The 245,193-nt window shown below is 41.2% G+C and overlaps 1 protein-coding gene across 4 annotated transcripts; it reads right to left on the minus strand.

The window, feature by feature from the left end:
- Positions 1–21,536: 21,536 nt before the first annotated feature.
- On the minus strand, positions 21,537–217,203 carry uhrf1bp1 (uhrf1 binding protein 1). Of its 4 annotated transcripts, none has more exons than XM_031896854.1 (21): positions 216,996–217,203; positions 190,491–190,529; positions 190,306–190,397; positions 161,854–161,917; positions 161,442–161,631; positions 161,227–161,364; positions 160,968–161,132; positions 160,658–160,835; positions 156,989–157,057; positions 102,019–102,156; positions 101,801–101,877; positions 101,566–101,692; positions 100,714–100,892; positions 84,045–85,069; positions 83,725–83,852; positions 83,529–83,635; positions 83,259–83,376; positions 72,450–72,706; positions 67,733–67,841; positions 22,484–22,551; positions 21,537–22,064 (listed from the first exon to the last, which is right to left on the minus strand). In XM_031896854.1, exons 3-21 carry the CDS (start codon positions 190,340–190,342, stop codon positions 21,954–21,956), a joined length of 3,285 nt encoding a protein of 1,094 aa, XP_031752714.1. In that variant the 5' UTR covers positions 190,343–190,397; positions 190,491–190,529; positions 216,996–217,203; the 3' UTR covers positions 21,537–21,953. The 4 variants fall into 4 exon arrangements, with proteins under 4 accessions (XP_031752714.1, XP_031752713.1, XP_031752712.1 ...); XM_031896853.1 differs by lacking the exon at positions 161,854–161,917 and adding an exon at positions 191,818–191,980; XM_031896852.1 differs by lacking the exons at positions 161,854–161,917; positions 216,996–217,203 and adding exons at positions 191,818–191,980; positions 194,868–195,060.
- Positions 217,204–245,193: the final 27,990 nt, after the last annotated feature.

The following is a 245,193-nucleotide window of genomic DNA, read 5'->3' on the forward strand; positions in this document are numbered from 1 at the left end:
AGTACCGCAGGGGTCAGTCCTTGGTCCTTTGCTTTTTAACTTGTTTATTAATGACCTGGAGGTGGGCATAGAGAGTAATGTTTCTATTTTTGCTGATGACACTAAATTGTGCAAAACTATAAGTTCCATGCAGGATGCTGCCGCTTTGCAGAGCGATTTGACAAAATTGGAAAACTGGGCAGCAAACTGGAAAAGGAGGTTCAATGTTGATAAGTGCAAAGTTATGCACTTTGGTAGAAATAATATAAACGCAAACTATCTACTGAATGGTAGAGTGTTGGGGGTATCCTTAATGGAGAAGGATCTAGGGGTTTTTGTAGATCACAAGTTGTCTAATTCCAGGCAGTGTCATTCTGTGGCTACTAAAGCAAATAAAGTGCTGTCTTGTATAAAAAAGGGCATTGACTCAAGGGATGAAAACATATTTTTGCCTCTTTATAGGTCCCTGGTAAGGCCTCACCTTGAGTATGCGGTGCAGTTTTGGGCTCCAGTCCTTAAGAAGGATATTAATGAGCTGGAGAGAGTGCAGAGACGTGCAACTAAACTGGTAAAGGGGATGGAAGATTTAAGCTATGAGGTTAGACTGTCGAGGTTGGGGTTGTTTTCTCTGGAAAAGAGGCGCTTGCGAGGGGACATGATTACTCTGTACAAGTACATTAGAGGGGATTATAGGCAGATGGGGGATGTTCTTTTTTCCCATAAAAACAATCAACGCACCAGAGGCCACCCCTATAGATTAGAGGAACAGAGCTTCCATTTGAAGCAGTGTAGGTGGTTTTTCACGGTGAGGGCAGTGAGGCTGTGGAATGCCCTTCCTAGTGATGTGGTAATGGCAGACTCTGTTAATGCCTTTAAGAGGGGCCTGGATGAGTTTTTGAACAAGCAGAATATCCAAAGCTATTGTGATACTAATATCTACAGTTAGTATTACTGGTTGTATATATAGTTTATGTATGTGAGTGTATAGATTGGTAAGTATAGGTTGTGTGCTGGGTTTACTCGGATGGGTTGAACTTGATGGACAATGGTCTTTTTTCAACCCTATGTAACTATGTAAACAATACTGACCATCTCCCAGAAAACTGGTTTATCAAGAATATGGTAAGCTTGGAAATCCCATGGGACAGTGACAGCTATGTGTGACATTCAGTATAACAGGTCATTGGAAATGAATGGAGACCTATGGCAAGGGAAATATCCCTTGGTCTACAGCGACTACTACTGGGCAGTGTTTCATTCTAGTTACAGGATGTTTACATGCAAACATTGAGGGGCTAGGGCCTGGTTGTCATGAAGGGCAAGTGGATATAAGTTGAAGCCCTTCCACTTGGTGTAGCAGCAGAAGAAGAAAGAAAGGAACAAGGAACAGGTGATCACACCTTATACATGCACACACAGACAGTAGCGCAGTATAGTTAGAATATATTTATTAGAAGCCTTGTATGCTGGATGATTCTCTTACTATAGGATTCAATGTAACTGTGATAATATTGTTTGATTGTACTGACTGTAGTAATTAAAGTTCTATGTTTATAAGATATCAGAGTCATGGATATGTTATCACAGGTTGATAGAATATATGTGTTATTAAACAAAGCCTGACAGGTTAAAGTCGCTAACCCAGTACTTAGGGGGGCTTATATACATATATACAGTGTTCAGAGTCAAGGAAAGCCTGACAAGTTATGGTCAATAACCCGGTATTTAGGGGGGCTTTTTACAGAACCTGTTCAGCCTCACTTAAAGGAGAATGCAAGTCAAAATTTAAAAAGCATACTGCCCAATAGTCCTCCTATTGTTTAGTAAAAACGCCACACTTTTGGCTCACCTAATCAAATATTTACTCACACTTACTTCACATTTTCTAGAACAGGCAGCCATCTCTAAAAAGGTATTCTCCCTTCCTTTCCCTCCTTGCTTCATACTGCACATGTGTTTCATTCCCTCCCCCCCTCCCCGTGCCAGATCCGCTTCTGATTGGCTGGTGGGCATGTGTAGCTCAGAACAGGAGACAGGATCAAGTTACACACATGCTCAGAGAACTGGAAGGCTGCCGCTGGCAGCCTACAGGAAGTAAAAATGGTAAGGGAAATGGTAATTTTCAGAACAGTAGTTTTCTGAAAGTAATGGTTACGTGCGTAAAATCGTGCGCTAATATAGTACGCATCGAAATATATTGCGCGCAGCGGGAAATAATGCAAAAACACTCATTGTGAGTTAAATAACGCAAAGATCATTGGGGCTCATTTACCAACGCATCGCAGCGCTATAATAGTCGCAGAGAAAAAACTTTTGCCCTGCGCATAAGTATATTTAACAGTATAGCGCAAACTCGGCCGCTTAAAGTTTCATGCGCTAGTTTTGACGCAAACTGCTGCGCTATACAAACATGCACATATAATGTCGCAAAACTGCACATATGACGACGCAAAACTTGTCATAAATTGTGTGCATAGATGGTGCAAGCTAATGCTCTTATAAACCCGTACCAACTACTTGCTTCCTAACTTAACAACCTAGTCAGTTGGTGTTTAAATGGAAAAAAGATATGAAAGACTCCATCACATTAGCAAGGGAAACTGCCTTTATAGATAAGAACAAAGTTAAAAAAAAGGGTAAATGTTATTAACACATTGTAAACAAATTAACAATTATATTTTTCTAATAATGCTAATCAACATATCATAAATTAACATTAACATGGTTTTATTAATGACATACCTAAATTAGTTTATTGTAGCGCAAATCTGCGAATATACTAGCGCAAATGTTGAAGAACGCGCAGTCAGAAATACACCACAAATGAACAGGCGTAAAGATTTCAATGCAGCCGTGCCTGTGCAAATCTGCCCCTATATACGCGCAAATAGCACATATATAGGTGCAAAGGGCGCACTCTCGCAAAAATTGGGCACTTAAAACACGCCCCTAGCCACACCCCCAAAAAACATGTAGTTGTTTGCGACATTATTGCCCAGTATTTGCGACATGCGCATAAAAAGAACTGGCGGAAAAATAAATGAACCGACGCAATGTAACGCATATGCAATTGCGTGTGCCCACAAAATGGTGCATAATCATAATTGCGTCGGTTTGTGTGCTGCGATGCATTGATAAATGAGCCCCATTGTGTCTTAATTATGATGCCTGTCCTTTTAGTGAATTGAGTGTTAAGTCGCAAAAAAATAAGAAGCCATAAAATTTTTAACGCATGCTATAAATCAGGGGTGGGCAAACTTTTTGGCTCAGGGGCCACATTGACTTACAGACGGCCCAGGCCGGGCCGGACCAGCGTTACGCCCAGGGCCGCCATTAGAAATCACGGGGCCTCTCAGTTCCCACCCAGCATCCTGCAGCTCCCCACCCCAGCATCCTTCAGCTAACCCCCAGCATCCTCCAGCTCCCCCCTCAGCATCCCACCCAGCATCCTCCAGCTCCACTCCCCAGCATCCTGCAGTTCCCCCCAGCATCCTTCAGCTCCACCCCAGCATCCTTCAGCTCCACCCCAGCATCCTTCAGCTCCACCCCAGCATCCTTCAGCTACCCCCTCAGCATCCTGCAGCTCCCCCCAGCGTTCTTCCCATCATCCTGCTCAACATCCTCCCACCAGCTCCCCCCAGCGACCGACAGCTTCCTTTGGCTCCATCCTCCAACGACCTCCTGCCTCCTCCGGCTGTGTCAGTCCCCCGGCTCCCGCTGCATCTGAAGTTTTATACGGTTGCGCCCCGTGCGTTCTGACGTCACGCGCATGCACGGGGCGCAACCAATCAGGAGTCGGCGGGCCAGATTAAAAAGGCAAACGGGCCGGATGTGGCCCGCGGGCCTTAGTTTGCCCACCCCTGCTATAAATAGTGCTCATTTTATCGTCCTTTAGGGAATCGGCCCCTTTGTGTTGTACCCCTAAAACTGTAGGAGGAGTAGCGTTTAGAAAATGGGGGCGCTAAGAAAAAGAAGCAGAGGAATAAGCTGAAGTCTAAGAATAGTATGTTGGGTTTTTCAAACCAACATAATTAAACCAATGACTCAGAGCATAGAGTACATCAACAGTCTGATGCAAATAAACAGACATAAAAATACATAATTCTTGGCAAAACAATATAAAAAGTTTGAATTCAATAATTCAATTCGATGGCAATATCTCTTTTACAGTGTACATCTGAGACAAATATACAGACAGTACCAAACTTTATAAGTTTATCAAAGGTATTGCTGTAGAACAGTGCTAAATGATACACTCCTCTAATAGCCTGATGTAGCCATACTGATTGCCTTCATACCATATACGGGTACTGTAGGTATGTGACAACCCATTCCTGCTGGAGGCTATGAATGAACTGGCAGCCATTTTAAGAATGGACACAACTTTTGTTACAGAGGGTGGACACCAATCTGTGTACCACGCCCATAGCTACCACCTCAATATCCACCCAAGGGGTAGGGCAAGTAAATAGGTGAGGCACACCTCTTGATACGCAAACAATGGAGGCACAGCAGCTTGAATAACAGAGTTGGGTGTGGTCAGTAGCACAAGGGACAACTTGTTACAGAACAGCACCTTCAACATTAATATAGTATCTACTTTCTACTTTCTAGGCAATTCGTAACCCAGTCTGCATTGCATTCACTTACAATGCCTGTCTATAAATCTGCAACTATAAATTGGTTGGATTTTCTAGCAGCACTCCCAAGCCCATCTGTCTTGTAATCAGTCCAGCTGCTTGTCTAAAAGATTCACCAGTCTTGTGCCCTTTGACCTTCTGAAAGAAAGGACTTCTCCCTCTAGTTCTCCCCCCCCCCCCACACACACACTTTCATACAAGACATGTGGTTAGGACATAGATACCCGAAATAACTTCTGCTGACAGAGACAATCCATTCTGTGAAAAACAGGGGAAGAAAATAAGAGATTTATTACCTTGCAAGGCCACTTTCTGCCCCTTTTCTTCTGCCCCTTTACTTTCTGTCTCTTCACTTCTAGACGGCAGCTCTGCATGACTTGAACCTGCCCTCATTCTCCACTAAACTGTTATGGAAATTTCAGATACCAAAAGTCTTTAGTTATGGTTTATTAGACAGTGTAATGAAAAATTCCTTACCGGCACGGCGGGGACGCCCGCCGCGCCGTCATCAGCGGGGACGCCCGCCGCGCCGTCTTGCTTCAGTGCCGGCAACTTCCTAGTGCGCCCCGCGCGCGCATCGCTGTAATTTATAGGCGCTTCGCGCTGGCGTTATGACGTCAGCGCGCTATGGCGCCAACTTTAAATGTATTTAAAGGGACTTTGTTTACTTTTTCGTTGCCCGTGATAGGATTGATTCCTGGTGCCTTTCCTGAGCTTTGTGCATTAATTCCTGTATCCTGCTAGTGTTTTCCTGTGGTTTTGACCCGGCTTGTTCCCGACTATTCTGCTATCCGCATCCTGACCTCGGCTTGTAGTTTGACCTTGATTACCGCCTGATTCTGCTGTTTGATTACCTGGTTTTGACCCTTGCCTGTCTGACGTTCCTTGATTCCTGCCTGCCGCGACCCAGCCTGCCTGACTATGAACTTGCCTAATCCTTTTGTACCATGATCTTCGGCCTAACTGACTTTTACTACAGTCGTGCCCCTTTGCTTGCCAGAACTCCTCCCCTTGTTCCCTTGGTTAAGTCCAGGTGGCATCTGAGTAGCTGAGGGCTCCTCCCGAAGCCAAAGGCGGTCACAAATACTGGTGAAGCCGAGCCGAGACCAGGGAACTTGGCATCAGTTCTGGTTTAGGGTGCCGACCGTGACATTATCACGGGCCTGAAATGGAGGACCAAGATCACGATAAGTCCGCTGCTGCTTCGTCCGCTCCATCAGTTACAGAAGCACTTCTTACTACCCTATTACAGCGCTTGGAGGACCAGGAGCAAAAGCAAAATTATCTCCTGCAGGGTTTTCACAGTCTAACCCGCCAGCTGGAGACTCCACAAGTTCTGCAGCAGCCTGTGCCTAGTCCTTCCCTTCCTGTGGGCTCTTTTGCTATGTGGGGAAACACATCTAGACCCCAAGAGCCCAAAATTGCCTTTCCAGAAAAATTTTCTGGGGATAGGACTAAGTTTTTTGTCTTCAAAGAGGCGTGTAAATTATATCTTAGCTTTTTCCCACATTCATTTCCTACTGGTGAGGAAAAAGTAAGATTTGTAATGACCCTTCTTTTGGGGGATCCCCAAGTTTGGGCCTTCAGACTGCCCCCCTCTGATCCTGCCCGTTTTTCCCTAGATTTGTTATTTCACTCCATGGCAAATCTTTACGATGACCCGGATCGTACATCATCTGCCGATTCGGCGATTCGTAAATTGCGCCAAGGGAGACGGGATGCGGAGGTGTATTGCACTGTATTCCGCCGGTGGGCAGTAGAAACTGGGTGGAACGATGTGGCCCTGCGCAGTCAGTTCCGTATTGGGTTATCCGATTCTATTAAGGATAGTTTGGTTAACTACCCCTTGTCGTCCAATCTGGATGATCTCATGTCCCTTGCCATCCAGATTGATAGGAGACAAAGGGAAAGAAGGAGTGAAAGGGGTCATACTACTTTCTCTGAGGTTACCTATGTCAAACCTGATTTAGCGTCCAATGTTAAATCTTCTGTTTCCTCTGTGTCCCCACCTCAGGAGGAGCCCATGCAGTTGGGCCTTTTTCATCTTTCTCCTGAGGAAAAGACACGCAGATGGACCCTAGGACTGTGTATTTATTGTGGGGATAAGGGTCATCTTCTTAAACAGTGTACTAAGAGGCCGGGAAACGCCTTAGCCTAAATGAAGAAGGGGAGCTTCATTTGGGTGCAGGCGTATCCTCTCCCCAATTTGCCTCCAAAGTACAGTTACCAGTCAAACTGACCTGGCCTTCGGGCTCTATTAATTTGTCCGCTTTTGTGGACTCTGGGGCAGAGGGTAACTTTTTAGATGCCACGTTTGCAACCAGACATGGCATTCCTGTGGTCCCTCTGGAGGTTCCCATGAGACTTTTAGCGGTGGACAAAAGACCCCTAGGTTCCGGGGTGGTAAATAAGAAAACCATCTTTGTATCATTATGTGTAAATGATTTTCATAATGAAGAGATAACCTTTTTCCTCATCGAAGGTGCCTCTTCTCCTCTCATTTTGGGTTTAACCTGGCTCCAGGCTCACAACCCCCTGATTAATTGGGTTACGGGGGAGGTTTCTCAATGGGGTGATAATTGTAGAGGGGTATGTATTCCTCCTGTTATTCCGACCACCTTGTTAGAGGGTTTACATAGAGTCTATTCAGCTTTTGCTGATGTGTTTTCTAAAAAAGCTGCCGAGACCGCCACACAGACAGTATGACTGTCCCATTGATTTGGTCCCAGGTGCCTCCCTTCCTCGTGGTCGTACATATCCTCTTTCCCTACCTGAGTCTCAGTCTATGAGGGAATATATCCAAGAAAACCTCGAGAGGGGTTTTATTCGACCCTCTAGTTCTCCTGCAGGTGTGCGGTTCTTTTTTGTGGGTAAGAAGGATGGTGGTCTTCGTCCTTGTATCGACTACAGAGGTCTAAATAAGGTCATTGTCAAAAACCGCTACCCTCTTCCTCTAATTTCTGAGTTATTTGACCAGGTCAAGGGCGCCAAAGTCTATACCAAGCTTGATCTTAGAGGTGCATACAATCTCATTCGTATTAGAGAAGGAGATGAGTGGAAAACTGCTTTTAACACCAGGGACGGCCACTTTGAATATTTAGTAATGCCCTTCGGGCTTTGTAACGCCCCCGCAGTTTTTCAGGAATTTTTCAATTACATTTTCCGTGACCTACTGGGGGTATTCGTAGTGGTCTATCTTCACGATATTCTTATTTTTTCTATTAATCTTAATGAACATCGTAATAATGTTTGTGAAGTCTTAAAGAGGCTAAGAGAGAATAACTTGTATGTGAAACTAGAGAAATGTACTTTTGAAGTCTCTTCTGTCCAGTTTTTGGGGTTCATTATTACCAGCAAAGGTCTAGAAATGGATCCAGGCAAGGTGAAAGCTGTCCAGGATTGGGCACAACCTCGCTCATTACGTGCTGTACAAAGGTTTCTTGGTTTTGCTAATTATTATCGTCAATTTATTAAAAACTTTTCTCTTATTGTGGCCCCCATTACTAATCTAACTAAGAAGGGCGCTGATCCCAGCATGTGGTCTCCTGAAGCGTTACAAGCGTTTGAAACCCTTAAAAAGGAGTTCATCTCTGCCCCTATCCTTAAACATCCTGATTCCGCACTCCCTTTCATTGTAGAAGTAGATGCCTCTGAGGTGGGTGCTGGGGCAGTTCATTCTCAAAGACACCCGATAACCAACAAATTGCATCCCTGTGCCTTTTTCTCTAAAAAATTTTTACCCGCAGAGGTAAATTACGATATAGGGAACAGGGAGTTGTTGGCTGTCAAATTGGCCTTTGAGGAATGGCGCCATCTGCTAGAAGGTGATAAGCATCCGGTGACGGTCTATACCGATCATAAAAATTTACTTTATATTGAGTCTGCTAAGCGCTTGAACCCAAGACAAGCCAGGTGGGCTTTATTCTTTTCAAGGTTCAATTTTTCTCTAACTTTTATTCCTGGTTCAAAAAATATCAAGGCAGATGCACTCTCTAGGAGTTTCAATTCTGTTTCCTCTGACCCTAGTGAATGTACTCCCATCATTCCCAGGGAGATTATTGTTGCAACCTTGGAGTCTGATCTCGCTTCCTTATTGTCTCCTTTACAATCTTCTGCCCCTGTTGAAACCCCATCAGGTAAATGGTTTGTTCCTGAAGAACTTAGGGAACAAGTATTAAGAGAGGTTCATGATTCAAAAGTAGCAGGCCATCCAGGTGTTGCAAAAACCATTTCTTTGTTGTCCCGTCATGTTTGGTGGCCATCATGTAAACAGGATGCTAAGACTTTTGTCAATTCTTGTCCAGTCTGCCAAAGGTCTAAGTCATCTCATTTGCGATCCTAGGGTCTGTTGAACCCCTTACCCATCCCAGAGAAACCATGGTCTCATATTTCCATGGATTTTATTGTGGAGTTACCCCCTTCTCAGAGTAAAACTGTGATTTGGGTGGTGGTCGATAGGTTCAGTAAGATGGCTCATTTTATTGCTCTTCCACAGCTCCCTTCTGCTAAAACACTAGCGGACCTGTTCATTACTCATATTTTTAAGTTTCATGGGTTTCCTGAAAATATCGTTTCTGACAGGGGGGTTCAATTTGTTTCAAGATTTTGGCGTGCTTTCTGTTCCTTGGTGGGTACGGATTTATCTTTTTCCTCTGCCTATCATCCCCAAACTAACGGTCAAACTGAAAGGGTGAACCAGTCCCTTGAGCAGTATCTCAGATGTTATGTATCGGATAATCAGTCCACTTGGTCCGAACTACTTCCTTGGGCAGAATTTGCATACAACAATGGTACCCATTCCTCCTCAGGGAGGTCTCCTTTCTTTGTTGTTTATGGTTTACACCCTAAAGCATTCTCTTTTTCTGGCTCTAATTCTTCTGTACCCTCTGCTAATTCTTCTGTTTTAAAATTTTCTGAGATTTGGTCTTCAGTTCATGATTCATTGTCCGCAGCCTCCTTAGTCCAGGAGAGAGCTGCTAACAAGTCCCGTCGGGCAGCACCCCAGTACAAGGTAGGGGATTTAGTGTGGTTGTCAACCAAAAATATTAAGTTGAAGGTTCCCTCTCCCAAATTGGGTCCCAGGTTCATTGGTCCATATCCCATCATTGCAATAGTTAACCCATCTTCTGTCCGTCTTCAATTACCTCCTAATTTCAAAATTGCCAATACTTTTCATGTTTCACTTCTAAAGTCTGCTTCTAATACTCGTCGTTTGGTTGTTCCTCCCCCGGTGTTGGTTGGAGGTCAGCCTGAATATGAGATCCAGGAGTTTCTTGATTCCCGCCTTGTGAGAGGTAAGCTGCAATATCTCACTAGGTGGAAAGGTTTCGGTCCTGAGGAGAACTCTTGGGTTTCAGTTGAGGACATCAAGGCTGATCGCCTCAGGAGGCAATTCCATATTAGGTTTCCTGAGAAGCCTGGGGGTCCAGTGGCCCCCCCTAGAGAGGGGGGTAATGTAATGAAAAATTCCTTACCGGCACGGGGGGGGGGGGGGGGGGAACGCCCGCCGCGCCGTCTTGCTTCAGTGCCGGCAACTTCCTAGTGCGCGCATCGCTGTAATTTATAGGCGCTTCACGCCGGCGTGATGACGTCAGCGCGCTATGGCGCCAAGTTTAAATGTATTTAAAGGGACTTTGTTTACTTTTTCGTTGCCCGTGATAGGATTGATTCCTGGTGCCTTTCCTGAGCCTTGTGCATTAATTCCTGTATCCTGCTAGTGTTTTCCTGTGGTTTTGACCCGGCCTGTTCCCGACTATTCTGCTATCCGTATCCTGACCTCGGCTTGTACTTTGACCTTGATTACTGCCTGATTCTGCTGTTTGATTACCCGGTTTTGACCCTTGCCTGTCTGACGTTCCTTGATTCCTGCCTGCCGCGACCCAGCCTGCCCGACTACGAACTTGCCTAATCCTTTTGTACCGTGATTTTCGGCCTAACTTACTTTAAGTACAGTCGTGCCCCTTTGCTTGCCAGAACTCCTCGCCTTGTTCCCTTGGTTAAGTCCAGGTGGCATCTGAGTAGCTGAGGGCTCCTCCCGAAGCCAAAGGCGGTCACAATACTGGTGAAGCCGAGCCAAGACCAGGGAACTTGGCATCAGTTCTGGTTTAGGTTGCCGACCGTGACAGACAGGTACGTGGGATCTGAGTAAAGGATTGTCAGAACTACATAACAAAGACAGCCTAAGATTTATATAGACTTTGTGACATAGTAGCATATTTCATAAGAAATGTATGAGCATAGGTTCTGTCTTCAAGGCTATAGTTGATGTAACTAAGGCTAGCTTGTGAAAAGATTCGGAGGCCTGTGGGTGAATCTGCACACGCAGAATTTTTTTTATCACTGGTTATAGTGCTTTTCCTCTTATAAAATGGGTTGTTCCAGACATTGTTCAGAAGAACAGTGTACTTGTGCAGAAACTACCATTAAAATGCATAGAAGAATAGCCAAGACGGCAAAGACTCAGCAAATGATCAGCTCCAGGAAGATCAAAGAAGGTGTAAAGTTACCTGCGAGTACTGTTACAATTAGAAGACACCTTTGTGAAGCCAAGCTATTGGCAAGAAGCCCCTGTCCCATTGTTGAAAAAAAGATTTGCTGAAGAGGTTACATTTGCCAAAGAACACATTGACTGGCCTAAAGAGAAATGGTGCAACATTTTGTAGACTGATGAAAGCAAGATTGTCCTTTTTGGGTCTAGGCGCCATAGACACTTTGTCAGGCGACCCCCAAACACTGAATTCAAGCCAGAGTACACTGTGAAGACAATGAAGCATAGTGGTGCAAGCATCAAAAATGCTGTTTATTAGGCAATACCAAGAAATCCGAAGAATAGTATGTTGTATAGTGTAGATATAGTATATTATTACAAATATACTGGAGATTCCAATATTTTCCACAACCAGGTAAAAGGAAACAACCACAGTTCTTTTCCAGAGATCTTCATTACCTCAGTTGTGTATATGAGAGTTTAATGTAATTCTGATGTTTTAATATTTCTTTTTATCTAATTCTACAAATGGCACATTTTTATTGGTGATGCTTTCAAAATGGCTTGGGACATATACTACTGGAATGAACTTTATGCACTATGAATCTCTACCATCACTATGATTACATCAATCATCACTTTATATTTATTTGATTAACATTTATATCTTGAATGATTTTTAGGCACTATGTATTCAGATTGGCTATCTTGATATACACTGTCACTTCAATTAATTATAAAAATTATTTCACTAAATATTAAACTCTTATAAGAGATGGAACAAATAGTATATGGATTTTGGTCATCAAGTTTTAAGTGATGAGGTGTATATATTTATACAGGATTGGTTAATGCGCCAATAGTACTTTCAGAGTTTCTTATGCGTGTGCGTGAAGCCACGAGTACATGTACGCACGCGAAATTACGCTAGGAGGCTGCTTACTCTGCGGGAAACATACCTGCGGAAGTGACGTCAGCGTACATGACGTCACATACCCGGAAGTAAGCCAGGTGCACTCTGTGAGAGAAAAATTGAAGAGGGTATTTATATTATTAGTTTATGCATCAGGATTCCCCTTGAGAAAGGCTTTCTGTGCCGAAACGCTGGGGTAATTCTCATCTTTGGCAATTGTATCCGCTTACCTGTGTGTCCTTTTTCTTTACTTTTTAATACTACCACTGTGCCTGTGATTTTTTTTTAGTGCAAGCCCTTATTTTATCAAAATATACTGGCTTTGGTACCCTATATGGGGGTACAATTTGTGGGCTGTTTTTGCACCCAATTCCTTTATTGTATTTTGTGATTGTAAAGTGAGTGCCCTCAATTTATTTATATTAAAAACTAGGGAAGCACCGAACCCACTTTTTTGGGTTCGGCCAAACCCACCCCGACGGATTCAGCCGAATCCTAATTAGCAAATGGTTATTAGGATTGGGAAGGGTTAAACATTTAACCCATCTGAATGATAATTAGCATATGCTAATTTATGCTAATTAGGACTCAAATTCGGTTCAGCCGAAACAGAAAAAAGGCTGGATTCGGCCCCAAACCCGTAACAAATCAGAGATTCAGTGCATCCCTATTAAAAAGACACCTTAACCCATAAAAACATCAGCAGCAGCATAGGAAGGGCCCCTCACTCTGAATTTTCATTATCATGTATATAGGTTCCACAGATTCCTATATGGAAATTTCTTAACTGAAATCCAGTGTATATGTATTCCAAATGCATAGTTTACTCCACTAGTGATCTTTACAAAAAATACATGCTTCTTTACTTCATAAAGAACAAAGATATGAATACTTATGTATATCCAGTCAAGATACAATCCATATACATATAGTAAGACGACATGCAACACATCTTAGTGTGTCTAATTCACAAAGTTAATCTTATATGTACACCTTGGTCATTATTATGTGACATTATATTGTGACTTTAACACTCAGGGCAGATTTATGAAAATGTGAGTTTAGAGCTTAATGCATGAAAACACCCACATTGTATACATTCCTATGGTATTTTCAGAAGCGTATTTATCAAATGGTGAACTCTAACTTTCACCCATTGATAAATATGCTTCTAAATATCCCATGAATGAACAGAAAATGCATGTTTTTATGTATTAAGCTCTAAATTCACATTTCCATAAATCTACTCCTTAGTACTTTCTTTATGTAACTGTAAATATTTGTATTTATTATATGTATTTGTTATTTTATTGACCCCTGTTTGTTTTATTATGTTGGGTTGAAAAACCCAACATACTGTTCTTCGACTTCAACTTATTCTTCCGCTTTTTCTTCTTTTTCTTAGTCGCCCTCCATTTTCTAAACGCTACTCCTCCTACAGTTTTAGGAGTACAACACCCAAACTCTCCACACTTCTTCGCCCTATAGTGAAGCAGGTTGCTTGTGCTTTTCTAAGCAATCCCGTCCCCCGTCTTTTTGTGGCGCCGCTCCGAACACCCCAATTTTTCCGTTGACTTTGACGGAAGATTTTCAAACTGCTGCCAATAAAATTTCATCCATTGACTTTAATGGGGAAATTGAAACTGCGGCCAATCTTACAGCTTTGAGGCTACACTCCCCAAACTTGAATCACATAATCATGGGGTCAGCCTAAATGAAAATATGATGATTATTGGATGCTCAAAAGTGGGCGGAACTGTGAACATCCAATCAGATTTGACCTATTTGGTAGACTTGGTTGAAATTCAACCTGCTGCCATTCTCACAGTATTAACCCCAGGGTCCCCAAACTTTTCACAGTTGGTCACTAGGGGACTGCAGTTTTAGTTTTGAAAAAGTGGGCGGAGCCACCAACAGCCAATCAGATTTCACCTATTGAATTTTATTGGTTTGATGACAGGGTCCCAAATTTTGTACAGTCCCTAGGTGACTATGCTACAAGTTTAGAAAAGTGGGCGGGGCCAACAACAGGCAATCTGATTTCACTTATAAACTTTATGTGTTTAAATTTAAACTGCTGACATTCATTAAATATTAATACTAAGGTCCCCAAACTTTGCAAAGCTAGTAACTGCGGTTCAGAGGTAGAAAAAGTGGGTGGAGCCACCAACAGCCAATCAGATTTTAACTAATGATTTTCAATGGGGAAATTCAGCCTGCTGCCATTCTCACAGTATTAACACCAGGGTCACTGCATTTTTAGGATTTAAAAAGTGGGAGGAGCCACCGATTGATTTTTCTTTACTTTACATTTAAATTTCTGCCTTTCTCACACTATTTATGTCAGGATTCCCAAACGTTACACAATCAGTGACTGGCTGACTACATATTTAGGGTTAGAACAAGTGGGCAGAGCCAATTGCCACCCATTAAATTTAAATGGTTTAAATTTAAACTGATGCCATTATTTAAGTATTAATTCCAGGGTTGTTAAACTTTCCAGAGTTAGTCACTGGGTATGTGCCATTCATAGTTAGAAAAAAGTGGGCGGAGCCACCAACAGCCAATCACATTTCACCTATTTACTTTCAATGGTGAAGTGTAAAATGCTGTCAGTCTCACAATTTTTATGCCAGGTTGCCCACTGTTTGTCACTGGGTGACCGACTTACTGGGGGACTGCAGTTCAAAAATGAAAAAAGTGGGTTGGGCCACTAACAGCCAATCAGATTTCATCCTTTGAATTTTATTGCTTTAATTTTAAAATGCTGACATTCTCACACTATTTATGCCAGGGTGCCCACTGTTTGTCAAAGGGGGCACACCCACCATCCACAACTTACCTATTGACTTTTATTGGTTTCAATTTAAACTGCTGCCATTGTTTAACTATTAATCCTAGGGTCCCTAAACTTTGCAGCCACCAACCTCCAATCAGATGTCACTTGTTGACTTTCAGTGGGGAATTTAAATTGCTGTCATTCAGACACTATTAAAACCAGGGTCCCAAACTTGGGAAAAAGTTACACTAATGGGCAGATTTATGAAAAATTAAGTTACCACTTTTTCTTGATTTGAAAAAACCAAGAACATATATATAAAAAGGTCCCAAAAGGGACCGAAACATCGGTTGTACATGCAGTTATAATACACAAGAGATTTTTTTGAAACACAAAGACCCTTGGTGCTGGCTGTTTTATTTTGATAATTATATGGTATCCCGTGCAGATTTTGGAGTGTGGTGCTGTCGTGTGGACTGTTTATATTATATATATATATATATATATATATATATAAATACCTCAAATAATCATAATTTATTGAAGAAAAAAAAATGCAAAAAGTCACCAAAAAAGTGTTTGCAAGTAAAAGCCGGCAAGTTTCTATAGAATAAGTAACTTTATTTATTTTCCTATTGCAGCAGGATCTTGACAAACTAGAAATCTGGCAGATGAAATTCAGTGTTGATAAAATTAAGGTTAGGCACCCACCTGGGATGTAAAAATATGCAAGCTACTTATTAAATGACTGTGTTAGAGAAGGAGCTAGGGGTATTTATAGATAATAAACTAGAGAGAGAGTGAGAGTGCAAAGAAAGGCTCACTTATGAAAAAAATACTGGCCAAACTGGGGTATGTTGGAGAAGGGGAGATATGACCACATGGAGCAGTGGACCACATACATAACTCTCTATTGCTTTATTTAGCTGTATGTCCTTACTGATGACACAAGAACATCCATTCAGACTAGAAGAAAGGAGGTTTGAAAGGGTTTCTTTTTTCACAACCTAAAATGTTTGTACTGGCAGATACTGTAGCTAGCTTCAAGAAGGGGTTGGTTGGCTTTTTAAGCAAGTAAAAAAATACAGGGTTATTAAAAAATAGCATGAAGTATGGGGACTGGCCCCTCTGAGGCAGATTGGAAAGGCTTCTGCATCAACTAGCAGATGTGTCTTTTACAAATATACTACTTTAGTTGAACTGGCCATGCTTTATATCAAAAAAACATTTAGGCAGGCTTTCTTGCTTCACTTAATTTTACTGTATGCTGAGGGACATTAATGTTTAATGCTTCAGCAAAATTTAAGCAAAAAACATGTAGAAAATACTACCAGTTAGCTAAATGTATTAGATCAGTTTTGGATGACATACCAAGAGGGGGCTATCTTTCAAAAGGATAAAGCCAGATGGGTACTTACAAATCAAGTCTCTCAAAAGGTGTTTACATCTTTAAGTTCAAGATTGAGATTATCCAAAACATTTATCAACAAGTGTTATGTCTATTAGGTTTTAATTGTATTGCTTCCTGAGCCAATATAGACACCAAAAGAGGTACTTCTCAAACACTTTTCAAATGAAAACTTGCAAATGGGTAATGTGTTTCTAGGGAATGGCTGCTATATTATCCCTTCAAGAGATAACATCTTTTGTTTTGCTTGTAAATTGTTTGGGGACAGTGACAACCATTCTGCTTTTCCAATATATAAAAAATGAAGGGGCGCTCTACCACACATTTTAAGGAGGTTTCTACAAATAGTTGTTTAAATAGATACACTAATCATCTTCCTAAATGGCTTATAGTCAATTTCTAAGAATTAGAAGAAATTGTACTACCCTCGAAGATTTTAATAAAGAAATGGATCTTTTATCCAAGAGATTTAAATGGTTTTGAGACATGGCTTATAAATAGGGCAAGGGAGGATGCCATTAAGAGTGAACAAAAAACTTGATAAGAATCATCGAATCACCAACTTTGTTGGTGATTGTTGTCATGATCAATCTTCCTCTAAGCAGATGGAAAATAACTGTGAAAATAAAAATATGAGTAAGAATAATAAAAATAATAAAAAAAAAACTGGAGTAATAATGATAAAAATCCAATATTTTATACCACTTTTATCTATATATATCTCCCTTATAGAGAGATCAAGGATTGTCTAGAGAAACATTGGAATCTCTTACTTTCCGATCCATATTTACAACTTATATTATAAACTAGACCCAAGATAGCCTTTAAAAGGGCAAACACTTGTAAACACATGTAAATTTTTCTTTGAATAATGAAACACAAGTCCGGAATGTATAGATGTGGAAAAAGAAGATGCATAACTTGCACTTTTGTTACTAATGGCGCAAATTCTTTTTTGTCCAAAACAAGGGGCCATATGTTTCAACTAAAACAAAGATTGACATTTTGCGTAATTTATATCTTAACCTGTAAAAGTGGACTTCAATATTCAAGATCTTAGTGGATTAAATATAATGGCTATAGAACAGATTACTAAATTCTATTCTGAACAGAGGTTAATAGGTTTACTGCAACAGAAATAAAATTCATGGACTTTTAAATTACATACCCTTTCTCCATATGGTCTTAATGAGATATCTGATTTTGTTTCTGTTTAACATTACCCTTAGTAGCATTATATTTCCATACCATATTTAAATGTATTCAGTAATATAGTCCATTGTTTGTAATTAATTGCAGGTTGCTAGGATATAATGCCTTAGCAACCTTGTCCGTGAGTTAATCACATTTTAACAATATGCTTTTTAGTAATGTAATTAATGGATAGTAATACTTATTATATGTGAGCAAAGTCACTTTTTGGATTACTTAATATTATGAATGCTAGGTAACCCAATTTTGGGTTGTTTTGTTGTCACTCAGCCGTGCATTTGCCATGTGTGCTTGTGCACTTCTCCAGGGACTGTCTCCTTTGAGGTGCGTGGGTCTATCTTCTTAAGTGTGCACGTATTTGCATGGGGGCGCGCCTTGCGGTTTGGAGTTAATAGGCATAGTTACATAGGGTTGAAAAAAGACCAGAGTCCATCACGTTCAACCTATCCAAGTAAACCCAGCACACACAACCCACACCTACGAATCTATATACTCACATACATAAACTATATATACAACCACTAATACTAACTGTAGATATTAGTATCACAATAGACTTGGATATTCTGATTGTTCAAGAACTCATCCAGGCCCCTCTTAAAGAGTTGTGCGTGTCGGCAAGCACTTTCGGGTGGGGCCAACATAGTGTTTGGTAATGCACATTCATAGATGTATTTTAAACTGAGAAAATTAATGAGAATATATAAAGTGATCATTTTATCTAAGTAATTGTGCCACTGAGGAAGTCTGTACACAGATGAAACGTGTTGGGCAATTTGGACTTAACTGTTGAGATGCTGACATTGCTATCTATGTAAGTGCAATATATTTTAATTAATAAATTATACCATTGATATTATCCTATGGGAGCATGCCCCTCTCTCTTTTTTCTTTAACCATTCTGCTTTGCCAACAGGCTATATTGATTGGAAAAATGCATCAGCTCGTGGCTGATCACAAAGGGTCAGAGAACCACAGAAATGCCTTACTTTGCTATGTTGTGAGTTCTGCCAAGAGTGGCACTGCTGGTCAAATAGATTCAGAACTTAAAAGACAGTTTGACAGTGAATGTGAGTATTGGACAAGGTTTTAAAAAGGGTGGTGGTTGTAGTTAAATTTTTGGCAGAGCGAGGACTGCCTTGTAGGGGATACAGTAAAATATTTGGACTTCCAGATAGCAGGAACTTTATGGGTGTTCTTGAAGTAATCCTTGAGTTTGACCCCTTCCTTAAGAACCACATAGAAAACTTTGGGAATGCTGGCAAGGGAACTCTCTCATACCTCTCATCAACTACATATTTAGAATTTATTGAACTAAGTGGAGAACGTGTAGTCAGTGATATTATGAATCTGATAAAAATTGCAAAGTACTTTTCTATACTTGTTGATTCAACCCCTGATGTGACACACACAGACCAGCTAACATTCATAGTAAGATATGTATCACCAGATGGATGCAAAAGCCACACTTACAATAGATGAAATGGGAATTGATATTAGATATTGCTGGGGCCAGTGTTATAATAATGCAGCCAATATTTCAGATGCTTATAAAGGTCTGCAGGCACGTTTCAAAGAGTGTAATCCTTTAGTAGAATGGGTACCATGTGCTGCACATACCCTAAATTTAGTTGGGGCAAAATTGTGTGAACTGTTGCTTTGAACTTTGTTCAGACCCTTTTTAATTTTTCTTCAAAGTCTTGTGCCTGTTGGCATATAATTACAGCAGAGTTACAGCTGAATGTCAATAACAGAATAGAAACATTGAAAACCCTTTGTGACACCAGATGGTCAGCACATGCACAAGCAACTAAAGCACTTACCCAGAATTATGCCAACATTTATAAATCACTAAACAACATAGCAGATGACCCTAACCATAATCTAATAACTCATGACGAGGCTAGGGTCACTCTGTAAAAAAAAAATGAAAAAACTGGAAAACTCATTATTGTTATGTGGAACAACATATTGAACCGATTTCAGAAAACAAATACTGCTCTACAGGGAGCTGACTTGGATTTATGACATTACTCGTTACAAATGTGAGTGGGGAGCACTCATTTTCCTGTCTCTATCTTACTATCTACTCATTGTTATTGTTTTGTGTTCCGTTCAGTGCAATTAAAGGAGATGTAAATGTTCAAAAACCCCCACATATATTTAGCGTTACAAAACTATTCTCTACAATTTGCTATACATTAATTTTTAATCGAAGTCTCCTGTTATCGGCTGTTTCCAGCGCTTACCCGTGGCATCTTACTATCACATGTGCCATCTTTCAACTCCTTCCTGAGGAGCAGAAGCCCCCATCCTTATGGCAAGCCGGCGCGCGTCTGCACGGGTGCACCTCCAGGCATGCACAGAAGGGCTCTCTCCACTCCGACAAGTTGACGGTGTAGTGAGAAACCTGAAAAGGAAGTGGGGGCGGGCTTCACACTGCACAAGGAAGGAGAATGAATACAGCTGAATGTAACTCAGGATCCAGGTCAAAAAGAAGAGAGCGACAAAGGTAGGCTATTCTGGGAGGCTGTTTAGAGTAATTTTAACAATAGAAAAAAAAAAGGTTTACTTTTACTTACTTTTTGAACAATGTTGCAAAGGCAAGTCTGCTCCAGCAAGACAGTGCTAGCAATATGCTCGCTTGTGTTACATTGTTTCAAATGCCAGAGCCACCAGGGCAGAGAATAGGAAAGGACTGGCAAACACTACTTATACATTATATTTTGGTATGACTTGTCCTTGACATCATTGTGGGGCAGGCATGGGTCTATAAATGGAGGGAGGGAGCCGGGTTAGGTAAGGTTTGGGTTAGGATTAGGGTTGGGTGCGGGTCGAGATTTTCTTAACCTGCACATCACTAGCGTGCACATAATATCTTCCACTAAGGTACTATGGTTTAATGTTATTTTAAGTGTAACCCTAAGGAGGCACTTGCCAAATATTACATATTCTGTTGACTGAATTAAATATGTTAGTTATTTCACACTTTGTCAGTAGGTATCACTGTATCATTAGTTCATGTATTTAAAAAAAAAAAAACACCTTTCTGTGGATAGTTTTAAAGACTGTAATCCAAAGGGTTAACCTTCTTCTGGCCTTATACTATCATAATAGAGCTACATAAGGCTCAACTGTCATTTAAAGGGATAGAATTGCTTTTTTCAACATTAGTTCAATGAAAAGGGCTTGTGCTAAACAATGTTTACATGCTTCAATTTAAAGGAGACATATCCTATAAAAATTATGAATGTACCAGTGAATTATACTCCTCTAGATATAGAAGTGTGCTCAAAAAGTTGTGTTTCAGACTGATTTATAGAGAAATTCCACCAAAACCCCATTAGCCACGCCCATCCGTTCCACTTCCTGCTGGCAGAATTCTCTGGATGAGCTGGGGAGCCAGTGGCTCTCAGTACACTGCACTGTAGGATAGGAACCAATCAGCAGGTGGATTGACCTGATAGGGAACTGAAGCCTGTCTTTGCTTGTGTGAGTGCAGTGATTGGCTATCCCCCTCCTACTGTGATTCTGGCAGGGACCATTAAGACACGCCCACTCTTCATTTCACACTCGGACAGAGAAGTGATATGATCTATAGGGAGCTCCAATAAAGGGACCAATTTTACAGAGAGGATTAATGTTTAGCACGAAGTGAAACCAGCACCATATATTATTCATAATTGCCTACAAAATTAGTGTTTTTTCCCATTTATCCAATATGTCTCCTTTAAGGGGCAGTATACACAAAGAATACTTGAAAAATGTTTTAAAATACTTTTCGAATATTGTTTTAATCACAAAAAACTTTTCTGAAAAATCTTAAGCTGTATGGGCAAACAGGGAAACTGAAGCTACTCCATGTTTTGTACTTGTGAGGTAGATAATTAGATACCAATATACAAACCCCATCTTTCCCACTTTCTTTTGGTTGCGTTAGCAGGAGTTCCTCGGATATTTATGTCACGAATTGGCATTGGCAGAAGTTCAAAATAGTAGCACATCTCTTCAAATACCAAGCTAGTACAAGTTACCACTAAAAATGTTTCTCCTTTCCATTTAAAGATTTTTATATAGTATAATTGCCCCCTTTTCCGCAAATCACTTTAGGACATGTATACAATGAAAAAAAAAAATTTTACTTATTAATAAAATGTTTTTCCACATGTAACATTTTGTTTTGAACTCAAATAAATAATTAGTTAATTAATTTTCCTTTTAATCACAGTGATGTCCACTAATTACCCTATCATACAGACAATTCAGTTATATAAACCAGCATTTCTTGACAGTTTCTTATTCATGGCACAAATAAAAACAAAGCTAAAACTAACAGGACCTAGTGATTTACTCACAAGCTTTCCATCACAGAGGATCAAACAGTAGTTCTTACTTTAGTTTACCACCAGCATTTAAAACAACCAATTCTTACTGGAAACCATTCTCTGAATGGGAATTAATAACATGGAAGACACTATTGAGCATGGTTAAAAGAAAAAAGGGTAAGATTTTTTTTTTGTCAACATCAACCAGTGTCAAAGCTCAAAGTTAGGATCGTATTTCCAAATCTCCCGAAGAAGCCTCAGTTTCTGTTCATTCTGCTGGTCGAGCTTGATCTGTGCAGCTATTAGTTCTTTTTGCAGTTCCTGTAAACAAAAAAATAATAATTATATATATATATATATATATATCTGCCAAGGTCACAGCTTCCCATATCTAATTCTTTTATTAGGCAAATATAAAATATTTATTATGTGTATAAAAATTTGTGGTCACCTGCAGTACCTTATCTTTGTGGCCTTTAGCAATTTTTCGACTTTTAGCAAAATGTAACTTCCAAACACTGAAACTGTTCGATTTCATATGTTTCATGGGAACCTTGTATCATTTAGCCATACGTTTATTACAACAATATTGTAATAATAAATAAATAAAATCCGCACAAGGAAGAAAAAATATTAGATAGAGAAAGCATTTACTAGTGTGTAGTGGATTTTTATAACAGCAGCAGTTCTGCTTGTGTGTGAGTAGAATATGGCATGCCCAATAAAGCAAGACTTCTTACCTCCTTGCTTTGTGGTAATACTGATACTTCTTCCTTATCCAGAGAAGGGGCAGCATTTGTGTCATCCCCTAAAACAAGTAAATATGAAGCTCTTGGTGGACTCAAATATAAATACTAATGTAGGCAATGCAACATTTAAACAAAGTAACTTTAAACTAAGTGTGCTTTATCAGAGAGGTCTATGTAAATACAGCTATAAGCCCTTACAGAACTGCTCCGAAAAGAAACACCACATTTCTTTCCTTTCATTCTGTATAAATGATCTTCTGTGTCAGACTTCCTGCTTTCAGAAAAATCCTTTAGGGTATGGCACGAATCTGCTCAGTATGCTCCTCTCTCCCACTCCCATCTCAACTATCTTCCCCTCCCAACTGTGCTGTAATCTGAGCTACCAGCAGCTAGTGTTGCAGCACAGAAGTTACTAAGACCAAGCTAAAATGGCAGCTGATATCCTAAACAAACAGAAGGAGCTTCTAGGGCTGTTTACTCAGGTATGGTAAAGCATTCTGCAGAATACATATAGCATTCTAGCTTGCACTATAGTGGCTAATCTATTGGCAATAAAATGCAAAAATGCCTTTCCTTCTTCTTTAACAAATTTACCTAGTAACTTGAGTTGAATATAAAAAAAAATCTGATTATTCTGTGCTTTTTCAATATACTCTACCAACTTTAGAACAAGGCAAATCCAATACCCAGCATCATTTTCTTTGATTCTCACATAAAGGACTGTAAATTACAAAACATAGAAGGAATTGAGGAAAATAGAGAAGAAAGGAGCTATCTACTGCTACATAGTTTCAATAGTACATCTAGTCAAGACATGCAGTGAATGGGCTAGCAAGATAAATACAGTAGATACTGCTTTCAATAGCAATTACATTTACAAAATCTTTAAAAGCCTGTTTATCCAAATATGATAACTATGTATAAATATAAGGGGATCATATAATAATCTCTCTAATGCTTTATTTACCAGTAGGTCCTTCCAACTGACACAAGGGCACCCATTCTGATTAGAAGAAGGAGGTTCCGTCAAAATATTCTGAAAGGATTTTTTACTGTGAGAGCTGTGAAGTGTGGAATTACCTCCCTGAATCAGTCATACTGGATGCTACATTAGATAGCTTCAAGAAGGGGTTGGAGAGCAAGTGAGGAAATACAGGGTAATGGCTATAGCTTTTAGCACAAGTTGATCCAGGGACTGGTCCGATTGCCATCTTGGAGTCAGAAAGGAATTTTTTATAAATACACTTCTAAAAATCCCATAGGAATAAATAGAATTTGGGTGCGTTTTAAATGTATTAAGCTCTAAACTTACATTTTAATAAATCTGCCCCTTAGACTTTTGTGAAATGAAATGCCACCATTATCCAAGTGACAGATTTGCAGATTCTGCTGTATATTTTTAATCTTAAAGTGAGAAAACAGGAAAGAAACCTTAAAGGAAGACTGAATACCCCCCCACATTATTTAGGATAATTAGTGTTGAAAAAGTAAATTGTAAGAATTACAAAGAAAAGGTACACCACTTGTTCTCCAAACATAGTGTATTAATAGATACATGATGTGTAGTAAACTACATAAGGTCACTGTATACTTGACAACATTTATATCACTTTACCTGTCAAGTGTGATATGCAATGCAATGCAAGTTTTACATCCTGGTTTTCCATTACTGATGTAATGTTTCAATCGTATGAATAGCAAAAAAAAAACCAAGAAGCACACTGAGGTTGCAAGCCGTGTAAAAAAAAGTGTTTTATTTGCCCAAGTACATTAACACTTTTTTTTATATATAGAAAAGTGTTAACAAATATACATTTAGTCCACATATGTGCATAATTCAAATCATTGTGTCAGATATTAACATAGTGTATAGCTGGAACACTCATCTCTGAGACATATAGAGGACTAGTTCAGCATATCATACTCAGTACCTCCATGAGACTCATTGTAGTATGCTGGAATAATCTCCCACTCAGTGTTATCCAGTGTTATCCCGTTAGTAATTTAACGATAAATATTAGATTGTTGCAATTGAAACAGAGAAATGTTCTGGATTAACAAATTAAATACAATTTGGTACCGAGGTCTGAAAAAAGAATATACGCCTGCAATGTTTATCTTTAAATTACTAACTGGATAACACTAGATACACTGGGAGATTATTCCAGCATACTACAATGAGTCTCAGGGAGGTACTGAGTATGATATGCTGAACTAGTCCTCTATATAGTCCTCTATACGCCTCAGAGATAAGTGTTCCGGCTATACACTATGTTAATATCTGACACAATGACTTGAATTATGTGTGACTTGAATTTTTTTTGCTGTTGGATATTGACCCCCCATGGTCAGGTTCTTCCAGTATTTGCACCTGATACCTGTTAGGGTATGTTAACAGAGAGTTGAGCTCCCCAATACTGCTATTGCTCAATCATATGAATAGTCAGGGAAGGCAGTGGAGGGGTAAATGGTAAGAGACTGACAGATTTTGATTTCAATAGAAATTACAATAAATGGGGAAAATGGATGGGTATACACACTATTGGGTGGGGCTTGGCATGACCCAACTGTCTTTGTACATATTGGTATTAATGACAATATTAAGGTAGGTGGAGGACTTCCAATGTCATTTTTTGGGAAATTTTACCTGTGCCATGTACAACTAGGAAGACAGGGGAAGTTCAAGAAGTAAAATGCATCCCTAAAATCTTGGTGTATGGAAAAAGCTAAGGGGTTCCTAGAGCACTGAGCTCATTTTTTCTTGGGGTAAAATCTATATAGCTTAAAGGAGAAAGAAAGGTAAAAACTAAGTAAGCTTTATCTAAGGTCTATGTAAATACAGCCATAAGTACTTACACTAATACTGAGTACTCAATCAAAAAAAACACAGGATTTCTTGTTTCTTTTTTTGTAATCATGTTCTTAGGGTATCTGACTTTCTCTCTCAGAAAAAAAACCATTGTAAGCAAGTAAAGAACAAGTAAAGATGTCAAAAAGCAAAACCAATGTGGTTTGATAGAAGTGTTAGTGTTGAAGCTGGTACCTTCAATGGATTCATAGTAACATAGTAAGTGAAGTTGAAAAAAGACATATGTTCATCATGTTCAACCATAATGCCTATATATAACCTGCCTAACTGCTAGTACATCCAGAGGAAGGCAACCCCCCCCCCCCCCCTGAAGCCTCTATAATTTGCCGCAGAGGGGAAAAAATTATTTCCAGACTCCTGAATTCTTGCTCTTGTGTCAGTTGGAAGGACCTACTGGTAAATAAAGCATTAGAGAGGTTATTATATGATCCCCTCATATATTTGTAACCCTTTCTTGGCACATTCACTTATATATGGGCTGTATTTTCAGGTGTGTTCTTCAAAGAATATTGATACTGGGAACTGGGAACAGCGCAGTGCCTCCACCTAGTGGACACTGAGGAACACACCTCTAGGGGATTTCCACTAGGAAATAATCACACACAGCTTTTGCAGAAATGTTAAACTTTATATAACTGTTGGAGTTGGAAGTTAACACTTTATGTATAACTGATTTTCCTGCTCTGAGGAACCCATGTAGTTTATCCACAGCTGGCACAGACAGTCTCTATAGATGCCCAATCCCCACTTGGATCCGGATAAACCACAACCCTTAGGTTAGTTCAGTCCCTTCCCCAAGAGCTCTTTAGTCCCCCCAGGTAGCGCTACCTGCCCAGAGTACCTTCCCTGTATAAAGGTGGCTGCTCCCACGTAGCAGGCAAACGAGCAATACCTGTTCACATCAGGGGGCACACACAAGAGATACCACTGAGGACTGATTCCTTCCTGGCAGCCCAGCAGACTTTTTCCTTTCAAGTCTAACACACAATATGGCTGCTCACACTGTATCTCTTTCAACTCTGGCAAACAACAGCAGGGGCTCCCTTTATAAACTGCTGGGCCCGCCCCTAAATTTTTGGCTCCAAAGCATAGGCACACCTCTCCCAGACGTGCACTGGGGCAGCCAGCCAACCGGATCCCTCCCCAGGCTGTAGCTAGGCTGGATGAGATCACAGACTGAGAAACAGGGGACAGGGTTCTCTGATCCCCTACATTCTCCCCTTGGAAAAACCGGCAACGGCCTCGCTTGCCTTACCTCCTTACACTCAGAAACAGTACAACACTCCACAGGGTTCTCCACAGCAGTCTCCCTTTGACTCAACCCCTCATCTCCTTCAGGGGAGTCACTTTCATATATGGAAGGCTCATAGTAGGACTTCTGTACTGTTGGGCCTTTGTAAGTCTTACAGTTCCGGGCCTGATGACCCATCACATGGCACTTGTAACATTTCCCTGGAAGTCTCTTACGCCGCCGGCGTACTTTACACAATGCAGACTGGACCTGAACCTCATCAGGAACAGGGCAGTTTGGCTGTATGTGGCCTATCCTGCCACACCGGTAGCACGTTGGAGGTTTCCTCGTCTCAGTTGGGGTTTTGGCTCTCTCTGACAGTTGAGCTTTAAACGCTTCCAACTCTTTGCGAAGTCTCTTATTTTCCTCCAGCAGCTTTGCATCAGCAGGGGACTTCTCTGCATGCCCTAGGGTGGAACTCCTCCTCACCCTCACATAGGCATCAGCCTCCTCCCGCCGAACTCTCTCCATCAGAGCAACATAGCCAGGGGTTAGTGTATCCTGGTAGTAAGCTCTAATTGTCAAGGCAACAGGGTCACTATTTAAAGTCCCTCTCCTCATTTGGCGAATCCTCAGGGAATCCATTTCAGAGCTTTGGATTACCCCACGACTCACCAGCAATCTCAGGCCTTGCTCCACCCGCACCAGATAGGCAGACAGGGCTTCCTTCTCTTTCTGGAAGGTAGAGTGGAAGTTGTGGAGCATCTCTGTAGTACTTGCTACAGGGCCAAACGTCACCTCTAGGACTTCTATCAGGTCGCCTGAAGTAGCATCAGGGTGACTAACTAGGTAGGATTTTACCACATCCACAGCAGGGCAGCGAAGGCTCTCAAGGATCTTCCTTCTCATGGTTGCCTCAGGGCCGGTCCAATCTCTCACGGACACCACAGTGGAGTCTCTCCAACTCTCAAATGAGTCCTCATCCGAGGGTACCGGATCTGCACCTGAAAACACTTTAAGTCTTTTAAAATTACCATTCCAGGCCAGCTGAGTCAGTTGGTCAGTCAGTAGTCCCAGCGCACTCACAATATCAGGGGTATCCAGCTGGCCTCCCGAGCTAGGCCGACTCCCCTTGGAGACCACGCTCTCACTGGATGGACATTGCTTTACTTGACTCTGTTCAGCTGGCGAATCAAACAGTCTCTTACTGGGCAGCACACCTCCCGGTGCTGTAACTGCAAACTGGGAAACAAGGGTGTCAACATGGGTAGTTAAATCATCTGCGTCATCAGACAGATCTGGCAGAACAACCTTCCATAGCCCTTCATCTCCCGCATCAATATCAGGGGGAACCCTCTCACGGTCTATCTCTCTGGGGCTGTCTATAAGGACATTCAGCAGAACCCCGGCAGAATCTCGCCGTGACGCAGCCACCCTTGGGCGGAAAAATATGGGCTCCCCATCAAGGATTTCATAAATAGAATCTTCCTTTACTCTTGGCATCATGGGCCCCACAACAGCAACCTTCCGGGGGTTAAGTCCCAAAGCATTGCACCACTGACGAACAGTTTGTGGGGTTTCATGTGCAGCCATGCTTTCGTCCAACATTCCCAGCTTCCCAATAGAATCTCAGCAGTGCCTCCAAAATGTAACCCTTTCTTGGCACATTCACTTATATATGGGCTGTATTTTCAGGAGATGTGTGTTCTTCAAAGAATATTGATACTGGGAACTGGGAACAGCGCAGTGCCTCCACCTAGTGGACACTGAGGAACACACCTCTAGGGGATTTCCACTAGGAAATAATCACACACAGCTTTTGCAGAAATGTTAAACTTTATATAACTGTTGGAGTTGGAAGTTAACACTTTATGTATAACTGATTTTCCTGCTCTGAGGAACCCATGTAGTTTATCCACAGCTGGCACAGACAGTCTCTATAGATGCCCAATCCCCACTTGGATCCGGATAAACCACAACCCTTAGGTTAGTTCAGTCCCTTCCCCAAGAGCTCTTTAGTCCCCCCAGGTAGCGCTACCTGCCCAGAGTACCTTCCCTGTATAAAGATGGCTGCTCCCACGTAGCAGGCAAACGAGCAATACCTGTTCACAGCAGGGGACACACACAAGAGATAACACTGAGGACTGATTCCTTCCTGGCAGCCCAGCAGACTTTTTCCTTTCAAGTCTAACACACAATATGGCTGCTCACACTGTATCTCTTTCAACTCTGGCAAACAACAGCAGGGGCTCCCTTTATAAACTGCTGGGCCCGACCCTAGATTTTTGGCTCCAAAGCTTAGGCACACCTCTCCCAGACTGCACTGGGGCAGCCAGCCAACCGGATCCCTCCCCAGGCTGTAGCTAGGCTGGATGAGATCACAGACTGAGAAACAGGGGACAGGGTTCTCTGATCCCCTACATTTTTATACATAGTAATCATGTCACTAAGCGCCTATTCTCCAGTGTAAACATACCTAACTTGACCAGTCTTTCCATACCCTTTACCAGCTTAGTTCCCCTTCTCTGGACCCTCTCTAATTCGATAATGTTCCGTTTGAGCACTGGAGACCAAAAGTGAACAGCATATTCTAGATGGGGCCTTACTAGCGCTCTGTAAAGGGGAAGAATAACACCCTCCTCCTGTGAATCTATGCCCCTTTTAATACAGCTCCAAACTATTTCCATTTCTGAACCTTTGCAATACCAATATCACAGCTTTTTTACCAATTTACCTGAGTATTATCATTCCTCCCAAATTTGATACCCCTATCTCTAACCTGATCAAGGGCTTAAGCTCAAAACTTGGTCTTCCTTCTAAAAGAAGAAGTACAATAACTTCCTCCTTTCTGAACTGACCTGGGCCCATACACATTTATCAGTGTCATAAATATGCACATCAAGGAACCGAGAAAGAGTAAATGTGTGGCTTTGAACCAAAAAGTCAAACAAAGTGTTTATAAAATAAAATATTTCAACAATTTCCATACTGGTGGAAATGGTAAGATTGCTGACATTAACTACCTCTTCATTATCACAATTAAGAGTTTATCGTATATTTGCCAACCTTTCAACCCATATATAATCACTTCGACTAAAAAAATTAAGTAAACCTGTTCCTGCCAATGTTCAGGCCATCTTTCAGCACTCTAATGCCCTTTGAGAAATGCTCCATAGTAGCAGTAAATAAATTAATAGACTGATCCCTAAACTCCACTTGCTATTACTGACCTCCCAATATGTGTGCAGAAATTCATTCCAAATGGCAAAATTTTCTTGGGGTTCTTAAATACCAGTTAATGTTCTTTACACCTGCTGCAATACCTGTTAAACTTCTATTAAAAACCCTCCCTACTGGAAAAACGTTTGTGGCATTTAAGCCACATGAAACTGCTTCAGTTTGATTTTGTTACATGTCCTGTTCAATGTGCCCTGTGGGAGTCAAAACTTAATTTTTTTCAAATCTACTTCTATGCCCAAAAAGTGGATCACCTTGCAAGAGGATACTTTTTTCTTTTAATAAAGGTATCCCAATTTTGCTGCAAACCAAAATTAAATGGTCTAGATTTAAGGCACATTCTGCCAAATTAGCGGGGCCTACAAACAAAAATCATCTAGATAGTCAAGTATACGTTTTAAACCCAATTCCATTGGTACTACCCATTCTAAATATTTAGAGAAGAGGTCAAAATAATAGCAAGAAAGGGAACAACCAATAGGAAGGCATTTATCAAAATAATACTAGCTTTCATAAAGCCTGAACCCAGACTGTATATAACTTTTGGCTAAGTGGCCCACTTTTACACATTGATTTATTAGACCTACAGCACAGTCAATTGATGTGTAACTTCACCATGCAAACTTGAAAAAATTTGAAAGGCTTCTTAAATGGACCTTTCCTTAATTAAAGCTCTTTATGTATTTTAGCTCTCACTGTATCTGGGTCTAGAACAACTGACTTAAGGTTTTCATAAACTGACTGAGGCCCTATATCTACATTATGGGAGATGCAAAAATCTTCTAATTAGTGACGCTTTCTCCTGGTTTGGATAAAGTTTTAAATAGGGTGTTTGCCCTTTGCCACTTGCTCCTTACCAGTTCCCTTTGCTGTGGAATTAGACACAATTTCAAAAAAGTCAATAAAAAGCAGAGTGATATCCTCTGTGTAAGGGTACCTGGTGGTCTAGTGGGGCGGCGGGGACGCCCGCCGCCTCCTCCGTTGCGGGGACGCCCGCCGACTCTTCCTAGGGGTGCGCGCGCTCGGCGCGCAGCCCTTTAAACTCTGAGCCCATACGCGCATCCGGCGCATGCGCGTTCTCTCCCTGGTTGCGCACGCATGCGCACTTGCGTCCTTCATCCGGCGCTGCGTGTGACGTCACTATGGCGCCAAATTCGAATATTTAAAGCGGTTTCTGCAGCATAATCATTGCCCAACGTAGGTTTTCCTCCTGTGAGTTCCTGGGTGTGTTATTCCTGTTCTGCTGATCTGTTTTGACCTCTGCCTGTCCTTGACCTTCCTGTACTGCTGCCTGAACCGACCTTTGCCTGAATTTTGACTACTCTTCCGGATTCTGTTTGGTACCGTGCTGCCTTATTGTTGTTGACCCCGGCCTGACCTCTGACTACCCTTTTGGACTCTGACTTGGCACTTTACTCTCTGAAACGTTGCTGACCCCGGCCTGATCCCTGACTTTGTCTTCTTGTGCCCATTCTCCCCCTAGAACGGTTCTGGTTCCCTTGCCTGCTCAGAACTCTTTCCCTGGGCTCCTCACTGTAAGACCTGGCGGCATCCGAGTAGCGAAGGGCTCCTCCCGACGTGAAAGGCGGCGGTTATAGGCAGAAGCGTGAGCCGAGACCAGGCCCTTGGGAACTGTTCTGAGTTTTGGGATACCGACCGTGACATTACGTTGGGCCCGATATGGATGCTGAAGGGCCTGCTGGGTCACCCACTTCCTCCAAGGCATTTCGGGCGAGCCTCCTTCAGCGTATTGGGCAACAAGAGATTCAACAAGATCAAATCATCCAATGCCTTCAGAGACTCTCTGCGAGGTTAGATGAGCTCCAGCAACAGCCGTCCGCTGCCACTTCTGCTCTTCCTGAAAGCCGATCCCCGTCTCCCACTCCAGGGATGCAAGTAGTGGAGCCTAAGGTACCGTTCCCCGAAAAGTTTTCCGGGGAGCGAAGTAAATTTTTTGCCTTCCAGGAGGCTTGTAAATTGTATTTTGGGTTCCTCCCTCGCTCTTTTCCCACTGAGGAGCTCAAAGTTAGCTTTGTCATGACTCTTCTTATTGGGGATCCTCAATTATGGGCATTTTCCTTATCCCCTTCTGATCCAGCCCATACATCCCTAGACTCCTTTTTTAAGGCCATGGCAATAATCTATGATGACCCCGATCGTACTGCCTCTGCTGATTCGGCTATTCGTAACCTCAGACAAGGCAAACGACGGGTTGAGGATTATTGTTCTGAGTTCCGCCGCTGGGCGGTTGAAACGGGCTGGAATGATACTGCCCTACGTAGTCAGTTTAGGATTGGGCTATCTGATGCTGTAAAAGATAGTCTGGTAAATTTTCCTGCTCAACCCTCTTTAGACTCCCTGATGCATCTTGTCATTCAGATTGATAGGAGGCATAGGGAGAGACGTCAAGAGAGGGTCCCAGTAGTCACTCCCCACACCATTCCTGCAGAGTATGTGCCCAAACCTGAAACGGTTTTCTCTAGGTCCTCTGAAGAGCCTATGCAGTTAGGTTCAACCCGTTTATCTTCTGAGGAAAAAGCTCGCAGGCGGTCTAATGGGTTGTGTCTTTACTGTGGGGATAAGGGTCACTTCCGTGGAACCTGTCCCAAAAGGCCGGGAAACGACAGAGTCTAAGCAGGTCTGGGGAGTCCTGCTTGGGCAATGTCTTTTCTACTCCCCAACAATGTTCTTCTAAGCTCATGGTTCCGGTCCTTTTGGAATGGGTTACGGGTTCTGTGGAAAGCTTAGCTTTCATTGATACTGGGGCAGAAGGGAACTTTCTGGATGGTGATTTTGCCCGTAGGTGCAGTATACCCACGATTCCTTTATTTCCTTCAGTTAAGGTGCTTGCTATTGACGGAACCTCTCTAGGCTCCGGTTTTATTTCCTCCAAATCGGTAGAGTGTTCTATGTCTTTGAATCCTTGCCATGCAGAATCAATTTCTTTTTTCATCATTAATTGTCCCATTACCCCCGTGATTTTAGGTCTCCCCTGGTTACGTAAGCATAATCCACTAATCGATTGGCCAACTAATAAAATACTCCAATGGGGAGATAAGTGCCAGTATTCTTGTATCCAGCCTTCTCAAATGCTTGCTACTACCTCTATTGAGGGGTTACCAGTTCATTACTCCCTTTTTTCAGACGTCTTTTCAAAAAAGGCAGCCGAAACCCTTCCCCCTCATAGACCTTACGATTGTGCCATAGATTTGGTTCCTGGTTCTACTCCCCCTAGAGGTAGAACCTACCCCTTATCTCTTCCCGAGACTCAGGCTATGGAAGAGTACATTAAAGAAAACTTAGAAAGAGGGTTTATAAGACCCTCCTCCTCTCCTGCTGGAGCAGGCTTCTTCTTCGTGGAGAAGAAAGATGGGGGCCTCAGGCCATGCATCGATTATAGGGGTCTAAACAAAATCACAGTTAAAAATCGTTATCCCCTTCCTTTGATTTCTGAACTCTTTGACAGGGTGAAGGGAGCCACTATCTTCTCTAAGCTCGATCTTAGGGGAGCTTACAACTTAATACGAATTCGGGAGGGGGACGAGTGGAAAACGGCCTTTAATACCCGTGATGGGCACTACGAATATCTAGTAATGCCCTTTGGTTTATGTAACGCTCCCGCAGTTTTCCAGGAATTAGTAAATGACATTTTCCGTGATCTCTTAGGCCGATCTGTGGTAGTTTACTTGGACGATATTCTGATTTATTCCAGCAATTTGTCTGATCATCGTGCCCATGTCCAGGAAGTTTTATTGAGATTGAGACAAAATCATCTGTATGCTAAGATTGAAAAGTGTGTCTTTGAGGTCTCGTCAGTTCATTTTCTGGGGTATATTATTTCCAAAAGGGGTCTGGAAATGGATCCTGCCAAGGTTCAAGCTATTCTAGATTGGGTGCAACCTTCGTCTTTGCGTGCCATTCAAAGATTTTTGGGTTTTGCTAATTACTACAGACAATTTATTAAGAATTATTCCTCCCTCATGGCTCCAATTACTGCCCTTACTAAGAGAGGTGCTGATCCTACTATGTGGCCTCAGGAGGCCTTACTTGCCTTCAAAAAACTAAAGGAAGCTTTCGTTTCTGCTCCGGTTCTGCAGCATCCAGATACTACTCTCCCATTTTTGGTAGAGGTGGATGCTTCTGAGATTGGGGCAGGAGCAGTTCTGTCTCAGCGTCACCCAGTCACCAATAAGGTCCATCCTTGCAGTTATTTTTCCAAAAAATTCTCTCCTACTGAGATGAATTATGATATTGGTAATAGGGAGTTATTAGCCATAAAATTGGCATTTGGAGAGTGGAGACACCTTCTGGAGGGGGCTAAACATATGGTTACAGTCTTTACAGATCATAAGAATCTCCTATATATTGAGTCTGCTAAACGCCTAAATCCTAGACAGGCCAGATGGGCTCTATTCTTTTCTCGTTTTAATTTTATCATAACTTATAGACCAGGTGACAAAAATGTCAAAGCAGATGCCCTGTCCAGGAGTTTTGATTCCAACCCACGGGAAGAGCGGAACCCTGGTTCCATTATCTCTAAATCTGTGATTATTGCAGGCCTGAGTCCGGATTTACATTCTTCCTTGTCCAAAGCCCAGGGTACTCCTCCTCCTAATTTACCCCCAGAAAATTATTTGTTCCTGAAAACCTTCGTGAGGCGGTTTTGTTGGAAACCCATGATTCTAGGGTGGCCGGGCACCCGGGTCGCAACAAAAGCTGTTCTCTCCTATCCCGTATCCTCTGGTGGCCCACTTTGAAACAAGACGTTGGTAATTATGTTGACTCCTGTCCAGTCTGTCAACGCTCCAAACCATCCAGGTCTTTGCCCCAGGGTCTGCTACAGTCACTTCCTATTCCTGAAAAGCCATGGACTCACATCTCCATGGATTTTATTGTAGATTTACCCCCTTCCAATGGGAATACGGTCATATGGGTGGTAGTAGACCGCTTTAGTAAAATGTCGCATTTTATTCCCCTTCCCGCCCTCCCATCTGCCAAGTCACTTGCTGAACGGTTCTTGTCTGAAATTTTCAAGCTCCACGGTGCCCCGCTGAATATTGTCTCTGATAGGGGGGTTCAGTTTGTTTCCAGGTTTTGGCGGGCCTTCTGCTCTTTGATGGGTACAGATTTGTCCTTCTCCTCAGCCTATCATCCACAGACCAACGGGCAGACAGAAAGGACAAATCAGTCTCTGGAACAGTACCTCAGATGTTATGTTTCCAGTAACCAATCCCTTTGGGCAGATTTCCTTCCATGGGCTGAATTTGCATTTAATAACTCCACTCACTCATCCACTGGGGAATCCCCATTTTTTATTGTTTTTGGGTACCATCCCAGGGCGTTCTCTTTTTCTACCGCATCTTCGGATGTGCCTGCGGTTAATTCCTTAGTCGGTCAGTTCTCCAACATTTGGCAAAAGGTTCAAAAATCATTATCCACCGCAATAGCTGCTCAAAAGAAAGCCTTTGATAAGCATCATAAAGCATCGCCTGAATATCAGGTTGGTGATAGAGTGTGGCTTTCCTCAAAAAATGTTCCCTTAAAAGTTCCATCCTCCAAATTTGGTCCCAAATTTATTGGACCTTTTTCAGTGTCTAAAGTTATAAACCCCAACACCGTCCGCTTAGAGCTTCCTCCCGAACTCAAAATTTCTAACTCTTTTCATGTTTCTTTGTTAAAGCCCGCTAGAGTAGTTCGGCAGAGGACTCCTCCTCCTCCTATTGCGGTGGAGGGTCAATCTGAGTATATCGTACAAAGGGTAGTGGACTCTCGCTTCTCAAGGGGTAAACTTCAATATCTGGTGCATTGGAAAGGGTATGGTCCAGAGGAGAGGTCTTGGGTGCCAGCATCTGATGTCCGGGCTGATCGTCTTGTACGACAGTTCCATACCAGGTTTCCTCATAAACCTAGGGGTCCGGTGGCCCCCTCTGGAGGGGGGGGTAATGTAAGGGTACCTGGTGGTCTAGTGGGGCGGCGGGGACGCCCGCCGCCTCCTCCGTTGCGGGGACGCCCGCCGACTCTTCCTAGGGGTGCGCGCGCTCGGCGCGCAGCCCTTTAAACTCTGAGCCCATACGCGTTCTCTCCCTGGTTGCGCACGCATGCGCACTTGCGTCCTTCATCCGGCGCTGCGTGTGACGTCACTATGGCGCCAAATTCGAATATTTATAGCGGTTTCTGCAGCATAATCATTGCCCAACGTAGGTTTTCCTCCTGTGAGTTCCTGGGTGTGTTATTCCTGTTCTGCTGATCTGTTTTGACCTCTGCCTGTCCTTGACCTTCCTGTACTGCTGCCTGAACCGACCTTTGCCTGAATTTTGACTACTCTTCCGGATTCTGTTTGGTACCGTGCTGCCTTATTGTTGTTGACCCCGGCCTGACCTCTGACTACCCTTTTGGACTCTGACTTGGCACTTTACTCTCTGAAACGTTGCTGACCCCGGCCTGATCCCCGACTTTGTCTTCTTGTGCCCATTCTCCCCCTAGAACGGTTCTGGTTCCCTTGCCTGCTCAGAACTCTTTCCCTGGGCTCCTCACTGTAAGACCTGGCGGCATCCGAGTAGCGAAGGGCTCCTCCCGACGTGAAAGGCGGCGGTTATAGGCAGAAGCGTGAGCCGAGACCAGGCCCTTGGGAACTGTTCTGAGTTTTGGGATACCGACCGTGACACTCTGCCAGCTGAACATGTGTGTTTGTAGCAGCAATTATCCTGCCACTTGCAGAATGTGTCATTGAATTCCCAACATGTATTGGGCTTGACATTATTGCTAGCCACAAATCAATGTCTTTAGTTTCCAATTCCAGCTTTCTGTGCACAGCCATTTTGGTCTAAAATGTTTCATCAAATATAAACCATTCTATTAACTTGCAGCAAACTTTTGCAATTCTAGGACAGGAGGAAGGAAGGAATGATCTTCTACATTTCTAAATCTGTGCCAGCATTTCTGTTGCTGTTCAGAGGTCTTCAGGAGTTTCATACTCTATATACTCAGAATTACAAAAGCATGTGGAATATAGATTCTCCCATAAATTAATGCAAATTTTGTTTTATGGGCACAAAGAACAATGGTAAATGGAATGTGTGATAATTTTGCTAAAATCTAATAAAATCACTCAAATAAAAATGTAATTATACAGTAAGATTTACATTCAGGTTTTCTATCTCTGCTTTTTGCATATACCATACTGTTTGGGAGGAATTACATTAGTTTGAAGGAAAACTAGGAATTAAGAAAATCAAAATTTAATATGAGATTTATTTCAAGGAAGTAATAAAATTTCTAAATATAATCAATTAAAAATTCTGTACTATTTCTGAAATAATCAAGATAATCTTTAGTATTCTTGCTGCACTTAATTTTCATGCCGGAGTTGTCTGGCAAAAAAATTCACACACACCAATGATGTACAGAGAGATATAATGAGTGAACAAGCAATAACAGATTGCTGATAGGGATAGTAAAGAGAAACTGGTGTATTTAAAAAAACAGTACTGAATACTTAACTTACCATAGTTTCTTATTTTTTGAAATATATTATATATATATATATTTAACAACTCTTTACCTTAAAAAATGCCTAGCCTGAGAGGGTGAAGGAATAGTACAAGATCATTGATCTGAGCATGAAAGGTGGCCCATACACGTTAAGATCCGCTCATTCGGCAAGGTCACCAAACAAGTGGATCTTCTCCTGATATGCCCACCCAAGGTGGGCGATATTGGGCTAATTCAATTATTTAGCCCTAGGGCCAAAAGATCGAATTACAGCAACAGGCACAGGAGCCACCAGATTGAGGGCCACATCAATCAAAATCAAACCTGCCTGATCGACACCTAGGGGCATATTTATTAAAGTGTGGTTAAAACGGCATTATAACACAGAAAATTACGCCGCCGTTCGCGGTGTTAAATTTGGCGTACTTGCATACTGGCGGCTATTTCTGCGTTGTGTAAAACTGCCGTGTATACGGCGTTGTCTCTTACGGAGATGACCGCAAAAGCGTGAATGTAATTTTGCACATGCACGTTCTTTTACTTCCGTGTTTTATTAATTTATTAAAGTTTCCTCAAGTTGTTTTCATTGGTTGGTTAAAAACGGCGTTATTAATTTAATTTATATAAAACGCGATAATTACGCCCATTGAAATGAATGGGCTGTGACGATTACGGCGTAAAATTTGCTTAAGTCGCCAGCGTACTTGCGTAAATGAAGACGCGGTTGAAGAACGGCGGAATTAATGGCGTAAGTTTAGGTTTACGCCACGTTTAACGCCGAAAAAACAGCGTAAATCATTTTACGCGCTTTAATAAATATGCCCCCTAGACGATTGTTGGCCAAATATCTATCCCTGTCAGGGGACCCATACACTGCCAGATAAACTGCCAAAATGGTCTTAAAGGAGAAGGAAAGGTAAAAACTAAGTAAGCTTTATCAGAAAGGTCTATGTAAATACAGCCATAAGCACTCACAGAAATGCTGCACTGAGTACTCTATCAAAAAAAAAACGCAGGATGTCTTGTCTACATTTTTGTAAACATGTTGTTCGGGTATCTGACTTTCTCTCTCAGAAACATCCTTAATTGCAGAGTCTGCACAGCTCTCTCCTCTCTTCTGCTACCCATAAGAATGCTAAGAATTTCCTCCCCCCACCCTTAGGGATGTGTGATCTCAGCTCTAACGGATAGAGCTGGAGCAGGAAGCTATTTAAAATGGCAGCTGCTGTCCTAAGCAAACAGAGAAAGATTCTAGGGCTCTTTACTCAGGTAAGGCAACACTTTCTGCAGATTAAATATATTGTTCTAGGTGGCACTACTGTGGCAAATCTATTGCCAGTAAAATGCCAAAATGACTTTCCTTCTCCTTTAAGGACTTGAATCACTAGTTTAAATCTGCCCATGAATGGCCACCTTAAAGGAACAGTAACATCAAAAAATTATTATGTTTTAAAGTAATCAAAATATAATGTGCTGTTGCTCTGCAAAAAACTGGTGTTTTTGCTACAGAAAAGCTACTATATAAATAAGCTGCTGTGTAGCCATGGGGGCAGCCATTCAAGCTGGAAAAAAGGAGAAAAGGCACAGGTTACATAGCAGATAACTAGTAGATAAGCCCCATATAATGGGGGTTTATCTGTTATCTGCTAAGTAACCTGTGCCTTTTCTCCTTTGAATGGCTGCCCCCAGGGCTACACAGCAGCTTACTTATATAAACTATAGTAGTCTTTCTGAGGCAAGCACACCAGCTGTACCAGTGCAGGGCAACAGTACATTATATTGTAATTACTTTTAAACACTTTCATTTTTTGGTGTTACTGTTCCTTTAACTTTGTAATACATGATTGTCACCAATACTATTGTGCATAGCTTTCTTACTGGAAACGCACCAGAAGCTTGGATTTGTTTATAACCATCTTTATACCTGTTTTAATAATGTTACTTAGGTTAACACATTTTATTCAGTCACTTTTTTATTCAGACTTAGGGATCCCAAACCTTTAATACCCATGAGCCACATTTAAATTGAAAAAGTGTTGGGGAGCAACATGTAGCTCACAAACCACTGGTTGGGGATCACTGGCCTAGGTGATTATGAACATTCATCCCTTAAGGCAAGGGAATACTTGTTTTTTTCAGGTGATACGGATAATGGACAATCACAGCTATACCAATATTACTTTTTATTAAGTAACCATGCAGAATGAATAGTTGTTCCACCTCTTGGGACTCTCAATCATTTGAAACTTCATTTTTTGCTTTGCATTTATGGGATGGTTAGATTTGGGTATAGGACTGTATAGACAGTATTTTCCCAATGTACATGGTGACTAGATGAATTGCAAGCTCAGTACAAGTATAATTTCTCTACATAAAACACTTCCCTTAACATGTGCCTGCAGTCTTAAAATCATTCTGTTTTAAATAAGGACATGTATGTTATCTGCAACTTGCTATTGGCTGATGTCATATCCCTTATGTTGCAAATGTAAACATGTGCCTGTCATGTGTCTGATTAGCAGTTTTTCTACATGGTAATCTCTTTGATAACCCAGTAACTGACTTTGTAACTTTCCATTTTGTATTAAATTGTAGAAACCTATAAGTTCCATTGCTGCTTTGAAGAGAACTTTGACTTAATTGAAAAAATGGGGTTGTTTTTTCGCTAGAAAAAAGGTGATTGTGAGTGAATTGTGTTGGCTTTAAATTGTTTGAAATCATTACACTAAGACACAGATCTTTCTAGTTTGCTTTAGGGTAATAGACAAATCTCCTAAGGATACTTTCTCCTTTTCTAACATTCAGCTTGCTGCACATACAATACATTACAGATAGAGATCAGGCTTAGTCATGGAAAAATGCCTTCTGGATTTTTCCACAATTAAACCAGATCTCCTAATGTTACGTTTTTTACATGCAGCGATCTAAATGTTAGTGAAGGGGTAAGGTATTTTAAGGAGACCAGCTGTAGCACAGATATCTCACAGGCAACAAATTACCTCTTGAAATTCTGTCTGCTGGAACTACATTCCACACACTATATCTATGTACTTTATGGAGTGGTATCAGAACATCTTTCTTTTTTTACACATATAAAACATAACAGTGCATACAATCACTTTTCAAGGTTTCTTTCAGGTGTAAGACAAACATGGTCTTTTCTTCTGTCAAGACTCAAACCAAAAATTCCATGAAAGTAAACTTTGTAGCATTATCAGAAATGAAAACTTCTAGAATTTCATACCTGGCAACCTTTGATTTGAGGAGGGTAATGGCACGCTTCTGGGTAGCCACTCAGCTACTGTGTGTCTTTGCATGATAAGTTTCTTTAGTCTAGACCTCTCCAGCACTTAAGGATCTTAACAATTGTTCCCTTTTTTTCTGCCAGATTAATATATCATCAATATACCTTTTCACACCTTCAATAACTTTAAACAGTTGCTTCATAGCTGAAGCAGATACTTTTAAAAGCTGCTTCACCGTTTTATAAAAAAAAATTGGAGTAGATACTCAATCATGTTCAGCTTCAAGCACCCCACCTCGAGCCCCACACTGCTCCATATCCCCAATCTGGCAAAAAGTTGGGAAGTCCAGAAGCTCTAGAAAGAAGACACCCTTCCGGGACACACAAATTACTTAAAATCATTAAACACCGGACTTGCAAACTTTTAAAAGTTGTCCCTGAGGACTGCAAAAACAAACTTCTACTGGCCAGAGAGATCTGCTTGGAACATCAACTGTTGGGTTTGTTTTGTCTTTTGAATATAGTCTACTATGCTTAGAATAATGGAGGCTTAACTTTATAAGCAACACAATAAAAGCCACTGATCCCACAATATATGTACTTTACACTGCGACCACTCCAGACAAACCATACCACACAGATATACCAGGACCTGAAGCATATTTCAGTGCATGCATGCTGGCTGACAAGGAACTAAGGGTGGTTAAATGGAGGATGGTTGGTGATATATAGTTACATAGTTACATAGGGTTGAAAAAAGACCAGAGTCTATCAAGTTCAACCCATCCAAGTAAACCCAGCACACACAACCCATACCTACCAATCTATATACTCACATACATAAACTATATATACAACCACTAATACTAACTGTAGATATTAGTATCACAATAGCCTTGGATATTCTGATTGTTCAAGAACTCATCCAGGCCCCTCTTAAAGGCATTAACAGAATCTGCCATTACCACATCTCTAGGAAGGGCATTCCACAACCTCTCTGCCTTCACCGTGAAAAACCACCTACGCTGCTTCAAATGGAAGCTCCGTTCCTCTAATCTAAAGGGGTGACCTCTGGTGCGTTGATTGTTTTTATGGGAAAAAAGAACATCCCCCGTCTGCCTATAATCCCCTCTAATGTACTTGTACAGAGTAATCATATCCCCTCGCAAGCGCCTCTTTTCCAGAGAAAACAACCCCAACCTCGACAGTCTCACCTCATAGTTTAAATCTTCCATCCCCTTAACCAGTTTAGTTGCACGTCTCTGCACTCTCTCCAAGTCATTAATATCCTTCTTAAGGACTGGAGCCCAAAACTGCACTGCATACTCAAGGTGAGGCCTTACCAGGGACCTATAAAGGGGCAAAATTATGTTCTCATCCCTTGAGTCAATGCCTTTTTTTATACAAGACAGCACTTTATTTGCTTTAGTAGCTACAGAATGACACTGCCTGGAATTAGACAACTTGTTATCTACAAAAACCCCTAGATGCTTCTCCATTAAGGATACCCCCAACACACTACCATTCAGTAGATAGTTTGCGTTTATATTATTTCTACCAAAATGCAGAACTTTGCACTTATCAACATTGAACCTCATTTTCCAGTTTGCTGCCCAGTTTTCCAATTTTGTCAAATTGCTCTACAAAGCGGCAGCATCCTGCATGGAACTTATAGTTTTGCACAATTTAGTGTCATCAGCAAAAATAGAAACAGTACTGTCTATGCCCACCTCAAGGTCATTAATAAACAAGTTAAAAAGCAAAGGACCAAGGACTGACCCCTGCGGTACTCCACTAACCACACTGGTCCGATTAGAAAATGTTCCATTTACCACCACTCTTTGTAATCTATCCTTCAGCCAGTTCTCTATCCAATTACAAATATTATGTTCTAGGCCAATATTCCACAATTTGACCATTAACCTTCTGTGAGGTACTGTATCAAATGCTTTAGGAAAGTCCAGGTAGATGACATCAAATGCCATTCCAGCATCAAGGTTCCTGCTTACCTCCTCATAAAAGGCGACTAAATTAGTCTGGCAAGATCTGTTACGCATAAAACCATGCTGCCACAAACCTATAGTATTGTGAACTGCAATGTATTCAAGTACCCTATCCCTTATTACCCCTTCCAAAATCTTTCCTACTACTGATGTCAGACTAACAGGCCTATAGTTTTCAGGCTGAGAACGAGATCCCTTTTTAAATAACGGCACCACATTAGCAATTCGCCAGTCTCTCGGCACCATGCCAGACCTCAACGAATTCTGAAAAATTATGTGAAGAGACTTGGCAATCCCAGCGCTTAGCTCATTTAATACCCTGGGATGAATCCCATCCGGTCCTGCACCTTTGTTTACCTTTACATGTTGAGGACCTAATCAGAAAATTATGCTATACTGGACCTAATGATCTTGAACAACAACACAGAACATATACTGTAACAACTGTGCAAGTACTAGAACCCCTTGGAAATAGTGACCATATTACCTTATAGTGTAATGTTATCCCATTTAATGTTTGTTAAGAAAAGCAAACATACACTAGGGCAACAAATACTATAGATTTCAGGAAAACAAACTTTAGTTCCTTAAAATCAGTAAATAAGTGAACAGATTGGAGAGTTTTCCACTATAATGCAAAACATAAATGTTTGTCATTTCAAATTAAATTACATCATTACTGTTCTAAATGTATTCCCTTATGGAGGACATTTAAGAGCGTTAAGGACCATGCTAGTTGGCTTAACTCAAAAGTAAGGAAATTAATGAAGGGGAAAACTTTAAAACTACAGTCCAGGTGACCAAAACTATTTAAAGAATACAAATACACAACAATTAGGAAGGCAAAGAAATTAAGGGAAGTGAAGGCTGCAGTAAAGGCTAAGACTAACTCCAAAAAGTTTATTTAAGTATGATAATGCTAAAAAAGATGCAGGCTGAGAGACTGGCTCCATTAAATAATGGAGAAGACATATTATGCCTTATCTCCTAGTACTATATTCTTCTTGAAATGCAAATTTCACAGAAAAATTGATGATTTAATCATCCATTTACTCTCTTAGAAATGCAATTATATCAGTTACACAGAAATCCTTTGCTGGTGGTCCCCAAGCTGTTACAGAACAGGAACTGTGTGCACCATTTGCTGGAGATAGTTAATTGGGGACAGGTGGAGATCCACTGTTTCGTATATGCTAACTGTTGTTCTGTAACAGCTAGAGGCCTATCTAGTTACAACTTTTTCTAACTGACATAAGCAGAGAGGCATAGCAAGCGACAAACATGGTCAGCCTAAGAGCAGAGAGACATGGGGAGGGACTTGGAATATTATTGCAGAGATTTACTTGTCACTCACTGGCATCCCCTTTAATATAGACGATTCTATTTTGGACTTTATTGCCCAAGATTTAAAGAACCACCAAACACTGTTACAGACTAGCATGAGGTAGAACTGCCCCAAATAGAAAACTATAAACATAAAATTAACAAATTATGACCTGTGGGGTTAGCTAATGAGAAAACCAAGGCAGGCATAAGGCATGTCAAGAACTTTGCTTGAACAGAAAGTGAGCTCTGCAGCATGCAGCTTACCGTATATACTCGAGTATAAGCCGAGGTACCTAATTTTACCTAAGAAAACTGGAAATACTTATTGACTCGAGTATAAGCCCCTCAATGGTGCAGCATGAAAAGCATCCATATATACAAAATCTTTAATCCCATAACTAAATATGGCATTTCTGTATTCTTTAAATACAGTAAATTGCTGTTCTGGATGTCACTTCAATGAATACAAAATTATTGTGCATTGCATCTAGTTTGAGTGCAATTACCGTATATATTGGTATATATATATATATATATTCAGGTACATTGCTGGTTAATTTGTAATACCAGCCCAAGCCTTGTCTGATATTTTACCAGCTGGACCCTTAAATCTCCAGCAAAACCAAGATCCAGTATGCAGAAGGTTGTCGGCTCTCCTGTGCATCATGGAACAGCATTTCCCAGGCTGTGCATTCACAATGCCATATCTGATTTGGAGCTGGCTTTGCACATGCCCAGTGTCGGTGACATTTGGAAGTACCTGAGGCGGGATGAGGTGTCGTCGGGCAAAAAAACCCCAAGCCATACTTTGGATTTTATAGGCAGGTATTATTATTATTATTATTAACATTTACAGCAAATGGGGCAGTTTGACCCCCACCCCAGTAGGCAGGAATCTGAAGAAGACAATCTATTACAACTTGAACTTGCAATTCTCAAGGAAGCAATCATGATAGTTGTAGTTCAGTAACAGCTACAGCCCTACAGGCACTATAGGGATCAGACTCCCAAGTTTGCTCTGTACCTCAGTAGCATCTCAATGGTAAAGCATTCCTCCGAATCCTCTGGGAGCTCGCACATCAGTCCCGCCCAATTCCCGCTGGGTTCCATGCTCCCTGGCAATTCTCTGCAACTGGGTCTTCAGCATCCGTCGCCATAACGTCAAGCAGGCGGAATGGTGCAGCGTCGCGCTCGATGTCCTGCGCACGGTGCGTCAGCATGGCAGGCAAGGTTGTCCATGGGGGAAGGGGGGGGGGGACGACGGTGTTGCGCTGCGCATAATGCCGTGCGCACGCCGCGTTGACATGCAGCTTAAGGCCGTCCATGGGGGGGCGTGCGCGCACAACGAGCGCATATTTTGAGTGCAATTACCGTATATATCAGAGTATAAGCCGAGGGTTACTTTTTCAGCACATTTTTTGTGCTGAAAAACTCGGCTTATACTCGAGTATATACGGTAATTTTAGCAGAAAGGTCACTGTAGGAGAGGTTTGGTATTATTTAAAGGGACAGAGATGTCACAATTTTTAATGAACAAAATCTGCGTATATATACTGTTAAAATAATAGGTTTGTCATACTTACTAAAATCACCTCATCCAAAATTAAACTTACAAAATGCATTTACTAATTCAGCAGCAAGTTTCTCATCTAGTATCACACTCTATTTGGAATCTTCCTGCATACCTAGGAAGCACATTTTGTAAGGTTCATTAAGGGTGAAGCAAATTGTAAAGAATTTATTTCTTCCAAAATTTTATTATGCTTTTCACAATTCTCCCATAATTCCCAGGTCTCAGTGGTTCAACTACCTTAACAAAATTGTACAGGGCTTTCTTTTGGCAGGTGCACACCCTCGTCTTAATATTAAAATCCTTCAGACACCCAGATTTTTAAAAGATTTCAAACTCTACTTCTGGGCAAGTTTGTTTATGCCCACTGGTCGTTTACACCGGTGGCAGATAATCCAGCTGTTACGCTTGAAGCCACTGCTCTACGCTCTTTAGATGCACTAGCCTAACTTCCTTATTGAGAGCCTCTCCCTACTATAACACTACTACGTTGATGAATACTGTGATTACGATCTTTCAGAAGTCCATTCAATTGGCAAAAAATCCCCACAGACATGGTCCCCTTGAACTCAATTATGGGGAAATCCTTCACTTCACCATTTTTCTGCTGTACCCGAAATTAGTTTATGGGCAGGATATAGTAAAAGATTTATTACTCTTCAGAATGAGTTTAGACTGCCCCCTTGTACTTTCGTTGTTTACAACTTGCCCTTTTTGCTCAATTTCCCACTAGATCAACACAACTAGAAGAGTCTTCCCTAAAAAAATATTTACATAGGCCGAACTTAAGAAAGGCCCTATCGTGGTACTATATCCTATTATGGCAAATGACTTCTGACCAATTAGCTAAGGCCAAAGCAAAATGGCAAGGGACATGGCAGACCTGGACGATGAAATGTGGGATGATGCCCACATTTTTTATCGCATTGTTTTTATTCTTGCCTGAAAAAAATGTTTTATTGCCATTGCGGATAGCGTATTCGCTAACTGCACTGCGCAATACCTTTTGTGTATTATTATGGTGTTTCTACTACATTTTCTGTGATTTTGGTGCATTTTTGGGTATTTTAGTTTTTGTTCGCTTGACTTTGTTTGTAAAACTTATTTGCCCAAGCCAAAATACTCAAACTGTTATTCTGACCGCAGATATTATTAGGCAAAAAAAAAAAATGATTTTAGTGATTTTTTATTTTTATCAATTTTATTGCTTTTTACATTGTTCTTTGTTACTTGTCTTTGCACATGGACATTTTGTCTGCTGTATTTTCAATTTGGCATCCTCTGTATCCCACATAGTTTGGTAAATCTATGCATATTGGGCATCAAACTGTTCAGTAGACCCCTGCCATTCATATTTAGAGTGTTTTATGTTGGTACGTTACTAAATGTGGGGTACATAATGGGGCAACATGCAAGCTTTGTGACGATTTTCAGAAATGTCACAAAAAACGTTCTATTTAGTATAGCTTTGTAGTTTGCAGTAGAAAGGTGTATTTACCCATTTTTGTTTTGTCAGAATGTGTACTTTCGGAAAATATATGGTTTTCTAAGGTCTCCATATTGTTAGGGGGTCTTATGGCACATATTACACATACTGGGTGCAAAAACTGCATGAGCCGGAGCGTCTTATGTGAAAATTCATATGAACTTTTTTTACTTGGGTGCCCCTGTACACCACATAGTTTGGTAAATCTATGCATATAGGGCATCAAACTGTTCAGTAGACCCCTGGTGTTCATATTTTGAGTGTTTTATGTTGATACGGTACAAAATGTGGGGGTACATAACGGGGTAAAATGCAAGCTTTGTGACAATTTTCGGAAATGTCATAAAAACCGTTCTGTTTAGCTTTGTAGTTTGGTAGTTTGCAGTAGAAAGGTGTATTTACCCATTTTTGTTTTGTCAGAATGTGTACTTTCGGAAAATATATAGTTTTCTAGGGTCTCCTTACTGTTAGGGGGTCTTATGGCAGCGTATACACTTTGTATGCACTAACTTACTTTTGGGGTCTCTAAATGCCAGATACATCGGTGATCCTATGCACAATGGACATCAAACTGTTCAGTGGACCCTTGGCTTTCATATTTAGGGTGTGTTTTCTTGGTACCTAATTTGATGTGGGAGATAAGGTGCTTGAAAGTGGAAGATTTTCATCAAAACCGTCAATTTTGGAAAAGCATTGCGACTCTGTAGTTTGGAGTAGAAAGACATGGGTACCAATTTTGGTTTTGGGGGGGGGGGGGTCAAAGTATTTTTTTGTGTTTTTACCCCACAGAAAATGCAGTAAACGTGTTGAATTTTCAGTAGCTAGAGACCACTGGGGCAATTTCTATGCACTAACTTCCTTATGGGGGTCTTTAAATGCCAGATACATTGGTGGTCCTATGCACAATGGGCATCAAACTGTTCAGTGGACCCTTGGCTTTCATACTTAGGATGTATTTTCTTGGTACCTAATGTTATGTGGGAGATATGATGCTTGAAAGTGGAAGATTTGATGTGATTTTCAGGTATTTCATCAAAACTGAAAATTTTGGGAAAGCATTGCGACTCTGTAGTTTGGAGTAGAAAGATATGGGTACCAATTTTGAATACGCCCGAATGTGTACTTTCCAAAAATATATGGTTTTGGGGGGTCAATGTATTTTTTTGTGTTTTTACCCCACAGAAAATGCAGTAAATGTGTTGAATTTTCAGTAGCTAAAGAGATCTCTGGGGCTATTTGTATATACTAACTTTCTTTTGGGGTCTCTAAATTCCAGATACATTGGTGATCCTATGCACAATGGGGATCAAACTGTTCAGCGGACCCTTGGCTTTCATACTTAGGATGTATTTTCTTGGTACCTAATGTTATGTGGGAGATATGATGCTTGAAAGTGGAAGATTTGAGGTGATTTTTTAGAATTTTCATAATTTTTTATAGAAACTTCTAAATTCAGTAAAGCATTGCCGTTTGGTACTTACGAGTTGGAAGACATAGTTACCCATTTCGGATTCATCAGAATGTGTACTTTTCAAAAATATATGATTTCCTGGGGTAAACCTAATGTTCCAGGATTTTTGGCTTTGGAATGTAAAGTATGCTGTATTCTGCTGTAATGCTTTGAAAAAATTTGGTAATTTACTGCTGGGAGTTTTTGATCTATAGAAGTCAGAAATCTCAATAAAACTATACATATCAGGTATTGGCACATTCGGGAGACATGAGGCTTTCCAAATCAGTTGAAATTTGTCCATAAAATAAAATATGTTTCTGGTATAAATCCCTATATCATGAAAAATAGCATTTTTTCTTTTTTTTTTCTTTTTTATTTCAAGCTCTAAATCTTGTTCCAGAAGAACTCAGGCAGATTTGGAAAGCTCAGATTCTCCTGAAAAAAACAATATATCGTTTGCCTAAACTACCTAAACTTAACCCTTCCCCCAATAAAAGCCCCTAAATTGAGAGAGCACAGAATGTTTACAAAACGTCTGGCACTGGGGGGAACCGAAATGTCAAATTCTGCTGGCACTTAAAGGGTTAATTAACCTATGTACTCCGGTTGTTGCCTGAAGAGATTTGTAACTGGTGTTAAACCTTAAAGGAGAAGGAAAGGCTAGTAAAGAGTTAATCTCAAAATGCAGGCATACCTTCAGTTGTCAATAGTGCCCTTAAGTCTCCCCATATTTCAGTAGTTCAGATGATCAGAAGCCAAACAGGAAGAAACGCTGAGCTGGGTAGAGAAGATTCCCATAATGCAATGCATCACAGACACTGCGACCAGGACTGTAGGCGGCGCATGCGCACAAGCAGGAGCGCTCCCCCTAGCGTCTGGTTGCCATGGTGACCACTGCCCTTATAAACCGTGGAAGCAGCGGCAGCCAGGTTCTGGAGGGGGGGGGGGGGGGGACGCAGCCGGCAGGCAGGTTCTGGGGGGGGGGGGAAGGCAAGTAGAGTGGAGCGGGGTGGGGTGGGTTGATGACGAGTTGAGCTGGATGAGTGTGCGTGCGAGCTAGAGACACAGAAGAACACATGTGCAGCAGAGACAGTGAGGGAAAAGAGAGCGGGAATCCTTTGTTAAAGATGGCGGCGCCATTCACTGAAACAAGTATGTAGAATGTAGCAGGTGTATCTCTGTAAATCTTTCATTAGGCAAGCCAGAAATATAGTGTTTTTACATAGCAATAGTAGTACTATTTAATAGTGTGCTTAATAGATTTTGACTTTCCTTGTCCTTTAATATTGTGAGGAGTTTGGGTTGACACATTTGTTGCGAAACTGCCACAGGGATTATATAAGTATCTAATACATAGATGTTAAATTGTGGATAAATTGATACTAGAGTTGCTACTAAGGCAATAATAATAACTAGAAAGGGAAGTTTGAGAACAAACTTCATGTTGGGTTGAAAAACATGAAGTCACTGAATGGGCTCTGCCCACTTTCTCTGACCATGGACCACAGTTATATAGTAAAAAACACTATGCAAAGTTTGGGGGCCCTGGTTTTAATAGTGTCTGAATGGCAGCAACTTAAATTTCCCCACCGAAAGTCAACGAGTGACAACAGTGATTGGCAGTATGTGGCTCCACCCCCTTTTTCTAACCTGGAACTGCAGTTACCCAGTGACTAACTCTGCAAAGTTTAGGGACCCAAGGATTAATAGTTAAAGAACGGCAGCAGTTTAAATTTAAACTAATAAAAATCAATAGGTAAATTGTGATTGGTGGGTGTGCCCACTTTTTCTAACCTTGAGTTGAAGTCACCCAGTGACAAACAGTGGGCACCCTGGAATAAATAGTGTGAGAATGGCTGCATTTTAAATTTAAACCAATAAAATTCAATGTATGAAATCTGATTGGCTGTTAGTGGCCCAACCCACTTTTCCTATTTTTGAACTGCAGTCCCCCAGTGACCAACTTTGCAAATTTTGGGGACTCAGGCATAAAAATTGTGAGACTGACAGCATTTTACACTTCCCCATTGTACCATTACCATAGTAAATAGGTGAAATGTTATTGGCTGTTTATTGGCTCCGCCCACTTTTTTTGAAACTTTTTAAACCGGCAAATACCCAGTGACTAACTCTGGAACCTTTAACAACCCTGGAATTAATATTTAAATAATGGCAACAGTTTAAATATAAACCAATGAAATTTAATGGGTGGAAATGGATTGGCTGTTGGTGGCTCCGCCCACTTGTCTTACCATGAATATGTAGTCAGCCAGTGACTGACTGTGCAAAGTTTGGGAACCCTGACATAAATAGTGTGAGAAAAGCAGAATTTTAAATTTAAACAAAAAAAATTCAATAGGTGAAGTCTGATTGGCTGTTGGTGGCTCCACCCACTTTTTAAAACCTAAAAATGCAGTCCCCTAGTGACCCTGGTGTTAATACTGTGAGAATGGCAGCAGGTTGAATTTCCCCATTGAAAATCAATAGTTAAAATCTGATTGGCTGTTGGTGGCTCCACCCACTTTCTCTAACTCTGAACCGCAATTACCAGGTGACTAGCTCTGCAAAGTTTGGAGACCTTAGTATTAATATTTAAAGAATGGCAGCAGTTTCAATTTAAACATATGAAGTCTATAGGTGAAATCTAATTGGTTGTTGTTGGCCCCACCCACTTTTCTAAACTTGGAACATAGTCACCCAGTGACAAACTGTGCAAAGTTTGGGGACCCTGACATTAAACTTGTGAGAATGGCAGCAGTTAAAATTTCCCCACTGAAAACAATGAAAAAAATGTGATTGGCTTTTGGCGGCCCCATCCACTTTTTCTAACCTTGAGTATGAAGTCATGCAGTGACTGACTGTGCAAAGTTTGCGAACTCTGGCATCAAACCAATAAACCAATGAAATTTAATGGGTGGAAATGGATTGGCTGTTGGTGGCTCCACCCACTTGTCTAACCATGAATATGTAGTCAGTCAGTGACTGACTGTGCAAAGTTTGGGAACCCTGAAATAAATAGTGTGAGAAAAGCAGAATTTTAAACAAAAAAAATTAAATAGGTGAAATCTGATTGGCTGTTGGTGGCCCCGCCCACTTTTTCAAAACTAAAACTGCAGTCCTCTAGTGACCAACTGTGAAAAGTTTGGGGACGCTGGTGTTAATACTGTGAGAATGGCAGCAGGTTGAATATCCCCATGTAAAGTCAATAGGTAAAATCTGATTGGCTGTTGGTAGCTCCACCCACTTACAAAAAACCTTAAATGCGTAGTCACCCAGTGACTGACTATGCAAAGTTTGGGAACCCTGGCAACAAACCAATAAAAATAGGTGAAATCTGATTGGTTGTTGGTGGCTCCACCCACTTTTAAAAACAAACTGCAGTCCCCTAGTGACCAACTGTGAAAAGTTTGGGGACCCTGGTGTTAATTCTGTGAAAATGGCAGCAGATTGAATTTCCCCATTGAAAGTCAATAGGTAAACTCTGATTGGCTGTTGGGGGCTCCGCCCACTTTTTCTTACCTTGAACCACAGTTACCTGCAAAGTTTGGGGACCACGGTGTCATTACTGTGAGAATGGCAGCAGGTTGGATTTCAATAGGTAAAATCTGATTGGCTGTTCACAGCTCCGCCCACTTTTGGGCATCCAACAATCATCATATTTTTATTCAGGCTGACCCCATGACTATGTGATTCAAGTTTGGGGAGTGTAGTCTCAAAGGTGTAAGATTGGCAGCGGTTTCAATTTTTCCATAAAAGTCAATGGGTAAAATTTGATTGGCTCTTGTTGGCCCCTCCCACTTTGCGGTTTTTTAAAAAACAAAACAAAACTTGAATGCATAGTCACCCAGTGACTGACTGTGCAAAGTTTGGGAACTCTGGCATCAAACCAATAAAAATCAATAGGGGAAATTTGATTGGCTGTTGGTGACTCGGCCCACTTTTCAAATCCACAACTGCAGTCCCCTAGTGACCAAGTGTAAAAAGTTTGGGGACCCTGGTGTTATTACTGTGAGACTGGCAGCAGATTGAATTTCCGCCAAATCAATAGGTAAAATCTGATTGGCTGTTCACAGCTACGCCCACTTTTGGGCATCCAGCAATCATCATATTTTCATTCAGGCTGACCCCAAGTGTGATTCAAGTTTGGGGAGTGTAGTCTCAAAGCTGTAAGATTGGCAGCAGTTTCAATTTCCCCCTTAAAGTCAACAGGTGAAATTTGATTGGCTATTGTTGGCCCCTCCCACTTTGGGTCATGCAACAAATGCATGTTGTTTCATTCAGGGTGACCCCATTATTATGTTATTCAAGTTTGGGGGGTGTAGCTTCAAAGCTGTAAGTGCGGCAGCAGTTTGAAAATCATCCCTGTCAAAGTCAATGGAAAAATTGGGGTGTTCGGGGCGGCGCCACAAAAAGACGGGGGGCCGGATCGCTTAGAAAAGCACAAGCAACCTGCTCCGCTATAGGGCGAAGAAGTGTGGGGAGTTTGGGTGTTGTACCCCAAAAACTGTAGGAGGAGTAGCGTTTAGAAAATGGGGGGCACTAAGAAGAAGAAGAAGCGGAAGAAGAAGCGGAAGAATAAGCCAAAGTCGAAGAACAGTATGTTGGGGTTTTCAACCCAACATAATAATAGCAACAGTAGTGTAGCATACTGGTGGCAGTTACAAGATAAATTATTGTGTTGGGTTGAAGGTCTTCGACTTTGGCTTATTCTTCCGCTTCTTCTTCTTCTTCTTCTTCTTAGCGCACCCCATTTTCTAAACGCTACTCCTCCTACAGTTTTAGTGGTACAACACCCAAACTCGCCACACTTCTTTGCCCTATAGTGGAGCAGGTTGCTTGTGCTTTTCTAAGCGATCCGGCCCCCCGTCTTTTTGTGGCGCCGCTCCGAACACCCCAATTTTTCCATTGACTTTGACAGGGATGATTTTCAAACTGCTGCCGCACTTACAGCTTTGAAGCTACACCCCCCAAACTTGAATAACATAATAATGGGATCACCCCGAATGAAACAACAACATTTGTTGGAGGACCCCAAGGTGGGAGGGGCCAAAAACAGCCAATCAAATTTCACCCATTGACTTTAATGGGGAAATTGAAACTGCTACCAATCTTACAGCTTTGAGGCTACACTCCCCAAACTTGAATCACATAGTCATGGGGTCAGTCTGAATGAAAATATCATGATTGTTGGATGCCCAAAAGTGGGCGGAGCTGTGAACAGCCAATCAGATTTGAACTATTGATTTTCAATGGGGAAATTCAACCTGCTGCCATTCTCACAGTATTAACACCAGGGTCACTAGGGGGCTGCATTTTTAGGTTTTAAAAACTGGGTGGAGCCACCAACAGCCAATCAGACTTCATCTATTGATTTTTTTTGGGTTAAATTTAAAATGCTGCTTTTCTCGCACTATTTATGTCAGGGTTCCCAAACTTTGCAAAGTCAGTCACTGGATGACTACATATTCAGGGTTAGAACAAGTGGGAGGAGCCACCAACAGCAAATCCATTTCCACCCATTAGATTTCATCGGTTTATATTTAAACTGATGCCATTATTTAAATATTAATTCCAGGGTTGTTAAAGTTTCCAGAGTTAGTCACTGGGTATTTGCCATTCAAAGTTAGAAAAAAGTGGGTGGAGCCACCAACAGCCAATAACATTTCACCTATTTACTTTCAATGGTAAAATGCTGTCAGTCTCACAATTTTTATGCCTGAGTCCCCAAAATTTGCAAAGTTGGTCACTGGGGGACTGCAGTTCAAAAATAGGAAAAGTGGGTTGGGCCACTAACAGCCAATCAGATTTCATCCATTGAATTTTATTGGTTTAAATTTAAAATGCTGCCATTCTCACACTTTTTATGCCAGGTGCCCACTGTTTGTCCGTGACTTCGACTCAAGGTTAGAAAAAGTGGGCACACCCACCAACCACCAATCACAATTCACCTATTGACTTTTATTGGTTTAAATTTTAACTGCTGCCGTTCTTTAACTATTAATCCTAGGGTCCCTAAACTTTGCAGAGTTAGTCACTGGGTAACTGCAGTTCCAGGTGAGAAAAAGGGGGTGGAGCCACCAACCGCCAATCAGATGTCACTCATTGACTTTCGGTGGGGAAATTTAAGTTGCTGCCATTCAGACACTATTAAAACCAGGGTCCCCAAACTTTGCACAGTGGTTTTTACTATGTAACTGTGGTCCAAGGTCAGAGCCCATTCAGTGACTTCATGTTTTTCAACCCAACATGAAGTTTGTTCTCAAACTTCCCTTTCTAGTTGTGGTATTAACATTAGTCACTTCACTACTTTCCACCTGCTTTTTTCTTTTTGTGTGAAGTGAGGGGGACACACTATGGCTGGGAATAGAACAGGCCCTTTATTGAGAGTCAAATTTGTGATTTTAATTTTATTTTGTGTAAATAAAGCTTAAGTTTTATCTTTCATTTTTGTTTCTGGATAATGATTCACCTGATTTAAGCTGGGATAATGGTGCAGTTGTTTGGAGTCTAATTAAGGATCGCCTGAAATGGTGTTCCTTTTTTCTTTTCTTTGATGGTATATATAGTTATGTATGTGAGTGTATAGATAGGTCAGTATAGGTTTCTGTGTATTCTGCTTTTGCTTGGAAGGGTTGAACATCATGGACTTAATAAGTTACAGCAGTTTAGTGGTGAATTATACCTTAAAAGATTTTAATGTTTCTATTGCTTTAAAACTTAAACCTGTATACAGTGGTGCTTAATTCTGTGCAGAAATATTGAAAATTTAAAAAGGCTTCACAAAGTTTTAAGCACCACTATATGATGAGCAAGGTACCTGTTTTAAGGCCCAGTTTTGTCTTATGATATTTTTCGGCAACTTGACTTCATGTTGTCAACTCAAGATGAAAAGAAAATTGGGAAGTTTGGTACACTCCCCATATTTGTGATATATGATTATTAGTTGGATGACATTTCAATAATATTTGTTTTATTCTATACCAGCCACCACAGTATATTGTGTTTACTAATAAAAGTTAGTTAGTAACAGTGAAGTTAGCAAAGGCAGCAATATGGTGCATGAGCTGATGCAGGGTAGGACTAGCCTCTGCAGGGCCCACCATGGCTGCCTCCCCAGGGGACCCCACCCCCCCTACAGGGATCAGGCAGCAGGGGTGCGCCACAGGAAGCGGGGTTGGGTCAGTAGGGCCCACAAGGGCCTGGGCTTACTGGGCTTTTTCCCAGTGCCCCGCCAGCCCAATCCGGCCTTATCATCAAGTAGCATCCACCAAATAGCATGAGTGATATTGTCTTAGTAATTAAGATTATGCATAGTTTTGCCTCATTACTATGCAAAGGTACATAGTTTATTTATTAAGCACTGTAGCTCTCCAGCCTGGCTTGGTTCTCTTGTGGTATTGTGAAGAAATGCAAGTTCCTGTTCACTACCACCCACATGTGTCCATATGTGCAGTATGCAGTATAATTTCCTTCCATTAGCATCTTAACACCTGTGAACTGCGCCCTATTTCTTTGGTCAGGGAATATAGTATATTTGCAAAATAAGGATCTTCTTTGTTACATGTCCAGGCTTTGATTTTATACCTATGTGTAAATATACAAGGGGGTCATATAATATAACTAGAAAGGGAAGTTTGAGAACAAACTTTATGTTGGGTTGAAAAACATGAAGTCACTGAATGGGCTCTGCCCCCTTTTTCTAACCTTGGTCCACAGTTATATAGTAAAAACCACTGTGCAAAGTTTGGGGACCCTGGTTTTAATAGTGTCTGAATGGCAGCAATATAACTTTCCCCACTGAAAGTCAACGAGTGACATCTGATTGACAGTTGGTGGCACCACCCCATTTTCCTAACCTGTAAAAACCACTGTGCAAAGTTTGGGGACCCTGGTTTTAATAGTGTCTAAATGGCAGCAATTTAGATTTCCCCACTGAAAGTCAACGAGTGACATCTGATTGACAGTTAGTGGCTCCACCCCCTTTTCCTAACCTGGAACTGTAGTTACCCAGTGACTAACTCTGCAGTTTAGGGACCCTAGGATTAATAGTTAAAGAACGGAAGCAGTTTAAATTTAAACCAATAAAGGTCAATAGGTAAATTGTGATTGGTGGTTGGTGGGTGAGTCGAAGTCACCCAGTGACAAACAGTGGGCACCGTGGCATAAATAGTTTGAGAATGACAGCATTTTAAATTTAAACCAATAAAATTCAATGGATGAAATCTGATGTTAGTGGCTCAACCCACTTTTGCTATTTTTGAACTACAGTCCCCCAGTGACCAACTTTGCAAAGTTTGGGAACTCAGGCATAACAATTGTGAGACTGACAGCATTTTACACTTCACCATTGAAAGTAAAAAGGTGAAATGTGATTGGCTGTTGGTGGCTGTGCCCACTTTTTTCTAACTTTAAACAATAACCCTGAATATGTAGTCAGCCAGTGACTGACTGTGCAAAGTTTGGGAACCCTGACATAAATAGTGTTAGAAAAGCAGTATTTAAAATTTAAACCAAAAAAATTTAATAGGTGAAGTCTGATTGGCTGTTGGTGGCTCCACCCACTTTTTAAAACCTAAAAAATGCAGTCTCCTAGTGACCCTGGTGTTAATACTGTGAGAATGGCAGCAGGTTGAATTTCCCCATTGAAACTCAATAGTTAAAATCTGATTGGCTGTTGGTGACTCCACCCACTTTTCTAACCGCAGTTACCTGGTGACTAGCTCTGCAAAGTTTGGGGACCTTAGTATTAATATAAAGAATAGCAGCAGTTAAAATTTAACATATGAAGTCTTTAGGTGAAATCTGATCCCCGTCCACTTTTCTAAACTTGGAACATAGTCACCCAGTGACAAACTGTGCAAAGTTTGGGGACCCTGGACATTAAACATGTAAGAATGGCAGCAGTTAAAATATCCCCACTGAAAACAATGAAAGAATTGTGATTGGCTTTTGGTGGCCCCGCCCATTTTTTCTAACCTTGAGTACGAAGTCACCCAGTGACTGACTGTGCAAAGTTCAATAGGTGAAATCTGATTGGCTGCTGCTGGCTCCGCCTAGTTTTTCAAAATTAAAACTGCAGTCCCCTAGTGACCAACTGTGAAAGGTTTGGGGATGCTAGGGTTAATACTGTGAGAATGGCAGCAGGTTGAATTTCCCCATTAAAAGTCAATAGGTAAAATCTGATGGCTGTTGGTGACTCCGCCCACTTTTCACAGTTTCCTGGTGCCTCATAGATTTCCCTTGAAAAAGTCACTTAGTGTGATGAAACGCATTGGGCGGGGCCGGGGCGGGTGCACGCTAGTCAATGAGGTAGTGTGAATTGGCAGATAGGCGGCTCCTGATAGTCGCAGTAAGCAGTGGGGGAAAGCGTGTCTGACATGGAGGGGATAAGGTAGGGGGAACGAGCCTGGCGATACTGGTATATTTGAGTGGTATATACAGCTCTGAGAGCTGGTAAAAGAAAAAAAGTTGATTCTGTGGCGAATTGGGTATTAATGTATGTGGGGCCTATAAAGACCGTTAATTGATTACTATTGGGGCTGCAGCGGAGATCTGCGGCTATTACTTGGGGATGGTGGTTGGAGCTGGGAGAGTGCTTAACAGGGAACATAAGTGAGCGGTCCACTGAGTGGACGCTGCGCATTTACAACATCTAATACGCAAAACGGCATTTATTTATATATCTGAACTAATGGTCTGTTGTATACCTGCGGCGAACACAATATCTCCCCAGGCCCAAATCTGATATACCTTGATGCCTAATTACGAAACTGCGGTCAGGTATCGATTCCTACCCTGCCCCCCCCCTGTAATATTGATATAGAGAGCACGCACCCCACCAGTAAATTATTAAACGAAACCTCCGGACTGTTTTTGGCTGCACCTACCCCCCCTAAATATATCTCACATCAGTGAAATATTTTTAGTTGATATCAGTGGATTAATTCCCTTTTAAGTTGATGAATTCTGTGAAACTATGTACATAGATTAATCAGTAAAAGCTTACCATAAAGAATTTTGCTGTGTACGAATTTATTTCAGCAACAGTATTGACACAAAGAATTTGGTGATTTACTACTGTAATATATTTATTTTCATACATTATTTTAATGACTTCTATTAAATGCTAAGTTTTAATTGCTCTAATTCAGACTAAGCACTAAATGATCTCTCATTGATTCTTTAATCCTGGTGCCCAACCCTGCAAAGTTTGGGGACCCTGCTGTTATTACTGTGAGAATGGCAGCAGGTTGGATTTCCACCAAGTCAATAGGTAAAATCTCATTGGCTGTTCACAGCTCCGCCCACTTTTGGGCATCCAACAATCATCATATTTTCATTCAGGCTGACCCTAATGACTATGTGATTCAAGTTTAGGAAGTATAGCCTCAAAGCTGTAAGATTGGCAGCATTTCCAATTTCCCCATAAAAGTCAATGGGTAAAATTTGATTGGCTGTTATTGGCCCCTCGCACTTTGCATTTTAAAAAAATCTTGAATGCGTAGTCGCCCAGGGACTGACTGTGCAAAGTTTGGGAACTCTGGCATCAAACCAATAGATGAAATCTGATTGGTTGTTGGTGGCTCGGCCCACTTTTCAAAACTAAAACTGCAGTACCCTGGGGGCGTGGCCAGGATGTGAAGGAGAACAGTCGCACAGGGAAACCGCTCTTGCTATATCTCCATCCTGAAGAACTTAGCCGTGACTTTAGGCTCTAAATCCTACAACCACACAACGCAATAAGCAACCTAGGCATCAGCAATGCCCCCAAAGAACCCTCCTAAAGCCAAACCAGATGGTATACAGAAATTTTTCTCTAAAACAGCGCTCCAAGATGGCGGCGGCGAGACTGAAAACGCGCCACCTGAAATCCAAATTCATCTGCCGCAACAGCTAACCGAACCTGCCGAACCTACACTGCACACCCTTATGTCAGCAATAGTCGACTCCAAAGCCGCTTTATCGACCAAAATTGCCGACACAACAGCTACGGTCACAACAAAGATCGAAGAGCTGCGAGTAGACCTATCACTGTTACGGCAGGACCTGCAAACTTTAAGGGAGCGGACAACCGAGACTGAACGGCGCATAAGCACCATTGAGGATAGCCTTTCCCCAGTGCAAAGGCAAGTACAACAGCTGCAGCGAGAACAGGCTAACCTAATAGCTCACGTAGACGACCTCGAAAATAGGCAACGGAGGTCCAATCTGCGCATAGCAGGCCTCCCAGAGGGCATGGAAGGACAAAACGTGGCTACATTCGTTGAGACCTGGCTAAAAGATACGCTGGGACCAGAAACCTTCTCCCCGTACTTTGCAGTGGAAAGGGCCCACAGAGTACCAGCCCGCAAACCACCACCAGGTAACCCGCCAAGGCCCATGCTCCTCAAGCTCCTTAATTTCAAGGACAGGGATGCGGCTCTGCGAGCAGCTAGAGTGAAAGGAGACATTATGTGCAACAACGCCAAAATATCACTATTTCCGGACTTTTGTACCGCAATCCAAAAGCGACGCAGTACCTTCACTGAAGCTAAACAACGCCTTCGGAATAACAACATTAAATACGCCATGCTATTCCCAGCAAAGCTGCGAGTAATCGACGGAGACAAAACACTGTTCTTTGACCACCCTGAGTCAGCCATACAGTGGCTCGAAAGCAAGCCAAGGGCCCATGGACCGGTGAGACCTCCTCAGAGATCCCGTCCTGAAATACTGCCAGAAATGGAAAGAATATAAAGTAAAGATAAACCTGATAACAGAACAAAGACTGAAACCCACTACCTCTATTCCAGATGGACTCCCACAACTACCTCTAAACCACAACGGGAAAGCCTAAGTATATTACTACAATTGCAAGCCAGACACGGCTAAGTTCTTTATATGCTTTATTAAAACACATATAGCGGAATAGACACACTCTTAAGTTAACTACTGATCACTACCAATATACACCAAACCAGGGACGAAAGCCCACTCAGTTTTAAGACTGGGCAGGGGAGGGTAAGGGTATGGGACTCAGTTGGGGAAGTTAATGTTTATATATGTTTATTGTACCTATGCTATAACAGAATCGTCAGTCTTGTAACTACTGAGCTAAACAGAATACAAATCGGTCAACGAATATTAACATGGCTATACAATGACAAGTATCTCCCTATGCTCCTGGAATGTCAGGGGACTTAACTCTAAATATAAAAGGGCCCAATTATTCACATACGTTAAAAAATGCAGCCCAACAATACTCTTACTACAAGAAACCCATTTGGTGGGATCCAAAATCCTTGCATTAAAAAAACCCTGGGTTGCCCACCATTTCCATTCGCCATTCTCCTCCCATGCGAGAGGGGTAGCGATTCTAGTCAGGAAAAATGTAATGTATGAAACTTTGCATGTATGTCTTGATGTGCAGGGAAGGTATGTGATACTGCAATGCAAAATCAACTCCACTCCAATTACGATTGTTAACCTGTACAATCCCCCTCCAGGCAGCCCAGATGTATTAACGACAACTATCTCCAGAATAGCGAACCTACCCCCCGCTCCACTCTATATAATGGGAGACTTTAATGCCCTACTACACCCCAACCTGGACAAACTAAACTCCGTAAACCACACTCCTACCGCTTTAGCAAACAGGGCGATCAATGTGAACCTTACTGAAATCTGGAGATGGAAATACCCTAACACCATTCAATACTCCTGCCACTCGGCCACCCACAAAACACTCTCCCGAATAGATTTTGCATTTGCCTCCCCAGACGCACTAGCCCTAGTGGAGGATATCACATACCTTCCCAGAGCATTTTCTGACCACTCACCTCTAATGCTACAACTAAAGATAGGCCAAATCCCCTCCTCTAAAATGTGGAGACTTAGCCCCCTTTGGTTGGCAAATGATATGGTAAAGGAGAGAAATGCTGGTGAATATAAAGAATTCTGGGAAAACAACAATGGTACTGCTTCCATCTCTGTATGCTGGGAAACCTCCAAAGCTGTTGCAAGGGGTAATCTAATTAATGCCATAACAGCAGCCCGCAACACAACTAAACAAATATGCAAGGAAGCTGAAAACCAGTTTAATATTGCCGAACAAGCCCATGTAACAAACCCCAATGCAGAAAACCACGCTAACCTTACTAAGGCCCAACAACAATTGGAACTTACATATACCACCCTAACAAACAAGAAGCTGTTATATACAGCCCAACGAATTTTTGACCAAGGGGAGAAAAATGGCAAAACTCTTGCATACCTAGCAGCCACCACAAACTCAGTCACAGTTATCCCTAGAGCGGTATCAGAAGCAGGAAATGTAGTCACCAAACCCCAAGATATAATGCAAGTGTTCTATGAATATTATGCCACACTGTACCAATCTAAAACTACACAGTCAGCCCAAACTATTGCTGACTATCTAGCTAAACTACCAATTCCAAAATTTGATAGACAACAAGCAAACTACTTAAATAACCCCATTACTAAACAGGAAATTATCGATGCTATACAAGCACTCCCGTCAAATAAAACTCCCGGACCGGATGGTCTACCACCAGAATGGTACCGGTCAATAATAGATGACGTAGCCCCCCAACTCCTCACTATGTATGAGGAGGCCTTTAACACCCAACAACTGCCCCCCTCAGTATACTCAGCCCTCATTATATTAATTCTCAAGTCCGGAAAGAATCCCGAACAATGTAGCTCATACCGTCCTATTTCCTTAATGAACACAGATGGGAAAATACTGGCCAAAATCCTAGCAAATAGACTTATTAAAATTATTACTGCAATAATTCACCCGGACCAATCTGGCTTTATGCCCAACAAATCTACCACATGCAACCTCAGGAGGCTATATACAAATTTACAAATTGCCCATGAAAATAGTGGATCCAGAATTATAGTCTCACTTGACTCTGCAAAAGCCTTCGACACCGTCGAATGGCCCTATCTCTGGGAAACACTAAAAGCATTTGGATGCGGCCCCAATTTTATAACATGGATAAAAATTTTGTACAAGGCGCCCCAAGCCCAAATCAGAGTGAATAACCTTATCTCTCCACCCTTTAGTCTACATAGGGGAACACGCCAGGGGTGCCCCCTCTCCCCACTTTTGTTTGCTATGGCAATAGAGCCACTAGCGATAGCCATTCGACACTCTACCAATATCAGCGGGTTCAGACTCCGTAACATTGAAGAGCGTATAGCTTTATATGCGGACGATATCCTACTATTCCTAGCCGACCCACATCACTCATTGCAAGAAATTCTTAAAATTGTGCAAGAATTCGGTTCATACTCTGGGCTGCGGGTAAACTGGGACAAGTCTCAAATAATGCCGGTAGATACAATCCCACCTGTAGATAGACCAACGACTAACCAACTAACTTGGGCAGACGAAATTAAATACCTAGGTATCATAATATCCCCACTATGCTCTTTGTTCCAAGAGCAGAACCTAGAACCACTATACACCAACTTTATCTCTGCAACTGTTACCTGGCAAAAGCTCCCACTAACGCTATGGGGGAGAATAAATTTATTTAAAATGATATTTCTCCCCAAATTCTTGTACTTTCTCCGGAATGCACCAACTACAATCCCCAAAAAGTTCTTCAGCAAAATAAATGGAACCATTTCCTCCTTCCTATGGGCAGGCAAACAACCAAGGTTTTCATGGAAATCACTTACTGCACCTCTGGGGAAAGGTGGCCTCCAATTACCCGATATGTATCTATATCATATAGCGGCCCAATTATCCCATATACACCCCTGGTTTCTCCCAGATGCAGAAGACCCCAATATGGCACTAATAGCCACTATCCTTGGCTCATTAGAAGCAATGACACACTGTCCCTTACGCAGACTATGCGATTCCAACCCACTACCACCGGTACTATTAGCAACTTATCAATCCTGGCAAACTGCTCGGAAGCTAACTAAATCCACCCCATACTTACTAGCTCCCCATACACCATTATGGGGTAACTCCCACTTTATGCACTTCCGAAACTTGGAAGATTTTATATACTGGCCTAAAATGGCTATTAAAACCCTGGGGCAAATTCTGCAAAATGATACTTTAATGTCACTGCCACAACTCTTGGAACAATTGCCAAACCTGAAAATCGAGCAATTCCGATACATGCAACTCAGACATGCATTCAAAGCTCAGTTTGGCTCATATCAAATAAAGTATCAGAACTACCCTATTGATTCGATACTTAGAAACTCTAACCCAAAAAAACTGGTATCAAACCTGTACAATATACTACAAGATACCATCAAATCTCCCTTTGAGAGGGCACTTGTTAAATGGCGCCAATCCGCCCCAACCATTACAGATGAGCAGTGGGAAGAAGCCACAGATTCTGGATACATACCGCATATTCTGGCAATTGAATTCTGTATATTTGGGGTAATGGATGAAGTTATACCACTCAATAAAACCCGTATACTGTGTAGATCGCTGTTATTTTACGCTAAAAAGAACATAATTCTCAATTGGCTGAAACCCACCACCCCCACCATCTCTCAATGGCTGAACCTAGTAAACAAAATGCTACCAATGATTAAGTTAACGTATGAAGCTAGAGGAATCCCCGACAAATTTGATAGAGTTTGGGGCACATGGGTTGATATTTATCCCACAGTCTAAACATTGTTGGCCAGAACCTGCTCCATAAGGTTGATGGAGAAATGCCCCTATTACCACTATATTGTATAAAGGAAAACCGTTAACACATCATGACTGAAACCTGTTTAATGTGCAATCTCTAGGTAACCTGGTACAATTTATACTCTGTATAGACATCCTCTGTATACTGACGATTCAATATGCTGTACAAGAAATGATTGTTAGAAATGTTAAATGTCTTGTTTGTTTTGAAACAAAATAAATAAATACTTTAAAAAAAAAAAATAATAAAAACTGCAGTACCCTAGTGACCAAATGTGAAATATTTGGGGAAAATTTTGGATGCCCACCCACGTTTGGGCATCCAACAATCATCATATTTTCATTCAGGCTGACCCCATGACTATGTGATTCAAGTTTGGGGAGTGTAGCCTCAAAGCTGTAAGATTGGCAGCAGTTTCAATTTCCCCATAAAAGTCAATGGGTGACATTTGATTGGCTGTTGTTGGCCCCTCCCACTTTTGGGGTCATCCAAAAAATGTTGCTGTTTCATTCGGGGTGATCCCATTATGATGTTATTTAAGTTTGGGGGGTGTAGCTTCAAATCTGTAAGAGTGGCAGAAGTTTGAAAATCTTCCCTGTCAAAGTCAATGGGAAAATTTGGGTGTTCGGAGCGGCTTCTTCTAATGCTTTATTTAATAGTAAGTCCTTCCAATTGACACATGGGCATCCACTTCGATTAGAAGAAAGGAGGTTCTGTTTAAATATTCTGAAAGGATTTTTTTTACTGTGAGAGCTGTGAAGTTGTGGAATTCCCACTCCGAATCAGTCGTACTGTCTGATACATTATATAGCTTCATGATGGGGTTGGATAGCTTCTTAGCAAGTAAGGGAATACAGGGTTATGGGCGATAGCTCTACCTAAGTTAGTAGCTCTTATAAGTTCATCCAGAGACTGGTCCGATTACCATCTTGGAGTCAGGAAGGATTTTTTTTCCCCCTCTGCAGGAAATTAGAGAGGCTTCAGATGGGGGGTTTTGCCTTCCCTGGATCAACTAGCAGTTAGGCAGGTTATATATGGGTATTAAGGTTGAACTTGATGAACGTATGTTTTATTCAACCTAACTTACTATGTTACCAATTCCTGTCATTTAACAGATGGATTTTAAAAGGCCATATTGGTGCACAGGGTGGAGGGTCTAGAATTGGAATTCAGTCCATGTCCTTACAATGGCAAAGATGGCGGACAGAAATTTCTTGCCAAATCTTTGAAGTTATACATTTTTCACAAAGCTTTCAGGCAAGTTCTCCTCTTACCACAAGTTTGTCACTATTGAATTTCACTCATGAAAATCCTTCTGGGCCTGTCTTGAACCATTCAGGTATAAATACATGCTGTTTTGTACAGCTTTACTCATAATTTTTCTAAATACTTTGTTAGCACCAGTCAGCCTTTCCACTTCCAGCTACCTGCCTTCCCAGGCTGTGCTGGAGAGTAACAGGTGTTTGGTTCATATACTAATCTTACTACTTGATCATATACAAGAGGTATATGATTCTCACCCAGAATAGTAAGTCACCATTGAATTATACTCATACAAATCATCCTTGGTCTAAACCATTCTGTTTCACTCAGGATGTTAACCAGATAGCTTTCCTTGAGGTATATATTAGAAAGAGTACTACAATACAAAGCTTTAAAGGAGAAGGAAAAGCTAAGTCACTTGGGGGTGCCAAAATGTTAGGCACCCCCAAGTGACTTGAATCGCTTACCCCGTACCCCGGGCTGGTGCCCCTGTACGGAGAGAACAGCACCAGCCCGGGGTACCTGCAGCGGCTTCCTCCTTCGCCGCGCGCATGCGCAGTAGAGTGAAAAGCCAAACTTTAACAGAGAAGTCGGCTTTTTCACTCTACTGCGCATGTGCCTGACTCACAGTCAAGGCTGAACGGAGCAGGAAGGAGGAAGTGCATCGCCCCAGGTGCCCCGGGCTGGTGCGGTTTTCTCCTAATAGGGGCACCAGCCCGGGGTACGAGGTAAGCGATTCAAGTCACTTAGCTTTCCTTCCCCTTTAAATAATAGCTCATGCGTTATGAAAGTTCACAACAATTCTGGTGGACATCTGCTAACACAATACTATTTCTTTTTCTATGTGGCTGATTCCATGGTATACAATTATCATCTTTGTTTTAATATAACTGAAACTGTCTATGTAAAGGAAAAATACAATTCTTACAGTACAATAGCTCAAAATGGTATCTCTGGTAATGAACATAATCCACTATGTCACCTCATTGTCCCAAAAGGTGGCTTGTGCAACATTTATGTTTTTGAAACTATTTGTGAGTCCCTTAGTCTAGCACCAGCAATTCTTGTGATAGGACAGGTAGAAAGCAAATTAAGAGAGAATAAACTTTAACCATTCTAGTGCTAAAATCTTCCAACAAAGCACTCATTTTCCACCAATGTCCTGTTCTATAAACTTTGTTCTTTGATAATAAATAGAATTAGTGCCAATATCTACAAGCAGACTAAGCAATTTGGATTCCAGAAATCCCCTTCTGGTGGGTGGACCAGCTCCTAAGCAATGCAACAAGAAATTATAGAAGAAAGAAATCTTTCTGTGTGAATGCATATTTTAATCCAACCCACCAGAATTTTATATATATTTAATATATATATATTATATATTATTATATTAATATATTATATATATATATAATTTTTCAAACAACATGGAGCATGCAGTAAGAACTAAGCACAAAATCTCAGCTACAACCCTTGGAAAAATGCCATATATTATATTTTCGTCATTCACATAAATTATTTAATGTAAAATGAAAGCATGAGTTCCAGAAGATCTCTGAAAGAGAGACCAGAAGAATTAAAATTTGTTAAAAGTCATTCATGATGTGGAAAGCACTGTAAATAAGGACATGGAAACTCAAATAAGGTCACCCTTTTTATCATGTATAATCATTCATATGGAGACCGTGTATGTTTTTGAACGTAAGGAGAACTAAAAATTCTCCTTAAATTTGGCCATAAATATGGCTAGAAATGCAATATTTTATATACTGAACTTACTGCAACAGCCTAAAGTTTTAGCATCTCTATAGCAGTTATAATCCAGGCCTTCACAGTAGTCACATGAGCTCCCCATCTTGGATTTAGATGTTAGAAGTGTCAATGACACATGCTCAATGTGCTCTGAGCAGCTTTTGAGAAGATAATCTTAAAGGGTCATCACAAATTAGCAAGTGGAAAGTGCGGTTAGCATGCCATATAAACTGATGCTACATTGGTTTCAGGGCTGCTATGTAATGATAACAAATGATCTGAATAAATTACTTATAATCAGCCTTATCATTTATATTCTATGTATGGAGTATGTTGTTCACTGGTTCTTAACTGTGGTAACTGACAGCAGCACAGAGCATGTGCAGTGAATCAGCAGAAAAGAAGATGGGAAGCTACTAAGGGCATCATTTGGAGGCACAAATCTCCACTGCTAGAGGGCTGTGGTTGCCTTAGTCTGATACAAAAGCCCAGAACATAATGTACAACATTTTTAGCCTATTTCTTGCTATTTCTAGTTATGCTTTAGTTCTCCTTTAACTTCTGTTTCTGTCTGAAAGAAGTATTACAGCACTTTTTTCTGACAAAGACCTCGCAAAATGATAATTTCCACATACCTGTTACAAAGAAGATTCCATCCTCTTTCCGATGAAGTTTGATATTTTGCATACTGACTATGACCGGTTGAGGGGGCAGCGAAGAAGAGTACAGACTTGGCCCATTATCCTGTCAAACACAGTAAAATAAACATCATGATAACCAAAATGCTATCTGAGGAAACACTAACACAAGGTTGCCCTGGAGGCCCTTTATAATCCTCATGTAATTATGGTAATCCCCTATACACTATGATCTTCAGTATCATTCAGTAGTAAGTTTTAAGGAGAATTAAAGTTATAATCCCTGTGGGGTGCCAAATTGTTAATCATACCCCCAGTGATTATAATCGCTTATCCAAGGCTGGTGCTCCTATTTGCTAAAAACTGCACCAGCCCCGTGTATTTCTGTAGAAGTTAACACATCTTCTTTGGCTTCTTTTGAGTATGGGCAGGTGCAAGCTAAGTGAAGTGAATTTAGATGCAAAAAGCCAGCTTTTTCACTCTACTATATATGTGCCTACCTGGGCCCGAAGAGAAAAAAAAGAAAAAAGAAATGAGTTCCTATAGGAATACCCCTGGCCCATGCAGTTTTAAGTAAACAACAGCACCAGCCTGGGGTATCAGCAATTAAAACTAATTAAAATTTTCCTTCTCCTTCAAATATATAAAGATATATATATATATATATATATATACACACACGTCTGTAGGAGCAGGCACTCACGTTTAACAACCAAACAAAATGTCCCTGGGTGCAGTGCAAAAAAAATCATAGATATCAAAGGAAAGTATACCGCACTCGCAGGTCTTAAGGTGCAAAAAAAGAGTTTTTTATTGAACAAGCAACTCTTGTTCAATAAAATAAAAAAAAAATATATATATATATATATTTTTTTTTTAAAGTTTATTATTTATTTTCTAATTAGAAGGTAGTTTGAATTTTAATTATCCTGATATTGACTGGAGCAATAATACTGCCAAGTCAGTAAATGGGAACAAGTTTATAAACTTGTTGCATGACAACATTATGTCACAGGTTGTTGAGGAGCCAACCAGGAACCATGCTATATTGGATCTAGTGATCTCTAATGACCCAGAACGTATAGCAAATGTGCAAGTGGTTGAACCCCTGGGTAACAGTGACCATAATAAAACTACTTACAGACTGTAGAAAGTAATCAGGCAAATAAACTCAATGCGTTTCGCGTACCGCGGTACGCGAAACGCGTTGAGTTTATTTGCCTGATTACTTTCTACAGTCTGTAAGTAGTTTTATTTTTAGCAGAAATTTTATATTAAATGATTTTACACTATTTGGCGTTTTTTCCCTCTCTCCGTTTGAACTGGGGATTTGCCTACATCTAACCTGGTCTCCTACTGTTGAGCTTGACTCCGTCGCCCTCTGGTGAGCCTTTTGAGTCACTACACATAGTGGTGGACATAGTAATTTGTTTAACACACAATAAGGTGATTGGTTTAGTTATTTGAACAAAGTTTCAAAACGTTATCACACTATCAGTTGTTTGTTTCACTTTATACATGCGCTGCCTTCACAACTTTTCTGGACACGTTTAAGACCCGATCAAAGGGGTTATATTCGTAAGAGGAGCAGCAGTATCACAGTCATTACAGTACTTCATTGTAACTTTATCTAAAGCGCTGAGGACCGTGGTATGTTTCATACCTTTGTGCAACAGTGACCATAATGTTATTTCATTTGATGTTTTGTGCAGGAAACAAATTTACAATGGGGCAACAAAGACCCTGAATTTTAGAAAAGCAAATTTTAGATCCTTAAGGGCAGTGCTTCAGGGCATAGATTGGGGCATTATGTTTTCTGATAAAAACACAGAGCAGAAATGGTTGTCATTTAAAATGATATTAAATTATTACGGTTCTCAATTTATTCCATTTATAAGAAAAAGTAGAAGTGTTAAGAATCACCCTATGTGGCTTAACTCTAAGGTAAAGAAGTTAATAGGGGAAAAAAAGGAAAGCTTTTAAGAAATATAAGTCAGAGGGGACAGTAGCTGCGTTTAATGAATATAAACACTATAACAAGTGTTGTAAAACAGCAATCCGGAAAGCAAAGATAGAAAATCAGGAGCACAGTGTGGCAGAGGCCAAAACTAACCCCAAAACGTTTTTTAAGTATATGAATAGTAAAAAGATGCAGGTTGAGGGTGTGGCCCCATTGATTTATAGTAACAATATGGTTACAGCGGATACAGAAAAGGCAGATGTACTAAACCAGTTCTTTTCTTCTGAGTATACATTAGAGGATCAGAGTGGCAAGTCCCACCCAATAGCGCCACTGTTGCCTCAGCTCCAAATACGCAGTGCTTGACACAGGATATGGCGCTTAAAGGGTTACACAAGATAAATGTGAACAAGGCCAGATGGAATACACCCTCGGGTACTGAGAGAGCTAGGATCAGATTTACAGTGGCCTCTGTTTCTAATATTCATCAGGTATGGATTGGAAGAAGGCTAATGTCATTCCTATATTTAAAAAGAGAGTAAGATCTCAGCCTGGCAATTATAGGCCTGTAAGTTTGACATCCATGGTGGGCAAGTTATTTAAAAGGCTTGTTAAGGGATCACATACAAATTTATGTACTGGAGAATGGCATTATGAGCAGTAATCAGAATGCCTTTATGAAGTACAGGTCATGTCAGACCAATTTAATTGCTTTTTATGATGAGGTGAGTAAGAAGCTGGACAGTGGGGATGCAGTAGATATAATCTATTTGGATTTTGCCAAAGCATTTGATACCGTTCCCCACAAACAACTGCTTTTTAAACTAAGGTCTATTGGTCTTAGTGAAGTCGTTTGCACATGGATAATAAACTGGCTACAGGATCGGGTAAAGAGGGTGGTTGTTAATGGTATATTCTCTACTTGGAGTAAGGTTCTGAGTGGGGTCCCTCAGGGTTCTGTACAGGGTTCACTTTTCTTTAACTTGTTTATAAATTACTTGGGGGAGGGTATTATAAGTAATGTATCAGTGTTTACAGATGACACAAAACTCTGCAGACCAGTCAGTTCTAACCAGGATGTGCCATCCTTGCAGCAGGATCTTGACCAACTTGCAATCTGGGCGGCTGAGTGGCAGATGATATTTAATGTGGATAAATGTAAGGTCATGCACCTGGGATGTAAAAATATGCAAGCCACATATACAGTTAATGGGACTGCACTAGGCAAATCCATAATGGTGAAGGACCTTGGAGTCCTTGTAGATAATAAACTTGACTGTAGCAAGCACTGCCAGGGCAAACAAGGTTTTGAGCTGTATTAAAAGGGGCATAGATTCATGGGAGGAGGGGGTTATTCTTCCCTTTTACAGAGCGCTGGTAAGGCACCAGAAAATGCTGTTCAGTTTTGGTCTCCAGTGCTCAAACGGGACATGATTGAATTAGAGAGGATCCAGAGAAGGGCAACTAAGCTGGTAAAGGATATGGAATGTCTAAGTTATGAAGAAAGACTGGCCAAGTTCGGTTTGTTTACACTGGGGAAGAGGTGCTAAAGAGGTGACATGATAACTATGTATTAAATATATAAGGGGATCATATAATAACCTCTCTAATGCTTTATTTACCAGTAGGTCCTTCCAACACCCCACTCCGTTTAGAAGAAGGGAGGTTCCGTTTTTTTTTACTATGAGAGCTGTGAAGTTGTGGAATTCCCTTCGAATCTCAAATACTAGTTGTGCAGCTGGTAAGGGCCAGGTTGGATACTATCCTCATCCTGGAGATACTCACAAGCTAGAAAACCAGCAACCAAAAACAGTTTAATAAAATGAATGGATGGAATATAAAAACATTTCACGTTGACTCCCCCACTCTCACTTTCTGGCAATCTTTCCTAGGTCTACTATAGCCAAAAACGAATGCCTAAAAAATTACAGCATCTCAGTACTCGGTTATCATTTTAATTTTACTACGTTATTGTCTGTGTATTCAAATTTCAATTTCATGTTTTGATTCAGAAACAACACAATGTATTAGAAATTATTCTCAGGCTGGGACCTGACCAGCAACTGTACTTTTCCTGTAATATGTTACTGTTATGTTATATATAATACTAATTAATAATTATGAATAAATATTAATTAATTACCATTAAATAATAATATATTTATGTATTTTATGCATATGTTGAAACTGAGTGGACTGTGTGTATACATTCACATATATAAAGTTCTGAGCTGCAACAAAATCTGGAAAGAATTCAAGTAAGAAAAAAATGCAGTGCTGAAGTTCCCACTGGGTATTTATGGATGCATATGGGACTTTTTATATATTGAATGTAACCAACAAAATTCATGATTGGTTAAACTGCATTACCTTTGTTAGTGGCCTAAAAATAGTTTCCTGGGGTAGTAATCATGTTCATAGGTATATAGGTATAGGATCTGTTATCTGGGATGCTTGGGACCTAGGGTCTTACTATAACATGAATCACCAAAACTTAATTCTGCAAACAAAATTAAAAAATAATAAACCCTATTGGATTGGTTTGCCACCAACATGGATTCATGGGGATATTACCCTCAAGTACAGGATACGGTTTTAATATTACAGAAAAAATATGACTTAATAATAATTCGAATTATCTGCTTGAAAATGGGGTCTGTGAGAGATGACCTTAACTTAATTTGGAGTTTCTGGATATTGGGTTTTAGAACAAGAGATCCCATACCTGTACAAAAACATTCATGCAACACTCACCCTGAGTGAAATGCTGCTGTTGGAAATATGAATCGTTAGGGGCATAATTTCACTGAGCTGTTCATCCTCTAGGAATGGCCCAATGTGAGTTAGGGAGGAAACAGGGAGTTCCGAGGTAAAATTCTGAATCCACAGCTGCAAACTTCCATTTTGTTTGGCAAGAGGCGACTGAAAATCAACAGAGGAACCGATATTGAACTGCATGGAAACATGGGGCTTGGATACAGGGGAAGTAGGGCTTTTGACTTCCAAAGGACCTGTGCAAAACAGAATAAAATTAAGTAGAAGGTGATGAGCACAGAAAAAAATAACAATGAAAGATGCAAAAGGAACTATCAAATATTAAAAACAACAAAACACTGTCTTGCCCAAAACACTACAAATTTTACTGAAAGGATTATTAACAAGATTTGTTTTTTACTTACAGATAACAAACCATCAAAAATACAGTTAAAACAGTGATTAGGGCATTTTTAAATGGAGATTCACCTTAAAATTTACTTTTATTAATTGAGAGTTTTCAAAAAAAAAAAAAGTTGGGGCACAATTTAAATACACAGTAAATGATAACAGAAATTTGCAAATCATTTGAACCCTATATTTAATTTAAAATAGTAAAAAAAAAAAATTTAAATATTGAAACTGAGAATTTTTATTTTTTCAAAAAATGGTGGGACAGGCCATGTTTACCACTTTGTGTTACTTCTTTTTAAAACACTCTGTAAATGTTTTTGAAAGTGAAATGTTGTCCCAATTCTTGCCTGATAAAGAATTTCTGCTGCCCAGAGGCCGCCTTCATTCCCCACCCCCCTCAGGATTGTACATGCACATCTATTTTCTGTGCGTCCTGTTTCCAGTGCTCCATATGTGAGCAAAAAGTCTAGGTGTGGCTGGGCAGCACGCCACACCTAAATTTGTGCTGCCCTGGACCCGGGTCTTTGTGGCCTCATCAAAAAACCTGGCCTGCTTTTACTACAGAGCCATGCTGTTGTAATGTGTGCAGAATGTGATTTGGCACTGTATTGCTGAAATAAGCAAGGCCTTTCCTGAAAAAAGATGTTGTCTAGAAGGCAGCATATGTTGCTTCACTTATGCACCCCCATAACATCACAGATGCTGGCTTTTAAACTGTGGTCTGATATCAAGCCGGATGGTCCAGAGGATGTGGCATCCATGATTTCAAAAATAATTTAACATTTTGACATCAGGCAACAGAACAGTTTTCCCCTTTGCCTCAGTCCATCTTAAATAAGCTTATGGCCCCAAGAAGGTGTTGGTATTTCTGGATTTTCTTTTGTTGCGTGGTTTTAACTTGCATTTGTGGATGCAGCAAAAAACTGTTCACTGACAATGGTTTATGAAAGTATTCCTGAGCCCACGCAGGGATTTTAAATACAGAATCCTGTCTGTTTTTAACACAGAGCTGACTGGGGGGGCTGAAGATCACAGCCATCCAAATATTGGCTTTTGGGCTTCCGGAGTCACTGAATCTTTTAACGACCTTTGAACTGAAGATAATAAAATCTCTGTATTCCTTGCAATTCTTTAGTTGAGAAATGTTATTCTTATATAGTTGTTTACAGAGTGGTGTACCCCTTCTCTTCTTTATTTTTATGATACTTAAAACAAGCATATAATATTTAATATTTGATATGCTGTTTTCAATTAAATATAGGGTTTAGTGGTTTACAAGTCATTTCGTTCTCTTTTTATTTACATTTCACACAGTGTCCTATTTTTCTGGAGACAGGATCATTTGGTTGGAAGTGCAATCTCCCATGTTTCAAATATGCTCTCCTCTAAACATCTAACATTATACTGCATGGATTATTGATATTAAATACATATGAGGTGTGTGCAATAACGTCTGGACAAGATGAATGGATAAAGTTTTTAATTTCCTTGGGTATAATTAATTGATTTTATATCTACATCCACTTATTTCATGAACTATGGAGGCTTATAAATCATTGATTATATAGCTTTTTGATTTTTTTATGTATTTTTCATGAATTGCATGCTCCTCTATATCTACTAATCTTGCAGAGTTTTTTTTTTTGTAATACAAAGGTTTTCTCTTTTTAATATAAAGGGCAATAAAAGATTATCTATTTATATTCACTTGATGATTATTTAGTTTTTTTTTTTAATTTAATTTTGAATATACTATAACAAGTTACAAGGATGCACCTTTTAGGGTTTCCCTTGGTGCAGAATTAATATGATATGTAAATCATATACATCAAACAAGAAATAAAAGATAAAAGGAACGGGAGAGGAAGAGAGAGAGAAGAGGGGGAAGATAGAAAGGTAGAAATTTGTGGTATAATTCTTTTGTAGAACAGTGTGTTTTTTGTGGGCCTGTAATCGAGTCCAAAATTGGAGTTTCCTACTGTTATACCAGAGATCTTATCATTTAATCTTAGGGTTTGGGCTAATGGCTCAATGGCAAGGGTAAATAGCAAGGGTGACACCCCTATGTTGAAAACTTTTGAAGAGAAACCTATATGGCTAACTTTAGCTGTATGGAAATTGTAAAGGGCTTAATGACTTGCAAGAAAAAAGTAGGAAAACCATAAGCGACTAAGTTAGTGAAGATTCTCAACCAGGTCATACCATCCAGGTCATACCATCCAGGTCATGGTATATCTGTAGCAAAAATAGAAATAGGAGCGGAGCACTAGGTTGTTTCTTCAATTAAAAATCTTCTTTATTGAAATCTTTAAGATCATAGCCGAGAGCATAACTTAATGGTATATCTGTAGTAACAAGTCAAATCAATTGGACTTGCTTATTGGGGTGATTTTAAAGTCAATTCTCTAATTCTTGGAGTTTATTATTTAATTGGTGTTCTGTTTTTGTTGGCGTTAGCATTTATTTATATCAGTATTCCCCAAATATAGGGTGTGTGTGCCGCCCATAATGTTGGACTCTTTGAGCTCAGGGTAGGTGCAACATGGTCCAGGCCCAGATGGCTTTATTGCTGAATGGTATCGGTCCCACATCCGAGAAATAGTCCCAAAACTGCACGAAACACTACTCTATGCCTTTGACGAATTCTCCCTCCCAAAATCATTCTCAGAAGCAACCATTGTAGTTATCCCCAAACCTGGGAAAGACCCAACTCTGTGTTCTTCATACAGGCCAATTTCTTTACTCAACATAGAGATCAAAATTCTCGCAAAAATCCTAGCAAAACGCCTAGCCAAAGTAATATCCACACTAGTAGAACCAGATCAAACTGGATTCATGCCAGCAAAATCCACAAGCATTCCTCAATCTGCAACTGCCTCATGAAAATAAGGGCTCCAGATTGGTAGTATCTCTGGATACAGCCAAAGCTTTCGATTCTATTGAATGGCCCTATCTTTGGGAGGTAATCGCTAGAATGGGGTTTGGTCCCTCTTTTGCCAAGTGGCTTAAGCTGATGTATAGTGAACCCAAAGCAGCTGTCAAAGTAAACGGAATTCTATCTACCCCATTCCAACTCACTAGAGGCACCCGTCAAGGATGCCCCCTCTCCCCATTACTCTTTGCCCTAGCGATCGAACCCATGGCAATCCAGATTAGACACTCCCAGCAAATTAAAGGACTCATATACAAAACTGTTGAAGAGAAAATCTCTCTATACGCAGATGACACACTGTTATATCTAGCAGACCCCAATGGCTCATTCCAAACAGTACTACACATAATCAAGTCCTTCGGTACATTCTCAGGCCTGCAGATCAATTGGGAAAAATCTATAATCTTTCCCCTTGATGGCCAAATCCCAACAATGACAGACCCAGACTGCATGCTTAAAGTAGCTGATAGCTTCAAATACTTGGGGATAACGATTCATAAAGAACCAGCACAATTCCTTGAACATAACTTACGCCCACTATACAACAAATTCTCAGAGACTCTCAAACACTGGACAAAACTACCACTCACATTAATAGGAAGAATCAATATATGCAAAATGATCTTCCTACCGAAATTCCTATATCAATTCAGTAACACTCCGTGCCATATACCCAAAAGCTTTTTACTAGAAATAGACCGAACCCAATCTGCATTCATCTGGGGTAACAAATCACCAACACTTTCTAGGTACACACTGAACGCCCCGCAAGACCAACTAGGACTAGCATCCCCTAACTACAAGCTCTACTACCTAGCTGCCCAGTGTGCCCATGTCGCACACTGGAAAGTGTTTGACCCCGAAAACCCAGCCTCAATTTTAGAAGCCCTTTACTTCACCTCAATAGAAAGTATGCACAATGCCCTATACAGAACAAGGAAGGACATTAGCCCACTACTCCCAGTTTCAGATGCCACCAAGAAAGCATGGGATTCCATGACCCTATTAACCAACAACACAGGAATAATATCACCTGACACCCCACTATGGGGAAACAGTAACCTACCGCAATTTGCTTCTTTCCCAGAAGCAGGATCCTGGGCTAAACTTGGGGTAAAGCGTATTGACCACTTATATACAAAAGGCGAACTACACACCCTACCTCTCCTGCAGCAAATTATCCACCGGCCTGGCTTGTCAGACCTTAGATACGCACAGATTACACACTTATGTGGCGCACAGTTCCAACAACCACCGAACACACAGCACTTAGACCTAGAACTGCTGACAGCTCAGACAAACAAAACCAAACTACTCTCAAACTCCTACAAAATCCTGATCGCTAAAAGGTATGACCCAAGACCAAGAGTCAAGCTCAAATGGGAAACCTCTGGGGTACACCTAGACCCCGAGGACTGGGACGAGGTCATCAGCAACTTATACCAGCCCCTAATAAGTACAAGGGACAAGCTCATACAATTTAAAATTATACACCAGACCTATCTCACCCCGCAAAAACTGCACGTCATGGGGAAAACCGACTCAGCGAACTGCCCAAGATGCAAAGCATTTATGGCTAACTTTATGCACCTGATATGGGACTGCCCCGTAATACAAAAGTTTTGGCACAAAGTCACAGAATTTATGGGTACAGAACTGAACCTCCCCCAAATATTCAATCCAACTACCTGCATACTGGGCCTCCTAGACTCACTAGTACACAGAAGAAACACTAAATTACTAATGAGACTGCTACTATTTTATGCTAAAAAAAACCATTGCCCTACACTGGATGGGCCCATCACCTCCAACACTCCGCAGATGGATTGCCCTGGTCAACTCACAACTGGACCTATACAAGCTTACCTATCTTGCCAGAGGATGCCTGACAAAGTTTGAAAATATTTGGTCTCCTTGGACTGAATCACCAGCTACATTAATGTAACAACCGATACTCTCCAACCCTCTCTCTCTCCCTCCTTTCTTTCCTTTCCCCTTTCCCATTTCCATTATTGTTGTAAAACTCAATAAAAATCAACCTTTAAAAAAAAAAATATATATATCTGGATGTCATCTGCATATAAGTGATATTTAAGACCAAAAGAAGAAATAAGGTCTCCTAACGAGAGAAGTGTACAGGGAGAACAGCAAAGGACCAAGCACAGAGCCCTGAGGCACACCTACTTATTGCATGGTCTGACCAAGGACAGGATTGTATTTCTATAAAATGAAAAACAAAAAGGAACACCAAGAGCCCCAATAGTGTAATATATTTTTACAAGGAGTAATAATAGAGTAAACAAATTAATACTCACAACAAGCAAGGGTTACCAATAGGCAACCACTGTATAAGCAGGTGGGGAGATTATCCTGACCCCACTCAGGAATAAGAAGTCGCTCTCTGTAGAAGGAAGAAAAATGGGGATGACACCCCTCCACTCGGGGTGGACTCAGTATAATAATAAGACAAAACAGAGGCGCCAAAAAGATAAAATTAGCTAAAAACACTTAAAAACCCAATGGGTAATTCAGAGGAGGTAGTAGTAAACTTACCTCCTCCAGACAGACACCAACAAAAGTGGTAATTTTCAGTAATAATTTATTCACAACAATATTGCTACGCGTTTTGCAGGCATTTCCTGCTTCATCAGGCAATGTAGAATAGGCGCAAAAAAACAGTGTCTTTGTATAAACACACCAGGATTGTATTTCTGTTTGTGAGATTTTAGGGAAAATTTGTTTGTGGATTAGAAACATATCTATTCAAGAATGGGAATTGTGTGTTGGGGAGAAATACCTTCCCATGTGTCTACTACAGAGGATTTTTCCATGAGTTAAGCAAAATAGTGCTTATATTTCTTTGTACACACAGGCAAGTTACTTGACTGTCTATCTATATTTGGACTGGCTACTTCATGCAAGCTAGTACATCATTCCTCCAGGATAGCAAAGAAATGATTATAATATAGTTTTTGATGGTCATTTGGGCCATATATTGTTGCCAAAAGTTTAATCTTTTGTTTATAAATATGGCAACCTCTCTGTGCTTTTTATCAGCACAAGCAGTATAGATGAGGTGATACGCATGGTGAAAATATCTAGGAATTGATGTTTTAGAGAAATGTGTTTCCTGAAGGAAGAGAATGACAGCCCCCATTCTATTATATTGTCAGAAAGCCATAGACCTTTTTGTAGGAGAATTCAGACCCTCCACATTATGCAAAATACATTTTAAGGACATTGAAAATTAGATTAAGAAAGCTTAATAAAAATTAAAAAAAACCAACACACTACCACTTAGTTTATATTATTTCTATTAAAGCGCATAACTTGGCACTTATCAACACTGAACCTCATTTTCCATTTTGCTGCCCAGTTTTCCAATTTTATCAAATCGCTCTGCAGCAAAGTGAAGTGGCAGCAGCCTGCATGGAACTTATAAATTTTGCACAATTTAGCATCATCAGCAAAAATAGAAACAGTACTTTTTATTCCCACCTCCAGATCATTAATAAACAAATTAAAAAGCAAATGACCAAGGACTGACTCCACTAACAACACTGGCCCAATTAGAAAATGTTCCATTTACCACCACTCTTTGTAATCTATCCTTCAGCCAGTTTTCTATCCAAGTACAAATATTATGTTCTAGGCCAATATTCCTCAATTTTATCATTAACTTTCTGTGAGGTACTGTATCAAACGCTTTTGCAAGATCTAAGTAGATGACATCCGCTGCCATTCCAGCATCGAGCTACCTTCTCACCTCATTATAAAAAGGTGACTAAATTAGTCTGGCAAGATCTGTTACACATAAAACCATGCTGGCACAATCTCTTGGCACCATGCCAGATTCAATGAATCCTGAAAAATTAAGTAGAGAGGTTTGGCAATCACAGATAATCACATTTAACACCCTGGGATGAATACCATCAGGTCCTGGACCTTTGTTTACCTTTACATGTTCAAGTCTCTTTTAAATTTCCTCCTGAGCGACCCTTGCATCAGTAGTTATATTACTAGAACTGGGTCTATTAAAAGGGAAGCCTTCATCAGCTGGCTCCACAGTTGTATAGACAAATAAGAGTTGCGAATTTCTACTTTTTCCCTGTTCGCATCAACCAACTGACACTCCCTGTGATAATAAGGGTCCCACCCCTTCTTGCTTCATTTTTTTACTAACATAAATTACTAACATAACTTACATATTTAAAAAATAATTTTGGATTCCTTTTACTCCTAGCTGCAATACCCCTTTTCAACTGTCCCAGCTAACTTGACTGCTTTAAAAGCACATTTTTTCTTATGAACCTCGACACTAAAATTTTTATTCAGCCATAAAAGTTTTGCTTTGTGACGCCTTTCCTTGCTTACAAGGCTACTATGCTGACCTGTATACTTGCTAAGCATGATTTTAAAGATATTCCATCTTCCTTCTGTGTTTAACTCTGTGAAAAGCCTTTCCCAGTTGACACATTGCAGAGATGTACTTATACTTGCAAAGTCTAACTAAGTAACCTAGTTATGTTGGGTTGAAAAACCCCATACTGTTCTTCGACTTCGAGCTTATACTTCCGCTTTTTCTTCTTCTACTTCTTCTTAGCACCCCCCTAAACGCTACTCCTCCTACAGTTTTAGGGGTACAACACCCAAACTCTCCACACTTCTTCGCCCTATATCAGAACAGGTTGCTAGTGCTTTTCTAAGCGATCCTGCCCCCATCTTTTTGTGGCGCCGCTCCGAACACCCAAATTTTCCCATTGACTTTGACAGGGAAGATTTTCAAACTGCTGCCACACTTACAGCTTTGAAGTAGAGCTGGGCGGTATGACAAAAATTTATGGTATTTTTCAAAATTATATTGGTGTCACGGTATTTGACGGTATTTTTTTTTCCCATGCATGATTAGGTGTTAACCCCATTTCCTAATAAATTAGAGAATAATTGCTGCAGTATTGAAAATCAGAGTCAGACAAGCGAAGGATCGGCAACAGAAAGTCGTAAGGTAAATCAGGCAGGCTTAGTTTCCCAGGCAAGGCCGCAGACAACATAGCACAGGAGGAGGCGTTTGATAGCTTTAAATCCCCCCCCACGCATGCGCAGAACCAGCGCCGTCAGCGCGTCACAGACGTTCACGCTTTGACATGTACGTGCGCTTTGACGCACATGCGCAACGTCCCTCTGACAACGGGATGCGCACGCAAGGAGGCGCGCGAGACCAGGCCGCACGGGTGAGTACCCTGACACCCCAGTATTGCGGTATCTGAAAAATAAATATAGTTTAAAAAAAAAAAAACACCAGTATTCGGAATTAAACGATATATCGGCCAGCCCTACTTTGAAGCTACACTCCCCAAACTTGAATAACATAATAATGGGGTCACTCTGAATGAAACAGCGACATTTGTTGGATGACCCCAAAAGTGGGAGGGGCCAACAACAGCCAATCAAATTTCACCCATTGACTTTTATAGGGAAATTGAAACTGCTGCCAGTCTTACAGCTTTGAGACTACACTCCCCAAACTTAAATCATACAGTCATGGGACGGAGCTCTGAACAGCCAATAAGATTTTACCTATTGATTTGGTGGAAATCCAACCTGCTGCCATTCTCACAGTAATAATGCCAGGGTCCCCAAACTTTTCACAGTTGGTTAATAAGGGACTACAGTGGGTGGGGCCACCAACAGCCAATCAGATTTCACCTATTGAATTATATTGGTTTGATCACATTTCTTTCATTGTTTTCAGTGGGGAAATTTTAACTGCTGCCATTCTCACATGTTTAATGTCAGGGTCCCCAAACTTTGCACAGTTTGTCACTGGGTGACTATGTTCCAAGTTTAGAAAAGTGGGCGAGGCCAACAACAGCCAATCAGAATTCACCTATAGACCTTATATGTTTAAATTTAAACTGCTGTCAGGGTTCCCAAACTTTGAATAGTCAATCACTGGCTGACTACATATTCAGGTTTAGAACAAGTGGCTGGAGCCACCAACAGCCAATCCAGTTCCACCCATTAAATTTCATTGGTTTATATTTAAACTGATGTCATTATTTAAGCATTAATTCCAGGGTTGTTAAACTTAGTTGTTAGTCACTGGGTATTTGCATTTAAACTTAGAAAAAAAGTGGACAGAGCCACCAACCAGGGCTGTGGAGTCGGTAGATAAATTCTCCGACTCCGACTCCTCAGTTTCTGTACTTCCGACTCCAACATTACAGCTGAATTACAGCAGTTTTTCAAATGTTTTAAAGCTTCAGTCTTAAACTATTGACTATCCATTCCCTTCACGTATACAAGTAATTCTAGTCCTGCAAATTTTTTTTACTTAGGTATCAGTGAGAGTTAGGCTAGGTTCACAGTGGGCATTGTGTTCCCTGTAACAGAGGAAGACGACGCAGTGGAGCTGCCGCACCTTAACTGTGCGTTACGTCCCATTTAGTGAAGCATACAGTCAATGAAAAGCATGCTTCATGGTCACTCAACGTGTTCGTTTATGCACTGCGTGCATTGGGCTTTATTCTTATAGCAGAGAAGTAATTAATTATGACTGTTTGTGAATTGGGACATGTAAGTGTAAAATGCTGCCAGTCTCACAATTTTTATGCCTCAAACTTTGCAAAGTTGGTCACTGGGGTCTGCACAATTAACCTATTGACTTTTATTGGTTTAAATTTAAACTGCTACCGCTCTTTAACTATTAATCCTAGGGTCCTATGCAGAGTTAGTCATTGGGTAACTGCAGTTCCAGGTTAGAAAAAGGAGGTGGAGCCACCAACCGCCAATCAGATGTCACTCATTGACTTTCAGTAGGGAAATTTAAATTGCTGCCATTCAGACACTATTAAAACCAGGGTCCCCAAACTCTGCACAGTGGTTTTTACTATATAACTGTGGTTCAAGGTTAGAAAAAGTGAGTGGAGCCAACAGATTTCATTCAGTGACTTCATGTTTTTCAACCCAACATGAAGTTTGTTCTCAAACTTCCCTTTCTAGTTAATATGTTGCTTTTCTCCTTTACAGGATTTGTGCTCAAATTTCTAATGACAATTCCACTCTCTTAATGAAGGCTAATACTGCTGGAATAGCAAGGCAAAATATGATATTCATTTAATTGTTTTCCTCCATTACTTTTCTTCTTTTGTTTTGGATATACCCAACAATCCCTGTCACTCAACTCTGGTTCTACTCTTTTTCTTCCCCTTGTCTCTATACCATTTTTTAACTAACTAGTTCATTCCTCTTTTTAAAATTAAGTGGCAGCAGTAAATGCATTTTAGCCTATTCTAAAACAAGAGCCATTGCAGAGTTCCTTAGATTAGTCCTGAGTACAATATACCAAAAGCTGTTTCTACAGTGAAGCTTTGAACAAAGTGGTAAAACAATGTCCACTGCTCCGAATCATGCATTATTATTTTTATTTTACAAAAGCATGCTCTATCAGTTTGAAATCTTACCCTTATTATCCCCTGATTTTGGTCCACAACTGAGTTTCATTGCTTGGAGGGTGACAGAAACATCATCCTCTTGCACACGTGCAATACAGATAACATCAATAAGGGAGAGACTCATTATCTGGCAAAGGCAGTACAATACTTTATTAGTATAGAATATGTAAAGTATACTGTATACAAATATAATTATATGTCTTATCCTAAACATATATAACTTAGCTCAGTTTAATATTGCCACTTTGCCCTGATCATAAAGCCAATATTATCACTGACCTGCTGTGGTTCAGGTCCCTCTGTAATTTGTGATACATTCTCTTGATCTGTTAAGTCTTTTCCAGTACTGGCTACTTTTTCAGTCTGTTGTGAACCATATAAATATTCTAGTGAGGAAAAATAAATACAATTTTCAGCATGGTTATTCACCAATTTATGAGGCTTTAACAGATGTTTGTAAATTTTTTAGATTTACCTGTATCTAGTAAATGCAAGAAAGCATCACTAGCTTCACCATCAAGAGATACAGCATCAAATCCTTCTATTGAGAATCTATCAAGAGATTGTTGAGACTCTGTTCTTAAGAGAGGTGCATCTTTGTCTCTTGGAAACAAGAGAAGTGGGTTAATATATATATTACAAAAAGGATATAGATGGGTATTCTTTTTAATATGAAATGTGCAAAGTTTTTTAAAACACAAAAAGAAGAAAACAAAAACCTTAGAACAGTGAGTGTGGACTGTTTGAAAGGGTTAGGAAAGAATAGGAGTCTGAGTACAGTACAAACACACACACTTTTGTCTAGTGTCTTTCAGAAGGTGTTGCATCTTCTCCTTTCCCAAGTTCAGAGTCTCCCGTGTCCGACCAATTGTACTTAGCAAAGTACCCCGTACAAATTCCTTTCCCTGAAAAATGCCTTGGGTATGCTCTTTCCTCTGAACGGCTTCCCTAAATATTTGCTCTTCTTGTACTGTTTGACTGACTGAGTCCTTTGTGTGAATAACATTTTTTTCTTGGGTTAGCTTCAGTTGCTGAACTGCACTGTCCTCATGCCTTTCTTCACCTGCTTCCATTGCTCCTTGAGTATCTACTCCTCCCTCAACATAAACAGTGCTTAGCCTCATTTTCTCCAATCCAATTCCTATTCCCCCTTCTGTCGGTTCAGAACAAATCAGGCTGCTTTTTTCAGAGTCCACAGACTCAGAAGGGTTTGCCAAGGAAAAAGAAGAGGGAAGTAAAAGAGACACTTTGACCTCTGGTATCAGCAATCCTAAACAGACAGCCACATGAGCAGGTGCTGACTTTGCTAAACCCTGTTCTTTAAATGGAGGTACCATATTTTGCATTTGCTCCAGTAAATCCCGAAGCTGTTCTTGGGCACGGAGCAAAGTAAGGTATTGGTAGTGATTAAGTTTCAGCCTTGCCAGGCCTTCAACACTTAAAAGAACCTGAAGTTTTTGTTCAGGATGCAGCAAACATGCCCAGGCAGTAAAAGGAAGACAATCTGACATGACAATCTGCTGTTTAGACGTTGCCTCTTCAAAATACAATGATAAGCTTGGGCTGTACAAACTCCACAAGGAGTTGGATGGAGGAGTTGATGAAGGGAAAACATGTGCTAGGAATATAGGATGCAGGGGCCCCAGAGGGCAGTGAAAAGATGGTTCTGAAGCAAATAAACGGAAGCACTGCTGAAGATGGTTTAGAGTGGAACCAGGACCTTGACGGGTATTTGTGAGCGTAACTAAAGGAAGATGAGCACATATTGAGTGAGGTCGCTCTTTCACTTGGCACAGAGGGTTTACCACTGGAAAATTCAGCTGTTAAGAAAAAAAACAGTTTAAATATTTGCATAGTAGTTAAGGTTGAAAAAAAACACAAATTAATCAAATACAACCTTTTTGATTTAGAAGACACAAACAAAACTCCAAAAGGGGTAACTAGACCAGTCCCTGGATTAACTTTGCTAAGAATTATTTTTCCTTCAGCACAACGAATGTTTACTCTCCAATCCCTCTTTTTCTTTCCCTTTCTCTTCCTTTTCCTTCTATTCTTTCATTGTTATAAAACTAATAAAAATAACCTTAAAAAAAAAAAAAAAAAAAGAATTATTTTTCCTTGTGGCTCTCTAGAACCATTCAGCATGCAGAGTACTTTCTAGCATGTGCAATGTGGCAACAAATAACTTGTTACTATACTGTGCTTGCAAATTACATGGAGAGCTGGAATGGATCTCTAAAAAAATCCTTAAAGATGATGGCACCTGTGTTCAGAAGAAGTATGTTATTCAATGAAGACAATAACAAGACCAGAAAGGTAAATGATTATTTAATCTTTAAAAAATGTCTAGATAAGGACTTATCAGTGCTTTGTAAAGGAGACAATTACCCTTCTCCACCAGTGAATCTATGTCTCTTTTATATAAGACAATATACTGCTTTAATACAAGACAATGCCTTGTTAGTCTTTTTTGCGGCATTGCTTATTATACATGTATTTGTGTACTACTTCATCAAGCATTTGCATAGAAAATAGATGACCTGCATATTTTTGAATGCCAAATGCATAACTTTTATTTTTAACAACATCTAATTTCATTTGCCATTTACCCACCCAGATTGTAAGTCTGCTGAGATCCCCTTGCAAGCATAAAACATCCTGAATGGATTCAATTGTTTTACACAGTTTTGTGACAATGAAACACTGATATGTTCCTTTCACTGAACCCTCTCTAAATCACTAAAAACAGATTAAATATAGGAATACCAAATACAGAATCTTGCAGCACACCCTTTAGAACCCTAGTCCACTTAGAAGATGTACAACTAACTGTCTGTAGTAATAACTGTAAATCAAATCAACTGGACTTGCTGTATTTTTCTTGACGTTTCAATAGTCATCTGACTGCCTTTCTCGAAGAAAAAAAGAAATTTAGTTGGATAACTAAGATGTGTTGAAGAAAAATACAGCAAGTCCAGTTGATTTGACTTATTACTACAGATATACCATGACCTGGATAAATGAGATCCTTCACAGATGTACCACTAACTTCTACTTTTTGTACAAAATCTTTTTTCTATCAATGTGCAAACAAAATTTCTAGGACCTAAGTTTAGAAAGGAAATGTTTATGCTGGACACAAAGTAACACAAACTTTGGGATATCTTTTGTGACACTTTTAGATCCGTAATTTGGTCTACGAAAATAATTTAAACATTAAATAAACCCAATAGGATTTTTCACAGGCTGCAAAGTACTATTTTATTATTAATAAGAAATAATTTATCAAAATTGGAATTATCTACTTAAAATGGACTATACAGGAAATGACCTTCACTTTTTTTTTTTAGAGAAAACAAACCCACCCCTGACAGTCTGCCCTCATAATTTAAATCCTCCATACCCCCAGACCTTTATTACTTTTACATGTTCAAGTCTCTCAAAACATCTATCAAAACTTATTAGGATTGGGTCTATTAAAAAAGGAAGCCTTTATTAGCTGGTTCCACTGTTGTTCATACAGGGTACTCAGAATGCACATTTGAGCATACCATTTGTTCCTCAGGGTATAAACACAAACAATGATTTTATATAAATTAAAAGGACAGTTTTTGTACTGTGTTTTAGCTAAAAACCAAACATCTTAATCTTTCTATTGAGGAAAGTGATCTTAAGGTATTAAAGTCTTCTATCCTGAAATTTAGTGTTCTTGTTGACCAAGTATACTTTTGTTTATTCAAAACATAAATTTAATGCTACCATACAATACTAATACGAGAATACTGTTATTTCTCAGATGTTTTATCACTTGCACATTTTTTTCAAACAGGCATTTAAGTACAACAAGAAAAAGAAGAGAAAAGAAAAACATATAAGAGGGAAAGAGATAGAGGGAAGAGAAGAGAGGGAAGAGCTTGTGGGAGAAGATGACTAACAGTGTTCCTTCTGTTGCAGTCAGGTTTCCCAAATTTTCTCAAATTTTTCTGTGCACCACCTAGTGATATATACCAGCTTTTGTTTGGGAAGGGTTTCATTGATCCAAAAAGCCAGAAAGGGGGATTGTTTTTCATAATTTCTCATATTGAGATTGCCAGTAACACCCAACAAGCACAGGCTTAGTGACAATATGTTGGGCAATGCAATAGTATGTTCAAGTATGTCAGTATTACACGCCAGAAGGTGTGTATGACTGGACACTACCAAAAAACATGGAAGGAGGAGCCGATATCATTGCGGTATTTAGGACATTAATCAAAGGCCCCCAGATTGCAGATTAATCAAAATGGCATATAGATATATATCTATCTATCTATCAAAGTGCCTTAAATAAATCTAGTCTACGAAAGTATAGCTCTAAAGTTGTATTGGTTATGGAGGGTGGGCGATGGGGAAATTGGGGCCTAAAAGCGTGCCTTAATTGAAGATACTGGAATCTCTAGGGGCAACTGTTCAAGGGTGTTGAATTGCTTACACTTCCTATTTAAGGTAAAGTAGGAAAGCTTCCACAACTGTTTTCATTGGGATGGCTGTAGTGTAGTGGTGGGATATTCCTCTATAAGGGAGTTTAGGCAGTGCTTCTAGGGAACTAATTACTGCTGCCTCCAGGACTGTAGCCTAATTGTACAGCCTGTAAGAGAAGATAACTAACACTGTTCCTACTGTTGCAGCCAGGTTTCCCAAAGGTGTTGAATTCCTTACACTCCCCATTTAAGGTAATGTTAGCAAACGTTTTTTACTCTCGCCAATGCCCACATGCTAATCTTGGGAACCAGTGCAAAGTGAGGCAAAAATGTATCACAACAGATCGGGGTTCATTTTGACCATTCTGGACGCTCACCATGGGCCATTTTAAGAGTTTTCTGGAAAGCTTCCACAACTGTTCTCATTGGGGTGGTTGTAGTGTAGTGGTGGGATATTCCTCTATAAGGGAGTTTAGCCAGTGCTTCCAGGGAATTAATTACTGCTGCCTCCAGGACTGTAGCCTAATTGTCCAGCTTGTATAAAGGTCTCAATTACTGATTGTAACCTTGTGGCTATAATTAGCAAATATTTTCATATCACAGTTCAATAGAGATATAGGGCAGTAAGACTCAAACCAATGGGGAGGCCTAACCTCTTTAGGTATAAGGACTATGTGAGCCTCATAGAAGGAGGGTGATAATGGCACCCAATCTGAAGCCATGTTAAAAAATTTCTTAAATTTGGGGCAATCAGTTCTGCATATAGTTTATACCAATCAGATGGAATTCCATCTGGGCCCAGTGCCTCCCCTGGTGACAGCACAGCGATGGCTGCAGCAACTTCTTCTATAGTGATGTCTTGTTCCAACATCTGGGCTGTCTCATGGGAAAGGCAGGGGACCTCAAAACCATTCAAGAAGCAAGGCTAAACCACGACTTGAAAGTCTAAGCCATGGGATACACTATAGAGATTACTTTAGTATTGTCCAAAACATTCTACAAGTCTATCAGATGTTAAAAGCTGGTCCCCTTTCTTAATTTCTCGAATTATGAAAGGAGGGGTTTTCTCCCCTGACCAGCAGTGCAAGGAGTTTGCCATTTTTTATCCCCTTTATCATACCACCTGGCTGCCCTGTAGAGCTCATTTTGATAAGCTTTCTGGATGTGGAGAAGGTCCACATACCACTGAGCTTCAGCTAGTTTGGCCTACTTTCTGATGGGACCTTTGAAAACAACCTGCTCAGCCTGTGATAAGGTCTGTTCAACTGCACCTAGCTTCCTATATATATTAAAGATATTGGCCCCTCTGAGATAGGCCTTGCTGACGTCTCAGACTACATATGGTTCTGCTGACTCTGTGTTAGTTTCCCAAAATTGCGATACTTGCACATTTTTAATTTCTTCTGGGTTGTTACAGATCCAGCATTAGAATATTAATAATTATGAGAGAATATGTATACTTGAGTTATTGAAATAAATAATTTTCTCTTCTTGAATCAGAGCACCTGCTCATAAAAGAAAAGCAGAATGCAGAAGGAGCAAGCATAAATGATTATATCACAATAGAACTCAATCCGCTCATTTGTAACCATGACTTGCTGCTTAGTATAGATATGAAGGACAGAAATGAAGTGTCACATAGACTAGGATAAGACCAGGAACTGGAACAAAAGCCCAGGGAGGTGCAAATGATGTAGCACATTGTACACCATTGCAAGACAACCAAATATACAAAGAGTTAAGGGGAAGGGAGGAAGAGCAGGGGTGTAATAACTATTTTAAACACAGAAGGGAAAGAAAATCATTTATGTCTGCTGAGGAAGTGAAACAGGTTTCACAAAATGTGAATAAGAGGGACTGTGATTGATAAATGAGCTATATATATATATATAGCTCATTTATCAATCTTGGCGCCACCCTGTGTCTTTAAATGCACTATATGCGCGGCTGCGAGCACAAGTGCGCATGTGCAAACATTTAAAGTCCAATACAGAGCAGTGGGGAGAGGTCCCCATTGCTCTGTATGGGAGCCAAATGTAAAAATTATTTTGCGGCGGGGCGGCATGCCGCCCTAGGCCCGGGCCTTTGTGGCCTCGCCACAAATCCGAGCCTGAGTCCCGTGAGTGCTGGCCTTTACTGCACTTTTATCTGTACTATTTTGCATGAGCACCCGGGCAGTTGCAACTTTGTATGTGGTGTGCCTCCTGTGCTGGAACTCTATATTATATATAGTCCAGATAAAGGCAGCACACCATTCAATAGGAGTTGCGACCTGGGTGCCAGTGCAAAACAGTAAAATACAAATGCAACAAGTGACGGCACTCAAAGGATTTACTCAATAGCAGAAAAAATAGCAGAAAGGGTAATATCTTACAAGATTTTTTTATTGATCCGACGTTTCAGTTCCTTCCTGGAACTTTCAGCAGAGACCGACATACAGTGAACACAAACGCTTAAATGTGCAGGTTGGCTAGGCAAGCACAGTATAGTGAATAGTGCATAAACAAATCAAAAGGAAACGGTAAAAAACTAAAAGAACAAAACAAACAATGGGGAATAAAATCTAGCACGCAAAGCTGTTGGAAAACACACAGAAGTCATAAGAGGAGCATAAGGTTTACGGAGTCCCATAACAGCACAGCGTTAGTGCAACAGTAGCAATGCATGGCAGAAAAAGAAACAAATCAAGCGATACATATGTCAAGAGACACAATGTTACAACTAAAGTTAAATGCAAATTAAATGCAAATTCCCCCTTGTTTGTTTTGTTCTTTTAGTTTTTTACTGTTTCCTTTTGATTTGTTTATGCACTATTGACTATACTGTGGTTGCCTAGCAATGTTTGTTGGCACCAACCTGCACATTTAAGCGTTTGTGTTCACTGTATGTCGGTCTCCCTGATGAAAGTTCTAGGAAGGAACTGAAACGTCGGATCAATAAGAAACCTTGTAAGATATTACCCTTTCTGCTATTTTTTCTGCTATTGTGTAAATCCTGTGAGTGCCGTCACTTGTTGCATTTGTATTTTACTGTTTTGCACTGGCACCCAGGTCGCAACTCCTATTGCATGGTGTGCTGTCTTTATCTGAACTTTGTATCAAGCATGGAACCTATGGTCCCATTCTTTTGGTGTGCACCCACTCTAACATGAATCCTTTTTTGCTTGCCCGTTGCAAGGGATGCATATACCCGTTTTTATGCTTATATATATTAACTCTTCATTCAAGAAGGTTTTTACATGACCAATACAACACCACAAGCAACTGGCAGACTCCCTCATAGCAGTTCATCAATACAACTTCGGTGTACTTCAGCAGTTTGAATCAAGGACTCTCTAACAGGTTATGGAAGCTGGCAACACACAACCCACATTTGAAGTTGACACAAATAGAGATTTCACCTTTACCACCGCGGATGTAGATAGGATACTCTTCACTGAGACTCCTTTGGACTTGGAAGTGAGTAAACCAAAGACTGATATCTACCATGATATTTTACACTTGAAAAAGAGAGAACTCGATCTACAGTTGCACGGGTTTTTTTTTCCAACCAACACCGACAAAGACTTATCCCTAGGGTTTTCGCATTAATAATATAACCACAATTGGCCAGAATAATCCAGACTTTTGCAACAAATGGTGTGCAATATTAAACTATTGTTCATTTGACTTATTGTTATTAGTTATTGAACAGGTGGGGAGGGAGCTGGTTACGGTCAGGGAGGACATCAGGAATCTAGAAGAACAATACCTAGACTCCCTTAAAACTGACAACAGTACAGATTGGGTTAACAAGCTACAGACTAGTATCAACAAATATAGACAGGACCTAACAAGATTCAAACAAACTAAACTACAGAAGGTTGCGGATGACTATAAGAATAAAAGGGTGTACGGGTGGCTTCTGGGACTCAGATCTGACACCTCTGAGAAGGAAACAGGTACCAAAATCCCTCCTCAAAGTAGACAGCTCAGATCAGTCAACAGATTCAGATGTGGGCACAGATACGACTAATGACAGGCCTTTTTTTAGGGGTGACTACACGGACAAAAAAAGACAGAGGAGGAGACGGTACACCAGACGGGGGGGACGCAAACCCAAGGGGGAAACCACCGAGGGGGAAGAAAACAGTGTTCAATCTTAGTCAACACATTTTGACTCCTGGTGAATGGTCCTTACTCTCTAAGGGCCTTACTTTCATACCTAATCAAAAACCAGATACTTTTGACATGTTGGTCGACATTCACAGGTTCCAACATAAGCTTAGACTAAAGGAACACTTTAGAAACACTGCCCAGGGCCCCCGTTCGCAGTTTAAAACACGCAGTACATTTGAGCCCCCGAACACACCGGCCACTATTAAATCCTTTGGCAAGGTACTTAGCCTAGAAGCCAAGTCAGCCTCAGGCATGACTAAGACACATTCGAACCTGTCCCCTACTAAACGACAGGCGATCAGATCACTGAAAGATGACAATAACTTGGTTATCCGTCCAGCAGATAAAGGTAAGGACATTGTATTGCTTGATTACTCCTATTATAAAGAGGAGATTCTGGGACAGTTGGCAGATACCCACACGTATAGACTCCTGCCAGGTGACCCTACCAATAAATTTAAGAGGGAACTTGACACACTATTGTTGGTCGCACTTAATGGAGGGTGGATAAACAAGGACACATATCAGTACATGATTAGTGACTTTCCACGTACACCGATCATTTATACACTGCCCAAAATACATAAGTCACTCTCTGCACCACCAGGAAGGCCTATCATCTCTGGTACATTCTCTACTTGGAATAATTCTCAGTGGGGTCCCTCAGGGTTCTGTACTGGGTCCAATTTTGTTTAACTTGTTCTTAAATTACTTGGGGGAGGGTATTATAAGTAATGTATCAGTGTTTGCAGATGACACAAAACTCTGCAGACCAGTCAATTCTATCCCGGATGTGGCATTCTTGCAGCAGGATCTTGACCAACTGGCAATCTGGGCGGCTAAGTGGCAGATGAGATTTAATGTGGATAAATGTAAAGTCATGCACCTGGGATGTAAAAATATGCAAGCCACTTATACCCTTAAAGGAGAAGGCTAATAAAGAGTTAATCCCAAGCTGCAGGCATACCTTCAGTTGTCTCAATAGTGCCCTTAAGTCTCCCCATACTTCACCCGTTCAGAAGATCAGAAGCCACACAGAGAAAAAAACCGCTGAGCTGAGTAGAGAAGATTCCCATAATGCATCGCTCCTCCAAGACTTAGAGACTTGTTACTGCAGGCGAAGCATGTGCAGAGGGCAGAAGCACCCGGTTGCCATGGCGACGCAGTGTCGCTGAACTCTGTGACAAGCAGGAGGGGAAAGCAGGGGGGGGCAGGTGCTGCGAGCGGCGAGGGTTTGTGGCAGGAGCGGGGGGGTTTGTGGAGCCGCAGAATCTTTGTGACAGGAGCGGGGAGCTGGCTTGTGCTTTTTCAGCCCATACAGACACGCTGGACAAGATGGCGGCGCCGTTCACTGAAACAAGCATGTAAGTTCTAGTATGTGTATCTCTGTAAATCTTTCATTAGGCAAGCCAGGAATATAGCGTTTTTACACAGCAATAGTAGTACTATTTAATAGTGTGCTTAATAGATTTTGCCTTTCCTTCTCCATTAATGGGACTGCACTAGGCAAATCCATAATGGAGAAGGACCTTGGGAGTCCTTGTAGATAATAAACTTGGCTTGTAGCAAGCAATGCCAGGCAGCAGCTGCAAGGGCAAACAAGGTTTTGAGCTGTATTAAAAGGGGTATAGATTCACAGGAGGAGGGGGTTATTCTTCCCCTTTACACAGCGCTGGTAAGGCCCCATCTAGAATATGCTGTTCAGTTCTGGTCTCCAGTGCTCAAATGGGACATGATTGAGTTAGAGAGGGTCCAGAGAAGGGCAACTAAGTTGGTAAGGGCATGGAAAGTCTCAGTTATAAAGAAAGACTGGCCAAGTTGGGTCTACACTGGGTTTACACTGGAGAAGAGGCGCTTAAGAGGTGACATGATAACTATGTATAAATATATAAGGGGATCATATAATAACCTTTCTAATGTTTTATTTACCAGTAGGTCCTTCCAACGGACACGAGGGCACCCACTCCGTTTAGAAGAAGGGAGGTTCCGTTTAAATATTCGGAAAGGATTTTTTACTGTGAGAGCTGTGAAGTTGTGGAATTCCCTCCCTGAATCAGTCGTGCTGGCTGATACATTATATAACTTTAAGAAGGGGCTGGATGGATTCTTAGCAAGTGAGGGAATACAGGGTTATGGGAGATAGCTCTTAGTACAAGTTGATCCAGGGACTGGTCCGATTGCCATCTTGGAGTCAGGAAGGAATTTTTTCCCCTCTGCGGCAAATTAGAGAGGCTTCAGATGGGTTTTTTGCCTTCCTCTGGATCATCTAGAAGTTAGGCAGGTTATATATAGGCATTACGGTTGAACGTGATGGACGTATGTCTTTTTTCAACCCAACTTACTATGTTACCCCTCGATATGGGCATTAGGGCACCCGACAAACACTTACAAATACATCCCCACAAGCACCAACTGAATTCCTGATACAACTACTGGAACTTACTCTCACTAGGAATTTCTTTTGCTTTGAAAATTCCTTTTACCTGCAGTTAGCCGGTACGGCCATGGGTAGTGCCCACGCTCCCTCATATGCTAATCTATTTATGCTGAGCTTTGAGACTGAACACATCTCACCCCTACTAGGAGATTTTGATATACTTCCGCTATAACGATGATTTGTTCATGATCTGGACAAAAGGGGTGGAGGGCTTACTCTCCTTTCACCAACACCTTAATGACCTTGACAGCCCAATTAAACTGACTTTGAATTACCATAACGACAATATAGACTTTTTGGATCATAACATCTTCAGGGACCAATCACGGCTGGGGACTAGACTATTTCGTAAGACGACCGACCGCAACTCTATCCTCTATGCTTCCAGCAATCACCCTCCTGCTACCATTATGGGTATCCCTTATTCCCAATTCTTAAGGACCATTAGGAATAATGCATTCCCAACCTTGCCATTCACCAGCTCAGGGACATGTATACTAGGTTCCAACAACGGGGCTATTCTGATACTTTACTGAAACAACAATTACAAAGGGCCCTTCAATAAACCCAGGATGACCTTCTACAGAGAACCAAAGCAATTGAGAAGGAACCAAAACTGATTTTTACTACTACCTACAATCCAGCATCATCAGTATTGACTAAAAGTATAAACAAACATTGGCCAATGATCTGCCAGGATGAATCTTTATCTCTACATCTCTCCAAAAAAACCCTGATGGGTTACAGAAGGGGTAACAGCCTCCAGGACCTTTTGGTAAGGACAGACTTTAAGAACCATAATAAGGACCCCTCTGACTGGCTTACCACAGAAAGGAAACTGGGATGCTACAGATGTCCAGACTGTGTGACATGTCATTGTCTACTATCGGGTCCAGATTTCCCTCACCCCCATACGGGCAAAAGGATCAAAATTAGACACCGGTTGTCCTTTACTTCGAGCTACGTCATATACATCATTACCTGTCCATGCAGACTATATTATGTTGGTAAGACTGTGAATATGTTGAGAGAATCGGAAATCACTGGTCTGCGATTAGTAAAGCCCTGAAAGAGGGCAAGTCCATTCAACCAGTGGCCAGACATTTTGTGCAAAAACGTCACCTGCTGCCTACTTTCAAATGTATGGCTATCGACCAACAACCACCCTTGATGCTGGGAGGGAACAGAGACTTGGCTCTACTCCGCAGGAAATCCAGATGGATTCATACATTGGACTGCGTGGCCCCCAGGGGCTTGAATGAGACATTGTCACTGGCCTGCTTCTACCTATGTACTTCTGCAGCTGCATTTTTGAATTGAACTTGCTATTTTTGCATTTAACTTTAGTTGTAACATTGTGTCTCTTGACATATGTATCGCTTAATTTGTTTCTTTTTCTGCCATGCATTGCTACTGTTGCACTAACGCTGTTATGGGACTCCTAAACCTTATGCTCCTCTACCAGCCCGATCAGAGACCCCCTGGGTGTGCGGTGCTTTTGAATAAAGTGTAGCAGGCGTACCCTGATGTGTGTCATTTCTTTGACACAGTTGGTACACTTATGGGTGCCCGTTCTGGGCAGGTATCAAGTACCCCGCGTGGGGTGTTCCCTAAAAATTTGCCACTTTTAACCCCACTGGCCGCTGCATTCTCCCCCCTTGGAGCATGTTCTCCTTGCTGGCCGTTTTCACTATTATTGGGGGACCCTGGTCTAAGTATAACTGGTCCAAGATCTCCCCACGGGCGCCTCCTACTCAGGGTTACCACCACGATCCTGAGCGGTGACTAGGAAACATATGTGCACAGCGGCTATATAGAGCGGCTAATATGGGAGATTGTGACAGCCGCGCGCCGCCTTGGGTTGCTAAGCAACATGGCTATACGAGCGTGCAACTTCCTAGCTTGAGAGCAGACTAGTGGGGCTATGATTTGCCTCCATTGTGGCAGGGAATTTGATCAGACACCTTGGATGCAGTGTGCCTGCCGATTCGCTTCAATATATTCCACACCTCTGATTACGCGGTGGCCTTGAGAGATGTGCGTGGGAGGGCTGGTAAGATCATTGAGGTGATTTCTGTATGTTTCCCAACAGCTTTGTGTTCTAGATGTTATTCCCCCTTGTTTGTTTTGTTCTTTTAGTTTTTTACCGTTTCCTTTTGATTTGTTTATGCACTATTCACTATACTGTGCTTGCCTAGCAACGTTTGTTGGCGCCAACCTGCACATTTAAGCGTTTGTGTTCACTGTATGTCGGTCTCCCTGCTGAAAGTTCCAGGAAGGAACTGAAACGTCGGATCAATAAAAAACCTTGTAAGATATTACCCTTTCTTCTATTTTTTCTGCTAATGAGTAAATCCTGTGATTACCATTAAGCCGCAACAAGTTTAAAGGAGAAGGAAAGGTTCAAAATGTAAAAAAGTGCACCTCTATCAAAAGAAACACAGGATTTATTGTCTTTTTTGTGTACATATGTTCTTCTGTGTCAGACTTTCTGCTCTCCGAAATATCCTTCAGGACACGGCACAAGCCTACTCAGTTTGCTCCTCGTTCCTCTCTCCCTCTCCCCCTCCCATTCCTCTCTTGCTCCCCCAAGCAACTGTGCTGTGTAATCTGAGTACCAGCAGCACGGAAGCTACTAAGACCAAGCTAAAATGGCATCTGCTATCTTAAACAAACAGTGGAAGTTTTAAGGGCTGTTTACTCAAGTATGCTAAAGCTTTCTACAGAATAAATATAGTGTTCTAGCTTGCAGTTTTGTGACTTATCTATTGGCAATAAAATGACAATATGCATTTCTTTCTCCTTTAACCCTTTAACTGCCAACGATGTACGACGTAGATTTTAGCGATGACAGCCCCCTGGGCAACGAGCCCGGCAACGAAAGTGTCACAGGGCCAACCCACAAGCAGCAGACGCCTTCGCATCGCGTCTGCTGCTTGGTCCCGCTTCCCTTCCCCCTCCCCCCCAGCACCGGCCCACTGAGTTCCTGTGACATGGAGGACAAGGACTGCAGCACCGAGGACCAGGCAAGCTTCAGGACAGGTAACGGTGAATATTTTGCATTGATACACACTTAAACACACATACATACATACATTTACACACACATACAGCACACAATTTTGCAGGTTTTTTTTTTTTATCATTTTGCGTACTTATATACACCTATATATACTCACTTAAACACTGTCACACAACTTTTACACATGTACACACATACTATTTTTTTTTACCACTTTGTTTTTAGTTTCTTTTCCCTAAAAACTGTTTATTTTGACAGCGTGACTATTGGATCAGATATTCTGACCACTAATTACACTGTCATGTGACTTATTTTGTCGTTTCACTAATTTGCACAATTTATGTGGTTTTATTGCATTTTTATCCCTGTATTAGTATTCCTGATCTGTTTTTAGCATAGCTTTGCCATGTGTAGCTTTGGTGTAGAGAAATAACTTTACCTATTTTGAATTCATCATAATGTGTAATACATAGGGGATGTTACGGCACATTATACGCTGACAGGGGGCTCTGTGTGCAAAAGCTGAGTTAGCAGGCGAAAAATCCATATGCGCTATTTTCATTTTGGGGTCAGTACATACCACAGACTTTGGTATATCTATGCATATTGGGCATCAAACTGTTCAGTAGACCTTAGGTGTTTCTATTTGGGGTGATTTGCTTTTGTATGCAAGAAACTGTGTGAGATAAATGCGGCAAATGGCAACATTTTTAGGCGATTTTCTGAAATGTCATAAAAACCACAAACTTTAGGAAAGCTTTGCAGATTGGTACTTTGGTGTAGAAAGGACTCTTTACCGATGTTGGATTTGTCAGAAAGTGTACTTTCCAAAACTATATGGTTTTCTAGGTTTTTCTGTATAGGTAGGGGGTGTTACGGCACATAATACGCTGACAGGGGGCTCTGTATGCAAAAGCTGAGTTGGCAGGCGAGAAATCCTTATGCGCTATTTTCATTTTGGGGTCAGTACATACCGCAGACTTTGGTATATCTATGCATATTGGGCATCAAACTGTCCAGTAGACCGTAGGTGTTTCTATTTGGGTTGATTTGCCTCTGTATGCAAGAAATTGTGTGACATAAATGCGGCAAATTGCAACATTTTTAGGCGATTTTCTGAAATGTCATAAAAAACGGCAAACAGGAAAGCTTTGCTTACCCATTATAGATTTGGGGGAATGTGTACTTTCCAAAATTGTATGGCTTTCTGGGGTGAGTGTACTTTTTTTGTAGCATTATCACACATAAAGGATGTAAATGTGTTGACTTTGCAGGAGCTGAAATGGGGTGTATGTTCCCATTGGGGCCCCTACATATTTGGGTAAACCTATACATATTGGGCATCAAACTGTTCAGTGGACCCCTGGTGTTCAAATTTACGGTGTTTTACATTGGTACCTAATGCTGTGTGGGAGATAAGATGCTGCAAAGTGGAAGCTTTGAGGGGATTTTTGGAGATGTCATCAAAATTGGCAACTTTAGAAAAGCTTTGCGGCTTGGTACTTTGGAGTAGAAAGACACGGGTACCCATTTTAGATTCGGGAGAATGTGTACTTTCCAAAAATATATGGCTTTCTGGGGTGAGCATACTTTATACTAGCTTTATTCCACATATAATGATGTAAATGTGTTGATTTTGCAGGAGCTCAAATGACAGAAATGATAGATCATATGGGGGTATGTTCACATTGGGGCCCCTACATGCCACATTACTTAGGTAAACCTATGCAGTGCTTTGGAAATTTGGTAGTGTACTGCTGGGAGTTTTTGACCTACACAAGTGAAAAATCTCCACAAAACTATATATATTTGGTATTGGCACGTTCAGGAGACATGGGACTTTCCCAATCAGTTGTATTTTTGTGCATAAAATAATTTTTGTTTCTGGTATGTGTGTTTATATTATGGAAAATATGATTTTTTAAATTTTTTTTAGACATTTAGAAGCCTATATCTTGTTACAGAATTGGAATAACATCATAATTCTACCATATTTTGAAAGATTTGGTTGTCCTGAAAAAAACAATATATTGTTTTCCTGGGTAAACTAAAAGTCCCCAGAGGAAAGGCCCCTAAAGTTAAACAGTGCAAAATGTTCAAAAACTGTCTGGCAATACAAGTTCCGCTTTGACCAAAATGGCTGACAGTGAAAGGGTTAAATAAGTCTTAAATCCCGGTGTTAGCACCCCTTCAAAAATGGAACATCCCAGAGCAATCAAGTTTGTGGTCTATTCTACTGCACCAGCAAAAGTTTGGACTTAACTTCACCCCTTCCCTCAGTAAGAAGCATACAGACAGATTGTTTCTTGGTTTGTCTACAACAGGGGTGGGCAAACTACGGCCCGCGGGCCACATCCGGCCCCTTGGCCTTTTTAATTAAAGAGACCAAGGGGGCGTATCGCTGGCCCGGCCCTGCCCGCCCTGGCCCGGTCCGGCCCGGGGGTAAGTAAATGTGGCCCGTGAGCCAAAAAGTTTGCCCACCCCTGGTCTACAAGCATTCTCAATTGCTTACTGTTATTGTTAGTTAAAAAAGTTAATTAAAAAATAATTTTGGCCACGGTTAGTTCATATGAACCTTCTAATTTCTCTTGATCCTGCATAAGCTAGGAAGCTGCCATTTTATCTGATGGACTGGCTCACCCTTCTAACTGTCTATGCTCAAAGCACTGATTTGCCACATAAAGATATCTGTGTTACTCTTTAGGGCTCTGGCACATGGGGAGATTAGTCGCCCGCGACAAAACTCCCTGTTCGCGGGCGACTAATCTCCCCGGGTTGCCATCCCACCGGCGAAAATGTAAATCGCCGGTGGGATGGTATACGCGGCGGCGCGATCTCAGTGAAAAATCGCGCCGCCGCGTATGCCATCCCACCGGCGATTTACATTTTCGCCGGTGGGATGGCATTTCAGGGAGATTAGTCGCCTGGGACACAGGAGATTTGTAAACTAGTAGATCTTAGCCTGAGTAGGCCACCCATGTGCTGGGCCAAGTAGGGATGACCAAATTCTGGCACAGGGGCCAACAATCAGATCACACAGTGGGACCAGGACCCTGTTAATGCACCAATGTGGTCCTCATCCCATGGGATATATCTATGTATGTATCTAGATTTAACTAGAATTCTGCAGAGAACATTCTGCAAAACACTGGGGAGAAGTTGTGAAAAAAAGTTATTACATTTGCGTCATATGCAACTGTTACTAATTTGTATACTATAAAAAACTTTGTGTGGAATTTCACCAAAATATTAGTACAAGTAAGTTGTGTAATACTTTTGCCTCCTTGCCCCACCCCTTGAAAATTTTCTATGGACGCCGATGTGCAGAACTATCAAGAAGGTCAAGGACCATTAGCAGAAATATAATAAGACAAAAAATGTGACACACCTTCAAGTTAAACCCATCAAGGCGAATATCTCTATGTTCTTTAGCTTTCTCAGGCTCTTCAGCAAACTGATGAATGTGGTGGTACATATCCAACATGAATTGATTTAACCACAGAATGGAGGGTGCAGCCAGACAGAGCAGCAAACCATGTAACTGAATGTACAAAGCAGGAGAGGGCACTGTTGAACAAAAGAGAATATGGAAAACTATTGAAGATTTAAAGTTAAAGGAAATATAAAGTTGCTGGGCTGGCAGTAAACAGGTGGCCACAACCACCTTGTCCCAGGCACCCTACGTGAGTTCAGATTTAGTGCATGCACAGTACAGAAATCTTCAGAAAAGCTATGACTGCACATGCAAAATCATAGCTTTTGTAAAGGATACCTGGGAGTCTGGGACAAGATGGTGGTGACCTGTTGTGCACAAAGGTACCCTGTGCAGATGTACTTTTTAAGGGGCATGCCAGTCGGGGAGATTAGTCGCCCACAACAAATCTCCCTTGTCGCGGGCGACTAATCTCCCCGAAATGCCATCCCACCGGCGAGAATGTAAATCACCAGTGGGATCGCATACTTGGCACCGAAATCGTGAAGTTGCCTTGAGAGGAAACTTCACCGATCTCAGTGCTGCGTATGCGATCCCACCCATCCCATTCTCGCCGGTGGGATGGCATTTCAGGGAGATTAGTCGCCCGCGACAAGGGAGATTTGTCGCGCGGCAACTAATGGCCCTAAGGAAGAGAAGCAGCAGCTTGGGGTAAGAGATAAGTGACCTTACAAATTGGTACCCTGCAGAGAAGCATCAGTCATCCAGTTACTGACAAGGTAATTGATTACATGATTGCATATTTACCTGGAACGTTTTCTCCAGGAGGATGGTAATATTCCATGTACTGCAAGTGGATGGCAGAGAAAGAGTAAGGAATATGCCCACAGGAAAGAAGTGGGGGCTTCTGAGCAGCTTGACCAGATGAAGAGATCTGGAGTCAGGAACAGTTAAAAATTAGTTTTCTTTTTAGTTAATAGTTTTATCAGTGATTATATTTTTGTATACCAAATTCAGTCCCTTATACTTTTATCCTCCTCACCTGATGAATGTCTATGCGGTCTACCCGTATGAGAACACAGAAGAAATATAGTGGAGGTGAAGACGTACTCATTTTGCCTAAAAGGAAAAAACATTGAAAAAAACCAAAAGGAAATAAATAAGGGGAAATAAAAAGAACTCTGGAAGTTGTAGGAAATGAAATGGTCCAGGAACTAAAGTTTGGCATGAAAATTACTTAGAACACATGGCTTTTTATACTTTGTTTTGTAGGAGATGTTCCATTTGCAGTGAGGTTTGGTTCTTCTCGGGACTGTTTCTCCTTAGCAAGATCCTGTGTCCATTGTTCACATGTTCCAATGGCAGGGGAAACATAATGCCAGTGAGAAAAGCTCTGCCCTGTGAAAAAGAATATCACACCTAAAATGATACTATAAACAAAAAAGTTTTTTTTAAAAGAAAAACAAAACATTAATCAATTAAATTAATACATATCTATAAAATAATTGATATGATAATAAAGGACCTTAACAAATCAAAACCAAAAGAATCCTACCAAATTTGAATATATATCAGTAAATATTGCCCTACATATTTTACCTTAAAGGACATGTAAACCCCACACATAAAAATTTAATCAGTGAACAGCCTCTTTGAAATCTTTCAATACCTGCCACACTGGTTGTCCAGAGGTTAATAGAAAAGGTCCCTGGGCCGATTCTAGCTGCCGATATCGGTCCCTTAGACTGATTCGGCAGCTAATCGGGCCATGTATGGGCACTACCGACAGGCGGTAAATCAGCCAGATATCGATCGGGAAGGTTAAAAAATCTAGTTGGATCAGGGACCGCATCGGCTTGTTGATGTGGTCCCCGAACCGACTTTGCCTATACCCGTTGTTATAATTCGATCATTTGGTGATGTCGCCAAGCAAGCGGATCTGAAGGACCTTAAGGCTGCAACATCTCCTTAATCACTTAGGTTTCCGTCTCCTCCTGTAATCCACATGGCCCCTCCCTCAGGAATTTGCTTCAATTTCTGGCTTGTGGGCATACTCAATTGTTCAAAACTCAGATTACTAAACACACCCTCCAGTCTAGCAGCCAGTAAAGAGATGGCATTGCTGGTTCCCATAGAAACTCAGCTATAGCTGTCTGCTTCAGTTTTTTTCTCCTGAGCTCACCTTTACCATTAGAGTGCTCAAACAAAGCAGAACTTTCTGCCTGTGTGAGCCTGTATTCTTGATGAAATGTATGCTGAATAAGGGTCTGTGTGTGTGTATGCTGTTTGCAGATTTAAATGTATCTGATTATGTATCAGGTAAAATGGCCACCAGGTGAAAGCTATTTGCTTTAGGAAAATGTGACGGTGCTGGCAAGTGGAGGGGATATATGCAGTACAAATGATGCCATTTGGGTGGGGGAGACGTGCCCAACTGATATACACTGTAGTCAAGTGTAGGCTTTACATGTCCTTTAAGGCACCATTTGGTGGTCTGTGGATCACTTGACAGGACATTATGCAATATTATGTAAAGTTGTGTTATTTTGGGAACAACTATTTAATTTACTTCTAAAAATCTTGCAGTCACTTTTCATGCTTGCACTGAGATGTGACCAATTACCCTTTATCCAAATAACTGATTTACTTTTACTACACTGCTTTAGCAATAAAACAAACAAATAAGAGCTCTGGCTACAATAATCAATGTTAAAATATAAAATGGATACCTCTTATGCAATAGAAGGTACCACAACATTATTACGAGGAGAAAGATTTAGCTAATTATCCACTTACCCTTGTGCAACATACTATCCCTACCTTGCACAGCCTAATATGCATCATTGCTGGAATTATGCTAATTATTAAGGTAACATTTCTGAATTTGGGCATTTCATTAACAGGTATCTAAACCAAAAATATTTATTGCTCTAAGCTTACAAAGAGAGTATAGCGGGCTAGTATTAAGCTTTTGACTTTAACAGTTGAGTGTAAAAATAAACCTGGGTAAAATAGATAGACTGCGCAAAATAAAAAAAAAATTCAATATAGTCAGCCAAAAATGCCAGATGACTAAAGGGGTGTCTCACATAACAGCCAGAATACTACTTCCTCCTTTACAGTTCTTTAAACTGTTACCAGTCAGTAACCAATCAGTTACTTGAGGTTGGGGGGGGCATATAGGACATAAATGTTCAGCTAGTTTGCTTTTGAATCTGACCTGTTTGCTCACAAACTAACTGAACAGTTATGTCCTATGTGGTCCCCCCTAAATTCTGACTAACTTACGTTAGTGAAATGAAAGTAGTCTTCTGGCTATTATGTTAGACATCTGCTTACACCAGCCTTTATAGATTACATTTTACTATCTAGTTTACTAACTATATTTTTATTTTGCTATCTGTTATACCCAGTTTCATTTTTACACTGAACTGTTCCTTTAATAAAGTCATCAACCCTAGGGTTACCTAATTATTAAGCATTATTACTAATGTGTGGCAAGAATTTGACGTGAACTTCGGGGGATTACAAAAAAAAAACTGTGAGAATGCTATTGGTGGTGTTAAATATGGGGGCGTGACAGCTCTGCCTGGAATGCAGGGTGCAAACAGCAAAGTGAAAACCAAAAAAAAAACCAGGCACAAATTGCATTTTGCACACTGCCTGAGGGGTGGGCGGGGGAGGAAGAGGCATGTAGGTGTCCTCCATTTTATATTTCAATGCCAAATCGCCAAAACATTGGGTAAATTCCAAAATCTGCCTCTGATCTATATTTTACACAGTAACACACCACAGTAAAATAATATATTACAAATAATGATGTTTTAACAATTTCTTCTTAAATATATGTTAAACAAAAAAAAAAACAAGCCCACACATCAGTACAAACCTCAGGATTATAGCACTTTAACTTCCATATGGTCTTTGATACACAGAAAAAATTCCAGAATAAAAACTAGGGATGCACCAAACCCACTATTTTTCAGCCGAACCCTCAAACCCAGCCCGATGGATTCAGCCGAATACTGAACTTTAATTAGCATATGCGCTGCGTGCGTGGAAAAATCCCCCCCCCAGCATTTAACCCTTTCCAAATGCTAATTAGCATTTGGAAAGGGTTAAATGCTAATTAGGAATCGGTTCAGCCGGGAACGTGGATTAGATCGAAACCAAATACTTCACAAAAAAGACTGCATTTCGCCCGAATCGCGAATCAAGGATTCGGTGCATCCCTAATAAAAACTAGGGAAAAGCGAAAGAACTTGGTAAACACATTTTTTTTGACTGCTATACCTTTAGCACTGTTTTGTTGTTTAATTACTCCACCAACTGGTTTAACCCTTTAAGTGCCAGCAGAATTTGACATTTCAGTTCCCCTCAGTGCCAGACGTTTTGTAAACATTCTGTGCTCTCTCTATTTAGGGGCTTTTACTGGGGGCAGGGTTAAGTTTAGGTAGGCAAACTATATATTGTTTTTTTCAGAACCTGAGCTTTCCAAATATGCCTGAGGTTTTGTGTATTTCCACTTCTGGAACAAGATTTAGAGCTTGAAATACAAAAAAAAATTTATACCAGAAACATATTTTATTTTATGGACAAAAATTCAACTGATTTGGAAAGCCTCATGTCTCCCGAACGTGCCAATACCTGATATGTATAGTTTTATTGAGATTTCTGACTTCTATAGATCAAAAACTCCCAGCACTAAATTACTAAATTTTCAAAGCATTACAGCAGAATACGGCATACTTTAGATTCCAAAGCCAAAAATCCTGAAACATTAGGTTTACCCCAGGAAACCATAAATTTTTGAAAACTACACATTCTGACGAATCCGAAATGGGTAACTATGTCTTCCAACTCCTAAGTACCAAACGGCAATGCTAAAAAATTGCCTCAAATCTTCCACTTTCAAGCATCATATCTCCCACATAATATTAGGTACCAAGAAAACACATCCTAAATATGAAAGCCAAGGGTCAGCTGAATAGTTTGATGCCCATTGTGCATAGGATCCAAAAGGAAGTTAGTGCATACAAAGTGTATACACTGCAATATAAGCTACCGGCATGTACATTATGTGCCATAAGACCACCTAACAGTAAGGAGACCCTAGAAAACTATACATTTTCCAAAAGTACACATTCTGACAAATCAAAAATGGGTAAATACATCTTTCTACAGCAAACTACAAAGCTATGCTAAACAGAACGTTGTTTTTTACATTTCTGAAAATTGTCACAAAGCTTGCATTTTACCCCATTATGTACCCCCACATTTTGTACCGTATCAACATAAAACATTCTAAATGTGAAAACCAGGGGTTTACTGAACAGTTTGATGCCCTATATGCTTAGATTTACCAAACTACAGGGGCACCCAAATAAAAATAGTGCATATGAATTTTCACATAAGTCGCTCCGGCTCGTGCAAATTTTGCACCCGTGTGTATTATGTGCCATAAGACCCCCTAACAGTATGGACACCCTAGAAAACCATATATTTTCCGAAAGTACACATTCTCACAAAACAAAAATGGGTAAATACAACTTTCTACTGCAAACTACCAAACTACAAAGCTATGCTAAACAGAACGGTTTTTATGACATTTCTAAAAGTTTCACAAAGCTTGCATTTTACCCCATTATGTACCCCCACATTTTGTACCGTATCAACATAAAACATTCTAAATATGAATGCCAGGGGTCTACTGAACAGTTTGATGCCCTATATACATAGATTTAACAAACTATGTGGTGTACAGGGGCACCCAAGTAAAAATAGTGCATATGAATTTTCACATAAGACGCTCCGGCTCATGCACTTTTTGCACCCGGTATGTGTATTATGTGCCATAAGACCCCTAACAGTAAGGAGACCCTAGAAAACCATATATTTTCCGAAAGTACACATTCTGACAAAACAAAAATGGGTAAATAAAACTTTCTACTGCAAACTACCAAATTACAAAGCTATACTAAACAGAACGGTTTTTGTGACATTTCTGAAAATCGTCACAAAGCTTGCATGTTGCCCCATTATGTACTCCACATTTATCAACGTACCAACATAAAACACTCTAAATATGAACGCCAGTAGTCTACTGAACAGTTTGATGCCCAATATGAATAGATTTACCAAACTATGTGGGGTACAGAGGATGCCAAATTGAAATACAGCAGACAAAGTAACAAAGAACAATGTAAAAAGCAATAAAATTGATAAAAATAATAATGCCTAATAATATCTGCGGTCAGAATAACAGTTTGAGTATTTTGGCTTGGGCAAATAAGTTTTACAGACAAAAGTCAAGCGAACAACAACTATGCATAACTAAAAATGCAATACAATGGCTAAAAATGCAATAAAATACCCAAAAATGCACCAAAATCACAGAAAATGTAGTAGAAACACCAAAATAATACACAAAAGGTATTGCGCAGTGCGGTTAGCGAATACACTATCCGCAATGGCAATAAAACAATTTTTTCAGGCAAGAATAAAAAAGATGCGATTAAAAAAAAAATCACAAAATTACATAAGTGTGTGTGTGTGTACACATGGTAAAATGTGTTTTGTGTGCATGTGTGTGAGTGTGCGCAAGTAAGTGTGAGTTCTGTAAGTGCTGTAGGTGCTATGAATGTGTGAAAACCTCCCAAAAATGCATGTGTGTGTGTAAGTGTGAGTATAAGTGTGTATTAGTGTAATAAGTGTGTGATTGTGTGTGTATTTGCCACTTACTTGGGGTCTAGAAGGTCAGGATCTGCAGAACAGACACGATCTGGCACAGCAGCAGCAGCTCATGTGAGGGGGCGGGGCAGGAAGCAGGGTGGGCCAGAGGGGGAAGCTGCAGAAAGGAGACAACTGCCGGGGAAAGCCACGTGGATGGCAGGTTTGTCCTATGGGGCCCCTTGGCGATCGCGACCCAGGGGCCACTCGTTCCCCCCTCTGACTGTTGTCTGGAGGCTGAGGAATGAGCAGGGAGCGAAGGAACGGCTTGAAAAGCCGTTCCTCCGCTCCCAAACCCGGAAGTGCAGCAGGACGTAGAATCTACGTTCTGTGGCACTTAGGTACTTTGGTACCCAAGACATAGATTCTACGTCCTGTGGCACTAAAAGGGTTAAAGTATTTTCCTTTCTAACCTACCATACCTTTACCATGTGTAATCCAGGAAAAAGATGAGTATAGCTGCTATATATATATATATATATATATATATATATATATATATATATATATAATTCACAATTGGTCCGCACTCCCTCCTTGTTCACGTGTCTGGTAGTCTCAATGGGTGCTGCATCTGGTTGTTCCATGTATACAATACTCCATGAGTTATGCGCACTCCACTTTTCAATACTTTATTGTAGATAGTTACATATTTATTACATCAACGTTTCGGTCCTGGTCTTGGACCTTGTTCACGATGTTATACCCTCAATACACAGTTTGTTCAATAAAACCTTATATACATAATTAACCCCACCCACATGTTACGCATCAGCTAGAAAGCCCCACCACCCCCGTCCGGCATAAACTATGCTCGCACCGGGGCAAGTGGGACCCTTACCTACACAGATAAAAAAAATAAACATATTATCCCAATTACATAATTAGACCTATAGATCACCTAACTGGTAGAAAACAATTAAGGGAACAATACTCATTTAGTCCTTTTGGTGCTAATGTGTCAAGTTTCTTAATCCAAAAGGATTCACGTTGAAGTAGCAGCCTAGATCTATCACCACCACGTCTCGGCATGGGCACATGATCTATGGCCTTATAGCTAAAGGTAGGTAACCTATGGCCCACCTCTAAAAAATGCTTTGCCACAGGTTTCGTGGTTGCATTATCCCTAAAGGCTATATTGATCGCTGATCTGTGGGCATCCATACGCTGGCGCAATGTCAAATCTGTCTTGCCAACGTACGAAAGCCCACATGGGCAAGTGATCAGGTAGATGACATGTGTTGTAATACAAGTGATACGGTGCCGGATTTTAAATCGCTGTCCTGTATGTGGATGAGTAAAAGTCGCGCTTGGCGTCATGTAACGACAGGATATACAGGTCGGGCACCTAAAACACCCTAATTTTGTGTCATTCAACCAGGTACCAGCACCCTTAGCTTGCAAATAACTCCCAACTGGATCACTTACCACCAGCATATCTCTCAAATTTTTTCCTCTGCGATAACCAACTAGGGGAGGATTCGGGCAAAGTCTGCCCAAAGTAGTGTCAGCTTTAACTATTGCCCAGTTAGCACGCAGAGATCTACCCAAGTTTTGTGTTACACTGTTATATTGAGTAGAGAAGATCAAACCTCTCTCATGTCGTTTCACTCTCTCACCTCTGACTATCTTGCCAGCTTTCTCAAGGGCTATCTGTAATGCTTTATCTCCGTATCCACGTTGTAAAAATCTTTCCTTCATCTCCATCAATTGCTGGTCACGTATAACCGGGTTAGAATTATTGCGAAACACTCTGCAAAACTGTGAAATAGGCAAAGACCTTTTAAGGGCAGGTGCATGCGCACTAGTGGCATATAACAGGGAATTTCGATCAGTAGTTTTCCTAAAAAGGGAATATTCAATATTCCCCGTGCCAATCTTTAACTGCAAATCAAGAAACTGTACCTCACGTTCACATGTCGCAGTGAACTTAATTGCATCGGTACACTTATTGAGGTCAGTAACCATTAGTTGGAACTCTACTTTCTTGCCCTGCCAGACAATGCAAATATCATCGATAAATCTCTTATATAGGAGTAGTTTATGCCCATACTTAGGTAAAATATACATGCTTTCAAATTGGTGCATGAAGAGATTTGCATATGCTGGTGCCATCGATGCCCCCATCGCCGTACCTGTTAGTTGCTGGTAAAAATGTGACTCAAAACGAAAGTAGTTAAACCTTAAACATACTTCAAGTAGGTCCAAAACAAACTGAACCGGAGGACCCACAAAATCTTTGAAGCATTCAATCGATTTACAAACCGCAGCTATTCCCTCCGTATGCGGTATGCAAGTGTAAAGGCTTACTACATCAATGGTTGCCAAGAATATTTCCTGGTCATTTGGTATTTTAAGATCGCGAATAATTTTCAAGAAGTGAGGTGTATCACGAAGGTACGAAAAAGTAGACTGCACCACCGGCTGAAGTATCTTATCAATGTACACACCTAATGGTTGTAACAAACTTTCTCTTGCTGACACAATTGGTCTCCCCGGTGGTGCAGTCAAACTCTTATGCACCTTTGGCAATGTATATAGCACAGGGCATTTATGATGCAATATAGTCAAATAGTCAAATACATTTTGAGAAATCCAGCCATTATTCACGGCCCCCAACAATAATTTATCAATATATGACTTAAAGCCCCATACTGGATCACCATCGAGTCTTTTATACACTTTATTATCCATAAGTTGGCATAAAATTTCCTTCTTATAGTCATCATAATTAAGCAAAACTATGCCCCCTCCTTTATCCGCGGGGCGAATAACTATTGAGGAATCGTTGCGCAGAGAGTCAATCGCTAATCTCTCAGCTCGAGAAAGGTTACTCCTTTTCCTAGTCTCATGGGATGCCATCACTTCAATATCTTTCTCTACAGCGCTTTTAAACAGCTTAACCGCAGGGTTTTGTGTGGGGGGACAAAATTGACTCTTTAGTCTCAGACTTGCATCACCTGTAGCTCCATCTGATAATTCAATGCCAAAGTGATCCTTCAAATTCAATGTCCTAATAAATCTAAAAAAGTCAATGTCCCACTGAAACTTATTAAACGCACAAGTAGGCACAAAAGTGAGACCCTTTTGCAATACAGATAATTCGGCCTGCGATAGCGTATGGGCTGAAAGATTAAAGATAGGGGTAATCATCGGCGGCGCGGCCTGCCTCTTCTTCCCCCGCCTCGTGGGGTACCTTTTCCGCCTCTGTCTGTGGGGGGCAGCGGTGGTCTCGCTGCTGTTTGGTCGCCCTCTAAAAAATCAGTTCGCACAATAGTATCACCAGGGTCATTATTACTTACCCCCTGGGTGGACATAGGCAGACCAGAAATCCCCTCATCGGGGTCCGACTCACCGGAACTCGTATCAACCGAATTCACCGGTCGTGTATAGATGGAGCTACAGGTGATGCAAGTCTGAGACTAAAGAGTCAATTTTGTCCCCCCACACAAAACCCTGCGGTTAAGCTGTTTAAAAGCGCTGTAGAGAAAGATATTGAAGTGATGGCATCCCATGAGACTAGGAAAAGGAGTAACCTTTCTCGAGCTGAGAGATTAGCGATTGACTCTCTGCGCAACGATTCCTCAATAGTTATTCGCCCCGCGGATAAAGGAGGGGGCATAGTTTTGCTTAATTATGATGACTATAAGAAGGAGATTTTATGCCAACTTATGGATAATAAAGTGTATAAAAGACTCGATGGTGATCCAGTATGGGGCTTTAAGTCATATATTGATAAATTATTGTTGGGGGCCGTGAATAATGGCTGGATTTCTCAAAATGTATTTGACTATTTGACTATATTGCATCCTAAATGCCCTGTGCTATATACATTGCCAAAGGTGCATAAGAGTTTGACTGCACCACCGGGGAGACCAATTGTGTCAGCAAGAGAAAGTTTGTTACAACCATTAGGTGTGTACATTGATAAGATACTTCAGCCGGTGGTGCAGTCTACTTTTTCGTACCTTCGTGATACACCTCACTTCTTGAAAATTATTCGCGATCTTAAAATACCAAATGACCAGGAAATATTCTTGGCAACCATTGATGTAGTAAGCCTTTACACTTGCATACCACATACGGAGGGAATAGCTGCGGTTTGTAAATCGATTGAATGCTTCAAAGATTTTGTGGGTCCTCCGGTTCAGTTTGTTTTGGACCTACTTGAAGTATGTTTAAGGTTTAACTACTTTCGTTTTGAGTCACATTTTTACCAGCAACTAACAGGTACGGCGATGGGGGCATCGATGGCACCAGCATATGCAAATCTCTTCATGCACCAATTTGAAAGCATGTATATTTTACCTAAGTATGGGCATAAACTACTCCTATATAAGAGATTTATCGATGATATTTGCATTGTCTGGCAGGGCAAGAAAGTAGAGTTCCAACTAATGGTTACTGACCTCAATAAGTGTACCGATGCAATTAAGTTCACTGCGACATGTGAACGTGAGGTACAGTTTCTTGATTTGCAGTTAAAGATTGGCACGGGGAATATTGAATATTCCCTTTTTAGGAAAACTACTGATCGAAATTCCCTGTTATATGCCACTAGTGCGCATGCACCTGCCCTTAAAAGGTCTTTGCCTATTTCACAGTTTTGCAGAGTGTTTCGCAATAATTCTAACCCGGTTATACGTGACCAGCAATTGATGGAGATGAAGGAAAGATTTTTACAACGTGGATACGGAGATAAAGCATTACAGATAGCCCTTGAGAAAGCTGGCAAGATAGTCAGAGGTGAGAGAGTGAAACGACATGAGAGAGGTTTGATCTTCTCTACTCAATATAACAGTGTAACACAAAACTTGGGTAGATCTCTGCGTGCTAACTGGGCAATAGTTAAAGCTGACACTACTTTGGGCAGACTTTGCCCGAATCCTCCCCTAGTTGGTTATCGCAGAGGAAAAAATTTGAGAGATATGCTGGTGGTAAGTGATCCAGTTGGGAGTTATTTGCAAGCTAAGGGTGCTGGTACCTGGTTGAATGACACAAAATTAGGGTGTTTTAGGTGCCCGACCTGTATATCCTGTCGTTACATGACGCCAAGCGCGACTTTTACTCATCCACATACAGGACAGCGATTTAAAATCCGGCACCGTATCACTTGTATTACAACACATGTCATCTACCTGATCACTTGCCCATGTGGGCTTTCGTACGTTGGCAAGACAGATTTGACATTGCGCCAGCGTATGGATGCCCACAGATCAGCGATCAATATAGCCTTTAGGGATAATGCAACCACGAAACCTGTGGCAAAGCATTTTTTAGAGGTGGGCCATAGGTTACCTACCTTTAGCTTTAAGGCCATAGATCATGTGCCCATGCCGAGACGTGGTGGTGATAGATCTAGGCTGCTACTTCAACGTGAATCCTTTTGGATTAAGAAACTTGACACATTAGCACCAAAAGGACTAAATGAGTATTGTTCCCTTAATTGTTTTCTACCAGTTAGGTGATCTATAGGTCTAATTATGTAATTGGGATAATATGTTTATTTTTTTTATCTGTGTAGGTAAGGGTCCCACTTGCCCCGGTGCGAGCATAGTTTATGCCGGACGGGGGTGGTGGGGCTTTCTAGCTGATGCGTAACATGTGGGTGGGGTTAATTATGTATATAAGGTTTTATTGAACAAACTGTGTATTGAGGGTATAACATCGTGAACAAGGTTCAAGACCAGGACCGAAACGTTGATGTAATAAATATGTAACTATCTACAATAAAGTATTGAAAAGTGGAGTGCGCATAACTCATGGAGTATTGTATATATATATATATATATATATATATATATATATAAGAATGAATAGATGCCGCACTCACAAGTCTTAGTGAAAAAATAAAGAAGAATTTATTATATCAAACTGCTTGATATAATAAATTCTTCTTTATCTTTTCACTAAGACCTGTGAGTGCGGCATCTATTCATTCTTGTACTATACTATTTTATATACTGCACCCAGGCATCTGTGACCTTTTTTGACGTGAGTGCCAGCTTCCCCTCTTTTTTGATTTATATATATATATATATATATATATATATAATGCATATGGACAGGCACTCACGTATCAGTAAGTTCAAAGTAGCCTGGGTGCAGTCCCACCAAGGTTGGAAAAAATAGCTGTAGAGAGAGTCCGCACTCACAGGTCTTATCAAAAGTGTAGAGGTGTTTATTCAAATCAACATCTAACGTTTCGGCTGCATCCGCAGCCTTTCTCAAAGACAATGTGAAACAAACACTGGTGCACTGATAAACTGAATTTTATATATATATATATATATATATATATATATTACACCACACAGTCCTCGGATACTGATACACCTACGAGAGGACGCGGCGGACGCAGGGGCCGAGCAGCACGTATCATATCAAGCCCGGCCGCACCATATACTCCTGATTCTACACATTCTAGTTTTTTAGGATCCAGCACCCTTCCGCGCACTGTGGGCGTCCACATAAGAGACGAGGCGGGCGTCAGCACGCGGTCCACAAGATACACCAAAGCCCGGAACAGGTAGTTTTCAATTTAAGTTAATATGTTCTTTCACCACCTGAAATGTCACTACTGTCCAAAGGTCTGTCATTTGTTCCTACCACTACTACACAAACACTTGATATCATGATTGACATACACCGGTTCCAACGAACATTAAAATTAAAGGAGCACTTCCGAAACACTCCCAATTCTACTTCTGCTTTCAAGGCCCCCAGCCAATATGAACCTCCAAATACACCCAAATCTATCGAATCGTTCACGAGGTTACTTATCGATGAAACATGTAAAATACCTACCCCTATGCCACAACACCGCAACCTCACCAATTCGGAGAGGGCAGCAATCAAGAGCCTGACACAGAACTCTAACATTGTCATCCGACCAGCCGACAAAGGAGGCGCGGTGGTAGTGCAAGACAACAAGGATTACAGACAGGAATTAACAAATCAGCTTGCAGACTCTGGCACCTACCGTAAGCTTGATTGTGATCCCACTCGAGCTTTCAAAAAAATGCAACACTGTCACTTGGTCTACACTGTGGCCACATCAGTATGGACACTTTCAATTTTCTCACCAATGAATTTCCAAAATGCCCTGTCCTTTACACTTTACCTATGATCCATAAACACCCTACTAAACCTACAGGACGTCCTATTCTGAGCGCAAGGGACACTCTCCTACAACCACTATCGGTATACATCGACCATTTTTTGCAACCAATTGTCACACAATCCCCTACCTACATCAGGGATACAAGTGACCTGTTACTCAAGCTACAGGATCTTTACCCTCTACCGTCTGGAATACTACTAGCTACGATGGATGTATCTTCACTATATACTGTTATACCAATTGAAGAGGGTATCACTAACGTCCAAACTTTTCTCACACGGTTTCCTGCACCAGACAGACCCCCTGTTGAATTTTTGTCCACTCTACTACAACATTGTTTAACGCTCAATTATTTCAAATTTGAACTTTCTTATTACTTACAAATCAGCGGCACGAGTATGGGTTCGAATGTTGCTCCTTCTTTCGTCAATCTGTTTATGACACATTACGAGCAGACCTTTATCTTTCCCACTTATGGCACACATATCCATAGACTTTTCCGCAACATTGATGATCTACTACTACTGTGGACAGGTACAGCTGACCAATTTTGGACAATGGTCCACGAACTGAACCAATTACCAACAACAATTCGCTTTACAGCCCATCCTGATGATGGCCCTACTGCATTTCTAGATCTCAACCTCACGGTACACGCTTAACCACTTCTACATATAGGAAACCCATAGATTGCAATACTTTATTGCATCACGCATCTTGCCATCCTCCACACGATCTGAATAGCATCCCATATTCACAGATGATGCGAATGGTAAGAAACAATTCTGATCCTACCACACTACTTCAACAGACTGACGATCTGAAATCTCGTTTCCTGCAACATGGATATCCATCTGGCAAATTGGAACATAGCAGAGAGAGAGAGCCCTCTCGCACACATAAGCACAAGTTCTTCATGCTAGCAAATCACGCACAGGATCGTCTTACCTTCATCACTACCTTCACCCCAGATAAAAGACCACTAATGCCTTCCTTTATCATTGGTCAGTTCTCGAAAAAGACCGGACACTCCCTCCAATTTTCAGGTCCCAACCACGTATTGTATACAGAAGAGGCAGCAGTCTCAGGGATTTATTGGTAAAAACGGACCCTACACACTGTTATCAAACACCTCACCCAGCTTCCACCAAACTGGGTTGTTATAGATGTCCCAACTGCATCACTTGTAGCTCTATGATGACAGGTCCGACTTTTAATCATCCCCATTCAGGTCAGATCATCCCTATACTACATAGGGTCACGTGTACCTCAAAATTCATTGTTTACTTTATCAAATGCCCCTGCGGACTTTTCTATGTTGGCAAAACCATAACGACATTCCGTGACCGTATGGCGAATCATCGCTCCGCAATTCGGGCTGCACTCTGCACTGACAAGGCTGATACCCCAGTTGCAGCGCATTTCCTTGCACATAAACATCCCCTAGCCAATATGAGATGCATGATTATTGACTATATTCCTCCTCCTGTCCGTGGCGGTAACCGTGAGAAACTGTTACTACAAAAAGAACTGAAATGGATGCATAGATTGAATACTGTCGCTATGGCCTCAACGAATTTGTTTCATATGCTTCCTTCTACTTGAAATGACTGTTAGATATTGCTACATACCATATACCTATTGCTACTATGATCTCTCTGTTATATACTGTGACTTTATTGCAACATATACTGCAACATGTGTTGATACATTTTTGATCTTTTGACCCTTTCTCTTTTGTGTTTTATATTTCTGATTTCCTCTCCCCATGTGTCACTCCTAGCCCGGTATCTATGGCCGTAGGCAACTCCTATGTGTAAGGCTGATGCACGCAATAAGTCCCCTCTTTGTTTAACTTATTGTCGACACTATACATAACATGCTTCCCGGGGCATCTAACTCCTTTCATCTACCTCTGCCAGAACCAGGTTCTCTCTCCCTCTCTTATTCTTTTCTCTTGCTTTTTCCCTTATCTTTCTTTTTGTTCCTCTTTTCCTCTATAAACGGTGCGGACTAACTTCCCCATCACTACGTGCCACCTCCCCTACAGTGACATTGATGGATCAACATACTCTATTCTGTATACACTGTGTAATAGTGTGCTAAGTACTGCTAATAGGACTCATAATATACGAGGTCTCTTTATGCGTATGAGTGCACCATCCGTGACAACCGCTATAGTAATTGCACATGACACTGTACTTTCATAAATGTTTTTTTTATTAATGCCTGATACAACACACACGGTGCAATAGTGTGCATAATACTGTCCAATGGACCTATGTCTGTGAGGTTCCCCGTGACGTATGATCGCACCATCCGTGGGTTATAATTTGGGCTTATATCTGCCACACTATATTAATTTTATTTCCCCCCCCCCCTTCAGGGCTATTAACATAACCACTACTGGTTCCATGTATCCATGACATGTCTTGATGACATGATATCAACTTTTTTACACTACCCTACTTCCATATTAGTTCATCCTGATGTGCCAGGAACTAATAGTTATGGCTTTTTTTGACCGCGCTACCCCGGTGCCACTAAACACTGTCTGTCTATCTGATAGTTTGAGCCCGGTACCACCTGACAGCACAAGTTGTAGGTGAGTCTCGTCCCCATTGGTTACGAATACCGAGTGCATATGTGAAGCTCTCTACACTAGCCTATACACCGATCGGTACCGTTATTATTGTTCTGCTTGAGACGCGATATCCTCTCCTATAGTCACACCGCGACTCCGCTACCTTTCCTTTCTCACTACTTTACTTTGTCCTCTTTGCTCCATCTCTTCTCTGCTATTTCCCCCATCTGCCTCTGTTATTCCCCCTCTGCCCCTGCTCCGCTACTGACAAGCGGACCAATCTCTCTATGTGATCACATGCAGCGATATAAGGCGATCACGTTAGTCACTGATGTCCTGCGACTCCCAGATTAATGTTCACCTTCCTGTCTATTATTATTTCCCATACCTTGAGCTAGTTCATTCTGTACATTGACAATCCTTAAACTTGATGCTACTGTTGCGAAGCGCGAGTTGCAGTTCAGCACTAGATTCCTGTACAGGCTTTGCAATATACACCCACCTTTTTTTCCCCCTGACAGTTCTTTTGTTTGTGTTTTCGCTTTGATTAATGTTATCTATTCGTTTTCTTGTTATTTTAATGAGTTTTGAGAGCTTTTATGTTCACTCTGTATGTACTGTAAATGTCCTGTACTTACACCTATGATGTAACTTTTTGGCGCCAAATTCAGTTTTTTCAGTGCACCAGTGTTGTTTCACATTGTCTTTGAGAAAGGCTGCGGACGCAGCCGAAACGTTAGATGTTGATTTGAATAAACACCTCTACACCTTTTATAAGACCTGTGAGTGCGGACTCTCTCTAAAGCTACTCTCTCTCATTTATATATATATATATATATCAATCCAAATGGTGTCCGCACTCCAAAATTATGTATGCATAGAAAATAATCATCTGTGGCCAGCACACCCTTCAGGTGTGCTGGCCACAGATGATTATTTTATATATATATATATATATATATATATATATATATATATATATATATATATATATAATGGTGCAAAGTAACGGAGTTTTTTTTATCATGCTACTTATTCAATGTAAGTGCAAGGCGGGATCTGCATTGTGTCAGACTCCTGTATGGAGCCATCAATGATAGGGTATAATACCTTTTTAGAGTATAGTCGCCGAAAAGCTGATATTATATTAATCTGATCAAGAGCTGGGACTGGTCAGCACTCGTGGTATTAGTACCTCCTTATATTTAGGGGACATGAACCAACGAGGCATTCCTATTATGTCTCACTCTTACACTTAGCAAGGTCATACATCGAGTGTCAAATCCAAGAGGATAATGTGCCCTGCCATTAACACTCACTTTCAAAGTGAGGAAGGAACTAATGGCCTTTTGGCTAGATGCAGGTACTCCATTTACCGCTACTGCTGTGTCTAGGGCAATACAGCGAACCACAATATGGTGACAAGTAACAAATAATTTACTAGTCTAGATCTGTATTTGACCAAGCGCAGAGACAATGCTGAAGAACAAATTGAAATCCTCCATCTGTGTAGTTAACGCAAATATATAATAGTGCAGCCTCCAGATAGGAGCATAACATACCAACAGTCAGAATGACCTAAGAGATTTGTAGAAAAAGACAAATGAGAGGAAAATCGCACCAAGAGGACAGCAGCACATGAAACAACTAATTCCTTATGGGGTTACTTTGTTGGTCTGTCATTATAAAAATGATGGTGATCTGCATTCAATCACCATAAACATACAGAAGGATTAGTTATATATATCGTTTATAATGGTATCATTAGAATTAGACAAAGGGAGGAAAGGAAAAATCATGTTAATGTCATTGGTTGTCATTGTAGTAAAATCATATGAACCCAGACCCATCACACTATGTCAGATAAAAAGGGGCATATGATACTAGTTCATTTAGTCCAAACGGATTCAGAGTGTTGAGCTTATGGATCCAGCGGAGTTCTGCTCGTAGTAATAACTTGTCGCGATCACCGCCACGGATGGGAGGTGGGATGTGATCAATTATCATAGATCGCATGCTTGCCAAAGAATGATGTTGTGACAAAAAATGCTGGGCTACCGGGGTATCGGCTTTACCAGTGTCCAATGCAGCACGGATCGCTGATCTGTGGTTGGCCATGCGGTCTCGAAATGTGGTGATGGTTTTGCCAATGTAATAGAGGCCACAGGGACATCTAATGAAATATATGATATATTTAGATGTGCATGACACATGGTGTTTAATGGGTATTGATTTGCCAGTGTGTGGATGGTGGAACACAGTGCCTGTGACTAAATTGCCACAAGTTGTACAGGATGGGCATTTGAAACAACCAGGTCTGCTGTCGCTGAGCCACATAGTCAGTTTATCAAGTTTGTAGCAGTGCACGGGATCTGTTTTAATGAGCAAATCTCTCAGGCTGCGGCCCCTTCTATACGCAATCCGGGGGGGGGAGTCCTAAAGACAGGGGGTAGTGTTTTGTCCTTAGCCATTACATTACTGAATGATTGTAGATTGCATCAATAATGGATCTCTTATCGTGACTGAATGTGGTTAGAAAAGTCTTGTGTAGCTTCAGGGGTAATGAGCGCCCCGGATGCTTAAGTGAGTGACATACCAACTAGTACTTTCTCTTTCTTTTCTTTGCCTTGTGTGCCTTCTCTTTCTATATATATTTCCGATGCACTGCATCTCTTTTAATTGTTTGATTGCTAAATACTTATGTGCTAGGGATTTCTAGAGACAGTTCCTCTATGCTACATAGTAGCAATTTACAGAGGCAATTGACAGTTCCCTTTTTGCTACATTGTGGCGATTGTATATATTATTGTACACCTAAATGTTGCTATGTTTATAACTGTTGCCAATAAATGTTTCGTGCTTTTCATATGTAGTACTCCAATATACTTGGAGACAAAAAGTGTTTGTATATTGCGTTTTGTATATTGTGAAGTGTGACGTCACGCCTGCACGGGTTTGTCTGTATTTTCCCCCCAATTGGGGTATTTAGGGTTTGTTTGCACTCTGTGTTGTCACTTTGAGAAAGGCTGAGGTGTTCAGCTGAAACGTCAGTCCATCATCACATTAAAGGAATTTTTATTTTTACATAAGTCCTGTGAGAGCGGCTTCATCATTTCCTATTTTGTTTCCAGTTTTAAGGCTGCACCCAGGCAGGTTTCGTGCTTTAAACGTGAGTGCCAGTGGTTTCCATTCTTATATATATATATATATATATATATATATATATATATATATATATATATATATATATATATATATATATATATATATAAATCGTCCAAAGCAGACACTCACATCATAATCCAAATACAGAACGCCTGGGTACAGTATTGGAAAACAATGTACTAAATGTAGAGACAAATACCGCACTCAGGACTTAGTAGAAAAATAAAGGATTTGTTTATTGTCACAAACGTCAAACTCATAAGTGTGTGTGTGTATATATATATATATATATATATATATATATATATATATATATATATAGATATAGATATCCTGCAATAATCTTATCCCATCCTGCCTTGTGATAGCATTGTTGGTAGGTATAATCTATCCCTAATATTTGTATTATTTTTTTTTTTGTCTATGGGAGGAGCACGGGTCAAAACATTTCATTACAGTAATGATGCATTATTATTTGTATATGACAATAAACTTGAAACTTGGTATACCAATATAAATAATTATGTTTATGTTTTATACTTTTATGAAGTTTATATTCATGCTACAGTGGCTTGCAAAAGTATTCGGCCCCCTTGAACTTTTCCACATTTTGTCACATTACAGCCACAAACATGAATCGATTTTATTGGAATTCCACGTGAAAGACCAATACAAAGTGGTGTACACGTGAGAAATGGAACGAAAATCATACATGATTCCAAACATTTTTTACAAATAAATAACTGCAAAGTGGGGTGTGCGTAATGATTCAGCCCCTGAATCAATACTTTGTAGAACCACCTTTTGCTGCAATTACAGCTGCCAGTCTTTTAGGGTATGTCTCTACCAGCTTTGCACATCTACAGACTGAAATCCTTGCCCATTCTTCTTTGCAAAACAGCTCCAGCTCAGTCAGATTAGATGGACAGCGTTTGTGAACAGCAGTTTTCAGATCTTGCCACAGATTCTCGATTGGATTTAGATCTGGACTTTGACTGGGCCATTCTAACACATGGATATGTTTTGTTTTAAACCATTCCATTGTTGCCCTGGCTTTATGTTTAGGGTCGTTGTCCTGCTGGAAGGTGAACCTTCACCCCAGTCTCAAGTCTTTTGCAGACTCCAAGAGGTTTTCTTCCAAGATTGCCCTGTATTTGGCTCCATCCATCTTCCCATCAACTCTGACCAGCTTCCCTGTCCCTGCTGAAGAGAAGCACCCCCAGAGCATGATGCTGCCGCCACCATATTTGACAGTGGAGATGGTGTGTTCAGAGTGATGTGCAGTGTTAATTTTCCGCCACACATAACGTTTTGCATTTTGGCCAAAAAGTTCCATTTTGGTCTCATCTGACCAGAGCACCTTCTTCCACATGTTTGCTGTGTCCCCCACATGGCTTGTGGCAAACTGCAAATGGGACTTCTTATGGTTTTCTGTTAACAATGGCTTTCTTCTTGTCACTCTTCCATAAAGGCCAACTTTGTGCAGTGCATGACTAATAGTTGTCCTATGGACAGATTCCCCCACCTGAGCTGTAGATCCATGCAGCTCGTCCAGAGTCACCATGGGCCTCTTGGCTGCATTTCTGATCAGCGCTCTCCTTGTTCGGCCTGTGTGTTTAGGTGGACGGCCTTGTCTTGGTAGGTTTACAGTTGTGCCAAACTCCTTCCATTTCTGAATGATCGCTTGAACAGTGCTCCGTGGGATGTTCAAGGCTTTGGAAATCTTTTTGTAGCCTAAGCCTGCTTTAAATTTCTCAATAACTTTATCCCTGACCTGTCTGGTGTGTTCTTTGGCTCCCAATATTCTCTTAGATAACCTCTGAGGCCGTCACAGAGCAGCTGTATTTGTACTGACATTAGATTACACACAGGTGCACTCTATTTAGTCATTAGCACTCATCAGGCAATGTCTATGGGCAACTGACTGCACTCAGCCCAAAGGGGGCTGAATAATTACGCACACCCCACTTTGCAGTTATTTATTTGTAAAAAAATGTTTGCAATCATGTATGATTTTCGTTCCACTTCTCACGTGTACACCACTTTGTATTGGTCTTTCATGTGGAATTCCAATAAAATTGATGTTTGTGGCTGTAATGTGACAAAATGCGGAAAAGTTCAAGGGGGCCGAATACTTTTGCAAGCCACTGTATATGTCATCACCTCATGGCTCTTTAGTTATTGCACAGACATCTAAGCGTTACTCTCTTTCAGATGCCTCACTTCTTTTATGCATTATTGTACATGATTTTGACAGCAGTGTTTCAATGTACTTTGCTATACTATATTATGCTGTACAGTAACAGTAAGCACTGCTTTTTTTATTTCACAGTTTCACCTTTTCTTTTAGCTGTAGCTCAACAATTTGTCTCAGTTAGTTGATGAAGGAAGGAGTTTAGCTGCATGTGAAACTACACACTACCTCAGAGTAACATGTAGTGAGGACAGAACAGTGACTTTAAAGGACATGTAAAGCATGCCTCCCAACTGTCCCGCTAAAAGCGGGACAGTCTCGCTTTTCATCATTCAGCCCGCTGTCCCGGATTTTAATTTTAATGTCCCACTCCTTCCTGTGACGTCACGATTAGACCGCTCCAGGGCGCACCGAAACAGTGCAATGTGAACGCTGCATCTGAGATTCCAAAGCCGACAGGATAGATGAATTACTGCTGCCCTTTGGCTTTCTATGGCATCCCACCCCCCCTGCTGCCACAGTATGTATATTAGTTACTCACAGCCAGCCTCCCGGTCTCCTGCTCCGCTCCCTCCGATTCCTTCCCCCTCCTCCAGGTAAAAGCTTTACTAAACTAACACTTTTTAACTGCTTCCCCCCGCCATTCTCTGACTGAAGAGCTCTCCCCCTCAGTCTCCTTCATATTACCCAGAGTTATCCTGAACCTTGAGGCCAATGTTACCCCAGCCCCAATCTTCCTTACTGGTAAAGGATGGGACCCCTAATGGGGGACAAGTGTATCATCTATAATACCTTTTAAGGTTCTGTTAGCTACAACTCCCTGCACCCATCAATATCTAAAATGCATTCTGCACCTGCTATTATTTAGCTACAACTCCATGCACCCATCAATATCTAAAATGTATTCTGCACCTCCTATTATTAAGCTACAACTCCCTGCACCCATCAATATCTAAAATGCATTCTGTACCTTCTAATATTTAGCTACATCCATCATTATCCATAAAACATGCTGTTAATTGATGGTGGTATTTACAGTTTAGCTAGAGCAGGAGACCACAAGTTACACAGCACTGATAAAAGTATTGCTGAAATGATATTGCCTTACACATTTCACTGTAGTCACACTTATACTGTACACTGGAACGCTTGTGCAACAATGAAAAGTGTGGTAATTGCTGCGCGCGCCAAGTCTTTTTGTCCCCCTTTTCATTTTTCAAATGTTGGGAGGTATGGTAAAGCATACATTTACCTACAATGTATATCAGTTGGGCACGTCTCCCCCAACCAAATGGCATCATTTGTACTGCATATATCCCCTTCTCTTGCCAGCACTGTCACATTTTCCTAAAGCAAATAGCAGCTTTCACCCGGTGGCCATTTTTCCTCTGATACATAATCAGATACATTTAAATCTGCAAACAGCATACACACACACACAGACCCTTATTCAGCATACATTTCATCAAGAATACAGGCTCACACAGGCAGAACTGTCTGATAAAAGTTCTGCTTTGTTTGAGCTAAGCTAAGAGAGGAGGTTAGGAGTAAAAAACTGAAGCAGTCAGCTAGAGCTGAGTTTCTATGGAAACCAGCAATGCCATCTCTTCACTGGCTGCTAGACTGGAGGGCGTGATTAGTAATCTGAGCTTAGAACAACTGAGCATGCCAACAAGCCAACAGCCAAAGCAAATTCCAGAGGGAGGGGGCCAAGTGGGTTAGAGGAGGAGAAGGAAATCTAAGTGATAACCAGTGTGGCAGGTACTGAAAGATTTCAAAGAGGCTGTTAAAGGATGACATTTTTGTGAGTGGGGTTTACATGTCTGTAGGGAAGTGCTAATTTACACTTTCCCCAAAACACACAACTCTGTGACTTTAAATCTGGAGCAACCAAAAACATGGCTGCTGACTGTACTGCAAAGGGACAGTTCCCAGTCACAGCCTGGCCCAATCAGCAGGAGGGATTGGCTTCTGACCTTGTGACCCTGCTGAAAGAGCTTTGGAGCCAAAAAGATATGAAAGTGAAGCAGATCTTATTCAGGAAGAGAGGAGAAGGAAAGCATGGACTCTGCACAGTAATACTGGGAGCTGCCTAAGATTTCTCCATCTTTCCTGTGATTGTTCCTGTGATCTGTACAAGTAGGGAGCTAGGGTTCCACCTGTAGAACAATCTATTCCATATAGGGAACCCCATAATCAGAGCATAGGGAGTTAGTTAACCCTTCCCATTCAGCCATTTAGTGAATGGGATTACTGCAGCAGGCCTGAGCTATTGTTAGGGTAGTAATCCCTGTAGGATAGTTAGGACTTAGCCCTGTAGTGAGTTACCAGCATGTACACTGGATCTGGATGTGGGATTACCCATCAGCCTCCGTGACACCTGCAGTGAATCTCCATCAGGATCCCAAGAAGCCTTTCTCTAGCCCAGCATCTCAAGCTCAGTGAGGATTAAAGCTGCCAGACTGCTTCCCTGCATCTGCTCTGCCCCACGGGATCTATTTCCCTTTTACTGCCACCAGGAGTTGGCCAAGTTTTACAGTTACACACCCCGGGGTGCTACAATCTGGTGTTGCAACACATAACTCTGCTACCACTACCTTCATACAAGGAGTTAACCTGCGCAGACCCAGGTTCTTAAAGTGACAGGGGACATATTTTACACAAAGGGGAATAGTGTCAAATATTATATGTGTTATGTGAAACTGTTATTCACGGTTTTCATTTCATTGCATCTTGCATATATATTACAATTTATTTCATATCTATCAATTGTGTGGTTTATTTCCATTGCATTTGGTATATTAATCACTGCTGTTGCAGTTCCCAGGGAGTTGTTACCCACTAATACATGGTTTACCCCTTTGTGGAGGCACATAAACTTTCCAAACCCCGCAAATCTCCCACTTAGAGGAGGCTGTCCTGTTTGCGCCCCAGTGTGGCCCTGGATATCAGTGCCAAGAAAGGGTTACATGTCCTTTAAAAAAGAATGCAGTACATACAAATTTTCATAACACCTTGGCCCCAGCAAACAAAACTTCTTCCATTCTGAATGTCAAAAAGACCCAGAAAGCCATATTTTTTTTGTGATGTACACACTCAAAAATAATTCTTCTCCTTTCCAACATTTTCTTGTGTACAAACAGAAATAATAATGTAAATGTAAATGTCATGTTTTCTGAATTTGATACTGAAGAATCAAAGCAGATAATTACCTGACTATATATCTGAAAAATGCTTAAGAATCTTCATGGCTGACCTTCAACCATTCAATCACAACACTGCCTGCATGCTCCTGAATTACAAATATTGGATAAAATGCAAAATTTTTAGAGTTTCAGCAAAATTGTCCCAAACCTGGAATTTTGCAGCATCTTGTTTCCCACGTGCTTAATGATAGAAAGTGGCGTATGCCATCCTAAGAAGCATAGGATTGCCTATATTATATGGCACATAGAAGTAACTGAAATTGCATTACTTTTTGCCTCTCATAAAGCTGCAAATAAATATGGCCCTGGTTATTATATTTATTTACAAAACAAATTTCCCGAAGAATTCCAAATTGCTTAATATGGTTTCTAGGCAGTAACAAATGACAAGCTTTGGCTAAACAGAGTTCATTTTACTGATTAGCCTTTTAAGTTTACACTAGTCCTTATTATAACATCACATCTTGTAGTTTTTTGTGTTATACAAATGCACAAAGCATACATTGCCTGAGTTCAATAATAAATAATCACACCCATGTTTAAAAGACTGCGGGCACTGCATGGTATTATTTAACTATTTAACTTACTACATTAACAAGATGGTCCACCTTCAAATTAACTTTTAGTATGCCAATGCAATGAATTTTCCAGTTTATCCTAGCAACCAGGCAGTGGTTTAGTGGGAGTGACTAATAGTAACAAAGTTGGGTTGAAAAAAGACATACGTCCATCACGTTCAACCATAATGCCTATATATAACCTGCCTAACTACTAGTTGATCCAGAGGAAGGCAAAAAACCCCTTCTGAAGCCTCTCTAATTTGCCGCAGAGGGGAAAAAATTCCTTCCTGACTCCAAGATGGCAATCGGACCAGTCCCTGGATCAACTTGTACTGAGAGCTATCTCCCATAAACCTGTATTCCCTCACTTGCTAAGAATCCATCCAGCCCCTTCTTAAAGTTATATAACGTATCAGCCAGCACGACTGATTCGGGGAGGGAATTCCACAACTTCACAGCTCTCACAGTAAAAAATCCTTTCCAAATATTTAAATGGAACCTCCCTTCTTCTAAACGGAGTGGGTGCCCTCGTGTCCATTGGAAGGACCTACTGGTAAATAAAATATTAGAAAGGTTATTATATGATCCCCTTATATATTTATACATAGTTATCATGTCACCTCTTAAGCGCCTCTTCTCCAGTGTAAACAGACCCAACTTGGCCAGTTTTTCCATACCCTTTACCAACTTAGTTGCCCTTCTCTGGACCCTCTCTAACTCAATAATGTCTTGTTTGAGCACTGGAGACCAGAACTGGACAGCATATTCTAGATGGGGCCTTACCAGCGCTCTGTAAAAGGGGAAGAATAACACCCTCCTCCCGTGAATCTATACCCCTTTTAATACAGCTCAAAACCTTGTTTGCCCTTGCAGCTGCTGCCTGGCATTGCTTGCTACAGCCAAGTTTATTATCTACAAGGACTCCAAGGTCCTTCTCCATTATGGATTTGTCTAGTGCAGTCCCATTAAGGGTATAAGTGGCTTGCATATTTTTACATCCCAGGTGCATGACCTTACATTTATCCACATTAAATCTCATCTGCCACTTAGCCGCCCAGATTGCCAGTTGGTCAAGATTCTGCTGCAAGGATGCCACATCCTGGATAGAATTGACTGGTCTGCAGAGTTTTGTGTCATCTGCAAACACTGATACGTTGCTTGTAATACCCTCCCCTAAGTCATTTATAAACAAGTTAAACAAAAGTGGACCCAGTACAGAACCCTGAGGGACCCCACTGAGAACCTTATTCCAAGTAGAGAATGTACCATTAACAACCACCCTCTGTACCCGATCCTGTAGCCAGTTTTCTATCCATGTGCAAATGACTTCACTAAGACCAATAAATATGAGAGGGCCTGAATAGACAAAGTAAGATTTTCTTACTGGAAAATCCCTTTCTTGTAGGCCCATACTGTCAGTGCAGGACGACTGGGTCAAGTTGCTTCATCTCTGGAGGCAGGACAAACCAAATAATTTCTCCTCCTCTTCCTGTATCTCCACCCTCTTTCTCAGTTTTGTGTCTGCAGGTGGTGATAAAACTTAGCTAACCTAACTGAGGACGTGTAACAAAACCCGGCAACCCTGCCACTAGGGTGGATTGCGGCACTGAGTACAGGCCTACGAGAAAGGGATTTTCTAGTAAGAAAATCTTATTTTCTCTGTAAAGCCCTACCTGTCAGTGCAGGATGACTAGGGATGTCGCAAAGTCGTCCAAAAAAAGGGGGGGGGGGGGGGTGACAAACGAACAAATGAGGGAATGACAATCTCTTGATTAATGTGGAATGCCAAAGTAACGTTCGGCAAGTGTGAGGTTATTGTACGCAGAACAACTTTACCTTGGTGGAAAAATTGTCCAGGAAAGTGCTGAAAGATCTGAGATTCTGCGAGCTAAAGATAGAACCACAAGAAGAGCCATTTTCCAGGTGTTGTAGCCATGGGTTCAAACGGGGATTGTTTGAGTGCTGTATGGAACAAATTAAGGTCCCAAAGGGCTACTGTCTCCCTGTGGGGGCTGATGTAACTCCAGGAGAATAGCTCTCTGTTTTTGAAAGAGGACTAAAAGAGCCGAGACCTGCACCTTTAGAGCTGATATACTAAGGCCCAAGGTGACTCCGTCTTTTAGAATGTCCAATTTGTGCTGTGATTGGCAAAGTGACCCAAACGTTTTCCAAATTCTATAATAAGCTGTGGATGTGGAAGGTTTTCCAGCTGCTAGAAAGGTTATGGTTACTGCTTGAGAAAACCCTATGTTGAGCCAGAGTTGGGCTTCAAGATCCATGCTGCAAAATTTAGTTTCTAAATATTATCTGCCCAAAGCTGGGCCATGTGTTAGGAGATTTGGAATTTTTGGAAGAATCCACTATTTGTCTGCTGACAATTGAACTAGAGTGGCAAACCAGGATCTCCGTGGCCAGTATGGGGCTACCACTATCATTGGAATGCCCTCCAACTAAATCTTTTGCAATAATCTGGAAATCAGTGGAATGGGAGGAAAAGCATAGATAGATTAGCTGACCAGAGCATCCACTCCCACTACTTCAGGGTTCCTCAGTCTGGTCATAAAGCAAGATAGCTGCTTGTTGAACTGTGTCACCATTATGTTGATGTCTGGAGTTTTGTTGTGATTCAGTGGAATATTGTTGTGTTCAGTTTCCTTTTCCCGTGGGTCCAGTGTGTTTCTGCTCAAATAATCCGCATGCCAATTTTGGACATCTGGAATGAAGACTGCCGAGAGGTGTACCTGGAATCATTCTGCCTAATCCATTATGATGGATACTTCTTTTAGGGCAGCGGCACTTTTTGTGCCCCCTTGACTGTTCAGGTATGCCACTGTAGTGCTGTTGTCGGACTGGATTCGGATTGTGTTTCTGTGGAAGAAGATCTTGCCAATGTGCTAGCGCATTGAATACCGCTCTCATCGCCAAGACATTTATGTGAAGCTTTGCTTCTTGTGGGGACCACCTTCCTTGGCAATTCCTGGATGGCCAAGTTGCTCCACAGCCAAAAAGGCTGGCATCCGCAGTATTGACTTCCTGGACTGTCCAAGCTCATTTTCTGCATTGCTGCAGGTGTGGAAGGTGAGTCCACCAATAAAGGCTGTAGAGATGTTGGAGTCAGATGAAACAGTTGAGACAAGTCCTAATGATTTCTGTTCCAATGTTTCAGGAAGTCCCATTGTAGTCTGAGAAGCCGTTTCCCAGGAATTCCAAATGTACACTCTTTTTGTGGTTGATGACCCAACTATGGTCTTCTATTGTCTGCATACATGTGTTGACATGCTGCTGGGTTGTCTGTTGTGAGAGGCCCGTCACAATGATATCGTACAGGTATGCTGTGATGGGGATACCTTGAATATACTGTACAGCACTGCGTACATAAGTAGCGCTTTAGAAATAAAGATATACATACATACATCTGTAGTGTTGCTAACAGTGCATTGAGAACTTTGGGAGAAAATTATCAGAGCCGATGTGAGCCCAAAGGGGAGAACCAAAAACTGAAAATGCTGATTGTCTACTGTGAACCTCAGAAAATGTTGGTGAGTGTGATGGATGGGCACGTGGAGGTAGGCGTCTTTTATGTCAATTTTTGCCATGAACATGTGTGGATGAAAAGCTTTGACAATGGTGGGTAGAGAGTCCATCTTGAAACGATAATACTTCACAAATTGGTTTAAGGGGTGAAGATTGAGCACAGGACGATAACTTCCTTTGTACAGGGGTTTGTTTGGAACTGTTACAAATACTTTTAAGAGTTCTTACTGATCTGTTGAGCCTATGATTGAGTACCCTTTGGTACGAAATGCGTAAGGCTACCTGTTGGCTTTTTATGTTTAGATAAATAAACTTTAAGAGTTCTTATTTTACAATGCTGCTTCCAGACAACTTTTTGTTTTCTGACATCTGGATGTGCCTGCCAGCAATAATTCTATTTGTGATCTGTTGGGCCTACCAGTGTAGGTTCCTGATTTATGGTGGTAGTTCTTTTTATGAACTGACATGTTTCCCTTGGGGTAGAAAGACAATTTTACCTCCTGTGACTTCTGCAATAATCTGCTTTAGTTCGGGACCAAAAAGTTGAAAACCAGAAAATTTTAGTTTGTGAGTCGATGTTTGGATGCCGTGTCTCCAGACCTATTGCATAGCCAGAGGGCCCTGCGATCTGCAATTGTACCGGCTGAAGCTCTGGCTGCTAAGTTTACCTAAGAAAGAGAGTGCCATCATGATTTTGGTAATTTCTGAATTAAGTTTCTCAGGTGATTTTGGGGGAGGCTGTTTGGCCACCGTGGCTGCCAAAGTCTGGAAATCCTTCTTTAATTCTGTATCCATCTGGTTGGGATCATTCTGTGTCCACTAACCCAACTTGGATATAAGGAATGCTGTTGTTGTTTTGAACACGTTTCCTAGAACTGTCCACTTTAGAATGGGAAGCTTTTCCCTGAGTGGGACCTGTGACGTACAGGACAAAAAGGCCTTGTCTATGGGTGTCTGAATGGTAGACTGGAACCATGGCATGAATAAAGCCATTTCTTGCTGTTGCAGGGCTGGGGTTGTTGGTAAGGTGGCTGATGTTGTTGGGACCGTCTGAGTTGCCAACTGATCGGTACTTTCAGGTGATGCTCTAGGAGCTGAGGGTGCCTCTTGTGATGCATGCACCTGAGCCTGAGTAATAATGGTGTTGTTACTAGAGGGTGTAGTGGATATATGAAATTAAGTGAATCAGGAACAGTCCTTACGTTTGGAACTGACTTTAGAGACTTTCCTGATCTTTGCCTTTAATTTTTGTGGTCTTTCTGGAAGATCGATATCTTCAAAAAGGTCAAGGAGCTCTTTCTCTGTGGATGCCATGGTATTTGCAATTGTGCCCGTATAGTCGTGGCTTCCATTAGCTGTTGGTGGTGCCTGTCTGCAAGTGCTCTTTCATTATGGCTGTGTAAGATGGCTCCTGCCTGCGGGAGCACACAACTGGGCTCAACCTTAAGCTGATACTTACCTATGTAATTGCCAGGCTCTACCTGTGAATACCGTACAAGATGATCTTGCTAACAGGAGAAAGAGAATATGCTTGCCTCCAAAGCAGAACAAACTAAAATACTGAGGAAGAGGGTGGAGATACAGGAAGAAGAAAATAGTTCTTTAGCTTGTCCTGTCTCAAGAGAGGAGCAACTTGACTCAGTTGTCCTGCTCTGACAGATAAAGCAGTACAGAGAGAAAAAAGTAATACAAATGAACAATGACAGTAAAATTGTAGCTTCACATAGTAATCATTTTTGTCTGCAGAGGTCAGAGACTCCCATTGAAAGCCAGACAGAAAAGGAAGGAAAACTATTGAAAAACTTCAAAATAATAAAAAAACTCTTGAAAAGCTGCTAGGAATAGGACTAAATTCAACTTTTAGTTCAATGAATGAATGATGACTAAAAAATACAATAAGAAAATTGATGACAACCGGGTTTCTCTTGCAAATATTATGAGAATGGTTGATATTTATAACACACTGATTTCCCAAGAGGATTCCATAAATGCTGGTAACACCATGATAGAAGGTGATAAGCCTTGAAGAGAAAGCTTTTGTGCCTAATATTTGCATGGAAGTAAATCAGGGTAACTGTAAAAATGAGGATAACCATATAGGAACAAAGTTACAGGTCAACACCAGGCTTAGGAATTCTGTAAGAACTAAAGAACCCAAATAAGAAAAAAAGAATAAACCGTTTTATAAAGGTATTCATTGTAAGGAAAAATTAGTCTGCTTCAAATGCAGAAAAAAAGGCACATTAGAAAGAATTGTGACACATTTAAACCACGTGATCTTCCTTTCGAGAAATGAGCAAAGATTCTGTCCATTGCAAAATTTCTGGGGTTTATAAATGAACTTAAACTGAGTTCATGAGATGTGTTTTCGATAATGGCCATATAAGAAACTGTGTCCTGAACAATCATGAGAATGTAGGATACACAGTGGCTTGCAGAAGTATTTGGCCCCCTTGAACTTTTCCACATTTTGTCACATTACAGCCACAAACATGAATCAATTTTATTGGAATTCCATGTGAAAGACCAATAAAAAATGGTGTACACGTGAGAAGTGAAACAAAAATTATACATGATTCCAAACATTTTTTACAAATAAGTAACTGTAAAGTGGTGTGTGCGTAATTATTCAGCCCCCTGAGTCAATACTTTGTAGAACCACCTTTTGCTGCAATTACAGCTGCCAGTCTTTTAGGGTATGTCTCTACCAGCTTTGCACATCTAGAGACTGAAATCCTTGCCCATTCTTCTTTGCAAAACAGCTCCAGCTCAGTCAGATTAGATGGACGGCGGTGAACAGCAGTTTTCAGATCTTGCCACAAATTCTCGATTGGATTTAGATCTGGACTTTGACTGGGCCATTCTAACACATGGATATGTTTTGTTTTAAACTCCGCAAGTCATCACACGAGACTTGGCCTTTGCCTTCCTCTGGATCAGCTACCAGTACAGCAGGTTTTGATACAGATGTAAAAAGGCTGATCTTGATCGATATGGCTCTTTCTTTAAGCCTAACTTACTATGTCCTATGAAGGGCCTAGGAAGTTTGATAGCTCACTCAATGTTTCCTAAAGCGTTGATTCAACCCTCTCTAAGATATTTCTTTTTATGCTTGTTTTCGTGCGACAGTTTCATAGTTAAAATAAAAAAGACTCAAATACATCAAGTTAAACTGTTACAAATGAAACAAAATACACACACATATATGTTCCAGTTTGGGGGAGAAGATGGCTGGAGGAGATTTTAAAGGACAAGGAAAGGCTAAGTCACTTGGGGGTGCCAAAATGTTTAGGCACCCCCAAGTGACTTTAATCGCTTACCTTGTACCCCGGGCTGGTGCCCGTTAGGAGAAAACAGCACCAGCACGGGGTACCTGTAGCAAGCGCTTCCTCCTCCCTGCTTCATTTTGCCGTGATCCCACGACTGGCACATTTGCAGTAGAGTGAAAAGCCGACATCTCTGTTAAAGTTCGGCTTTTTCATTCTACTGCGCATGTGCGCACGCGAAGTAGGAAGCGCTGCACCTACCCCGGGCTGGTGCTGTTCTCCCCGAACAGGGGCACAAGCCCGATGTAAAAGGTAGGTGATTTAAGTCACTTGGGGATGCCTAATATTTTGGCACCCCCAAATGACTTAGCCTTTCCTTGTCCTTTAAACTAGGAGTGGGGGGGAGGGTGCAGCGGGTTATTCTGTGGTAGACAGGATAGATGAGGTAGTGGGCATAGTAAGGGAAAATGGGGGAGGAGAGCTGAACCCTTATGGGTTGAGCTTCTCACAGTTAGTAAAGAATCTACCAATTTAATTGTAGGGGTATACAATAGACCCCCTAATGTAAGCAAAGAGGAAGAGGCTTAGCTCCTGTTGCAAATAGAAAAGGCTGCTAGTTTGGGGCAAGTGATAATAATGGGGGATTTTAATTATCCTGCAAAATGTGCAAGTGGTTGAACCCCTGGGTAACAGTGACCATAATGTTCATTTGATGTTTTGTGCAGGAAACAAATTTACAATGGGGCAACAAAGACCCTAAATTTTAGAAAAGCAAATTTTAGATCCTTAAGGGCAGTGCTTCAGGGCATAGATTGGGGCATTATGTTTTCTGATAAAAACACAGAGCAGAAATGGTTGTCATTTAAAATGATATTAAATCATTACTGTTCTCAATTTATTCCATTAATAAGAAAAAGTGTTATGAATCACCCTATGCGGCTTAACTCTGAGGTAAAAAAGTTAATAGGGAAAAAAAGGAAAGCTTTTAAGAAATATAAGTCAGAGGGGACAGTAGCTGCAATTAATGAATACAAACACTATAACAAGCATTGTAAAACTGCAATCCGAAAGGCTAAGATAGTAAATGAGGAAAGCACTGCGGCAGAGGCCAAGACTAACCCCAAAAAGTTTCTTAAGTATATTAATAGTAAAAAGATGCAGGTTGAGGGTGTGGCCCCATTGAGTTATAGTAACAATATGGTTACAGCGGATACTGAAAAGGCAGATGTGCTTAACCAGTTCTTTTCTTCTGTGTATACAGTAGAGGAGCCAGTGGGCCAAGTCCCACCCAATAGCTGCACTGTTGCCTCAGCTCTAACTACGCAGTGGTTGACACAGAATATGGTGCTTAAAGGGTTACACAAGGTAAATTTGAACAAGGAACCTGGGCCAGATGAAATGCACCCCTGGGTACTGAGAGAGCTAGGGTCAGATTTACAGTGGCCTTTGTTTCTGATATTCTCAAACTCTCTTTCATCAGGTATGGTACCTATGGATTGGAAGAAGGCTAATGTCATTCCTATATTTAAAAAGGGAGTAAGATCTCAGCCTGGCAATTATAAGGCTGTAAGTTTGACATCCGTGGTGGGCAAGTTATTTGAAGGCTTGTTAAGGGATCACATACAAAATTATGTACTGGAGAATGGCATTATGAGCAGTATACAGCATGGCTTTATGAAGGACATGTCATGTCAGGCCAATTTAATTGCTTTTTATGATGAGGTAAGCAAGAAGCTGGACAGTGGGGATGCAGTAGATTTAATCTATTTGGATTTTGCCAAAGTATTTGATACCGTTCCCCACAAACGACTGCTTTCTAAACTAAGGTCTATTGGTCTTAGTGAAGTGGTTTGCACATGGATAGAAAACTGACTACAGGATCGGGTACAGAGGGTGGTTGTTATTGGTACATTCTCTACTTGGAGTAAGGTTCGCAGTGGGGTCCCTCAGGGTTCTGTACAGGGTCCACTTTTCTTTAACTTGTTCATAAATGACTTAGGGGAGGGTATTATAAGCAATCTATCAGTGTTTGCAGATGACACAAAGCTCTGCAGACCAGTCAATTCTATCCAGGATGTGGCATTCTTGCAGCAGGATCTTAACCAACTGGCAATCTGGGCAGCTAAATGGCAGATGAGATTTAATATGGATAAATGTAAGGTCATGCACATGGGATGTAAAAATATGCAAGCCACTTATACCCTTAATGGGACTGCACTAGGCAAATCCATCCAACGGAGAAGGACCTTGGAGTCCTTGTAGATAATAAACTTGGCTGTAGCAAGCAATGCCAGGCAGCAGCTGCAAGGGCAAACAAGGTTTTGAGCTGTATTAAAAGGGGTATAGATTCACGGGAGGAGGATGTTATTCTTCCCCTTGACAGAGCGCTGGTAAGGCCTCATCTAGAATATGCTGTACAGTTTTGGTCTCCAGTGCTTAAACGGGACATTATTGAATTAGAGAGGGTCCAGAGAAGGGCAACTAAGCTGGCAAAGGGTATGGAAAGTCTCATTTAAGAAGAAAGACTGGCCAAGTTGGGTCTGTTTACAGTGGAGAAGAGGCACTTAAGAGGTGACATGATGGGGTTTTTTTTTTGCCTTCCTCTGGATCAACTAGAAGTTAGGCAGGTGGTTGAACGTGATGGACGTATGTGTTTTTTCAACCCAACTTACTATGATAACTATGTATAAATATATAAGTGGATCAGATAATAACCTCTCTAATGCTTAATTTACTAGTAGGTCCTTCCAACGGACATGAGGGCACCCACTCCGTTTAGAAGAAGGGAGGTTCCGTTTAAATATTCAGAAAGGATTTTTTACTGTGCGAGCTGTGAAGTTGTGGAATTCCCTCCCCGAATCAGTCGTGCTGGCTGATACATTATATAGCTTTAAGAAGGGGTTGGATGGCTTCTTAGCAAGTGAGGAAATACAGGGTTATGGGAGATAGCTTAGTACAAGTTGATCCAGGGACTGGTCCGATTGCCATCTTGGAGTTAGAAAGGATTTTTTTCCCCTCTGCAGCAAATTAGAGAGGCTTCAGATGGGTTTTTTGCCTTCCTCTGGATCAACTAGTAGTTAGGCAGGTTATATATAGGCATTATGGTTGAACGTGATGGACGTATGTGTTTTTTTAACCTATGTTACTATATTATATACAGTATACACCCATTCTTATACATACCTATCTATACACTCAACTTAACCATCTATACCAACTGTAGGTCTTAAGATGACAATAGCCTTGGATATTCTGCTTCTTTAAGAAATCATCCAAGCCACACTTAAAGGGGAACTCTGGCTTCCAAAATCCAAAATTTGTTAAAGATCCCCACACAACACAGAAACCCCTAATATACCTTCCCCTCAATTATCACTGTAATATGTTCCTTCAAAAAGTATGCATAAATACCATTTTTATATACTGAATTCCAACTGTAAAACAGTTTTTCTTTTACTGCGTCATTTGAAATTCTGGTGGGGAGGAGGGAATAATCATCAAACTTCTCAATTTACTGGCATACAATTACCAGGCTGAGGTTGCAATCTCTTTATAAATATTGGAATTACATCAGCCTACCTCCAGTCCAATGGTAACTTATCAGATGAAAGAGAGTCTAAGAAAATTAGAAATAGAGACCTGACTAAAACTGAACTAAGCTAACATAGTTACATAGGATTGAAAAAATACCAGAGTCCATCAAGTTTAACCCTTCCAAGTAAACCCAGCACACACAAACCTATACTGATCTATCTATACACTCACGTACATAAACTATATATACGAACATCAATACTAACTGGAGATAATAGTCTATATCACAATAGCCTTGGATACTATGCTTGTTCAATAACTCATCCAGGCCCCTCTTAAAGGCATTAACAGAATCTGCCATTTCAACATTACTAGGAAGGGCATTTCACAAACACACTGCCCTCAATGTGAAAAACCTCCTACACTGCTTCAAATGGAAGCTCCGTTCCTCTAAGTTCTTTCAGTAACTGCCCATGGTGCCTTGTTCACATATATTTTATGTAAACCTTTATGTACTATATCCTGTGTCAACCACTGACTAGATTGAGCTGAGCCATCAATGTTCCGTTGGTCTTTAAACTCTAACTCCTCTATTGTATACACTGAAACAGAACTGATTTAGGACATTTGCCTTTTCTGTATCCATTAAAACCACATTACCACCACCATTTAATGGAGCCACACTCTCAATCAACATCTTTTTACTTTTAATATACTTAGAAAAAACTTTTGAGGGTTAGTCTTAGCCTTTGCTGCAATGCACATCTCATTTTCTATCTATACCTTTCTGATTGCGGTTTTAAAAATTTTGTTGTAGTGTTTATATTCTTTGAATGCATTGAATGTCCCAAGAGGGTATGCTACTAAATCTTCTTGTTCTCAAGATGGAAACAGCCATATTGATTAAGTGACAGACTCTTATCCCTGTAGACCCAAAGGGGTTTTTGAGTGCTAGGCTCAACATGTTTATCAAACCTGCTCTAAAGAAACTTTCAAAATGGTTATAATTGGGGCAGAGAATATGGATAAGATCTGTCCCAGTTTTTGTATTTATGTAAAGCCAGATTTAACTGCCAACGACGTGTGGCACGTTGTTGCAAAAAAAGGTTCTAACGGCCAAGGACGTGTCTCGTATGTTGTTTGGCAGTTATAAGAGTCTCTCTGCAGAAGCGGCAGCTCCCTGCTGCTTCTTCCTTTGGGCTGTCCCTGCTTCCCCCCCCCCCCTCCAGCGACGCCCACTCACTTCCTGCTGCTCGAACTCTGAACAGAGGACCCTCCAGTTGACTGCAGGACCCCTCCAAGTGATCTGATCGCCCACCTGCCTCCAGGACAGGTAAGTGCCCTTCATTTACAGTACTACACACAATTACATACATTTACATTCATTTACACACACATACAGCACATAATTTAGAACAGTTTTTTTTTTTAATTTTGCACACTTAAGCACACTTACATACACTCATATACACACTTACACACTGTCACACAACTTTAAAATATGTACGCACATATATACAAAAACACTTTTTTTTTTAATTTCTTTTTTTGTTTTTAGTTTCTTTTCCCTAAAAACTGTTTATTTTGACAGCATGACTATTGGATCAGATATTCTGACAACTAATTACACTGTATGTATGTATGTATGTATGTATGTATGTATGTATAGGGTCCCTGCCCCGTAGAGCTTACAATCTAAGTGGTTGGGTAACATACAGGCACAAATTGGAAGGTAAGAGTGCACCAGGTATGGGCATTTGCCCTTAAGCGCGGGACTAGGCAAAATAATGTTTTAGTGCTCCAGAAGGTAAAAGCTGAGCTTTTTCTTAAAGGGAGTGGGTGTGTAATACTCTGCCTGCCCTACCCTGCCTGTGTGTGCCATACTCTGCCTGCCCTACCCTGCCTGTGTGTGCCATACTCTGCCTGCCCTACCCTGCCTGTGTGTACCATACTCTGCCTGCCCTACCCTGCCTGTGTGTGTGTGCCATACTCTTCCTGATCTACCCTGCCTGTGTGCGCCATACTCTGTCTGCTCTATGCTGTCTGTGTGTGCCATACTCTGCCTGCACACAGGGGAGGAGGAGGAGGCATATGGATTTAAAGGGTGTGGCTTAATATGATTTAATAAACCTCTTTCACACATAAGTGATGGGTGATATCCCTGCACAACCATTTGGGTTTTTGCTGTGTTACCACAATTAATGTGGGGATGGTTTTAAAAGCTCTTGTGATAACATGGGTGTGGTTTGAAGTGGGTGTGGTTAAAAGGTAAGTGATCAAAACTGGCTTCCATTATCAGCCCTCCAATAAGGACGTGTAAAGCCTAGATTTTCCTACAATGTATATCAGTTAGGTACTTTTCCCCCACCCAAATGGCATCCTTTGTACTGCAGATTTCCCCTCTGTTTTACCACCATCACATCTTCCTTTATATTGGCTTCTTTGCTTAACAAACATACATACTGTTCCTCCTTTTCTTTTTCCTCTGTAACCTGTAATATTCAGGGATATAGTTTCCATTTAATATGCTATGTGACATGCTGACTGCCCGTACATGCAATTTTTGGGGGAATTAGCAATGGTAGGCAGGCATGCAGAGGATCTGGAGCATAGAGACAGGGATACCACGTCTTCAGGCAAAACACAGGTTTATTTAGGGTCAATTATTCCCAACATCAACTTAAGACAGTTCATCAACATACAGTTCAGGATTATTGTTTGTCCCTTCTTCAGGGCTCTCACCTTGCTGACTTCTGTCAGCTCTCATCCGCCTGGTCACGACTTCCTCTGCTCCTTGCAGTGGCAGGAGGCACCCCCAGTTCCTAAAATAGGCACACAGCCTTCCTGCTCTGTGTCCCGCTCTGAGAGTGACCTTCTGAGTCAAGAATCAACCTCCAACTCCAACCCCTTGTGTAATCACACAGCCCTTTAATTTGCTGCTCACCTGCAGCCTAATCTAGCAGCTCCCTGCAGCTGGCCAAATCAAAATACTAAGTGGAGTATGGAATGGAGGGTCTTTCCTGCTCTCCCTTCAATTACTCCAGGGACCTATTCATTTGGCTTTTCCTATGCCAGTAACATAAAACACAGCATTACCTGCTGCAAAATCAGGCCTTTTACCTGGTGTTTCTTGTATCCCATCTTTAACACTGGTGGAAAACACACCAAACAATGATCTTTTTCATTGCATCTCTCACAGCTATTTATCTAGCATTTTAGCTAAACCCAACATGACCCACAGTGTGAATACAATAATCATGAATCTAGCTAGCATGTGTGCTTTTATTTCTCAAAAATATATCTTCAAGTCTAACAATGAGGGCAGAAGCAGAGAAAAGATGCTGTATTGTAGGAAGTTGAGGCAGAAGAGTAAATTTACCTTTTGATATCTGTATTTACTTCAGTATTGCCTGGTGTAAAGGTGGCCATGCATGGGCAGATTTTGGCTGCCGATTCAGGTCCTTTAGAACGATTTGGCAGCTTATCTACCCATGTAATGGCACCCCAGAAAGGCCTACCCAACCAATATTTTACCTAAAATTTGGCAGATCTCGATCAGGCAGGTTTAATTTTGCCTTCGGATCGGGGACTGCTTAGGTTCATTGATGCAGTCCTTGGTCCAATGGCCCATATACCTGCCGTTTTAGTCGAATTAGCCCAATATTGCAAGCTTAAGTGGATATATCAGAAGCAGATCCACTCGTTTGCCAACCTTGCCAAACGAGTGGCTCTTACTGCATATGGCCACCTTAAAACATGACCCCTCGTATGTAACAAAAAGCACAAAGTATGGGCAGATGCAGTAACCCACAGCAACAAAAAAGGTTTACCTTTAAACAAGGGACCTGAACATGTTTCCTGGTGATTGGTTGCTTTAGGTAATCAGACTTGTGGGAAATCTGCACCTTTTAATACAAATTATCTAAAGTAGTTAGAGATTGGTAGTTACATCTGTATGTGACTTTGCCTTTATGCTAGTGTGTGTGTGTGCCCATATGATACAGTTTATACCTAAATTAATGGACCTGGGTGTTGCCTTGTACACTCTTCAAACGGAAATGTTGGAGATCAGAATAGTTGAGGTCGGGGGCATGGCTAGCCATGGTGGAGTGAGCACGCATCCGGAAAACCATAAACTCTTCTGAAAATTGCCAATAACCTTGAGCTCAGGAGGTGGAAAACAGAGAAGGTGTACCCAGCCACGAAATGGGCAAAAAAAAAAAAAGATCAAGGAGCAGTGAGTGACAATGTCTCCGTACCTGCAGAAAACGCCAGGAGAAAGACCCTCGGACAGCCAGCGGCCTATACAGAGATACCGGAGCTGAAGTCACCCGCTCACTCCCCTACCTCACTGAATAGCGAGAACAGCTCGATAGCACCGCAGGAATCAGGTCAGACTCCCTTGACTCCAAATACATGTGATCCCATAAACGGCTCTCCAGTAACGGAGAGAACCTTAGCACACCAGCTTGCACAACTGAAAGAAGGCCTCACAGTCACTCTTACCAGAGCAGTCTTGGACAGTCACGCTAACTATCAAAGAAATTCACAGAGACTTGCAGAATTAGGAGATCGTACAGATAAGCTTGAATACTTTGCATATGACATAACCCAAAGGCAAACTAACCTTGAGAAAGATAACACCGCTCCCAAGAGAAGAAATCTTCCAAATGAAAAGCATATGCGAGGATCGTGAGAATAGATCTCGCAGACAAAATTTGCGCATATGAGGGGTACCCGAAGATATTGGGCACAAGACATCCCACAATATCTAAAAGGGACTGTTCACAAGGGTGTGCCTGGACATAAATCCCACATACTGGATGTTTGACAGAGCGCACCACTTGCTAGGCCTGAGACAACTACCGACCAAACCTCCCAGAGACATTGTGGTATGCTTCCATTACTTTGCGCAAAGAGCAAAAGCACGCTCATTATCACTACTGGAACATTCTAACCACAAGATACACACACCTGTCCCCCATTACATTGGCAAAACAGAGGAAACTCAGGTCCCTTACTCAACTACTAAGAGAACAGCATTGCATATCGCTGGGGATACCATTTCCGACTGACAGTACAACATCAAGGCCAAACGTACACGCTCCACAACATGCATAAAAGCCGACAACTTCTGTGAGCACTTGGAATTAAGCCTGCAATGCCAGACAGCCAAGCAAGACTGTCACCTCAAAGGTCAACAACCAACGTGAGACGGCAAAAAGTATCAGGCAAAGCATTGCCTCGCAGACGGACACTGAGTCCTTCTCCACCCTTGATATGATCACAACAAACAACCTGACCAGAGGACATGAACAAGTTGCATATCATAAACGAGACAGCACCCTCCATGGGCTTCCCTACTTTTGCCCATGACGTGGGCTCTTATTTTCTACAACCTTACTCAACACTACCCGTTTACGCTCAGTGGTAAGATAAACCCCCCACGGAAGCTTCCAAAGAGTTTAGCAGCATAGAAGCTAAACTTACTTTTCTCAAAACTGACACTAAAGTTAACCTTATCTAACATTACATAGTTTTAAGTTTCTTTTAATTGATTTGCTCTTTAACTATGTGTTATAAGTTATACACCATATTTGTAACTATACTGCCTATACTATGTAATGCTGTCTGGGAACAAAACAAGAGGGACACTCAACTAATGCAGGCTTCCTACAAAAGCCAAATAGCGCAATACCCTAATACAATATGGCACATAAGGTAAACTTTGTGTCCTAAGGGCTCTGGCACATGGGGAGATTAGTCGCCCGCGACAAATCTCCCTGTTCGCGGGCGACTAATCTCCCCGAAATGCTATCCCACCGGCGAAAATGTAAATCGCCGGTGGGATGGCATACGCGGCGACTCTCCTCTCAAGGCAACTTCCGTGATTTCACTGAAATCGCGCCACCGCGTATGCCATCCCACCGGCGATTTACATTTTCGCCAGTGGGATGGCATTTCGGGGAGATTAGTCGCCCGTGAACAGTGAGATTTGTTGCCTTGAAATAGATAAAAAACTTAAGGGCTGACATTGCGCTGTTGCAGGAAACACATTTTTTGAAACAGTCCTCTTGTAAGCTATATTCTTAACAATATCCTATAGGCTTCTACGCTTCATCTGAAGCGAAAAAAAGCTAGAGTAGCTATATTAGTGGATAAGGACTGTCCTCTGCAGGTTACCAGGACTATAACCGACTCACAAGGTCAGTATCTTATACTAGAAGGTACACTTGCAGACACTCCTATACTGGTTGCAAATATTTATACGGCAAACAAAGGACAGGCTATGTTCCTGAAAAAAGTACTTAAAAAGATAACCTCATGCACTGCACCCTATGTTATAATAGGCAGAGACTTTAATGCTCCATTATCACAGGCAGAGGACAGAACACACCTCTGTCCAGACCCTAACGCTCATATGCTAGAGTCTAGAGAGAAGTGCCAACTTATAAACCAAGCAGCCCTATACAACATATGGCGCATAGACCACCCAAAAGGGAGACAATACTCCTTCTATTCACCAGCTCACAAGGTCCATGTACATCTAGACTATTTAATAGTTTCTCAGTCCTGCCTCAGAGTCCCCTATTCAGCTGACACTGCTTGTATTACCTGGTCAGAACACGCTCCTGTCCAATTTTCAGTTAATTTACTTGAGCGCCTTAACTGGCCTGGCACCTAAATGAAACTCTGTTGCATGACAAGAACACCCAACAAACTGTAGAAAAGGCCATGAAAGAATACTTTAACGAGAGCTCTGTCCCATCCGTTTTCACACTATGGGAAGCTCATAAAACTACCATTAGAGGATCACTTATAGCTATAGCCACTGCACAAAAAAAAGCCTGGGGACAACAACTAGGGGCTCTCATTAGCCAACTCAGGCAACTAGAAGGTAAATATAACCAAAATAACTGTGAGACCTTACTTCATAAAATAATGGCTTTACAAAAGGAATTTAGGGACCTTAAGCTACAAGAAACAGAAAGCTATAATATGGGCCAGGCAGATTTTTTATGAAAAAGGGGACAAACAGCACACATTGTTAGCCCGAAAGTTGAAAGAACAAAAACTTCACTCAACAATTAAAGCAAATAAAACAAGCTCTGATCAGATGGTCTATAACCCGGAACAATTCCGCAGCTTTTACACCACCCTCTATAATCTTCCAATAGACCCCACAAGAACCCCCTCAGTTAGATAACTTCTTGCAGAAAGCTGCCTTACCTAGATTCCAAGAGGAAATAAAATTGCAAGAGTTAACAGCTACTCTAAAAAGCCTCCCAAATGGCAAAACTCCAGGCCCTGATGGGTACCCATACCTGTATCAACATATTTTCTCTCTATATCTGGTTCAACTTTACAACTATTATTTAAAAGGCACACCCATACCCCCGGCAAACCTTACCCCATACCTCTCGCTTATACAGGGATGGGAACTGTAATGCAGAACGCTTGGGACCTGGGGTTTTCCGGATAGGGGGTCTTTCCGTAATTTGGATCCAATAAGGATTAATTATATCCTAGTTGGGTTTAAGTACAAGGTACTGTTTTATTATTACAGAGAAAAAGGAAATTATTTTTAAAAATGTGAATTATTTGATTAAAATACAGTCTATGGGAGATGACCTTTCCGTAATTCTGAACTTTCTGGATAATGGGTATCCGGAAAAAGGGGTCCGATACCTGTACCAAAAGAAGGTAAGGATCCCACTAACTGCTTAAATTACAGACCAATAGCCCTCTTAAACTCTGATTTAAAAATATTTTCCAAAATCCTTGCAAACCACCTTGCTCCAATACTGCCAAGTTTCATAAAAGCGGATCAAGTAGGTTTCATACAGGGCAGACAGGAGACAATACGAGACGCATTATCAATACAATAGAGCTATTGCCGAAACAAGGGCACCCAGCCCTAATACTAAGCCTAGATGCCAAAAAGGCTTTTGATCGGCTAGATTGGAACTACATGTTGGCTCTCCCCCAACCTAAACCTAAAGGGTCCCTACCTGACTGCCCTTAAAAACCTCTATTCTACGCCTAATACATATTTAAAATTGCCAATGGTACAAGGCAAGGCTGCCCCCTTGCTCTATGCAATTAGCATAGAACCGTTGGCAGCTAATATAAGAAATGAACCAAATATTAAGGTATACTGGTAGGCACAGAGCAGTTTAAGATTGCGTTATATGTGGACAATGTAATCTTGACGCTTACTACCCCACAAACCTCTCTTCCAGTCCTACACAAGGTACTACATGAATACAGCTCCTTATCAGGACACAAGGTAAAAATCACTAAAACAGAAGCTCTGCCAATGCATATGTCAGAAGCCATGGTAAAAACCTTGCAAACCAACTATAGATATAACTGGAAAACTGATTTCATAACATACCTAGGAACGAAAATAACCCCCAAGATATATAGACCTGTTTAGTAAAAACTTTGCCCCATTACTTCAGAGGGTTAAAACTAACCTAAATAAATGGACTACCTCAACGATATCATGGTTTGCCAGGACTGCCACTATTAAAATGAATGTACTTCTTCGAAACCTTACCCATAGAGGTCCCCACAAAATATACAAAAAAGAGGTACAGACAACTTAAGAATTTTGTATGGAGGGGCAAATACCACAAAATAAATAAAGTAGGTCTAACTACTTCACGATACCAAGGAGGTCTAGGCCTGCCATCACTGCAAAAGTACTATGAGGCAGCACATATCAGTCAGGTATTAGCATGGTTCCGGCGGACCTCAGATAAAACATGGGTAAATATAGAAAATGCACAATTCTTGCCATATCACCCTAATGCATGGTTTTGATCACAGACAGACCATCCAAAACCTAAGATCAATATGCTTAAATCCATTGTGTTCACATAATTACATAGGGTTGAAAAAAGACAAGAGTCCATCAAGTTCAACCCCTCCAAGTAAACTCAGCACACAAAACCTATACTTACCAATCTTTATTATCTCATGCATAAACTATATATACAACCAATAATACTAACTGTAGATATTGGTATCACAATCACAATATCCTTGGATACTATTCTTGTTGAAGAACTCATCCATGCCCCTTTAAAAAGGCATCTGCCATTACCACATCACCAGGGAATTCCACAACCTCACTGCCCTCACCGTGAAAAACCACCTACACTGCTTCAAATGGAAACTCTGTTCCTCTAATCTAAAGGTGTGGCCTCTGGTGAGCTGATTGCTTTTATGGGAAAAAATAAAACCCCCTATCTGCCTAAAATCCCCTCTAATGTATTTGTACAAAGTAATCATGTCCCCTCACAAGTGCCTCACCAACCTCGCCCGTCTAACCTCATAACCTTCCATCCCCTTTACCAGTTTAGTTGCACGTCTCTGCACTCTCTCCAGCTCATTAATGTTCTTCTTAAGGACTAGAGCCCAAAACTGCACCGCATACTCAAGGTGAGGCCTTTCCCGGGACCTATAAAGAGGCAAAATTATGTTTTCATCCCTTGAGTCAATGCCCTTTTTTATACAAGACAGCACTTTACTTGCTTTAGTAGCGACAGAATGACACTGCCTGGAATTAGACAACTTGTTGTCTACAAAAACCCCAAGATCCTTCTCCATTAAGGATACCCCCAACAAACTACCATTCAGTAGATAGTTCTACCAAAGTGGTAGAACTTTCCACGTTGAACCTCATTTTCCAGTTTGCTGCCCAGTCTTCCAATTTTGTCAAATCGTTCTGCAAAGCGGCAGGATCCTGCATGGAACTTGTAGTTTTGCACAATTGAGTGTCGTCAGCAAAAATAGAAACAATACTCTCTATGCCCACCTCCAGGTCGTTAATAAACAAGTTAAAAAACAAAGTACCAAGGACTGACCCCTGCAGTACTCCACTAACAACACTAGTCCAATTAGAAAATGTTCCATTTACCACCACTCTTTGTAATTTATCCTTCAGCCAGTTCTCTTATTATGTTCTATGCCAATATTCCACAATTTGATCATTAACTTTCTGTGAGGTACTGTATCACTGTAACGCTTTAGCAAAGTCCAAGTAGATAACATCAACTGCCATCAAACTAACATGAAAATTTCTGCTTTTTCCCTGTTCTCATCAACCAACTGATCCCCTCGTGATAATAAGGTTCCCACCCCTTCTTGCTTAATTTTTTTTACTATTTACATAATTAAAAAATAATTTTGGATTCTTTTTACTCCTAGCTGCAATATCCCTTTCCATCTCTATTTTAGCTTGCCTGATAGCTTTTTTGCATGCTTTATTTGCTTCCTTGTACCTGATGAAAGTTTCCACTGTCCCAGCTAACTTGAATGCTTTAAAAGCACGTTTTTCCTTACCAACCTTGACACTAACACTTTATTCAGCCAAGGTTTTGCTTTGCGATGCCTCTCCTTGCTTACAAGAGAATATACACTCACCTAAAGGTTTATTAGGAACACCTGTTCAATTTCTCATTAATGCAATTATCTAATCAACCAATCACATGGCAGTTGCTTCAATGCATTTAGGGGTGTGGTCCTGGTCAAGACAATCTCCTGAACTCCAAACTGAATGTCAGAATGGGAAAGAAAGGTGATTTAAGCAATTTTGAGCGTGGCATGGTTGTTGGTGCCAGACGGGCCGGTGTGAGTATTTCACAATCTGCTCAGTTACTGGGATTTTCAGAACAACCATTTCTAGTGTTTACAAAGAATGGTGTGAAAAGGGAAAAACATCCAGTATGCGGCAGTCCTGTGGGCGAAAATGCCTTGTTGATGCTAGAGGTCAGAGAAGGGTATTAGTATGGTGTTCCTAATAATCCTTTAGGTGAGTGTACTGATCTGTATACTTGCAAAGCAATGTTTTAAAGATGTTCAATTTTCCTTCTGTATCTAACCTTATGAAAAGCAGAGATGCACTTATACTGGCAAAGTCTGCACATCTAAAATTGAGTGTTTTAATTGATCCCTTATAGAGCTGTCTCTGCAGCATTATCTCAAATAGACCATGTTGTGATCACTGTTCCCCAAATGCTCACCCACACAAACGTTTCAGATGAGTTCAATATTATTTCAGTTCAGTAACCCTAGAATTATGGAGAAGGGCGAATCGCAAATATAAACCGAGCTTCTTGTATTCACGGCTAACTGATCTACTGGGACTTTCATATCTAAAAGGCACCACCGCAGTGTTTATGGTTAGGGATGTAATGGACCCTGCTATAACGTCCCCGTTAGATTTCGTAACACTCCAAAAAAAATTTCTAGAGCTACACCTACACTGGCATATGTATTTCCAATACATAGAACTATTTGCCAGGTTCTTCAAAACTAACCAACCTACCGGGGTTGAGCGCATAGCTTACAATGGCCTCCCACAAAGGGGACAGATCTCAAATATATATAGGCTGATCAACAACCCATTTATCACTCAAGGATATAAACATCAGTACATGTTAAAATGGGAAGCAGCAGTAGGAGAGGAGAACACAAGGGAAGACTGGGACTCAATCTGGTATAATGCAAAAAACATTGTCCCTTTTACAAAGGGAAAATATATACAAAATATTGATGTTTTGGTACCTCACTCCAACCAGGATACCTAAACTGTTCCCCAACAATCCTACGCATTGCTGGAGATGAAATGGCGCCTCAGGGGACTTACCCCATATATTTTGGTTCTGCCCACACATTCTGGGATGAAACCCAAAATCTGCTGACAAACCTTTTACATGACACGATCACTAAAGATTTCACCACATTTCTACTGGGCAAGCCAATTGAAGGTCTTACCAAGTCACAGCAGAAATTAGCAAATCAGGTTTTGACCATAACAAAGATAGCTATAGCATCTTAGTGGAAAACTATCCCCAGTTGGGCAGAAATTTACCGTAAACAGCAATAAGGACTATATACTTTGAATATAGAATTGCCTACTTACAAAATAAGGTACCCAAATTCCTCAAAGTTTGGACCCTATTGGAACTGTTCCCACCAGCCCAAGGATAACCTAATAAATAAGCATACCCAACCAACCCTGTACATTTGATATGGCATATGGTTACATTGAACTATGTTTTAAGTTAAGATGACTTATTGTCTATTCCTACTGAAAATTATTCTTTCCCATATGCACAATTCGCACATACCATCATCTACTGCCTGCCTCTAGGAATCACTGCAACTTAAAGGAGAAGGAAAGGCTAATAAAGAGTTAATCTCAAGCTGGAGGCATACCTTCAGTTGTCTCAATAGTGCCCTTAAGTCTCCCCATACTTCACCTGTTCAGAAGATCAGAAGCCAAGCAGGAAAAAAAAAAACGCTGAGCAGTGTAGAGATTCCCACACATTGGCTCTTTCCACACACATCGCTCCTTCCAGACTTGGCAACTTGTTTCTGTAGGCGGCACATGTGCACACAGCAGGAGCATCTGGTTGCCATGGCGACGCAGCATTGGAGAACTCTGTGACATGCAGGTGGGGGAGCGGGGGGGCAGGTGCGGCGAGCAGCAGTTTGTGGCAGGAGCGGGGAGCTTGGGGGGGTTTGTGGCAGGAGCGGAGCGGAGTACTATTTAATAGTGTGCTTAATAGGTTTTGACTTTCCTTCTCCTTTAAAAGATGTATACATTGTATTATCAAGCTAATGTTAAAAAAGATACAAATGATTCTGAATAACCATAAGAATGTTCATAACAGAACCATACAAACTGTACTGTACTTGCCGAATCTGTTAGATCTGCATACGTATTACTACATTGTATAGAACTGCTATTTCTTTTGCTTTGTTTTGTATTAAACTTTAATAAAAATTTGTTAAAAAAAAAAAAAAAATACTTGAGGTCTATTACCAGAGCAATGTCCCATATTCCAAAACATCAGATTTTAAGGGCAAGTACAGTCTAGACACACAGCTGACATCAACTAGTATTCTGTTAACACTGTGTCAGAACTTTGTAAATTAAAGTAGGGATTTCAAATAAAAATTTGTAATTTTCCCCATTTTTTTAACTTTTTGGAATAAAACTATGAAGTGTTTTGAATTGGTGCTGGGCCAAGTTTCAAGTTTTATTGTCATATACAAATAACAATGAAGCATCATTAACCCTTTAAGTGCCAGCCAAATTCGTCATTTCAATTCCCCCCAGTGCCAGACGTTTTGTGAACATTCTGTGCTCTCTCAATGTAGGGGCTTTTACTGGGGGCAGGGTTAAGTTTAGGTAGGCAAACTATATATTGTTTTTTTCAGGAGAACCTGAGCTTTCCAAATCCTGAGTTTTTGTGTATTTCCACTTCTGGAACAAGATTTAGAGCTTGAAATACAAAAAAAAAAAAAAGAAAAAATGCTATTTTTCATGATATAAGGATTTCTACCAGAAACACATTTTATTTTATGGACAAAAATTCAACTGATTTGGAAAGCCTCATGTCTCCCGAATGTGCCAATACCTGATATGTATAGTTTTATTGAGATTTCTGACTTCTATAGATCAAAAACTCCCAGCAGTAAATTACTAAATTTTCAAAGCATTACAGCAGAATACGGCATACTTTACATTCCAAAGCCAAAAATCCTGGAACATTAGGTTTACCCCAGGAAACCATACATTTTTGAAAACTACACATTCTGACGAATCCGAAATGGGTAACTATGTCTTCCAACTCGTAAGTACCAAACGGCAATGCTTTACTGAATTTAGCATTTTCTATAAAAAATTATGAAAATTCTAAAAAATCACCTCAAATCTTCCACTTTCAAGCACCTTATCTCCCACATAACATTAGGTACGAAGAAAACACACCCTAAATATGAAAGCCAGGGGTCCACTGAACAGTTTGATGCCCATTGTGCATAGGATCACAGATGTATCTGGAATTTAGAGACCCCAAAAGGAAGTTAGTACATACAAATTGCCCAGGAGATCTCTTTAGCTACTGAAGATTCAACACATTTACTGCATTTTCTGTGGGGTAAAAACACAAAAAATACATTGACCCCCCAAAATCATATATTTTTGGAAAGTACACATTCGGACGAATTCAAAATTGGTACCCATGTCTTTCTACTCCAAACTACCGAGTCGCAATTCTTTCCCTAAATTGCCAGTTTTGATGAAATACCTAAAAATCACATCAAATCTTCCACTTTCAAGCACCTTATCTCCCACATAACATTAGGTACCAAAAGAACACACCCTAAATATGAAAGCCAAGGGTCCGCTGAACAGTTTGATGCCCATTGTGCATAGGATCAGCACTGTATCTGGCATTTAGAGACCCCATAAGGACGTCAGTGCATAGAGATTGCCCCAGAGGTCTCTTTAGCTACTGAAAATTCAACACGTTTACTGCATTTTCTGTGGGGTAAAAATACAAAAAAATACATTGACCCCCCAAAACCATATATTTTTGGAAAGTATACATTCGGGCGAATTCAAAATTGGTACCCATGTCTTTCTACTCCAAACTACAGAGTCGCAGTGCTTTCCCAAAATTGCTAGTTTTGGTGAAATACCTGAAAATCACATCAAATCTTCCACTTTCAAGCACCATATCTCCCACATAACATTAGGTACCAAGAAAACACACCCTAAATATGAAAACCAAGGGTCCGCTGAACAGTTTGATGCCCATTGTGCATAGGATCACCGATGTATCTGGCATTTAGAGACCCCAAAAGGAAGTTAGTGCATACAAAGTGTATACACTGCAATATAAGCTACCGGCATGTGCATTATGCGGCATAAGACCCCCTAACAGTAAGGAGACCCTAGAAAACTATACATTTTCCGAAAGTACACAATCTGACAAAACAAAAATGGGTAAATACATCTTTCTACTGCAAACTACCAAACTACAAAGCTATGCTAAACAGAACGATTTTTTTGACATTTCTGAAAATTGTCACAAAGCTTGCATTTTACCCCATTATGTACCCCCACATTTTGTACCGTATAAACATAAAACATTCTAAATATGAACGCCAGGGGTCTACTGAACAGTTTGATGCCCTATATGCATAGATTTACCAAACTATGTGGGGTACAGGGGCACCCAAGTAAAAATAGTGCATATGAATTTTCACATAAGATGCTTCGGCTCATGCAGTTTTTGCACCCGGTATGTGTATTATGTGCCATACGACCACCTAACAGTAAGGAGACCCTAGAAAACCATATATTTTCCGAAAGTACACATTCTGACAAAACAAAAATGGGTAAATACATCTTTCTACTACAAACTACCAAACTACAAAGCTATGCTAAACAGAACGGTTTTTGTGACATTTCTGAAAATCGTCACAAAGCTTGCATGTTGCCCCATTATGTACCCCACATTTAGTAACGTACCAACATAAAACACTCTAAATATGAAAGCCACTAGTCTACTGAACAGTTTGATGCCCAATATGAATAGATTTACCAAACTATGTGGGGTACAGAGGATGCCAAATTGAAATACAGCAGACAAAATGTCCATGTGCAAAGACAAGTAACAAAGAACAATGTAAAAAGCAATAAAATTGATAAAGATAAAAAAAAAATCACTAAAATCATTTTTTTTTTTTTTGCCTAATAATATCTGCGGGCAGAATAACAGTTTGAGTATTTTGGCTAGGGCAAATAAGTTTTACAGACAAAGTCAAGCGAACAACAACTATGCATAACTGAAAATGCTATAAAATGGCTAAACATGCAGTAAAATACCCAAAAATCCACCAAAATCACAGAAAATGTAGTAGAAACACCAAAATAATACACAAAAGGTATTGGCACAGTGCGGTTAGCGAATACACTATCCGCAATGGCAATAAAACATTTTTTTCAGGCAAGAATAAAAACGATGCGATTAGAAAAAAAAAAATAATTACAAAATTACATAAGTGTGTAAGTGTGTGTGTAAAATGTGTTTTGTGTGCATGTGTGTGAGTATGCAACCAAGTGTGAGTTTTCTCTAAGTGCTGTAAGTGATGAATGTGTGAAAACCTCCCAAAAATGCATGTGTGTGTGTGTAAGTGTGAGTATAAGTGTGTATTAGTGTAATAAATGTGTGATTGTGTGTTTGTGTGTGTATTTGCCACTTACTTGGGGTCTAGAAGATCAGGATCTGCAGGAGAAACTCGATCTGGCACAGCAGCATCAGCTCATGTGAGGGGGCGTGTCAGGAAGCAGGGGGGCCAGAGGGGGAAGCTGCGGAAGGGAGAGGAGCTGCACAGAAAGCCACGTGGATGGCAGGTAAGTTGTATGTGGCCCCTGGGTGATCGCTACCCAGGGGCCACTCGTTCCCCACCTCTGACTATTGTCTGGAGGCTGGGGAACGAGTGGGGAGCGAAGGAATGGCTTGAAAAGCCATTCCTCCGCTCCCAAAACCGGAAGTGCAGCAGGACGTAGAATCTACGTTCTGTGGCACTTTGGTCCTTTGATACACAGGACGTAGATTCTACGTCCTGTGGCACTAAAAAGGTTAAAGTAATGAAATTTTTAGTGTTCCTCCCCATCTTTACATAGACAAAAAAAATACAAATATTAAAAATAATAAGTGTGCAATAAAGGTACAAGTATTTACAATAAAAAAAAATGCAATGAAGTATTTGAAATCGTGCAGTGAGGATTTAAAGTGGCTTTGCTTAAAGTGACATTGTGAAGAGTCCAGTAGTTGTGGTGAGTGTGTGTTGGTGTGTGCAGAATGTCAGCAGTTCAGAAGCCTGATGGCTTGGGGGTAGAAATTGTCTCTGTATCTGCTGGTGCGGGTCTGGATGCTCCTGTACCGCCTGCCTGATGGTAGGAGCGTGAAAAGACTGTGGCTGGGGTCAGAGAAGTTTCGCTGCATCTTCCTCCTACAGTGCTGTCTGTAGAGGTCCTGCATGGCCGACAGTTCAGTTCTGGTGATGCGTGGTGCTGATCTCACCACCCTCTGCAGAGCTTTGTGGCCCAAAGCATTACAGCTGCCATACCAGATGGTGATAGAGCCAGACAGAATACTCTCGATGGTGCATCGATAGAAGTTTGTGAGTCCATGCCGAACCTCCTCAGGCGCCACAGAAAGAAGAGCCGCTGTCTTGCAGCTTTTGTGATCACACCAACGTGGTGAGACCAACTCAGATCCTCACTAATATTGATGCCCAGGAATCTGAAGCATCTTACTCTCTCTACCTCTGCTCCCTCAATGTGAATGGGGGTATGGCCTCCTCCCTGCAGTCTCCTGTAATCCACTATGAGCTCCTTAGTTTTGCTGACGTTGTGTAGCAGGTTGTTGTCACGGCACCATGATGTCAGGGTTCTCACCTCTGCCCTGTATGCCAACTCATCTCCATCAGAAATGCAGCCGATGATGGTGGCATTGTCTGCAAATTTGATGATAGTATTGGAGCTGTGTGTTGCTGTACAGTCGAGGGTGAACAGGGTGTACAGCAAGGGGCTGAGCACACATCCCTGGGGGGCACCAGTGCTAAGTGTCAGTGTGGATGAGGTGATGTTGCTGATCCGAACCACCGGAGGTCTGTTTGACAGGAAGTCCAGGATCCAGCTGCACAGGGAGGAACCGATGTTAAGGTCACGGAGTTTCATGACAAGTCTAGATCTCTAACCCGCAAATAAAACTATTATTCCATATGCTAAATGCCACCACTACACCCATAGCAAAAGGGTGGAAAACAGGAGGCCCCTACAAAATCAAATAAATACTACAAAACATGGATACAAGAGCCATAATGGAACAAATGGAACGACAACAACAAAAAGGAGCAATACGATAGAATATGGGCACAATGGAAGAGATACCGTGAAACTACAGCACCCGCCCGGCAAGAGGGTCAACAATAACCAACCAAAATAGGGATAAAAAAAAACAAGATCTCATCTGAAAACAAGGCAATAAGGCCTATAGACAATCGAATAACCTGGTGTTTTCTTTTTACCCCATTTTTTTCCTCCAGTTACTAATTCCCCCCCTTCTTTTTCCAACCTAACTAAAACCTACCTATCAATAAAAACAAACCATACCCTTACCTCTACCCTATCCCTTTATATCCCTCTTTATCAACAACATATAAATCAAAAACAGCAATATTACATGTTTTATGACTGAAACTTTTGTAAACTGCAAATATTGATTATGTTTAATAAAAAGAAGTTACAAAAAAAAAATGTCTGTGAAGACATCTGCTACCTCGTGGTCGCATGCCGTCCTCTTCCAACAAAAGCTCCTGAAATAGGTGTTTATCAAAGCGTGCATAGAAGGTGTTCAGCTCATCAGGTAGAGAAGCAGTTACCTCCCCCACTCTGCAGCTTTCCCTTGTTGGTAATGGTCTTCAGTCCACTCCACATGTTCCTAATGTTAGAGTTCCTATAGCAGGACTGTACCTTTACTCTGTATTGTCCCTTAGCTGTTTTTATTGCATACCGGGATGATTTGTACTCACTTGGATCTCCGGATTTAAAGGCTGCAGTCCGCGCTCTGAGCGCTGCGCGGACCTCTCAGTTAACCCATGGCTTCTGGTTGGGGTAAGTCCGTACATTAATCCACGGTACGACGTCATTGATGCATTTGTGAATAAAGTCTGTTACGTACTCAGTGTAGTTGTTGATGATGTTGTCAGCGGCAGTCCGGAAGACTTCCCAGTCCGTGATGTCGAAGCAGTGACGCAGGGTGCTGTCTGACTGGTCGGTCCAGCGCTAAACAGAACGCATCATAGGCTGCTCGCGTTTCAGCTTCTGCCTATAGGCTGGCAGCAGCAAGACCGAGGAGTGATCTGATTTGCCGAAGGCTGGTTGAGGGCGGGCTTTATAGGCGTGCGTACGGAGTGTAAACATGGTCCAAGATGTTCTCACCATGCGTTGGAAAGTTTACATGCTGGTAAAACTTCAGCAGAACTTTCTTTATGTTGGCTTTATTAAAATCGCCAGCCACGATAAAAGCAGCCTCCAGGTGTAATGTTTCCTGCCGGTCGATAGCATCAAACAGTTCATGCAGTGCTCGTGTGGTGTTGGGGGGGGAATATAAACAGCGGTACAAAATATCGCTGTCAACTCCCTGGGCAGATAAAAAGGTCTGCATCTGATCATAAGATGTTCAAGATCAGGAGAGCACCCAGACGAAACTGTCTGTACATCAGTACACCACCGTTTGTTGGTCATTACACACTGCCACCTCCCCAGCATTTTCCCGAGTCCATTGTTCTGTCCAGGCGGTGAATGGAGAGTCCTTCAGGGACAATGGCCGAGTCAGGGATGGAAGGGTCCAGCCATGTCTCTGTAAAAACAGAGACTCTTTTTTCCCCCTTTTCATCCGGTGTTTCTTCTGCCCAGGTAGCCAAGGTAAGTCACCTCCGTTTACAAAAAAAGTTGGTCTGTGAAGGTCCAGATTGTGAATTTTGTCGAATGTCCAGGAGAGTTTGTGTGTCATAGGAGACGAGAGCATTGCAGGTTGCAAAAAAACTAAAAAATAACACGACAAACATAAGAAAAAAGCAAAGTTGAGGAGGACACCGAGCAACGGCTACCATCCTCACCGGTGCCATGTTGTCTGTATTACACTATGAATGTGATGAGGTGCACGCATTGTAGGATTTTTGTTAATCCCCCCTCACGTACAATAGATTACCCTAATTACCCCTGCTGCCCACTGTGCTGATACCAGCATTACAGAATGAATGGGGGGGGGGGTTAAAGCAGGAGCAGAGTAGTGATAAGCAGTTTTCTGGATGTAATAAAGTCTAATGGGAAATAGCAAATAGCACATTAAGAAATTTGTCAGGTTGGTGGCAAAATGCTGCAAAATATATTTGTGTCTATGTTTATCTATGTGGACACATGCTTATTGCACCACTAATTTGTATTTGTTTTAAAAGTGTAATTAATTTGTAGAACTGTTTATTATTTAGATGAAACAATAGAGAGAAGTACATTTTTGGTATATATCAGATATACATGAAGTCTGAATATCTGTAGTAAAAGCTTTCGAAAATAAGTTAGAGAAACTTGACACCACAAACTGGTTAAGGTATATAAATCAACTCCAAATACTCTTAGCTATAATTTTCTAAAACAAAAAAAAAATCAAAATATTAAAAAACAGAAACATTTCAAAGACTAATGGATGCAAAGTATTCAAAAATTAAAAAGAATCAACTATAACTCTTTAAACAATGTCACAGCCAGCCCAAATTTAGATGTCAGCCGAAGAGCAAGTCACACAATTAAAACTGATACCATTCAACTTTATAATGTTGTAGTAATGTTTTTGTCTGTTACTCTGAAAAGGACATTATAAAACAAGTTCATTTTGACAAACTTTATAATATATCCAGTGCTTTCAAATGTTACTATCAAAATAACTATGCGTACCTTGTCTGTGGGATGGATAATAGTCCAGAATAACTCCACGAAGGGTGAGCTGAATAGCACCTCCTGCAACTGTGCATGGAAAATGATGAAAATCAGAGAGAACAACATGAGGTGTTATATAAAATATAATTGTGTTCAGTCCTTTATAAGATTTGGTGTATCTGGAGCATGTAGCACCATAATGCAGAGGCAGGTCAAGCAGCTTTGGCACCCAAGGTAAGATTAGCAATTGTGCTCCCTTACGGTTCCAACAAACTATTACACTTGTCTCTCAGAGTTAGCAATAAATGCAGATAAGTTAATGTGCCAGTAAAAAGCAAGATAAAATATTGCTGTTCTGCCGACCAACTACATGTCAACAATTTCATATAACAATTTCTAGAAATAAGAGTGGCACTGGTATTGGGAGTTAATAGATCTATAAAATAAAACAGAAATTAACAGCAATATTTTTCGGAAATTGCCTAAAATGTCAGTATTCTGGTAATGTATTGGTTAATTTACTAACCTAAACCACTTTAACAACAATGAGAGAAGGACTCTAAACTGTACTTGTAAAACTGTGCATCTTTAATAATCATATATATGATGTACTTTTCTCACTACTGGATGAAAGGTATACAGGCCACAGTGTTCCTATCTAATTTCTGCTTTGGATCGCAGTCCCTCCATTTAAACCCTGCACATGTGAGAGTTTCTGTTGTAACAACTTTGACGGATATTCTTGTTTGCCATGTTATAAAACTGCCAATTTCTCATCCTCTGAGACTATCCCATTAGTTAAGGCAGATTTGGGCTCTTTGGGTGCTCCCCATGTAGAAGGGAATCAATGTTCTAATATAATCAAAACTCCATTGAGAAGAAGTTCACAATACAGGCACACTTAACATGTGCTTCTGACTTGTTATTTAGAAAGTCTACATAGCTTATACAGTGGCTTGCAAAAGTATTCGGCCCCCTTGAACTTTTCCACATTTTGTCACATTACAGCCACAAACATGAATCAATTTTATTGGAATTCCACGTGAAAGACCAATACAAAGTGGTGTACACGTGAGAAGTGGAAGGAAAATCATACATGATTCCAAACATTTTTTACAAATAAATAACTGCAAAGTGGGGTGTGCGTAATTATTCAGCCCCCTTTGGTCTGAGTGCAGTCAGTTCCCCATAGACATTGCCTGATGAGTGCTAATGACTAAATAGAGTGCACCTGTGTGTAATCTAATGTCAGTACAAATACAGCTGCTCTGTGACGGCCTCAGAGGTTGTCTAAGAGAATACTGGGAGCGACAACACCATGAAGTCCAAAGAACACACCAGACAGGTCAGGGATAAAGTTATTGAGAAATTTAAAGCAGGCTTAGGCTACAAAAAGATTTCCAAAGCCTTGAACATCCCATGGAGCACTGTTCAAGCGATCATTCAGAAATGGAAGGAGTATGGCACAACTGTAAACCTACCAAGACAAGGCCGTCCACCTAAACTCACAGTCCGAACAAGGAGAGCGCTGATCAGAAATGCAGCCAAGAGGCCCATGGTGACTCTGGACGAGCTGCAGAGATCTACAGCTCAGGTGGGGGAATCTGTCCATAGGACAACTATTAGTCGTGCACTGCACAAAGTTGGCCTTTATGGTAGAGTGGCAAGAAGAAAGCCATTGTTAACAGAAAACCATAAGAAGTCCCGTTTGCTGTGTCCCCCACATGGCTTGTGGCAAACTGCAAACATGTGGAAGAAGGTGCTCTGGTCAGATGAGACCAGAATGGAACTTTTTGGCCAAAATGCAAAACGCTATGTGTGGCGGAAAATTAACACTGCACATCACTCTGAACACACCATCCCCACTGTCAAATATGGTGGTGACAGCATCATGCTCTGGAGGTGCTTCTCTTCAGCAGGGACAGGGAAGCTGGTCAGAGTTGATGGGAAGATGGATGGAGCCAAATACAGGGCAATCTTGGAAGAAAACCTCTTGGAGTCTGCAAAAGACTTGAGACTGGGGCGGAGGTTCACCTTCAGCAGGACAACGACCCTAAACATAAAGCCAGGGCAACAATGGAATGGTTTAAAACAAAACATATCCATGTGTTAGAATGGCCCAGTCAAAGTCCAGATCTAAATCCAATCGAGAATCTGTGGCAAGATCTGAAAACTGCTGTTCACAAACGCTGTCCATCTAATCTGACTGAGCTGGAGCTGTTTTGCAAAAAAGAATGGGCAAGGATTTCAGTCTGTAGATGTGCAAAGCTGGTAGAGACATACCCTAAAAGACTGGCAGCTGGAATTGCAGCAAAAGGTGGCTCTACAAAGTATTGACACAGCGGGCTGAATAATTACGCAAACCCCACTTTGCAGTTATGTATTTGTAAAAAATGTTTGGAATCATGTATGATTTTCGTTCCACTTCTCACGTGTACACCACTTTGTATTGGTCTTTCACGTGGAATTCCAATAAAATTGATTCATGTTTGTGGCTGTAATGTGACAAAATGTGGAAAAGTTCAAGGGGGCCCGAATACTTTTGCAAGCCACTGTATAAGTGGGAAAATACAGTCCATATGGGATAGAATACAGCTACATACTTCTACCATATATAAAAAGGTCCCTTCTCACTTTTTTGCTGCATATCATACAGAAGAATCTCTGAGATTTCTTGTGATAGAGTCTGGTGTCTCATATGTAAAAGAAATACCCCCCACTTGACCATTACAAAACTTAACAAAACTAGACAGTGACTCTTCATCTCCATCCCAAATACCGATGCAGTCATCAATATAATGAAAAAAAAAAAGAAAAAATTGGTGAACGAAAAAGGTTACAATCTCCAAAGATGTAAAGCCGCTTAAACCAACCCATGAATGGGAACTATCTTGTTTCTACTAAGAACTATTAGTATTGATATATATTTGGAATGTTGGACTTCTGGCTCCTCCTCCATTATGTGTATTTAGATATCATCCTCATGATTTGTTTCTCCTGATTTAAATTGGTGTATACAGGTATATACAGTATGTATATATTTTCCTTCATGTTTCTACATTTTTTTGAATTTTGGGTTGTGTATGTGATTTTGATAATTTTTATATATGTGTGGGGTTATGGTTAATATAAAGAAGGAGGGGCTTTGGATATTCCATATATATAGTCCTTCTAAATGTGGGCGGTTGATGCTTCTGAGGAAGTGGCGAGAGGCAATGAAACGCATTAAGTGTAAAGTCCAATGGTGTACATTTCCCAGTTATTCAGGTACCTTTAAGGTGCACAGCAGGGCTAATTACTGCAGCAATGCAGGAAATAAGAGAGCTCTGTGGTTTGGTATGTGCATGTGAGGACTGCACTGGAAAAAGAGTGTGAGGTGAGCGTAAACCCTGAGTGGGAAAACCAATTGCTTTTCTGTGCCATTATACCTAAAACTGCTGTTACTTTATGCTGACCTGCTGAAGATAAAGCTTATTTGAATGTGATCCTTGTGAGCCTTAGTGCATGGACGATTCCTTATCCCCTGAACTTTACAATATATATATATATATATATGTTGAGAGATATAGCTCAAAGCCCAAAAACAAAACAAAAAAAACCAACAGACATTTTTAAAAGCAGTAACACTAAATCCACCCTGCACAAGTGCAAAAGAAATATAATATTGAATATAATTTTTTTTGGTACCTGTGCATGTTCTCTTGGGTGAGCTCTCATCACACACATGCAAATCCAGCCTCGAGATCAACAAATGATAAGAAGTTTCCTTTATATCAAACTTATCAAAGTACTGACCTAAACTAGATGCAGTAGAAGGTAAAGAAGTAAGAGGCCACAAAGATGGAGCTGTGGGAGAAGATGTAGCCTGCAAAGACAACCAATACATTTTAAGAACTGCCAAAAGTAATAAGGCACAAAAGTGAGATATAGTGTAAAAAGTGGTTAGGAGAGTGTAATAGGAGAAAAGTAATAAGCTTGGAATAAAAGAGGAAGTTACCTGCTCTTCTCCTCTATTTTTCCTCTGCCTCATTGATTTCTGCACAGCTTCACTCAAAGATTTTGTATAGGACAGTAAAGCCCGTAGCTGAGAGTCTGTAAGCACCCATAAAAGTTCATCCAGTAGAAGAGTAAGCTTGGAACAAAGCACTAGACAGTCCTTCATCTAGAGTAATGTATTACATACAATCTGTCAGAAATTCATATTTGTTGTTGACAAAAATAAATGGGTTATATGATGAGACTTTTTGATATCTAACCCTTCTCTTTAGCGCAACATGTAAACGTCCTCCACTTGTGAGCAGACGCAAAGGGGTGCTAGGAGCATCCTCGCTGTCTTCAGATGCATCAGCCTCTACACGAAGGGTCTGCCATATGACTTCTTTAAAGGTAAGAACCTAAAACATATAAAAAAAACTTGGCAAATAATGAAGAAGCATCTGTCAATTTCTAGAAAAGCTGGGGTTACACTTACTTCTCCTTTGTGAGGGTGAGTGAGGCGGGTGAAGCGCAGATCAGTTTTCTGCCAATTTGGGCTGACGCTATAACCTTCGAGTTGCCACAGTTGCAGAGATGCATGGAATGTCCGGGACTCTATCTTGATAATGACACAACCAACCTCCAGGAACATGCCTTCTACCACCTTCTCTGCAAAGCTATATTCACTGGAAAATTAAAGTAGTGGATAAGTATATCAAAACAGTTAACAATTCGTTTTTACTGACTGCAGATTAAAAAAATACAATTAGTATTGGCTCCCCTCCTAAAAAAGCTGGGTGGATAGAACTAGTCAATAAAATGCATCTGTTAATTAAACTTGCATATGAGGCCAGAGGTCAACCGAACAAATTTAACAGTGTGGGGAGGTTGGCTGGAATCTCACTTACTTAGAGTACTCTGAGTGAAGCCGGGAAAAGATTCTTTGGATTCCCGATAGTGAGGGGCCTGGGTCTGCCAGGTAAAGCAGAACATCGTTAGAATAAAATGATACTCTTTCTTTAATTCGACCTTATTTCAGCCCTGTCAGATGCCTAGAATACCTTATTTGTATCACGTGGGGTTCTATTCCCAACGCAAAAAGGGAGAGAGGGGGGCACCACTGCCTTGGCCCTCTGCTAAAGGAAAAAAACAGTGAGGTGAAGTTATTTGCCTGAACACGGGCTGTGGGATCGCAAAATATTTTATAAAGTTTTCCCCAAATCCAAATTGTTCCTGGATTCCCCTTAGGTATGGCTACTCCACTGCATCAAAAGCTTTTTTTTTTTTTTTGTCATGTGTTGTCATGTGGAACTTGCAGATTGTAGTACAACCTCCTCAAGTTTACATCCATAGATCAGTGGGGCATAAAGCCAGTTTGGTCGGGATGTATTATTTGGATAATAACCAATTTCAGTCTAGTGGCCAATACTTTAGCTAGTATCTTCACATCTACGTTAATTAATGATATGGGTCGATAAGACCCACACTGTTGGGGGTTTCCCTTTTTTATGGATTAGGACTATGAGGGGGTTAGCAAAGGAGGACCATTTTGTTCTGCTGATTGTGAGGGTATTTTACATAGGGTGCCCACTACTTTATTGCCCAGAACCCTGAACCACTCTACTGGGATTCTATCTGGCCCAGGGGCCTTAGAAGATACCATTGATGACATTGCCTCTTGGATTTCCCTGGCTGTTATGGGCTTGTCTAGAAAAGAGACTGCAGCCGGACATAGTTTAGGGAAAGAGATAAAGTCTTAATAATTTTGAAGTTGTACTACGTTGTACTGGATTTTGGTTTCGTAGAGGTTACCTTAAAATTCTCCAAATCTGTTCACTATTTGTCTAGGGTCAGTAATTATTTCTCCAGTCTCTGATAGAATTCTGTGTATTATAGTTTTGGGAGAGGTTATCTTAGATATATATGCCAGGAGCTTTCCTGTCTTTTCCAACTGCTCAAACGCATGCTGTGCCGCATATAGCATCTTTTTTGCGTGATTTCCTTTAGTTTACATTACAGTTTTGTCTGTGCATGGGTTAGCTTTTTCATTTGCTGGGTCATCTAATGATCCTATAACTTGCCAAGTGAGGGTAGGAGGCCACAGTTGAAATTGCCCAGCCAGCATTGTGCCACCAAAGGTAGTAGGGCCACATTCTGTGAAATGAGGCTCAGGATATCTGTGTAAAAAGGTGGGGGTATATACATTGTAATTAATATGAACTCAAGTGCCAGGATCGTACAATGAAGGATGATATATCTCACAGAGTGGTCAGTGTGGATTTAGTGGAGTACAAATTGGAGGTTCTTTTTTTTACTAATACTGACACTCACGTGGCATAGGATGAGAAGGTGGCATGGTATGTTTGTGCAACCCAACCTCTTTTAAGGGAGAGCACTTTCTAACCCTTTAAATGAGTCTCTTGGAGACAAACTATCACTGGAGACCATTGTTTAAGTGCTGTAAATAAGAGGGCTATTTTTACCTTATACAGTGGCTTGCAAAAGTATTCGGCCCCCATGAACTTTTCCACATTTTGTCACATTACAGCCACAAACATGAATCAATTTTATTGGAATTCCGCGTGAAAGACCAATACAAAGTGGTGTACACGTGAGAAGTGGAACGAAAATCATACATGATTCCAAACATTTTTTACAAATAAATAACTGCAAAGTGGTGTGTGCGTAATTATTCAGCCCCCTGAGTCAATACTTTGTAGAACCACCTTTTGCTGCAATTACAGCTGCCAGTCTTTTAGGGTATGTCTCTACCAGCTTTGCACATCTACAGACTGAAATCCTTGCCCATTCTTCTTTGCAAAACAGCTCCAGCTCAGTCAGATTAGATGGACAGCGTTTGTGAACAGCAGTTTTCAGATCTTGCCACAGATTCTCGATTGGATTTAGATCTGGACTTTGACTGGGCCATTCTAACACATGGATATGTTTTATTTTAAACCATTCCATTGTTGCCCTGGCTTTATGTTTAGGGTCGTTGTCCTGCTGGAAGGTGAACCTCCGCCCCAGTCTCAAGTCTTTTGCAGACTCCAAGAGGTTTTCTTCCAAGATTGCCCTGTATTTGGCTCCATCCATCTTCCCATCAACTCTGACCAGCTTCCCTGTCCCTGCTGAAGAGAAGCACCCCCAGAGCATGATGCTGCCACCACCATATTTGACAGTGGGGATGGTGTGTTCAGAGTGATGTGCAGTGTTAGTTTTCCGCCACACATAGCGTTTTGCCTTTTGGCCAAAAAGTTCCATTTTGGTCTCATCTGACCAGAGAACCTTGTTCCACATGTTTACTGTGTCCCCCACATGGCTTGTGGCAAACTGCAAACGGGACTTCTTATGGTTTTCTGTTAACAATGGCTTACTTCTTGCCACTCTTCCATAAAGGCCAACTTTGTGCAGTGCACGACTAATAGTTGTCCTATGGACAGATTCCCCCACCTGAGCTGTAGATCTCTGCAGCTCCCCCAGAGTCACCATGGGCCTCTTGGCTGCATTTCTGATCAGCGCTCTCCTTGTTCGGCCTGTGAGTTTAGGTGGAAGGCCTTGTCTTGGTAGGTTCACAGTTGTGCCATACTCCTTCCATTTCTGAATGATCGCTTGAACAGTGTTCCGTGGGATGTTCAAGGCTTTGGAAATCTTTTTGTAGCCTAAGCCTGCTTTAAATTTCTCAATAACTTTATCCCTGACCTGTCTGGTGTGTTCTTTGGACTTCATAGTGTTGTTGCTCCCAATATTCTCTTAGACAACCTCTGAGGCCGTCACAGAGCAGCTGTATTTGTACTGACATTAGATTACACACAGGTGCACTCTATTTAGTCATTAGCACTCATCAGGCCTATGGGCAACTGACTGCACTCAGACCAAAGGGGGCTGAATAATTACGCACACCCCACTTTGCAGTTATTTATTTGTAAAAAATGTTTGGAATCATGTATGATTTTCGTTGCACTTCTCACATGTACCCCACTTTGTATTGGTCTTTCACGTGGAATTCCAATAAAATTGATTCATGTTTGTGGCTGTAATGTGACAAAATGTGGAAAAGTTCAAGGGGGCCGAATACTTTTGCAAGCCACTGTAAATGAGGCCTCTGATATTCCATGAGATTACATTTATAGTGGACATATTACCTTAATACCTGTATTTGCCGGTACTTTTTCTGCTACGGAAGGGGTAACTGTTGGATTTGGTGGGGTGGGGAAGAGGTAAGAAATTTAACATAGCCCCAAAGATGTCCGTACCAACCCTGCCCACCCTGAGAACTTGGGTGGGCCTATATCCCAAACTGTGTTGCGTTTGCGTTTGCATCCGCTTGGGATGTGGTAACCAAACAACAGTTTAACAAAGTAAATTAACAGCTTAACAGTGGTTTCTATTGTAACCCTTTCGTTACCCATTTCAGAAGATAACTGGGTCCACATCTGACCCCCCCCCCCTCCCCAGGTCCTTAGCGATCAGAATGTACTGTCCAGAGTGTCGCTTCGCTCTTGAGAGTCCATGCCTAGCTAGGTCTGACCCGCTTGTGGCCTATTGCGCCCGGTGCAAGAATCTGGTGTTGTTGCCATCAAGTAGCCAGAGCTTTCAGGGAAGACTGTAGAGTAGGTAATTCCTCGTTCGTGCAGCTTCTTCCTGACCTCTGCAAATTTCGCTCTATGCTTTTGGGCTTCCACCGTGTAGTCGGGATAGAATAGGATTTTGGCATCTCCCAGAACTGGGTTGCCCCTAATCCGTGTTTGTTTCAGTATGGTATTGCGGTCCCTGTAATTAAGGACTTTTGCAATCATGGTGCATGGGGGGACACCTGGTGAGGGCTGTCGCGTTGGGATTGTTGAATACAGTAATTTCAACTTTTAGCAGTATTTGTTGAATAAGGGCACATACTAATGGGTGTTTTGCCCTGTAGCGACATTGAACTCCTGTGTTCCCCCCGCAGTGTAATGGCAAGGGCACTCTAAGCAGCTCCTCCACTTTAATCCGCCTACATTTTGCAGATCCACTCTTATAAACAGCTCAATTTAGCTCCACTGTCAGGCACAGCATTGGCCTGAATGCAGCTACATGGACTGGAGATAGTCATGAAAATGCATGCTTTTGTGTTTTTCAGCCCAATCCCCACTCTGTGTAGCTCAGGCTAAAGCTGTACCTGTCACTGAAGCTATTCTGAGTTGGACATAATTGATATGCTGATCTTTAAATATAACAAAGTAGGAATGGGAAAGATTAGAATTAAGTGAGGTAAGGTAAGAGATTCCAGGAAAAGGGTGCAGCCCTTGATTCGAGTGTGTGGAGGTAATGAAAGAGGAGTTGAGGAGCAGGTCAGTATAGGAGCGTAACGTGGTTTGGTGAGTATTTAGAGATAAGTTCAGAGATGTATGGTGGGGCAGAGTTGTGAAGTGCTGTGAGATTTAGCACTTTAAACAGCCCCAATGTTAAGGGGATCAAATGCGCGTTGGTGATTTTTAGCTTCAATTAGGCAGGGTTTTTGGCTTTATTTACGGGGTTGGGGAGGAGTTTTTCTTTTGGGAGACTGAATATTTGGGAGTGTTTGCAAAATGGGGAGATTTGATTTAATTTAACCACTGAGACTCACTACGGGTGAGCATGGTACTGGGTCATGAGAGCTTTTGGATTGATCTAGAATAATTTATGGATGGCAGTGATTTTTTAGCCACCTTCTGTGAGAGCGATATTTTGTGACTCAGTAGCTTAAGAGTTTGATATTTAGCTCCAAGAAAATTTTTCTCCTTAGGGGTTAATTGGGGGAATTAACCCCTAAGGAGAAAAATTTTCTTGGAGCTAAATATCAAACTCTTAAGCTACGGCCAGGGAACTCTCGCCGACTGTTATTTTTAGCACACTTTTCTTTCCAGCATTACACTTGTATATTAGTTTTCCTTTATTGTTTTTATTTACGCAAAATAAAAGTTTTATTTTAATGGGAACTATATCTTTGATATTTAAGAAGGGAAGTTGAATATCCCTAAGGTCATACTGTCCATCTGTTTATAAATAGTTTGAATTTTATTCTGGATGGTAGAGGAAGCCAGTTCAGGGATTAGCAGAATGACATGGGTGAGAAGGATCGGTTGCTGGGGTGTATGAGCCTAGCGGCAGTAGTCATTATGGACTAGAGAGATTACAGTCTCTGAAGGGGAAGGCCAATTCATAAATTTACAGAAGTACAGAAATGATACGATGAGAGAGTGAACATGGATATGAGGAGTAAAGGAAAGGGCAGAATTGATGATAACCCCAAGGCGCCGGGCTTGGGGAGATGGGGTGATAGTGAATTGTTAACCATGATAGATACCTCTGGGAGGTTATGGGCACAGGATGGGGGGAAAGAAAACCAATTCTGTTTAATTTAGCGTAGGTAGCATTGGGAACAGTGTGCAAAATATGTTCTCAGATCAGAATAAATACAACATTTCGTGTTTTTGCACAAAATTCTTTGTGCACACCACAAATTGTTTTTGTGCAATGGGCTTAACATTTTTGTGTGTGCGCACAAGCACACATATTAAGGTGGCCATACACGTAGCAATAACAATCTTTCCTGCGACCACTGGTTTGTTTCCCCCACTAATGTTCAGGGCTGAATTGTCAGATATGGAGGTAGAAACAATAGGGATTCTACCTCCAAGGCACTGTCACGAAGGCCAAGAAAATGGAGAGACTGGAGGAGGAGAGGGTGTCAAAAAAAAGTGTCAAACAATGTCAAAAGTAGCTGAGGGATCAAACGGTATTATTAGTATTTTTTGGCTTTAGTTAGTCGGGTTAGAGCAGTTTAGGTGGAGTGTTGTTGTTTAAAACCAGATTGTGGGTGATCCAGCAGGATATTATCACAGTTAGTTGGTTGTAAACTAGGCACATACAGTGGTGTGAAAAACTATTTGCCCCCTTCCTGATTTCTAATTCTTTTGCATGTTTGTCACACAAAATGTTTCTGATCATCAAACACATTTAACTATTAGTCAAAGATAACACAAGTAAACACAAAATGCAGTTTTTAAATGAGGGTTTTTATTATTTAGGGAGAAAAAAAATCCAAACCTACATGGCCCTGTGTGAAAAAGTAATTGCCCCCTGAACCTAATAACTGGTTGGGCCACCCTTAGCAGCAATAACTGCAATCAAGCGTTTGCGATAACTTGCAACGAGTCTTTTACAGCGCTCTGGAGGAATTTTGGCCCACTCATCTTTGCAGAATTGTTGTAATTCAGCTTTATTTGAGGATTTTCTAGCATGAACCGCCTTTTTAAGGTCATGCCACAACATCTCAATAGGATTCAGGTCAGAACTTTGACTAGGCCACTCCAAAGTCTTCATTTTGTTTTTCTTCAGCCATTCAGAGGTGGATTTGCTGGTGTGTTTTGGGTCATTGTCCTGCTGCAGCACCCAAGATCGCTTCAGCTTGAGTTGACAAACAGATGGCCGGACATTCTCCTTCAGAATTTTTTGGTAGACAGTAGAATTCATGGTTCCATCAATCACAGCAAGCCTTCCAGGTCCTGAAGCAGCAAAACAACCCCAGACCATCACACTACCACCACCATATTTTACTGGTGGTATGATGTTCTTTTTCTGAAATGCTGTGTTACTTTTACGCCAGATGTAACGGGACACGCACCTTCCAAAAAGTTCAACTTTTGTCTCGTCGGTCCACAAGGTATTTTACCAAAAGTCTTGGCAATCATTGAGATGTTTTTTAGCAAAATTGAGACGAGCCATAATGTTCTTTTTGCTTAAAAGTGGTTTGCGCCTTGGAAATCTGCCATGCAGGCCGTTTTTGCCCAGTCTCTTTCTTATGGTAGAGTCGTGAACACTGACCTTAATTGAGGCAAGTGAGGCCTGCAGTTCTTTAGATGTTGTCCTGGGGTCTTTTGTGGCCTCTCAGATGAGTTGTCTCTGTGCTCTTGGGGTAATTTTGGTCGGCCGGCCACTCCTGGGAAGGTTCACCACTGTTCCATGTTTTTGCTATTTGTGGATAATGGCTCTCACTGTGGTTCGCTGGAGTCCCAAAGCTTTAGAAATGGCTTTATAATCTTTACCAGACTGATAGATCTCAATTACTTTTGTTCTCATTTGTTCCTGAATTTCTTTGGATCTTGGCATGATGTCTAGCTTTTGAGGTGCTTTTGGTCTACTTCTCTGTGTCAGGTAGCTCCTATTTAAGTGATTTCTTGATTGAAACAGGTGTGGCAGTAATCAGGCCTGGGGGTGACTACAGAAATTGATATTGAAATTGAAAATTGAAATTGATAAACCACAGTTAAGTTATTTTTTAACAAGGGGGGCAATCACTTTTTCACACAGGGCCATGTAGATTTGGAGTTTTTTTTCTCCCTTAATAACGTAAACCTTCATTTAAAAACTGCATTTTGTGTTCAATTATGTTATCTTTGACTAATAGTTAACGGGTTTTGATGAGCAGAAACATTTAAGTGTGACAAACATGCAAAAGAATAAGAAATCAGAAAGGGGGCAAATAGTTTTTCACACCACTGTAAGTAGTTTAGTGATGGGGCAGTGGCAGGGACAGGGAGGTTTCAAACGAAAAAGGCTTTAACTGCCAACGACGTGCTGCTTCTTCCTGCTTCCCCCCAGCGCCGGCCTCACAACTTCCTGCTCCAGGACTGCAGCGTTGAGGACAGAGCAGCGATCCCTGCTTCAGGACAGGAAAGATGGATTTTTTTTTTTTGCACTTACACACACACTTATATACATTTACACACACTTACAGCACGCAATTTAGCAGTTTTTATTCATTTTCAATTTGCACACTTATATACACTCATATACACACACACTGTCACACAACTTTTACACATGTACACACATGTATACACAAACACTTTGTTTTTTCATTTTACCACTTTGTTTTTAGTTTCTTTTCCCTAAAAACTGTTTATTTTGACAGCGAGATTATTGGATCAGATATTCTGACCACTTATTACACTGTTGTGTGACTTATTTTGTTGTTTCGCTGATTTGCACAATTTTTGTGGTTTTATTGCATTTTTATCCCTGTATAAGTGTTCCTAATCTGTTTTTAGCATAGCTTTGCTGTGTGTAACGTTGGTGTACAAAAAAACCTTTACCTATTTTAAATTCATCAGAATGTGTACTTTCCAAAAATATATGGTTTTCTGGGGGTCTCTGTATAGTTAGGGGGTGTTACGGCACATAATACGCTGACAGGGGGCTCTGTATGCAGGTGAGAAATCCTTATGTGCTATTTTCATTTTGGGGTCAGTACATACCACAGACTTTGGTATATCTATGCATATTGGGCATCAAACTGTTCAGTAGACCTTAGGTGTTCCTATTTGGGGTGATTTGCTTTTGTACACAAGAAATTGTGTGAGCATAAATGCGGCAAATTGCAACATTTTTAGGCTATTTTCTGAAATGTCATAAAAAACAATAACTTTAGGAAAACTTTGCAGATTGGTACTTTGGTGTAGAAAGGACTCTTTACCCAGCTTTAAGGCTTGGTACTTTGGAGCACCCATTATAGATTATGGAGTACCCATTATAGATTCGGGGGAATGTGTACTTTCCAAAAATATATGGCTTTCTAGGGTGAATGTACTTTTTTTATAGCATTATCCCACATAAAGTATGTAAATGTGTTGATTTTGCAGGAGCTGAAATTATAGATCATATGGGGGATGTTCCCATTGGGGCCCCTACATGCCACATATTTAGGTAAACCTATACATATTGGTTATCAAACTGTTCAGTGGACCCCTGGCGTTCAAATTTAGGGTGTTTTATCTTGGTAACTAATGTTATGTGGGAGATAAGATGCTGCAAAGTGGAAGCTTTGAGGGGATTTTTGGAAATGTCATAAAAATTGCTAACTTTAGAAAAGCTGTGCGGCTTGGTACATTGGAGTAGAAAGACACGGTAACGCATTGTAGATTCGGGGGAATGTGTACTTTCCAAAAATGGGGGTATGTTCACATTGGGGCCCCTACATGCCACATACTTAGGTAAACCTATAAATATTAGATATCAAACTGTTCAGTGGACCCCTGGCATTCATATTTAGGGTGTTTTATTTGGTTACTTTATGACCTGTAGGAGATAAGATACTATAGACTGGAAGCTTTGAAGCTATTTTTTAAAAATTTCACAAATTTTTATAAAAACCAATAACTTTAGGAAAGCATTGCGACTTGATAGTTTAGAGTAGACAGGCAGTTGTGCCTATTCTGGATTCCCCAGAATCTGTTCTTTCTGAAAATGTACAATTTTCTTGGATAAACCTTCTGTTAGTGGAATTTCTGTCCTTGAAATCTAAAGTATGCAGCTTTTTGAAGCAGTGCTTTGGAAATTTGGCAGTATACTGCTGAGAGTTTTTGACCTATACAAGTGAGAAATCTTCATAAAACCATATACAGTATATATTTGGTATTGGCACGTTCAGGAGACATGGGACTTTCCAAATCTGTAGTATATTCATGCATAAAATAATTTTTGTTTTTAGTATATGTGTTTATATTATGGGAAATTAGTTTTTTTGTTATCTTGTTATAGAATTGGAATTACCGGTACACAAAAATTCTACCATATTTTGAAAGCTTAGGTTGTCCTGAAAAAAGCAATATATCGTTTTCCTGGGTAAACTAAAAGTCCCCCACAGTGAAACAGTGCAAAATGTTAAAAAACTGTCTGGCAATACAAGTTTCGCTTTGACAAAAACGACCGGCAGTGAAAGGGTTAAGCAAGACAACAGTATTCCATCTTCATTCCACTTCTGCCTCTTTCTAGCTTTTTAACCGACCCCAATGTCCATTCCTATTTAGGTCCACTGCTTTTAATATTGAAATGTCATTCCAGCCAATCCTGCTTGCTAGGGTAAATTGATTCATAAAAGCAAGATAACTGCTCAGAACAGGAGAGATGCTGAATGAAAAGCTAAATCACTCAGATACCACAAAACTGTAGTTGTACACTGCTTCCTTCACCTTAAAAAAGTGTTACAAACTCCTACATCCACCCCATAAATACAGCACTGCTCACATTTGCAAACTGCAATGGAGCTTGGTGCCATGTTTGTCAACAAGAGGTTGAATTATTGTTCTAAGCTGTCGTTCTCACTGATGGGGGCCATTACTTTGAGGATTCAGAAGCCAAAAATAATAACAATAGGGGAAAAGTATACCATCTGTATTATATTATATATATCGTAGGATTAATCTTTTTGTGGCTTCTAACACTCGCATTGTGTAGTGTTAATAATCAAAGTTTATATACATGTAATAATCTCAGTCCAGGACCAAACTGAAGTAACAATGAATTGGAAACCAAACTGAAAATGCATTTTCCACAATGCACCAACAGTGGGCAAACATTGAGGGGCACCCTACGCAGAGGCCTGAATTGTGTGCCTCACCCACAACCCTTGATATTACAGTCATACTAGGTCCGTTCTTGGACTCCCAGTCAGGGAGGAGGAGCTATATAACACTAAACATCAAATAGAATGCCAGGAACACCAAATTAAGATGATCTCAGAAAAGGAAAACAGGAGGCAATGTAACAACCTCAGGATTATAGACATTCCAGAGACAATCAAAGAAAACACCTGGAAGGTCTTTTAGCAGTTCAACTCGCAGGAGAGCTGGGTCTTGCGCAACACTCTAATATTATAATAGAACGCTTCCATCGAATAGGGCCAGATAAACCACCAAAAGAAAGATGCTCCAGAGCAGTAATTTTCCAACTGCTAAATTACATGGATAAAGTGAAAATCCTCACAGCTAAGAGGAAGCAAGGAGACTTTCACTGTCAGGGCTAAAAGCTCTTAAAGGACATATAAAGCCTACATTTGCCTACAATGTGTATCAGTTGGGCACGTCTCCCCAACCCAAATGGCATCATTTGTACTGCATGTATCCCCTCCTCTTGCCAGCACCATAACATTTTCCTAAAGCAAATAGCAGCTTTCACCCGGTGGCCATTTTTCCTCTGATACATAATCAGTTACATTTAAATCTGCTAAAAGCCTACACACACACAGACCCTTATTCAGCATACATTTCATCAAGAATACAGGCTCACACAGGCAGAACTGTCTCTGATAAAAGTTCTGCTTTGTTTGAGCACAGTAATGGTAACGCTGAGCTCAGAAGAAAAAAACTGAAGCAGACAGCTAGAGCTCAGTTTCTATGGGAACCAGGAATGCCATCTCTTCACTGGCTGCTAGACTGGGGGGGTGTGTTTAGTAATCTGAGCTTAGAACAACTGAGCATGCCCACAAGCCAACAGCCAAAGCAAATTCCTGAGGGAAGGGCCGAGTGGGTTACAGGAGGAAAAGGAAATCTTAGTGATTAAGGGGATGTTGCAGCCTTACTATTAACCTCTGGACAACCAGTGTGGCAGGTATTGAAAGATTTCAAAGAGGCTGTTCACTGATTAAATTTTTGTATTTGGGGTTTACATGTCCTTTAATCTTTCAAGATTTCTCAGTACAAGTGACAGCCAAACACAGAGTATTCACCCAAGTCTGCAAACAATTAGTGGTCACACATTTACAATACTTTATCTAGCAAACCTGAAAGTTATGAAGTATGGCAAACCAACACTTTTTGAAAAGCCTGACAATGTTGAATTTGAACTCTTGTCTACAAAGAGCATATATCGTAAATTCTTTCTCTGCCTTATACTATTTTACTTTCTTTAGGCATTGCTCTTTATACCCACTACCTGTTCTGTAGTCATGACCTAGATCAGTGATCCCCAACCAGTGGTTCGTGAGCAACATGTCGCACCCCAACCCCTTGGATGTTGCTCCCATTGGCCTCAAAGCAGGTGCTTATTTTTCGGTTGCACTGCCAAACAGAGCCACATTTAGGCTGCCAGTCCACATAAAAGATATCAAATAGCCAATCATAGCCCTTATTTGGCACCCCAGGAACATTTTCTATGCTTGCGTTGCTCCCAAACTCTTTTTACATTTCAATATGGCTCATAGGTAAAAAAAAGGTTGGGGATCCCTGACCTATATGATGTGATTATTCAGAATTATATGGTCATTAAGTAATGTACCTATGCTATACATTAAAAGATACTTCTCAAGTTTCCTTTTTCTTTGCTTGTTGGAGACTTGAGAGTATCCAACAAGGTATAATAAAATTTACACTTACCCACACAGTGTTGGCTTCCTTACGTTATACTTTACTAGGTTATGCTATGTTTCTGATGTTAATCATAATAACAGATGGTGGTCGCTGTCGAGCGGATCACTTCAACCGAACAGTTTGCGGTCTTCCTGGTGCCAGGGTTCGGCATGTGGTTGATCGGGTTGACAAATTATTGGGAGGGGCTGGGCATGAACCGGCTGTCTTGGTACATATCGTTACTAATGACAAAATTAACAGTAGGTTGAGGACCTTAAAGAGTGAGTTCAGGGATCTAGGCTCTAAGATTAAGGAAAGGTCCTCCAATGTCATTTTTTCTGAAATTTTGCCAGTGCCACGTGCAAGTTTAGGAAGACAGCGGGAACTTAGGAAGCTAAATGCGTGGCTAAAGTCTTGGTGTAGGAAGGAAGGGTTTGGGTTCCTAGAGCACTGGGCTGACTTTTCTTTGGGGTAAAATCTATACAGCCGTGATGGATTGTACCTCAATGGAAGGGGGTCCGCTGTGCTAGGGGAGAGAATGGTTAAGAGGCTGGAGGTGTGTTTAAACTAGACAAGGGGGGGGGGTGAGCTAGAGTTTTATGGGAAAGCTAGTGTAAACGGGGCAGTCGGACTAGCAAAGGGTTGTGGGGGAGGAGTGAGGGGGCATATAGTTTATCAGATAAGGAGCTTCCGTTGTTACAAGGGAAACAGACTAATTTTGACCTTAGCTTTAGCTCTCAGTTAGCTAATGTAAACATTAGAGGGAGAAGTAGTAATGCTGCATGCTGGCTAATGCAAGAAGCTTGTCGGGTAAATTAGGGGAGCTGCAGGCTATTGCAAGTATTGAAAATTATGATTTAATTGGTATCACTAAGACCTGGTGGGATGAAAAATGTGACTGGGCTGTGAATTTAAATGGTTATACACCTTTTAAGAGAGACAGCGAGATTAAAAAGGGTGGAGGGGTTTGTCTTTATGAATCTATTTGGGTAGAAATTTCAGTAGGGCTGAAGGTTACAAAAAAGATGATCATTGGTGTATGCTATAAACCACCCCATATAGATGATGGGGATGAGAACCAGCTACTGTTGCAAATGGAGGAGGCTTCACAACTGGTTCAAGTTGTTATTATGGGGGACTTTAATTATCCGGACATTGACTGGAGTAATGGGGTGGCTAAGTCAAAAAAAGCTAGTAGGTTTGTAAATATGCTGAATTATAACTTTTTATTTCAGGCAGTTCAAGAACTAACTAGGAATGACTATTTTGGACCTGGTAATATCTAATAACACTGAACTCATCTCTAACATTTGTGTGGGTGAGCATTTGAGGGAACAGTGATCACAACATGGTCTCCTTTGAGATCAGGCAAGCTAAAATAGAGATGGAAAGGGATATTGCAGCTACGAGTAAAAAGAATACAAAATTATTTTTTAATTATGTGAATAGTAAAAAAAAAATTAAGCAAGAAGGGGTGGGAACTTTATTACCACGGGGGGGGGGGGGGGGTACGTTGGTTGATGGGAACAGGGAAAAAGCAGAAATTTTGAACTCTTATTTTTCATCCGTCTATACATCTGAGGAGCCAGTTCTAGTAATTTAGCTACTGACGCATGGATCACTCTGGAGGAAATTCAAAAGAGACTTGAACATGTAAAGGTAAACAAAGGTCTAGGACCGGGTGGGATTCATCCCAGGGTATTAAATGAGCTTAGCGCTGTGATTGCCAAGCCTCTTCACTTAATTTTTCAGGATTCGTTGAGGTCTGGCATGGTGCCGAGAGACTGGCAAATTGCTAATGTGGTGCCATTATTTAAAAAGGGATCCCGTTCTCAGCCTGAAAACTATAGGCCTGTTAGTCTGACATCAGTAGTAGGAAAGCTTTTGGAAGAGGTAATAAGGGATAGGGTACATGAATACATTGCAGTTCACAATACTATAAGTTTGTGCCAGCATGGTTTTATGCATAACAGATCTTGCCACACTAATTTAGTCGCCTTTTATGAGGAGGAGAGCAGAAACCTTGATGCTGGAATGGCAGATGATGTCATCTACTTGGACTTTGCTAAAGCGTTTGATACAGTAACTCACAGAAGGTTAATGATCAAATTGAGGAATATTGGCATAGAACATAATATTTGTAATTGGATAGAGAACTGGCTGAAGGATAGATTGCAAAGAGTGGTGGTAAATGGAACATTTTCTAATTGGACCAGTATTGCATTTTAACTTGTTTATTAATGACCTGGAGGTGGGCATAGAGAGTGCAGTTTCTATTTTTGCTGACAATACTAAATTGTGCAAAACTATAAGTTCCATGCAGGATGCTGCTGCTTTGGTAGAAACAATATAAACGCGAACTATCTACTGATGGGTAGTTTGTTGGGGGTATCCTTAATGGAAAAGGATCTAGGGGTTTTTGTAGATAACAAGTTGTCTACTTCCAGGCAGTGTCATTTTGTGGCTACTATTGCCCTTCTACTCCTTTTCTCTACAATCTTCTTTACAGGTCTCAAAGTCAGCACGTCTCGTGCACAGGACTAAGTGAGAAATGGATACCTCAAAAGGTTCGTTTGATCATTCAGTTTATATTGACAGCGTTGGTGCATCCCGCAGTGTCCCAGAGGAATCTAAGACCAGAAACCAGATCAGTGCGAGATTCGGATCGCTATTCTGGCGGGTCACTATTGATAAGAACATCGACTAGATCAACTACATCTACTGTGATGCTAAATTGGCCTTTGTTTGTCATTATATCGTTAAACATTAAATGTAGCCAGGGGATTAATTTGGGGGCAAACAGTTTATAGTATTTCCCCGAGAATCCATCGGGGCCTGGGGATTTGTTTGTTTTTAGTTGTTTATGGCTTCCTTAATTCTGGGGTTTTTGGTTCTGACATTAATGTTTTCTGTTGGGATGTTAGTGGTGATAGGTTTGCCTGGTTTAGAAACTGTCGTAGGTGATTGGGGCTTGGGTCCTTATGTTTTTGATATAATGTCTGGTAATAGGTGGCGAATTCTTGCGCAATGCGCTCGGGGTTTGCTGTAAAGGATCCATCTTTCAATCTGATTTGAGTAAAGGGGGATCTATAGAATTTGTTTGATAGCTGCCGTGCCATCATTGTGTCGGCTTTGTTAGCTTTTCTGTAAAATTTTTGTTTTGTCCATTGTAGTTTTATTATTTCTTTCTCTGTCAGTAGTATGTTGAGTTCTGTTTTAGCTTTCTCGAGTTCCCGTTTTAGGTTAGTGTTATTGGGGCAGGTTTTGAGTTGGTCTTCTAGTTGCTGTAATTTGGCATTTAGCTGATTAATAGCCTTGGTTCTGTCTTTCTTTGCCTTAGATTTATGTAGGCTTTACATGCTGCCCAAAGTGTTGAGCTTGCAATATCTGGGGTGTTATTATGGGCAAAGTAGGCATCTAGTTCAGATTCTATTTTTGTTGGTGTTGCGGGTTAGAGAGAAGGGAGTCATCTAGTCGCCATATATTGCCTGAAGGTTTGTGGAATAGGTTGGTCAGTGATAAAGTTATTATCGAGTGGTCTGACCAGGGGACAGGACAATATCTTTGTTTTTGTATTAAAAACATGTCTATTCTAGAGTGAGTATAGTGTGGTATAGAGAAGAACGTATAGTCTTTCTTAAAGGGGTGTTGTTCCCTCCATGCGTCTACCAGCGAGTACTTATCTATTAATTTTGCAAAGTTATGTTTATTTTTTTGCGAGTGTGTAGGTGCTGGGCTTGGTTGCCGTTCTATGTTTGGGCAGGTGACTTCATTAAAATTGCCAGTGAGTATAAGGGGGCCTCTGCGCTATTCCTCCAAAATAGAGAAGAAGTCCATATAATATAATTGTTGATGGTCATTGGGGCCATATACTGTTGCTAGGTTATTGGGGTATCTTGAATTTGTCCCTCCAGTATCAAAACTCTACCTTCTGGGTCTGACTTTGTGTTTATGGTTTGGAAGTTTAGTTTTTTATTGCTTTATATTGCAACCCCTCTGTTTTTTTTATCTGCTCAAGCAGTGTAAACCAGATGATATGAGTGAAAGTGAAAGTGAAAGTTTTTAGGTATGGATGTCTTGGAAAAGTGCGTTTCTTGGAGAAAAAGAATGTCAGCCCCTAACTTATTATATTGTCGGAATGCTAGAAAACGTTTCATGGGAGAATTCAAACCTTTAGCATTATGAGAAATACATTTTAGAGCCATTGGGGATAAAGATGAGAAAGCACAATAGGATGACCCATAGGATACCATGTATACTGACTGTTGGTTATACCCACAATATTAACAACATAGTAAAGACGAGGGGAATAACATATATAACTAGCAAACATGGTATAAACAATTTGTATACACTTATTAAAATCCTACGTGGATTTCGCAAAGGTCTTAACGATGACCTGAGTTGGGGGGGGGGGGATTTATCCCGGAGGACTCCATCTTGATAGATTGAGGCAAGTTTAAGAGTACAGATTACGTTTTGCTTTAGGTCTTTTTTGCCAGAGTGGTGAAATAGATCTTTAACTTGGGTTTTTTTGTGAAGAGTTATTAGGCGAAGTTGTGGCTAGTTGGTGAAGCTTTAATCGAGCTCAGAGCTCAACGCCTTCTTGAGGTGTCGCCACTGAATACAGGTGGTTTTGGTACATGAATATTACCTTGAACGGGTAGCCACATCTGTAGCGAATCCGCGGGCCACCAGTTTGACACATATGCTTTAACACTAGATTTACTAGGCCTGCGCAAATTTGTGTAAATTCCCTGGACCTCACACCTACTAGCATCCCTGCTGAGTTTTTTAACATGCCGTTAGCTCCATTGTTCTATTGCTTTTGTTATGCAAACACACCCATTACCTGTGAGGCCTAGCACATTTGCATTTGTTAGCAACAGAACTCTCTGGTTGTGGGGGATGTGAGGTGGGCAAATGCTTCCACACTCACTGCTCCCCAACCCCCAACCAGGAGAGATTCAGAAGGTCTTTCCTTCCAATCGCTGTCAGACTCTACAACAAAGTCCCTGCAGCTGACTCCACACACATTCAATACACCATGGTAGTTTCTATGTGCAATATTTCTTATATGCAATATTAGTTCTTGTCAATCCCTGTCACTACATTGCGTGTCTGTCCATAAAGATATATCCACAAGGTTGTACATATATTTATATATCCACTCTGTACATAATATACATACACTCTATTTATACATACATACATATATTTATCTGTTATACATGATTCCAAACATTTTTTACAAATAAATAACTGCAAAGTGGGGTGTGCGTAATTATTCAGCCCCCTTTGGTCTGAGTGCAGTCAGTTGCCCATAGACATTGCCTGATGAGTGCTAATGACTAAATAGAGGGTGTCTGTGTGTAATCTAATGTCAGTACAAATACAGCTGCTCTGTGACGGCCTCAGAGGTTGTCTAAGAGAATATTGGGAGCAAAAACACCATGAAGTCCAAAGAACACACCAGACAGGTCAGGGATAAAGTTATTGAGAAATTTAAAGCAGGCTTAGGCTACAAAAAGATTTCCAAAAGCCTTGAACATCCTAACATTTTGGCACCCCCAAGTGACTTTGCCTTTCTTTCTCCTTTAATTCGAAATTCAAAAGGAGTATCATGTTTACTTACCTAAAGAGATACCCCTCCTTCTATTCTTCTACTGCAGGAACCCACCTTATGGGCCAAAAAATACTAGCACTTAAAAAACCCTGGGTGGGATGGCACTACCACTCTACCTATTCCTCTTATTCCAGAGGAGTTTCAATACTAATACGTAAAGGGGTTTCATTTGAATTAATCAAGCTACATACAGACTACTATGGTAGATTCATGATTCTTCATGGTCTCCTAGCCCATAAACCCATAATTATTAATATATATTTACCACCGCCGTTTGCGATGGTTGTCTTAGATCAAGTTTCTAAGTACATTTGTCATCATGGGAGACTTTAATAATTGCATGAATTCCTCTCTAGATAGATCTAAAACAGAACCCAACACATCTACCAGACTTGCGGTGTGGGCAGATGCTCTACACCTTACGGAGGTTTGGAGATGGAAAAATCCCACAGCGAGAGTTTTCTCCTGCCACTCACTTACCCACAAGTCCCTCTCAAGAACTGATCTGGCTTTTGCCTCAGCAGATCTATTGCCCATGGTTGACACAATACAATATCTACCACAAGCCCTGTCAGATCACTCACCACTTAGCTTTTCCCTCTGCTGGAACCCATCTCCGGTAGACAGATTATGGCAGTTGAGTCCTCTATGGCTTAAAAATGATGTAGTTGCTACTCAGAACCAAAAAGCATACACAGAATTCTGGGAACTAAACAATAAATCAGCTTCACCCCCAATGCTTTGGGATGCCTCTAATGCAGTTATGAGGGGTGAACTAATAGCAGTAATATCCCAAGCGAGAGATCAAAAAAAAGGAACAGTTAAACGAGGCAGAGAAAAGTCTTATTTCTATACATACTGCATAATGCCCCAATCTTTATCCTTAAAACCTTCTTTAAGAAACTTAATCAAATTATCCTACCATTTGTCTGGAACAATTGGCCCTCTAGAATGGCCTGGCCCTACCCTGCCCACCATTACAGTCTGGAAGAATCTAGTGAATGCGATTGCTCCTTTGTATAAACTCACATACGAGACTAGGGGCGCACCTGATAAATTTGATAAAGTTTGGGGCCCTTGGTGTGACCTAGAGGGAAACTGAATGATCCCGCTCCCAGCTACATAGGAAGCCCCCCAGTGTCTTCCCACCTTTTTCTGCCACACCCTGAATACCTAGTTCAGTAGGGTGACGGACCCAATATGCTGGAACTGCTGCCAGACACACCTATCCCTTTAATGTTTGTAACAAATTTTAGAGATAGACCTTGAAAAGAAAGTCCAATGCATTTTCCTCATTGCATTGTAAAATAAAAAAAAAAAATGTTTCCTATTTCTGTATTTACTGCTTGGCTTTAATCAGTGACATACCTATTCATACCTCTAGTCTAATCACATTTCCTGGCTCTGTGTCTACGGCCAAATCGTTATCCGATAACAGGCACTAGGTGTGAATCTGGGTGTCCAGCCATTGGGCTCTCTTCTCAGAACCATGTGATTCTCCTCATCTATTTCCTTGGGATCACTTTGGGGAGGAGCATGGCTGGGGGGTTGCAGCTCGGCAGTATAGCAACTTAAAGTATAGAAAGTTTAAGTATACTGCAAGAGTTAGAGTTGAACAACAATGAACATGCTCTATCTGGTACTTTTGCTTCATTCAGGTAACATTCTTCGTTTACATCCTGTATACACCAAACATCCTCTATATTTGAACTTGATACATGCTTTTCATAGCTTCTGAACACCACTGAAAAAGTCTTACATCTACCCCCTATTGCTTTAACCCTCTCTCCTCCACTGCAACCTTAATCATGCTCAGTCTATTATCACTCCAGTTGTCTACCTCTTTTGTTCTCAGGGCTGTAAACTCCTTTACTACTTCCATTGGCCCTGACACACTTCATATTGCACCTTTATTTTTTCCCGCTCCATCTGCTCTCCTTTTTGAGATCCTTTCACAGAGCATTCAAATCCCACTCACATCTGCTCTCTCTTACACTTCTCCTCCTCCTTCTGGCAGCAGGGGATATCTCCTCAAATCCGGGCCCCCCACCCAAACACTGCTCCTACATCCACCCTACCCCCAATTTCTGCTCCCCTTCAAATTCTCACTCTGCACACCTCCAAAAGGGCCATAACACCAACAACCTCATCAATATCCTAATCAGCCCAGCCACTCCTGCACCAATATCATGTGCCCTATGGAATGCACACTCAGTTTGCAACAAACTACCTGCCATGCATGACCTCATATCCAGGGGATTCCAGTTTCTAGGCATCACTGAAACATGGATAACCCCCTGACAGTTACACCTGCACCTCTGTCCTTTGGTGGCCTTCAGCTCAGCCAAACACCTGGCAATAGACATGGAGGTGGGGTCGGTATTTTACTATCCAAGCACTGTTCATTCCAGCCCACTGACACCAAAAGGTCACCTACCTCCAAGCTCCTTAATCTTACCTCCTCCTATGGGCTTAAACAATGGGTCTCAGAACCCACCCATCAGGATGGCCATACCCTTGACCTCATCTTTTCTCACCTCTACTCTCTAACTAACCTTTTAAACTCTCCTTTCCCTCTCTCTGATCACCATCTTCTTACACTCACACTCTCTCATACACCTCTTCTTCCTACATATCCTACCACCAGACGCAAGAACCTTCATCACATTAACCTTCAACACTTAACTCTATAGCCTGTGCTCTCCTCTATCTCTTTTTTCACTGACCCTGAACTTGCTGCATCTTTCTACAACCACACAATCACCACCCTCCAAAGGCAGTCCCGCAGGCAAAAAACAACTCAAGGACTAATTTCGACCACTACAAAAATGCATTACACAACTACAGGGATGCTTTGTCCTCTGCAAAGCAGTCCTACTTCGCCACTCTTATATCCACACAATCTTACAATCCCAACCAACTGTTCCCTTCTACATCCACCCACCCAACCTACTGCTGCCTCCTCCTCTACCACTTCTAATGACTTTGATAGATATTTCATAAATAAAAGTCAAAAAATCCACACAGAATTAAATTGGAACCCTAAGGACATCACACTATCAAACATTCCCTCAGCTGCTACTTTTCTCGCATCCTTTCCTGTGCTTACAGAGGAGACTGTCTCTCTTCTCCTGTCTAAAGCTCACCTTACCAACTTCTCTCTTGATCCTATTCCTTCTCATCTCATTCCTCCTCTTTCACCTATATTCACACCAACTCTTACCTCTCTCTTTAACTTCTCTCGCTCTACGGTCATATTCCCACACTCATTCAAAATACGCAATCATCAAGCCCAAACTTAAAAATCCTTCTCTGGATCCTACACTCCCCTCTAACTATCGGCCAATCTCTCTACTCCCTTTCTCCTCAAACTCTCACATTATCTAAAGGTGGCCATACACTGGCCGATTGTAGCTGCCGATATCGGTCCCTTAGACCGATTCGGCAGCTTATCGGGCCGTGTAGAGGCAGGAACGACGGGCATGTCTGACTGATATCTGGCCTGAAATTGGGCAGATATCGATCGGGCAGGTTAAAAGATTTAGTCGGATCGGGGGCCGAATCGGCTCGTTAATGCAGCCCCCGAACCGACTGTGCCCATTGCCGCCGTTATAATTTGATTGTTTGGGCCCAGGGCCAAACGATCGAATTAGCCTACATTTGCCGATATCGGGAGAAGATCCGCTCGATTGGCGACCTTGCCAAGTGTATGGCCACCTTTACATCAAACTCCCTACTTGACTCATTTCAGTCTGGCCAATGCCCCACCACTCAACAGAAACTGCCCTCACTAAAGTAGGGAATTACTTACTTGCTGCCAAAGCAAAGGGCCACTACTCTCTTTTAATCCTGCTTGACCTTTCTGCAGCTTTTGACACTGTCGATCATTCTCTCTTGCTCCATATTCTATCCTCACTGGGGATTCAAGATAAGGCTCTATCTTGGACCTCCTCCTATCTTCCCAACCGATCCTTCAGTGTCTCCCATTCAAGTCTCCACCTCCTCTCCTCAGCCTCTCTCAGTTGGGGTACCTCAAGGCTCTGTTTTTGGACCCCTTCTATTTTCAATCTACACCACTGGTCTGGGTCAACTAATCAGCTCTTTTGGATTTCACTTAATCATTTATACGCAGACGATACCCAAATCAACCTCTCCTTGCCAGACCTGCCCTTGCTCCTAACTCGTGTCTCTGACTATTTAACTGCAATTTCTGCATTCATGTCCTCTCATTACCTAAAAAATGGGGGATTTTAATTACCCTGATATTGACTAGGGCAATAGTACTGCCAGGACAGTAAATGGGAACAAGTTTATAAACTTGCTGCATGACAACTTTACGTCACAAGTTGTTGAGGAGCCAACCAGGAACCATGCTATACTAGATCTAGTGTTCTCTAATGGCCCAGAACGTATAGCAAATGTGCAAGTGGTTGAACCCCTTGGTAATAGTGACCATAATGTTATTTCATTTGATGTTTGGTGCAGGAAACAAATTTACACGGGGGCAACAAAGACACTGAATTTTAGAAAAGCAAATTTTAGCTCCTTAAGGGCAGCGCTTCAGGGCATAGATTGGGGCATTATGTTTTCTGATAAAAACACAGAGCAGAAATGGTTGTCATTTAAAATGATATTAAATCATTACTGTTCTCAATTCATTCCATTAATAAGAAAAAGTAGAAGTTTTAAGAATCACCCTATGTGGCTTAACTCTGAGGTAAAGAAGTTAATAGGGAAAAAAAGGAAAGCTTTTAAGAAATATAAGTCAGAGGGGACAGTAGATGCGTTTAATGATTATAAACACTATAACAAGTGTTGTAAAACAGCAATCTGGAAGGCAAAGATAGAAAATGAGGAGCGCATCGCGGCCGAAGGCCAAGACTAACCCCAAAAAGTTTTTTAAGTATATTAATAGTAAAAAGATGCAGGTTGAGGGTGTGGCCCCATTGAGTTATAATAACAATATGGTTACAGCGGATACAGAAAAGGCAGATGTGCTTAACCAGTTCTTTTCTTCTGTGTATACAGTAGAGGAGCCAGTGGGCCAAGTCCCACCCAATAGCTTCACTGTTGCCTCAGCTCCAACTACACAGTGGTTGGCACAGGATATGGTGCTTAAAGGGTTACACACAATAAATGTAAACAAGGCACCTGGGCCAGATGGAATACACCCTCGGGTACTGAGAGAGCTAGGGGCAGAATTGCAGTGGCCCTTGTTTCTGATATTCTCAGACTCTCTTTCATCAGGTATGGTACCTAGGGATTGGAAGAAGGCGAATGTCATTCCCATATTTAAAAAAGGGAGTAAGATCTCAGCCTGGCAATTATAGGCCTGTAAGTTTGACATCCGTGGTGGGCAAGTTATTTGAAGGCTTGTTAAGGGATCACATTCAAAATTATGTAGTGGAGAATGCCATTATGAGCAGTAATCAGCATGGCTTTATGAAGGACAGGTCATGTCAGACCAATTTAATTGCTTTTTATGATGAGGTAAGTAAGAAGCTGGACAGTGGGGATGCAGTAGATATAATCTATTTGGATTTTGCCAAAGCATTTGATACCGTTCCCCACAAACGACTGCTTACTAAGCTAAGGTCTATTGGTCTTAGTGAAGTCGTTTGCACATGGATAGAAAACTGGCTACAGGATCGGGTACAGAGGGTGGTTGTTAATGGTACATTCTCTACTTGGAATAAGGTCCTCAGTGGGGTCCCTCAGGGTTCTGTACTGGGGCCACTTTTGTTTAATTTGTTCATAAATGACTTAGGGGAGGGTATTATGAGTAATGTATCAGTGTTTGCAGATGACACAAAACTCTGCAGACCAGTCAATTCTATCCAGGATGTGACATCCCTGCAGCAGGATCTTGACCAACTGGCAATCTGGGCAGCTAAGTGGCAGATGAGATTTAATGTGGATAAATGTAAGGTCAACCCCCGTATACCCTTAATGGGACTGCACTAGGCAAATCCATAATGGAGAAGGACCTTGGAGTCCTTGTAGATAATAAACTTGGCTGTAGCAAGCAATGCCAGGCAGCAGCTGCAAGGGCAAACAAGGTTTTGAGCTGTATTAAAAGGGGTATAGATTCACGGGAGGAGGGGGTTATTCTTCCCCTTTACAGAGCGCTGGTAAGGCCCCATCTAGAATATGCTGTTCAGTTTTGGTCTCCAGTGATCAAACGGGACATTATTGAGTTAGAGAGGGTCCAGAGAAGGGCAACTAAGCTGGTAAAGGGTATGGAAAGTCTCAGTTATGAAGAAAGACTGGCCAAGTTGGGTCTGTTTACACTGGAGAAGAGGCACTTAAGAGGTGACATGATAACTATGTATAAATATATAAAGGGATCATATAATAACCTTTCTAATGTTTTATTTACCAGTAGGTCCTTCCAACGGACACGAGGGCACCCACTCCGTTTAGAAGAAGGGAGGTTCCATTTAAATATTCGGAAAGGATTTTTTACAGTGAGAGCTGTGAAGTTGTGGAATTCCCTCCCCGAATCAGTCATGCTGGCTGAAATATTATATAGCTTTAAGAAGGGGCTGGATGGATTCTTAGCAAGTGAGGGAATACAGGGTTATGGGAGATAGCTCTTAGTACTAGTTGATCCAGGGACTGGTCCGATTGCCATCTTGGAGTCAGGAAGGAATTTTTTCCCCTCTGCGGCAAATTAGAGAGGCTTCAGATGGGGTTTTTTGCCTTCCTCTGGATCAACTAGTAGTTAGGCAGGTTACATATAGGCATTATGGTTGAACTTGATGGACGTATGTCTTTTTTCAACCCAACTTACTATGTTACTATGTTATCTTCCCACCTTCCAACTCTGTTTTCCTGCCTGACATCAGGCGTGTCTGTGTGAAAAATATTAATATAACCCCAATTCCACAAGCTCGTTGTCTAGGAGTCACATTTGACTTCGCTCTCTTTCATTCCCCACATTCAAACACTCTCTAAATCCTGTCGGTTTCACCTCAAAAACATTGCATGATTTGACCTTTCCTCATTCATGAGACTGCCAAAATTCTCATCCATGCCCTTGTCATTACTCACTTAGACTACTGCAACTCACTGCTCTGTGGGCTTCCACTGTCTAAACTGACCCCACTCCAATCCATCATGAACAGTGCCACCAGACTCATACACCTCTCCTCCCGCTCCAGAAGTGCCGCCCCTCTCTGCCAATCCTTGCACTGGCTACCTGTCACATACAGGATTCAGTTCAAGATTTTTGTACACGCCTACAAAGCACTCACTGGTTCTGCACCACTCTATTTAACCACCCTTATCCTCAAGTACACCCCCAGACGTAACCTTTACTCTACACATGACCTCCTTCTCTCCTCCTCACTCATCACCTCCTCTCACTCTCGCATCCAGGACTTCTCACGCACTGCACCCATCCTCTGAAATGCTCTTCCCCATCCCATTAGACACTGCTAGAGTCTCCAAGCCTTTAAACGATCTCTTAAAATGCACCTTTTCATTCAAGCATATAAACTAAACTAAACCCTCAGAAATGCGATTACCCACTGAGCACCCCTAATTTTCCCTCATAGACTCACTAAACACTGGTTTTCATCTCACTCTGTACTTACCGTCACTTTACACATCAACATGAACTCTAAAGCCATGCTAGGTACCCTGTCCTTATGTCTCAGCTGCCCTCCCTTTTAGAATGTAAGCTCTTGCAAGCAGGGTCCTCCCCCTAGTGTCTGCTATCCTCATCCAAATGTAACTGTAAACCATTTCTGTGAATCGTCTACATATACATGTTAACTGTTCTGTCTTTTGTACCCCTGTATTCTGTAAAGCGCTGCATGAATTAATGGTGCTATATAAACAATAATAATAATAAAGCTTACTTAGTTTTCACCTTTCCTTCTCCTTTAAGATGACATGGATACCTAAACAGTTATAGAATACACAGCTCAGGGTAGCTGACCTTCTTGTAATATAAAGTTGCCCAAATCATGGTGTTAGTTGGAAAGATATTGCTTTCATCCCTCAATAATTTGCTATGGGCAAACTCACAATTTGCCTCTTTACTGTCTAAAATTGCATAGCCTGTGCATGGACATGTGCATCAGGTCCCCTATTCTGGCTCACATAAGATTCTGGGATGATGCAATGCTTGCCTTAATAAAAGAGTCCACAAAATAGCACCTGCCTGTATGCTCTGATCGTGGATTCCAAAAGAATAAAGAAAAAAAAATAATTTCTGCACAAATTGGTCACAAAATGTGATCTGATCATCTAAGTCACAGCAATAGACAGTCTGCTTAAACTAATACCACACAAATAAATGTTTCCATGTTTTTATTGCACACACCATGTAAACATTCACAGTGGAGGTGGAAAAAGTATGTGAACCCTTGGATTTAATAACTGGTTGAACCTCCTTTGGCAGCAATAACTTCAACCAAACGTTCCCTGTAGTTGCAGATCAGACGTGCACAATAGTTAGGAGTAATTCTTGGCCATTCCTCTTTACAGAACTGTTTCAGTTCAGCAATATTCTTGGGATGTCTGGTGTAAATCGCTTTCTTGAGGTCATGCCACCGTATCTATATTGGGTTGAGGTCAGGACTCTGACTGGGCCACTCCAGAAGGCGTATTTTCTTCTGTTTAAGCCATTCATTTTTTAAGGAATTCATTTTTCCTTCCATGATAGCAATCCGTCCAGGCCCTGACGCAAGAAAGCAGCCCCAAACCATGGTGCCCCCACCACCATACTTCACAGTTGGGATGAGGTTTTAAAGTTGGTGTGCTGTGCCTCTTTTTATCCACACATAGTGTCGTTTGTTTCTTCCAAACAACTCAACTTTGGTTTCATCTGTCCACAGAATATTTTGCGAGTACTGGTGTGGAACATCCAGGTGCTCTTTTGCAAACTTTAAATGTGCAGCAATGTTTTTTTTTTGACAGCAGTGGCTTCCTCTGTGGTATCGTCCCATGAAATCAATTCTTGTTTAGTGTTTTACCTTTCGTAGATTCGCTAACAGGGATGTTAGCAGATGCCAGACACTTTAGTAAGTCTTTAGCTGACACTCTAGGATTCTTCTTCACTTCATTGAGCATTCTGTGCTGTGCTCTTGCAGTAATCTATACAGGACGGCCATCCCTAGGGAGAGTAGCAGCAGTGCTGAACTTTCTCCATTTATAGACAATTTGTCTTACCATGGACTGATGTACAGTAAGGCTTTTGGAGATACTTTTATAACCCTTTCCAGCTTTGTGCGAGGCATCATTCACATCAGGCAATGCTTCTTGGGAAAAGCAAACCCAAAACTGGTGTGTGTTTTTTTATAGGGCAGGGCAGCTGTAACCAACACCTCGAATCTCATCTCACTGATTGGACTCCAGTTGGCTGACACCTCACTACAATTAGCTCTTAGAGATGTCATTAGTCTAGCGGTTCACATACTTTTTCCACCTGCACTATGAATGTTTACATGGTGTGTTCAATAAAAACATGGAAACATTTAATTATTTGTGTGGTATAATTAGACTGTGACTGTCTATTGTGACTTAGATGAAGATCAGATCACATTTTATGACAATTTGTGCAGAAATCCATATAATTTCAAAGGGTTCACATACTTTTTCTTGCAACTGTATGTAAGTAAAGGATTTTGGAATTATTTCTAAGGGCGACAGGTCCCCTTTAAGTCATTCCAGTTGATATTCACTTATGATTTTCAGATGCAAAGAGAGTAGGCACACATGCAAATAAGATGCTTTGTAGTATACACAATTAAAAATATGACAAACAAAATATGAATGATGATTGAGACTTAGTTCTCATGCAAAGAGCAATTCTTGTCTGGCTGCGCTCTCAATCTCAGAGAAGGTGCAAACCTCAGCATTGTCTGGAGTGAGCCAGTCCTGTCCGTACCACCAGCCATGAATGTGAAAAAAAATAACTTGCACATCTAAATGACATTAGGGGATGTGCCTCCCCGGTCCACCCCTCATGAGCACAACATGCACACTTGCATTCATGGGGGCAGCTGCATGTCTCTCTGCTATGAAATGGAGCACAGAGGCTTGCAGCAATTTACACAGTGCTGAAGACAGGGTGCAAAGTACATATCTAACTGCGCTGCTTATGTTCTTCTAAACAACTAATTTAAATGCTATAAAGGACCCTACAGGAAAACTGTGCCAGTTGGCAACAAGACCTGTTGTATACAGCTATCCCAGGATAGCTGTAGCAAACCAGCCCCCACACACATTCTTTTTTGTGCTTCAAAAGGATTTAATATCCAGCTCACACATGGTTACTTTTTAACAAATATCCTCTCCATTTGTTTTTCAACAGACCTATGGAAATCACTTTTTAATGTACCCATAAAAGAAATCAGGTAGAGGTCCCCACAGCTGGGAAGACCATTGGTAAAAAGTTTGGCCTGTCAGCGACTTACAAAGAAATGATTGCTGGCCTGAACTTGCCTGACACACACATTGGTCCCACAATGTTAGTGGGGTTAGTGTTACTGCTGGTTTATAAGGTGCAAATCATGCTAATCAATAAAAAGAAGTGCAACAAAAAAGCATCTTTCTTTCTGTAGGGGTAATAACACTCTTACCTCTGACCTGAAGCCACTGCAATAGGGGATGGTCCATTTGGTGGTCGAGGATCTTCACATGTTTTCATGTCAACCTCTACTTTATCAAGCATCTGTAAAGATGATATCAAATATGTAACTATATTTCTGGCAAACGTGTTTTATGATGACTAACTAAGCACATTAAAAGACACATATAGGCTCACCAAACAAATAGGATGAGTCTTCAGCTTGGTCCACTGTATCTAAAAGAGAAAAACTGTTAACATTTGGGCAAAAACATTGGTCTATACTTGTTTTTGATATATCATCCTTTTTTGCAGACAAGTTAAAAATTCTCCCCATTTTCAGACTTTTTTCCTTCATCCATATGTCACTGTATTTATTAAACAGGTAGTTTACATTTAAATTAACTTTTAGTATGATGTAGACATTGAGTAGACTGGAACAAAAGTAGGGCAGAGCCGGATGAAGATTGAAACAATAATAGCAGAGAGCCTGAAAAGAAAAAATGTAATACATGAAGTAACAATAACAATAAAATTGTAGCGGTAATAATTTCCCTATAACTCCTGCTTTTGAAAAACTATGCCCCCAACATACTCCCTATAAAGGAGCACTGTTGTATCTGTATGACCATTTAATACACCTTACCCCGGTTAAAGAGTTAAAAGTTTTTTCAAAACTGGGAACAAACCCTTAATTTCTGATTTGATGAAATAATTAAAAATAAGGACTAGATAAGATCCCTTATCCTCTTCATTTTGCTTTAGAGTCTGTGGTCAACAAGAATATTTTCTTTGTATGTGGTGGGACTGCAGTTACAGTTCACTTTTGGATCAATCTACTATCTTATCACTAGTGTTACAGATCTCACCAGAAAAATCCTGCAGAGGGTCTCTTGAACAAAAATATCTCAAGAAGTAACAAATACCTATGAAAATGAATTATATAGATTTTTTCAGCCACTAAACAAACTACAGCAAAGGCTACACTGGAAAACCGACTTGTTATCAAAAGACTCTCTAGTATTGCCACAGACATACAACAACTTACAACGAAATTTGGGTAACCTACCAAAATATTTCTCAAGGCATGCTTTAATGACTATTTTTATGGATTTATAAATTACCACGAGTAACCCATGCAAACTACAAACCCCCCAGACCCAATAACAATGCACATCTTAAGCGTACTATATATAGTGTGCCCATGTATGACTTTATAAAATGGTCTGTCTCAGATCACTTTTTCAGTTCTGCATGCTAGAAAATGCAAGTAGATGCTGTTATACAGATTTGTTAACGTGAAAATGCAAATGTAACTAAATTTAAAAAAAAAAAAAATTTACTTCACAGATAAATAGTTTTTTGGCTGATTAAATTTGTTAAAAGTTATTTTTAACATTTTTATTATGATTAAAAGTAAAAAACTGGCTAAAATATGAAATTCTATAGAATACCAAAATGTACCTTAAAAGGTAAAAAATCCCTTAACACCTATATTCACTGATTTTGAAACTATTGCGCTTACCCTGATGGAGGCCCGATTACAGTAAATACGTGTGATAGCCAACCATGTAGGTAAGCCAAGCATGTTCTGAATGGCTTCCTCATCCAGCTGCAGGTCTGTCAGTTGACCTTCACCCCTAAGCGTGCTCAAGTTGATCTGCTCTGGTGTCAAGTTCTTGGTAAACCTATTTATTAAAAAGTAAAAATACAATAATCTTTAAGCAGTACTTTAATGGTGCACTTTTTATTTCTAAATTACACTGTTTACATAGCAAATAATTCACTCTACCATTTAAAATGTTATTTCTGAACCAACAGTTGTAATATTGATGTGTAGGCAGCCATCTCAGTGCATTGTGCCAGAGTCTGAGCTTTCAGAAGGAACCAGTGCTACACATTAAAACTGCTTTCAGGTAACGTATTGTTTCTCATACTGCCATGTAAACTGGAGGAATCGCAAGCCAGACTTGGTTTTCTTACTATTGAGTGCTATGGTGATATCTTCTGGGAGCTGCTATCTTGCTACCTTCCCATTGTTCTGCTGATCAGCAGCTGGGAGGGGGGGTGATATCACTCCAATTTGCAGCTCAGCAGTTAAGTACAGGTCACGACTAGCACCCTGGGAGATGAAGAACATGGCTAGCCCCATGTGATATTTCAAAATTAAATATTCAAAAAAAAAATAAAAATCTGTGTTTTTGAAAAATGGATATCAATGCAGGATTCTGCCGGAAGCTCTATTAACTGACGCATTTTGAAAAAAAAGACATGTTTTCCCATGACTATTTCTTTAACCATACCTCCCAACATCTGAAAAATTTAAAAAGGGACAAAAAGAAATGGCGCACATAGCACGTTAGTTACAACTCTATTTAGGTGCAGGTTTCCTGTTAAGTATTCTAGGCTCTCTGCCAAAAAACAACCTAATTAAGTTTGAGAAACTTGTATATTTTTGGCATTGCGTTCAGGAGATCAAAGGGAAATGACAGACTTTTCAGTAGGAATCTGGGACTGCAGGTTGTTAAAATTGACGAAGAGCACTGGTCATGACATTAGTCCATAAGCTGTACACCATAAATAACAGATGATACCTGGGTGCCAGTGCAATATTGTAGTAAGCATAGAGAGAGATAGTGACGGCACTCACTGGAATTTTCACACAAGAGTTCTTAGGTGAAGAAAAATGAGGTATATATATATATATATATACACAAACCGGATTCCAAAAAACTTGGGACACTAAACAAATTGTGAATAAAAACTGAATGCAATGATGTGGAGGTGCCAACTTCTAATATTTTATTCAGAATAGAACATAAACCACGGAACAAAAGTTTAAACTGAGAAAATGTACCATTTTAAGGGAAAAATATGTTGATTCAGAATTTCATGGTGTCAACAAATCCCAAAAAAGTTGGGACAAGGCCATTTTCACCACTGTGTGGCATCTCCCCTTCTTCTTACAACACTCAACAGACGTCTGGGGACAGAGGAGACCAGTTTCTCAAGTTTAGGAATAGGAATGCTCTCCCATTCTTGTCTAATACAGGCCTCTAACTGTTCAATCGTCTTGGGCCTTCTTTGTCGCACCTTCCTCTTTATGATGCGCCAAATGTTCTCTATAGGTGAAAGATCTGGACTGCAGACTGGCCATTTCAGTACCTGGATCCTTCTCCTACGCAGCCATGATGTTGTGCAGAATGTGGTCTGGAATTATCTTGTTGAAAAATGCAGGGTCTTCCCTGAAAGAGATGACGTCTGGATGGGAGCATATGTTGTTCTAGAACCTGAATATATTGTTCTGAATTGATGCTGCCTTTCCAGACATGCAAGCTGCCCATGCCACACGCACTCATGCAACCCCATACCATCAGAGATGCAGGCTTCTGAACTGAGCGTTGATAACAACTTGGGTTGTCCTTGTCCTCTTTGGTCCGGATGACATGGCGTCCCAGATTTCCAAAAAGAACTTCGAATCGTGACTTGTCTGACCACAGAACAGTCTTTCATTTTGCCACACTCCATTTTAAATGATCCCTGGCCCAGTGAAAACGCCTGAGATTGTGGATCTTGCTAAGAAATGGCTTCTTCTTTGCACTGTAGAGTTTCAGCTGGCAACGGCGGATGGCACGGTGGATTGTGTTCACTGACAATGGTTTCTGGAAGTATTCCTGAGCCCATTCTGTGATTTCCTTTACAGTAGCATTCCTGTTTGTGGTGCAGTGTCGTTTAAGGGCCCGGAGATCACGGGCATCCAGTATGGTTTTACGGCCTTGACCCTTACGCACAGAGATTGTTCTAGATTCTCTGAATCTTCGGATGATGTTATGCACAGTTGATGATAATAGATGCAAAATTTTTGCAATTTTTCGCTGGGTAACACCTTTCTGATATTGCTCCACTATCTTTCTGCACAACATTGTGGGAATTGGTGATCCTCTACCCATCTTGGCTTCTGAGAGACACTGCAACTCCGAGAAGCTCTTTTTATACCCAATCATGTTGCCAATTGACCTAATTATTATTTGGTCTTCCAGGTCTTCGTTATGCTCAAATTTACTTTTTCCAGCTACTTGTCCCAACTTTTTTGGGATTTGTTGACACCATGAAATTCTGAATCAACATATTTTTCCCTTAAAATGGTACATTTTCTCAGTTTAAACTTTTGTTCCGTGATTTATGTTCTATTCTGAATAAAATATTAGAAGTTGGCACCTCCACATCATTGCGTTCAGTTTTTATTCACAATTTGTTTAGTGTCCCAACTTTTTTGGAATCCGGTTTGTATATATATATATATTATACACATATATAAAAAAAAATAGAGCAGATGCCGCACTCACAGGACAAACTACATATTGATAGAAACAAAGCCAAAGAGAAAGGAAAAACAAAGAAAGGGAGAAAAAAAGAATAACGAGAAAATGCAGAAGCGTAACCCATATGGCTGAACTGCAACCCACATGCAGTGTCAAGTATAGCAATGAAAAACATCAGGGCAGACCCAGGGTCATTGTCACCACTTAATGCAAGGTAAATTACTAGGGATTCTTACTGTGCAAAATCAGTTACCTGTTACAAAGTACTATAAGCCGAGGTACGGTGCGGGTTGGCACGGGAACCATGACGCTAGGTGAAGCCTCTGAACCTGCGCGTCCGAAGGTAACAGTGCTGGGATCAACATGCGCGCTCAGTTGCCCGGTAATGGGACAAATATAAGCAGGAAGTCTGTGCCTCACGATCTTACCACCACTGTCGGTGGCCTGCTGGAAACTGAATTGTGATCCCGTGCAGGGGATAATAATGGCTCTTAGAGAGTGATTGTAATGTAAGGAGCCCAGTAACGTCACAGTTCAGCACCGTGAGTCACGTAGCTCCACATATCCACCTCTGCGTCTCGTAGAGTTAACAGACTCATTGCTCCTGCCAAGTAGGTCATATTTAAGCCCCCAGTCTGCTGTACCAATTACAATCTGGTTTTAACAAAGGGAGACATGAGTCTGCATATTATGGAAACAGCATGGGGCTAATATAATATGGAAAATAAAGGAGTCAATATGTTTAGAACAAAACTCCAATGATGAGGGAGAGAAAAAAGCCACAATGGGTCTGCAAAATAAGAGAAAAATTACTGAAAAATAAAAGAAAAAATAAACAATAAAAATAAAAATGAAACAGGTAGTTTTCAATTTAAGTTCCCACATACTTACGGATTCCGAAATGAATCTATTATCAAAGGGTCTTTCTTTTGTCCCTACGCATCAGGCATGTACTCTTGATACCATGATTGTAATACACGGATTTCAACGGACTATGAAGTTAAAGGAACATTTTCGGACCCCACATACTTCCTCAAGTAGATTTAAACCCCCTAGTCAATATGAGCCACCCAATATACCTAAATCCATTGAGGCATACACGAGACTCTTTATTGACGAAACTGGTAAACTTTCAAATACAGGGTCATCCTAATCTTACCAGAGCGGAGAGGGAGGCCATGAGGAGTTTGTTACAGAATCCCAACATCATTATTAGACCAGCTGATAAGGGTGGTGGGGTGGTTGTTCTGGATTATTCTGATTACAGATTAGAAATTATCAACCAACTTTCTGATACAGCCAACTATAGGAAATTGGATAGGGATCCTACACTGGTGTTTAAGAAACAGATTGATTCATCATTACACTTGGGTCTTACCAGTGGATTTATAGATACAGATGTCTTTAATTTCCTTACTAAAGAACATCCAATTTTTCCCATTCTGTACACTCTACCTAAGATCCACAAAAGCTTAACCTCGCCTCCAGGTAGACCTAAAGTGAGTGCCAGAGATTCCTTACTGCAACCTCTGTCTGTATACATTGATCATTTCATACAGCCTATCGTAAACGGACAGACACCTACATTAGGGACACAGGTGATCTTTTACATAAACTACAAGAACTTTACCCCTTGCCACCAGGAACGAAACTTGCCCCAATGGACGTTTCGTCACTTTACACAGTGATACCAACAAGTGAAGGTTTCATGAACATTAAGGATTATCTTTTGTCTCATCCAGACACCAAAAGACCCCCCACTGAATTCCTTATTGAACTATTGACACATTGTCTGACACGAAATTATTTCAAATTCGAACACACTTATTACTTACAGACCAGCGGCACGAGTATGGGTTCTAGTGTAGCTCCCTCTTTTGCCAATCTTTTTATGGCACACTATGAACAGACCTATATCCTACCTGTCTACGGACAGTTTATTCATAGGATGTTGCGCTTTATTGACGATCTGTTTTTGTTATGGACTGGCACAGCGGAACAATTTTGGGCGACGGTTCATGATTTAAATTTACTCTCCACGACAATACGTTTTACAGCACACTTTGATGCAACTACTATTTCTTTCTTGGATTTGGAATTAACTTTAACTGGTTTCACACTCACTACCACAACTTACAGGAAGGATACAGACCGCAATACATTGCTGCACTTTTCTTATTGCCATCCCCCCACATACCCTACAAAGCATCCTCATTCTCACAAATGGTTAGGATGGTGAGAAATACCTCAGATCCACTGAAGCTTCAACAACAACTTGATGAATTAGAAACACGATTCATACAGAGAGGATACAGACCACAGCTGCTGGAAACTACAAGATGAAAAGTCACACCTCTTACTCAGGCCCTGGCCCTGAAAACAAGGGACAAATCACCACCGAGGTCAACTGAGGAGAGACTCATGTTCACTACCACTTTTTCTCCTGACAAAAGACCTCTGATTGAAGCGATCTTTTACCATTGGTCGGTCCTCGAGAAGGACCGTACTCTACCACCCATCTTTAGACAGCCACCACGGATAGCCTATAAGAGGGGATGCAGCTTGAGAGACATTTTGATTAAGACAGATCCTAGACACTGCTATCAGTCCTCTACCCCCAACACCTGGTTGCCATAAATGCCCCAATTGTACCACTTGCAACGCTTTGATTTCGGGACCCTCATTTCATCATCCACACACAGGCCGTGAGATACAGATTCAACACCGGTTGACTTGTACCTCTAAATATATAATCTACTTTATTAAGTGTCCTTGCGGCCTATTCTACATTGGCAAGACTGTCACCCAGGGGCGGGCCAAGCCGACCAGGCGCCCTAGGCAACCCGGTGGGCCACCTCGCCCCTGCACCTTCCTCATTCGCCCCCCCCCTTTGGCACGCATGCGCAGTTGAACGCGGGGGACGGGGTTTGCGTTGCGATTAATCATTGCCCCCACCGCGTAAGGACAAGCGGCGGGGGCAATGACTAAAGAGCACGGACTAGGGGTAGGCAGAAGAGGCTGCCTGGTGCCCCCCAATCGTTGCGCCCTAGGCAGCTGCCTCTTCTGCCTACCCCTAGTTCTGGCCCTGCTGTCACCACGTTCAGGGACCGGATGGCCAATCATAGGTCTGCAATTCGAGCAGCTCTAACATCAGGCAAAGCAACTACCCCAGTGGCACTGCATTTTCTCAACCACAAACATTCATTGGCAAGTTTAAGATGCATGGTGATTGATCACATACCACCTCTTGCCCGAGGTGGGAATCGCAAAAGACTTCTCTTGCAGAGGGAACTTAAATGGATGCATCGGCTTAACACCATTAGTCCAAATGGTTTGAATGAACGGATATCTTACTCAGCATTCTATCTTCCATAACCTCTGATCAATAGAGACTTGATAACCATGGCAATTATCTAATGAATTATTAACAATTTACAGTGGCTTGCAAAAGTATTCAGCCCCCTTGAACTTTTCCACATTTTGTCACATTACAGCCACAAACATGAATCAATTTTATTGGAATTCCACGTGAAAGACCAATACAAAGTGGTGTACAAGTGAGAAGTGGAACGAAAATCATACTTGATTGCAAACATTTTTTACAAATAAATAACTGCAAAGAGGGGTGTGCCTAATTATTCAGCCCCCTGTGTCAATACTTTGTAGAACCACCTTTTGCTGCAATTACAGCTGCCAGTCTTTTAGGGTATGTCTCTACCAGCTTTGCACATCTAGAGACTGAAATCCTTGCCCATTCTTCTTTGCAAAACAGCTCCAGCTCAGTCAGATTAGATGGACAGCATTTGTGAACAGCAGTTTTCAGATCTTGCCACAGATTCTCGATTGGATTTAGATCTGGACTTTGACTGGGCCATTCTAACACATGGATATGTTTTGTTTTAAACCATTCCATTGTTGCCCTGGCTTTATGTTTAGGGTCGTTGTCCTGCTGGAAGGTGAACCTCCGCCCCAGTCTCAAGTCTTTTGCAGACTCCAAGAGGTTTTCTTCCAAGATTGCCCTGTATTTGGCTCCATCCATCTTCCCATCAACTCTGACCAGCTTCCCTGTCCCTGCTGAAAAGAAGCACCCCCAGAGCATGATGCTGCTACCACCATATTTGACAGTGGGGATGGTGTGTTGTTGAGTGATGTGCAGTGTTAGTTTCCCGCCACACATAGCGTTTTGCATTTTTCCCAAAAAGTTCCATTCTGGTCTCATCTGACCAGAGCACCTTCTTCCACATGTTTGCTGTGTCCCCCACATGGCTTGTGGCAAACTGCAAACGGGACTTCTTATGGTTTTCTGTTAACAATGGCTTTCTTCTTGCCACTCTTCCATAAAGGCCAACTTTGTGCAGTGCACGACTAATAGTTGTCCTATGGACAGATTCCCCCACCTGAGTTGTAGATCTCTGCAGCTCGTCCAGAGTCAACATGGGCCTCTTGGCTGCATTTCTGATCAGCGCTCTCCTTGTTCGGCCTGTGAGTTTAGGTGGACGGCCTTGTCTTGGTAGGTTTACAGTTGTGCCATACTCCTTCCATTTCTGAATGATCGCTTGAACAGTGTTCCGTGGGATGTTCAAGGCTTTGGAAATCTTTTTGTAGCCTAAGCCTGCTTTAAATTTCTCAATAACTTTATCCCTGACCTGTCTGGTGTGTTCTTTGGACTTCATGGTGTTGTTGCTCCCAATATTCTCTTAGACAACCTCTGAGGCCATCACAGAGCAGTTGTATTTGTACTGACATTAGATTACACACAGGTGCACTCTATTTAGTCATTAGCACTCATCAGGCAATGTCTATGGGCAACTGACTGCACTCAGACCAAAGGGGGCTGAATAATTACGCACACCCCACTTTGCAGTTATTTATTTGCAAAAAATGTTTGGAATCATGTATGATTTTCGGTTCACTTCTCACGTGTACACCACTTTGTATTGGTTTTTCACGTGGAATTCCAATAAAATTGATTCATGTTTGTGGCTGTAATGTGACAAAATGTGGAAAAGTTCAAGGGGGCCGAATACTTTTGCAAGCCACTGTATATTGCTTCCTCTAGAGTTGGTGTTAATTGTGTTCTGGTTGGGCATATGTGGTGAATGACAAATCCTATACACAGTGTTCCTTATTCAGCATGTTTTTGGGACATTTTGTTCGGTCTTTCTATATGAACGCTTGTGTATACACAGTTTGATTACATTTATCTCACACTGATGTTAAAATGGTCATTCTGTCATTTACTGCTTGACACTTCTCCGTTTCTTTTGTTACTTAAAACTATCCTAGTATAGCTACTTTCATCTGTAACAGTTTATTTCTCCTGACACACAACTTGTGAGATCCATTATATATGGCAACTCTCACTTGCTACAGTCTGTATACTTTTTTCACTCAGCTTAACAAATCCTCGGGCTTTTTCTTCTTCCAGCAAAAATCCTGGGCTGTAGGCAACAACACACAGACAAACTCTAGTTTCATTTTCATTGTTTATTTTTTCAGTACCTTTTTCTTTTATTTTTCAGTTATTTTTCCCTTATTTTGCAGACCCATTGTGGCTTTGTTCTCTCCCTCATCATTGGAGTTTTGTCCTAAACATTTTGACTCCTTTATTTTCCATATTATATTAGCCCCATGTTGTTTCCATAATATGCAGACCCATGTCTCCCTTTGTTAAAACCAGATTGTAATTGGTACAGCGGACTATGACCTACTATGACCTACTTGGCAGGAGCAATGAGTCTGTTAACTGTTTGAGACACTGAGGTGGATATGTGGAGCTATGTGACTCACGGTGCTGACCTGTGACGTCACTGGGCTCCTTACTCTACGATCACTCTCTAAGAGCCATTATTATCCCCTGCACAGGATCACGATTCCGTTTCCAGCAGGCCACCGACAGTGGTGGTAAGATCGTGAGGCACAGACTTCCTGCTTATATTTGTCCCATTACCAGGTTTGCAACTAAGCGCGCATGTTGATCCCAGCGCTGTTACCTTCGGACGCGCAGGTTCAGAGGCTTCACCTAGCGTCCTGGTTACCTTGCATTAAGTGGTGACAATGACCCTGGGTCTGCCCTGATGTTTTTCATTGCTATACTCGACACTGCGTGTAGGTTGCAGTTCAGCCATATGGGTTACGCTTTATTTCTATCAATATGTAGTTTGTTTACCTTGGTTTTAAACTTTGTAACCTTATATTACGCGGTCTATGGGTGTTTATGTATATTTTGCTGGTGGGGGGTGATTGGTCCTACACAGTGTGACGTCATCAGCTACATTTTGGCGCCATTCTTGGGTTTAAGAGTGGGTTTGTAATTATTTTGTTCACTTTGAGAAAGGCTATGGAAACGGCTGAAACGTTAGATTGACGTTTATTCACAATAAAGGTATTCTTTATTTTTTCACTAAGTCCAGTGAGTGCGGCATCTGTTCTTTTTTTGTACTACATTAACTTTTATACTGCACCCAGGCATACTATGTTTTTTTTTTTTTTTTTTTTATTAGAGTGCCCTCCTAAGATTAGATTTTGTTAAATTGTGGCATGTGAAGAAAAAAAAAAAACAAAAAAAACAGCACATATGAAATTTCTAGGCTGACACTTAAAAGGAGCAGCATACTGCTTGTTCAACAAGAGTTAAATAAATAGGGCATATGCCAAACATATTTTTACCTTGTTCTGCACATGAAAAAAAATCTTTGTTTTTTGGTTATCCCTTGAGCTAAACAGGGCAAACAAATAAATTAAAGTTACTATGTTTGGTCCTTGTGAGTTGAGAGAATGTACTGCCCCTTTAATATTGGATTTTATTTTTTTTTTTACATTATAAGCACTTTTGGGCTTATATCAGTCCTTGTGGTCAGAAGCGCCCCTATAAGGGTGAAGACACACAGATCTACTTGTAATAGCTACTTGTCATGGCTACTAAAATAGACAATGCTGATCTCAGTTGTTTTGCTGCACATCTATTACGCAGTTGTGACTTTCTCTAACTTAACTGTGCACCAACTGCTATCTGCCTAAGTGGAAATAAACATGGAGGATTAATCATATGCAGTTACTTCTTCTTGTTTTTAGATTGGATATAATTCCAAGCAACTTCATAACATATAATAGCTTGGGAACATGACTATAGCATCCACAACCTTATTATGTACTACCATACAATACATAAATAACTATTATTGCTACTGGGATCTCATTTAGAAGAACTTGGGGACAATATCTTGAGGTTTTGTCCCCTTTTTTGTCTACCTTGAGAAACTCTCAATTTATTCTGACTGATTTCTTACAGTGGATATAAAAAGTCTACACACCCCTGGTAAAATGTCATGTTCCTGGGCTGTACAAAAATGAGACAAAGATAAATCATTTCAGAACTTTTTCCACCTTTAATGTGACCTATAAACTGTACCACTCAATTAAAAAAAGAAACTGAAATGTTTTAGGTGGAGGTAAGAAAACCAAAAAAACAAAAATAATGTGGTTGCATAAGTGTGCACACCCTTAAACTAATACTTTGTTGAACCACCTTTTGATTTTATTACAGCACTCAGTCTTTTTGGGTATGAGTATCAGCATGGCACATTTTGACTTTGCAAGATTTGCCCACTCTTCTTTGCAGAAACGCTCCAAATCTGTCAGATTGCAAGGGCATCTCCTGTGTACAGCCCTCTTCAGATCACCCCACAGATTTTCAATCGGATTCAGGTCTGGGCTCTGGCTGGGCCATTCCAAAACTTTAATCTTCTTCCGGTGAAGCCATTCCTTTGTTGATTTGGATGTATGCTTTGGGTCGTTGTCATGCTGAAAGATGAAGTTCCTCCTCATGTTCAGCTTTCTAGCAGAAGCCTGAAGGTTTTGTGCCAATATTGACTGGTATTTGGAACTGTTCATAATTCCCTCTATCTTAACTAAGGCCCCAGTTCCAGCTGAAGAAAAACAGCCCCAAAGCATTATGCTTCACTGTGGGTATGGTGTTCTTTTGGTGATGTGCAGTATTGTTTTTGCGCCAAACATATTTTTTTGAATTATGGCCAAAAAGTTCAACCTTGGTTTCATCAGACCGTAACACCTTTTCCCACATGCTTTTGGGAGACTTCAGATGTGTTTTTGCAAAATGTAGCCTGGCTTGGATGTTTTTCTTCGTACGAAAAGGCTTTCCCCTTGCCACTCTACCCCATAGCCCAGACATATGAAGAGTATGGGAGATTGTTGTCATATGTAACACACAGCCAGTACTTGCCAGATATTCCTGCAGCTCCTTTAATGTTGCTGTAGGCCTCTTGGTAGCCTCCCTGACCAGTTTTCTTCTTGTCTTTTCATCAATTTTGGAGGGACATCCAGTTCTTGGTAATGTCACTGTTGTGCCATATTTTCTCCACTTGATGATGACTGTCTTCACTGTGTTCCATGGTATATCTAATGCCTTGGAAATTCTTTTGTACCCTTCTCCTGACTGATATCTTTTAACAATGAGATCCCTCTGATGCTCTGGAAGCTCTCTGTGGACCATGGCTTTTGCTGTGGGATGTGACTAAAAAAATGTCAGGAAAGACTAACTAGAGCAGCTGAACTTTATTTGGGGTTAATCGGAGGCACTTTAAATGATGGCAGGTATATGCTGACTCCTATTTAACATGATTTTGATGTGATTGCTTAATTCTGAACACAGCTACATCCCCAGTTAGAAGAGGGTGTGCACACTTATGCAACCACTTTATTTTAGTTTTTTTGGTTTTCTTCCCTCCACCTAAAAGATTTCAGGTCACATTAAAGGACAAGGCAACGCAAAATATAATTTTTTGCCTAATAAAAGAAACCAAAATTCTAAGCTGCTTTGCAATATATTTATTACAAGTTTGTAATGGTTTTTGAGTTATTTGTATTTATAATTACTATTAGAAGCAGTGTTTGCCTGTCCTTTTCTATTCTCTGCCCTGGTGGCTCAGACTGTTGAAACACAAGACTGACAGACCGGTATTGCTGGAGCAGCAAGACCTTTGCAACATTGTTTAAAATGGATCAACCAGGATTGCAACATTGTTTAAAATGGATCAACCAGGAGTTCAGCAAATGCAGCTTTCAATAGCAATTACATTTACAAATAATGTTTAAAGCACTACAAATTTTTAATTATTTCATATTGGAAAGTTGCTTAGAAATATGTTTTCTTTCATTATGCAAAACATTATTTTTGGGGTTGACATGCCCTTTAAAGGTGGAAAAAGTTCTGAAATGATTTATCTTTGTCTCATTTTTGTACAGCACAGGAACCTGACATTTTACCAGGGGTGTGTAGAAATGTTTTCACTAAGTCCTTATGTGTGCGGCTCTCTGTCCATATATATATTATATATAAATATATATCTTGCAAAAGTTTTGCTATTTTGCATTAAATGTTGACCTCCTTACAGGTTAACTGCCGACAAAGTAGAGATATAGTGAACTGCTTTCCAGACTACAGGAGTGCACCTAGTACACTGAATGCTTATAACAATAGCACTGATAGTTACAGAAGATGCAAAAGTACACTTGGTACCCATATTTTGAATAACTATATCATAATTATATCAAATATACTGGTTAAATGCAGACATTTCAATATGGTTAGGCAATATAGTGATAGCCCTAATATCTGCAGCAGTTTGCAGTATAGTAGGATAGACTGCAGAAGTGCATTTAGTATTAAAATTCTGAATGGCTATATAGCGATAGCCCTAAATTCTGCCGCAGTTGCAGTATAGAATAATAATGAACTGCAGAAGTGCACTTCATAACCAATACTGAATGACTATATCATAATAGCACAGGTAAACTACAGACATAGACTACCGGGCAGGGACCTCCTTCCTACTGTGTCTTATACCATGTGGTGCTTATTCCCTGTGTGTATATATATTTATTGTATCTATTATGACATTTGTCCTCCATGTGTGTAATTTTGTAAGATTATTATTATTAACATTTATTTATAAAGCATCAACATATTTTGAACAGCGCTACGTACCTTTGTGGCGTTTTATAAATAGAGTTATACATACATACATACATTTCATAAGTTGTTTCAACATACAAAATTAATCACTGCAGGGAGAATCCCAGTGGTACCAAACAGCTCCCTATTAACCATATTGATGTAACGGGCTTAAATACAGCCTTTGCATGTGGAGCAAAGTGGTGTTTAGGAAGCAATACACTATGTACAGTGGAGGAAATAATTATTTGACCCCTCACTGATTTTGTAAGTTTGTCCAATGACAAAGAAATGAAAAGTCTCAGAACAGTATCATTTCAATGGTAGGTTTATTTTAACAGTGGCAGATAGCACATCAAAAGGAAAATCGAAAAAATAACTTTAAATAAAAGATAGCAACTGATTTGCATTTCATTGAGTGAAATAAGTTTTTGAACCCTCTAACAAAAAAAGACTTAATACTTAGTGGAAAAACCCTTGTTTGCAAGCACAGAGGTCAAACGTTTCTTTTAATTGATGACCAAGTTTGCGCACATTTTAGGAGGAATGTTGGTCCACTCCTCTTTGCAGATCATCTCTAAATCCCTAAGGTTTCGAGGCTGTCTCTGCAACTCTGAGCTCCCTCCATAGGTTTTCTATTGGATTAAGGTCCGGAGACTGACTAGGCCACTCCATGACCTTAATGTGCTTCTTCTTGAGCCACTCCTTTGTTGCCTTTGCTGTATGTTTTGGGTTATTGTCGTGCTGGAACACCCATCCACGACCCATTTTCAGTTTCCTGGCAGAGGGAAGGAGGTTGTCGTTCAGGATTTCACGATACATGGCTCCGTCCATTTTCCCGTTAATGCGAATAAGTTGTCCTGTGCCCTTAGCAGAAAAACACCCCCAAAGCAAAATGTTTCCACCCCCATGCTTGACGGTGGGGACGGTGTTTTGGGGGTCATAGGCAGCATTTTTCTTCCTCCAAACACAGCGAGTTGAGTTAATGCCAAAGAGCTCTATTTTGGTCTCATCAGACCACAGCACCTTTTCCCAGTCACTCACAGAATCATTCAGGTGTTCATTGGCAAACTTCAGACGGGCCTGCACATGTGCCTTCTTGAGCAGGGGGACCTTGCGAGCCCTGCAGGATTTTAATCCATTGCGGTGTAATGTGTTTCCAATGGTTTTCTTGGTGACTGTGGTCCCTGCTAATTTGAGGTCATTAACTCCTCCCGTGTAGTTCTAGGATGCTTTTTCACCTTTCTCAGAATCATTGACATCCCACGAGGTGAGATCTTGCGTGGAGCCCCAGAGCGAGGTCGATTGATGGTCATTTTGTGCTCCTTCCATTTTCGAACAATCGCACCAACAGTTGTCACCTTCTCTCCCAGCTTCTTGCTAATGGTTTTGTAGCCCATTCCAGCCTTGTGCAGGTCTACAATTTTGTCTCTGACATCCTTGGACAGCTCTTTGGTCTTTCCCATGTTGGAGAGTTTGGAGTCTGCTTGATTGATTGATTCTGTGGACAGGTGTCTTTTATACAGGTGACTAGTTAAGACAGGTGTCCTTAATGAGGTTGACTAATTGAGTAGAAGTGTCTAACCACTCTGTGGGAGCCAGAACTCTTAATGGTTGGTAGGGGTTCAAAAACTTATTTCACTCAATGAAATGCAAATCAGTTGCTATCTTTTATTTAAAGTTATTTTTTCGATTTTCCTTTTGATGTGCTATCTGCCACTGTTAAAATAAACCTACCATTGAAATGATACTGTTCTGAGACTTTTCATTTCTTTGTCATTGGACAAACTTACAAAATCAGTGAGGGGTCAAATAATTATTTCCTCCACTGTATATCACAAAGTTTGAATGCATAAGCTTACCAGCCATATATTAATCAATTAATCCATGATAAGCTTGCAGCTAGAAAGCCTCTCAAGTATTAGGGTGCCTCACTGGTACAACCAGACAGCCCATTTGCTTCTTAGGCTGATGCCATGCGGGCGTATTCTCGGCAAGCCAAAAAACGCTTGGTGAGAATACGCCCCGCTACTGTAGTTTTCTCCTACCTTGTGCCTGCACACGAATGAATGAAATACGCTCAGATGCAGGCGCATGTAGCCGATATCCGCCATTAAACGTGAGACTTCATATCTTCGGCAGATATCGGCTACACGTGCCTTCACCCGAGCGTATTTCATTCATTCGGGTGTACACACAAGTAGGAGTTTTCCGCTTGCCGAAAATATATGCCATACGCTCAGTGTGGCATTAGCCTTAAAGTTCATACACTCAGCAGCACCTGAGGTCAACCTGACAGGCTTAGAATCCAATTAAGTATTACATGCTGGAAGGCAGTTAGTCTGCACCAGCCTCTCCTTATATTACTTTTTTTGAGCTTTTTCCTCAAAAGGATAGCACAGCTTATCAGCTCCATCAAGTTGTGTATACACAGTTAAAATTTTCCAAGGCTGAGGACTAATCGCAAACCAAGGTAGCAGATGATTAGGCTGCAAACTCCTCCGTTCATGTTTAAAACTTTTCACTTACCTGGTAAAAGTATAAATATTGAACAACTTAACTGATGATCTACATTCCCAGCTCCAATGAGTACTGAACAACTACAATTAAGTAGCATAATGCAGGACGTTGTAGAACAGTGCTGTCCAACTGGCGGCCCCCCACCTGTCTGGCTGCTTTGATGGCTTACCTTTGTGTAAGATTTAAATGGTATCAGAATTGAGATTATCTGGCCCCCTGCATGGCTCACACCTCAGATTCAGACTGTAATCCCCCTGTATTGTTTAAATATGTAATCCCCTGTACTGTTCACACCTTTTAGTTTCTGCATTGTTCACCCCCTGCAGTGTTCACACCTCAGGCTCAGGCTGTAATCACACACATTGTTTACCTGTTCACATCTCTGAGCACCTAGGAGCAGGCAGAGTATGGCACACACAGGCAGGGTAGGGCATGCAGAGTATGGCACACACAGGCAGCATAGTGCAGAAGGATTACTGCCTGTGTGTGCCATACTCTGCCTGCCCTATGCTGCCTGTGTGTGCCAAACTCTGCCTGCCCTATGCTACCCTCTGCCTGCCTTATGCTGTGTGTAGGAGGTGAACCTGGCAGGGGTTTGTTCTGGGGGTTTGTTAGCAGTTGGATATAGCCATTAAATGGTCCCTAAGGTGTGTAAGTATGAGCTGGGGGTTGCTGTGCTATCCACAGGGGAGTAGGAGGCATATAGATAATGCCTGATAATGAATGATGGGTGATATCCCTACAGTGAGCACCAACCATTTGGGTTTATGCTGAACTACTACCGTTAATGTGGGCATAATCTTAAAAGCTCTTGTGATAACATGGGTGTGGTTTAAAGTGGGTGTGGTTTAAATGGGGGAGTGGTCAAACTGGCTTCCATTAGCGGACCTACACTATGTATGCTAGAGAAATTCTGGCCCTCGGCACCACAGAAGTTGGACAGCACTGTTATAGAATATCATAACCTTCTGGCAACAGGAGCTCTGATGCAAAACTCACCCAACCTCATCCCAGACTCAATACCAGGGGAGACAAATGAACAAACTGGGGCACTAAAGGGAATGTCCCATATGTATCAGATATATGAAATCAGCTTAGAGTATGGGTACCTTCAGCCAGAAACTGACTGTGTCTGAGAGAATTAGCAATAGTGGGTGTGAAGTTTGATATAATATCCTATATTCTCATATTCATATAATCATATATTCATATATGCATGTATTTTGATACTTTGATACACTTTGATGCTTAGCATATCATACTCCATTTTAGAAATGTATCTCCATTTTGTAACAGCAAACAGCAAGGTTTGAACATCCCCTAATAGTTGTTTTTCCCAAATAGTACCCTTGCACAGCTTGCACCTTACGAAATATAAGCCTTGAGAAACAACTTAATCTTATCTGTGCACTAACGCCTTTTCTACTCCTTGTGTCCTCCTTAAAATTCCTGTCCCGCATTAGCCATCCTTGAAGGCCATCTTTGAAGCAACAATAGTCTTTTTCTTATTTGCTATAACACACCCTTATGTAGTTACGTGTGCACCGAAGGTTATAAAAGTGATGATCACTTAACAATAAATTGAACAAGTTTGAACTCCCATTTGGTTGTGTCCTTCTTGTTCCCATGCACGTCTTTGTCCTGGCAGGAGGGCTCCCACGGATTACTAAATTTACAGTCGGCGGTCAGGAACCTTACAGTGGGGTGAGAAGAAAGGAACAGTAGAGAACCCAGGAGAATGTCTAAGCCTTTAAAGAAGTGGTTCACCTTTAAGTACACTTTTAAAATGTTATATAATGCCCCATTTTAAATGGGGGCAACCGACCCTGGCATCTACCAAATATTGCATTGTGAGGCTACAATTTTGTTGTTATTGTTACTTTATTATTTATCTTTCAATGTAGACCCTCTCTTCTATTCATATTCCCAAAAACCATGCCTGGTTGCTTGGGTAAATTGCACCCTAGCAATCAGATATCTGCTGAAATACCAAACTGGAGAGCTGCTGAACAAAAAGCTAAATAACTGAAAAACCACAAAAAATAAAAAATGAAGACCAACTGCAAATTATCTTAGAATATACAGTGAGGAACATAAGTATTTGAACTCCCTGCGATTTTGCAAGTTCTCCCACTTAGAAATCATTGAGGGGTCTGAAATTCACATTGTAGGTGCATTCTCACTGTGAAAGACAGCATTTAAAACAAACAAAAAAAAAATCAGGAAATCCCATTGTAGGATTTTTAAAGAATGTATTTGTATTGCACTGCTGCACGTAAGTATTTGAACACCTGAGAAAATCAGTGTTAATATTTGGTACAGAAGCCTTTGTTTGCAATTACAGATGTCAAACGTTTCCTGCAACAGGAATTTTGGCCCACTCCTCCACACAAATCTCCTCTAGATCTGTCAGGTTTCGGGGCTGTCGCTGAGCAACACGGAGTTTCAGCTCCCGCCAAAGATTTTCTATTGGATTTAGGTCTGGAGACTGGATAGGCCACTCCAGAACCTTGATATGCCTCTTACAGAGCAACTCCTTGATAATCCTGGCTGTGTGCTTCGGGTCATTGTCATGTTGGAAGAGCCAGCCATGACCCATCTTCAATGCTCTGACTGAGGGAAGGAGGTCGTTGCTCAAAATCTCACAATACATGGCCCCATTCATCCTCTCCTTAAAGGAACAGTAACACCAAAAAATGAAAGAGCTTTAAAGTAATAAAAATATAATGCACTGTTGCCCTGCACTGGTAAAACTAGTGTGTTTGCTACAGTAACACTACTATAATTTATATAATAAGCTGCTGTGTAGCCATGGGGGCAGCCATTCAAGCTGGAAAAAAGGAGAAAGGGCACAGGTTACATAGCAGATAACAGATAAGTTCTGTAGAATACAATAGTGTTTTATATGTTATCTGCTATGTGCCTGTGCCTTTTCTCCTTTGAATGGCTGCCTCCATGGCTACACAGCAGCTTATTTATATAAATTATAGTAGACTTTCTGAAGTAAACACACAAGGGCAGTCATCCTGTCCCCTTTGCAGAAAAGCACCCTCATGCTTCACAGTAGGGATGGTGTTCTTGGGATGCAACTCATCCTTATTTTTCCTCCAAACACGGCGAGTGAAGTTTAGACAAAAAAGTTCTACTTTGGTCTCATCTGACCACATGACTTTCTCCCATGCCTCCTCTGGATCATCCAGATGGTCACTGGCAAACTTCATACAGGCCTGGATATGTGATGACGAGCAGGGGAACCTTCCGTGCAATGCATGATTTGAAACCATGATGGCGTAGTGTTCTAGCGACAGTGACCTTTGAAACTGTGGTCCCAGCTCTCTTCATGTCATTGACAAGCTCCACCCTTGTAGTTCCTCACCTTTCTTATCATCAGTGATACCACATGAGGTGAGATCTTGCATGGAGCCCCAGTCCTAGGGAGACTGACAGTCGTCTTTAGCCCCTTCCACTTTCTAATGATTACTCCAAAAGTTGATCTATTTTAACCAAGCTGCTTGGCAATTGCCCCATAGCCCTTTCCAGCTTTGTGGAGGTCCACAATTTTGTCTCTGGTGTCTTTTGACTCTCTTGCCCATGGTAGTAGTTGGAGTCTGACTGACTGTGGGGTGGACAGGAGTCTTTGAAGAGCTCAGACAGGTGCTACTAATTTAGAATAAAGGAGAAGGAAAGGCTAGTAAAGAGTTAATCTCAAAATGCAGGCATACCTTCAGTTGTCTCAATAGTGCCCTTAAGTCTCCCCATATTTCAATAGTTCAGATGATCTGAAGCCAAACAGGAAGAAAAAAGCTGAGCTGGGTAGAGAAGATTCCCATAATGCAACGCTCCTGCACAGAAACTGCGACCAGATCTTTAGTTAGCACATGCGCACCACAGCAGGAGCGCTCCCCCTAGCGTCCGGTTGCCATGGTGACACAGTATAGGACCCAGCAAGCAGGAGCGGTGAGCTGTGAGAGGGTATCAGCGAGTGGTGAACGGTGAGAGGGGGGGGGTTGGGGGAATCAGAAGGGGACTGTGCAGTTGGTGTGTGAGCCGCGGTGCGCTCCTGTGCGCAGTTGTTGTGTGAGCAAGACACGGGGGGGGGGAGCCGGGGTGGCTGAGAGTTGGTGTGTGAGCCAGAGTTGTGAGCATGTGCAGTAGAGACGAATGGGAATCCCTTGTTAAAGATGGTGGCGCTGTTCACTAAAACAAGTATGTAGTTTGTAGTTAGTGTATCTCTGTAAATCTTTCATTAGGCCAGGAATATAGCGTTTTACACAGCAACAGTAGTACTATTTAATTGTGTGCTTAATAGATTTTGACTTTCCTTGTCCTTTAATGAGTGGAGTAGAGGTGGACTATTTAAAGGCAGAGTAACAGGTCTTTGAAAGCCAGAATTCTTGCTGATTGCCAGGTGTTCCAATACTTACCGTATATACTCGAGTATAAGCAGAGTTTTTCAGCACTAAAAATGTGCTGTAAAAGTAACCCTCAGCTTATACTCGGATATATACGGTAATTGCACTTAAACTACATGCTATACACTCGTTGCGCCGTCGATCAACCCCCCAGAGCCCACCCCCCCGCGTCGCCCGAGCACTATCAATCCAACAGCTGCATGCAGGCAAGTCACGCGCAAGTCACCCCCATTAGGTACTCGAACGCTGCAACTGATGTTCCTGTACTAGTCTGTATGACGTGGACTGGTGGATGCCGGCGGCGCGATGGAGGACTGTAAGTACTCGGGTGACACACGGGAGGGGGGGGGGGGTTGGTTGCCTGCGGCGCGACATCATACTGACAGTTCTCGGGTGACACACAGGGGGGGCCATCGGATGACGTTGTGCGTCTGCGCTTCAGTTCGCCGTCACTGCCGGCTACAGCGCGCGGATCCCGGGACTGGGCCTCACATTTGCACAGGCCGCCACCATGTCCCGGGACTACGACCATATCTTTATGTTGCTCATCATGGAGACAGTGGTAAGAAGCATTTGAGGGTTGAGGGGAAGCTGCCATGAGCTGGGGAGGCCTGGGAGGGATACAAGCAGAGAGAAGCAGCACAGAGTGGGATGTTGTAGGATTTGCGTTCATTTCTCTTTCATTATTTAGCTGCACATTGCACATTTGTTACCGGCGCTCTTAGCAACGCTTGTGTCAGCTCCTATGTGTGTGTGTGAGACCCGGCAAGCGCCAAGTAGCTGCTCTTGTGCTGGGCACTGTGAAGTCAGCTGGCTAGCTGAGGATGCTGGGAGTGGAAGCTTTCTTGTAGTTTTTAGGGTGACACACGGGAGGGGTAAGAAGAGAGTGCTAGAGTGACACGGGAAGGGTAAGGAGAGTGCTAGGGTGACACACTTAGCAGTAGCGGCTGCATTTCCCACCCTAGGCTTATACTCGAGTCAATAAGATTTTCCAGTTTTCTTAGGTAAAATTAGGTACCTCGGCTTATACTCGGATCGGCTTATACTCGAGTATATACGGTATGTGCAGCAGTGCAATACAAATAAATTCTTTAAAAATCATACAATGTGAATTTCAGACCCCACCATGATTTCTAAGTGGAAGAACTTGTAAAATCGCAGGATAGTTACATAGGATTGAAAAAAGACCAGAGTCCATAAAGTTCAACTCTTCCAAGTAAACCCAGCACACAGAACCTATACTTACCAATCTATACTATCAAATACATAAACTATATATACACAACAAACTATATATATATATATATATATATATATATATATTATATATATATATATATATACACAAATTCTCACCAGGCGCTTGGCTGTTTGGTTTGAACCTCAAAAAGTTTCTGACTGCACAGCGAGTGTGGGAGCTGCTAAGCGAGTGTTGCATGTAATCTAAGTGTTGCATGTGAATTAAGTGTTTAGCAGGCGTTAAATAAAAAAGGCGTTTGAAACTAAAAAGGCACTATACAAGGGATTCCAGTATGATTGCTCACTGTGTTACTCAGTGTGTATCTTGTCGCATGTATGTGGTCCTGGAGCAGCAGTTCCATGCAGCATTTACTTGTGAGAGATGCAGGTGGGTTTTCCTCTTGGATCTGAGGTGCAGAATCTAATGGGGGAACTGGCAGCACTGAGGGCAGCTGCAAACATGGGGGAGAACTGGAGGCTCACTGAGCAACCACTGGCAGGGGCCGGTGTAGTGGGGGGTGGAGAAGGGACAGTGGAGGTTAATGAGGGAGACAAATTTGTAACAGTTAAGAGGGGCAGTAGGGGACTGAAAAGTAGGGGGGCTGGTTCACAGCTCGTACAAACCAGCAGATTTGCCGCTTTAGGTGAAGATGCTGGGGAAGACAGCTCTGAGCTAGCATGTATGGAGCAGGATGACTCTCAGAGCACCCTGGGAGCCGGCACCTCTAATAGAGGTGGGGGGGGAGTAGTGCTAGGAAGGGAAGGCAGGCTATAGTTGTAGGGGATTCAATTATTAGAAAGGTGGATAGGGTAATTTGTCGCAAAGACCCTGCATGCCGAACTGTGCGTTGCTTGCCTGGTGCTAGGGTGCGGTATGTGGTGGAACGAGTGGACAAATTGTTGGGAGGGGCTGGGGAAGATCCAGCAGTCTTGGTACACATAGGTGCTAATGACAAAGTTAGAGGAGGGGGGAGAAGTCCTCAAGAACGATTTTAAAAAATCTAGGCGAGAAGTTGAGGGTGAGGACTTCCAAGGTAATTTTCTCAGAGATATTACCTGTGCCACTAGCAACGTTAAGAAGGCAGCGGGAGTTTAGGGAGATTAATGCCTGGCTGAGAGATTGGTGCAGGGAGGAGGGCTTTGGGTTTCTGGAGAACTGGGCTGATTTCTCAATCGGCTACAGGCTCTTTGCCAGGGATGGGCTGCACCTCAATGATGATGGGGCAGCTGCTTTGGGGGGAAAGATGGCTAGAGGGTTGGAGGAGATTTTACACTAGGAGTGGGGGGGGGGGGGGAGGGTGCAGCGGGAAATTCTGTGGTAGACAGGATAGATGAGGTAGCGGGCATACTAAGGGAAAATGGGGGAGGAGATTTGCATTGGAATACTGATAATGGTAGGGAGGCCCATAAGTTGTGTACACGTCATTCTCACGCCGGTACCAGTATTAAATGTATGTTTACCAATGCAAGGAGTCCGACTGGTAAAATGGGAGAGCTGGAGGTACTGGTGTTGGAGCAGAAATATGTGATTGGCGTTGCTGAAACTTGGTTGAACAAGTCGCATGACTGGGCAGTTAATATTGGGGGTTATACATTGTTTCGGAGGGAAAGGGGGAATAGAAAAGGAGGAGTGTGTCTGTTCGTTAAGCAGGGATTAAAAGCAAATATGAAAGAGGAAGTGATGGGGGTAACAGAGGGAGCTGAATCCTTATGGGTAGAGCTTCTCACAGATAGTAAAGAATCTACCAAACTAATTGTAGGGGTATGCTATAGACCCCCAAATGTAAGTGAAGAGGAGGAGGCCCAGCTCATGTTGCAAATAGAAAAGGCTGCTAGTTTGGGGCAAGTAATAATAATGGGGGATTTTAATTATCCTGATATTGACTGGAGCCAGAGTACTGCCAGGACAGTAAACGGGAACAAGTTTATAAACTTGCTGCATGACAACTTTATGTCACAGGTTGTTGAGGAGCCAACCAGGAACCATGCTATACTGGATCTAGTGATCTCTAATGACCCAGAACGTATAGCAAATGTGCAAGTGGTTGAACCCCTGGCTAATAGTGACCATAATGTTATTTCATTTGATGTTTGGTGCAAAAAACAAATTTACACTGGGGCAACAAAGACACTGAATTTTAGGAAGACAAATTTTAGCTCCTTAAGGGCAGCGCTTCAGGGCATGGATTGGGGCATTATGTTTTCAGATAAAAACACAGAGCAGAAATGGTTGTCATTTAAAATGATATTAAATCATTACTGTTCTCAGTTTATTCCATTAATAAGAAAAAGTAGAAGTGTTAAGAATTACCCTAAGTGGTAAAGTAGTTAATACGGAAAAAAAGGAAAGCTTTTAAGAAATATAAGTCAGAGGGGACAGTAGCTGCGTTTAATGAATATTGTGAAGTAAAGAAGTAGGTCAGAAATGTTGTACATTATGTTTTGGGCTTCTGTACCAGCCCAAAGCAACCACAGCCCTTTAGCAGTGAAGGGCTGTGCCTCTGAAGATGCCTCCAGTAGCTTGCCATCTTCTTTTTTGCTGATTCACTTGAACATGCCCTGTACTGTTGTCAGTTACTGAGTCTATGAACTGACACAAAATAAATGTCCCAATATTTGTGACAAACGCTAAGCTTAGTTTCTCAACAATGGGGAACTCCTGTGAAAAGTTTGAAGCCCTGGGTCATTGCTGCTATTAAGATGCTGAACCTTGTCTGGTGGCAGTTGGATGGTAAAGTAAGTAGAGTATATAAAATATGGCATTTCTAGCCATATTTCATTTTTAGGGTGGGTCTAACAACAACTCTTTTAGGGTGATGGCACACAGGGCAATTGTCCACCTGCAGGATATCTGCGCTACTTAAGGATGACCACCTCAAATACTTTAAAGATCTGCTAAACGAGGACCACTTTAAAACGCCAATGCAGTCCACAACTGGTGGCATCTTCAAACCATCATGATAGATATTTGACACATTTTCAGCCAGATATCCATGAGACAGGCCATTCCAAGGGCTCTGGGTATAAGCTACACAGACTTTATTTCCCTCATTTTAAGATTTTTTGTTTTTTTACATAAGCCTAAAATGTTTTTTTTACACAACAGAGAAATTAAATGATATTTATATATACATGAAAACACAACAGAACAGCTAAGCAGCATCTAAGATTTGAAACTTAAAAAAAAAAAAAGATCTTTTTGTTATCGTAGGTCCAAGCTTGTCCTAAAACGATTATTAAAAGTATGATTTGTCCATTAACGAAAACAACCATTTGAAGCCATATTGTCTAGTTTAAGCTAGGAAAACTACCTGCAAACAACTGGACAATGGACAAATTTCATTGTTAATGAAAAAAAAATTTCAAACCTGCCCAATTTTTTCTGACAGATATTGGATTAAAGATCGCTAGATGTAGGATCGTTCAGTGCACACTAACAATACACCTTATGATAATTTGATGGTTTTGTCGGATTTCACTAAAACTGGTCATTAAGTACAGAAAAACAGTTATGTGTATGGCTAGCTGGATTATTTAAATTAAGAAATGGGATCTATTAGTAAGAAAAGCTATTATAAATTTGGGTTGAGCACCTGTCCAGTTTTAAAACAGACGGTCCAGTTTTTTTGTCCAGCTCAAAACTATCCAAGTTTCAGCATGGTAAACCCTGGGCAAAGATCTACCAAATATCAAGCCCCCTACATAGCTGCCCTAAATGTCAACTGGAGCCTGAACCTCACCTGCCCTCTACTAAGCAAATCTAGAGTAGACTCTTCAGTTATAAGCAGCTCTCTGACCTAAAACCACTATGCTAATAGCCGAATTTCAGAGGAATGGACAACAGTATATTTGCAGGCCAGTGCCACACAGTTGAACGGAGGGACGATTCTGAGCATTTTGTCTTCCACTCCTGGCTCAGGCAACAAAATGCTAAAATATTTCCTCTGTTATTTAGCGATCGTTTGTAGTTCTGACAAAAGAAAGAAACCACTTCAACCCACAACACAATTGGAGTTATTAACATAAAAGCAGTGAATAGTGAAAGAATGCATCAATAAATTATAATTACGCATTTTACGCTCATGCAACCCTCTGGGTTAGGGCAATTAACATACAAAAATATGGAGGGAGGAACTGTAAGTACACCAACTCTGTCCGTGTACTTTTCAATTATACCACGTAGTTTTGGTGTCTTTAATATTTAACCTATGAATATTGGGGGGGGGGGAAATTGTACCTGGACAAATGCTTTAGAATCTGCCGCTTGATAATGCCTGCCATCCTTGCCCGACCTACGGCTTTATGCCTGGCTTTGACTAGCACACTTCAGTCCTCCAGCAGCATACTGACACCCACTTCCAAGACCATAGAGAACTGGAATGAAGAAAGACAGTACCTAAACGCCAATGTTGTAGAGCGGCCATTAATGTGTACGGTGGCCATTTTAGGACATTTGTATGCAATTTGTCTAAAATCTCTTACAGGAAATATCTTTATCACGTGTCACCTAGTTAAGCTTTAAATAATATAGTAATAAGTGATTGTTCAGAGCTGTAGTGTACGTTCTCTGTGCTGCTCCGTATCGGCCAGCTCCCTGCGCTCTCATGCCTTCCTTCCCACATGGTGCCTGGTTCCTCCTAGCTGAAAAATTAGGATTAGTTGTAGTTTCATACATGTAAGCGATTGTTCCGGGGTGAAGCATTTTTTTCTGCTTCCTACTTTCTCTGTCCTGCTGTTTGACTCCCGTTGTGTCAGCTCTCCCTGATTTGTTCCTCCTGCAATATTATACCTGCTCCCTGATTTCTGTGGCTAGCAACTCTTCCCCCCTCTTCTTTTCCCGTGCTTCTAGCGAACATACCTTTTTGCTTAAGGAGTATTTATAAGGTGGCCATACACAAGCCAATTTCAGCTGCCAGCATCTGTCCTTTAGTTTAGACGAATTCAGCTGCTTATCTGCCAGTGTATGAGTACTAAGGATGAGCCTCCCTGACCAACATCTGGCCTGAAACCAACCTGTAGGTGGGCATTTTGGAAGAAGAAGATCCCCTTGCTTGACAGCCTCAAAATAAATGTTCTAGTATAATGTAAGTGCATAAAATAACAGAAATGTAACAGTGTCCCTTTAAAAAGCAAGCTGCAGAACAGGGATCAGAATGCTCACCATAGGTGGAGGGCAGAGAAAGTGGGGAGCGTGTTGGCTGATGTAGCATCCTGCAGGAGGTCTAGTACCCTGCTGGTAGGATTTTCAGATTTCTATCTGGTTGCAAGTCTTATCCAAATATGTTATATTATCTATATTTTGCACACTGATATATGAACACCATACTGGAGTGCACTATACAAGGGATTGCACTTGGGAGACAGTAAGTACCCAGTGGCAATATGAGTTCCAGTATGATTGCCAGTGTTACTCAGTGTGGATCTTGTCACATGTATGTAATCCTGGAGCAGCAGTTCCATGCAGAATTTATTTGTGAGAGATGCAGGTGGGGTTTTCCTCTTGGAATCTGATGTGCAGAATCTAAGGGGGGAACTGACAGCATTGAGGGCAGCTGCAAACATGGGGGAGAACAGGAGGCTCACTGAGCAACCACTGGCAGGGGTCAGTGTAATGGGGGGTGGAGAAGGGACAGTGGAGGTTATTAAGGGAGACAAGTTTGTGACAGTTAAGAGGGGCAGTAGGGGACGGAAGGATAGGGGGGCTGGTTCACAGCTTGTAGAAACCAACAGATTTGCCGCTTTAGGTGAAGATTCTGGGGAAGACAGTTTTGAGCGAGCATGTATGGAGCAGGCTGAGTCTCAGAGCACCCAGGGAGCCGGCCTCTAGTACAGGTGGGGGGAGAAGTGCTAGGAAGGGAAGGCAGGCTATAGTTGTAGGGCAGTGCTGTCCAACTGGCGGCCCGCGACCCCCCTCTGTGTGGCCCCCCACCTGCCTGGCTGCTTTGATGGCTTACTCTTGTGTAAGCTTTAAATGGTATCAGTACTGAGATTAACTGCCCCCCCTGCATGGTTCCACCTCAGATTCAGGCTGTAATCCCCCTGTATTGTTTATACATGTAATCCCCTGTACTGTTCCACCTTTTAATCTCTGCATTGTTCCCCCCCCCCCCCTGCAGTGTTCCCACCTCAGGCTCAGGCTGTAATCACCCACATTGTTCCCCTGTTCACACCTCAGGAGCAGTAGAAACCCACAAATAATCCCTGCACACTACAAAAAGAACATATACTGAGGTGGTACTGCAATTATAAAGTTTTTTAATATATAGTTATTGTGCAGACTGTAGGAGCAGTGCCAGCATTGTGTCACTGTAGGCTGCCTGTGTGTGCCATACAGCATAGGGCAAGCAGAGTATGGCACACACAGGCAGGGTAGGGAAGGCAGAGTATGGCACACACAGGCAGAGTATGGCACACACAGGCAGGGTAGGGAAGGCAGAGTATGGCACACACAGGCAGAGTATGGCACACACAGGCATCATAGGGCAAGCAGAGTATGGCACACACAGGCAGGGTAGGGAAGGCAGAGTATAGCACACACAGGCAGAGTATAGCACACACAGGCAGAGTATAGCACACACAGGCAGAGTATAGCACACACAGGCCAAGTATGGCACACACAGGCCAAGTATGGCACAAACCAGCCAAGAATGGCAAACACAGTGAAAGTATGGCACACCCAGGCAGGGTAGGGAAGGCAGAGTATGGCACACACGGGCAGGGTAGGGAAGGCAGAGTATAGCACACACAGGCAGAGTATAGCACACACAGGCCAAGTATGGCACAAACCAGCCAAGAATGGCAAACACAGTGAAAGTATGGCACACACAGGCAGGGTAGGGAAGGCAGAGTATGGCACACGCAGGCAGGGTAGGGAAGGCAGAGTATGGCACACACGGGCAGGGTAGGGAAGGCAGAGTATGGCACACACGGGCAGGGTAGGGAAGGCAGAGTATGGCACACATGGGCAGGGTAGGGAAGGCAGAGTATGGCACACACAGGCAGGGTAGGGAAGGCAGAGTATGGCACACGCAGGCAGGGTAGGGAAGGCAGAGTATGGCACACACGGGCAGGGTAGGGAAGGCAGAGTATGGCACACACAGGCAGGGTAGGGAAGGCAGAGTATGTTAGATTTTTGCTGTACTACAACCATTAATATGGGTATGGTCATGTGATAACATGGGTGTGGTTTTAAGTGGGTGCGGTTTCAAAAAGGGGAGTGGTCAAAACTGGCTTCCATTATCGGCCCTCCACCACGTAGGTCGGAAAAATTCCGGCCCTCGGTACAACAGAAGTTGGACAGCACTGTTGTAGGGGATTCAATTGTTAAAAAGTTGGATAGGGTAATTTGTCGCAAGGACTCTACATGCCGAAATTTGTGCTGCTTGCCTGGTGCTAGGGTTCGGCATGGGGTGGAACGAGGGGACAAATTGTTGGAAGGGACTGGGGAAGACCCAGAGGTCTTGGTACACATAGGTACCAATGACAATGTTAGGCTGATGCCACACGTGGCGTTTTTCCGCTGCGTATTTTCTAATTCTCTCGGCGGCTGAAAAACGCCTGATATCATCATCCATAGTAATAACTTGAAAAGACGCGAAGCAAACCACACAATGCGGAAATACGCTAGAAAACGCCTTAGCATGGATTTTTCAAGCGTTGGCCGAAATACGCCAGTATTTGCAAAGCAAGCTATTCCAATGTATACGCAAAGGCAGCTGCCAGACCTAGCGGAAATACGCAGCGTTTTTTGCTATTTCGCACTATTAGCACCATGGAAACGGGATTTACTTACGTCACCAGTACTAGGCTGAAAAATGCCATAGTCTCGGGCTGTGTGGCTTGTGCGGCGTTTTTAGGCTGAGAAAAAACGCAGCGGAAAAACGCCACGTGTGGCATCAGCCTTAGAGAAGGAGGGAAGTCCTCAAAATGATTTTAAAAAACTAGGCGAGAAGTTGAAGGAGAGGACTTCCAAGGTAATTTTCTCAGAGATATTACCTGTGCCACGAGCAACATTAAGAAGGCAGAGGGAGGAGGGCTTTGGGTTTCTGGAGAACTGGGCTGATTTCTCAATCAGCTACAGGCTCTTTGCCAGGGATGGTCTGCACCTCAATGATGATGGGGCAGCTTCTTTGGGGGAGAAGATGGCTAGAGGGTTGGAGGAGATTTTAAACTAGAAGTAGGGAGGGGGAGGGTGCAGCGGGTAATTCTGTGGGCAACAGGATAGATAAGGTAGTGGGCATACTAAGGGAAAATGGGGGAGGAGTCTTGCTTCGGGACACTGATAATGGCAGGGAGGACCATAAGTTGTTTATGCGTCATTCTCACGCTGGTACCAGTATTAAATGTATGTTTACCAGTGCAAGGAGTCTGACTGGTAAAATGGGAGAGCTGGAGGTACTGGCGTTGGAGCAGAAATATGATGTGTTTGGCGTTGCTGAAACTTGGTTGAATGAGTCGCATGACTGGGCAGTTAATATTGGGGGTTCTACATTGTTTCGGAGGGACAGGGGAAATAGAAAAGGAGGAGAAGTGTATCTGTTTGTTAAGCAGGAATTAAAAGCAAATATTAAAGAGGAAGTGATGGGGGTAACAGAGGGAGCTGAATCCTTATGGGTAGAGCTTCTCACAGATAGTAAAGAATCTACCAAATTAATGGTAAGGGTATGCTATAGACCCTTAATGTAAGTAAAGAGGAGGAGGCTGAGCTCCTGTTGCAAATAGAAAAGGCTGCTAGTTTGGGGCAAGTAAAAATAATGGGGAATTTTAATTATCCTGATATTGACTGGAGCAATAGTACTGCCAGGACAGTAAATGGGAACAAGTTTATAAACTTGTTGCATGACAACTTTATGTCTTTGTTGGGGAGCCAACCAGGAACCATGCTATATTGGATATAGTGTTGAACCCCTGGGTAATAGTGACCATAATGTTATTTCATTTGATGAGAAAATCAAAAATAGAAAAAGGCAGGCACTCCGGATCTTTTCAAAAATGTTGAGAAATGCAGCAACAAAAGTAGTTTACATTAAAAAGTACAAATTTTATTAGATCCATATGTAAAAACAAGAAGCCTTACGCGTTTCGCACCATGAGGTACTTAATCATAGCCTATGATTAAGTACCTCATGGTACGAAACGCGTAAGGCTTCTTGTTTTTACATATGGATCTAATAAAATTTGTACTTTTTTAATGTAAACTACTTTTGTTGCTGCATTTCTCAACATTTTTGAAAAGATCCGGAGTGCCTGCCTTTTTCTATTTTTGATTTTCCCATGATGGCTCCCTATGCTGAAAGGTCTGGGGCATGAGCACCTGGACCCACCGTAACTGTGGGTAAGAGATATCTATACATCCAACCCTGTGTGATCATTCCTTTATCTGTTTTTGATTTGTATCTATTTATTTCATTTGATGTTTGGTGCAGGAAACAAATTTACACTGGGGCAACAAAGACACTGAATTTTAGAAAAGCAAATTTTAGCTCCTTAGGGCACTGGCACACGGGGAGATTAATCTCCCTGTTCGCGGGCGACTAATCTCCCGAAAATGCCTTCCCACTAGCGAAAATGTAAATCGTCGGTGGGATGGCATACGCGGCGGCGCGATTTCAGTCAAGGCAACTTCCGTTTTTCATTAGTCGCCCGTGTGTCATTGTTGTCATTTAAAATGATATGAAATCATTACTGTTCTCAATTTATTCCATTATTTAGAAAACGTAGAAGTGTTAGGAATCACCCTATGTGGCTTAACTCTGAGGTAATGAAGTTTATAGGGAAAAAAAGGAAAGCTTTTAAGAAATATAAGTCAGAGGGGACAGTAGCTACGTATAATAAATATAAACACTATAACGAGTGTAAAACAGCAATCCGGAAGGCAAAGATAGAAAATGAGGAGCACATTGCGGCAGAGGCCAATGTAGAATATTCTGTTCAGTTTTGGTCTCTAGTGCTCAAACGGGACATTATTGAATTAGAGAGGGTCCAGAGGAGGGCAACTAAGCTGGTAAATGGTGTGGAAAGTCTTAGTTATGAAGAAAGACTGGCCAAGTTGGGGTCTTTTTACACTGGAGAAGAGGCACTTAAGAGGTGACATGATAACTATGTATTAATATATAAGGGGATCATATAATAACCTCTCTAATGCTTTATTTAGCAGTAGGTCCTTCCAATGGACACAAGGGCACCCACTCCGTTTAGAAGAAGGCAGGTTCCATTTAAATATTCGGAAAGGTTTTTTTACTGTGAGAGCTGTGAAGTTGTGGAAATCCCTCTCCGAATCAGTCGTACTGGCTGATACATTATATAGCTTTAAGAAGGGGCTGGATGGATTCTTTGCAAGTGAGGGAATACAGGGTTATGGAAGATAGCTCTTAGTACAAGTTGATCCAGGGACTGGTCCGATTGTCATCTTGGAGTCAGGAAGGAATTTTTGGACGTATGTGATGGACGTATGTCTTTTTTCAACCTAACTTACTATGTTACTATGAGTCTAGCTTCAGTAGAGTGGTGGATAATATTTGGTTGTAATGATTATTAGTTGGATCAAGGTTATAATAAGCAACAATCAAGCTGGCTTATTGTTATATGCCACCCTACCATTGCAGGGGTTACTAAGCAAGCTGCATTTGCTAAAAGCGTTGAATTGGAAACCCAATGGCTGACTAAACACTATTCATTTAAATATTTTAAGTTTGTTGATCTAGTACCTAGAAAAAAACAGTTTCTTGGCAATGTTCAGTTTTACATGAGCAAGCTTTCCCGTCTAGTCATGTAGAGAGGCCATGAATGACATTTGATACCTGTTTGCCTTCTAAATCCATTGTATTCTACAGATCCTGTTATCTGCTATGTAAATCCTGTGTCTTTTCTTCTTTTTCAGCTTTAATGGCTACACAGCAGCTTATTTCTATAAAACAGTGCTGTTCAACTTCTGTGTTACAGAGGGCTGCAATTTTTCTGGCCTACGTGATAATAAAAATTCAGTTTTGTACACTCTCTCTTTTAAACCAACCCCACTTTAAACAACAACCCATATTAACATTTTTAAGATCCTTTGCACATGGTGGTAGCACACCATAAGGCTGATGTCAGACGTGGCATATTCTTGGCAAGCCGGAAAAGGCTTGCCGAGAATACGCCCCACTACTGTAAATGCGTCCTACCTGTGCCCGTACCCGAATGATCTAGATACGCTCGGGTGCAGGCATATGTTGCAGAAATATGCATAAAAACGAGAGAGAATGCAAAGTCTCTCTTAGATATCACCCATCACTCAAATGTGAAAAAAAGTTCATTAAGCTTTACCCTTTCACTACCAGCCGTTTTGGTCAAAGTGGAACTTGTATTGCCAGAGCCTTTCCTCAGGGGGACTTTTAGTTTACCCAGGAAAACTATATATCGTTTTTTTCAGGACAACCTAAGCTTTCAACATATGGTAGAATTTTGGTTTAATTCCAATTCTGTAACTAGATATAGGCTTCTAAATGTCTAAAAAGTTTTTTTAAAAAATCATATTTTCCATAATATAAACATACATACCAGAAACAAAAATTATTTTATGTACAAAAATACAACTGATTTGGAAAGTCCCATGTCTCCTGAACGTGCCAATGCCAAATATATATAGTTTTATGGAGATTTCTCACTTGTATAGGTCAAAAACTCCCAGCAGTACACTACCAAATTTCCAAAGCACTGCTTCAGTAAGCTGCATACTTTAGATTTCAAGGCCAAAAATTACACTAACAGAAGGTTTATCCCAGAAACATTTCTGGAAAGAACAGTTTCTGGGGAATCCAGAGTAGGCACAATTGTCTGTCTACTCCAAACTATCGAGTCGCAATGCTTTCCTAAAGTTATTGGTTTATATCAAAATTTGTGAAATTTTTTAAAAAATCGCTTCAGTTTCCAGACTATAGTATCTTATCTCTAATAGGTCTTAACCAAATAAAACACCCTAAATATAAACACCAGTGGTCCACTGAACAGTTTGATGCCCAATATGTATAGGTTTACCAAAGTATGTGGCATGTAGGGGCCACAATGTGAACATACCCCCTTATGTCTATATCTATCATTTCTGTCATTTCAGCTCCTGCAAAATCAACACATTTACATCATTATAAGCTAGTATAAAGTACGCTCCCCACAGAAAGCCATATATTTTTGGGAAGTACGCATTCTCCTGAATCTAAAATGGATACCCATGTCTTTCTACTCCAAACTACCAAGCCGCAAAGCTTTTCTAAATGTAGCAATTTTGATGACATTTCCAAAAATACCCTCAAAGCTTCCATTTGCAGCATCTTATCTCCCACATAGCATAAGGTACCAAGATAAAACACCCTAAATTTGAACACCAGGGGTCCACTGAACAGTTTGATGCCCAATATGTATAGGTTTACCTAAGTATGTGGCATGTAGGGGCCCCAAAGTGAACATACCCCCATATGATCTATCATTTCTGTCATTTCAGCTCCAGTAAAATCAACGCATTTACATCATTATATGTGGGATAAAGCTAGTGAAAAGTATGCTCACCCCAGAAAGTCATATATATTTGGAAAGTACACATTCCCCTGAATCTAAAATGGGTACCCATGTCTTTCTACTCCAAAGTACCAAGCCACAAAGCTTTTCTAAAGTTGGCAATTTTGATGACATCTCCAAAAATCCCCTCAAAGCTTCCACTTTGCAGCATCTTATCTCCCACATAGCATTAGGTACCAAGATAAAACACCCTAAATTTGAACGCCAGGGGTCCACTAAACAGTTTTATACCCAATATGTATAGGTTAACCCAAATATGTCGCATGTAGGGGCCCCAATGGGAGCAAAGCTTTCCTGTTTGCCGATTTTTATGTAATTTCAGAAAATTGCCTAAAAATGTTGCAATTTGCCGCATTTATCTCACACAATTTCTTGCATACAGAGGCAAATCACCCCAAATAGAAACACCTAAGGTCTACTGAACAGTTTGATGCCCAATATGCACAGATATACCAAAGTCTGCGGAATGTACTGACTCCAAAATGATGTGCTGTAAGACCCCCTAACTATACAAAGACCCCCAAAAAACCATATAGTTTTGGAAAGTACACATTCTGACAAATCCAACATCAGTAAAGAGGTATTTCTACACCAAAGTACCAATCTGCAAAGCTTTCCTAAAGTTATTGGTTTTTATGGCATTTCAGAAAATTGCCTTAAAATGTTGCAGTATGCCGCATTTATCTCACACAATTTCTTGCATACAAAGGCAAATCACTCCAAATAGGAACACCTAAGGTCTACTGAACATTCTGATGCCCAATATGCATAGATATACCAAAGTCTGCGGTATGTACTGACCCCAAAATGAAAATAGCGCATATGGATTTCTCGCCTGCCAACTCAGCTTATGCACAGAGCCCCCTGACAGCGTATTATGTGCCAAAACGCCCCCTAACTATACAGAGACCCCCAGAAAACCATATATTTTTGGAAAGTACACATTCTGATGAATTCAAAATAGGTAAAGTTATTTTTGTACACCAAAGTTACACATGGCAAAGCTATGCTAAAAACAGATCAGGAACACTAATACAGGGATAAAAATGCAATAAAACCATAAAAATTGTGCAAATTAGTGAAACAACAAAATAAGTCACACAACAGCGTAATTAGTGGTCAGAATATCTGATCCAATAGTCAAACTGTCCTAATAAACAGTTTTTAGGGAAAAGAAACTAAACTAATTGGTAAAAATTTTTTTAAAAAGTGCTTGTATATACATGTGTGTACATGTGTAAAAGTTGTGTGACACTGTGTAAGTATGTATATGAGTGTATATAGGTGTACTTAAGTGTGCAAAATGAAAACCAAAAAAAACCTGCAAAATTGTGTGCTGTATGTGTGTGTAAATGTATGTAAGTGTGTATAAATGTGTATAAATGCAAAAAAATCAACCTTACCTGTCTTGAAGCTTGCCTGGTCCTGATGCTGCAGTCCTGTCCTCCATGTTGCAGGAAGTCAGTCGGCCAGCGCTGGAGGGGAGGCAGGAAGTGGTAGCAAGCAGCAGATGCGATCGCGTCTGCTGTTTGGGGGTCGGCCCTGCGACGATCGCGTCGCAGGGCCGACATGACAGCCCCCCTGGCTCATTGCCCAGGGGGCTGTCATCTTTATCTGCCAAACAACGTACGGTGCATGTTGTTGGCAGATAAAGCCTTTTACTGCAACGACGTACATCCTACGTCATACGCCGTTGGCAGTAAAAGGGTTAAATCCATAACGCTTAATCCATAATGCTCCTTTTTATCCCCTTTGTGGATAGGGACCCCCTAACAACTATTCCCAAATGCTAACAAACTCCCAGAACACACCCCAGCCAGGTTCACCTCCCACAGGCAGAATAAGGCAGGTAGAGTATGGCACACACGGGGGGCATAGGGTAGGCAAAGAATGGCACACACAGGTGCAAACAGTGCATATCATTTTATCTGGGATAAAGCTACAAAAAATTATGCTCACCCCAGAAAGCCATATATTTTTGAAAAGTACACATTCCCCCAAATCTAAAATGGGTACCCATGTCTTTCTACTCCAAAGTACCAAGCTGCAAAGCTTTCCTAAATTTGGGGATTTTTATGACATTTCCAAAAAACCCCCAAAGCTTCCACTTTGCAGCATCTTATCTCCCACATAGCATTAGGTACCAAGATAAAACACCCTAAATTTGAACGCCAGGGGTCTGTGATGACCAGGTACACGGGTGTAGCAGAACTAGAAACATCCACATAGAGATCTTAGATAGCAGGATAGAACTCCGCTTTATTCATAGCTGCTGTCTCCACACAGTGCTAATGCATATTAAAATAAACAGTTAACATTCATGCAGGGATGGATAGAACAGTTTGATACCCAATATGTATAGGTTTACCTAAGTATGTGGCATGTAGGGGCCCCTAATGTGAACATACCCCATTCAATCTATCATTTCTGTCATTTGAGCTCCTGCAAAATCAACACATTTACATCATTTTATGTGGGATAAAACTACAAAAAAGTACACTCACCCCAGAAAGCTATATGTTTTGGAATGTACACATTCCCCCGAATCTAAAATGGGTACCCATGTCTTCTACTCCAAAGTACCAAGCCGCAAAGCTTTCCTAAATTTGACGATTTTGATGACAGTTCCATAAATCCATAAATCAAAACTTCCACTTATCTCTCACATAGCATTAGGTACCAAGATAAAACACCCTAAATAGTCTGGAAAGCTTTCCTAAAGTTAGTGGTTTTTATGACTTGTCTGAAAAACGCCTAAAAATGTTGCAATTTGCCACATTTATCTTACAACATTTCTTACATACAATGATACATCACCCTAAATATGAATGCCAGAAGTCTACTGAACAGTTTGATGCCCAATATGCAAAGATATGTGGTGTACAGGGGCACCCAAATGAAAATAGTGAATTTTAATTTTCACAGCTGTCAACTCAGTTTCTGCAAAAAAAGCCCAATGACCGTGTATTATGTGCCGTAAGACCCCCTACCTATACGGAAAAACCCAGAAAACCATATATTTTTTGAAAGTACACATTCTGACAAATCCAACATGGGTAAAGAGTCCTTTCGACACCAAAGTACCAATCTGCAAAGCTTTTCTAAAGTTAGTGGTTTTTATGATATTTGAGAAAATCACCTAAAAATGTTGCAATTTGCCGCTTTTATCTCACACAATTTCTTGCATACACAGGCAAATCACCCCAAATAAGAACACCCAAGGTCTACTGAACAGTTTGATGCCCAATATGCTTAGATATACGAAAGTCTGTGGAATGTACTGACCCCAAAATGAAAATAGAACACGTGGATTTGTCGCCTGCCAACTCAGCTTTTCCACACAGAGCCCCCTGACAGCGTATTATGTGCCGTAAGACCCCCTATACAGAGACCCCAGAAAACCATATATTTTTGGAAAGTACACATTCTGATGAATTCAAAATACGTAAAGTTATATTCTACACCAAAGTACCACGTGACAATGCTGTGCTAAAAACAGATCAGCTGTGGGCCTGTTGCCTGCATTTGTACAGTTTTATTGGTAAATCTGCTATATCTGCACTCAATTCCATCTCTGCTGTGGCCCTGTTGCCTGCATTTGTACAGTTTTATTGGTAAATCTGCTAAATCATCTGCATTTAATTCCAATAGAGGAGAGCTAGGAGCGGGGGGGAGGGGGGGGGGTAGTGGTGCTGCTGCTGGGATCCCTGCTATTTAACCCCTGTTCCTGTGACACTTGTATCGCTAAGACACGCCTGGAGATTTTTAATACAAGCCTGTGACATACAGACAGACACAGACGGCAGGTGGGGGGGGTGTTTGTGTGAGCCGGCAGGCGGCACATGCAGAGCGGTGAGCGTGGGGGGCGGTGCTGCTGGGATCCCTGCTATTTAACCCCTGCTCTTTAACCCCTTCCACTTGTATTGCTAAGACACAGACCTATTGCACTTGTTTTGCACACAGATGCAGACGGCAGGGATCGGGGGGGGGGAGGGATTTGTGAGCTGGCAGCTGAGAGCTGAGGCGATCAGAGCGGGGGGGGGGTTTGTGAGCCGGCTGCCTTGTGCTTTTCAGCCCATACAGACATGCTGGACAAGATGGCGGCGCCATTCACTGAAACAAGTATGTAGTTTCTAGTATGGGTATCTCTGTACATCTTTCATTAGGCAAGCCAGAAATATAGCGTTTTTATACAGCAATAGTAGTACTATTTAATAGTGTAATTAATAGATTTTGACTTTCCTTGTTCTTTAAAGCCTTTTGTTCCTCTGATGTTTCTAACCTTATTCAGGTTCCCAGTCTTCCCTCTTCCTGCCTTCCATTTTCTTGTGCCTTTCTTAATGTCCGTTCCTTAACTAACAATGCTACGTTCATCCATGATCTGTTCTGCCCTAAATCATTGCATCTCCTCGCACAGAAACCTGGCTTTTGCAGAATGATACCGCCACTGAAGCTGCACTGCGGTCTGTCTTTCTCCCACACACCCCGGACCACTGGACGCGGTGGGGGAGTTGGAATTCTCCTCTCCTCCCGTTGTCAGTTCGCATCTAATCCTATTCCTCCAGCTTTTTCGTTTAACTCATTTGAGGTGCATGCCCTTCAAATCTTCCATCCTCTTTCTGTACGGGTGGCTGTCATTTACAGGCCCCAGTCAGCCTCCTCCGCTGCTACCTTTCTTTCTGATTTTGAAACCTGGCTCTCTTTTTTCCTCTGTACTGATGGCCCTGCAATCATCCTTGGGGATTTCAACTCCCACATTGATGATCACTCGCAACCTTGGCCCTCATGTTTTCTCTGCCTAACCTCCTCCTTTGAACTCCAGCAGTGGACAAATGCTTTCAACGGGAAAATTCAACCTGCTGCCATTCTCACAGAATTAACTTCAGGGTCTCCAAACTTTTCACAGTTGGTCAATGGGGGAATGCAATTTTAATTTTGAAAAGCGGGCGGAGCTACCAAAAGCCAATCAGATTTCACCTATTGAATTTTATTGGTTTGATGCCAGGGCTCCCAAACTTTGCACAGGCAGTCACTGGGTGACTTCGTACTCAAGGTTAGAAAAAGTGGGTGGGGCTGCCAAAAGCCAATCACATTTCTTTCATTGTTTTCAGTGGGGAAATTTTAACTGCTGCCATTCTTTAAATACTAAACTTTACAGTTCAAAAATAAGAAAAGTGGGTTGGGCTACTAACAGCCAATCAGATTTCATCCATTGAATTTTATTGGTTTAAATTTAAAATGCTTTCATTCTCACACTATTTATGCCAGGGTGCCCACTGGGTGACTTCGACTTTAACCGTCCTTTAACTATAAATCCTAGGGTCACTCGTTGACTTTCAGTAGGGAAATTGAAATTGCTGCCTTTCAGACACTATTAAAACCAGGGTCCCCAAACTTTGCAAAGTGGTTTTTACTAAATAACTGTGGACCAAGGTTAGAAAAAGTGGGCAGAGCCAACAACAGATCAGATTTCATTCAGTGACTTCACATTTTTCAACCCAACATGAAGTTTGTTCTCAAACTTCCCTTTCTAGTTATTAATAACATGTATTTATAAAGCGCCAATATATTCCGCAGCGCTGTACAATAAGTAGGTTTCATACACTGGACATACAGAGTAACATATAAAGCAACCAATAACCGATACAAGAGTTGAAGAGGGCCCTGTCCAAAACAGCTTAAAATCTACAAGGAGAAATGGTTGAGACACTAGGGGGCTGATTTACTAAGACACGAATTCGAATCCGAATTGGAAAAATTCCGATTGGAAAACGAACATTTTGCGACTTTTTCGTATTTTTTGCGATTTTTTCGGCGCCTTTACGACTTTTCGGAAATTATCGCGACTTTTTCATTACCAATACGATTTGCACGAGAAAACACGAGTTTTTCGTAGCCATTACGGCTTGCGCGAAAAAACGCGAGTTTTTCGTAGCCATTCCGAAAGTTGCGCAAAATCTGGCGATTTTTTCGTAGCGTTAAAACTTGCGCGAAAAGTCGCGCCTTTTCGTAGCGTTAAAACTTAAAAGGCGCGACATTTTGTGCAAGTTTTAACTCTACGAAAAAATCGCAACTTTTCGCGCAAGTTTTAACGCTACGAAAAAATCGCCAGATTTTGCGCAACTTTCGGAATGGCTACGAAAAACTTGCGTTTTTTCGCGCAAATCGTATTGGTAATGAAAAAGTCGCGATAATTTCCGAAAAAATCGCGAAATACCGATCATTACGAAAAAAACACAATCGGACGCATTCGGCCCGTTCGTGGGTTAGTAAATGTGCCCCTAGGTGTGGGAATGGGCAAGATTGGCATTAAGCAATGTGAGAGGTGTGGCAGAGGTTACTGCTTTTAGCAGCACACTGAGGTTATGTTAAACTAAATGAGGGAAAGCTTCTCTAAATAAATGTGTTTTTAGAGATCTTCTAAAGGCAGAAAGAGTGGGAGAAAGTCTGACAGATTGTGGGAGTGAATTCCAGAGAAGGGGGGCTGCCCTTGCAGTGTCTTGAATCCGAGTGTGTGAGGAGGTAATGAGACAGGAGTTGAGAAGCAGGTCAGTAGAGGAGCGTAACAAGTGGGTTGGTTGGTATCTGGAGATAAGACCTACTACGAAAATGTAAAGCTTCTGGAGAATACATTTTTTCAACTAAACATAGATTCCGTACAGAATTTTTCAGTAGTTTAGGAAGCACATAAATTACAGAGAAACTGATATATTTAGCTAACATGTTAAAACACAATAGGATGGCTACTTTAAAAATATATCCGCAGAGAGTCAGGAGCAATGACAGTCCCCTGGGCAATGAGCCAGGGGCTTTCATGTTGGTCCTGCGATGTGATTGTCGTAGGACCGACCTCCAAGCAGCATATACAATCGCTTTGCAAGCCAAGCTAAAGAGTTAAAATCCTACAAAACTATATAATATAGTGCAATGTCTAGTGCAGAATGGGACAGGTGAGGATGGTAGATGAAGCCACTGGAGGTGAAAAGGTTGCAGCCAGAGTCAATAGAAGGATGCCTGTGGGTAGAGCATAGAGAGAAGGGGACAATCCAGGCATAAAGATTAAAAAAAAATGTGGGACAGCATTTTGGGGTTTAAAAATAAAATTAAAGGAGCTGCCTGGTAAAGAAGTTGCACATGAGCCATGGGCATTATGGAATACTGAACCCCCCACCCCCAAAGTTTGCTGCAGCACGTTAGGTTAGCTCACCAAAGCAGCAGCAAGAAGATCCACTTCTCCGGACTGGTATAGAAGATCCACCAGCAGACTTCAGATCAGAAGTCCCTGCCCTGCCTGCAGCAAACAATGATGTAGAAGGGAGTACTAGAAGGAAGGAAGGCAGGCAGCCACTCCCTCCCCTCTTACGCACCAGCACCTCTGTGTCCAGCGCGAAGGACACCAGCGTCACATGAGTGACATCATCACGCTCATTGCGCATTGGCAAACTTTCAGCTAACCTCAGTCCCGGAGGACACGTAAGGAGAAATAAGTACTGCGACTTGGAGCGGGCAAGGAAACTGGAGAGTCTGGTTGCGGGTGGCCTAATTTGCAGACAAAGGACAGAGTATACAGTATTTTTAATTCATCAAAATGTGTGCTCTGTATGCAAAAGCTGAGTTGGCAGGTGAGAAATCCATATGCATTTTTTTCATTTTGGGGTCCATACATACAAGATAGTTTGGTATATCTATGCATTTTGGGCATCACACTTTTCAGTAGACCTCTGGTGTTTATATTTGGGGTGATTTGCCTTTGCATGCAAGAAATTGTGAGATAATTGCAGCAAATTGCAAACATTTTTAGGCGATTTTTAGAAATGTAAAAAACCCACTAACTTTAGGAAAGCTTTGGTGTAGAAAGGACTCTTTACCCATGTTGAATTCATCAGAATGTGTACTTTCCAAGAATAAATGGTTTTCTGGGGGTCTCTGTACATTGAGGGGGTCTTACGACACATAATACACAAGCAATGGGTCTTGTTTGCCGAAGCAAAGTCGGCACCCACGAAAATTCATATGCACTTATTTTCATTTGGAGTCTGTACGTATCACATACTTTGGTAAATCTTTGCATATTGGGCATCAAACCATTTAGTAGATCTCTGGCATTCATATTTAGGGTGATGAAATTGGAAAACTGGTGTAGCACGGTGGATTTTATTTTGATTTTATAATGATTTACAATATACATCTGCTTTGACATATGAATCAAATCTTAGGTTTGAGTCAAGTAAAACCAGCAGATTTTGGGACAGCTATTGTCTAGTGTTCAAGGTACAATGTCTTTGTTCTATGTATATTGCTGGGTAAACACAGGTATTGTTACCCAGCAAATATCCTTGGAATAGACAAACAGACAGCATATAGACAATACACTCTATGTACAACTTATTTGAGCAACAAATAAGGCTTTCTACAAAGTCAGTAAATTGTCTAGTTAGGTTTTGTTCATGACAAAAGTTTGTACACAATATTGCACAATAAGTCCAGCACTTGGTGTTGGGGGTTTGCAAAGACCTCTGGTATAAAAGGGAGTCTCCACCATGTGTCAGGAGCTTCGCCTAGGACTCCTGAACGAGTGCCGGGACAATTGGATCATCGCTTGGTTATCGGGAACCTGAAGGTCTTGCGCCAAAGGTTGTGGGGCTCCCCGATTGTGCTGAATTGTGCAGAACTGGCTATACTTGTAACTAATCATACTAAGATAAGTAAATCTATTTGATTCTATTATTACTTGTGTGTGTGTAAGTTATTGCTCTATCAGAAGGCTTAATCATTGATCCTGCATATTTATTAATATTTGTCATTAATGTCAATTAATACAAATTATTAATATTAATAAAGGTTCACCCCCTTTATTACAACTGGGCAGCAAACTGGAAAATGAGGTTCAATGTTGATAAGTGCAAAGTTATGCACTTTGGTAGAAATAATATAAACGCAAACTATCTACTGAATGGTAGTGTGTTGGGGGTTTCCTTAATGGAGAAGGATCTAGGGTTTTTTGTTGATAACAAGTTGTCTAATTCCAGGCAGTGTCATTCTGTGGCTACTAAAGCAAATAAAGTGCTGTCTTGTATAAAAAAGGGCATTGACTCAAGGGATGAGAACATAATTTTGCCCCTTTATAGGTCCCTGGTAAGGCCTCACCTTGAGTATGCAGTGCAGTTTTGGGCTCCAGTCCTTAAGAAGGATATTAATGAGCTGGAGAGAGTGCAGAGACGTGCAACTAAACTGGTTAAGGGGATGGAAGATTTAAACTATGAGGTGAGACTGTCGAGGTTGAGGTTGTTTTCTCTGGAAAAGAGGCGCTTGCGAGGGGACATGATTACTCTGTACAAGTACATTAGAGGGGATTATAGGCAGTTGGGGGATGTTCTTTTTTCCCATAAAAACAATCAACGCACCAGAGGTCACCCCTTTAGATTAGAGGAACGGAGCTTCCATTTGAAGCAGCGTAGGTGGTTTTTCACAGTGAGGGCAGTGAGGTTGTGGAATGCCCTTCCTAGTCATGTGGTAATGGCAGACTCTGTTAATGCCTTTAAGAGGGGCCTGGATGAGTTCTTGATCAATCAGAATATCCAAGGCTATTGTGATACTAATATCTACAGTTAGTATTAGTGGTTGTATTTATAGTTTATGTATGTGAGTGTATAGATTGGTAGGTGTGGGTTAGGTGTGCTGGGTTTACTTGGATGGGTTGAACTTGATGGACACTGGTCTTTTTTTAACCCTATGTAACTATGTAACTATGTGTGATTGTATGTAAGAAATGTTGTAGGATAAATGCGGCAAATTGCAACAATTATTAGAAAAGTAATAAATACCGCTAATTTTAAGAAAGCTTTGCAGATTGGTGCTTTGGTGTAGAAAGGCTTCTTTACCCATGTTGAATTTGTCAGAATGTGTACTTTCCAAAGATATATCAAACTGTTCAGTAAACCTCTGCTGTTCATATTTGGGGTGATTTGCCTTTGTATGTAAAAAAACTGTGCAAGATAAATGAGGCGAATTGCAACATATTTAGGCAATTTTCAGAAATGCTGTCAAAACCGCTAACTATAAGAAAACTTTGCCATTTGGTAGCTTGGGGTAGAAAAATATTCAGCGATTTTGGATTTGTCAGTGTGTACTTTCCAAAAATATATGGTTTTCAGGGGCCACCCTACATTTCTGTGGCTTTTAACCCACATAAAACTGCCGTGTGTTTATGAATTAGGTAAAGGTAAGCAATGAAACAAGGTATATGTGGGGTCTCTAAGTGATACATACATAAGTGATACATATACTTTGATACTATGTACAGTGGGCATCAAGCTATTCAGTAGACCTCTGGGGTTAATATTTAGGGTGTTTTATATAGTTAACTGTCACGATCACGCCACTCTCAGACGCACATGATACCAGGACGGGGAAACAAGGGGTTACACTCACATTTCAGACAGGTTAGACTAACATCAGACAACCCAAACACACCACCGCCCCAAATAGCTATTCACTGCCACCATCTATCATTAACAGGCGATAGAAACCTAATCTGAATATCTCCCTGCTCTCTACAACAGGTACTATTTCCTAATACACAAATGTATCACACACTCTCTCTCACTGTAGTTAGGGTTAGCTTCTACTAATTCAACAAGCACTCTAGCAGCCTAAGGGTTAATTTACAGTCAAACACACTCTCCTGCTAGCAGTCAACTAGTTAATTAGCATTTACACAGACAACTTTCACTCTACACATACAGACAAGCAGTTCATACATTCGTCTTAGAGCCAAAGGACATAACTTATTAAATTTTATATTTAATATTACAAGAGTAAACAGTGCATTTACAAAGATATTACAAAAAGAGACGCATACAAAACAGTAAATAAAATAAAAGGGAATAAAACACAGAGAAACCCTATGTATGTTACCAAGTTAGGAATTTCCTTTGTGTCCTCCTGAGGCAAGAATTTGAAAACCTGAGCGCACACCCCAACAGAATTGGAACCTCAAGTATGAGCTGTCAGTAACTGGGTCTGTTGCTCTTTTATACCCTGCTGGGACACTTCCTCATTATAGTATGTATGAGGAGGGAGTGTCCAGGAATTTGTCCCTTGTGACCCCCTGTAGAGGGCTGGAATTCTCAGGTCAGTTTCTTGTCATATAATATTGGCACTTGCCAGTATCCAGTATTATTATGAAAATATGGGCTTACTTTAACCCATATGTGATATGATACTAAACATGAGTGTTCCAGTCCCCCAGAAACTATCCCTCCTAATTGGTGGTGTTTGGTATCAGTAGGAAGCATGTGACCTCCTCATAACCAATATATGATTTATGAGGATGTGAACCCTAAAGCAAAGGAGATATGGATCCCTTTTTATAATCCATATTTTTCCATAGCTGTTCCCCCCTGCAGTTATAGGTCCGCAGCCCACTTTCTTTTAATTAATTAAGGGTCTCTTGTGGACCCAAAGCCAAATGTTGCCAGGTTAAACTCTGGACATGCCTGAGAAATATTGTCCTGGCATGATATTACCTAAGAAAATAAGATGCTGCATAATGGAAGTTTTGAGGTGATTTTTGGAATTATCAAATTTGGCTAATTGGAAGTTTTGGGATTTGGTATTTTAGAATAGAAAGATGTGTACCCATTTTGAATTCAGGGGAATGTGTATATGAATGTGAAATGTGAATATATAGCTTTTAGGGGCAAGTGTACTTTTTTGTAGCTTTATCCCACATAAAATGCAAATATGGTGATTTTGAAGGAGCTGAAATGACATAAATTATATATGCTCCCCTTGGGGCCACTACATGCCAGATACTTAGGTAAACCTATACATATTGGGTATCAAGCTGTTCATTGGACCCCTGGCATTCATATTTAGAGATTAGATGCTATTGACTGGAAGCTTTGAAAGTGATTTTCACTTTCAGGTGTATGTCTTTTGTAAAAAGTTTGCCCACATCCAAACACCATTTGTGGGGAATTGTTGGGAGACGGGCATCACATTTCAGTTTAAAGAAGATTCTCACTGTTTCTCCACAAACAAGGTGTATAATACTTTTTAAAAGTGTGTCTCTTTGGAAAGCTGCAGTTAACAGACAATAGCCTCTCCCAGAGGCTAACACCCAGACCAGTGTCTCTTCTCCAGACACTGGTGAAGGAGCTCATAGCTTTTACAGGCAATAGCTTCTTTTTAGCTGCCAGTTAACACCCTTTTTCCTTTAGACATCCCTCTGCAGCCCATACAGTGCATCTAAAATACACATTTTTAGGGCAGACAGGTGTGTAAGAAGCTCGTCTCCGCTGCTTCTGCTAGGGAGCTTTCATCAGAAGAGCTACTCCAGTGGATAAGCAGCGATACGGGCTGAGAAGCAATCTGGGAAGCCTTCAATCAACAAAGGAACCAGGAGGTGTGGGAGATGGAAGCCTGCCCATCCAAAGAAACAGAGGAATCGTTGGATTCAGTGGCGCCACAACCGCCTTCACCATAATCGGTGCATTCATGCAGCACAGGAGTAGGGAAGATGCGGAAGCCAGCAGTGAGAGTGTGCACAGCTAGAGAGCGCACAGTCAGGAGCAACGCAAAGAGGCAGGCCTTACTGAAGATGCCTGTACAGAGCAAGCAGCCAGCCATTAGAGCTGCACCTAGCCCGTCCACAGCCCACCTTGGTCCTCCATGTAACCGCCGGCTGCTCCGCCCACCAGCAGAGCAGCAGCAGCAGCCTCCCAGCTATCCTTCATGACTGGTAAGTTGGACAGTTTACTGCCAGGTTTCAAATCTTGCTTACTGTCTTACCTCTCTAGCACCCATGGTGCAGCGTCAACTATGTCAAACGCAGGGGTATCAGAGCTAAGCTTTAAGGATGCTTTAACATGTAAGGTTACTCCTTTAGGTCTGCATTTGTCTAGTACAGTTAGGGTTAAGATAGTGAAAGGTGATTATGTTGATCTTTTGTCATTACTCCCTTCTTCTATGGAATTTTTAAAAAAATGAGGAGAAGGGAGATAATGAGGAAGATCGCAGAAGGCCTGTAGCCAGAATCTTTTCTAATTGGCTACAGGCTTTCTGTATTTATGCTAACATTTTGACAGACAAGCGTCCTGATTTAGCTCCTGGGTTGTTTAAACATGTGGACACTATACTGGAGGCATACATAAGCTATGGTGTGGTAGCTTGGCTTATTTATGACGATAAATTTCGTCAAAAAATGTAAATCCATAAAACATTAAAATGGGGTGTACCCAGGCCTCAAACCCCACCCGTGGGACATAAAACTCCATCTGGTCAGCAAAAATACAATTACTGGTGGGCATATAACGAAAGTATTTGCAGGTTCCAAAATAACTGTAGATTCAAACATGAGCAGGATCCTGCTTTTTGTTGTATTAAAAGATTTCTATCCAATACAGGAAAAGCAAAAGAGCAGCCCACAAAAAAAATGACAACTCCAGTGAAGGTGGCAAAAATGCTACCTTTCCTAAGATTGTACCCAAACCGACAGAAACCGCAGCTGTTATCTGAAGGTTTTTGGATTCCTTCAGATGATAAGTTTTCACCAGTTATTTTTGATCATCTAAAATCAGCAAATGAGAAGCCAGACATAGTACAAGCTAAAATTCAAAAAGAGATAGACCTAAATAGATTTAAATTTTAGGGTCTTCCCGTTAGGTTTAGTTCCTAAAAAAGTGCCAGGATTGTTTCGTTTAATACATCATCTGTCATACCCAGAGGTTTATCCATAAATGATGGCATTGACCCAGAATTGTGTACGGTGTCTTATGCATCATTTGACAAAGCGATTCAGATCATAAGGGAATGTGGCTGCGGAGCTTGGTTGGCCACAACTGACATTGAGGCAGCTTTTAGGCTATTACCTATAAATCCAGAATGTTATCACCTTCTGGGTTTTCATTTCTTGGAACAGTATTATTTTGATAAATGTTTACCAATGGGCTGTTCTCTGTCATGCTTCTATTTTGAGGCATTCGCCACTTTTCTACAATGGTCAGTATCATTTATAACTAAACCCATTACTTATATAATTTCTTCTTTGTTGGCCCGTTTCACACTAAAACATGTCAAGTACTGTTAAATATTTTCATTAACCTAGCTAATGAATTTGGTATTCCCCTGGCGCCAGATAAGACCATTTATCCTACTCAGGTTATTCCATTTTTAGGTATAGAGATACGAATCTTATGCAGTTTTGTTTGCCAGAAGATAAATTGATTAAATTGCGTAGTTTAGTGGAATCAGCTTTAAAAGTTAAGTTAAAACTTAAGTACCTCCAGTCATAGTTCAGTTACAACAAAAGGACAAATCTAATACCATTAAAAAACACATGGCCAGAATTTCTCTTTTTCAAGCTTTTTCATAGGCCAGATCTTACAAAAAAGACAATTCTAAAAGGCTATCAAAAAGACAAACCACAATCTGACAAACGTAAACCTATTACTTTGAATTTGTTACTGTTAATGCTTAAAGAATTGAAACATGTGTATTTCAGTTTAGGAGTATGTCATGTTTAAATTGTTATACATCGTTCCATTCTTCGGTGCTTTGAGAGTTAGTGAAATAATATCTCAAAGTAAAAATAGGCCAGGGGTATTGAATGTAGCTGCATTAACAGTCACAAACTGATATAGAAGGGGAGGGTATTATGAGTAATGTATCAGTGTTTGCAGATGACACAAAACTCTGCAGACCAGTCAATTCTATCCAGGATGTGACATCCCTGCAGCAGGATCTTGACCAACTGGCAATCTGGGCAGCTAAGTGGCAGATGAGATTTAATGTGGATAAAGGTACGGTCATGCACCTGGGATGTAAAAATATGCAAGCCCCGTATACCCTTAATGGGACTGCCCTAGGCAAATCCATAATGGAGAAGGACCTTGGAGTCCTTGTAGATAATAAACTTGGCTGTAGCAAGCAATGCCAGGCAGCAGCGGCAAGGGCAAACAAGGTTTTGAGCTGTATTAAAAGGGGTATAGATTCACGGGAGGAGGGGGTTATTCTTCCCCTTTACAGAGCGCTGGTAAGGCCCCATCTAGAATACGCTGTTCAGTTTTGGTCTCCAGTGCTCAAACGGGACATTATTGAGTTAGAGAGGGTCCAGAGAAGGGCAACTAAGCTGGTAAAGGGTATGGAAAGTCTCAGTTATGGGTAAAGACTGGCCAAGTTGGGTCTGTTTACACTGGAGAAGAGGCGCTTAAGAGGTGACATGATAACTATGTATAAATATATAAGGGGATCATATAATAACTTTTCTAATGTTTTATTTACCAGTAGGTCCTTCCAACGGACACGAGGGCACCCACTCCGTTTAGAAGAAGGGAGGTTCCATTTAAATATTCGGAAAGGATTTTTTACAGTGAGAGCTGTGAAGTTGTGGAATTCCCTCCCCGAATCAGTCGTGCTGGCTAATACATTATATAGCTTTAAGAAGGGGCTGGATGGATTCTTAGCAAGTGAGGGAATACAGGGTTATGGGCAATAGCTCTTAGTACTAGTTGATCCAGGGACTGGTCCAACGTTCCCTCTAATTTTTTATAGGCTGTGTGCGCAAAAAATATCATCCGTGCGCATTTTAAAGCAAGATTAAATTTTTGTGCGCTACAGAATGTTTGTTGGAGTTCAGTTATGGGCATTTTTGCGCAGGTCTTTCAGTTTGTCTAAATCAAGTTACAAAAACACAATGTTATTTCAGTTATCAATAACACTGTTTATTCAAACAAGTTTCATTGTTAAATGCTATACCTATTAATAACGTGTAATTATATTCTATAGGTAGCATTTCGAAACTAAGACTCTTAGTCGCAGAGAAAAACTGTGAAAACTAAATTACTCTTAGGGGCTGATTTACTAAGACACGATTTCGAATCCGAATTGGAAAAATTCCGATTGGAAACGAACATTTTGCGACTTTTTCGTATTTTTTGCGATTTTTTCGGCGTCTTTACGATTTTTGCGTAAAAACGCGAGTTTTTCGGCGTCTTTACGAAAGTTGCGCAAAGTTGCGATTTTTTCGTAGCGTTAACACTTGCGCGCAAAGTCGCGCCTTTTTCGTAGCGTTAAAACTTAAAAGGCGCGACGTTTCGTGCAAGTTTTAACGCTACGAAAAAATCGCGACTTTGCGCAACTTTCGTAAAGACGCCGAAAAACTCGCGTTTTTACGCAAAAATCGTAAAGACGCCGAAAAACTCGCGTTTTTACGCAAAAATCGTAAAGACGCAGAAAAAAAATCGCAAAATTAACGATCATTACGAAAAAAACGCAATCGGACGCATTCGGCCCGTTCGTGGGTTAGTAAATGTGCCCCTAAGTCTAAGAGTAATTTAGTTTTCACAGTTTTTCTCTGCGATCTTTCATATTTATCCAGTCTGAATAAATTCTGTCAAGATCTATCGTGCCTCCATTTTGAAGGTTACTCTTAATACGCATCAGCATTTCCAAATGTTCTAACTGAAAACCACGCTCACAATCTGCACTCGAAGCTAAGAATGTGGCACCAATGTCCATCAATTTTGCTAATTCTGCAAATTGATCATTCTGAAATGAAAATTTCGTCATATCTGGAAAGCTGTTTATCAGATTGCTTTTGATTTTTTCTGCAACAAGGAATTTAAAGTCATTGTATTGTTGAATAATGACACTTTCCTCCTGAAGAAATTGTTTGTACTTTAAACAAAGAGATCGAATATGTTCAATTCCAAAGTCAAAGTCGCATTGTGCTATTGCTGTACAGTCAAAAGCAGACCATTCCTCAATTTCATTTTCAGGAAATCTTTCACCCAGATGCAAACATAGGATGTTGATGAAGGTTAATATGGAATTAGTATCCACTGAAACTTCTTTTCCAGACACCTTGTCAAGAAGACTGTTAACTTTATCACTCCATTTAACCTTCTCACCAAGGTACTGCATTCGAAGTTTGTTCAATTTACCCTGTGCAAGATGATAAGCTTCCAATGGCGTCAAACCACGCTTTTGAAATGCCAGAGTTAAAGAAGCCATTTCTGATAAGACATCATTCAAAATTTCCAATGTTATATGAAATTGTTCACTCTTCAGCTTCTTATAGCAGTACTTTGATATAGGATCATTATCTTTGGATTCTTCAAAATATTTTAATAGGGGATCATAATTTCGAATAATTGCTTGAAGCGCAAAGTGCCTAGATAACCAGCGCACTTCATTCAGAGGTCTGAAAGCAATTGATTCACATTCGGAAGCATCTGCTATTTCCTGAAATTTGCATCTTTTAGTAGAAGACCGACAGAACACGGTGTACACAGTTCTCATTAAAGTTTCTACTTCTTTCATTAATTTCACTTCTTTCCATGAATCAGAAAGTCCCAAATCTTCCCGATGTGCAACACAATGTTGTTGCACTAAATGAGGAACATCTTTTCTTAGCTGTGCTGCAACACCATTTATTTTGCCCAGCATAACAGAGGCACCATCGGAAGTGAACATAACCATTTTATTCAGGTCAAGTTTATGTTTCCCATAGAATTCCCTGACTGCTGTTACTATTGATGTAGCATCGCATGCTTCCAACTGCAGCATCCCACCAAATGATGTTCTATACTCCTTTGAATTAACTGGCCGATACTTAAAGTAGAGTATTAAGTACTTGTTGACAGAAATGTCTGTACTTTCATCAACAGTTAACGTATGATACGTTGCTAATTTAAAGGAAAAAGAAAGGTAAAGTCACTTGGGGGTGCCAAAATGTTAGGCACCCCCAAGTGACTTTAACCGCCTACCTTTTACCCCGGGCTGGTGCCGCTGTCAGGAGAAAACAGCACCAGCCCGGGGTAGCTGCCGGCGCTTCCTCCTTCCGGCTTCGCTGCGCGCGCATGCGCAGTAGAGTGAAAAGCCGAACTTAAACATTTAAGTCGGCTTTTTCGCTCTACTGTGCATGCCCGGCCACCGGCAGTTTAGGAAGTGGAAGGCGGAAGGAGGAAGTGCTGCGCTCCAGGTACCCCGGGCTGGTGCTATTTTCTCCGAACAGGGGCACCAGCCCGGGGTACAAGGTAAGCGGTTAAAGTCACTTGGGGGTGCTTAACATTTTGGCACCCCCAAGTGACTTTGCCTTTCCTTCCCCTTTAATGTCAGCCATAAGATCCTCTTGCACGATACCATTTATAATTCCAAGAAATTCAAACGCATAGTTTTTGCTCCTCCAGCTTTGTGGTATACTAACATACTTTGCCAAGTGCTCATTGATATCTTGAACAGAGAGCAATGAGATATTCATCTTAATGGCCAGCAGAACACTGTCGATAAGAACCTTAATTTCATCAGGACTGGAACGCTTCCGTTCATTACTAATTTGCCTGTTTTCTTTTTTGGTTGGGCTTTCAAGCAACATGTGAACCAGTCCCCCTCTTAAAGTTGGATTTTTATTTCTGAGTTTCCTAATACTGTCGGTATGAGACTTACTTGATAGATGGCGTTTCAGAAAGTCCAGTTTCCAGACATCATTCCACACTTTTCCCGTAGAGAAATCACCAGTTGCTTTGGCATCTCGACAATAACAGCAAACAACTCCGTCGTCCTCGTCATACGTAAATATTTCGCGCAGTTGAACATACATTGTATTTCGAGATTCCGGTGTCTCCGTTTCAACAACTTCTTCAAGCCATTCAGACTTAAAAGCTATTGCAGCTCTCTTGCGTTTTACACCTTTCATCGCTTGCGGTTTCGACATACCGTATATACTCAAGTATAAGCCGATCCAAATATAAGCCGAGGTACCTAATTTTACCTAAGAAAACTGGAAAAACGTATTGACTTGAGTATAAGCCTAGGGTGGGAAATGCAGCCGCTACTGCTAAGTTTCAATAATCAAATAAATAACAGATAAATAAATAATAGATAACTTTAGAGAAAGAAAAATGCTACAGCAGCAGACAAAAGCAAGTTTGGGAAGGCTAAGGAAGCTGCCATAACTAATTATCAAGTACCAGTATCAGTTCACGTGAGGGGGTGTCCTCAGTGGACCCCAGTGTACAAGTCCCACCACAGTACTACAATAGTAGTTACTAGGGCAAAATAATTCTTGATGCTGGACTTAGTACAAATTGAATTTGGAATGGATCAGTGGGGTGAGTGTCCATGAAAAACTGATTTACGTCATAATTTAATGAAGAAAGAGTTGTGATTTTTTTTTTCCCTGGGTGAAGGGCAAGGCACATTGTTGTATTTAACTGTGGTATAAGTAATACTGGCTCCAGCATTGGCTGGTATATTGGCTGTAATACCCTTAAACTTAGCCCCTGGATGACCAATTTAAGCTCTCAATTAGTCCCAGTTTTACCTTTTCTCACCTCTCTCTGCCCAGGACCTGTCTGTTGTGTCTAGGATTGAAACCTGCCCGGCCTTATGAAAACTGAGCTGCTGGGGCGAAAACAGCCTATAAGGATTTACACATTTAGAAATCAGGACAGGACTTTGTCTTTCCCCCAACCTTACCCTCACCTAGCATTCCTTCAGTGAAGGACCTTCACTATACATTGTGTGCCTATGCCACATCTCCAACTACGGTTGCCCCCTGGCCCTGGCTGGTAAAAATGAAGCCTGATGCCAAAGTTATTAATCCCCCATTGATTTGTTTGCTGCTGAGCCAGCACTACCAAAGCAGAATCTCCATGTTAGCTGGGATGGCAGTGTAACTGTGCTGTACATACTTGTATACACCTACCTGGTCCTCATGACGTGCCATCCAGCACTTCCCACAGCGCAATGCCTTTGGAAATAACTCAGACGTCTCCTCGGTCTCCCGCCCTCGTTACCCCGGCAACAGGTACTTCTGGCTCCTGTCCGGTGCTGAACGTGCTCCTTGCGCGCACCCCCCCCCCCCCCCCAGACGTCCGTGC

The sequence above is a fragment of the Xenopus tropicalis genome, chromosome 2 (genome assembly GCF_000004195.4).
Source record: "Xenopus tropicalis strain Nigerian chromosome 2, UCB_Xtro_10.0, whole genome shotgun sequence".
In the NCBI taxonomy this organism is placed as follows: Eukaryota; Metazoa; Chordata; class Amphibia; order Anura; family Pipidae; genus Xenopus; species Xenopus tropicalis.

Excerpts from the sequence above, each read along its gene's own strand:
- uhrf1bp1 (XM_031896852.1), bottom strand. The coding sequence starts at position 194,920 with ATGGTTCCCGTGCCAACCCGCACCGTACCTCGGCTTATAGTACTTTGT. Across the intron at positions 190,398-190,490 it reads AGACTCATCCTATTTGTTTG|ATGCTTGATAAAGTAGAGGT; the intron begins GTGAGCCTATAT and ends TCATCTTTACAG. Across the intron at positions 83,636-83,724 it reads CTTGCATTTACTAGATACAG|AATATTTATATGGTTCACAA; the intron begins GTAAATCTAAAA and ends TTTCCTCACTAG.